A 274,726-nucleotide genomic window follows, 5' to 3' on the forward strand; every position below is an offset into this window, starting at 1 on the left:
TCTCTTACTTACCTGTTAATAATTCATGAACATTTTTATCGCTGCCGCAAATAAATTGAGCAGTGCCGGGGCGGCAATACCCATTTCGGTTTACGATCAATCGAAATTCCCAGTTCGGACATTCCGGGCTTCCTTGCTGACCAGTTCGATTCGGTTCGTCAGCATCGTCATCGTCCTCATCGCACGGTCATCAAGAGCGGACTGTCCATAAAATAAATCCTCGCATGGTGGGGGAGGTGTCTTCATCCCTGCTGCCCTACTGCCCTGCACCCCTCCATCCCTGCACCCTGCCTGGCATATGGGAACATTTTCTCCACTGGAAACTGAGGAATTCCTTGGACCGGAGCAGCCTTAATTATATGTATCGAGTAGATTTGCAATCGCAGTTGGAATTCTAAAACAATTTAAGGAAACGAGCCGGCGCCGAGGCAAATTGAGTTATTAAAATTGAAATTAAATCACTCAAGATTCTTGCAATTTTTCGTGTCAAACGGGTTCCGCTGTTCGCGTTCTAGAAGGGGTTAAGGCTGGCAAGGGGTTAAGGGGGCTGTTGGCCGGGGGAGTGGCGCCTCGTTAATTAAAATGCAATCAGCGTTACGAATACTAATGAAATAATCTGTAGCTCTGTTTGTATTTACCGGGCTGCGAACATAACTCAATTTGTCAAAAATGTATTCAGTCACCGAGGGGGAGGCTCGGGAAGTGTGAACAGTCACTGGATTCGTCACGGTTTCGGTGGGGAATAAAGCTGACTAAAGTTTAATTCTGTTTATAAAACAAGCTGCTGATTAAATCTGCCTCTTAATGAATGAAAACTTTGGGGAAATTCACAAATCAATCATGGAATATTGGAATAACTTTCATCTTCTCAGATGTTACCCCTTTTTGCTACTCTCCACTGAGAGGTTGACTGGTGCTGTCAATGCATCATTATGTGGTGGATGTAGCCTCAGGGGGAGAGGAGGAGAGAAGGCAGGATACGAATTACCTTCGCTTGTCTGCACGCAGGATTTTCCCTGAGGCGTTGCCGGGTCAAGGGTCAAGTCTGATGCCCAATGAAATGGAAATCGAATTTCAGACAGCCCAAAATCTGGCTAATCTTGAATAATAATAAAAAATCGAATCCTTTGTTGCTTTCGGCAAGAACTAAACCTTTAAGATATTTGCCTAGTCCCGAGGCAAGCTAAAGAAACTAACAGAAATTAAGAGGAATGCAAAACCCTTCAAGCTCTTTTTGGAACTCAGAATCTGTGCCCCAACAAGTTTACTTTTTCGGCTCTGCAGCACGATTTCCATATTACGCAAACAATTTGCAAGAAGTTTTCGGGGCAATAAAATTAATCTAGCATCTAAATGAGCCATCTCCACGACACGGCCGAGTGACTTCTGCCGGGACTCGGCTGACCATCCCAAGAGGGCCAGAAGCCGCAGAAAAACCGAAGCCAATGAATCTTGGAGGCGGCCTAGAGAGGGCATTCGGAGATCTGCGATTTGGCTTTTAGTTCGGGCATAAATAAGGCGGCGGCTAAGATTGCGGCGATTTAAATTAATTATTTAGCGGGCTGGAAAATTATTCCAGTGGCCTGACCGATTTATCAGCATGTTATGTATTATGTATGCTAATGCCTGGATTATTTTGGGGTCACATCGTAGCTTTTCCTTCACTCGTTCCTCTGCCTCTCCTGGGGTTACTCCTTTGCCAATGCCCTTCCCCTGGCTCTGCATGTGTCACGCATTTCGGGACTGCTGAAAGTTTGATGACACTTTATGACGTCCTTGTCCCCTTAGTGCTTTCTGCTGAGCCAGCGAGAGCTTTCTAATTGAAAGATGCAACGAGCATGTCGGGAAAGTCGTTCGCTGACTTCCATTAGCTCGAAAGTTCTTAACGACTACTTAAGCCAGCAAGAAAGTGTGTTTGGCTGATAATAGTCTTAAGCTTGGAATGTGTAATGTAGTTTCGAGATTTTATTCCCCATTTTCTCTTATTAAATATGTTTAAAATTGGTTTGGCATTTCTCTCCGGCTTCCATTAGCGGCATATGCTGCCAACTATTTATCCGCAATGCCATCGATCTATCTGCTCCCGTCCTCATATCTAATCTGCAGGACTGGAACAGCCGTTACCCGTAGCCGCCGCAGAACAAGCCGATTACATAAGCCCAAACATCAGCTCTTGAAAACAAAATACAAAAAACAAAAAACAGAGGAAAATCCGGAAGTTGGTGTGAAATATTATGCGAATCTGTTGTTGTGGGCTGCCGCCTGACAGAAGCTACCCTTCTGCCTGCCGCCCCGTGATTCGGTTTTATGTTTTACAGAAATTTTAAAATGTTTTCACGGTGGCTTCGGGCGAATGTCAATAAACAGCAACTGTCACCAATTTCCCGCTGGCAAATGGCATTTCCCCCTCTTCTCTCATGCGGGAGTGCTAAAAAAATGCTCGCGAGTGTGCGAAATTGTCGGAGATTTGTCAAATCGCGAATTGAACTTCCTTCCGCCGTTCCGCCGCTCCGCCGCTCCTAGCTCCTTATCACATCCCGTTCCTTCGGCGGCAATTTCATGGCGAATTATTGGCCAATTGCAAATCGCGAATTTTCATTTAAATAAAACGGCAATTTGTCTGCCTTCCCCCGCGGGAAATGTTAATTTGATGTCATGTGATTATTAGTATTAACAGCCCTAAGTAGATTAATTCGGCGAAGCTGATGTGCTAGTTTCAAGGTACATCCCATAAGATGTATCTCCTGTTCTATTACTTTCCACCTGAACTGCCTTCCCTCGGCCAAAATACGTGAAAAACACTCTTGTAAGTGCACTAAAAATTGTAATTATTTAGTTGTCGTCGTGGAAATTACGTGAAATGTTGTTAAAAATATTTTTACAGCCGAAGTTGGGACATAAAAAGAGTCGAGAAGCGAAATCTCTGATTTGTCTGCCCAAGAAGGCCATAAAAGCGAGAGGGACGGCGAGCTGGAGCGAGGCAGCGATAGAGTCGTAATGATTTCCCATTTGAGATAAGGTGGGGCATCAGGTACAGGTAACTCCCCATTTCCACCTTCCCCCGCAATCCGTGCTTCTGTGCGCCATTAAAACCTTAACCCAAACTGGATCTCGATCGGATCGAGACTCGAACTGCTCTCGTTTCGTTTTTAGATCTGGCCTGATTTTGTTTCGGCTTTGTTTCTCCGCAGCGGAGAATTAACAAATTTTATGGCCCATTCGATGTGACGGGCAGGCAAATGGGGTTTGGGAAAAGATCGCAGATATGGAGAGTCTGGCGGAATGTGCAAATATATGGCAATTGAGGGGGTTAATGGAGTCATCTGGCCAAGTAGCTTGTTGGGAAAACCCCTTTTACTTAGTTTTTAAAAACATCTTTTCTTTCGTTTGCATAAATTCTTGTTGTCAAGTTTAGTTTGGGGTTGTCTTCGCCTGACAGTGGCCATCTAACGCTCATCTGCATATCGGGGAATCAATTCCTGGTTGATCGTATCTCGAGGGGGCTCGCTCCCCGGGGAACTTTGAGTGCGCCGCCAATTGCAGTGCCATAACTTGCAGGCGGAGTGACTGCCTCGGCTGCTACTTCAGAAGACGTTGCCTTATGAAAAAATACGAAGTATTAAAATCATAAATCCAATTGGAAATGCGCGTCACGTGCGGGGAACGTTAGTCTCTGCCAAAGGAGCTGCCGACGCCGCTGTTCGTTGACTTCTGCTTCTCGGTCTCGGTCGCTGTCTCTGTCGCCGTCCTCGTCTCCTGCTGCATCTTGCGAACGTATCTGGTGGATATGGATATATGGTAGATACACACTACTCGCACTTGGAGTACAAGTACTTGCGCCACCTCCCTCCCGACTTGAAGTCCTCCGCCTGATTTTACTTAAAGAGATTAACTTCTAGGCTCTATGGAAATGCCCATCATAGTTCGCTTTTCCCGTGAAATATTCATGAACCCGACACGGCAGCCCGGGCCATAAAACAATAAAAGCCGAGGCAGCCAGAGGCCATAAAAATATTTAATGCAAAAGGAATTGTCAAGCAGCCCGCCAAGCTCTGGCTCAAACAAACAAATAAGTCTCCAAAGACATATGAGCGGAAAGCTGCCATAAATTCGCCGCTTCGTCCTCCTCAATTATGCAACGGAATGTTTTATGTTCTCTGGTTGTGTGCCTCCAGTTCCTGGTGGCAGGACATGCGTGGTTACTTTAGTTGATTAGTGTCGAGTGACTGATGAATAAGTAACAAACGAATTATCACTCCGAGTGAGGTGGCTTTAAGGTGCAAGTGAGGTAAGGTTTTCCCCTCAGCCGTGCCATTTGCATAAACCTTTTCCTACACCGCAGCGGCGGACTGTTTGATCCGCAGACAAATTACCGCCGCAGTACAGAGACCCACGAATGAGGGGAAATCAACCTCAATACGGAGTAAACAGCCGAATATTCAAATGAAGACCTCGGCCCGGACTCCGGCGAAGATTCGGCTACGCCGTCTACATATTAAAAAGTGGGCAACATTCGAAAATCTTTGAAAGTTCTCCAAAAGAAGTACACAAATGGAAAAGGGAAGCGCTTGCAACTGGTAGAGAAGTGGGTTGGGGGCAGAGAAGAGTTCAAAGTCAGAAGAGATATCTACTTAAATGTCTTAGCTAATACTTAAAGTTCAGAGAAGAGAGTATAGAAGGTCCATCAAAACTATGTTACGGGAGTAAACAGTGCATCCCTTTGAGGAGCCTCTGCAGACCCCTAAACTGACTATGTAAACATTGTCGACATCTTTCTCCAAAATGGCAGAAGTTGTTTGTCATTAACAGCCCCCCCAGCAGCAACTTCTACAGCGGCAGCAGCAGCAACAGCAGCAGCAGCAGCAACAGCAGCAGCAGCAGCAGCAACATGGACGCAGTAATCAGTCACATCGAGCATCGACTTTCCAAGTGAATGGGCGGGACGTGACTGAGCTGGGTATATATCCGTGGGTATATAAGTGGATGGTATATAGGGGCATACATAAATGTTGTGTACATAGTGGAGGGGGAGTGCTGCTGCCCTTTCCCTGCGAAGGCATTTGTATTCTATTTGCTTATGTAAACATGGCTCCAACTCCACTGCCCCTCTTTAACCACCCACCCCCCTTTGTTGACTAGCTGCTCCCTGTTTACTTATTTACTTTTGTCTTCTGTAGCCCCGTCTCCCTCGCTCCAACTGCTGCTCTCTCTCTCTCTGTTTGTGTGTTTGCATTTTTTTCTCGGTTTGAAATGTGACTGAAATTTTAATGCCAACATTTTTGTCTGCCCTCTCTCTCTCTCTCTAGCCCGAGTGCTGTCTCTTTCATTTGCATTCCATGTTCACTGCAAACAGGAAGGGGGCGGAGGGCGTGGCAGGGAGGGGGGGGTTAGTAGAGTCAAGGCATTTGTGGATTTATTATGCTGGTTTTATGCGTTGTCGCTTTTAATAACAAAGAAAGATGGGGATTAATAATTAATAAAAGACGAAAACTCGTAGGAGTCACCGTCAAGCGATGACTCACAATCGAAGTTATCGATGACGAACTGTGATTGATACCAACATCGATTTGAAGGGGTTACTATCGGGGTTATATACCAAAACTAAGAGTAAGCCCCCGCATTTACATTTCAATCAAGTCTTAAAAAGGCTGCATGCCTCGATTTTCCCAACTAAAGTCAAACACCCCAACAGCTTAATCATCTTACCTAGGAGTCGCCTCACAATGAAGTAGCCATTTATCCTTGATTTCCCTGAAAATGCTTGAATGGAAAACTCAACTTTGAGATATTTGCAGCAACTTTTCATCAGTTTTCCGGCTTGCATTTGCATTTCAAGTAGAGTGAGGAATGCGAAAACATTTGTAATTTGCATCCCGAGTTTGCGACTCCCTAGGAGGCGGAACTTTTTAATGAGATTTAATGGCGCCAGAGGGAAAAGCGGAAAAGCGGAAAAGTCCGGGAGCCGAGCAAAGTAAGTGAGCATTAAATCATGTTGGCCACCGCGGATAAGGAGCCTTGGAGACCTGAGACTGCGGCGGCGGTTAAGGTATCGGGTTACATGACCCGAACATAAATCTCTCCCTCAGCGATAAGCGGAAAATATTCAAAATGAATTATTAAACTGGAACAGGAAGACGGGCGTCCCCCTGCCCACTCTTCCTGCGGACTCAAGGAGATTCATCATTCCGCAATTAGACCTCTCAAGCGCCAGGCGAGTGGAGCAGCGCACATGACAGGGAAAGTTGCGGACTTTTCCGGCTCTTTTGACCGAATTTCTGTGGTCGCAAGTGTTAATAATGGCATTTGATCCGTGCTCCCTGGCCCCCCAACTTGGCTTATCCTCTGCGGTAAATGAAATTAAATTGTCCTTTTTCATTTTGATGTGTGTTCAGAGGGTGGGGAGGGGGAGTTGCGGGGGTGAGGATGAGAAGGACAATAAATTAATATTAGCGTGTGTGTTGTTGGGCCACAGAAGCAGGAGCAGGAACCACCCCCCAGAAGGAATAAACTAATAAAGCATATGGACAGGACGTCGGAAAATGTTACATGTGTGGATTGTGCAGGCTGGGAAAGGCAGAAGGAGGTCCTGGGGCAGGATGCGTGTGCGTGAAGTTCGACTGGTGTCAGTTTGCTGTCAGTGGCAAGCGGGGAGGTGGGTGGTTCTTCTGAGGCTGGGAGGACACATCAGTGTCAATCAATTTGTGCAAACAGCAATGAGCGGCGGCTGATGAGCGGAAACCTGCACCAGCGACTAATTGAGGAAGCAACAGGAGGATGACTCGGGATTGGTGTGGCAAGCAAGTGTGGCAGAGTAATGAAGTGAACTTGTATCTCTGGTGGCTAGGAATGGTAACTCAAGCCCGATATAACTTTAATTAGATTTATTTATATATTTAGTTTAATATTTTCCTGGTTTAGCCATAAATTGCCAATATTTGGCCTCAATTTGCTGACTACGGTGGGCGGTTTGGGTAATTGTGGCTATTCAAAGGACAAACACACACACACATGAGCAAGCACCCACACACATGTGAGGGGTTTATGACACACCCACACACGCGTTCAGATAATCACTGGCCCTCCCCCTCCTCCTCCTCCTCCTCCCCACTCGTATCATTTAAAAGGCTTTTGTCGAGAGACAAATTCATGCATTATTCATTGCACGGCCTCACGCATTTTTCCTCATTTTCCGTTGTTGTTTTTCCCCGAACGAAACGCCGTTCGGCAAGTGAAAATTTAATAAAGAGAAATTTCTTCCTGCTAACGAACTTCCTGTTCTTAACTGGACGCGGCAAAGGACCATTAAGGAGGGCAGCGGGAGGAAGGTAGGCTTAACTCGCCAAATTTATTTCGCTTTCTTCCATTTTTGGAAGCAATTAAGAGTGGACTTCACTAGTTCTTGATTATATATACAGTATACAGGCCAAGGTATCAGCAAGCAGAGCTATTATTACAGAGATTTGGGAAGCCATTGATCTGGACATCCCAGAGCACACCCATATGAGTCTGAATAACCATCTTCCTTACCTTTCCTGGCAAGGCTTTCCTATCTTGGCCATTTGAGATGATTCTTATTGGCATTTGGCCAGTTTGCCTGCATTCTGATGTCCTCGCTGACTTCTGGGGGCTGCTTAATGCGATTTCTATCATCGCTGACTGGGTGGAAAATGCAAGAAAGAGCCAAGCAGACCGAGGAAAAACAATTTTCGCAACAAAGCGCAGGAAAAGCCAGCCAAGTGTCGAATGATGTCGCAAATGGAAACACGTGCAGGACACACACAATTTCCACAGCTCTACCTTTGCACCCCACTCCTGCCTGCTTCTGCTTTTCCACCCCCTCTCCATTTCTTTCTACTACTCCCCGTTCAGGGTTGCATCGAGAGGCGGGAAAAGTTTGTTGGGTGCCAACATTAATTTTATGTTTGTTAATTTCTTTTATTTTCCAGCATTTTTTGTACCAATTCCCCGACAATTTCATGGACATTTGCATATTTTGTACCTTCTTCTGCGACCCTCGGAAAATTCCAAGGCGTCTTCCGCAGGCACAGAAAAAATGAGACTAACAATTGTTTGGGAAATTAAAACGGGGAAAAATTGCGTTAAATTTATTGTCTGTAAAGAGGCCGAACGGGCGGGAAATTAGTTCAACTAGGGGTTATATTAAAAAAGAAAAGGAAAACTGCTAAGGGGGGAGGGAGAGGCCTGCCAACCCTTTGAGGAAACCCGTACAGGACCCGCACATATGCTGCATTCGAACCACTTGAAACGATGTAAAAGGGGTTACGGGTTGGCTAGGCTGGAGGTAGGCAGCACTTGTGGCTGGGAAATAAATCTTCCGTTTCGATTTAAAGTGTGGCAGGGTTCCGGGCAAGATTTATGGCCCCATTGTCGATCTGTTCGATTACAAGGCCATATAATCGATTCCCCTGCCCGAGAGCCAGCCCTTCGATATCCACAGATGATGTGGCCCATAAATCCTGGCCAACGCCATCAATATTATGACTTGTCAAATTATGTTGTACTTCTGTCTCATCTTAAAGCTTTCCATTTCGCATTTCCCCTTTCCTTTCCTCTTCCGTGCCATTTTTTGGGCTTCTTTGGCTTATTTAATCTCTGGAAGAGTTCCCCGGAGGGCCGTTGCTGGTCTAGGCCGGTCGCAATGACCAATTAATGCTAATTTCAACAAGGTTCGCTCAACCCTTTTCAGTCGCGAGCCATTTAACCTTTGAGTTCTCCTCCCCCCTTCCCTAATTCCGCGTTTAATTTACCAATCTCAACGCCTTTTTATGGCGACATCTCGGGCGCCGGCAGCTGCCGCCAAGGATTTTTGCCTTCGAATTGCCTTTGCAAGACGTTGCAGGTCAGAGTAGCTGATGGGAATGGAGTTCTAGTATGGATTTTGGCCACTCCGCAGGGAGTGTGAAGCGAGGGGAAGACAACAGCTTAATCCCGATCCTTGGGGCCAAGCCACCAAGTTTATTTACCCATCAGGATGGCCATCGTCCAGCAGCCAATTGCAATTTTTGATTGATGGCAGACTGGCTGCCAGTTTGGGGGAGGGAGCTGAGCGGAACTGCCCGATTATGTAAATCCCGTTGACCTCTGGGATGGACGACGGCAAGTGTGCAGAATTGCGAAATTATGGAAAATGGGAAATGGTCCTGCGACGTCATTTGTCATCATATTTGGAAATGGCAGGGAAACTATGGGACGGGGGTTGTTCCTCGAGCAAGGGAAGCGGAATGTTAATGAAAACATGTGTCAGCAATAAAATGATAATCATGATTTACATCAGCAGCATCTTCTCAGGCTACAGGATAGAGAGGAACGTGATCAGTTCTGCGCCTTCGACTGAGAAATATTCATAATTCGCGCTTAATTTACGACCAGAATGCAGCTTCCTTTGATTGAATTAACTTTACGGCAGGATGTGGAGTAGGGGAACTTCCTAATGAAACCATAAATGAGTAGGCTTAGTGTCAAATTATAATATTGTACAGACATTCTGTGTGAGTGAGTAAGAGAGAGGTGGGTCTCCTGCTTAGTTGGAAAACACAGCTTGTCCTGATTCTGCTCAGCAAACTTTTTAACTTTCGTGAATGCAGAAGAAACTCCCTAAGAACAATCCTTTTAACACCATCGACAAATAAAGAACTGAGTACTGAGATTAAAAGCAATCCCTACATCCGCCTTAATCGAAGATCTACTTAGTGCCATTAAGCCCAGAGCCACTCCCTTCCCCTCCTCCTAATTAACCCCCAATCAGGACTCGCATCTTTGGCAACGTCTGGGCCATAAAGTCAGCTCGCGTCTGTATCAAAGTGTTTTGTTTGCACTTTTTAATTTACTGCAATTCGGATGCCGAATCAAACTCAGATAAGAAACGAATAAAACCCCGACTGCTCCCGGGATCCATGTGCTTCATTGTTCCATATGTGCGAGCTTAGCAACTGCCATAATTCAAAGGACTCTCAGGGCTCTCCTTTCCTCCCTGGCTTCCGCTTCCCGCTTTCCGCTCTCCACTTTCCTTTCCATTTCCATTTCCATTTGCGAAACGGATTTATTTTTTAAAATGCCGCAGGGATCGATTATTACCGTTCAAATTCGCATAAAACGTGCGAGTGCCGGAACGACTTTAAACCTCTCGGTTTGACAATGTTCCAGGGGATTGGCTCACGTGGGGTTGGGTGGGTGTCCTTTGGGCTGGGGATAGGCAATAATTTAAGGAATTTGAAGTCGATCCAGAGACGCGTTTAGTTCTTTGTGCGAATTCGCGATATGAATCTCAATAAAAATGCATTTAAAATGTTGACAAAGGACTTTGGCTCCCCATTCCCAGTGCCATTTCAGAGGCCCGAGTTCATTTTTGGCAATTGCCGAGAAATTGCGAGAAAGTTCCCATGCCGCACGCAATTTCCTCGTAACTTTTCCGCAGCTGAGGCCAGCCGAGGGAATGGAAATGCCTGCTCATAAATTCCTAAACGAGAGCGTTCCCTTTGCAATATGCAAACGGTTAATTTGCAAACAAATTTGGCCAAGGAATGCCATTCCAAAAGGTCACAGGGCCAAAGGGTAAGGCAGATGGGAAGTTAAGATTGGACAGGCAAGTTGACCTGCTGCTATCTCCTTGATCTAGGGGTCAGTCAATATGTTTTGCACATCCCACACTGCTATCTGATCTGACCAGCAGTAATAATAATCAAGTTGCTTTGTGTGGGATATTGTGACGTTTATGACGAGGCCAGCGCCAGGAGAAAGGAACCCTGCTGATCGGGGAGAAAGAAGGACCTGATTGCCAGCCACCGTTGAGATTTCCAGGGAAAGGTCGATAGAGCGGGAGAGAGGAGAAAATAATGTCATAAATTTCATAAACTGTCACGCACTTACTCAGTTACACCTGCCAAAAGATCTACCTGGCCAACGTCCATCCTCTGATTGGGAACTAATTATGCTGGAAAATGAGCCGGCGACTGGAGTTCCAATTAGTCACATTACCCAGCCAGGGACAAAAACAAGTTGTCGCCTTAAATGGCAGGGAAGGAGTTCCTTAACGGTTGGGCTGGGATTTCGACCAAGAAGGATGCGAGCGAAGAGTTAATTGAGAGGCAGCCAAACCAGAATGTTAAGTCAAACTTACATTTTAAGCAGATTGAGAAGGATTGAAAGAGGTGCATTGAGATGGGTTTACAAAGCTGAACAGATCTGCATTATGAAAATGCAGAAGCAACTTTATACTTCCTAGAGCAGTTTCAAGTTACTGCAAAGAACTGAAAGATGTTTGGCTTAGTCAAGCTTTCTTTTTATAACCCATCATGATGATCGACATTGAATCAGAGCCAACGCCAAACGATGCCTCACTAATTGAAGGCAATTAAAAAGGAAATCAAAATTTAAATTGCAGAACCGCCCGAAGGCAGGGAGCCGCATTATGGAGTCGGAGGAGCACGTGTCCATCCACCGCTGGCCAGATTTAGAAGTCCGCCCAGCCGTAGAAGGCGACGCCACGCTTGGAGCCATAAGTCGGCGAATATAAGGATGCCTGGGCGATCGTACGCGGAATTCGAGATCGGTTTATGGTAACGCTGGCAGACGGCGTGCAATTTCAGCCCAATTTGGTTAAATTTCATTATGGCAGTCGCTGAGTTCTGAGTCGCTCTATCTGCTCCCCCGATAGAAGATGTCTCAGTAACTTGGAGATATCCCGAGATAAGCGTTTCCTCAATGTTCCATTTCCGCTGGTCGTAAGCCTGTACCGCTGCTCTACCTGTCGAATTTCCCATGAATGAAGCCATCAAAGAAGGGGTTCTAGTACCAGGCATAATCTCCTTCGATCTCAGCACGCGCTCTGAATTCGAGAACTTTTCATTCAGTTTTTAGTCTCCGGTATAGGTACACCCACAAGCAGCAGAATCTTTCTCCTCTCTTGGCTTCTATTTCATCTAAAATTATGTTTCATTCAGGAGATGCTATCAAAGGCGATGTTTCGAAACGTGATTGAAATTTGTAACCAGCTAATAAGGCTTTGTGAATGAAACAAAAGAGAGTTACCTTCTCTTCGAATAGTTGGCCTAATGAAAGGAAGGCGTTCTGTGAATGGAGCTGAACTTCCACTCACTCCCCTCTGCCTCCAGACTCCCTTCGATTCTCATCCCCTGTCGCAGTCCTATGATTTATGGTTCCCAATAAATCGAGCTGTTTCTCTGCTGCTTCCTACATGCCAGGCTTTATTTCACGCTCTAATTTTTTGATAAAAGCTGGTAGCAGATGGAGTAGCCTGGGCCACATTAATTCCGCATAATTTTCCAATATTTCAGCAGTCGCGTCATAGAAATTGTCAGCACAATTAGCAGTCCTTCGAGGAGATGAAGAATTGCAACCTTAAGACAATTGTTTTCCGAGGAATTCCCCAAAGAACAAGCAACTTGAGGAAGTGCCACAAACTTAATTTGCGCTCATCACGGCAGGCTGGCTGGGTAAAGGGTTCCGGGTTCCGGTAGACATGTCCTGGCATATTATTAGCCGAAGACCATAACTCATGTTCTGCCCTCCAGGAGGAAGAGGTCATTTATTACTGCAGCTCCCCGTTTCGATCCACTGGCTTCCATGACGAAAGTGTCGCAATTTTGACCCCAGTGACATATGTGGAAGAGGGCGGGGCGGGGTGGGCCACATACGAGCACTTCTCGGGGATGCCGCTTGACAAATGATGCCACTTCGCCTGTGATTTATCAAAAAGTCGAAATTATAAAAATATTTTCGCTCAGCCAGCATCTAATATCTGTTCTATGCAGGATTAATGGTGGGCATTTCAAAGGGGATTTCCTCGCAGTCGGTTCGTTGCACTTGTTCGCTTCGGGGCGGGAGCTGATGGGCATGGCCGGCCAGCTGATTGCCACGGCAACGGTACCATCCATCCAGTTCGCCTTGGCCTTTGGCCGGTTTGCCTTGCCTTGGCCGCTTATCGATTTTCGCCAGACGCTGCAAACGTGACGCGAATCGCCAATTGATAAGGCAACCTGCGAAAATCCTTTTAAAGAGCACTCTCACGTCGAGATACAGCAATGATTTTGCAGCATGAAATTATATTGCCATTGAAGAGATATTATGTTCAAAAACCAAATATCAAGAGCTTCTTCGCTTCCTGCAGAGCCAAAAGTGTCAACGAAATTAGTTAATAATGATTGGCTTCGAGAGATTCCCGCCCCGCGGAGGCTGTCCTGGGGAAGCTGCTCTGCGGCCAAAGTGTGACTTCGCGGCATGTTGGGCTTAAGTGCGGACATGCCGCGAACATTTATCTTAATTGCCATTCAATCGAGGACACCAACGACAGCGCCGAATTCAATTTGCATACACGCGATGTCCGCCGAGCCCTGGCTCGCAGCTCTGTGCTCTCTGAGCTCCCTATACGGCCTCCTCCTGCGGACTCTCTGCCCCAGTTGCCGTCTCGCAATCACCGAAGCTCACTGTTTGTGCAACTAATTAACATTTTTAATGGGCAATCCTTGTAGGAAATGCCGACTCGCCTCCGAACTGGGCGAAATGAAATGGATCCGTGTTTTGACGGCAGATGGATTTGATTTACACAGCAATTAACCGGAGCAGGAGGGAGGCGGCACTCTGGACTTTAAATTGCGATGGCTGAGAAATGGGAGTGGGCCGGGCAGCTTGATGGAGATAGATGTGCGAGGTATTGGTCAGGCTAAGATCTTTCTAAGCTGCAGCTTGGATCTTAATCCTGAACTCAGATTTAAATAGTAACTGATAAAAGCCATTTCCTTAATAGTTCCATCACTGTTAGAGCTTTATCGCAGCATCTTATCCCCCTTGTCATCTTTTTAGGGCTTACATGCTCAATCCTTTTCGAGGATGCAGCGTAATCTTCTGGCACCACGCTTAAACGCCTTTCCTTTCAGTTCCGAAATGTCCTTGGATGGGGGCCATCATTAGTGATTAACCCGAAGGGCAACTCCTTTTCTGAATGTCATCGGAAATTGCTGTAGTCCCAGCTCCACCCTTTCCTCCGCTAACGCGCCTCATGATTGCCGCTGCACGCGTTCGCTAATAAACCCCGGCTCCCGGGATAATACCCAATCCGGCCTTAGCCCTAAGCAGCCCCAGCTCCCGGAGATAAGGCCCAAGATGAAGAGCCGCTGTATCAGCCATGTCATCGCTCAAATAAATGTGAAAATGCTAATTTAACCCTTTTTATTATTCATAGTCTTACACTTGGCCGCATCGGCGATGGAGATGAACTAAGGCCGGGAACAGTAGATACTCCTCCTCCTCCTCCTGAGTGATAAATTCTTTGATTTGCATGTCTGGGGAGACTCTCGCTGCTGGCCGTGGCTCCTCGGGGATCTGATTCGTCTCGAGACTGTATTAAGACATTTGTCAACTTTATGCCGAGGACACTTAGTTAAGTTATTAAAGGACATTCCCATCACTGCTCCGGGAGAAGGGGGATATTTTTTCACTCTCGTGACATGTTTCCTGGAAGGCCCCTCTCTGACTTCTCTGACACGTGTCTGGCTCTCGGCAATTTCCCTTCTCCATATAATTTGGGCCGTTTTTGGGCCGATTCAAAGCGAATCAAACGAAGGCGGCGCGTGTGGGTGTCAATCAATCGGGATCTATTGTGAATAATTTACTTATGACATTTTGTGGCATTTTCATTGAATTCGTCGGGCAGGCAGAAAGCATAAAACCAAGTCTGGCTTTGACTTATTTTCTGCGCCCAATTATGTTTGCCGTCCTCACTCTCTGCACGCGTTGGACATGCTCAAAAATCTGAAAAATTTGATTTAATTTATCGAAAGACTCTTCGGCTCGATATCCATCTGCCCCTCGCAAAGGGAGCTGCTCAGCGTGGATACTCCCGAGTCAGAAATCTCCTCCAAGGTCCAGACATCTGCGGGCGACAAAAACCCCAAAACGACTGAAATATATTTCGCTTTTTCGAGGGCTTTTTTGGCTTCTCGAGGTACAAGGAATTCCGCGCATATTTTGCAATTTGGGAGGAGAAGGCAAAAAGCGCAGGGAAGATCCTTAGCACTGAGAGAATATGAGATTTTATAGTAGCGGGAATTAGATGAGAGTCGCTAAGTCGTTCTCCCTGTGTACCTAACATTACAGACAGCAAAGTTTCCTTTGTACCTGAACTCCAGCTTCAGGACTCCTTACTCTTCCAGCGGGAGACTCATTATCTGCGATAATAACCAAAACTTAACCCTAATAAAGTACAAATGGGACCAATTTGAATTCATTTGGCGCACATGCAGAGTCCTGGCCCAAATGCAAATTACACATGGGAGTGCCAGATAAAAGCCGGGAAGCCACCCACCAGCGCCCGCCCTGTGAGTCATAAAATATGTCATATTTTAACAAAATGTTGCAGCCCAATTACAATAAAGCCATTCGGCATGCCCCCGCCTTGCCGGCGTTCTCATATGGGACAGATAACGACGGCGGCGTAATGAGTCCTCGCAACGGAGCAGAGTCCTGGCCTGGGAAGGCAAAGGCTTCCCAAACTTGGCTGCCATTATCTATTAGTCCATAAATGCAGATAGCGAAAGGTTGCCTGGCTGTTGACTGTCTGGACTGGGAAGCTCTTCTACTAATGGGTTAAGGGATTTAGGTGAGTTTAAAGGAACTACTAAGGGAACTACGCAGTCTATGACCTTGGTAGGAAGCTGAACCCACATTGTATTGACTATTATTTGTCGAATGAGCATGCATTTGAACGCTGTAAGTTCGATGTCCGGCTATGAATACGAATCGAGGCATTTAGATCCACTCCCCTAATCCCCGAAACTATGCAATTAGTTCTACCCCCCAACCCCTGCTTGGTGATAATTCCTCGGGGACTCCTCCCTCCCGGCCAAACTAGAAACAATCGCAATGCCATTCCCGGGCTAATCAGACCATTTCCATTTGGTTTTTATTGCTAATGAGAGAACACGTCATAAAGTAGCCTGTGCGGGGCTGGCTGACCAGCGCAAATCTCTCAATTAGTTTATACAAATTAGTTTACCGCCTGTCTGGGACTCGCAGTCCCTGCTCAGGGGGACTCCCCACCCCTGACTTGTATGCAAAGTGTCGGACTAATTAAATGAAATCGATAAGTAATCCAGACGAAACGGAAACAAATCAAAATGGAAACAAAAGGCAGGAAAAAAGACAGCGGGAAAACAATAAAAAAGTTCAATTACCATAAAAAAGAGATTTGTTTACGTTTTACACCTCTGCAGCGGCGGAAGATTAATGAGATTTCCCAGCTCGAGCCAATAAAAGTTTGCGCGAATTCCGAGGAGAGTTGCAGGTGTCAAAGTTTAAATGGTTCCAGGTTCGAGTTTAATTGCGGAGGAGGAAGCTGCGCCCTGCTGCCTATAATTAATATGCTAATAAAATGCCGAATGACAGTCGAACAAGGACTTTTGACAGCTTCCCCCTCGCAGCTCCTGACTGCTCCCCATAAACTTTGCGGAATGTCCTCAGACATTCCTGGCCACATATTGATGCTGGCTGTAAATCATGATTATCTTTTTATTGCTGACATTTGCGGGGTCTATTCGTATATGAACTCCACTTTCCACCCTCGACCGCTGGCCCAGTGTGGGGGGAGGGCGAGGCCTAACGAGATTTGAAACGGTTTTGGGCTTTGCTCTAATGGATGCTCTCTGACTTTCCGACTAATGTCCTTCGGTCAAAGTACAATTCACTTGGCCAAACAGTTCCCGTTGCAATGGCCCGGCTTAAGGCCAAGACCCGCCTCCGCCACCGCCACCGCCGAAGGACATTCCAATCGAATGCCATTCGATGATAAAAATCGTGCCAAGCGATAATCCACTAAAACATTTACACTTCTCGGAGGAGCTGGGAGCGATGTCCTGCCGGGCAAACTGCCAACTCTCAACGCCCGACCCGAAAGACCAAGAGAGACCGTCTCAGACCTCCAAGACGATGTCCTGCCGTTAGCCAGGCTCAAACTGCCGTTCCAGGACAATGCAACATTACAATAATGTGCACTTTTATGGACAGTTAACGGCTGCAGCTGCCATAAACGTATTATCCTCGTATAAGGAATCCCGAAAATGCCCGCAGAAGGTGTGAAAAAATGGAATTGGATGACATTCGAAGTTAAGTCGGGAGCGCGGATGGGGAAGTAAATGGCATACAGGGATCGATGGAGGAGGGATCAGTGGCCATCTGATTATCTGAATGGCAAATGAAGTTGGGCTTGTACGGGAGTTAAAGATATCCTTCTATGGAAGTTAAGATATTCTTAAAGGATGTTTCTGGACAGACAGAGGTCTTATCTTCTTCAATGGGCTTTTACTGCTTGCAAGTTGTTAGAGGAACAACCAATAACTCTTTTTCCGTACAGTTCTAACTTTTGTAATAGAAACAAATCAAGTGCTTTGGGCGAGTCCTTTTGTTCCTCTCGAACAGCTCTACAAGTTGACTTCCGCCTTCAGAACCAAAACCCATAAAAGGTAATCTCACATCTAAATGGCCCTAACTCACCGGCAGACAACAAATCTCTGGCCAGGAAGCAACAGTTAAGCCGGACCCTGGCACCAAACCATAAATAAAGGACCGCACCTCCCCGGGAAACCATCTAAATTAATTATTTATAGTCGGAGCGCAATTGGGCTGAATAATAAAGCGATTTGCAAGTCCAAAACTAAACATGATTCATGGCCAAGGAGTACAAGGAGATACAGGTTTTAAATTATGGCCACTGCAGGGTAAATGGAGCTTTAAACTTAAGCCCACAGCCCCCCCGGATCAGGAGTAAGACGCTCCACTCGGCTAGGACAACAAAGGTAATCAAATCGAAGAAAAGGGAAAGTCGCAGGAGGAGGAGGAGGAGCACATCTAAATCTAATTTTAAGAGCCAAGGCAACCGCCCCCGGCCAATTATATTAATACAGTTACTCGAATTTATGTCGCAACTCCCGAGTGCAGGCGGAAGTCCAGGACGCCGGGAAAGTGTCTCAAAATTGAATTTGCATAATTTTAAAAGCTCAACTGCGGCTTCCAAGTGGCATATTGACAGCCGGCGGGGGAGGAATGGAAATGATGTTTTTGATTTTGATTATGCAAATTTAAGTGTCGGAACAATGTTTGCCCATCGAAGCTGAAACTCAATGGGATTTCCGTTTCGCCGCCGACTGGAAAAGAGAAAGTGCGCTCTTGGTTATGTTAATTACTGAAGAACCGAATGAAAGTCCTAAGACGATTAGAAAGCACAGTACTGTCAGAAGTTAGTAGCTGCAGTAACCTCTTTTATCTTCCCTTTAAGACATTTGGCAAAGCGAAGATTTATGGGCTGCCCCTTTAAGACAGCCGAAAGGGTTCCATGAGCTGCACTCATAAATCTTTCTTAGCAGAAATCAAAATTTGTCAGATGAAAGAGTTTGCAGAAAGAGAACAAGGAGATGATATTAGTTATGATCTTCAGAAGAAGAAGTATTATTTTAAAACCTCAAGTTAACACAGGTTACGGCCAAGTTCGCACCCTCGGCTGTAACCCCTTCCTCGAGAGGCAGTTCGTTAGCAAAGCCCACAATCAGCCCACAAATTTGCTGCATTAGTGCGAAATTAAATTATTGTTTACATGCTCGTAATTATGTTTTGAGAGCAGGCAACCCGTGCACTACCCCTATGAGCCCGGAACCCCTATGGGGTGAGAGCAACCCTCGGCCATAAAAGGCAGACCCCTGCCCCTTTGACTTTGCGCCACCCTTTTTTGTTGCGGCTGAAAATTCGATTTTAAAATGCTGTAGCAGAGGGAAAAGGACAATTGGAAAACTGCTGTGGGCTTCCTGACTTTCACAGCTCGCTTAAATGAGGGGAGGACTGTTCCGGGAATCCGGGATTATCTGGCATTTGCATATGGTCGGACAGAGGTCAATTTCGAATTTAATCGTATTCAATTTCGAGTGGATTTCTTTTTAATCCCCTCAGAGTGAAGAGTCAGAGGTGAGGCCGCAAGATAAACATCTCGCAGATAACATCAGCTTTAAGCTGGACTTCGGGATGGGGTTGCAAGTGTCCTCTTTAGAGGAGGAGTATGCCGCTGGGATCGATTATTGCCATTCAAATTCGAAAAGAACGTGTCTGAGAATTCTTGCAAAAATCTGCCAATTCCCAAGCCCCTTGCCGAGGAATATCTCCAGCTGTTCCCCAGAAAGCTGGTTAATAATTTAAGGAATTCGATGAGTATTTGTATAGAAAAGGTTTTGACTTTTGGCGGATTACAGATCCCTTAAATCCCTTTACTTTAAACTACGCCTTGGGGAAGATTCTCCTATGATGTCAGCTCCATATTTTAAGCCACAGTCTGGAGACTGTTTGGCGCGTTCATTAGGAAATATTTGGCGCAATGAAAACTGCGGAGCTTTTAATGAAGTCGTTTGTATGACAGAGCATGGTTTATGATGCAACGCGCTGCCAACTACAAAGTGCTCTGAGGCTGGATATTAGAAATAGTGAAGTCTTCTCTACTCTCCAAAATGTCGCCAGTTGTCTGACCCAAAACTGAGTCTGTTTTAAATCAACTTTAAAAGAGATAGATGTAAGATTTCCAAACTCTGTTTGTGGCAACTGCCTTCGTCTGCCATCGTCATAGGGGCGTGGTCAGGGGCAGCGATTCGAAAACATCACTGCCAAAAGCAAGAAAGTGAATTTCAATCGAAACGCATTCAATTGAGCCAAATTCTGGCATCTTCCGAGGCAATTTCCCAATAGTTTATCCATCACAATCAGCAGCAGAAGGAGGAGGGAAAATGGCTTAATGGGCGGGGGAAAGCGGGTGAAATCTCTTCTGCTTGGCTGGAGGCCAAAATAAGAGGAAGCCAAAGGGGAAATAAGGAAGCTCAAGCAGGACAAACAGGAAGTTCATTAGGTTCGCTGCATTTCTCTTATTAAATCCACATTTTGACCACAGTGCGGGGTCAGGGAAATTAAAGCGGAGAAAGTAATGAAAGCCCAATGATGAATAATACATGAAGAAGTTTATCTCAACGCCTGCGATTCGCTCTCGAGGATTAAATGATTATCTCGGGCATTTAATCAACGGGACTGGACCAGCCGAGAGGAGTGGGTGAGAGGTCGTGGAACTGGTTGACATGAGCAATTACCCTTACCCTTACATCCAGTCCGGGGGATGGATTCAATCTGACTTGTTCCTTGAAAAATAATTAAACACTTGTTTTGTATTAAAAATAGAACTATGGACCACCAAAAACCAAGAACTTTATTTCTGCACCATTTTTCCTTATTCATTTCTGGCCCATGTATGAATGGACCCATTCATCAGGGCACAAATTGAGCCTGAAGCAAGGGGCAGGGACCAGGGGACTCTCCGCTGACCGTGTCCTTCCCAAAGGCATGTGTGTGTAACCGGATCCCAGTCTCCATTCCCTGGGACATTCCCCACTCTGCCCCCACATCAGCATACGTAATCCAATGAAACGAATGCTTTATTGGCTTAATGGAGCTGACGGAGATGCGGCACTGCCCTCTCCGCCTCTCTCTCTCGCTCTAGCTCTCTGGAGAGTTCGAAAGTGTATCGAAATGAAAAAGGACAATTTAATTTAATTTGACCGCAGGACACACATGAGGATACAGCCGGGTATGCAGAAGAGGTTATGCGGCATTGCGGCCATAATTCACACTTGTGACCACGGAGGGAAATCGCTGGGAGAAGGATGCGCCGCCGAATGGGAATCCTTAATTTATGGCCACTAATTGCATTGATGATAAATTTAATTTCGAATTAAGCCAAAGTTATGCGTGCGTGTGGGGGAGTGGCGTAATGAGAGGCCTTGGGTCCAGAAGGCAGGGTGGAAACCCGGAGGCCTTGTAAGCCGACAGGCAGCAGATCAAACTAGCCCTTATCCAAAGACATTTTTAAGTTGAATTTGAAGTTGACATTTGGTGTGTGTCTCAGGGAGTCCCCCTGAGATGGAAATATGCTGTTCGGCTGTCAGCAGGTTATGCGTAAGTCGAGTGCTGGGGAAACCTTTTGGCAAGGCCAATTCAGAGCGTCAAAAAGATTAACTGGGATGTCACTAGAACATGATTTCATAGAAATAATGACAGCACAGACATAATGAACGATTTAAGCGGAATTATTTAGCTTGTTTACTGCAGGATGGAATGCCTCCCTTTAGTATATGTTTTTACTTCTGTTCCAGGAAATACATTAATCATTGTTAGGCAATACATCGGACTGCCATGCTCCCATTCTTTATTGTTCGCAAAGCCAATATTATCTGACACACATGAAGGGCAAGTTTGCAGTTTGTTTTATTGGATTTGTCCAGCGATTGAGTCCTGGTAAGGGGAGGGCCCGACTACCACCTCAGAGCATTTGAAAGGAATGTCCATCAAAGAGACTTCCTGCAAGACGCATAAATTATCCTTTTCTTGACTTTTTTCTCGCTGCTCCCCCGGCCAAGGGAAGTGCGAAAATTTGTTGCCAGACAAGTGCAAAGTAATGATATGCAATCCAATTTAGAGCCGGATGCCGGGCCAGCTCGGGACACAGATCAGGAGACTGGCCAGGAACTTGCACATTCATCACTTTCCTGATGGACTTGAGTCGTCCTTCCAGGGCTACAGTGGGCGCTTGAGGACTAGGGGGAGTTGGGAGCTCAGCAAGTGTCAATTTGCAAGGCATTAGGAGAGGGGTGACCATATACGAGGGTTGCGAAAAGTTTGTTGTTTTAGAAAAACAGATACTTATAGCTTAACACTTTAAAAACAGTTACAGTGATAAAAAGTTGAAGTTAACAAAACAGAAAACACGACAAGCCACATACTCATTCAAAAGCCACAGAAAGGACTCCTTACCAGATTACAATTACATATGTGGCAGACCTCAAGAGTGCGCTAAATGTTTTCACGCCACATTTTGTGGCTCCTTATCCCAGACCAAACGGGTTAATTACAGCCCCCGAAAGCCTTTCATGTGGGTATAAAGGGCCCAGCCCTAATGGGCTTATTGCAATTTAGCCAAGAATGTGACATATTTTATGACTCGCAGGGAGCTTATCTGCAAGTCAACTTGCGCTGAGAAACGTTGGGAGAAGACTTGGAAAGCAACGTTTTGAGGCATAGAAAATTACATTTTTGTATTTTTTATAAAAATTTCTCATAAAACGGGTGGCGAATTTAAACTGAGAAGTTTTCTAATTTATGGGTTAGCGATTCCAAAATGGGTGTAAAAATCTAAAAATTAGAGCAAACTTTTTCAGTCCATAAAGTAAAATCATTAAATCGGACACCTGTGAAGCAGCTGAAAACATTCTAAAAAGAAAACCCCTTCAAAAAAAAAGAAAGAGAAAAGCAGAAAGCAGGGGTGGCATTTGCATAGAAATATCATAAAAATTTCTGGTTCGTAATTTTTCCTTTTTCTAACTTCAATTCGGGCGTGACGAATGGAACTCGGGTCGGGGGTGAACCAAAGTGGCGAAAGAGTTGGAGAGTAACAAGATTCCTGGCAACTTTCACCAAAGTTGGTAAAGAACATACTTCCTGTGCATCTTTGGTAGGTGGGCAAGATGCTAAGAGGAATTACATAATCCTTACTTGGGATTACTTAAGATGGCGGAAACGTGATAAGCATTATTTTTTAAATCTATTTGGAGGGAATACGAATTGCCCTTATTGGCTGTGTGATTTTTTCAGCGAAAACTCAGAACTGAATTTATTTCGTTAAGACTCAAACATCGTAGGTTTTGAGAAAAGCAACAAAGTGCCAATGGGGGTTATTTTCCAGCCAAAATATGAGTATTTTCCTCATTACACAGCCAAAAATTATCGTAACATGGAATGTTATTTATCGTTGGGCTTGTTTTTTAATCTATTTTCAAAATATTCAAGTGCCATTAAAATCTGAATAAAAAAAAATGTTTCAATTTTTCGAAAAAAGGATGATGGTACCCCTTACAAAAAATGCGAAATTTCAGAAAAAATAAACTTTCGAAAATCATCACCAAAATGATAGAGAAAGTTTTTTAGGTCGTTAGCTGCACAAAAATGTCTTTATTTTGGTTCTTCGACTTCTTTTGACAAAGTTATAGGCATTTCACTGAGGAAAAATATCGGGAATTTTACTCAAAAGTCATAATTTTGATTTTAAGCCCAAAATATCGATATTTTTCTCATTATAGAGCCAACAATGGTCGTAACATGGAAAGTTATATCTCGTTCAGTTCGTATTTAAATTCCCCGTCGAACAGTGTACCTCACTCAATAAGTGATTTTTTTTGAGATTTTTCGTAAATTTTTATGATGTTCAGAAAAAGCGAAAACGGTGTGTCCCAATTTGGGGCTTGAAATATTAGTATTTTCTGTATAAAATTCCCAAAAATGGTCGCAATCTCGAATGCCATACGTCGTTGAGCTTGTTTTTCAGTCTTTTTTTTAAATATTCAAGTGCCATTAAAATCTGAAGAAAAAAATATTTCTTGAATTTTTCGAAAAAAAGATGATGACAAAAAAGTGAAATTTTAGAAAAACTTTAATTTCCGAAAATCATCTTCATACCCAGATAGAAAGTTTTCTGGGGTCGTTAGCTGCAAAAAAACGGATTCCTTTTGTTTGTGGCTCCTAATTTGACAAAGTTATAGGCATAACACTGAGAAGAAATATTGCAAATTTTATTAAAATCAAAATATCAGTATTTTCGTTATTACAAAGCCAAAAACTATCGTAACATGTAATGTTAAATGTAGTTGAGTTCGTATTCAAATTCCCCGTCGAACGGTGTACCCACCTCAAAAAGTACATTTTCTGAGTTTTTTCGGAAATTTTATGATGTTTCCAAAAAGCGAAAATCGGTCTGTCCGGATTGGAGGCTTGAAATATCAGTATTTTTCTCATTACCAAGCCAAAAATGCACGGAATATGGAATGCCATACGTCGTTGAGCTTCTTTTTTAATCTATTTTCAAAATATTCAACTGTCATCCAAATCTGAAGAAAAAAATATTTTTCCAATTTTCGAAAAAAGGATGATGGTACCCCTTACAAAAAAGTGAAATTTGACCAAAAATTAAATTTCTGAAAACCATTGCCATACCCACATAGAAAGTTTGTACGGGTCGTAGGCTGCACAAAACAATCCTCCCTATAGCTGTGCGTCTTATTTTAACAGAGTTATAAGCATAATACTGGTAAAAATATCGATAATTTTACTAAAAACCATCATTTTGATGTGAAGCCAAAAATATTGGGTCGTTAGCTGCACAAAACTGTCATTCTTTTGGTTCTGTCTCTTAAGTTGACAAAGTTATAAGCATAACATTGGGGAAAAATATGGCAAATTTTACTAAAAGTCAAAATTTCGATTTTCCGTCCTAAATATCAGTATTTTCCTCATTACGAAGCCAAACACGATCGTAACATGGAATGTTATGCCTCATTAAGTTCGTAATTAAATTCCCCGTCGAACACCATTTTTGAGGTTTTTCTTAAAATTTTAAGATCCTTTCCAAAAATGCGAAAATCGGTATGTTCCGATTTGTGCCTAAAAATTGTCGAAATATTGAATGCTTTATTATTTATCGAATAAGCATAAGCAAGTCTCAAATCTAGAAGTTGGGTTGGGGCCTTCAGGAATGGCCACACAATCAAGTGGAACGTTCAATAAGATTCGGACTTAACTGGACTGGGAAATGTGGGGAAAACAGAGGGAGAGTGCTGAGTGGGGCGAAGTGTTTGTCCTGGCCTCGGGGGAAATGCGATGGTCAGCAGGCGAGGAAGGACACGGGGCAGGACTCGATTCGCGATGTCAGCGGAGAGGTCCAAGGTCCATTGAGGCGGCCGCAATGTTTACGCTGCGGTTCAGCTGGCGATGAGGGTGACGAGGGGAGGGTGTGTTGAGGAGTGGGTGGGGAGGTCGTTCAGCTGTCAGTTTTAATAGAGGCCAAACACTTTGATGGCGTTGACACGGCATGTCCTCTCCTCGGACTCGGAACTCGGAACCGGACTCATGTGTGTGGCCGCCTTGGACGAATCGAATGCCCCGGGGAGCAGTTTCTAATGAAGGACAACAAAGTGGGAGGATTTCCATCAGAAGACAGAGCCTGCTCATTTGCCCGAAATTTTGACGCTTTATGAGCGGTCCCTTTAGTGCTGAGTGTGCGCAAAAATGTAATTGAATGAACGAGAATACGTAATCGGAGGACGAGCTCTTCAGCGGGGTGTAGCAGGTCAGTTGGCCATAAAATGTTTGTCTTCCATTAGGCCAAGAAGCTCGCATGCCAGCCAGCCAGCCAGCCAGCCAGCCAAGTCACTTTGAGTCAGAGAAAACAAAATAAGACTCGTAATAACTCCCTGCCAGCCGAAATGGAGATGTCAGCTAATGTAGGCTCCCCAATAAAACCCATCGGCCAGGCATATGACAGCATTATGATGTGGTGGGGAAATCCTTTTCCCCAAATCTCAGGTATATATCTTTTCCCTCTCAGTTTTGCTTAATTCGCGTGACTCGCGTGTCTCGCTGCCTTTGTTTTTTCTACCTCTTTCGGCATTGTCTCCAGTCACGAATGCAGATTTCGAGTGGGGGCTATGGGGGTTCGATCTCAGGTTGGGAAATATTAAAGCTCATGTTACGTGGCCAGTATGTATGTCAAATATTTGTAATTTCCTTGTGGCAGGAGCCACCAGCCTCCGAGCCGAGGTCAAGTTATCTTGACAACTTATTCAAGTTTGGCGGACATGGAACTGCAGATGGATTTAGGAGGGACAGGTATTCATGACATGGCCCCTGGGCTTTCGACCTGCCTGCGGCGAAAACTTTCTGCAGCTGGAAGTTTGCGCAGCTTAGAATGGCAATTAGTAGTTAGGAAGGTTTTTGGGGGGCTTAAGTGGAAAGAGGATCCCCACCAAGAAGTCATCAGGAGGAGGGACTAAAAAGCATTAATCTTGACAAATTTTTACGAAATGTAAAAATGAGATGATAATGATAATGATAAGAATGTGGTTTAAAGGTATATAGATCGTATACTAACCCGTGATTACTTCTTTATCCTAATCCTAAACCAAATCATACGAACTAAGGGCCTTCCAGTTGGCAACCCATCATTAAGTTCTCTGCCACCTCATTAGTATGCCTGGCCAGATGTTTGGCAAATGTCCTGAAAAGTCCTGATAAATTCACTCAGTTGACATTAGGGATTCCGATTGATTTCGCACTGGGCCTGCCACTTTTGTCTCAGATGTTTGCTTTGCTGATTTACAAAACGAAGGAAAGGAAAACACGGAAAATTCGCATTCGCATTCGCATTCGGCTGTGCAAATGAAAATCCTTGTGGCGAAAATATTCAAATGTGCAATATTGACACTTGATTTGCATTTATAATGGCTACGTGATTTTCGTTTTGGTTCCGGTTGAGGATTAGATAAGTTTGCGGTTTCTTTTATTCCCGCCGAGGCTACGCTCTGGCTCTGGCTGTTCCGGATCCTTGGCCGCACTCTCGCCGTATCTCGGCAATCTCTCCTGCCCGATGTGTTAATTTCTTTACCCCAACTGGTGACCTGTTTTTCGTCCTTTCAATTCCAGCATATTGCGCATAAAAAATTGAACAACTTTGCCTCGGGTTGTTTTCACCATAAAATAATCTTTTTAAGCCGAAAACAAATTACAAATAAGAGGAACGACGACCCGGAGTGGGAGCGACGACTATAATTTGTTCCATTTTTTCTTCGGCTGCTGTTTTGCATATTTTTCCTGAGTTCTTCCCCTGTTCCCTCCGCTCGCTGTCCTCTAACAAATTATAATGTATTGGAAATTGACAGAATTATGTAATGAATAGAAAATTATGCAAATTACAGCGCAGTTACATTTAACGGCACGACCTTTTCCTCGGCCTCTCCTCCGGGTCAGGGCCCGAACAGAAATCGAATTTTATTGGCAGCCCAGAAGAAGTGAATCCTCCGGCAGGTCGAAGGTAGAGAAAGGCACTTTTAAGGGTTTATGTTTTGGAATAAAAGGAAATGTTCTTAAAGCGAATGAAGAGAAAGTCTCTCTGAGCAGGAAAGTACATTTTAAGACTTAGAAAAGCTAACTCACAGGGTGCGAGTATTTTTTAAGACATAAAGAACATAAAAATCATCACCTGACTCAGATTCCTCCTAGAATTTCCTTTCCAAATCTTTTCCCTCCAGGAGATGATGGAATGTTTAGTTCATTAAAAGTCCTTCTGGTTTATCGGCGACTGGGGAGCAATAAGGAAAAGTTTCCCGCCCAGCTTATCGCAGACATCGTTTTTCATATTCAAATATTTTTCTTTTTGCGGTAATTAATCATCCAGAAAAGCAAAAAAGCAGGGACAGATAGAAAAATGTGTCTCAAGATAATGTCAACATAAATTGTTACGGCAATTTTCCACAATTTTCCTTGCGTTATTTATGTGGTTTCTGTTGTCCGTGTTTCTTGTGTGCCTTCCTCTCTGCTCCTCAAGTTTAAAGGTCTCTTGTAATTTAAAGGTTGTGCTTCGAAATTAGCCCGATTGGGTGGAATGGGAGGGGGGTTCGGGGGGGCATTCAATTCGATGTGTTGACTTTTGCTCGTGGCCAGCGGGACAAGGGCAGAGGTTGGAGTTGAAGGCCGCATGAATGCGGCATTTAATGAGCCTGTCAGCAGGCAGCAGTCAGCGCCGCTCGCTTTACTCACTTCACCTCACTAAACTGCCGCAAGTCCTGGGGTGAAAAGGGTGGCTATGTGTATAATCCCCTCCTCCCTTCCACCCCTCGTGCTGTGGTCAGTTTAATCACAAAGTTTAATGAATAGCTTAAGGGTTGAGACGAGTGTGTCGCCCCTGCCTGCCTCCGGTCAACTTCCTACCCAGCTTATTGGCAATCTCCAATCTGCCAGGCCAACTCGAAATCCAAATCAAAAACGTTTCTAAATGAGTAGAATGTCTAAGGAAGTGTTCTAGTTCTAGTCTAGTTTATATACCTCTGCATATAATTATATATATTACGGACACCCTCTTCTGCATGTGAGAAACGCATCTCATTTCCCTCTTAAAGGACGACATTTCATCACTATTCCTTACTTGCCGCAATCTTTTCAGCCATTATCTACCTCTTATTTCTCAGCGGACTAAAAATTATGTAAATTCAATTTTCAGCTCGCTTCCGCTGTGGCACGCGAACCGAGGAGCGTGCAACGAAGTCGAGGACCCTGGCCACACCCATCTCGCCCTGCTGGTAAGTAAACATATTATTATAATTGTTGAGCCTGTTCTGGTGCTCCTGTCCTCTGGTGGTGGTGACTGGTGACTCTCCGTCCAATCTGAAAGGGAATTAACCCTCGAGGCGTAAACAAAATTATGTTTTCATTGTTCGCGCACTTGACACGCTTAAGTTTTTATCATTTGTCGCTGGTTCAGGATCGCCTTGATCGAATGCTAATGCCGAGAGGGGGTTTGCGGATGTGTTGGGAAGGGATTGGGGATAACTTATAAAGCCTTTTTGGTTTCAGTCCTAAAAGGTGTTCGTTTCGTATCAGGGAAAATATTTTAGATTAGTTAGATACCATATCCCTCAATTCAAGACAGTATATAGTTTATATATAACAATAAAAGTAATAACTATTTGATATTCGCAATAAGTCCCCGCTTACTGCTGAGATGGAACTCTACAGTGGCATAACAGAGGTTCGTGTCTGGGCTTAACAGCAGACAGGGACGGCCATACAACTGAAGTGCAACGAAAGGAATGAAGAGATAGGGTAGTTTGTGTATTAGACAGAGAACACAGCTTCTATGAAAAGAGGGGAAATGGGATTTATATACTCGACTCCATTTCGATTGGTCATATGTTTTATATAAGCGAAACTTTCTTATTGCCGCCTTGGTTTGGGTTCTACCTTGGTCTTTGGCTTTGCACATATGTAGGTGGAGTTCCCTTGTTCAGGTCAACTTCGCAGTGCGTTTCATTTGGCGCAGATCCATCAACGTCAACGGACGTCCAGCCGATGCAGGACATTTGATGAAAGGCAAACAGGATATCAAAATCAGACGAGAGTAGCAAAGCCAAGAATACCAAATTCACTTTCCAAGGATATCAGTTGAGAAGAATATTCGGTATTACCACTGAATATTAAAAGATGTTACTAAATACCAGTTTCTCAGGTTTAAGTACTGTTTCTAGCTTAGAGATGCACTAAGGTGGTCGCAATTTAGCAGAAAATGATTTAAACCCATTTTATCGAGTGTGTTTTATTGCTCTGAAGTACAAAAAGTATGAGGTGGAAGGAAATCATGATTATTTTACGGGTTAGGGCGACACTGACTGTGGTGTTGGACTCGCCGCCGTAACAGGGTTGACCTCTTCTAAGGGCGTGTCCAGTAAGGTCGAGGCCAGGCTTAAGTCACTGCGGGACAGAGGTTGAATGGAGGCCCTCAGAGCGGGTGAGACGTAGATCGGCTGGAAAATGTAAATTTGGAGCTCGTCGTTGATTCGGATGCGGGATGGCTCCATGCTTCCCTCCCTTCTCTCGATCACTAGGGGCTTCTCCTGTTGTGAAAAGCGATGCCGGTAGAAGCTGGAGGCACGTCTTTCATCCGGAATCATCGACTGCGTCCGGGACCTTGTACCCGCCATTCGCAGCTGGGATTCATCCCCCCATAAGCTCTGCGTAGGCGACATCAACAAACTTTGGTGCTTTTCGCGCACCATCTCCCGCCAGTCTAGTGCCACCTGCTTCACATAGGCGAAGTTGCTCTCGTCTGCCAAAGCCATGGCTAAGCTTTATGGGGGTCAGCAGCGTCACTATTACTTCAAATTCTCTTAGGGGTCTCCAGGTGTTCCCGCTGATGCCACTATGTGTCGCCCTTTTCCCCTTATCCTAAGAGCATTTGTGGAATCACACTCGAATTTTGAATTACTGGTCTAGATCATTTTCAGTTTATAGAGAGGAAAGGTTTATAAAGCCTACTTAACTAACAGTCTTGACAGAGGTTATATTTTCTTCCCCCTTCAATGAAATTTCAATAAGCTACATTTTTTAAAGAAGAATTAACTACAGCCAACATTAATTTAGTTTACGCGGGGATTCCATTTACTTGTGGGAACATTTGCCCCAAATTGTTGCATACTTTTGGGAATCCGTTCATACTGCGCTCGCTGTCAGAAGTTCGCTTCATACGTGTTCGTAGCGCCGACATCCTAGTGATCGGCTGAAACTTGCTAGAAACAAACAACACGCCGCTCAGAAGTATGCTACAAAAAGTAGCCCAAAATGAAAGACAACCAATTTTTGAATACTTTTTCTTTAATGTTCTTGTGTATAAATGTTTTTCTGTTTTACTGCCAAGTGAAAGTTTTGAAAACGCACAAAGTATATAAACCTTACAAGTATTTTACATTGATCATCTGCCGGGAGTGAGTAAATCATAAACTAAGTCTAGTAATTCCAAACACGAACCTAAGAGACAATTTAAAGTAGCTTTTGCTGAATTTTTCTTATTTCAAAACAAGGTTAAGGATATCCTATTAATATAATAGACATAAAACGTACGATGTGTGGTGCTGAAGAGTCCTTGTCCTCGCACTGATTGTGTTTAGTTGCGTTGCATATAAAAATATAAACTCTGTTCATCGATCTCCGCCTGGGAGCTCTTAGCTGGCTCCTCCTCTGCAGTTGGCCTTTAGCTTCTTCTTGCTTCGTTGCCTTGGATTCTTACTCTCTTTTGGACTCCCTTTCGGATCCTTTGTTATCTGCTGACATCTCCCCGTTCACAGTTCGCATTTGTAGGCACTTTAGTGTTTTTTAAACAGAAAAGCATACAAAAACGCCACTAAACTGAAAATTATCTCTGTATAAATATTTACTGGGTAGGATCTCGCTTGATCCTTCTTGCGGCAGTATTCAAGTGGCTGTTCGTCGCCTAAGTACTTCTTCAGTGTTCAATAGAACTGCAACCTAAACTCTCAGGAAACTAACCGAAATAACAAATATATCCTTACTTTTAATCGCGTTCCTTTCGCGCTCGCTACCTAAATTAGACATATAAAATGGGGCTGCCTCCGGATGTCGAACTCTCCCGGACAGCGCTCTGTTCTGCCTTATAAAACCTCGAGGGCGAGTGACGCGCGCCAAAGGCGAGCTAACGGTGCTCTGCCTGCGTGGCGGGGTTGCGGTTGCGATGGTTAACTCTAGTTACAGCTGTTAAATGCCTTAACATAACGTAACGGTAACCTACAACGATTAGCGGCCTGCTAAGTAAATCGAATTCCGTCCTCAGATCGGAGGTGGTCCGCGGATGTAGCGCAGCTGGGGCGTGAAGCTCATGGACAGGTTGTTCAGGTTGTCGCAGCAGTTCGGCTGCATCAGACAGGCGGCGCAGAAGATGGTGAACAGGGCCACCTGCATAGGCACAGCCGCCCTTGCGATGCGCCACGCCCATCCGCGCTTGGAGGCCTGGGCGGGATCCACTTCTTCGGCATCTTCCTCGGAGCTTTCCAAGTTGAAGAGCAGAGAGGGATCGTCGGAGGGGTCGTCGCCGCCATCTCCACTTGCCAGGATTTTGACCTGCTTCAGCACCATCTTCTGCTGTTCCGGGCTGAGCTGCTGCTGTTCCTCCTCCTGTTGACCTACTCCAGTGTTTTTGGCTTGACGCGCTTTGCGAGCTCCTTTGCCGCGTTTTCCGGGCACCTGGGGTTGACCGTTGCCCTTGGCAGCGTTCTTCTTTACCTGTCCATTGGCTTTGGGCTCAACCTGTTGGCCCTGATTCTGTTGGGTCTGCTGTTTCTGCTGGTGGCTGGCTGCCGTGCGAACAATCAGATCCCTGCAGGTGTTCTGCAGGTGCTTTAGCTCGGCCTCGGCACTCTCCATTCGGGCGGCAATCGAACGCATGGCTTCGCTTCCCGGTGCCAGAGCCAGTTCCAGCTGCTTGGCCAGGCGTCGAAGAACACCCAAGCGTCGCTCCCTCTCGGATAGGCCACCGTCGGAAGTGGCGCCTCCATCAGAAATGCCGGAATCGGACAGAGAACCATTCGAGGCCGTAAACTTCGCGATGTGGTAGATGTGATTGGGGTCCAGGTGCTGTTGTACGGCCAGAAGTTGCTCTTGGCTAACGTTGACCTTCTCCGACAGCAGCTTGGCCACTAGTTTGACGTTCTGGGCCAACTCTATAGGCGTGGCTTGTCCCTTATCCAGAGCTCCTTCGAGACCCTTCAGTGTGCCTCTATCCTGGCCCAAGGCCAAGTGAAATTCACTCAGGCCGGACTCCAACTGCCGCCAGGCGATCAGCGAGTTCGTGAGCATCTCCAGCTGCGTGTTGATTCTGTCGATGTAAGTTCCAGATAGAAGAAATCCAAATGCAGATGTCAGGGGTTAACTTACCTAGCATCCGCCTCATCCCAGGCGCCATACATGTCGCTTACTTCGTTCTTCAGGTGCTTGTGGAACTCCTGCTCCGAGGACATCAGGGAGTGCACGTCCCAGCCTGCCGTGGAGGTGGAGGCTTCTCCTGTGGCGAGTGCCTCCACTTGATTACCATTGCTGTCGGTGACCGTGATGGCCACTGCTCCGCTGGCCGGAAGGTCCTTCTGGTCCCCGGCGGCCTTATCCTTCTCCATGGGGTTATCCTGCGTGAGTTGTTCGGACTCCTGTTGTTGCTCCTGCTCCTCTAAGGCGCTCAGCAGTCGCCTCTCTTGCTTAGTGAGCCAGCTGTGGACGGAGGCGTTGAGGCGCAGCATGTTGGTCCTATAGCTGGCCAGTTGCGACTGCTCGAACTGCAGAGAGGATGAGGTTTAGTAAAAGGCAGAAGGTTATTGTATTCTTGCACTCACCTTAAGAGCCTCCACGGCGATTTGGATGGCCGGCTCCGTGTCGAGGAGCTCCGGGGTGGGCTTGTCTCCCAGTCGCTGCAGCGAGTGCTTGAGCACGTTCATCTCCTGCTGCAGTTTCCGGGCAGCCGAGGCATTCTCGCTCCAGCTGAGCAGGTCCTCCCAGGCGGCGAGCAGATCTGCGGGAAAAGATGACAAGCGGGAACCGTGAGGACGTGGTCGGTTAGGTGCGGCAGGACGGTGATTCGAGTTAACAGAGTTAAATGGTGCACGAGAGAAAGGCTACTTAATTGGGCGCTGGCAATCTCATTTCCATTTATAGTACACTTCCATTTCCACTTTGCTCCAGGAGCCCTTGGTAATGAATACCTTTCTCTAAACGCTGGCGAACTTCAGCGGAAAGTGAAACTCTGGGCCGGCAAAGAAAAACAAATAAAAGAAGGGAAAGAAAAGGAAAACAGCCGCAGCCCCAGCCGCTGCAGTTAAAACTTTGCAATCGCTTTGCGGTTGTGGGCGCCAGAAACAGAAAAGTTTTCTAATTGAAAATGTTTGGCTTAAACGGTTGGCGCTGCATTTCCAGAGGCCCCTTTGGCTGCCATTTCCGACTGGCATGTAGAATGTTTGTGTTGGGGTAATCACTCTGCGTCGATGTTGGGCGGACTGGAACCAGAACCAGAAGTTTGGTGTCAACCCTAGCTGAGCAAAAGAGCAAGCAAACAGTGCGTCGACCTTCTGATACCTCGTATTATACACTTTTACTGATATTTTAGGATGTCAAACTAACAAAGGAGTTGTCGGAATGATATCCTAGGCAGCGAGAGGGCTATTACACACTTACAGATCTAAAAATAAACAAAGACTCACTTCCACCGGAGTTAACTCTTACGAAACTGGACTGGAACACCTCAACAGCTGCACTTCTTTGTGATCTGCAAACCAAAATCGAAGTACTGGCGACAAGTGCGTGTGGCCCGGTTGGCTTATTAAAACGCAATGCGTAATGTGAGTTTGCACAAATTGCTTTCACCTTGGGGCTGGCCAAAAACGGTGTTTTTACCAGTTTATTTCTTTTTCAGATTTCGGCTGTGATAAGAGGCAGAGGAGGATGCAACGCACTCGCGGAGAAGGATAAGCCGAGCCCAACCGATCCGAACTTGTTGGCAGCCAAACCGAAACTGGTTGAGTGTACTTCAGTGTAGCTGCAGCGGAGCTGAAAGCTCGACTTGGATACCCTTGGACTGCACCAAGTGGGCGGACGACGGGGAGCGGCCAACCCACAAGAGCAACTCGAGCGGAACCAAAGCGATCGAGAGCGAAGCAAGCGGAGTTTTGTAAAGGGATCGAGAGGGGGTTTCATGCCAGGCCTAACAAGTTAATTAGGCAGCGAACTAAGAGTGAGCTGATACGATATCAGTAATACTAGGATAGCTTACAACAAAGGTTAGTATGTACTCCCACAATCCTTCTGCCTTCTAATGCAAATGGCTAATATTATAGGCTTTCAAGATTTAATAAACAATCTTGAAGATTTCAATCTTTGCAACTAGATCTCATTTTTCTCAGTGCACACGCACTTTGGCGGGGTCTTGGTGCTTGCGTTACCCAATCTTGTTGGAAATCAGTCGTCCGGCGGTTTAAACTCGTTGCAAGTTCGAGTTTAGAGTTGGTGCCGCTTTACGAAGATTGTTTTTGATCGGATCTGGAGTTGGAGTTGGGGGCCGGACTCCACCTGCTTTCCGGCAGATATTGAATAATCCCCGCGAGATAACTTCATGACAGAGGCAAAAAGTGCACATAAAATTGATTAGCCATTATATCTGGCTAAGTGCGAGAGATTACTGACCCGCGAGATACTTTCTCTTTGCGTTAATCAAACCGCATAAATGCTCATATTTCACGAAAGCGAATCATTATAATTAAGCTCTAAGACAAGTCTTCCCCAAATAGTTTTCATTTCAGCGAAGAAATTTTCAGCGTTTCATCACTTTGAAGCTTCTTCGCTGACATGCAAATTCGCCTGCCGCTGTTTTGTCTGTTTTTTGTATTAATTGCAGCGAATTTCGTCACGATAGCTGAAATGCAAATAGCAGACGAAAACTGCAAAACTGCAAGAGACCGCACAGGGGAGGGCGGGGTTTTTGGCCAAGGTCGTTGACGTTGGCTACAGTTGTTGGCCACAATGGGAGAATCGTATTTAACGTGGGTGCTGCTGAGAGGTGTTGCTGGGAGCGAGAGAGAACAAATCAGAGAGCAAGTGCCATAGTGCAGTCATACAAAAGTGAGAAATTCATATCTGAGCTCATTCCAAAAGCTATTAGAACGAAGATAATTAGAAGTTATATGATTGATGATCGCTTTCATGATCGGTTTTGCATTCGTTCCCTTCTAAATTGAAGACTAAACACCCAACGACAACCTCAATTTAATTAAGTTTTCCTTTCCCGACTTGCAAGGATAGGATACCCAAAGGAGTAGCGTGACAGAGGGCAATAAACAGAGCCTAGAAGGTGTGTCCTGGATTTCTTAACAGAAATAACCATAGATACTTCCATCCACCTTAAATGGAATAACGTATTCTATAGATAAAACACAAATCGAGGCAGGTGAGGTAAGCAACGAAAGCGGAGGCAACCGCCTAGTCGCCTGACCTAAGACACAACCCAAAATATTTGCCAAATTAATCTTGAATACTTATGAGCGAGCGTAGCTGTGTGGTAGCAGACAATAATTATAGACAATTAGTGAAAAATATTCATGAAGCAACGTCGGTCGCTGGATATTTTTAAACGCTTATTAACTGCTGATTAGATTGCGGCAGAGAACCAACCGAAAATTACCATAGAGATGCTAAAAATGCTGGAACTGCGAATGGATCTGGGGAGCGGTGTTTCTGCATGAATGAAGTAATAAATCTCCCCAATCAGGCAGGAAATTCACAAGCGGAAATCGACAAAGCACTGCAAATGGTATTGCAAATGCAAATGGAAGTAGCCAGTTACTGCGGTTCAGTGCCCTCCGGAGAAACGACTTGAACCACTTTGGCCAACCACAATTAGGAGCAACTTGAGCTGGTTCAATCGGTTACCTTAGATCTCGTTTCTAACTCTGATCAAGCGAAGGTCAACCACAAATGGGGCAAGAGATCCGTTTTTAATGACTCGACTTTATCGAATGACAACCGAGAACTTGAACTTGAGCAGCGCTGGCAGAAAAAACAGAAAAGTTATGATGTAATTGAGGCAACCGGTTCCGGCTTTTCCCGCTCCAAAACTAAAACAATCTTGGAAACTTCAAAGGGGAACGCCACCATAAAATGCTCGCTATAGGAGTGATCACTGTTCTGCATTTACCGTTAATTAGCGGGTCGACGAGGGGCAGCGGCGCATGAAGTGCATTGATGGTACAGTAAGCACCCTAATTAGCGAGCCAAGTGTCTGATGGCCTGGCCAATGGCCACTTGCAGCCCGATTTGGCAGCTTGAAGATCAAAGTCGGTCAATGGGTCTGGCAGAAACGAGTGGCAGAGTCCGCCAGAAGAATTCTTTATGTGAATTGCGGCAAGAATGGCGCAATAGCTAGCGGATCTGCTAGAAGATCTGGAGAAGATCATCAAGCACTCAAGTGGCGGATTTATGATGTAGAAGAGTTCCCTGCTGCTTCTTTAGATTCTTTGAGATGAGAGCTCTCATATGTGGCAACAGCTTATACTGGCCTCATTAAGAGGAGAATAAAATGCAAATAGCTTAAGCTGAATTTGGGAACTCAAAATACCTTCTATTGCAATGTTAAGATCAGACCAATTATTTGATATTATCTTTAAAAGTTCCTCTAATTGGCCTAAACATTTCTACACCTCCTAACTTAGCTACATTGTCATTCCACTCCGAACTATAGTGTCATGCTAGGGCATCTAACTAGCGTAATTATGGGTTTTCCTAGCGCTGAGCTTAAATCTCTCTTCTCTCATACCTCTAATTGCCTGCCTAGTCACCTGCCTACTTAGCCCGACTTTTCCCTCCAAACTATCTTCGCTTGTTTTCCCTTTGTGAATGAATCTGCCCTGCTGGTTTCACTCTTATCTTACTGTGCGATCTCTGCCTAGTGCCTGTGCTCCGCCTCACCTTGGCCCCTCGCACTGTTTACACCTGTTTCCCAATTATGTTTACCCCACCATCACATCATCTCAGTACACATAACGGGCTGTATCTTAGTCTGGCATAGTGTTTGCTCGGTGGCCAAGTGTTTACCTTGCTCCGATGACGAACGCGACGTGTTGGTGGAAGAAGTGGCCGAAAAGCATTTCAGTATGTCCGTCTGGACGGCCACGCTGACTTTCCCCATTGTGCCTTTGGAGCTATTCCCTGGCAACCCTCGGCGGGAAAGGCTCTCTTCAACCCCCGCGTGACCCAGATTCCCTTTGTTCGATGCGCCACTTGAAATCAATTTTCGTAATCAATTTGAGTTTTAAAGCATTTCGATTCCGTTTTCCGGAGCACACAACACAGATTATGGGAATTTCCTCCGTAATTTAAGCAATACTTCAATGAAGTTAGTTTAGGTTCGAAAACTACCGCAATTTACGCGAAACTCTTATAACGAACAGGAACTCTTATACAAGGGGTGACCCTGGTTTTCATGAATGGAACTTCTAGTGGGATTTTTCGACAGGCTTAAGTAACTTAGTTATGTTCTTATCACAGCTCTTTTTGCGGAATTATGCGAGTATCTCGTTGGATTATTTCACACATTTCGCGGAAGCACGTTAAAAATTAATTATAGTCGGGAAACAGAGAACGACCGCTTGGAACGCGCGCAGAAATTGAACTGAGAGCTGTGGAGAGACGAACCGCCACGCAGAGACAGCTGAGAGCTGAGAAAAAGGGGAGACAGTTCGAGCGGCAGAGAGCCAGAGGGCAAAAGTAACGTGCTCGCCTAGCACAGTTATTTATTTTCGAAACAGAACTTTTTTAAAAAACAGAAAATAACAAACGTACTTAATTTCCTTTTAAATATGAAGTAAAAAAATAGTGTTTTTGAAACTAAGAAGTTAACTTTAAACGTTCAAAGAGCATGATAAAATATTTTTATATTTATTATATATATTTATATTATTATATTTCTCTTTGTGTAGAAAAACATTCAGAAGCTAACACGCAAACATCCCAAAGAGAGAACTCCGAAACAGAGAACTTTTGAACTTGGTTTCGTCATACGCAATCCCTAAAAAGACCGTTTTTATTCTTATATTTGTATATCTATAAGGCGCGCTCAATAGATGCGAGAGATCAAGCGGAAACAAAGGCCAAGCCGCATTACCAAAAAAACACTCTCATAAGTCTATATTTCAAAAGGCGACGTCACTTTTTCTAACGCAACCAAAATAAATTATAAACCAGACAACGACAACAAGCGATGACGACAGCCCAAAGGCCAAAAGCTGAAGCTACAGTTTGGAGAGCACACACAAAAGCGCTACCTAGCGACTTCTACATGAACCCCTAAGTCTACAGTTTGAACAAGTAAAGCTGCAGTTTTGTAAGCACTGCGGCCAGTTCTTTGCACAAATAGACTCTGCAAGTTTTTGAACCAGCCCTCGCATATAAATTAATTTTCCACCAAGTCATCACATTTGTTTATAAATACACGTTGCGGGCGTGTGACGTCAGCGGGCGAAAATAAATTTGCTCTTGTTGGGGGTCAGAATTAAGCAGCTGGCTAAAAAGTACCTATACTTCTGCGATTTAAGCAGATTTATGTATTCGGAAAAACTTCAAAGAATTTGGAAAATTTTTAGGCAATTTAAATGTTTAGAGGCTTTCAAGTTGCAATGCTTTCAAAACTTTATCGCGGACGCAAACCATGCCATGTAAAGAAATTTTCCACTGAGGTAATAAAAATAGATATGTCGGATTATAGATACCTAGTCTTGAAGAATAATGAAAATTGCCAGTTAATAGTCCTTATGGGACTCAGATAAGGTGAAAGTTAAATATAAATTAGATATTAACCGACTGCCAAATATGGGTCAGTCGTTGATAAGGTCCTTAAAGCTAACAACTTAAAGTAGATTATTTGGGTTATCTCAAGATCTCTTCGAGAGCAACTGAGACTTGAGCACACCATTACTGCTTCGGGACGGGATCGATATTAGTGCTGGACTAAATGATCTGAGTAACTAAACTATAAGCAATCTAAACACGACAGTTATTGGATTGTTAAATTAATTTGTTAATACATTTGACAAAGACACAAGCATTAGCGGCATTACGTGGAGTTAACGAACGGATGACAAAGTGACAGAGTGACAAAATGACAGAACACCAAAATAAAAACTAAATTAGGGATAGTTCACGGGACAAACGGATACAAACGCAAGTTGAGAATTGAGAATTATAACAATTTTAGTTTTGCTTTTGGTGTGTAGATTTTATTGCCAAAAAGTAAACAAATGCGCAAGAAGAAAATGAAAAGAACAAGTAAAATAAGATTATTTGAAATAATAATAAAATAGAACAGAAGGCGATTAAGTTGCGTAAATAACTTGATAAGTAAATTCGATGCGAAATGCGTTTTGTCAAATGCAAAAACAAACTTTCTCCAATCATACATCATATGCACTATCGTAATACAGTGGTTTAAAGATCAATTTGAACAGTGATCAAAGGCATCCGTATAATACATGCTTTAAGCGCGGACTTGGGATTTTTAACTCTGTTTTTTTTTTTATAACAATCCCCGCAAGCTGCCGAACAAGCGGCCGAGGCGCCCGCCGGGCCGGTTGACCAGCTCGTAGAGCGACCTCAGCGTTCCCGCCAGGAACCGGTAGAGCGTAAAGTGCTCCAGCATGTTGCTGACGTCCAGCACAAACTCGATCACCCGTGCCAAGAAGCGCGTAATGGGTGCACACTGGCACTCGGCCACCTGCATCAGCTGCCGGGAGTCCCCGGATTCCGTGGGACTGCGGCTAGGAGGCTCAGTCTTTGGCCGCTGCCTTCGGCGCCGGCGTAAGCCGGCTGATACGGATGATGATGATGGTTTGCGTGGAGGTGGTGGAGGCTGGAACTCACCTTTTGTCTGGCCAGCGCAGTGGTTGGACAGCACGGTGCCGGGCGGACCGCGCAGCACGGCCTCCAGGCAGCGGATGTTGTCCCGGCAAGTGTTGATAATCTCGTTCTGGTTGGGGATTAGGATGTGCCTGAAGTTAGTAGGGATCTAACGAAGCAGCCGTGATCTGACTTACATAATCCTCTGGTCTGAGCAGATGGCATCTTATCTTCAGGGCTCTGGTGTCGTCCAGTCGGTCCCGACTCTGCTGCAGGAGGGATCGCATCTCCTGCTCTCCGTCCTCGGAGTCCGAGCCACTCGACGAGGAAGTGGTGGCTGCAATCAACTTGATGCACTTCTCCAGGTTGCGGGAGGAGCGTCTCCTCTCATCCGCCGTCACAGTGCGTCGCCTTCTGGTCGAAGTATCGCTCTCCGAGGTACGACGCAGCAGGGACTGAGCAGAGTGGCTCATTCCGCCGAAGTCCAGCTTCCGACCCACGGATTCTGTGCGTTGGTTAAGCTGCTGGCTGATGGACTGGCTCTTGGGCGTTGTCATTAGGGCGGTGGCAGAGGCAGACAACGAGGTCTGCGTCTGCAGTTGCTGCGGAGGCTGCTCCTTTTGGGGGCCAGCCAATGGGATTTCATCCATGTCTGGGGAGGGAAAAATTCTTGTTATATCCCAAAAGGAAAAAGGATTTTAACTCCCCACCTTGACACGACTTGCGCCGGACTTCCAAGGTCTTGCGACGGCGCTCGTACTGCAGTTCAAGGGCGCGTTGGCGGCGGGCGTGGTCCACGCTGCTGGTGATTGTCTCCTGGTTGATGTGGAGGGTCTTCAGCTCGTGCTTCTGCAGCGAGTCCATGCGCGGCGGCGAGAACGAGTCCAGATTGTTGGCTGCCGACAGAGAACTGCAGCAGTCCGACTGCGAGTCGATGAAATTGCTGCGGATGGGTTTGGTTTTGAGCGGTTATAAATAACTCTTGGCACGGCCTCAAAGGTCGCCCTCATCATTATTTTTGCCAGCACTCACCGATAGTCGTCGCCGAATTCCAAGAGACGCCGGGCCGCATCCGAGTCGAAGCCCTCGGAATAGTTCTCCGAGTTGTATTTCTCTTGGTAGTTGTCCCAGGCCGTCTCCGAGATGCTGCTGTGATGGTCCTCGGTGCTGAGTTCTATGGGGAAAAGAATCGTATTATTAAATTATAGCTAAAGAGGGATCTGGGAAGGAAGGATGACTGATAGCTAAGGAATATCTCAAGTAATGACTTGGAAGTGTGGGTGCATTGGCAATACCTTTGAGCCTGGTCTGAACCGGCTTGGGTGCTTGTGTGAGAAAACAGATAGATAGAGAATACAGTTCGAGTAGTCCTAAACCGCGGAAGTCTCCTCCCAACTCACCAGCTTGCTGCTCGTCCTCGTTCATGTAGTTGGACAGGGCAGCTAGGGCTCCCAGTCTAGTTTCACTGGCCAATAGGCCAGCCGTGGTGAAGGATCCCACTCGGAATTTGGGGAGCATCAATTGGGTCTCCCCAGCCTCGCCTTCGCCCAGTAGAGGAACTCCAGAAACGTCTCCCTTAGGACTCAAAGGGGCTGCCCCCTTTTGGATGCTAAGCAGGGCATTGGTGAACTCCTGCAGCTGCTGGGAGGACATCGACTCGCAGGACTTCATCAGCGTCTGGGTGAGATCTCCACCCAGTTCGGAACCTGAATCTGATTTCCTGCCAGCCGAAGCCGAAATGCGCTTCTTCCTGGCCTTCCTTCTTCTCAGGGATCCCTTACTGTCCGCCTTCCTGGCTGCATTGCTTCCCGTTCCCGAGGAAGAAGCAGCCCGCGGTCTTGGTCCCGGAGAAAGAGAGTCCAGGGCACTCTCACTGATAGAATGACTGGCCAGTCCTGGCGGAGAGTTCTCCACTATCCGAGACGTGGCCAACGTCAACTGGGCTGCATCTGTGGTCAACTGGGACAGACACGAGACCGACCATGGCCTCTCAGACTTGCGCCGCGTCTGTGGTCGCTTCACAATCTTCACGTTAAGGCTTTGATTGCTGCTGCCAAAGCCCAAAGGCGTGGTTGGCTGCCCAATGGGCTCTGCAGAGCCACCGATTCTCTCCGTGGAATTCCCATAGGAATTCGTGCTCGTTTGCATACAGGTGGCAATGGAATCGGTGAAGCCCTCCGAAGAGTCCGATCCCGCGCCGTTCGTTACTCCTCCTGCCACACCAGTTCCGGGGTGAGGCACTGAATCCGTTTCGGATGCCTCCCCAGATGCCTCGCAGTCATCGGGCTTGCAGCCTGGCAGGATTTCGTGGGTGCGGCTGCGGGTCAGCACTTGTGGGGTTGAGGGCTGGTGCTCCAGCCATTCCTAAGGGGAGAGATGTGGAGGTGGGTGATTAATAGGTTTATAGGATTTAGCTACATCTTTTTTACTATACATATATATAGATATATATATATATATAGTATCTTCACGAAACTCACCTCCACGCGCTGCTTGATGGGATGCGGCATGGTGACCTCGCGCTTCTTGACTGTCGACGAGATCTTAATGATGGAATGTTTCTGCTTGGTTGGCGTCTTCAGTGCGGTCTCTTGGGCGTCGCGCACCAAATGCTCGGCTTCCAGCACCAACTGCTTGATTGAATCATGCGAGACCTTGCCCTGGAGAGGAAAGAGGAAAAGCGGGGAGTGTGAGTAGCCGGCGAGGGAAATTTGTTTAGAGAGCGGAAATTAATGAGCGTGCCCAATCGGAGTTGCAAGCTTCAGGCGGTTGAATCAGTAGAGTCGTAAAGATGACTAAGTACAGTTCAGATTCAGTAAGAACTATCGTTGTTATCTTTCAAATACCAGTAGCTATATTATGCGGGTTCGAAATACGTTCCTGAGGAAACTAAACTTTCTCTAAGCTTGCAAACCAAAAACTTATCTGAGAAAACTTCAAAAATATTCAGTAAAATATTAATCACCATTCGATGAAATTGGGAAGCTTCACTGTAAGACCATCGAAATAGGAAATGCAGCGCAAGAGAGTGGAAATCTTATCAGCAAAGAGGGAAAGACTGCTTTCGGCTGTGGGAGTGTTTTCCTTATCGCTGAGAACTCATTTCCCCGCCCGCTTATCGCTATTTGTCACCCGTTCCCAGTGCACTTCAACGTCATTACTGTCGAGTGGATTTGAATGGATTGGGCTGGAGTGGAGTGCCGCGGGTGGGGGAGTGAAGTGGCGGCTTGAATTCGCCATACACTTTTGTCCTTATCTAGGTCTGTTTATATCGCTGACTTCCCCCCTCCACCCCACCTTTACTTTTTTCGCACATCCCATCAATCAAGTAAGTGGGTTGCTCACCAAGGTACTTTCTGAGAAGAAAAGCCGTTTCCTATGACAGAAGATATTATATTTAGGTGGCCTTTGCCAGTCTATTCACAATCTTTGGTTGAGTAACAGTATCTAAGTACGGGAGTTTGCCTGACAATTTACTTGATCTATCTTAGTAAACAAACCCTGTAAAGGCAGAGGTTCTGGTGATCTAATGAACTTTTTCGAAAAGGGTTGGGACTGCCTTAAACAGAAATCAACCGCCCAGCTTCGAAGACCGACTCATAATGTGACAACATCAGATTTCGGTTGCTTTAAGCTGTTTCCAGTTTACACATATGCAAACCACCGGAGCATGGCTAATTATTCCCCTGCAATTACGAAACGGTTTCTTTTATCTGAGTTTTGTCTCTTTTTACCGGGTCAATTGAACAATTTGAAGGTTTTCTTTATATGGCTTAGACAGATGTCGCGCACTGTATTGTATCTTTTGGAGCCCCCCTGCAGATGTCTTTTTATCGCAGCTCAAGTCAAAAACTCACTCTGGCCGTCAGTGGATGCTTAATCTTTGGCTTAATTTAATTAACAACTTCCTGCGGTGAGCGAGGCACGCGATTGCTGGCAGTTTGAGAACGACTGGTGCCAAAACGGAAACAATTTTCTAATGCCAAGTGAAAACGCCGTTTACGTTCGCGGCTTGTAGCTTGCCACAACTCCGACTTACAGTTACCGCTAGTTGCCCAGTGAGCGCGAAAAAGCGATTGGGCGTTTGTGATAATTAAAGCCAATTATTAATGCGAGTGCGGACGCCGGGCTGCCAATTAAGCCCAAAACTGGAAAGCCAGAGCTTCAAATACAGATACAGATGCGGATTCGGATTCGCAGTCAGACTCGGAGTCGGACTCAACTTCAACTCCTCGACGGCAGTGCCTCTTAGACTGTCGTCGCAGCTCTATCTGTTTCTGACCGTCCGAACCTATCCCGCTCTCACTCTCTGGGCCTTGACTGTTGTCGGTTTGGTTTTCTTGCTTTTATTTATATTTTTGCCCGCACGCAACATGTTTTTGGCCAAAATCTAATCGCGTTAATGTCTTTTAAGGAAAACGGGGCCAGGCAAATGCTTACAGTTTCAGAAGAACTACCTTATCGGTAATACTGATATCACACCATCACATCACGTTCTATTTAAAAGAGTTTTTCATATTTCTGCACTACTTTTGTTATTACCGACATGTTTATTAATTTAGTTGGGTGTTAAATCTCTTTTAATTTCATAGCCACTTACAGCTTTACCATCTACCAAGCGAGAGTAACAGGTATTCGATTTTTTTCACTGTATCCCGCTGATTTAATGAGTCGAACTATTATGTTTACTGTTTGTTTTATTTCTTTCCGAACGGAATGCTGCCTTTTGTATTTGTTTAATGCAAATTTCGCAACGAAATAAACACAGTTCGTTACTGCCGCTGCTCTGGGCTTTCTATTGTTGTTTTAGCAATTGTTTGTCTATTTAATTTTTAGCCATTATCTTGGCAGTCCGCTCCCCGATTTTCGTCCGCCCGTCGGCTCCAACGTTGCGAATCACACTGAGGCTAATGCTCTTCCAGTGCTTCCATCGCTCCATCGCTGCTCTGGCTCTGGCTCTGGAGTGCACTCACTCTCGCACTCTAGCTAGCTCGCTGGAATAGTGGGGATTGCTCCACGAATTAAAATAAACTGTCGAACCGAAATGCGTTTGATAATGGCCCCCGGGGAAGGGGCGGTGCGGGAGAGTCGGACAGTTTGATAAGATAATGCCCCGAAATCGATTTGAGGCAAAAATCTACGAGTGGAGCATGCATTAGCAGCCAGATAGGCAGCTCCTGCGCATGATATGTATTTTTTTTAATACTGTTTTGATTTTTCGCCTTAGTTTTATTGTTATTTGATCAATTTTGTGGGCATTTATTGTGAATAAAAATCATTTGCGCAAATCGATAAGATAACTATAATGTCAGTTCAGGGTAAGCAGATAATTCGATATAGTATATGCTTATAAATTATTGTTTTTGATTAAAGTTATTTCCCAATATATATTATCAAATTATGTGACGAATACCTGCTACACCAACTAACTAATTAGTACTTTGCCTATCTAAGCTTTTATTAAATCGTGTTATTAAATCGAATGTCTAATGGATGAGATAAATAGACTTGTCTGTTACTCTTATGACACTAATCTATTCATTGGGACTTGGCCTAATGTCACTGTTGGCTTTTCAAATTTAAACGTTGTCTCTGCCTATCAGCTTGCCACCATTTAACTTGCAATCCCAAACAAATCAGGTTGTCTAATCGATAAGATATGAATTAAAAACTGATGATTTTTAAAAGATTTATTTGTGCTTTGACCGACGTCACCGCTCCTCGTTATCTTGGGATCGGTTTCGGTTACGTCGACTTGATATATGCGTTTGGTTTTTTTGGGGCTTTGGGATCAGGTTCAGGTTCAGGTTCGAGATCGGGTTGCGAAAATGCAAAATTTGTCAAAATTAATCAAAGCTGCACAAGATTTCACTCTCAATAAATCAACGCACTGCGTGCCAGTCCGAGGGAAAGAAGGGGAAAAGGGGTAGCTGACGGCCCTCGGCTGGAAAATGGCGGTGGAAATTGCGTGCGACAACTGCGAAATGCAAATGGGACTGTGAAAATGCTCAAACATGATCATGCTGGCCACGGGAAAGTGAGAGTGCTGACTGCCAAACACGTTGGCTTTTCCGAAGCGACGTTGATAGGCGGCGACAAATGATGGGATCACTCGGCGGGAGATTTGGTCCACTCCTTGGATTTCCCACACCTCCGCACTCAGCCCAAAGCCGCAGATTGAATTACTCGCCATTACGCTCAGTAAGATGTCAGCTTCGCATGTTTTACCACCGCTTTTACACGCACAAAAAGTGACCACAAAGTCAGCCGAGAGAAATTTGAACCGACGCACGCAAACAGCTAAATCAAATCGATAGGAGGGGATCGCCGTTGGACCACCGACATCGATATACTTGTACTCATACATAGAGCTATCCAACGATCGGTGGATCAAACTCATAATCGATCATCTGCGATGGCTTCTACAGCAGTGAAAAATCAATCTAGATACAATTTAAAACTAAATAATCTAGAACAGACTGATTGATGAAAGGGGTATCCCGCGGATCTATAGATCATGGCCCTAGGAAGAGAAAGTTTTCTCACAGATAGAGATCAGGCACTTCTTTCAGTTTCTAAACTCCATTTCTTATATCCATTTGACAACCATTTTCCTAGTTTTAGTTTAAAGCTAGTTCAAGAATACAGTTATACATCTCCCCTTTGCAAAGTTGTCTCGAAAGTTTTGATTTGGTATTTCTTAGTCCGTTTGAGTCAAATAAAAGACTGCCAGCCATTAATCATGATTAGCACGGACAAACCACACTGCCGTGTTAATGTCTCAATCTCATTAGCAGGAAGTTTGACTTCCTTCTTCCCATCATATCCATACTTTATGGCTTACCTTGGCTGGGGAAGCGATGGAGGCCGACATGGTGGCGTTGCTGCTGCTGGCCTGCGACTTGGAGGACTTGGCCGATTTGGCCGGGGATCTTGGTGGCAAGTGGCTATTGGCCGCAGTTTCTGCTGGCCACACGCTGATGTTGCAGATGTCCGCTCGGCTGTAGAAACTGTTGCTCATCTGTGGGGGAAGAGAAATGCCATTTATTAATAATTTGATCAACTTCTCCTGATTATATCCTGAACTTTGTAAGCCACAATATCAGTAGGACTCATCTTTGAGCCCAAGTCTTTCGTTTGACTCCCAGAAACTGTCAAGAGGCACAAAAAACTATTATTTCAACCTGAGCTGTACGAGTCTGGGACAGACTGTCCCTTTCGATTGTTTCGTTTCATTCCGCCTCACGTCGGCCTGGGCTTCTTTTCATTTGCCTTCAATGAAGAAATAAATCACACGTTTCCCAGTTAATTTCGTACTTTCCCATTTTTGACGTGCTCCGCTCAATTTCCCGAGCGACGGCGATCGTTTTTCCTGGACCACGACATCATGCCTTGTCGGTAGTCATCGATCGAGGCCTCAGTCCGCCGTTTGGAACGGCAGGAGTCGGTGCATGATTCGCTTTCATTAACCCAACTGCTTAATCATCCGCTGAGGTTTTCCATTTATTGAAAACGCTCTGCCCGGCACCCAGTCCACCAGTCCACCAGTCCCAAATCCTAAATCCTCAGCGCCCGCTCCTGCCCCTTGCTTCTACGCCACAGACCAAGCTCTTTTATTGACACAAGTCACAGACATGGCCACTAGACTTGAGCACTTGGCACTTGACTGACTGTGGGAACTTGCCCAATAGTCGAGTGGCCGAACCGAACCAAATCGAACAGACTTTGCCACCAGACTCGATTTCTGGTGCCCCACAAATGGCGGCTTTGAAGAGTCGATCTGAATGTGAGGGTTCTCGAAGAGCTGTGCAAAATGCTGGTAAACTAGACTAGACTAAACATTAAGGAAAGTGACTTAAGTAAAATGGTTATGCAACACATGAACTAACATTTTAAACCTAGATCGATCTTATCTCAAAGTTCCGAGTTCCCCTTTTAACATTTACAAAACCAAATCCCAAATCTGACTACTCACCTGTTGAGATTTGGTGGCGTTTCCATTTGCCATATCAGCAGTTGTCTCATCGACGCCCATCTTGATCTTGGCTAGCTCCTCGGCTGCCTCCCCCTCGTTGTTGTTTTGCTGCTCATGTTGCATGCTGCTGTAGCAATTGTTGTTGCTAATGGAGTGCCTGCCATGGCTGGCATTGCCATTGCTGTGGAACTCCATCTGGGTGTGCGAGTGCGAGTGCATCTGCAGCTGAGTGACTCGCGAGGTGGCCGAGGTCTCCGTGAGCCTGCCGTTGGAGTTCGAATTTGAATTCGAGGAGGAACAGGCGCTGCTGCTGTCGTAGACGCTGCTGTGCAATGTTGCTGTTGCCGTTGCCGCTGTAATGGATGTTGCAGCAGTTGCTGTTGCCGTGATTGTTGTGGTGGTGACCAGAGCCTCCTTGTTCTCCTTATCGGAGTCGTCGCTGGGCGAGGGCTGTGCACCCGTTGCCGTGGTTGAGGAGATGGCCGTGGACTGGAGACCATCCACAATCGATGTTGTTGCTGTTGCGGCACTTGATGTTGCAGTTGCTGTTGGGGCAACTTCCAATGTTGCTGCTGTCGCCGTGTAGAGCCAACCTTCGTCGTCGTCATCCGTTGAGGCATCAGCCGATTTCAGTATCTACATTGGAGGTAAGCAGCGGCGGCAGATGGAAAGGGAAAACGCATTGAAACATTAAAATCAGTGGTAAGAAAATTCAGCAAAGGAAAAGCCAACTGGAGAAGAAACCAGCGATGAAGATGAAGTGGTAGAAAATGAAGTTTAATTAGCGTTACTTGCGCAAAATGGCAAATTGTTGTGTCGGTGCACTGGCAACTGGCAACTGCAACTGGCTGCTGCACATGAGCAACATCTATGAAGCTTTATTCAGTTGCCGACAACAACGCCTTCTCCCTGACTTTTCCAACTCCACCGACTTCTCTCCGTTGTCTTTCTGCTGGCAATTTATTTCCATTTCGAATGGTGACGACCTCAGCCGTTGTCAAATGTGGGAGGAAGACTGCAGAATTGAAGGGAAACTGCCGAAGAATTAAAGGGGTGGAGTAAAGAAGTGGTGGAGCAGTCTCAGACGGAGAAACAAACAAATTAAGTCTGAATGTTGTCTGTTTAGGAATAAAGATTCATCATCAGTAACAGGCTTTAACTTTATAAGATCGGTGTATCTGTCTTAAGAGAGGGTTATATCGAAATCTTTATAGATCTCTGATATGACTTGACTTCTTTAAGTGCAAATTCCAAATTAGTTAACTTCAGCTAGACTTCTTTCCTGTACATCACTCAAAAGAGGTTTAGGTTTTCACTTCTTTTGTGTTGAATGATTAATGACTGAGAGTTCGTGTTAGATTAGTTCATAATGAAGACTACCGAATAGAAGAACACAAAGTTAATTAGGAAATTGTTAGGCATGCCGAAAACTATGAATATTTGTTAATACACGTTAGACTACAGACATCAAGAATAGCGAACTATCGAAGCATGCTAATTAGTTGGGCAGAAGAGGGAGAGACTCCAGGAGAATAAGTGGAGACTCTCGTCCGACGATGAACGTGACCCCAACACATGGGCGAGTGGAACGAATGCCACCGATGATCTGCTGATACAGCTGACCCGTAACCGAGAGAAAAGCACACAGATATCGCAGAGATCCACCACCAGAGAACGGTACTTACGTCGCCTGCAGCTCCGACTCTTCGTCGGTGGATCAAGCACGGATCATCCTCGCTCTGGAGATCACTGCCCGCCGCATTTCCCTGCTCGTTGTCCGTGTCTAGATGCTTGAAGTAGAAGATCGCGCAGTTCTTCGACTTGCGATTGGAGCGGTTGAACTTGGAGGTGTCATTGTGGTGATGGCGCGTCTTGCGCAGTCCCAGTGGCGACTTGTTCAGCTCGTGACCCATTCCGTGGCCCAGTCCATGGCCGTGACTGGTGTTCCCATGCGAATTGGGTGTGATTACCGCCACGGCAATGTTTTTGTTATGCGCCTTGTTGGGCAGCATTTTGTTGCCGATATTGTGATGACGCTGCTGCAGCAACGAGTTGCTGCTGTTGATATTGCTATTACTGCTCTGGGGCATCTCTAAGAGATTCAGGACCCTTCGGGTGCTTCCCGCTACCACTGCGAATCCTCGCCTGCTCAGCTGCTGCACCTGCTCGAAGTCACTGCTCTCTGAGTCCGCCTCGAAATCCGTTAAGGTGGCTGCCCCACTGGGATTCGGGTGGTTGGGCTGTCTCCACGATCGCTTGCCTATGAGGAAGTCCACCACGTCGGTGCCCAGATCGGGTTCTTCGTCCTCCTCTTCTAGCTCCTCGTCGGCCTCATCGCCGGGCTGAATGTAAGGCAAGTGTTTGGAGGGTCGGAAAGTGTTAAGTGGGTGGGTGACACGAAGGGGAGTGGGTCGGGTTTTCATGGGGCTCACATTTAACACATGCTCTGCCCTTCAAGTAGTGCCAACTTGGTGTGGTTTTTCTTGGGATAGGAGTGCTTGAGAGTGGCCAAAAGTGGGATTTCGGAGGTAATTGTCATCTGCTCTGTCAAGGAATCATCTCCCCCGAATTAAAACTTAAAAAATATTTTTGAAAAGAACTTAGCTCTGCTAACGAGAACTGCAGGGTACCTTCTCGTCTTCACTGTTCTTTAGGATGCCCAAAAATAATTACAGAGCTGAGTTTCCTTCATCTCTCGTTTCAGATGATGCCCAAAAATATCAGAGGTATTTGCTAAGTATTCTGTTTTTCCTTTTACGGTCATGGGTTTGGGGTGCTGGGATAACGTTTTTTGGTAGGTCTCGGTTCAGTTTGGGTTCTTTGGTTAGCTTGAGATGGGGGTTAGGCTAGGTCAGGCTAGGAGAGTTGACAATACTGTGGAAGGCGGGGGCATGCAACTAAACTAACAACGCAACAAGACGACAAGTCAAACAGTAACTACATACGGAAAATGCAAATCATTCAGGCGACAGAGGGATCCACCATGGGATGACTTACCTTTTGAGGTGCAAGACAATCGCGTGGCTGATCCGCTGAGAGAGACTCCGCTTGGGATGGGACTGGCTGGGACTGGGACTGGGAATGGGACTCGTCCGAGCCGCAGACAATCTGAGTGGCTGCAATCTGGCAGCGCTGGAGGATGAGTTCTGCGGGGGTGGCCGACGACTTGGACTCGCTGTTCTCCAGATCCAGATCCGAGTTGACCTCGTTTATGTCGTCCTCGGTGGCTTCGCCCTCATAGCCAAATGAGTCGTCTTCGGTGTCCTCCTCTTCGTCCTCGTCGTCATCCAGACCATTCTGCAAGAAAAGATGAAAAAAAGGAAATCTTCGATTAGGCTGATTCATTAGAGGTTTCCTTTTGGCCCAATAAAGTTGTGATTGCAGCCAACATTTCGTTTTAATTGGCCAACTCGTGTGATCTTGATCTTTGCTCAGCTGCTACCTGGGAAAACTTCACAACAGGCCAGTCCAGTCGCCTTTTCGTTTGCTCTTCCTGCTTCCATCACGTAACACTCCTCTCTTCCTCTTTCATATGCTGGCTAAAATTATAATTGCTTTCAATTGTCGGCACACGAAGCGAAGCTCTCGCATCGGATCAGCGGGTGGACACGGCCAGCAGACAACGGACAGGCTGGCAAACAGACAGGCGGAGAGACAAACTGGCAAACACTTGGTCAGACAGATGTCAGATAAGCCAAGAGGCGAGAAAAGTTGGTCTATACCCTCTCTGAATGTCAAGATCTGTTCGGCGTCTTTCAGAAGTACAAATTTAACATAAAAAAATATTTAAAAAAATATTTATAGTTTTCTTTCTCGGTATAAAAACATATTTTTATATATATATTTTAACTTTTATTTGTTTAAATTTCTTAACTAATTGCTTTTTAAATAAGAGCCATCAAATCTTCGCATATTCCACGTTTTCCATCCACATTTTCCTTTTTTTTTTCATGTACACGCCCACACAAGCAAGAGGCGGTGGTAGGCAGGCGTCTGAAGAGGCCTTGATGGCATTTGAAAAGTGCTTCGCTTTTACCAGAACCGATAGAGAAAATACGAACAACCTCGAGTGACCTTGGTCCATCCGCCTGGGCTCCCTTTCCCTCTGTGCGTTACACACTCTGAATTACACACAGAAATGCTGTCTTAACACTCTATAAAACACAACTGAGAAATTCCACAATTAACCCATGAGACCTCACCCCTGACGATGGGCAATCAGCTGTGGAATGGCTTTTATGGCCATCAGATGTTTTAGCTAAGCAATTTAGTGCCTTCGCCTCTTCGGATTTGCGTAATTTCGTTGTTCGGGTAAATGTTTCTAATAAAATCCCGCGGAGGCCGCCCGAAGGTCGCGCCAAACATCCGAAGAAGCTTGTTCTCCTCCGCGGACGAGATCCAGCAGATTATGCGGCTAATTGTCCAGATGATTTATGGCCCGAAATTGCTTACACCTTTTGTACGGCGCCATTTGATTGTTTTTGTTTATGGTAAACAGAGAGGAGTACTCTATTGGGCTATTGAACAACAAAGAGGTGGAATGAATAAATGGGGCAGGCCATCCCGAGTGGTGTAAATAAACAGGGAAGTCAAAGAAGGCCAGACAACCCATCAAAAGTAGTCGAGGGTAAACAAAACAGTGCAAATCAAAGCTGCGTTGCTCTTTTGACCTATCTATATCCCAGGTATGTGATTCAGTTTTATCTACTGATGATCAAAGAAGTTGTTTTAAATTGGAGTTAATTTGTAAGTTCCCAAATTAGCCTCATCCCTATTAACGAAGAATGATCTCTGATAAGTTTTTACTCAACTCGGGTATCTGCATCTGATCTGGTTTCCGAACTTTCTCCAAATTAGCATAACACCCGCATTCTGTGATGACTTTTCCAACTCTTTTCACTTCACGCTGGCTTTTAATATATTAACCCAATCTGGCAAACCTAATCAAAATACAAATTAGGCGGAAAAACATGCTTGACAAAACGGTACATCTGAAAGGCCAAGAAAGGGCCAAGAAATCTGGCGGACTACCAGAACTTGATGTTGTTATTAGGCAAGAGTAGGGGAGGGAAGGGAACGAGATTACAGAATCTCGACGACTAAGAAGGTTTCGGCACGCCTTCCACTTGCACTGAGTTTTCTTTCCATTTAGTTGGAAATTTAAAGCCTATCTTGACGTACTTCGCCAGAACTCTTGTTTTGAAAAGGAAAACCCAAAAAAGAGAGCGACTGCCAGTCTCGCTTAGCACCTCGTTGACACCCAGATGTTCCTGCGCCCCTTAGATTCCCATCCCGATACGGATCTTAACACGCAACTTCTGGCCATGTCACAATTTTCGTTGTCACCGCAGCGATAAGCATCGAAATGTCTTAGTAAAGTGTGGGAAATTGTCCCACAATTGCCACTGTCTTTCCACCATTTCATTTTCATTTGAAATTATGAATTTCCCACACGCCAGCGATTAATTAACGCTAAACGCTGGCCTATCGTCGATATCTGGTCATCGGAGGAGGAGCGGTGGGTGCAGGTGAGCTGAGGTGCAAGTCTTCATTAGCATGTGCTGTATGACTGTTATTATCGTGCAATAAAAACGTGAGTTGCATTCGTCAGAGGCTTATACTTATTTTCTATTTATGCGCCACTTTTCTTCAGAGATTTCAAATGAAAAGGTGGAAATGGGTGAGTTTACGAGGTTGCTTCAGAGTTGATCGATGGGTTTCTGAGGAAATGGAGAATAAACGTGGATTTCAGTTTCAGAGCCATCAAGTTTATGGGAACGATTATGTGTGTAGTTTCAAGGCCTATTGAGTAATCCATCATAGATACATAAAAATTAAACAAACTACCTGGAAACATGTTAAATATTTTTCAAGATTTCACTATGCTAAATCATCGAATCTATGACTCCCCCCTCAGCTCTCTCATTTTCCGTAAATCGAGCGAAATTTCGCAACAATTACTCAATTCTCCACAAAACATTCAATGAATTTTAATCCAGCGATGACAACGGCGACAATATCGCCGGTGCAGCAGCGGCAACTTCGACTTGCAGTGGAAAAACTCTCCAATGGCGCGACAAAACTGCAGACACAAAAACACCAGCAATAACAATAACAACAGCAAACGGCAAACGGCAACGGCAACAACATCGCCGTGTTGACAACCCGCACAGACAACAACAATTGGCAAGCCAGCAACATGAGCAACATGAAAACTCCAAGTCATATGGAAAACTGGCAGCATGCACCACCCCCTCAGACAACAACAACCCACAGCAGCGACAAAATTATTACTTTCATTGTTGTTGCTGTTTCTGTTGTTGGTGTTGCTGGCGTACGGCAAACATTTCCTGGTACAGCAGCAACTTGGACGTCTACAATTTAGCTCAACTATTACAAATCGCATTAGATGCTAAATTTAGCCAGGCAGAGGCAAGAGAGCGAGCATTCAAGTCGCTGCATTGGCCGAAGCGGCAACTGCAACAGCAGCAGCGTGCAACTTCGACAAGCCGTCGGCCATAGTTTGCATATTTTCACTTTAGACCCCTGCCAATTCTCGTTCTCGGCGTCTGACCCTAATCTGCGAACAGTGCAACATGTTGCCGCAGTACTTGCAACGAAACGGCGTGGGTGTTGCCCACGCAGGGAGATGCTAATGCCCGATTCCTCTGGCCACGCAATTTTCCATAATTTGCAGTTTGCAAAAAAGTATTGGGGTTGCACATGTGGCATGAACGAAGTGCACTCTACTTTGTAGTATCGAAGGAAGGTGCTAAAACACTATACTTTATCACTAATTGATAAGTCACTTGTTTATCATGACTACTCGCTTTAGTAACTCATTTTAGTAAGATAACAACTTTAAATCGAACTTCAGCAAATCCAAAATATACTTTTATTCACGGTGTAGGAATGATTTTAAGGTGTTGCTGGCAGCTGGCAAAATGAAAATGAAATATTGACAATCAAAGTCGAGTTTGATTCGCAAAAGCCGAGACAAAGGCTGGCAAACAAAAGTCGCGCGTTGACATTTGGCAAATGTCAATTTGAGTAAGGTGCCTGCCAGCACAATAAATCGCATTTGAAGACGTCGCAGTTGCGCCACACGAGACCGCCGCAGCATCATGTTGCCGCTGTGGGGCGATGACTGCTCTTGTTTGTTTGCATCTCGCATTGGGCAACTCACTATCGATCCCCGACTTTCCCAGCGATCAACCGATCGATATGGGAATGTGGCCCGTTTAACCAACAGCTGCTGGCAATTTGCTTTTGTTGATCGCTTGTTGGTGTTATTCTGGCTTTTCTTTATGGCTTTTCCTGGCGACCATCAGTCATTGGCCCAGAAACCAATGTGTGCGATCACAGACTAAATCAGATCACAAATCCCCCATCTTATCCGTGATAATACGACACTCTCCTATCAAAACTGGCATAAAATAATGAACCACTTAAGTGGCTCCGGTCATTACGGGGGGTAATTGAAAACACGGTGAAAAAGTAGCCCCAAAGAGAGGAAACCCCAAGGAATATTAAGCCAGCAATCTGTCATTATCTAAGCCAGAAACTAGAGCAGCTAACGGTTTTTGCTTGGTATACATTATAAAACCATTTCGGAGCCACCCAATTTTTGCTTTTTGCGGTTGCACGGTTTTTTCTTCCATGTGGCCAAGTTTTTGTGTTGGCTGTTTAGTTTATATATCTACAAGAGGGGAGCCTAATTAGCCACTCTTACTAAGGAAAGTTAATATGAACTACACGTAGTTTAAGCCAAAATCCGTGGCTTTTTTCTTCCGCCAATTGTGGGTGTGCCTTCGCTTTGTTTCCCCCAATTTTACATAATTATTGTGATTTAATTTGTGCTGCTTTCCGGGACACACCAGCCGCATGCAGCATATTCAACCTGCAACAGGCAACCAGCAACCAGCAACTTACAACTTGCAACTTGCAATGTGTGTAAGCAATCCACATGCATAAATTGCAGTTCAGATTCGATTCCGACGTGACTGCCAGCCAAATGGCCAGCCACTCCCCTCCACAACCACCTCCGCCGCCGCCTCAACCACCAATTGTCAATTATTATGCGATTTGCATTCACTCATTTTAAGCCTCGTTTTGTGGTTCAACAGATTGAGAGAGTAAAAAACTAATTTGCATATTCCGTTTTTAGTTTTGTTTTTGGGTGTGGACGTGCAGACTAGTAGCAAGTTTGAGGATTGATTTATGTCGGTATTTGATTGATGTCTGCTGGTTAGCAGAGCCACTTTGTTGCTGCACTGCTGCTGATGGGGCCAATTAAATTCAAAAATATTTTGATCATTTGCCATTGATGGATGCTAATTGGTACATGGAATAGTGGCCAATTAGTGAGAGCTGATGACGGTTTCAAGGTCCCGGTCTCAAGAAGATAACTCGATTTCCGCGGCTTCTCCCACTCGGTTGTTCCCAAGATCGTTTCCCTTTCAGCCAACAGATGTTTCCCAGCCCACAGTCAACCTTCAACCCGTTGAAAGAGCAGCCAAAGGTCTCGCAGTCTCCGTCGCCTAAGCAAACAGAGTTTTCCCAAGAATAAACAACATAATCCCAAGGCGAGGGACAGCGAAAAAGAGGAGGTTCGGGCGAGATATAATAACAATAATCACAGCCATAATGGGGCATAATTCAATGCAATTCAGCTGCATTTGTTTATCGAACTTGTTGCGGCCGCCACTTGCAACATGTTGCCAGAGAGTGATGTGGGAAACAAAGCGAAGAGGTGGAACAAAGGAAACTAGTTGCAAGATGCTTTTGGGCTAACAGTAGCTGAGCTTTTTCGGTACACCTTGACAAAGTGTAGAGTTACTTTTCCAATATTCAAGATCAGAACAAATCACTTTCCCGTAACCAGTAGGGTATTCATAGTCGATCACTTTTCCTCTTTACAGTTTCCAAAGTTCAGGCACGTCGTGAATTTGATTTGGTTTATTTCCATTTGCCCTGCTCAGCTCATTTCGGTCACTTTCATTTGGTCTCGGTGCTGATTTCCGAGCTGATTTCGGACTTGGCCGCAGTTCGCCGCTGACTCCGGTGAACTCTGCAGTTGAGGGCGCATAAATTTCACTTTTACTTTTCGCAGTTTTTGATTTTACATTGCCTCAGATATAAATACTTTTCTTTATGGCAGCTACTCCACGTCTAACCCCGCTGATGAAGAAGCGGAAAGCTGCTGGCAGGCAAGCTGTGAGTTTATTACGACATTTGGTAAATGGGGCACCGCGAGAAGTGCACCGTAAACGAGATCGCATCATGGTTAGCAGCACTCACGAATAAATAGAAATAATAGCCAATAACTTTCCATGCATTTTCATAGTTGGATCCGATCAGTTTTTCTCCGAGTGCAAACACTTGTGACATTTCCGTCTGTCCATTGTTCGGCTCGCTGCTTGGCTTTCGTGGCAGCCGCCTTTCGTTTGAAGTGCAGACATGGCTTGAATGGGCCGGCTAATCTCCGCTGGCCAGCAATTGGATGCATGGCAAATGTAGAGCAACGAATTCCCCCGCAGGCAGCCCGGGCTAAATGTGGCCAGGAAAGTGTTGAAAATTGCCAAGTGGATCGGCCCACATAGAGATTGGTCATGGCCGGATCCCGGGGGGATGCAAATTATTGCATCAGCGAGTCGGTGGAAAATGAAATCGTTTCTGCACCAACGAGCAAGATCTACTGGGAGGAGGATGAAAGGGGTGGATAAAAGCCCGCTCGAGGCGCAACCAGATGAAGCGGTTCACGAAAAAAGGTTAACTGCCCCACTGCCGGGGGTCTAATCATAGGTGCGGGAAGAAAGCCCAGAAGACTATGTGTGTGTGGGTCAGAAGACGCCTCTTCCAGTGCGTGTCTCGAGTGAATTACTTACCCACCGAGACCAGGCACGAGGCCAGAGCACTTTGCGCTTCCTACTCCGCAAATTACCAGCAATTAAGAGGGGAGCATGGAAAACGCTTTCCAATTACCCGATGGAGAGGGGCAGAGAACTTTAACCAGGAAACGTTTAGAGCTCCGAGGAGGATCCATCCGTCTATCCACACCCGTTGGTAGGAAACTGGGTCAGCTTGTCTATAAGGCGAAATTGACTTTCACTGGGTCTGAGTACGAAACGGATGCCACAAGAGGAACAGAATGGATCGGGGAATGGAACTATCCGAAATGGGAGAAGAAGAAGGAAGTCCGGATCAGCCAGCTGGCTCCAAGCTATTCTTATCATTTACTTCATGGTAAGGGGAACTACCTGAATCATTCACTCACTTTCCAGTAAGCAGTCATCTTCTCAGTAAGCAGGAACCAACTATTACCACCCAGGCGAAACTCTGTGATGTTTCTCCCAAGTTCGTCTCACATTCAATCACATTGCTGCGCACTGCCGCGCTTTCCCAATACATTTTTTGTCGCATTGCCGGAATTTTCACTAAATGAATTAATTAAATCACTCGCAGCCGAGTTATACAAAAACGTAATTAGAAATTTCCACAATTGGCCATACGAGGAGATGAGCAGCGGACGGGCGTGCAGGGAAAGCGGCGCCAAGTGCATTTTCTTTCTTTCCAAGAATCCCTGGCATCTCGAATGCTTTTCCCTTGGTTGGCCGGCTGCTGGTTTTCTTTTTTAGTGCCAAGTAGATAATCCACAGTGACAAAAGTCGGAGACACGCCAAGGGCAATGCTTCGCAGAGGTTATTTTTGGATAAGCCATTATTGATTCAAGATCATGTAGAGTGGCCATAAATTAGAGTGATATATGTTGGGTGGTTTTCGGTTAAGAGAGATATACTCCTCACTCACTAAAGTTAATTACTGCTATCAGCTTAGTCGTAGTTTAGTCATTAAGTAGCTTCTTCTAACTTACCGCTGCTGAGCTGCGTTTCCTGAGCAGATTGTCCAGGCACAACTGCAGTTCGAAGGCCCTCAGATACAAAATGTGATAGCGGTCCCTTAGCCGCTCCAAGTTCCCTTCCCCCTTCTTCGACGGGTGGCTGCTAGCTGGTGGTGGGGCAGCTGCCGCGGTTCCTATGGCAGTGGTGGTGGGAGTGGTCACCGGCTCGGAGGCGAACCCACTGCTCAGGCTGCTCGACTTGGTGGCCGAGTCGCTGGTTGACTCACTGGAGCAGTTGCTGGTCAATGAGGCGGGTTGCTGACTCGACAGTTGCTGCTGCTGCTGCTGTTGCAGTTTCAATTGTTGCTGCTGCTGCTGGAGTTGCTGCTCCTTTTCGGCGCCTCGAATGCAAGAGCTCACTACTCGAGCGTGTGATACAATTTCATGGTACAACACCTGGAATCAAAAAGAGAGCGCACACAGAAAGGCAAATTAAAAAGGTGTTCGTTCGTTGGGTTCAACTTATGTGGCTAACATGACGTATACTTGATATGACCTGGCTGCTAATTGATTAGGCAAACTGGCAGGGAAAGGAAAAGGGTAGAGCTGCGACAAGAGAAAGGCTTGCCGCAAGGGATACAGTTACCGAGTGTCCCAAACCACATTAAAGTCATGAGGTACTCAAACATTTTCATGTAATAACTTGACTGCTTACTCCTCGGTCACATTGGGATAATATTACTTCAGTGTTTGGTTTCCTAATGTTAATCATTCAATCTTGTATCTCGTTAACTGATTTAACTCCAAGTTCTTCTTCCGACCCATCTCAAATTCTTGGCTAAACTAACTTTCTTTCCCGTTAAACGAAAGCCTCAGTGGCCACCCCACCCCTTGGAAAACGTTTCCCAACTGCAACGGCATTTGCCGCCCATCTGCAGCGATATGGCATCGCTCATTTGTCATTTTAACAGCTGCCGGGCCTTGGCTTTATCCCCATTCAACCCATCCGCATCTTTAGCCACCTCCAGACAAAGGTCAAGCTGGAAAAGTCCCACGCATTGCATAAGCTCTGCCATTGTTCCGTGATTAATCACACAGAAGAGCGGGAGGGAAGAAGGACTTTCCGCACAGAGCGATATTCAATTTATCAAGCATCAAGAAAATAATTACAAGACAATTGACGCCAAGGGGTCACGAGGGGGAGATGTGGGCGTGACACCCAGTGACACCCACACATGAGAGTCGAGGAAAATGCGAGGCAGCGAAACTCCCAAACGGGCTTCCACAATCTGGACATTGATCTCCATACAAACAGTTTAGCCCCGGCGACCTCTTGCATCACCAAACAAAATATGAAAAATACACAAAGGTGCGCAAGAGTTGAAATTAGAAATCGATAAAATTGGAGAAAGGGGGGAGGCTTTTAGAGACAACCTCTTCACCCCAGAGTGTACCAGCCATGGACATTTATTTATGGCCCCGGACACATCCTTACTCAACCCGAGGTCTGGAGCGACCCAAACCAAGCCAAACGGAGCCGAGTCCCAATCCCAATGCAAACATAAATTTCAGTTTTCACCTGTTTGAGATCTTCATTTTCAGTGATCTCCCTTTCAGCGCTGGCAAATTGAAATGTCAAGCAACTTGGGCCTCACTTCAAGCTAAAAAGTGGAAATTTATGAAAATTATTTGCCCGGACAGCTCGCCTCCGTCCTGCCGCTCTTGATTTACCTTGGGTTATGGCCAAATTGACACTCGCAGGCAGCTGCCAAAAAACCTTTTGGCCAAGTCACCTCTGCAGCTCCACTCTGCCATTTTCAGTTTCGGTTTGAAGAATGATCCGAGAAAGCGGCGCTGAGAGAAAGATTTATGGGGAAGCCTTGCCAAATCTTCCCTCCTCCCTTGTGAATGGGAAAAGCGGGAAAGTTTGCGGAGCTGCCTCGGATTTTTCTCCTTTTTTCGGTGGGTTACTTTTACTGCCATCAAATATTTCGAGTGCCGTAAATTTGATTATATTGCCGGAATTTCAAGACTGATTTCAAGTTGAAAGCTGTCAAAACTCAGCTTTTCTATGTGGAAACATTATCATTTCATTTTCCAAAGACAAGAGTTTTTCCAGGAGACAGTCGATCAGTCATTTTTGTCGACTTATTTCCCTTCATTGCTAGCTCTTTGACCAAGCCAAGCAATTTTCTGCATCAAATTGTTTTGCATTATGATTTTTATCATTAAAGCTAATTATGAGCCAGCAAAGACAAAAGAATTCTGCGGGGAGCAGAGACCCGACTGCTTTTCAGAGGCTTGGCCCGTTTGGTTTGGCAAATAGATAAATGAACCCAACTTAACCCAGTCGAGTCATCCACGAGGAGGGCCGCTGGCAAAGAACAAACTTTGGAAATAGATGGGCAGAAGACGCTGCATGAGTAAGACCTCAACGCAGGAGGAGTGGGAGTGGAAACAACAGACCGGAGAAGATCCGGAGAGGCAGGTGTGGGTTGTTTAGTTGCGATACTTGAGGCTCATTACCAGAATTGAAGACCAAAGACCGGAGACCGGAGATCGGAGAACCCGAGACCAACTCTGAGCTCAAACCCAACCCTAGTCAGCCAAAAGCCACAACATTGTGTGTCTTTTTTGGAGAAACGCCTTTCTCTTTGTTTTCGGTCTCGGTCTCGGCTCCACAGCCAAAGCTCCAAAACCAAAACGATCCGGGCCCAAACTAAGGTGAACCACTCCCAATCTTGGCACGACTCTAAGGTACGGGCTATGCCTTAATGCATTCGCCGCCACCCACCCACTCGAGGAGCGCTGGAAATATGAGAATTTAGAATGCAGAACTTTATGCAAAGTTCGTGACTAATCTGTGCTGCCTGAACTTGAGGAGCAGCCGTTCTTTTTGCTTTTTTATTATTATTTTCTGCGCGCCGCGCCAGACTCTCGAGAGGTCTCAAGATTATTGGCGAGCGTAGGAAATAATAAAAGAAATCAGGGAAACCAAATTGGAGTCAGTGCGAAGTTCTCTAGATTGAAATCTGATGCGAAAAAGAAGGAGAACCAGCACGGGCGACGACTGGCAGGAAAAGTGAATGTGTTTGCTTACAGCGCTGAGAAAGTATTGGAACAAAATCCTCAATTTCGGAGCGTGAGTTGGCAGAAAGAGTAGAAATGATTGAGGAGCTCGCCAAGGGTTCCCAGAAGTGAAGACGAACCTTAAGGTTTATTGATTTATCGACCTTTGCTGGTCTCTATACTTCGATACTTTTACTTTGCTCAAATATCATATCAAGTTAGCTGCTTTTCCTGACAAATTCTGGGCATTTTTCTCTACTTAGTCATAGGAATTGCAACACATTCTTAGGCACTAGAAATATTCACACCGCCTTCCAAAAGTCTGCCTACCGAATTATATCTTCAAGTTTTCCTGCCTCTATTTCCCTGTCTTCTTGGCGCTGTTTATTCATGCGAATTGTTCATCGCCCCTCGGAATCGGTCAAAATGAGTTCCTCTAACGCGTTGGCTATTTTTACCAGCCGCAACTCAATAGAAACTGTGTGCTGGGCACGGACAGGGGGCAGGGGCAGGGGCACAGGCATGTTGGGTATCTATATCTCTATATCTTGGATGTCTGCGGCCGAGGTTCGTTGACTCAGAGAGACTGCTGTTGATGTAATTCGGCGTGGCTGAGAATGACCAAGGAATTGAGCAATCGGCTTTGGCCATACAGAAACAGCAACAATGGCCCACCAGATCGTACATTCATTATCGGAAATGTCAGTGCGTGACCTCGACCGCGTTTTTAGAATTTTACAATTTTAGTTTTACTTTTTAATGGTCTCGGTCCCAGGCAACGCCTTCGGATGTTGTCTGATTCGCCAGAGGTTGCTTATGAATAGAACTTTAAATTAACAAAAGACATTAATAAATGTCTGCAATAGTGGCGATTAAAAGACTGAAAGTCGCTGGGAGAGAGAGATGGAGATGGAGATGGAGAGAGAGAAAAGTGATAAATGACAAACGGAAAGGAAAGACAAACAAGCCGACAAAGTCCGGGAAAATGAGAAGAAGATGAAGGTGCTGCGGAGATGGGTTTTCCACGTTGAAAGACGAGCCCAGCAGACCCATTAATCAGCTGACCCAGAAAACCACTCGCAGTTCTTAAGTTTTAAGAGTTAAGTCTCTGGAGGAATTGATGTCGTCGACGTGCTGTGACCAAATGCATCGGGAATCAGCTCCGACGGGGATCTCGGGAATGTGTGAAGCTAAGTCGGGAGGCGCAGTTAGAGCCCGGCCTGGCCCATTGAGTAACGCGTATCGGACAAGGAGTTTTGGTTTAGCAGGGGGTTTATAAAACTGAATCCGAGTCCGAACACCGTTGACATAATCACGTCTGAGTGTCACGTTCAACTCTTCGCCGGCGACAAAGATGATGGCCGGAATCCCGCCTCGTCTCGCTTTTGGCTTTGTTGCCATCACGTTCTTGGGTCGAAGCCGTGGGGCCGGAGAACAAGTTTGCCGCCTTGTCGTGAAAATCTCTGTGCTCATTGTGGTCTCATTAGAAACATGTTACATGGAAACTGATTATGAAATTGCTCAACCGCCTCGCCTCAGCCGGGCGACTTTAACTGTGTTTCTAATTATTTTCAATGAAATTAGGGAAAACGTTTTTCGGTTCAGAGTGGGAAAGTGTCTGAACCAAACCGTTAGTGAAACTCGTATTAGGTTGGAAGGCGGAAGACCTTTTCTAGTGATCCGTGAGACCAGATTTCAGGACCATGACTATCTGCTTTAGTGTGACTTTTGTATTCTTTTGGGTTTTCCCTACTAACAACCCAAAACCTTTGATAGTAATATCAAAAACGAATTACTCTTCAACCATCAATCACACTTTTCTAGTGGCATAAAGTTCAGTGAGCTCGTAAATCGACCGCACTAACAGACTTAACCCCAATTAATACTTTGAGCCTCCAGCTGATAATTTTGATGTCTCTCCCTTATCTTCTGACACATTCTGGTCGCACTCGATTGGCATCTCCCAGCAACTTGACCTCCGCAGCCAAGCTTATCTCTGCTGAATTAAATCAGCCCCCGTAAAACTGTCAATGATTCGAATAACCTTCAGTGGGTAGAACTGCTTTGGGACGATTAAAAATAATTCTCCCGAGTACATGAGGCAGCTTGAGCATGGAATCGAGGGGCACGACTCACCGAAAGTCGACTTGCCCCTGGGCGGTGACTCAAAAGCGAAGCCAATCCAATCGAAATCGTTCGATTAATTGCATATAATTAGAGGCTGGCTGAGAAGACACGATGGCCAGGCTAATTAGCTTTAAACTGAAACCGAAATCGAGATAAAAGACAACTGCTTAGGCCACCTGGACACTGATTCGTCATGGAATCCCATTTCGTCATGTCTGCGTCTGCAGTCGCTGGTTTTTGACCCAAGTGAACTGTCAAAAATTGTGAAAATGCGTCGTCGGTATCCATCTGCATGGAAAATGTCATTGGCAAATGCATTTCCTCTGCAGTTTTCCTCCTGTCCTGCCTCGTTTTCCATTTTCGGCCACGGCTTAGCGCTTAGGAAATCAATCATGAAATATGCTTGCCATTAACAATTGGCTTTGAAATCGAAATCGGATTTGGATTTGCGACATGTGTACATGTCGGGATCGTGGTCGGCTGGAGTGGAGTGGCTGGACGGCAAACAAATGACAATTTGTTGCTGATTTTTCCTCAATAATTCAAAATATTTGATTTACTTTCGCCTCGTGCCGCTCTTGACAAGTTTTATTGGGCTTTGTTAGTGCGGTCGAGATCCGAAATGGAGTTGGGGAAACCAATCCAGTTTGGCTTCGGCTCTCGAGAGGTTCTCCCTCGTTCACCCAGATATTCAAGAGTAAATTTGACACCGCACGAATGAAGTTTTTTGTGTGGTTTCTGATCTCCACTATCCACTATCCGATTACCAAACTTGGCCCTCTCGTTAACACTTTTCGGACTTCTCCATCTTCGTCTTCTTGAAGTGCAATTAAGATGCTGGCTGACATCGCATCGAAGCCTAAAGGTAAAAAGACATAAAAAGCAGCCGGCAGCCAGCAGACAAAACACAACAGACAAGGTCATGAATGTAGTTAAGACTTGGCTTCAGTTACTTGCGGGGGAGTGGCAGTGGGCGGAGGAAAGCTGCCGAAGGCTAGGGTCTGACCATTTGGCAAAGGTCGAAGCCAAGCTGGCCGCCTCCTTTAGGCCTCCCAAATTGAGCTGCTGACGCGTGGCGGGCTTGGCCAATGAAACGTTCATTACGCGACGACTTTCATTGGGTTTTTTCTGGGCTTTGGGCCGGCGGCAATTAAAATGAGATTATTACCAACGGGTCTGCCTGTTTCTCTTCTCTTTTCTGGTCAATATAGTACAGGGAAAATCAGTTACCGCTAAACCTCCGGCCCAAAGCCCAAAGCCAAAGCCCGAAACAAGAAACCCCAAACCCCAAACCCCAAACTAAACCCCTCCTAACGAGTTGTTAATTGTGTAATAAATAGAAAGCTGAAAGCGGCAATGGAACCTGAAACGATATGACTGAGGGATAGGAAAAGCGGCAGCTGGTAAGGTAATCAGTGTTGTAATAATTGAAATTTAATACTGGAAAATGTGTGAAAAGTGGGACTACGGCTAGCTGGTATTGTAATAAGTCAAAGCCGAAGTTTCTGTAAGGTAACTCATTAGTGTTCTGCAATATCTTCCATATCTTAAGGGTAAACTGTTATAACTATTTTTAGTAACAAACTTCATTAAGTCAGGCTGAGGCTGCTAATATATTAAGCTGCTCCTTGGCAAAAAGTTCAGCCATAAAACAAGCCCCCCTTTTGGCAAGCCATTCCAATGACATTTAGCCATATTGAGTGGCCATAAAAGACAAATCCCCATGCCCATAATTACTGGCTGCAGCTGCCACAGAAAGATCCTCCGACGGGAGATAAACCCACAGTAATAAAAACAACTGAATAATGCCAACCCGAGGGGCACAAAGGAAACAAATTAAAATCTAACAGATGAAAAATGGCAAACAAATTTTTGGTCAATTCGTTAACATTGCAAATGAGTAGTGTGGTCCGGGGGGGTTTTCCTCTTTTCTGAGGAGGGATATATCCTTAGGCCGCCACCACAACAACAGCAGCAACAACATGCGCCTTTTGAAGATCCGCAACGGCAGCAACAACATCGAAAGCCTTGCCTCACTTCACTTTCACTAGCGGTCTTGTCTTGGCCTGGCAGATGAACATGCATCCCATCGACCCGATCCGATCCCAAGTTTTCCCGCCATTACGACACCTCAATTTGCGATGGCACCCAGCTTCCCATGCCCAGAAGCCATGAAAATCTGAGCGAAAAAACCACACGGATACACCTCCTGTTGCCGTCAGCTCCGCCTTCCTTCTGCTGGGTTCCCCGATGGAAGCCCAATGGGTACCCCGACTCATTAGGCCCCAAACAAGTTCATAACTCTCGAGGTGCAGGGTCAGGCCGAGACACGGGCACAGTGCTGCCGAAAAGTAAACGAACGGCCGATGATGACGATGTAGTTTGGACATGTGAGCGGAGCCACCTGTAAGCACGATCCGAAAATTGATTTTTAAAAGCGTTGCAGAGTGGGAACTTGCCATCCTCCGCCTCTTTATCTTCTTCCCAAAGGGTGGAGACCGAAGACCGAAGTAAAAGTTCACCTCAAGCTTAACCTCCCGCCTCTGAGTTTTCCGTGGCTTCATAATCTCTTGCTTTGACGTTTTTTGGTCAGGGAAACACTTTCCTCGCGCCGATCAATCGATCGATCTTGGCTGCTTGGCTGCTTCGATTCAGATGATTATCTTTTGGGGAACGTGATACCTTCCACAGCAGCGAAATCGGTTGACCCCGGTGGCCTCGACCTAATGCTGATGTAACCTCTCTTTATGCTACTTTTTAATATTTACTCAGAACATTGTATTTAAATCCTTATCGATGCATCCCTCTACCAACTTTCTCTTCCAGAGATCAAATCTATATCCCGGCATTCGGTAATTTGTCAACATTTCTTACGGTGGTGAAAGTTGCATAGATCTTCCTTAGAGGTTTTTTAGTGCCACCGCCACCGCCACCGCCACCGCAGGCTTAAACGAACTTATTCAACTCAATTGATTTCACGCAATAAACGCCTTCGTGCCCACATATCAACACCTCCTTGGGCTCAGCCCCCTCGCCTTTCCCATCTGTTTCCCCCGTGCTCCAGTCCCAGTTCATAAAACCTCTGCTTGGCTGTGAAATAAAGCCAATATTTATAGCCAATTCGGCAATTGGCGAAAAACTTCATTAGCAATTTGCCAATTTAAATAAACGTGAAGTGAAACGAGCGACGGCGGTTGGGCGACCAACTCTTTCAAAGCTTTTGCTGGAAGTTTTCATCGGAGTTTAAAAAACACACCTCTTTTAAAGTCTCTGCGGCTGATTGAATGTCCCGATCACCTTGGCTGATGTGACCGCACTTTACCCATTTTAGTGTGGACATTCTGTCATTAGTCTGCCTTATTTTAGGACTTTTAATAGCTTCCTTACTTTACCATCTTATCTTGACCATCTTAGGTAGCTCTCTTTTTGTGCATTCAACAAATTATTGCGACCGCTCTAAAAAATAAGCTGACATCGAGATGGAAAGGGAGATAAGCTTGTTTGCCTTGACCATTAGCTGAGGAGGAAAACAAACTGCAATGGCGAGGCGCATCAGCAGCATTTGCATGATCCCTTTCATGATCGATCGGATGGCGGACGACATAGTTGCCGATAAAGAAAAACATCGTCCTAACCTCAGAACATCCCCAGATCCCGTGCTCATCTCCCCCAGCTGCGCATTCGAGAAATGCCAAGAAGCATAAACAGAGATCCGGAGAGGAGAGGCCGCCCTTCCTCTACTTTAGCCCATGGATTGCCCATCTGTCGGTCGGGCCCTCGTCTTCGTCTTCGTCTTCGTCTTCGGACTGGTGTCAGATTGTGTATCTCTGACTTTTGTTGTTGCTGTCTGTGAAAGGCAAAAAGTGCATTTCGATATTGGAAACAATTCGAACTTTGTTAATGTTGAACTTTTTCCCCCGCCGCTCTTTTTGTTTGGTTTCGGTTTTGGTTTTGGTTTTGGTCTTGGTTTGTTTTTGCTGTGGCCTCTCTTCCGGCAGTTTTACCATGTTTTTGTGGCATCGGCTTGCTCGCCGTCGCCGTGTTTCTCCTTTTTGTTGAAGGCTGTCTAAGAGATTTTGTCTCGGCGATTTGCAGTTTGATATGCCAAAAGGTTTCCCCCCACTTCCCCTCTGCTTTTCTTTCTTTTCTTCTCCATTTCCGCCAGCTCGCTAAGAGCCAGCGATTGAGTCACATCACGACTTTTGGCACCTTGCCTCGCCATTTGCATTTATTCGCACCTGGCTTGCCGCCTTTGCGGGCCTGGGAACGGGCATCTTCTCGCTGAACGCAGGTTGGCCAGCTTTGCGGCGCATAACCCTCATATTTGTACGATCCTTACGTGACAATGGGGCTCTTGGTCATTATCATAAAGCCACCACGAGGCAGAGTCAGTGGTGAAAACTAAAGAAAATGTGATTTCCCTCGGTTTCCCTGGTTTTAAGTAAGCAGCACGACAGGTGACAGGACATTCTATTACAAATGCGATCATGACGGTTTTCTCGTGGTCGGATGCTCTTGAGAAGATGTTCCCCTTTATATCACCTTAAACTCTTTCATTTCCCACCGCTTTCCCACACCTAAAGCTCAATACCAATCGATATAAAGGGGAACCCAACTGATATCTGCCACAAAGTGAATGACAACAATTAGGAAATTGCTCTGTAAAAGGAAACCGAGAAGCTGAAACAGAGAAAGCCAGCGACCGGAGGAGACACGAATGAATGTTAATTATGAAATGAAAATCTCAAAAATTTCAACAGTCCGAAATAAATCCTTAATCTCGGTCCATCATCGCCAAAAAATGGCCAATTGGCCAATGTGTGTCTGCCCGTCCGTCCAGGCCTGGCCCGGCCAGTCTGCATTTTCGTTCGGTTTCGTTTTTAAATTGCCATGAAAAATTAAAAATTGCACGCAATGCCAAAACGGTGAAAAAATAATGGCAGATATGAGTGGAGTCGGAGAAATATTGCTGATAGTTTTGGAGCTGAGAAATGGCAACTTTAATTGCGGAAACAAATCAGCGGAAAACCGATGGAAATTGCTCCTTTTCTGTAGGAAAACTTACGCAACCCTGGCAGGCGTATATGGCTATGAATGTTCGTGGTTCTTACCTGGAAAGAGAAGAGAGTGGGGGAGAAAGTGAGTTAGTGGTGGCACAAATTCGAATCAGATTTATGATAGCATTAGGAACTGAATAAGATGTAGAATAAAGTCAAGAAATATATAACTTATGACTATATAGGGGCCATACTCAGCTAATGATTTGTTTGGCTTTGCTTGGGCAGCCATTTGAGTGGGAAATCTTGTGGTGGGTGGCCCGCAAGTCCACGAATGACAGCTCTCGAGTAGAAGTTTTCCACATACAATGGGAAATCTCGAACTCAAGTGGAGAGTCCAAATATTTGGTGGGGGGACAGGGGTAGTTTGTTATGCTAATTGAAAAGCGAACGAGAAAAGCTTTTCCACTCAGCGGGGAAATTTATGTATCAAGAGAGAATGTCGGGGTGAGGATAAAAAACTTTTCACCCAATTTTCTGCCTCGTGACATTCGCGTGGGCGGCGGCGGGGGTGGACTGGGATATAGTGGGAGGGGCCCATGGAAAGAGGAGGGGAGACCCGGGGACTTGGGCACGCGACGAATTTGGTCGATTGGCCTGCGGTTTCTCGTATCACTCTGCCTCACTCACTTCCCTCTCCTGCCGCTGGCCTGATTTTCCGTGGAATGCATTTCCCAGTCGTCGATAGAAAGTTCCTACACAAAATATGACTGGCGGAGGAAATCGATAAAGACCAGAGAGTAACAAACAACCAACTTTGGCCCACATTGCCCAGACAAAATCGATAAGATAAAGAGTTTGTTTGGAGTTGAAAGCTCACTTTCATTGTTCGGTTTCAGTTTTATTAATTGGAGCCATAAATCATCATAGTTCCCGATAACGGGGTCATATATGTTGAATATGAGTATGGGAATGGGGGGTAATTAATCGGAAAATTTAGTTAAGTTTATTGAGGCCTCAATTGGGAGTACTTGGCACTAGACATGGGTTTCCCACCCTAACCCACACTATACTGTGAGTACTCTCATACGGTAACCCCCCAGTAAGCCCCACTCCACGTCACGTTTTCCGTACGTCATGTCATCCCCTTTGATGCGCTCCAATGGATTGGCAAACTCCTGAAAATATTACGAATTTATTGTTGCACCAGCAGAGCTCTGCCTCAGAGACAGAGACAGAGGAGAGTCGGACAAGTTAAGTGAGACATTCCCGCATGGCTGAGACACATGGATGGAGCGGGAAAAAGAAAAAGCACAAGTGGAAAATATGCAAATTGTTTATGTAAACAGAGGAAGCTTCAAGGCAAGGCCGTAAATAGGAAATGCCCGGAAAATGCATGGGTGGCATAGACATCGACATCGGGCATGCATGAATGGGTGGTAAAAGGTCTTTGACCCACCGACTGGAAGGGTATTTCCCCGGTGAAAACATGACCAGCACAGCAGGACTGGGCCCAAAGGATGACAAGGCTGGTCAAGGGTTAACACGGCAACTAATAACTCGAAGCTGCACAAATTGTCAGCAAATTTGAATGCCATTTCATGGCTTGTCAATCATTTTAGGAGAAATCCAGGGAAAAGGGCAGCCACAGCCGCAGCAATGGGAAATGGATTTCCTAGCAGAGTTTCCCCATTCTGTGTGAGCTTTTCCCCTTTCGGGGCACAGTCCTCGCCACCTCGGTTCAAAGGTTAACATAATATTTTTTGATTGCATTTCAATTTCTGCACATTGGCCATAAATCTTGCACAAGTGGCAAAACTTAGAGTCATAAATTATGGTAGAAGACAAACCGCAATTCCCATTCCCAAAGTCACTTCCCCGGCTCGACCAATTCCAACTGCTGCGACTCTGCTACTCTGCCGCTCTGCGGCTGTGCAACTGCAACTGCAACTGCTTTTGCTGCTTTGCAATTGCAACTTTCAATGCAAGCGTCGTGGCCGCTGCATCAAAATTCAATTTTTCGGCCACTTTAATTACGCCGATCCGTAAATAGAGTCAAAGCTTACCAAAAAGAGCTGACAGCGGATGACAACCGACCAGTCGGCCCAGTAGGTGGCTAACGACTTTTTAATTGAAATTACACGGCCAGCGATCGTTTTCCAGGAGGAATTTCGAAGCAGTATTCGCAAAGGGGTTATCAATTTAAACACCATTAAGAGGAGAGGAGTGATCATCAGGCTCTCTTCATATTGAATATTCGGATTCCCACAAAGAGTTCTTTCTCCGAAGCTTACACATGTCAGCTTTTCCAAACAAAATAGTTTACTTTATTGCCTTTTATGTGGGCAGAGCTTCTAGTGCTGCTCCACGACATGGGCTTAATTATTTTTTAAATGATTTCCCAACTTTTCGGTGTACCTACATGAGTTTTGTTTCCATTTCCACAGACGAACCCAAGGGAGTACAGACCAATCCTCAATCTATTGTTCGGGGAGTTGCAACGCCCACGCCCACGCCGAATGGGAAGTGGTTACCCGAGTTGTCGAAGGCACAAATTAATGTCTCCCTTTTCCTACGTTTGAATTGATAACAGACTTAATAAAGTTTTCAACACTCGCTGGAGATGGGTTGGAAGGGGGAAGAGGGGTAACAATCTGCCCACAGATGCGAGTACAACATGCAACGCTTGGGAACGGGATGGCCATCCTAGAGCATCCCCATCCACTCCAGCACTTCCAATCACAGCAATTCCTCTCCATGACGTTGTCATTTGGGATTGCGTGTCGGCTGGGCATTTCTCACCAGGAATCAAATTGAATCTTCGGGCTGGGTACTTGAATTGATGAGTTTGATGGGTTCATAATGTCTGTGAAAACGTTTTGGCTCTCGGAACGAGGGAAATCTTTGCCTAATCCAAGAGTCTTGTTGTCTTGCATAAGCGGCTGAGGACTCCTGAACTTTTCTCAACCTTCTTTTTCGGCAATCCTCTGCCGCAACTACAAATTATTGTTCGTTTCCATGTGCAACTCACAAATTAAAGTTGCGCCCGAACCGCACCCGTCAATCAGTTTTTATTTGCGCCTTCAACTTGAGACTTGCAACTTTTCGGGGATTGTCAGCCAGAAAGCTGATACTGCGGCTCAGATAATGATGAAGATGATGATTTTTCCCTATTTGGCGATTCAAGAGCATCGCGATTAGTCAATAAAAATACAAATACAAAGGAAGAGGAAAGGCTGCGGCAATACGGAGACAGTTTAGAGGCAGGAGAAAGTCTGAAGCTAGAACCAAGGAGTGGATCTCAGAGCTGCACTCGAAACAAGCGGATGCCGCCCACAGTGTCAGAGTGGAAGCTAAATGAGCGCCCCTCTCGAAGTGATGAGTTGCCACCCACTTGATGTAGCCAACTTTCCCCATTCCCCAAACCCACTTTCCCGCTTCTACCCGTTCGTTTTCAAATACATTTTTAATTATCCAAAACTTTGTTGGGTGTCCAACTTGATTTAAGTTTGGGCTGTTTACAAATTTACCATTTTATTAAATTAACCGGAAAGCTCTTTGAGAAAAGTGATTATGGCCAACAAAGGCAAAAAGAGTTTCAATTACCAGCCAACGAGACTGAGGAACAGGTGGTCGGTCGGGGCTCGCCTCTCCCGCTGAGCTTGCTCATTTGACAGGATAGCAATTTTCACAGCCCCTCGCCCCTTTTTTCCAGCTACGCCCACATTTACAATGGCGCGTGAAAATCTTATTGCGATTGTTGTTGAGATAATTGCCAGTGCAGCAGCTCGAATCTCATTTACTCCACCCCAACCCCACTCCGATCTGGTCACGTTCGCGGGATTCTGCCTGGGAAATCGCGAGATCGGGGAAATGACACCCATGGCGTTCCGAGCAGGAAGAGATTGCTTTCGGCGATCCTTCGCCGGGCTCCTCATTACGGAAAATTACCCCTGGCCCCAAACTCGCACCAATTCCAGTAGCTCCAGCTCCGCTGTAATTTACACTTTGCCCAGAAATTGGGCTGGAAATTGGATTCGTAATCCGTAATCATTGCAAATGGGGGTTTCCTCAGATCGTTCTTGTTAGCGGACTTCAGAATGACGGAGAAATGGGTGTACTTTACACCTTTAATCAGCGCCAAGGCCAAATGTCAGTTTTCATTGGCAGGCCCCTGCAATTTATAGGGTTTCTTATGATAGAACGCTAGTTAGTTCTTGATAGTTTCGCCTTCTTTGGGTTGCTCGTGAAGACTTTCCATCGAATTCCCTTAAAGCGTTTCTCATTTCCATGATTCTCCTTCTCTTGAGCTTTCGAGAACCTGCCATTATATTTCTCACTTCAAATTCCCTGGCAATCTTCTTTGCCTAATCTATAAGATTCACAAATTAAACTCCCACAGATCCTTCTGCTTCCTCTCCCCCACAAAACTCGTTCACTTTTAGTTTTCCCAAACACCATTTTCACACTCTGGCTAAATGAAAATGCATTTCATTTTGCATTTCCGCAAACAGTTTTCCGCACAAATACTTCAGCTAGAAATGCGTGGCAAGAGGGCGAGCCACATGCCTCAGAAACTCGCGCGTGAATTGTTCGCTTTTTCACTCGGCATGGCTGATGGATTTCCGGGCTTTTCTTCCATAGCCACCCCCTCAATTATGCAAACAATTTCCAAATAAAACGGTGAAAAATAGAGGGGAATTAAGCAGGGGAACTCATCATTTAGTTTGAGCAGTTTTCGGGCTTCCTTCAAGACATCGACTAGCCGTCTCCTCATCGCATAATTAGTCGACCTCAGAAGGCGTGGGTGAGGGTTTAATAGGAGGCTTAGGGACTGAAGGTTCCTTGGCTCGGGGCTATTTGCATACGAAAGCCCAGCCAAAATGCAAGTTGAAATTGATACGAGAATTAGCTGGCGAAAAATGGTGAAAGCCAAGCCAATAGTCAGTGTGTCTTCTTCATTGGAAGTGTGGGGGCCAAGGGGGAGGGAGGTTCAGGGAGACCTCCAAAGTGGGAGGTGTCGACAGGGGTTAACCGAATTAATTTCCCATTCAGTCGCCGCTCATGGAGATGCCCCCAAACAGATAACCAAAACTCCAGAGAAAGACTTTTGCATGACTTTTACTTGGCGCCCAACGCACGCTGACGATGATGGTACCCTTTCTTAAGGAGAGTTTTCCATATCTCTTTAAGAGATCTCAGTTATTATGAGTATATAAGATAGACTATAGTGATGGATATATATCACTTCCAACTAAGTTATAAAACTGTATTAAAGATAACACCTTATATTAGAGTATTAAAATTTCCAATTCCAAAAGTAAGCATTCCTCTGCTGTTGGGATTTCTGGTTTGAGTTGGCTCACTTTGGTGATGCGGCGGGGTTATCAAAGCCCCAACATCTCAGCGAAAAAAATGCAAAAGTAATGTTATGCCTGTGCGGGCGGAGCTAAAGGGGGACTTTCAGTCGCCCGGTGTTGACTTTTCCTTAATGGCTTCCGTTGAACTTGGGGAGGTCTCCGGCCACCGCCGTTGCTGCTCACAGCTTTTCCGATGCAGCGCAGCACAAAGGAAAAACAGCTGGGTGAAAAAGACTTTTGGCCAGCGGCGAAGGTCACGAACGTCAAGTGCGTTTTTTATGCAGGGGGAGGGGCAGCTCTGGAGGAGAAGCCTCCGGGCACGTGACTTTTTTGGTCAGGTGGGTAATTAAGCGAGAGAGCCAAACATTTGGTCAACGCCGAAGGCGACAATGAACTTTTGCCCACCGCACACAAAAAATACATTACGATTGGCGTTGCATCATCAAATGGGGAGAGGAATTTCCACATTTCCTCTGCGCTTTTCGGCTTGTTTTCCCTTGCCAAATCGTTCGTCACTCAACGTTTTTCTGGGGTGACTAACACTCCAATTTGAGAACAACAGAAACAATGGAAAAACGCGTAAAAGGAAATTGTTTTCTGCGTTTATGGATGGAAAAACTATGTTGTTATTGTCGGTGGTGCAAAGTGCAGGCAGGTGGCCAAAAGGGGGAGGGAGCCAGTCGAAAACCCAAGTGGAAACCCGCTCAGTTGGAACGAAAGCGTTTCACGAAGGCGAAACGAAGGCGGTCTGTGGCCGGGGTTCTGGCCAACTGGAAATGAGGAATGGAAATGGGAATTGTAGAAGGTTTCCAGCATGATAATGGGTGTAGCATGTGCTGGAGAATGTTTTTGGGGTGATCTAGAAAGGAGAATTGAGAGCGGAGAGCTTCTCAGATGCTTTTCTTCTTTTGTTTTGAATTTAAATGTAAATTTATTACATCTATTTAGTATCCAGTTGATACTTTCTCATCTTTCCCTAACCACTTGTTCCGCTCTGCCAGCTCTAATCGAAACATTCCTCCCCTCTAGGCAGCTCCCTATCACTTAAATTTCACCCCCGGGACCATCTGCCTGCATCCTCCCTCTGCAGCTGTTCAATCTGCCGCACATCACGCCCACTCCCCCATCAAATAGCTGTCACAATACAAATTTATTATTTAGTTACACTAACTGAGACAAATCAAGGCAGTGCATCTCGGGTTGCAGGATGGATTTCACGCTCTAGGGCGGGGATGGTAATGATAATGAGTGCCCAAAGTTGGGAACCCGCTTTTTGGGTGTCATTACGGGGCTTCGACTAGTGTGACCACTCAAAAAACACAGCAACTGACACAGAAAGTGGGTTAATTAGTATTGCCTCATGGCGCAGACTCGTACTAAGCCGAAAGCAGTACAGACCCTAATCAGATAATATCCGCGGTAGTCTAAATTAAACCAGTTTGCTCTTCAGTCCGTTCCGCTTCGGAGTTGCAACTTGCTGTGGCTTCCGGTCGCATTTTGGGTTTATTATTATTATTTCGAAGGCTTTTTATTGTTTTGAGTTGAACTTTAATTTGAATTAGTTTGAAGGGAAAATTAAGCTGCACTTAGTGCTTGGACCTTATCGTCTGCATCTGCAACCCTCGCTCTCATTTCCCTACGCCCTCGCCCGGCAAACACGCCATATTTCATGACCATAATGAAGCAGGTATCCTCCCCTCCTGGAGGAACGTGGCTTATGTGACCAACTGCAGGTGCCGCTTGTTCTGCAACGCAGAACTTGAAGTGATTGTGGTGGCTGTTGTGCTGGCTTTTGTTTATATTGCTATTTTGATAACTTTCTGCTGATAACCAAAGTGCAATCTGAGGTGATAAAAATCAATGAAGTCATTGTGGAAAGGTTTCAAGGTATCAATGTAGTATGTTAGCAGGATAAAGATAGTTTTTGGAACTAGAATGAGGAGATTCGTAGGGAATATTACTCTGTTAGTACATGAAGAGTCCTCCTCTTTCCCATTGTCAGTTCTTGACACGATCTTGACGGTGATGTTCTAGTTTAGTGTATCATTTGCAGTTCTCCCCATGAGATAATAACACATCCGCCTCATCTTGAGCCTCCTCCATATCCGCCTTCCTCTCAAAGAGCTGACAGAGCTGGCCGGGAATCATGACTGACACGAGCTACTTTAATATTTGGATGCCAGAAGGGAGACCCTTCAGGGTTCGACTGCCTCCCGACAATTAATGCCTCAAAAACTTGTCTTGCCGTGGCCAAACTGGAACAATCTCTCCCCCAGTGCCCCCTCCTCCGCTCTTCCTTTGAGGCCGGGCCGCAATTTGCAAATGAAGTAAGCTGGAAGGAAAAACACAAAGAGCGTCTCTTGCAACGGTATAATTAAGTTGGCCTCATCAGCCATTTACGGCTTTCGGTCTACAGAGGCAGAAACAAACGATCGCGTTTTGTGGCACAGACCCTCAGCTGCCTTTTGCTGTGTTTTGCAAGCGGAACTTGAAACTTTCCACCACGAGGCACAGCCCCAAAAACACAGAAAAAACGGTTCTTGGTCTTTTCGGAATTGGTTTGTTTATGGCCATAATGCGGCCATTGTTTGTCTAATTAGATTTTGAAAGCCAAGGCACGCAAATCGAGTCGCAAATACTCAGACCCAGTCCCCGTTCCAGTCTCCGTCCGAGTTACAGTTATGACAGATCGCTCTTGTGCAACCAGCTTAGTCTCTCTTTGTCGGCAAATACCCCAAGCTTACTTGTTAAGACAGAAAGATTTCCCCCGCCCATCCCCTCTCTGCAATCGCATAATGCTCGAAAATTCGGGCCTGCATCGATGGCCATTTAAAAGCCACAGCAGCGCAGCCACTCTGGAAAAACAAAATTGTTTTCATGGAATTTTTCTATTCGCGTTTCTGCGGTTTGGCCAACAAAAGGCTTGGCCAGGCCGAGACAATTAAAGCCAAGCGAAATACTTACGAGGGGCCGCTCATAAGAGATTTTCATAGGTAAATTGCTTTGGACTTTGGCTTACCTGCAACGAGAGAAAATTTTAAAGAATTTTATTAGTTGGCTTTTCTTTTCCTTTTCAGTCGCGAGGTCATAAAAATTAGTGCGCTTTTGAACTCTGCCACACATAGCAAATGGGAAGTCGTAAACTTCAAATATTTTGAGTAAGAACCAACTTGAAATGGGGTACAAGTTTTCCCCAGGCCTGCTGCCTGCTGTCTGTCGAGTTAAGTGAAGTTTTACGATGTCACTGGGGCAGTTTATGGACTCAGTTTTATATTAGTTTAATTAGAGGTTCTGTCTAGCCCAAGAAAGGTACTAATTTGAAGATGATGATCCCAAACTGAAGGGCCAAGCAACGCCCACTAATGCGGTTACCCAAAATCATGTGACTCATGATCTTAATGATCATGGAATGATCCAAAGTACCTCTTTGTGATATCTTTGCTCTGAATCTGACAGAAGAAAAGGGTATTGTGAAAGCAAAACTAATGGTAAGCCATAAAACGTGTCTAATTTGAATACAAGTTATCAATTCTTCTCTTTATGACCTCTAAGATTTATAGCCAAGGTTAAATCATGGATTGCAAATTAGCTTTGAAGACCATTTAATCCTTTCATCCCGTCATTACACAGCACATAAAGGCCAGGACGATTAGTCTTAACAACGCCGATAAAACTAAATCGATTTTATGTTAACGCCACTAATCCTAAAACTCTTCTATCGCCTAAAATCGAATGAACTTGTCTCAGCAAGGTCCCACAGAACGGCATTATAATGCTGATTTATTCGATCCAGCTGAGCCCCAGAAAGCCATTTGCTCACACTTTTCACTTTCATTTTGAGTAATTTTCCCCCTCGCTGGGGAAGGAGCAACCCAAAAACCATTTCATTTTGGCCATCAAAAGTGCCGCTGCCAGCACACACTCACACCTGCGAACAGTAGCTTTGATTGACGCTTTTATGGCAGCTCCGACTATATCTCACCCCTCTCGCCCCGACACTCCGATCGGGCCAACAATGCAGTTTTCTCCATTAAATAGTTGTAAAAGTAAATATTATCACACCGCGCTAGGAAAGTTGAAGTCTTTGTCTCGCAAAATGTTTATTAAAATTTCAATTTCGAATGAAAATTGCTGGCGATTTGAATGCACCGATACCAGTGACTGCGAGCTGCTCTATAATTTTTAACTATGTATCTGGCAGATACGAATGTATCTCCGACTGCCGACTGCCGACTGGGGCTAAAATCCACTTAGGTAACACAACATACTTCTCTCTGAATATACCATTTACACAGCAGCATTTATGAGCAATTAAAAGCCAAGTCCTGAAACCAAAAATCGCCAGCCCCTACTACTACACGAAAGGGGAAGGGGAAGCCAGCCAAGAGCCCCCAGCAGCCAACTTGTTGCCTTCTCCGTCCGCAGTTGGCATTTGATATCGATGATGTCTTTGTTTCATTTACCAACCCAGAGAAATTATGCAAAACTCAGCTCGCTGCATGGGGCCAGAGCCCAGGCTCCGAAGCCAAGCCAAAGCCTCAACCCCGAGCCCCCAGAAAAGCCAAGAGCAGCCAGTCAAGCAGATCGCAGGCTGCAGATTTTTGTGGTTTCAAAAGGCGGGTAAATATGGTATGTGGGGCTCCCAAGCGAGGGATTGCAGAAACCAAGAAAAGAAAAGAAACTTGGGACAGAAAGATATCTTCATACGTGGATCGTACATCTATATATAAGCATATGTGCTGGACAAATTCATAGTCCATGCTTCGTAGTCCACATCTGACAGCTAGCAAAGGGAAAGGGTTCTCATGTCATATAGATGGACAGCTTTATATCATGACCAGGACCTACTTTCTTCTACTCTATATGATAATTCGATAATTACAACAACCAATAATTCGATAATTTATCGATAGTTTGCTTTAATAAATCACTTTCTTAACCAAAAAGTCCACAATTTCCTTATCACATTTTAATACACTCGAAGTAGATTTCTGAAAACCGCCAACCTGAAACTACTGGGCCACTTACAGTTACGAAACGCACTGTCTATGCGGTAAAACGGTTACCTCAGCAGAGGGCCATTATCATGGGAGTAAAAGGTATCATTTGCAGCTCAGTGAAACTACAAGAAAGCCAACTCAGACGGAGACTCAGAGCCAACCTTCGAGCAACGGAAATTTATATAAAAACTTACAACCCCTGCTTTCCGGACTTGTCCGATTTGTTATCTCTCAACGACGCCACATCGGTTGACTTATGTCTTACGTACTTTTTTATTTTACCCGAAAACGAAAGTGTTTTCGATGCCAATTGGTGGCAAGTGCAACCTCGTATGCGTGATAAACCAATTACCTGCAGTCTAAGAGCACCGAAAAGTGAAATTTTTGGCATCTTTCGCTTAAAAGGCAGAAGTATGCAACATCATCATTTGGGCGATGAATTTGGGCTGATGAAAAGGGTTTTGCTTTTGATCTAGTTCGGCCAAAGTTTCTTCTTGCTTAGTCTTGCTATTAGAAAAGTTATTAGATGTGGCACACTACGGCTTCTGACTAAGCTTCTGTACGGGGTCGGAGCTTTTGGGTTCTTTAACTGATACCACTCTATTTGCAGATCTCAATCAATCAAAGCCGAATGGCGACAGCCAGACAGACAGAAAAGACCAAATAAGCACTAATTGAGTTATTAAAGCAAACAAGACAAGGCGCGGCTGATTAGATAAAATTGTAAACGATTTGTAATGCTTATTAAAGGAATAACTAATGAATCTAACAGTGGAATAATATATTAAGAAGAGTATTTCGATACACTTGTAGTTTCTGTATCCAACTTGTGGCCTGCCCAATCTTTCAATCTGCTGCTCAATCATCCATCCTCCTTCCACTCGAGGCTCACCCTTCTCCGACTACGCAATTCGCAATTAATTGAATTATATAGCATATACCATATACCATATACCACACTCAACCCAACTCAACTCGAACCAACTCCAATTCCGAGAACGGAGCGATTATTCTATAAAACGAAGGCTAAGCTCCACTCAAGTTCCTCACTTCATTTTCGGAGTGGTTCGAGCTTTGCGTGTTTTGTCAGACGCAATCTAACGGAAATGTTTGTCCATCCCCTCCTCGATTTCCTCGATTTTCCCCTCTGTCTACCCCCTGCCCCGCCGGACTTGCCGACAAATGATGTAAGCCCGACTGAAGAACGGGCTCGGCCCCAGAAGAAGGGGCTTGGCCCCGTCTCGCCTCCGTAATGGAGTGGAAGTCACTTTATTATTACAACATTTTCCATTTCGCCTCGCTAAAATAATAATTCGCGCTTCATTTTTTACAACACTCCGACGAGCGGCAGAACGAAGCGGCGACCAATGAAGGAGCCATTGACCCCGCGGTTCGGATGCCATGGAATGGGATGGCCAGGCTGAAGTCCCAGTCCCAGTCCCAGTCCCCATTCTCATTGCCAGAGCCCTCCCCAAACTCCCATTCGATACCAGTCTGAGCTGGACGACAACCAGGCGACTCACAATGCAGGCTAAAATACTGGCATTTCGTTTTGTTTTTAAAAACAAAATCTAAATAAATTTGTCTTAGCTGAGGCATAGAGTAAGCCACCTTTAACTTTAGTTTATTTAACCTTGAATTCGGAGAAACAACCAGGCGACAATAAGCTTCTTTGGGATTATCTGGAAAATCTCATGGAGGCGCCCCTATTATGCTGCCTCATGCTGTGGCAATAAATCCAGAGCACACACCGCCACAAGAAGAACTGACCGGCACTTTTGCCTTGGCCTGGACTCCATTCCATGGGCGGGGGAGGGGGTGTTGCAGTCAAGTTGCAACGGAGACGAGAGCCAAAGCAGGAGCCAGCTGCATTCAGCACGTTTCAGCTGTTTCCCTGGAAATGTCGTCGCTGCGAATACGAACGAACGCGTTTTGGATGCACAGAGAGAAATGAAGTTGTCGCAATGAGAAGGAAAGATCTAAGGTTTCTCCTTTAGGTAAAGTCACTAAAATTCTGCGATATTCCAGTGCAACCAACTGAGCATGACAACCCACGAATAACCCCTCCAGCGGGCTCCCCTCACAGCCGAAAACTTCACACTTGCAACATTGCAACATGTTGCTGCAGTGACTTACGGTTGCCGGAGTTCTCGACATATTTCGTTTGGCAATCGAAACGCGGTGTTGCAAGACCAAACTAGTTTCCCTCCTCAGAAGTTTGCTAATTAGAGCCGAGAAAAACTAGCAAGGCGAGGTGAAAATCGATTACAGATATCGAGTGGGCAAGTGCCTAAGGCAGCCTCAGGCGCACGAGTCGATTAATCGATAGCTAATGATGAAACACTGGTGTCTGGGCATAGCCCAAAGTGGATGTCAAGCGAAGATCATTAGGGATTAACCAGCGGCAGAGACCGTTTAAGGGCTAAGGTAAACAATATCAAGAATGTCCATAAGCTATTAATCACTCTTCTGAAGATTAATGGGGATTAACCCGAAGAACTTTGTAGGCAAAGCTAAGCAAACAGAATGTCGAGAAAGGTGGGCCAGAAAGTTTCTTCAAGGGATTATTAATTGTCTGTAAAGAGCCGAAGGAGCTGTCCCTGTTAGTCTAGCTTAAGGAGTCCCCTTCTCCACTAATAAATAATAACAATTAAAACCTGGATTAACCCAAATTTAAATGCCCCTTCTCATTCCAACCTAACCTCCTTGCAACCTTTCACGTCCTAGGCAATGCCAGCCACTGGAGAGGCAAAACCATCAACAAAATCCACAAAGGTTTTCCAAATATATATATAGAAAAGATCATTACCAAAATAATGAGACCATACCAAATTGCTGACCGCAAAAAACCTAGATACCAAAATGAAATTACGTGCGGCCAGCGATCGAAAAAACTGAAACGCGGGAAGTGGGAAGTGGCAGGGGGAGACCGATCTGTGGGGGCGTCAATTTGAATTGAAACCACGAGCTTGATCTGGGAGAGATTTAAGAGAGACTCACCGCCCTTCCCCGCCGAATACATTTCTTTCCAGCAGACATATGATTATTAATTTGATTTGTAGCTTTTTGTGCAATTTCCTTCACTTTCCTTCGGAACAGAAAACCGAAAATGCCCCAAAAGAGTTTTCTTTTCGGTCCATGGCAGATTTCACTTTTCTTTTGTTGTGATTTTTTGTTATTGTTTTTGTATCTTTTTCGGAGGTGGATCGGTAATTTAATCCGGAATTTGTAAGCAATTTGCCCGAATGAGTTTTCAAAAGATTTCAATGTCAAAGAGTGGGCTGGCCGAGCTCCTCCTCCTTCACATTGCAAGACAGAGGAAAAGTTTATTGGCATCATTCACACTCTTGGCTATGGCAAACATACACTCGTGCTCGTATGGAGTGAGAAAACCTTTTGTTATGTTAATGAGCTATGAACAAACATTGCTCCGGCAATGGTCAAACAGAGCCGGCTTGGGAAACCCTGCCCGGGAAAGAGTCCATAAACCAAATCTCATTAAGGCGCAACAAGGCCCGAAAGCTGTAACTTGTCAGCCTTGCACAAATTTCATAAATCTCCCGCCCGGAGAATACGAGAATCCTCTTTCTTGTGGCGACTGGTTTGCCTTGGTTTGGTCATAAAACTTGCAGATTCCTTCTGCGCCGTTCTCCTCTTTCTCCGCTCTCTTCCTTCTGCCACTGAGCCGCTTCTTTTCGAGGGAAAAAGCATTTCAGCTTCTTTTCTACGTTTCTACTTTTCTCCCTTTTGAAGAAAAACTGAAAATGTTTTTCATTTCTGCAAATGACGGAAAAGTTCTTGCAGATGGACACGTGTTGGGCACATGGTTCGAGGTTCAGAGGATGAGCATGAGGATGAGGCAAATAAAAACTGTCATTACTATTTGGGTGGCAGGGGGAATGCAATTAAGCCAACGCTGAAAAGGGGAGTGCGGGAGCGGGATAATACCTAGACGGGCACGCATGATGATAATTGAAACCGTACACCCATCAGACTTGGCTTATATTAGGGAAAACTCAAGTGAAAAGCCTGTGGTTACCGGGGGGAAATCATTAGAGTGAAGTATGACGTTGCGTAAGGAAACTCTATACACACAGTAAAGATGTGGAGTTGACTTTTTGTATTACTTAAGTTGTCTGAAGCTGCCACTGGCAAACTATTTCTTCGACATGTGTTAAGATGTGTAAACTTAAACTAAATCAAACCGAGAAGATAGCTTCCTCAACCTAGTTACATTTCATTTTAGCTTACGTTCTAAAGGAAAGTTGCAGCACCTGCCTGTGGAGTTCTTTCAACACGAGGCCACAGCGATTAAGCCCCTAGACGACACCTGCAATTTCAATCACATCCAGCAGCTGTTGATCATTACGCTCGCAAAGTGAGTCATAAAGAGCCCGAGAGACTCGGAGAAGATGCAGATACACAGAAGCCAGCATCGGAAAGTCCTTAAAACGGGTTCTTTTTCGGCCAAAAAGCTGAAACACGTTTTTGCCCAACTTAACGAAATCAATTCAGAAGACAGAGAACGGAGTACTGAAAACAGAAAACAGAAAACAGAAAACTGAAAACAGAAAAGAGACGCGAGGCACGAGTGGCCGAGGTTGTCTCTGGGTTCTGAGAAGAGGAAACCGAAAATTCAATAAGAACAGAGACCGATAAACAGCAGCTGATAAAGAGGAAAAGGTGGAGCACAAAAATTAGTAAACAGCCCAGAAAACAGAACACACATGAGTGTGTGTGTGAAGAGAGTGCGGTGTAAGGGCAACAACTTGTGGCACGATGACAAGTTCCCGAATAGAAAAATTCGGGTGGGAGATGGCAATCCCAGTGGGCGGAGGAGTAGCTAGAGAGTGGTAATATAATAATCGATGGATAGTTGGCGATAGATCCCTATAGATAGCTGCAAAACCAACCACCGAACACCTCGAGGCCATTCTCCCCCCGCCTTTTTGCAGGTTGAGGGACCATCAAATTAAATTGCTTCGGTTTGTTGTACCAACAACAACAATGGATCGAAGCCAACCCTCGGCGGAAACCAAAACACGCAATAGTCATCAGGACGGAAGAGTCCCGGACAGTCGTCATTTCGAGCAGCTGCAAAATATTCCCAACTGCAAGGGACTTTTCCTGGGGCGAAGCTCTGCTTTGGCTAGCAAAAACTGTTACGTTGCAGGGTGATTTTGGCAGGACTTTAAATGCAACAGGATACGGTGAATTTCGCCAACTCAACCTCAGCGAAAACCACAGATGTTGCACTCTCTGCCACTAGGCAAGTTGGCCCAGCTTTTGGTATCCCTTTTGGGGTTGAACTTTGCCAATCGCTGGGTGTTAAGGGTTAAGCTGGTAATTGGTTTACTTTTTTATAACATCTTTGAGGGACGGCTTAAATACCGAAGCGTTTATCGAATTACCGCGGATTCAATTGCCAGCATATGGTGTAAAAAATGTGAGGAAATCAAAGTTTTAATGAACCCATTGTGTTTTTGATCGATGGGAGCTAGTTTAAACGAGCTGTTTGATTTTTTAGGATTAAAAAGAAGGGAAGTCGCCAAATTAAGGACTTACTCCTTTATGAGTTATGCATTTTATTGTATTAACTTTATCAGTTTTACCCAATCTATGTTCCCCACCACCTTTTGGCACACATCCCACATAATGAAACACTTCCCCGAAGTTTAGCCGAGGAAAAACCAGCCATGAATACATAACAAACTATAAATTGGCCTCTTCTTCTGGTTCTTTCATTCATTTCCCCCTACTTTTCCCTGTAGTCAGCAAAAATGTCGCCTAAATTGCCGGCTAGCTCGAGAGCCGCCACATAGACTGTACACATATTCAGATATATCTCCGCGCGTTCGCTTTTTGTCACTTTTATAATTAAAATTGCTCACACATGATTTTGTATATGTGGAAGAGCAAAAACAGCGGGCAGCAGCAGAAGTAAGAAATAAAACAACTCACGACTCGGGCCAGGCGAGTCATTAGCAGCGGAGGCAAACTAACCCAGTAGAACTGAGCAGCCGAGAGCAGGCGAATATTTCTTGAAATTTATTACGCTGCTGGAAAACAGGGCTGGGGCAGTAAAAAAGCTGCTAAACGCTAGGAAACCCACAGAACAGCTCGAATGGAATACAAAACAATAAAGAGTCGAGAGAGTGAGCGATCTGGGATTTTGAGATTTCGAAGAGGAAGTATGAAGACGTACCCGAGTGTTCTTTAAATCCGAATTGAAGTTGTATCCACGAGATGCACGACGAAGATGCGGCACAGGCCGGAGATGCCGATAAAGAGGAAGTGGCTCGGAGGCCGTAAATCAGGGACCCGAACCAAGAAGGAAGATGCTTTGATTCAGTAATGTGTTGGTATAATATTATCGTCCATATGTCGGCGATTCCTCTTTGCTCCGCTCTTTTTCGGTATGTTTTTCGTACACTTTTGCGGCTGCTTGCTGCATGCGGCATGCGGCATTCGGCATTCGGCACTCAGCTCCTCAGCAGGCAAAGTAGGTAGTTTACCTTTAGGTCCGGCACAGAGTGTTTTGCGCACTCCCAGATACACAGATACTCGCACACGGATACAGATACCCGCACACAGACACTCCGGAGTCGGGGGTAGAAAACAAATACAAACACGCGAGGGAGCGGGAACGGGAACGAGAACCCTGTACAGAAATGCAGGCGGCACTTGGTTTCTGATATATATATTCATATATTCATATGTGCATCTGTGTAGGTAAGCACATAAAACAAGCTGACGACTGTTTGCTCTCACTCTTCGAGTGGAGTTTCTGGCGCAGAAAAGGTCTTTGCTGAAACGTTTAAATTATTCACAAAAATGCACTTAAATGCCGGCAGAACGGGGAACTTCTCTTCGATTATTAAGTATTTTCACTCTTCATTTGTCTCACTTTTGGCACTTTGACTGTTTAAACTTCATGTTCAGCGATCTCCGAGATGCGGCTAAAAAATTGTAGTACAAGTACGCGTTGCGCGCGTTTTTTGCTTGTTCGTGGTTTGCTTTTGCCGGAGCCGCTCCGATCCGTTCATTGTTCATTTGCGTGGACCGCTCGCGAGTGTCTGAGTCGCTCGCTCACGGCGCAGATACATTTGGCTGCCGCCAATTCGCCGCAGATACATTCGCCGCTGTCTCATGCAGGTTTGCGGCGAGCGCCTGACTTGGTCGGTCAAGAGGGAGATACATTCGGTTGACGTCAATCCAATGCAGATACATTCGCCGCCGAGTCATGCAGGTTTGCGGCCATTTCAGATTAGGAGGGCAACATGTTGCAGCAACATTTGGGATTGCAGGAGTTTTGTTTACTTACTTTGCCCCTCCTGTTCTTCTTTTTATATTTTAGCTAATGTCTATCCAGGATCGATTAAAGATACTACAAGGAATGTAATTATGAAGTTTTCCTTTTGAGTTAGCTTAATAAAACCGATACTAATGATCGGAAAGAGTGCTCTTGATGCACTATAAAACATCTTTTTTCAATGAGTTTATCACAGGTAGTCCCTCTAAGGCAGGTAACCGTAACCCAGACACTGCCTACCCATGGCCCTTCCCTTGCCACGAGAAAATCAAGGAAACTGTTTGATAATTGCCAGCCAGCAGCAACTTTGTAGCCGCGTGTGTTTTAACGTGGCTTTGTTTGTTCATATGCGGGTGCTAACTCAGTGGTTGGCACGGCAAGAATTTCGCAAATTAACAAAGACGGAAAAACACAACAGCAGGAAAATCCATAGGAAACAGAAATATCGAACGCCGCTTTCCCAGGACTGGGCCGGAGGTCTTTGACTCTGCCTTTATAGCGAGGTGTTAAAGGCAATTAGAATGATGGTAAAAATACTTTTAACATCCATATAAAAGCCCCTTGATTGGCTAACACGGCAAGGCACGAGGATATTGAAAAGGTTGCTTTATTTATTTTGCCATTTTGCGAAGAGTAAAACTTTTACAGATCTAGGCAAACATCACTTCTGGTACTAGGAGATGAGATAAGGTAGCTTTAGCCCAGATTGGCTTGACTCCTAAGAACAGATATGGGAAATATTGGATCAGCCATTCTACTCTAAACTCTATAAAAACAAACAACGGATTAGTGTCATGTCAAACAATGAAATTCCACCAAATCAGAGTCGAGGTGTGGCACCTTCAGGTCTTCCATCTTCCCTCGATCTTACTAATGATCTTCAACTATCAACTCGTCTATGATCGCAACAAATTAATCAAGCCACTTATGTAAGCCATATACACGTCTTTATATATATTTCCCCCAAACTGATTAATTTGCCTCGACTGGGCGGCAATTTTTTAAGACTCTCCGAGAAGGGCCAACGAAATTTCGGTCTAGCCGCGGGCGGTGACAGCACAAAATGCGAAAAATAAAAATACAAAATACAAAATAAAATGAGGGAAAATACACGAAAAATAAAACATAACTTGATTTGACAAATGATAGGTGCCAGCGGAGCAGCAAGAGCAGCCGCGAAGCCAAGAAGACGGCAGGGAAGAATCTACCAGGGCGAAGGCGAAGTCCGTAGCCCAAAAGCGTAATCAAATTTATGTAAATTTCATAACAAGACCAATTATTTATAATGCCCTGTAAAACATTGCACAAAAACATTTCCTGGTCGTCTTCGAAACGCCGGACCTTAAAGCACATTAATTTCCCCCGCGCCGAACTTAAAATGAAATGCGTAAAATTCGTTTCGGGCCCAGAAAGCCTAAACCAAAGGGTTTTGGCCAATCGCCGGACCGAAAGGGAAATCTCAATAAAACTTTGATGCATTTTCGGCCATTTGTCAAAGCTGTGACGGATGCGAGGCAAATTGGCTGAAGATCGGTCAATTATATGGCCCTGGACTGGATGTTAAGGCAGCCTTTGGAGGCAGAGGGGAGATTGCTCTGAGAAAACGTCGACCCCAAACCCACACAGCCTTTGGTATTGATCACTTGGCTAAAACTTATATGCCTAACGACCTCCTTTTATATCAATGACATTTCCCATTTCCGCAATTTCTTCTCTAAACTTCCCCCACTTTCGATATCACCATCGCTACCCCACACTATCGTACATGCTGTCCGGCGGAGGGCAGTAAACTTGAAGGGCTTTGCATAATAATATTGACATCATCAAAGCGGTTTATATGGACCTCTGGCCCACTGCAGCCCGAAGCTCTGTGACAGAGTCTCCAGATGGTTGCCTGATTTATGACCGTGCTACTTACGTGGCAATATAAACTATATATTTGTGGAGCTGCGCTTCGCGAGCGATCAGCTGTGGGTAAAAGTTGGCTTGGACAATTTGCTTACCTGAAACGAGAAGAGCGGAGGGAAATGTTGAGAAAGATTTGTTTAACAAAATGAAGCGCAAAATGATTGGGGAGTTGGTTGGTTGACTATGCCGGATGCTGGAGAGATATCATCATCAAGATCATGATAATCTATCTGGGTCATTTGAGCCATCTATTAAGCCGCATTTTCAGAGATTTAGAGACTTTACTCTAAGAGTAATTAATAAGCATATCCTCCATAATATTTACATATCTCACTTGATGCCCCTCTCTGGGGAGTTGATCTACTTTCCAGGCCATTTTGTCTAGCCGAAATCTCGCCTCTTTCGTGGCCTTTGGTTTTGGTGCGCACAATTTATGCATTGTTGGCCAGGCCAACAGCCACTGAGCCATGTCGACCGCAACTAAAAAGTCGGAGAGCAACACCAGTAGATGCGGCCCCAGAAACAGAAGTAGAAGCCAGAAGCTTTCACAAATCGCAAACAGACGACGACGATGAAAACAGTTAAAAAGTTGCGAGTTCATTGTTGCATGCAGCAGCGGAGCCAGTGGAGGGGCAACTGCAGTGGCGGCGGCGAATGCAACACAAGGATCAGCAGCCACCGTTTACCCACTCAGTTGCCTCAGCTGCCCCTCCCCGCGCAACCATTCTGCTCATCTGACATCGGTTGTTCTACTGAACTGCCGCGTGAACTTTGCGTTCGTTATGAGTTGGAGCGGCGGAGAAGGCGCATAGAGATGGGTGCGTGACACGATTCAGAAGTATTTAAGTCATAAAACATTCTTTATATCCTTTTAGCAAGCCTTTAAGATATATAGTCTATATACTCTTAGTCTTAACCCTAATGAAATGCGATCTCTAAGCCAATGGAGCCACCTTTTTAAAAACATAACACAGTTTCCCAGCGACGTTGGTTCTGCAGAGTTCGTCGCTCGTTGCCCGCTGCTCGTCGTTCGTCGTTCGTCTTGTCCAAGCGAAAGATACAGTTAGAATAATGGTGATTGATAAATATTGTCTATGCACGATTTTCAGCATTTAATTGAAGTTTGAAGCGCAAGGTCCCGTGCTTGAGCTTGAGGTCCCCCGAGCCACCGTTGCACCCATTTTACCCGTTGCAACTTGCAACCCCATTGAGGTGGAAGTCTAATTGATGGCAGCATTTACAGTTTTGTCCGCCTGTGTCTCCCTGCCTTGGGTCTTGTCTTCGCTCTGGCTCTGCGTTCAACCCGCAATACAGTTGCTTTCTCCACCCACACAGTTACTACCGAGAGTTATGGACTTTTAGAGAATAAAAGCCGCCTCCCACCTCCAAGAAAGCGGCAGGAAACTTCCAGCGTATGCCACCCAATTTGATGTCTAATTGTCAAGATTTTATGCTCGATTTTTATGATCCCCACGACCCACGTTTGGCTCTCGACTAGAGCAATGAAGTTTCCATTTGTGGTTTACCATCAAAGCTGCAATCTCTGTGCAAATTGCATTGTTTTCTAGCCACTTCTCCGATTCTCGGCTGGCTTTCTATTCGGAGGCTGCAGCCTCCTCGTCAGCAGACAATATAACTTAAATATCCACTCATGATAAACAGAAAAGTGAATTGCCTCGCCATGCCCACTCGCCAGTCGAAAATGAAAACATAAACGAGCCAACAAGGATATGCTAGATCTACATTAAAGGGGAGTTATTAATACTCTTCAGCTGGAAAGTACTTAAAATTGGATATAGTTAGGTCCCGAAATGACTAGATTACTGATCATCATAACTTAAAGAGTGATCCAGAATCTATATGTTCATAACTCTTATTCTCCTCAACCACATTATGCCTATAGAAAGTGTATCTTTCCTAAGATCAGACACTTATATTCACAGATTCACGGACTCACTTTCCCCCTTCACAGATGGCAGGCACCTCGCTGGAGCACTTGGCAGCTCAACTCTCTTTTCAGAGCAGCAGATCTCGGGGCAGCTGAGACTTTTCAGCTTTTCCAGTCGACAGCAACTTTCATGTTCTCGGCAGATGCGCGGCAAATGATAACACAAAATGCGTTTCCCATTTCGAGGCATAATTTCGCGGCGCGGCCGAAACCATTTTCCGCATTTTTCCTGCCAATTCTTGTTGTTGCTGTTGCCTTTGCGTGCTGTGCTGTTCACAAGTTGGCAGTGAAAGAGCGTTGGCAGAGAACTCCTGTTCAGCAGCAGGCAAACAGCAAAGAGGCGGGAAAACACAATATATATATAGTGAGGAGGGGGAAGGGTGAGAAGACCCTGGCCCCAGAAGACTGCTGGGCCAATAAAAATAATAATCGAACTGCAGCCGCATTGCGTTGGCCGCAAAGTTATTGCCCATTGGCTCTGATCGATTGGGCCGTAAAGGTGGGTGAGCAGGGGGCTTTCTGGAAGAGGGGGAAGGAGTGAGAAAAGAAATGGGAGAGGAAAGGCACTGCCGTTGGCTGGCGATGGTAATTTGATAATTGACAACGCTTTCTGCTCGAAAGTTTCATAATATCCAGAGGGATTGAGTAAGCGGAGATCCACAGGGAAACCAAAAAAGAAAGCATTACTCACAGTCTAAGTGAAGACAGAAGACAGATTAACAAATATCCAAACATCCCAATAGTAATTTATTGCCCAGCCCTGCTTAAGCCGAGATCTTCAAGGAAACTTCTTAATAAACCTCAACGATCCCTGGACCAATTCCAAAACATACCCAGCTGACCCCAATCCACATCCGCCAAATGATCATTGCGATTGCCCAACCGTCTAGCCGACTAGCATTTGCCACTTCATCGGCAGGCCAAGCCATAATCACAGTTGGCCAAATCGTTGATCCCATTTACCCTCGACCAGGGCAGAAAGCTCCTCCCCGGCCATTATTACCGAATCCTAATCATATACATACTGACGAAGCCCGAGCTGGAGCCATCAACCGCTCAGTCTAATGAACTCTTGAACCGGAATGTCTTACTAAATCCACTAGATCCACTGGGATCTCGGTGGATCTGTAAGCTGAGATCTCTGATCTGGGGATCTGGGCAATATGAAAATCTCATTCGCACGCCAAATTGATTTCAATCAGCGAACAATAAAGCAATTTCCTTAGAATTTCACACTTCAATTCACCGACTGAGTGGCTGACTGGCTGACTGGCTGACTGGCTGAATGACTGACTGACTTGACCCAGTGCTCCACAATCGGCTGGCAATCTGGCCAACAATATATAGATACTCGTGCATATACGGCTGCCAAATCTCCCGAATCAGCCGTGAAGTTTGTACAATTCTTTGGCACTTTTGCAGCTGACAATGAGTTGGGGAATAGAGGAGGGGAGCAGAGGGGATGAGCGGAAACAGCTGCGCCTGCGCACGCTTCTAATAATGGACGTTGGACGACGCCCACCGGTGGCCTGGGCGATGATTTATGAGGCGGCTCCTCCATTTGCGGCTAAAGCCTAGCCAAAGAGAAGTGAAAACTCGGCTTCAAGGGTGTGAAAAGTGGCAAATGAGTTGCTTGTTGTTTGCCAGCACAGAATCTCGGATAATGCAAAACAAAATGCCCGCAAATTGCAGCCACGACCGGATCTGGAAGATCTGGCTGGGAAGCTCCGCTCTCGTTCCCCCACAGCCCAGCAGCACTCAAGATTAATCGCCAGGCCTTTGAAGTGACGCCAAGTTTGGTGTCAAAAACTGCGGTAAACAAAAAGCAAGGCCCAGGCAAACGAGCGGTGAGTGTAAATGAAGCTTCATCGCTCGCTGAAGCAGAAAATCACTGAAGTTTCTATTAAAAATAAAGATTTTTTAACGAAATTAGTATTTTTTCAGCTTATTTGAAAGTTAAACTCTTCTGAACTTAAGAGTTCTCCATTTATTTCTAGGAACACTTCTCTCAGTGTAAAGTGAAGCTGAAGCCGCCGTCGCAGACCCAGTTGTCTTCCCATGTGGGCCCACCCACGCACCTCTCTTCAGCGGCACTTTGCATTAAGCCAAGTCGAGTGTTGAAGTCGCCTCTTATTTTATTTTATTTGCAGCTGCGGCTGAGGCTGAGGCTGTGGCCGGGATACAGCCGAATAACGGCAGATCCCCCCATTATGTTGAGCCACCCACTCGAGCCAGGTGGAGTGGAAAGGATGAAACTCGAGATCATAAAGGAACCGAGGAGCTCGCTTTGGAGAACTGGCAGCTTGAACTTGCCCCTGGCTGGGGATGGATGGATGGATGGATGGGGATTGATTACAAGCGGATCACAGCGGATCAGGATAAATGAGGTAAACATCATTAGACGGAGGTGAAAACTGGTCTCCGCTCTGCGATCTTTGTTTGCCATAATGACGAATTGTTATTCTTCGTGACGGCGGAGAAGTACGGGAAGAGAGGCTCGAAGATTAGAGTATCATTTGCATAAATCGATCAGATTGTCTCGGAGGCTCTGTGGATTTGCCTTAATGATGATAGTCATGGTTGAGGGGCGAGGTGGAGAAGGGGATTTCTTTTATTTGAGGCGAAGAAATCTCCATGACAAGTGCCTGGAAAAGCCTCTTCTCGAGTATCCTGACTTTCTCGATTATTTCTTTACTGCGGAGTTGTATAAAAGTTGTAAAATAAATTAAATTAAGTGGATACGAGTGTGCGGAAAGGCTATAAGACAAGGATGCTGATCTTCTAGCATTAAGTTTATAATGAATAATATATAATGTACTTAAGAATCGGATAATTGTCGGCAATGCTTTCCCCTATTCACTCTCTTCCTCTTGACTTTTCCCACTCCAGCCGAATCGCCCATCTCAAATATCCTTAGACCCTGGTAAGCCACTGACCCCCGCTGACGTTTAACGACTATTAACCCCCGACAACCCTTAACACTTGGCACCTCTCTCGCCCACCCAAGCCCCCACTCTTCCGCCTTTCGAGACCACCGGCTTTGATTTCCCAGAAGCCCCACAACCATCGTTTTGCACATTTTTCTACTTAGCGCAACAACTTTAAACGGCAACTTGCCAAAGTCAGGCAAAACTCAGTTTCAGCTGAGGAAAACTGGGGGAGAAAAACCGAGGCAAAGAAAGGCATTTGCCACAAATCGGATTTCCTGCATCGATTTGCGGTCTTCGCACGCGCCTCGAACTCAAAACTGATGCATAAAGTGGATCACGGAGCAATGACTGCCTTTGAGCAGATCTCAGATCTCATCTCTTCGAAACGAGAGCGACCAGAATCCCCGGCTCGGCTCGATATCAGAATCAAAGACAACGCACTGGCACTCGCACTCGAATGCCAGAGATATTTCCCAAGGAAATAGAAGAGATTCTTGCGCTGGCCCCGCTTTTCCAAGAAGCCATCCAATGCCAGAAGAAGGAAACGAGTGCGAGGCTGACAAGCTTTTCCCTTATTTGTCATATGTGGGCTCCGCGATGAGCACCAAGCAGATGGACGACATGTTTGACGGATGAGAGTGATCTCGAAGAGTGTGTGCGGAGAAAGATTGGTACAACGATCACGAGTTGCGCTGGCAGAAAGATTAGAGGAAGTCTTTTGGAATATTTAAGATTAGTATAGAGTGTTTGATGCTCCTCTAAGTACTCAACAAACGGATACCCTCTAACTGATGTAAAACCGTTCATGTCTTTGCTAGACTTTCAACATCTAACAAAGTTCGAGCCATAAAAGTCAACAGCTGTCCGTAAGTTAGTCTATTTATGAGCCCATCCTGAAGGGAGGACCCTGTCCTAATCGATGGGCACTGGGTGTGGAGAACATGTTTGCCCCAAGTCATTGGCAGATCCAAGCTGATTGTCCCCCCACAGCATTCCAGCGCCTGACAACGTGCCAAAATAGCCCTGGAGGTTTCTATCGAAGGGCCAGGCCAGGTCCAAACTAATTGCCTGGGCACGCCTTCAACTTCGTTGCCGAGTGGAGGGAGGGGCAGATGAGGCAGAGGGGATCTCATCAAGCGCCAATGCATATTCATAGTCATAACGAGGTTTGAGGTCTGCCGTGTTCACACAACCTGCCACTTCTCCTCCGCTTTAGACACTCCTCATAACTGCACAATTAGCTGGTTATTTTAATTGGCCAAAGCCAAAAAGAGAGATGGAAATAACAAAAAGTTTAGCAAGTGCAGGCAGAAATCGAGGTGACAACACATAGGAAATGTCTAAATATACAAACAAAAGCTGGACAAGGCATAACTCACCGGGCAGGGGAGCGGAGAGCTGGGAGCGGGGGAACTGTAACTCCAAACAAGTTAATGAATGTATCTGGGAAATACATCTGCATGGAGCGGCCGCGCAGCGAGAGAAAGACTCGACAAATAGAGTTGGCCGAAAAGCAAAAAGCGGCTATAAAAAGCGTTAACAAGGCAACAACAGCAATTGGCAACAATAAAATACACTTAGCAGCCGAAGAAGAAGCGGATGGCTACTAAATTGCTGTTAACAATTCTCAAAGAGCCCAGCCAGCCAGCCAGTCAGCCAGTCAGGCAGTCAGCCAGGTAAAGGCAAATAAATATTTCTGTCTTCCAAATGTGGGTCAACATGGAAGACCTCCCCCTTTTCGTTTTATAGAAGTTTTTCAATGCCAACGGCCAACATTTCACTCAGCCAACTCCGCAAACTCTTTCTCTCGCGTGCTAGGCAGATTCTAACTACCGTTTAAAAAGTATCCATTGGATATCTCAACTCAGCTCCCTCTCCGCACTCATTAATCACCTTCACTCAGTCCCAGAAGTCCATTCCAAACAGCCTGCCAAATGTGTTCCACGCAACGGCCCAATCTCTGGATACCCCTGCCTGTGCCTGGAACGAAGCCCACAGTTGGCTTTTATCACAAGATCCTTCCAAAATAAACTACACAGCCCCTAACGCAAAAAGAAAAGCTAAAGAAAACACATTTGTGTGCCAGATTCCGGAGCATTCGCGGACTGCGTGAAGAATGTGCAGTCGAACGAGACCGAAGCCGATTCTGTAGCAGCTCTTAATGGGTTTTGGGTAAACAACTTGGCGGGACATGCAAAAATATGCATCCATTATGGGGCCACCTCAATGAATTTGAGTGATTTTATGGACTCTCAAAGGGAATTTGACTTGGCCAAAGTTCACATCAAAAACATATTTTCGTTTGGGTAATAATTTATTCATGTCGAGTCGAAGTCAGTACTGATTAGCTAGCTTAACCGTGGTAGGTGTGGTGTCCGTAGGATGGCACGGCGTAGGACTTCAGCACGGGGACATGCTGGACCACTGGGACGTGCTTGACGACAGGGACATGCTGCACCACTGGGACCTGCTTCACCACCGGAACGTGCTTCACCACGGGAACCTCCTTCACCACCGAGACGTGCTTCACCACGGGAACCACATGAGCCACGGGAAGAACATGAGCAGCAGGAACCACGTGAGCAGCCGGAACCACTCCGTAAGAGGGCTCAATGTAGCCAGGAGCAGCAAAGGCGAGTGCAACCAGGGCAAGGATCACAGCGATCTGAAGAGGTATTTTAGGGTTAATTTACACCAAGGGATGTGGGATACACCCTTGTACTTACAGTGCGGAACATGTTGGTATGTTGATTTTAAGTTCTAAAGATCTTTGAGATATTTTCACTTGAGTGGTAGTCAGTGGACTGTTGATGCTGACCAACGGATCGGATACTTTATATAGCCAAAAGTCGCGACAATAATGACTCCTCAGCGGACCAATAGCCATGATTTCAGATAATTCTTTGGTTTAATTGAGAGAATGGATTTAGATTTATCAGCTGACCCAGAAGCGTCCTCATATCGGTCTTTATTTGGCTGTGGCCTTGGTTCTCGGTGGTCATCACAAACGCGTGGAGCCGATCGATATAATGACAATGATCTTGGCAAAGAGACAATAATAGGCTTAAACAATTGAATGGTTTACGAGCGGGGATTATGTCCAAAGGTGAACAATAACGACCGATAACTGGAAGTGGTTTTCCGGTGGAGATGACCCGAAATAGAATGCGCATTATCTTCGATATCTAAATTGCTTTTAATTAAACTGGTTTGTCGCGTGGCGCTCCAACAGAAGCCAAAGCGGGGGCTATTTTCGGCCGAGGTGTTAACTACTATATATAATGATGCCCCTGTTGGCCAATCATCATCAGTCTACCGACTAGCACTCAAGTGTATTAAGCTCAAAGTTGAAGTTTAAATTCCAATCTACAAATCAATATGTTCCGCATCGTAAGTAAAAGAGCAGATACTATATTCCTTGCTGGATTCTAACTGGGCAATATCTCTTCAGATCGCTGTGATCCTTGCCCTGGTTGCACTCGCCTTTGCTGCTCCTGGCTACATTGAGCCTTCTTACGGACTGGTTCCTGCTGCTCACGTGGTTCCTGCCGCTCATGTGCTTCCCGTGGCTCATGTGGTTCCGGTGGTGAAGCACGTCTCGGTGGTGAAGGAGGTTCCCGTGGTGAAGCACGTTCCGGTGGTGCAGCATGTCCCTGTCGTCAAGCACGTCCCAGTGGTCCAGCATGTCCCCGTGCTGAAGTCCTACGCCGTCCCATCCTACGGACACCACACCTACCACGGTTAAGCTAGCTAATCAGCACTGACTTCGACTCGACAGAAATAAATCACATCCAAACTTAACAAAGAATAAGTCATTTGCCTAATTAGTGGGACACTGCAGGAGTTTACGTTAACTTTAGATATGAAAAGAGAAGTAATACTGCCCGTAAAAATAGACAAACAATGGACGGAACTTCCTTCCATGGCCAGCACTTTCCATTTTCCACATTTAACACCATCTAATACTGTTTTACGGTCCACGGGCTTAAGTGGTTTCCATGTCCGCTGATCATTTTATGGGACATTTTGTTAAATTTGGTTTTCACCTCGCTCATTTCGTATTTGCGAATAGTCACACTCTGACTCGTAGTCGAGTCGTTAACAAGGTGGCAAGCTTCCAGAGAAAATTTCTTCATTAATCAGCGAAATAAAGTAACGCCTCTAGACTGCAGCTGCTGCATCTGCCATACGCCATCCGCCATCCGCCAACGTGTCCATAAAACCCAATCCCAGCTCGTCTTTAATTTGAGCCAATTAAAGTTGCGACAAAGCAAAGCCTTCGAGTCCCGCTGGAAGCCGAGAGCCGCCTTTCCCTTTTCCCCTGCGGCTACGACTGCGGCTGCGGCTGCGGTTCGATCTCGGCGTAAATGATGGACCCGAAACCGAATGGATCGTACATGAATTTTTCATTGTTTTTTATTCGGGCTTTATTCGGGTTATTAAATCGCCGGCTAGAAAAACTCTCAAGCGGATTGAAGACTGAAAACTGAAGACTGGTAAGCCGAAGAAATAAACAGAGAAAATATAAAAATAAATTGTGTTCGAAAGTCAATTTTGTGATCATGCTTTTGGGGCCTTTTTGTGGCTGCTTTTGTTTTTCCTATTGCCAAAAGATTTATTGTTCGCTTTTTCTTCTTAATTTTCCCCACATTTCATTTCGTTTTTCGGCTTACGGTTTTAGTTTCAGTTTCAGTTTTAGTTTCAGTTTTAGTTTAGTATAGCCTACCATCATTCCAGTTCAACTTCCTTACCAGCCTAATATTTCTCGCCCTGACTTTGGCAGCTTTATTTCTCAATTAGAGGGGAAAATGGCAATTTGCTGCTCGATTATGACGAAATCATTTGATCCGCCTCACATGTGACGCAGTCTCTCTCCTAGCCCTGCCTTTGTGTGGTTTGCTGCTGCTGCCTGCGGTAATGACTTCATCGTCATCCAGCTAGCCGAGATCCGCAGTTCGTTTGATAAATTATCCACCAGCTTGTAATAATATTTTGTTTGGCCCGCTCGGGGGGAGTTGCCGTCGATTCGGCGAGGCTGCTTTTGTTTTCGTTTTGTTAATTATCCGCTTTAATTGTTAATTTAAATCACGAAAGAAAGTGAAACTCAATATTGAAAACTGAAAGCCCATTTGAACTTGAGAGACCCTCGTCCATCTCTTTCCCGTGTGTTATTCTCTTATGAAATTGGGCGTGTTCCCGATCGATGGAGGAGAGAAAGGTTTTCTGATCCGATTGTTAGCGATAAGCGGAGATTGGTCTGGCTTTGGCGTTTGCTCTTGTGCTTGGCTAATGTGGAGTGGAAGACCTACTTAAGCAGCTGGTAATCGAACATTGAGGTAGCAGTTTAGTTCATCTGATTATTGGCCAAGTTTCTTTATGATCCTTCTGCAGTATATCTTTCCAATTACCATTCAGTTCGGACCAAGTTCGACTAAACGATGACAGATGAAATGGAAAGTATATTTAAAGGTCCATTTAACGGGAAAGTTGAACTATAACCGAACCAATGGGCAGTAATCGTAACTGAATTTTAAGTGCACTTGGGCTAACTACTCCCCGGCTGGGCTAATACGGTGGTAACAGTTTTATTGCCGCCCAGCGACTGCAGCTGGCCACATGGTCCGCATCCAGTCCAGACTGGAGCTAACTTATTGGGCGAAAGGTTACAGCCAGCAATTGTTATGCAAATCTGGCGGAGGGAGATTGCCGCGAACACAATGGACACCCATTCGATAGAATCGGACAAGCCAAGCGGCCAAGCGGCCAAGCGGCCAACCAAATCGAAATTTCAAATGCAAAATCCTATCGCGGTGAAACATGGAATTATGACTGCCATAAAGTGGAGCACTTCCTCGACTCCCGCACACGAAATCGAAATTGTCAATGCGATTATGGCCGCAGCTCTTAGCTAATCGCCTGGCCAGAGTCTAAATTGCACCACCTTCACTTTTCCGCCAGCTTTTCCAGGGAAGCCAGCGAAAAGCTAACTTATTTTCTCGCTTTTGTCACGCTGCTGCTGCTGCGGCTGCTGCTGCTTGTCTTGACCATTTTCGGTGGCCGCAGTTGGCCAGAAAACAAAGACATCCTGTCGTCGCAGGCGACAGGGAACATGATTGCTAACGGCTTTTCTTGGCCAGAACAGCGAGTGTTTAACCCATTGTGGCCGGCGAGGGCGTTGTTTCACTGCATATCTATAAGTAGGAAAACATTTCAAAAGGATTTATTTCTACTTTCTTCTATGTATGATTCCTACTCCAACTTTTTCCCACACAAGACAAACAAATTTTGGGTTTATGCCAAACCTACAGTTATTCTCTCTGGGCCTAACTCTGTTTTCTTCGGATTTTCAATTAAAAAGGATATTGCAGTCAGCACCTTGGGGAGCCAACTGTGATCTGAGCTCGTTACGACCATCGCCTTTGTCCGGCAGCTGACAAATTTTGGTTTTTGCTTCCCGGCGATCATCTCTCAATCTCAATCTCAATCTCAATCCCAGCTCCAAACCCAATCTCGATCCCCATCTTCCTCGGCCGCCTTTCCATTTGCTCGTTGGGTAGTAGCTATGGGGCTTGATTGCGTCGATCGACTTGTGGAATTGGAACTCCAGTTAACAGTTCGGACTTGGACACTGAATGCGTGTCTACGCCCCCGGGAACTGCAGAAGCAACCACTGCAGCCGCAGCCAATCGACAGAGACAAACGCCTAACAACTTATTGGAAATATGTTTAGCCATTTTGGGCAATTGACATTTGCTGCTGCCGTCGTCGTCTGTCGATACTGCCTGGCTCTGGCTCCATGAGGCTCTCTTTCTGCCATCGACAACGTGACAAAACAATTGTCGTAAATCAGGGGCAGCCAGCCGGAGTTTAGCGAGATAAGTTTTTTGTCTCGGCCATTTTTCGGCTAACTGCCCACAATGCAAACTCAACTTTTTCGGAGTTTTTCGCCTGGGTTGTGGGTTTTGTTTTACTTTCATTTGGCTCGTGGCTGGCTGCCTCTTTTCTTCTGTTCGGGGGGAAGGGAGGAGCAAGCTTGTGCAAGGAATTCCATTGAAAAAGCTTAAAAGGAATTTTCAATTAGGAAAAAATACGATTCCTGAATGGGTCAGGAAAATGGGTAAAGAAAGTCAGTCTTAGGAGGCGCTGGAATTGGTAGACTTTTTACATGAGTAATGAGGAAGTTTTAAGTTAAGGAAAGGAAATTAAATTTCATATCCCACCGATTCTTATGCAATATTCCTCCTCGCACCGATCAACTTCTGTCACGGTCAAAGCTCAACCGAAACCTACACAAATCAAAGCCACGGGCGGAGACCAAAGCCTCAAAGACTCTCTTCCGTCTAAGATTTTCCCAGCTCACACACAATTACATAATATGGGGAGCCCAGAGCCTTGTTTATGGACAATATTGCTCAGATAAAAATCCCCCTAAATCAGAGAAATACGAGAAGGAAAACCGAAAAGCGCAGAAAACAAATCTGTGGGCAATTCAGAGACGGAGACTTCGAATTTACTCTCCATTGAAGGTGTTACAAACGTCCGAATGCCAATTATCAAGCGGAGAGGTTCGACGAGGTTATCTCAAGCCCCGCCCCTCTCCACCCCCCCTTCCTATATTCCTCGCAGCAATTTTCACTTTCAGCTCAATAAATTTTCGTAACAAAAATAAAGAAAAAGCGAGGAAAACAAGGGAACATTGTTGTCTTGATTTTCGAGGGGAAGTCAATGGGGACTTGGGCAGGCGGCGGGGGCAATGAGAATGACTGACGGATTTCGTTTTTCTTTTCTTTTTCGAGATACAAAGCAAGTTGCACAATTTCAAGACGCACTAACGGAAGCCGCTGGAAGGGGAAAACTCCAACAAAAGGTGCATTAAAAACCAAAGTCACGAGGGGGCAGAAGCAAAAAACTATATAAAATGCGTAAAATTACATTTTTCGTTATGTTTCCCTACTCTTTTCGCTATTGGTTTTTTTTTTTTCTTTTGGTAAATGTGAATGAATATTTTTTAATTTAATTTAACTTTTTTCAGTTTTAATTTGTGAATCGTAAGGGGTATGGAAAGTTCATAGCATACATTTATGTGACAGGTATATAAATATCTTTACACTTAACGAGTTTTACGTTGCATAAAACTCGGGAAATTATTCTTCGATATACTTTGAAGCCCTGAAAGTATGCCCCAAATATTAAATACTGTCTAACTCACCGAGTGAACTGCTAGATGACGCTGCAATTCCGCGTTGCCAAACAATGTCAACTCCGTGATGGTCGGCGAGTTCTCCAATTTATTCTCCATTTCGCGCAGCCAACGCCGCAGCTCCTTGGGATCCTCACAGAGACCCTCGGGTCTTTGGGTCTCATCGAGCATCTAAGCAAAGTAATTAATTGCGAATTATAAACAATATTTAAAGAAGTTCACTCACCTTAAGGCAACATTCACTGGACTTTTCCAGCACTGTTGCTGCGCCCTCTATCTCACAACGCGCCTCTTTGCAAGTGTCCAAGAGGTTTGTGTCCATGATGTAGTTGTAGTTCGTTTGAATGGCCGCCCAGAGGTCGTCTTTGCCAGAGGAGCCTAGGCCCAAAGTGGCGCTGCTGTGGAGACTGGTTGAACTACACTGACTGTTTCCGCTTCCCCACGAATAACGGTGCATTTTGTTGCTGTGCGAATTTTTCTGAAAATTTTCAAAGAAAAACTATCTTAGTAAACAAAATTTAAGAATATATTACAAAATTACAAAGTTTCAAAATGCTAAAGGTATGTTTGGTGGCGCTTCTAGTGTTGACACTCGAAAGCACTGTAAGAAAATGTAAAAATTTTGTAGAAAATTGTAAAAAGTTTTCCAAATGCCAATTATGAGTTCTTTATAACAATGAAGATCACTTTAAATGAATTTATTACCTCGATTAAGCCATAAAAGAAAGCATTTACTATAAACGCAAAATGTTGACAAATGTTGATTGATTTAAAGCGCCTCAAAACAATGCCCCTGAAGTGGCAAAGACCAAAAAAGCGTCGAAAGACGATTGAAAAGAGGAAGGGGAAACCGCTAAAAGTTGTTAATAAATAAGCAATTTGAGGCGTGCCAAATACGGCCGAAACAATACGCTTGGCCATCTTGGGAGCTGGCGATTCAGATTCCCGGCTCTAGGCCGCTCAGAAAACTGGTTTTATTCACTTCAAATCGCAAAGCGCGCGCAATTAATTAATGCATTTTGCTCATTTGTCCAAGAAAGTGCGCGGCTCGGGCAGAAATCACGGAGGAAATTCCTTATTTACACAACCGCAACTCAGTCGTAATCCCAAAAGCAAACGAAATTGAAATGAAATTGTGTTATTGCTGTTTCTGCTGATTTGAGTAATTGATTAAATGAGTGAGCGCAGAAGTCAGGCGGAAACGCGGGGAGTTGAGGCGGGATTTATCGCGGAGTGACTCGCGGTTCGGACAAAACTCGCCTACAGTGACTCAGAAAAGTTTGCAGCCAAATAAGCTGCGAAATATGCAAGCTGTGACACCTGGAGGCCTTGAAAAATATATCTGCGGCTCGGTCTTGTAAAATTCATCAGATTTTTATCGGGGAACAGAGTAAATATAATCTCGAATTCTGTGAGAACTGGAGCAAGCCATTTGGTATGCAGATTTCGTGTTAGGCCCACGCTGATAAGATCTACCTAAACGATCTTGACACGCCCTCTTCCGTCACTGAAAATCAAACATTATGTCCACACCTCTACCGACACAAATATCTCAAAAGATATTAGATGCCTGCTACTATCTTACTAAAACATATAAATTCCTCTAAAATACGAACATTTTCCGCCTGGAAAAAGGAAGAATTGAGGCCTGTTTGGCATTCCAGTTTAGAGCATAAATTAGCAATTTGTGTCCATGGCCAGTGGCGCCAACTTAGTTGCACACTTTAAACCGTTGCAACTCGGCTTCATAAAGGCATGCTAATCGGGAAATTTATTAATAATTTATTAAAGCAATTTCCGTTGACACAGACACACTCACTAAGACCAACCATTAGGGGAACAAGAACAAGAACACGAACACGAGAGCAGAAATTCTAACGGCCGGCTGTCATTTTAGAGACCAAACTCGTTAGCGTGTCGAGCGAAGGCTAAAAGTGCAACAGGTACGCGAAGCTGAAGAAGCCAAGCTTTATATACTCTTTTGTTCATTTTCCAGCACTAGAACTTGCTGTCTTATGATCTCGATCTCTTCTCAGGACTATAATTTTTAAAAGAACCATAGTCTTATAGTTAACTGACAGAAGATTAATGTCTAGTAAGTAAGTTTATTATGTAGTCCATGAACTACTTGGAAAGGGTATCATCTGAACTCGCTAGCTTATGATCAATTGCAAATTTATGCCAGCACACGCACACATCACAGCCACAAAACCTGACGGAATTCCTCTTGAACTCCCCTTTCTCACCCCACCAAGATCCATTCCCATTTTTGGGATCACTCACCTTGAGGCTGTTGTAGGGCCGCTCCAAATGGAGCTTGGCCTGGATGACGTCACGACGCTCCTGCTGCTCTTCGTTTGGGGCCTGCAAAGACGTCATGGACTGCGACTGCTTGATTAGGTCGTTTCCAACACTGCCAGTGCCATAGTTCAGTTGAACACCGCCAGAGGCGCTCTTGGGAACTCCATTTTCCGTTCCCATTGCGTTCAAATTGGCATTTCCCTTCGATCCACGTCGCTGCTTTTTGAGGGAACTACTGCGGCTACTGCTGGCCGATTTAGTGGTTAGCCCTGCCTTACTTGGGGGCGTGGCTGGCATGGCGAATATGCCATCCGATTTAAGGGGTTTCGTTGTGTTTTCTTGATTTCGGGTGGTTGTTTCGCCGGGGGACTCCAACTCCCTGGCCGATCCTTCGTTTCCACCCTTCATCATGGCCGCTTTATCAGTCTCTTGGTTACTTGTCATCGCTGCTTCTTTCTCTGATTTCGGGACTTCCCCCTCTCCTCCCGTTCCGCTTTCCTGTTGCATTTCCATTGTTCTCCAACTCTATTTGGCTTTATTCCGCTCGTGTGCATGTGGGGGACATAGTATATTATTTAGAGAGCGAGTTATGCTAATCGGACCCCTCAAAAGTCGCCCAATATTTGCATGTCTGCCTGGCTTCCTCCCATATCCATTGTTTCCCGTTTCGTTGCCGACGTTCCGCTCCCTGGCAATGACCTTCAGGGCGTTCCTTTCGATTTCCGCTCGTTTTTATGCAAAATACTTGTTTCGTTATTTTGATAAAATGCCTGATTTGCGTATCCAAATTATTTCCACTGAAACGAAACCAGAGAGCGGGCAAATTTGCACATTAGTCGAAAGGAAATCAAACAAATTAAGGGGAAAACAGGTGGGCCGAGATGAAATGATGATTATGATTAGTGAGGGGCCGCCTCATGGGGTAGCATAATTAGCGGCATTGCAGTTATTCGTTTCTCATTTTCCTTCTACTAATGATGGGTATTATTACTAAAGCCATTAAAAGACGAAGCCGCAGTGCTCTGGGATCGTCTTTAATATGGATTCATTTCCTACAAGCTCTTCTTTTCGCCTCATCTACTGCATCTCCCATGGGCTGATGTAGCAGGTGCTTATAAAAGAGGAATTTCAATGATCACTGATCGTTTATTTACCTTTAATTGTGCTCTATTTCGTGTCTATCTTTGACTTGTTTCCCATTAAAGATCTAAAAATTAGAATGCATCTTTTAAGCATTCTCCCCAAGAATCAACTCTTTTGAATATCTCCACCTTTCTAGCTTTTGTGGCCATACTACTCGGACTATCAGATGTTGCAACACACTTCAGGTGATGAAAGAACCCTCTATCTCAATCTCTGTGACCCCTCCACTCCCCTCCCACATCAGCATAACTAGCTCAGGTAGAACCCCAGCTGAGTGCAGTGGCCACATCACGAACCCATTTCTCGTATCGCATATCACACCCACTGCAGAGCAAACAAAACGAAACTGTAAACGGCAATTAAAAGCAACTGTAAGCGGCAGACAACGAGCTACGTAACTACGTAGCACAGCGGGAGGGATGGGGGAAATTATAGTAATTACGTATGCAAAATATTACTTCATTTCGGAGCTTTGGTCAACGACTCCCGCAAAGCGGAGAAATATAAACAATGAACACGATTCTAATCGCGGGGCAATCAAAATTTCATACGAACTTAGTAGCGAAAAACAGTTGTGGGACCAAATTCGTATGCTAATTTGTTGGCCAAAAGGCGGTGGAAGTTGTCCGATTCCAAAATTGGCCTGCAAGCGTTCATTTAGCCACTTGAGCGCCAGGTCCCATAGCACCGAAAGACTCGACGAATAGTGAGGAAAAATGAATTGTAAAATTAGCAACTGAAACTGGGTGGAGGCGGCTATAATTGAGGGGGAGGTCGTTCCCCCAGTAGCAAAAATCAATGCTAAGTGCTGGAAGTTGAGTTTCCCATGTCTTTGGGCTAAAAGCCTTACAACACTAACCGCAATCAGAGCGTTATCCCATTAATGATAGGGCTGTTGATAGCCAGCGATTGCAGTGATCGACTTTCAATATTAATTCATTAACTAATAGAAAAGCACTGGGATTATAGTTGGCACAATTTCCTAAGCCAATCTTATTTGAAAACCATAAAGTTTCTTAGTTACTCTATAAACTAAACATTGACTCTTGCAAAGGCTTACCTTGATTGCTTAGTTTCTACAGTCTCGTTTAACAAAATGTATATTTAACTTTTTACTCTTCCACTTCAAAGAACCAACTTTTGGCGAAATCATTTTATGACTCTGTGCAAGAGCCTCAGACATATTAATTACATAATTAAGTAATAGCAATGAATGCGGCAAAGGCCCAGCTCTTTTATGTGCTAGCCATTAAATCCAATGTTTGCTTTTGTGGTTATGACTCATGGAACCTGAAATGGGGCCCAAGGAATTGCTGGATCCGCCGCTGTCAGACAGTCTCCCCTTTTATGCAAATTTCCACTCGGTCTGCATGCAAAATGGGGATTCGCATTCGCAGTGACTAACAACCGAAAGGCCGTCGAAAAGGCGTTGAAAAAGCTGAGAAAGATACTCGCAGTCCGTAGTCCTCCCCTTGCCGGCAAATTGGCAAATTCATTTGGGAAATTGCGAATTTCCAGTTTACGTTTCTTTGGCTTTCAGGTTTATAGGTAGGCTTGGCGTTCGACTTCCGCGTGGAAATGGGTAAGCTCGATGAGCTTTCCATGCCATTTGATAAAGATTTGGATTTATACGGCCTAAGAATTCGGGTTTACCAAAATTTATTCAACATTTTAATGCCCAATCAGTGGCTCTTTGAAGTTCAAGCCAGGCATTTGTAAGCCTCAAAGGTCCACTGATATGCAAATCAGACCCATTATGCCTCTACCAAATATTTAACACTTTCAGTTAATAACTCACTTCGCTTCCAACAGTTTTCTTTCTAGTCTTTTCCTGAATCTGACCACCTGTTGAACTCTTGCATAAGGCACCTGCAAACATTCGGTAATAGCTGAAAAGTTCCAAAGAAGACCGATCCAAAGTCAAAGTCCCGACCGACAACATGTGGAACATAAAGTTTTAGCCCAACAACAACAAAGCCCACAGACCTCGGAGACCCCACGGCAGAGGAAGATGAAGCCAAAGCAGAGGCCATTAATAAGCACAAAGAGGAGACAGTAAAGGGGCAGCCAAAGAGAGGGCTAAAAATAGACAAATATTTGCGTAGATATAAGCCAACGAAACCAAAATGAAGTCAACAAACATGTGGATTGTGGGGAGTGGTTTGGAGGAAGGGGTCTTCAAGATCGCATATTGGCTATGCCAGGCACGAAGTTTCCAAGTCGAGAAGCTCGTAAATCTGCCAGGGCTCATTGTTTGGCGTTATAAAATGCTGGGAAAGATTACAATAGAATCTATTTCGGGATTTCGGAAGACATGTTGTGGGTAAGCAAAACTTTCGATTTCCATTGGAGCATCGGTTCATAAATCTTCGATTGCGGTTGGAACTAAAAATCAAGGTCTTTCGTTTTAGGTGCTATATGGTTACTGATCACTGGCTGCGCTTCGTTCACATCCTGATTTCCCTCAAAATTCCAGTATTATGTCCATAACTCAGCCAATAATGGTCCAAATATGGAACGTAATACCTCGTTGAGCTTGAATTTTAAGCAAAATATTCAACTGGCACTCAAATCTAAAGCTAAAGAATATTTTTGAATTTCTCGACAAATTTTCTGTTGTTTCTGTTTCTTTTCGAAAAGGCGACAATCAGTCTGCCCTGATTTTCCGCCCAAAATACCAGTGTTTTCCCTATTGCAAAGCCAAAAAAGATCGTAACATGGAATGTAAAATCTCGTTGAGTTCGTATTTAAATTCCCCGTCGAACAGTGTACCCACCTCAAAAAGTAAATTTTTTGAGATTTTTCGTAAAATTTTATGATTTTCAAAAAATGCGAAAATCGGTATTTCACGATTTGTGTCTCAAAATATCAGTTTTTTCTTCACTACGAGGCCAAAAATGGTCGGAATCTGGAATGTTATATCTCGTTGAGCTTGTATTTCAATCTATTTTCCAAATATTCAAGTCCCATTCAAATCTGAAGAAAATAATATTTTTTCAATTTTTGGAAAAAATGATGATGGTACCCCTTACAAAAAATGCAAAATTTGAGAAAAAATAAACTTTCGAAAATCATCACCAAAATGATACAGAAAGATTGTTAGGGTCGTTAGCTGCACAAAACTGCCTTTCTTTTAGTTCTGCGACTTCTTTTGACAAAGTTATAAGCATAACACTGGGGAAAATGTCGCGAATTTAACCAAAAATGGTCGGAAAATGAAATGTAATATGTCGTTGAGCTTGTATTTGAATCTATTTTCAAAATATTCAAGTGGCGTTCAAATCTAAAAACAAAAATATTTTTTCAATTTTTCTTAAAAATGATGATGGTACCCCTTACAAAAAAGTGAAATTTTACAAAAAATTAAATTTGCGAAAATCATCTTCATATCCAAATGAAAAGTTTTCTGGGGTCGTTAGCTGCACAAAACAGTATTTCTTTTGGTTCTGCGACTTCTTTTGACAAAGTTATAAACATAACACTGGGGGAAAATATCGCGAATTTTTCTCAAAAGTCACAATTTTGATTATCAGCCCAAAATATCAGTATCTTCCTCATTGCGGAGCCAAAAATAGTCGTAACATGGAATGTCATACCTCGCTTAATTCGTATTTAAATTCCCCGTCGAACTGTGTACCACACTTAAAAAGTAGTTTTTTATAAATTTTTCGTAATTTTTTATGTTGTTCAAAAAATGCGAAGATCGGTTTCTCCCGAATTGTGTCTCAAAATATCAGTATTTTTCTCATTTCAAAGCCAAAAATGGTGGGAATATGGAATGCCATACGTCGTTGAGCTTCTTTTTCAATATATTTTCAAAATAATCAAGTGTCAATAAAATCTGATAAAAAAAATATTTTTTCAATTTTTGGAAAAAATGATGATGGTACCCCTTACAAAAAATGCAAATTTGACAAAAATTTAAATTTTCGAAATTCATCGCCGCAACCACATAGAATGTTTGCTTGGGTCGTTAGCTGCACAAAACAATCCTCCTTATAGCTGTGCGTCTCTTTTTGATCGAGTTATAAGCTAATACTGATAAAAAACAGCGCGAATTCCACTCAAAAGTCACAATTTGGTTTCATTGTCATTTTATTATTTCCCACAGCAACCTCAAAAATGGGCCAAATAAGGAATGCCATACCTCGTTGGGTTTGTTTTTTAATTTCTAGTCGAACTGCATTCAAATCTGCAAGAGTCATTTTTTGATCATTTTTAGCACAAATGGTTAATGTTATTTTAGTTTCGACTCGAATGCACTTAAACTTTAATCAAATTTCGATTTCCCCTTCAGAGCTCTTTGAAATCGAAAGCAAAACTTTCATTGTTCTGATTCCCAGAAAACCTTCTCCATTCCGTTTCCCTTCTCTTTGATCTTCACTCACTTCCGCTGTGCTCTCTATTTACTCGGCTTTTGGCCATCCCCAAAGAAAAGAGAACAGAACGCCCAGAAAACCGGATGTGAACTCACTTAATCGCAGTTTATTCACACGCTGGAAAACTCTGTGGCCAATTAAAGCAAATCAAGTGCCTGCAATTGAAAAACCTATTACTTTGTTTACTCAGTTTCTTCCGATGAACTTTACTCGTGCCTGAAGATTAGATAGAGTTGATAAGGCAATTTAGCGACCCTCGAGTGGCCCGAAATGTAATCAATTATATAGAATACTTCATTATCTACGCGCCCAGACGAGATAAGACTTCGAAATTCGTCGAGTTGGCCCCAATAAGTCGTGAAAATTCGCGTACTTGGCCGTAATTTAGTCATCGGCTGGCTTTGGGTGTGAAGTCATAAGTGGCGATAAAATCGTTGATAGAGGTGGTATTTTGGCCAGACTAGTAAACCCTAAAGCAGAAAACTTGAAACCGAAACTGAAACTGTATCAAAAGTAACAGAAATATTGCAAAAGCTAACTCCGATTGCAGACAGCGAGTCGACCTCAGAATCGGACAACCGGAGAGACCCAGACCGAGGAAATCGACATTCCGCAGACCAAAGCGTAATTAAAATATTGTTTATATTGCACAGCAGCAGCGCAGCAACCGGCAGTTGCAGCTATATTTTTTATGAACCAGCAGCCAACCGACTTATCTGCGAATTCTTCCAAGAATCGCGTTGGCACTGCCAACGTACGCCACCAATTTGGCCATTCAAGCCGAGTTGACCGGGCTAAGAGCCATGATTGGAGGAGACCCCAAAGGCAGACAGCATGCCATAAATTGACAATTGCCAAAGACAGTGGCTGCAGCCATAGCAACTGCAACAGCTGCTGCTGCAGCAGCAACACCTAATGAATTGTTAACTGCCCGGACAGGAGGAGCAGAGGGAAGGACTCACGAGGAGAGGTGAGACGGCGTCACTTTTGGCACACGTGAATGTTGGCCAAGTGGCCAAATCGCTGGCAATCTGGCGACCATAACAATAACCATATTGACTTGTAAACCAACATCGCGGCGAAGGTATTGGAGCAACCGCAACTGCAACCGCAACCGCAAAAACACAGAAAACAATCCCAATATGTGGTCCAGTGCAACCTAGTTTAGATTAAGGGGGCTGCCCACAGAGCCTTTTTTGCACCTTTTGTGGGCACCCAAGACAATGAATTGTTTAATTTGTTGCGGTCGTGTCTCGCTGTGACAAACTTGTATCGGCCGATACACGAGATATGGCGATGGCGAAGCAGATAACTGAGATTTAAAGGCTGTACAGCAGATAATCGCAGTCGAAGATCTATGATGGAAAGGGTTTTCATCCGTTTTTTAAACCAGGCAATCAGGCAATGTATATACCCTTTACTACTCTTCACATTCTACAACATATTTCTCTCATACAACCCTATAGTACGATAACTCCCCAACTTACCCTAACAATGCTAAGGAAACATTCCTTTGCTTTTCCCATGAACCCGCCAAAAAGTCAAAAGTCCTCCTCCATAAACAAGGAAAAATAAAAGCAAACTGCAGGTACAGTGCGGCACATGGCGACACGGAACATGGTAATGGAGTTAAGACACTGGGCAGGGGCCTCTGTCCACACACCCAGGCCAAGACAAAAGGAAATTTATTTGCGGTGCAAAAGCAATTAGAGAAGTGGTTCGCCACTGCAAGAGGACAAGAAATCGAAAGCTTTCGTATCTCGGAAAGTGGGGACAAATTTTTGGTAACATGCAAACATTGTATGGCCACCTCCCAACCACTAGGCCACCACCCAAACACCCTCTCCCTGCTGATCTGTCACCATTTCGTTACAGTCAAGCAACTTTACCGCGAACCCACTCTGGCGGCAGCAATGAAATACATTTATTTTTGGGTTATCTACAAGTCCCAATAAATTTTCATACCTTAAAAAGTCATAAACACAAATTTAGCAACCTATAAAAGTTACTTATAGGCGATGTTGTCGCCTTTTGAGTTGTCGCAAACGAAATTTGTCTACAGCCTATAAACATTTTTGGTTTCAATCTACACTCCCCCTTCCCACCCCTTCTAGACAACCCCCCTGCATGTTTACATTCCTGAGCATATGATAAATGCTTCGTGTGTTGCCTGTTTTTGCGGTTCGAACACGTTTTCCTCGTGTTCTGCGATCGTTTTTGGGGTCCCCAACATATTACACATGACACTAGAAAAGCTATCGGAGCACAGAAAAAATATGTTTAAGAAAAACTAGTCCCGAGTTGGTCACGCCCCTCCACAGGGAAGTCGTTTGTTATGACTACTGACCCACCAAATGAACGGGCGAACAGGAGGCAACTCCCCAGCCGGCTGACAGGTGCCGAAGTAGTAAATAACCCCGCAGTCACACCCCTAAGTGATCAGCAGCAAATTAGTGGGTTAAGTGGTGCAAGAAAACAGAAAACATAAATTTGATTCAGAGAAACTTAACTGAACTAGAGGGAAGCCAGCGCTAACTTAGAAGTAGCTAAACTCAGCACTGAGACCTCCTAGTTAAGCTTCCATCATCGCATTGGCCTGACCCTGGCATTGACCCACTTCTAAGTGGCCCCAGTTTAAGCTCAGGTCCAGACTCCACGCCGTAACTCTCTTAATTAACCGCTCAAAGTTTACTTATCCCGCACGACAGCCACAGATTGAGAGATACGGATGGAGACTGCTAATGAACCCATCTGTTTTTCGCCACGGCAGAGTTAATTAACCGACAATTACTCACATAATCGAGTGTGAAGAGCGCGCGAATTGTGCGAAAGTCGAAATTCAGTGAGCTGAGATGTTTGCGGCCAACACATCCATCCGAAGCATTCGAAGCCATTCAATTCAATTCACTTTCGGCTGAAACGAGATACAAGCCAGCCAATAAGAGAGATAAGTAAATGCGTGTTAAAACAAATAAGCGAAATGACGTGAAAATGTTTTGAATGGAGCGGAAACGTAAGTTGACTAATGACAACCACAGCAGCAGAAACAGCAAGCAAAATGGGAAATTGTTCAGCGATGTTTGATATTAGCACTTGGCTCAGACACAGATATACGCTCCAGCCGTTGCATAATGGAAAGCCGAACGCAGAAACTGAGGCATAAACCATCAACTTTTACCAGCCAGCATTTGCCCAGCCGCATTTTCGGTACTCTAGCAGGGGGTATCATAAACCTGATGGCCAGCTCCAAATTAGTTTTCCACTCCTCAACGTTTTTATGCTTACTTATGGAAGGAATGTCTGATTTATGGGCCAAAGGTGGCATTAATAGGTAGAATGTTTGATAGTTTACAAGTTCTTTCTTCGTATTTCAAACTCCACTCCAAAGCTTACAGATCTCTAAGCTGTATTGTTCTTTTGGGGTTTACCATCAAAACGATTTAGGGAACATAGTTTTTAGTTCTAAGTCATTCCATATACTCGATAATCTGTGTTACTGAAAGGCGCAACTAACAACCTAACAAGGGTATTCCTAGCTCTGCATTATCCTAACGTTATTTAAGGAAACCTTTCGCCAGACACCGCCGCAACCTCGGAGCTGTCTCCAGCGATAAATCAGCTGCGCCGAAAGCCGCTGAGAAAAAAGGCAAATACTTGCCAGCCAAACTCCCACAAACTTCGACCGCTGCACGACATTTTTTTGCATTGCAGTTTTGACCGAGGGCGGTCGCATAACAATTCATTATCATTAATTATATTTGCACTCAAATCGTAGAAACGGAAAGCGAGAGGGAAACCCAGCTCGGAAAACTCGAGGACCAGACGACGAGCCGAGCTGGACATGAAAAATTGAACAATGTCGATTAAATTGAAAACAATTTTAGGCCGCAAAATTTCAATATTTCCCGTCATTTGCCGTTAGGCTCAACGTCCCAAAGACAACAGCTTAAACGGCATTCCCGACCCACAAAAAATCGGATCTCGAGAGTGGAAAAGAGAGGCAAAATATGGCTCATAAAGCATCGAACATCAACGGCAGAAATCGGCAACAACAATTTATTGGTCGCATTAACCTCCACGAACTCTCTCACTTCTCTGGACCGCTCCGGGGGCGGTGGGTGTTGCGGGACGCCAGTCAATCGATGCGAGTTGTGAAAATATCATTTACAGGCAATTTGTAAAAAGCAACAACAGCGGCAGCAACAGCGGCAGCGAAATAGCTGAAAACTCAGCTAAATTTGCACGAACCAAAAAAATCAAAAACAAATGGACGTCGTTTTACTTTGCAAACAAAAAGAAAAAAGAGAGAAAAGCGGCTGGGAAAGGGGGCAGCAGGGTATCTGTGGTCAAGCTGTTAAAGTCGGAAATGGGCACAAACGGCGATCGACAACGGCAGCAGCAGCCACGGCAGAAATGACGACGACGACGACGACGACGACGACAACGTCTCCAGGCGATAATTGGATCCCTTTCCCAGTCGGTCTTGGAGTAAGGAGGTCTTAGAGGGGGCTCAAGGGGAGTACTCGCAGTAGAAATTCAATATACTTTTCCTCTTTTGTTCAGTGGGAAATTTCTTGTGGGTTTCTCAGAGATCAGAAATCTTGACGTGGACCCAACAAAAAGGTAACCAAAATATGGATTTCAAAAGGGGGCTGCCTAACTCAACCCCACAAAAATAAACATCCGTAAGTGGTAAGTTCTAGCTGAAAGTTAGATAGTTTCTGAAATTTAAAGAACCGACAAGTAAAGCTGTAACTATACTCCCCAAAACCGTTCATTCAGCTTTTTATGAATTCCTTTTGGTAACCCTAGAACCCTTTTATGCGGTGCACCCAATACCTAACACATTCTCCACTTATCCAACGCTCTCATAAGCCTTTTGTCTGCCGAGCTTTTGGCCGCCCAACTGAAATCCAAGCCAGAAGTGCAAAATGCAGATGCGGAACAATCCGAAATTCTGTCAGGTGAGACGCAGAGCAACTGCAGCTTTCGGCTGCCTTAACAAAAACAAAGGCAGGAAAATGAAAACAAAAGCCGAAATCAAGAGCTTTCGCAGAACTCTTGGCTGGGCAGAATGAGATGTGTTTTCGAGGGTTTCGTGAGAAAAAGAACGAACTTCAAAGATATTCAAGCTGAATGCCACTTGAGTTCATTAACGAAACCCAAACGAAAGCGAAAGAGGAAGAGCGGCAGGGAGAAATGCATTCGAAATGCAATAGAAAGTGAATTGCGTTGGCAAAACAAACCGTTGGCCACGGAAAATCTCCTCCAAATGAGCCGCCAGATGTCGGCGATGTGTATGTGTTATGGAGAGACCCCTCCAAGAGCCCCTCCCCACCACCAGCTCCCATGACCTTGTTCGCAAATTCTGTTGACGTACATCGAACATGGGTGCCACCATCCACATCCACCAAACGAGACACCATCCTTGGCGCTTTTCCAGCCGATTGCCATCAGAAATATTTGAGATTCACTTTCGGAGCTGCCTTTGCCAGCCTTTGCCAGCCAGCAAAAGCAGCTCAGCCAGTGCTGGCAGTAAAAACAATGCCTGGCAGTCGCGCATTGACAACTCATAGATAAAATGCTTTTCCTTAACTATGACGCGACTTCCAACTGCGACGGGCTCTTCTCAATGGCAGCCAAACAATGACAAACTCTGCCACTGCCACTGCAACTGGAAAGTGGAAGCACACAGCGAAAGCAGCCAAGCCTATACTTTCCTATACCCTTCTTAGAACATGAAATCAAACTAAAATCAAATCAAAGTGGCAAACTTTTAAGACAACGCAAAGCCTAAAGATCGCATGTAGAGAGTATTACTGAATATAAAAAATGAAGGCAACTCCTTTCACAGAACAGCTATACCCCTTTGGAGTGCATTGGAAAATTGTCGTCAACTTGTTGGGGATGTGTGGGCTGGCATTCAGCATTCAGCATACGGCATTCGGCACTCTGCTTTCAGCATGCGAGGCACCAAAGACTCGAATGAAATGCCACAGATTCGATTTTGATAAAATACCAAGCAACAAGTTGGCACCGTAAGAAAGACAGAAAGAAAAAGTGAGTTGGGGGGGGCTGCTAATGAGGAAAAGAGATGGCGCAGGCGCGAGCCGCCTGGCGATAAATCTTCCAAAGTAACTTTTGCCATTGCAACTGCAACTGCAACTGCCACTGCAATTGCAGAAAATAAACAGAGGAAACGAGAGTAAGCAGGCGAAATAATCGCAGTTAAGAGGGAAGAGTGGTGGCCAATGGGTAATATCTGCCGTGCGTAAGAGAGATATAGATATATAGATATATATTTGGTATCTGTCTGACGATAATTGGGCCAAAGCGCATGCTTCGGGCACCGGCAGGTCGGGTTGGTAATTGATATGTTTACAGCTCTATTTTATTCGCAACTCAATTAAACCAGCGTCAAGCTGTGACAAGCCATAAACCGAGGAAGACAATCCAACAATTAGAGTCTCGATTTGTTTCTACTTTGGTTTGGTTTGGCTTGGCTTGTTCGGTTCACTTTCGTTTTCCATTGCCATTGCCATTTCTATTTCCATTTCCATTTCGATTTCGATTGGAAGTGTGAAAGGTTCACAGCGGAGTGGGGATCTTCAGGTGGTCTTGTTTGATCTCTTTGTGACTGCTTTTCCTTTCGGTCAGGGTTGATGAATCCAAAGTGATCTTCAACTTACCGATACGATCAGATGGCATCATCTGTTCGGTGACTTGGCGACACGTTGAAGTGATCTTTCTTCGGCGGATAACATCAATTGGGTTAAGATGTCTGCGATAGATCACTGATCAGTGACAATTAAATGGCAGTTCTGGTTGAGTCAAAGATAATGTCAAGATCAGAGAATAAAGAGCTAACTTTGGTTCTCAGACTGAGTTTGATGACAATGCGGCTGAGCTGTGCAAAGTTCCTAAGACCTTAAGCATAAGTTCAATCCACTAACCTTTAATGCTCAGCGATCAGCGGAACGTAATCAGCCGTTAATGTATGTTTTAATTACACCTCTCTTGACAGGGCAATGAAATGGAATATAAATGCTTTTTGTTTGCTGAGCAGACTTTACTTTATAGAAGTCAATCCCAGACACTTTGGACCGCAGGCCTGCCTTTTGAACTCCATCTGATAATTTTTAGCGATCTCTTGGCCTCAATTTGCTGTTAATTGGCCAACCCATCAACCCAGATTGCTCAATATCAAGTTTTTCCTTCAATTTTAGGTCGCCTGGTTTCGATTATATAAAGTCCTCGCATATGAAAAACCAGCCGATATGAATGGCCGCTCGTTTGACAGACTAGCTGAGTGACTGCCCGAACTGAGCCAACTCATATGTACGAATGCCTCATGGGTGGGGGCACCCTAGTTATAGTGCCACAAAAAGTGGGGAAAAGCCACAAAGTAACTTTACACCGAGCAATTAAAAAGGTATCAAGGCACTGCAAGCAAAAAGTATGCACAGTGGAACGCTGAGCGACTTTGACTACGACGCTCAAATTGAAATTGGGATAGTTGTTGAAATTATTGGCGAGGATCACAGGAGTCTCTGCTGGAGCTGGAGCTGGGGCTGGAAAAGCTTTAAGCAAAGCGTGTCCCCGGCATCTGGAAAATGTTCGTTAATTGCACAAAATGCTACTTTGCCATTGTCACAGCTCGGGACTTTTACTTTGGCAAACTGAACAAACATTGGACTGACTTCCTGTGCCTCATCAAAACCGAGAGACATGCAACATGGAATCGGCTTTTGTTGTTCGTTTCGTTTCGTTTCGTTTTTCTCTAATGATTAATTGACTTTTGCACCCAAAACACGTTCGATCTTTGTTTGATCTTTGCTTCCTTTGGTGGCCACCTCGGCAACTCCTCTTTGCCTACCATTTATCCTCGTCTTTGGTCTTTGTTCAATTGGAAAATTGCTCTTTTAATTTCCACCGACATTTCTGGCGAATCGTGTTTGCTATAAATATTTATTCATTTTTCCAAATGTGCATCTGTGCGGCCGTTTATGGTGGCGGGCTGGCGGCGTGACTGCAATTGGGTTGGCAAAACATTTCGTAAATATAAAGCAAATAAACTTCTTTGGCATACCTCTCCTGATAGCTACAGTTTGGTACAACTATCTTCTACTATTGTTACCGGGCGTGTCACGGCCCCATCTCCAGACGAACTCACTTAGCTCATGGTTTATGACGCTTATCATGGAGTCCGGGATGCAAGAGCTGGAAGCCGAGAGAGTCATGTGTGTGGCTGGTTTGGTTAGCCTCGACTTCGGGCTCAGTTTGCCGCGGTTTGTTTCGGCTTGTTCGTGTGATTAATTTATTGTTCAATACAATTGCGTATGAATTATTGAGATAGCGTCAGAAAATGACATGCAACGGCCGCCGACGTCGCTGCCTCAGGTGTCTTACAAAATCTCCCCGACTTCCCGCCTCCCCTACTCCCAACTCCCCTCACAAGATCTCATTGTCTGATCTCAAGGCTGGGAAAAGCAAACGCAATTCGAGCCCCTCTTTGTGTACGTGCCGAAATATATTTTTACAAGAGGAAAATACGCCGAAAAAGTGCATTTCATAAATGCATCTAGCAGATACTAGATACTCGAACCAGCGGTTCCCATTGTGTGTGCTCGGTTCATATCGCACTGGGCACTTTCACATTGGGTGAAACCATTGGCCGAAAGTGTAACTCTCAACGGTTAATCATGGGGGTTAAGGTTACCTTTTGAGTCGCAGCCTGAACTTGAGATGGAGTTAACGTGATTAGTTCGGTGAAATCGTTTTGGGCGAACGATATTTGGGTCAGGTGGAACGCTCCTATGCTCCTAGCCACCCCCACGGAAACGTATTTCCCAGCAAACAGCTGAACAAATATTCGTATATGCCACCTCCACTCAAGGAACTAACTACTCCCCCGACACCCATGCATGTTTGTCCTTCCCGAATGTCAATGTTAGGCCCAGGCCCTACTTTTCAGAGTTTAAGTTCCGTTTGTGAACTCTCCTTTTATGGATCTCTGACATGCAAACTACACAGACTTTTCCACTATCTCAAAGAGGGTGTTCATGTTTCGAGTAAGGGTTTGAAAGGATATGTTGTGAGAACAAAGCTTCATTCTGCATTTAAAGGTATTTTCTATTCTACTTTAACTTTGATAAAAAGTTACCTAACCATATTTAGATTTCTGTTTTAACTAACTTAAAGCCTCGCTGCCTTAGTAAAGGGTGTTTGAGATTCAGTTATCCTTTTCAAACTTTTCATTCTGCAAAGATTCGCGGCCATCTCGTGTTTGGGCCAAGTTAAAAAAGCGAAAACACGAAAAAGAAGCCGGCGGCAGCGGCGTTTGTTATTGTTGCTATTTTTCTTGCCGGCTGATGTTTGTTACCCCCGAAAATTAGCCGGCCAAATGTGGTGGCAGACAGACGTTGAATTTTAATTAGCAGCACTTGTGTCTGACCCCCCGTCGAGGGCGTGGCCCCGCCCACAGATACAAACACATAACCGTAAGCGAAAATTTAACACATTTCTCGTAGACAAACAAACGGCGTCGTCGCCTTTCATAATTACGGAAAAAATTAAAGCCCCTTTATTGGTGTTTTTCCAATGGGCGAACGGTACATGCCCAAACGTTCAACGACCCTCCGCCAGATGGCGCCTCAGACCCTATTATCTGTTTTCCACCGTTCGTGCAATTTGCATTGTTTATTTGCATTTCGGAATTTGTTTCTTCTGCTGCAACGGCAATTAAACAGTCATAAATCAGACAACCGCAGCGAAATTAAACAGCAAACCGTTTGGCATGCGAGGGCGGCATTCGATCGACTCGAAACTATTCCAAATTCCATTTAATGACACTTGTGAAAAGTGAAATTAAATTGGATGAACGAGTGGAAAACGTCTGCATGTCTGCAATAGAAAATTGGCAGCCAATGCAGGTGAAAATTTGAATTTTCACAATTCAAACTTTACGTTAAATTTACACTTCACTTTGCTGGCCTTAAGTCGGGGTCAGTTTGATGTTGCTAATATAATAAAGAAAACGCATTACCAAACTAATGTAGCAACATTTCGTGCTAAGTTTTCCCTCCTCACCCATCAGCGCTGAGCAAATAACTCTGCAAATGCCTTTCCTCGAACTCGCCGCTGCAATTGGCACTGCCCAAGTCATTTGCATCTCGCCTGTGGCCCGCGGCTCGACAGTCTCCATTAAGAATGCAATTTGCAAGAGATCACCAACAACCAACAACCAACAACCAACAACTAGAAACCAAAAACCTCCAACCGCCGGGCCAACGGAAAAGTCCACTGCCAACCTGCACCACCGAAAACTGAGTGAGTAGCCGCAGGTTCCGTTCCTGCGCGGAAAGCCACTTGACAAGTTGTTTTATTAATTTGTCAAGACTTTTTGGGCTGATGGGTGAAATTTGTGGCCCCAGAAGAGGAGATGAGAAGCGGCAGCAGGTGAAAATTAGAGAATCACCAAGAAGATGAAGTGGCGAGAAAAAAGCGACAAAAATTGGTTGGAAAAGTAAGGCAAGTTGTGCGTTTGCAAAAAAGAACTTGACGTCCGAGGTTTTCTCCCGACTTTCTTCACTTTTCCATTAGCCTAAATCTGTTTCGTTATTTATTGTTTGATTAACTTTTCCCTCTTAGTAACGGATAAACTTAATAGTAAATACTGTTCAAATATTTCTCCGCACTTAGTCGCACTGTCCATAAAGACTGCGACTGCCGTGTGTGGGTGTACATTTGACTGGGAAATTACATGATATTTTGCTCGCTCCTTCCCAAAAACAAGCCAAATTTCCCATTTGTTTGGCCAAGGCGGACAGGCGGACCGCTGACTGCTGACCAGTGACAGTAGCCATCGCCAGACCGCCCACTGCATCCTTCCCCTGATGCAGTTGCAACTTTGCAACATTGCATGTTGCTTCTGTTTCAACGCCGGCGACAAGTGAATGTTGGCTCTGCTGCGAGGAGACAGACAGAGCAGACACCCGCATTGATTTTTCCTTCACCCAAACTGTTCCCTCCCCCCCGCCAACTTCTTCACCGATTCCTATTTTGATTCCGAATCCGAATCCGAATCCGACTCCCACCTGCTCCTTTCCGCCAGTCTGGCAGTTTCATTTTCATTTCCATTTCATTGGACTCTCTCCGCGGACGGGCGGCTTTAATGAGTTGATTTCTGTCTCGTTTGGAAAATTGCAGTCTCCGTCTCGGAGGCTCAAACTCAAACTGAAACTCCAAGGTGAAAAGTCCGCTGTAGTTTGAGGAGGTTAGGTTAATGTTAATGTTAATGACGCTTTTAAGCGACATGACGTGATGCTACCTGCTAGTTGCAGGCTGCCTGCCAGTTGAGATTGCCGATGTGGCAGCTGCTTCTGTAAGGCAATTTTAATTAATTTAACTGATCGATTCGATGGCAGACCCTCTGCGACGACTGACAAATAATTAACAAGGCTGTAGATAGGCAATCAATCGAACTTAACTGGATTTCAGTTGATGTTTTACTTGTAAGAAAAGCTGATTTAAGCTCATGAATAAGGAATCCTGGGAGTGAGCAAGTGGGCGGAAAGTTAAATCAATTTTGTTTGAATATGCAAACAGGATGTCCACTAAGCAGTGGTTGTAGGTTTTCCCGAATGTGGGAAAACTTTAATGGTTTCACATGGCGCATGCTCGTAAGTGTGTTCCTTCGTGGAAAATGCATTCGGGCAAAGTCAAAGTCATTGGTCCTGCCCCTTCTCCTTTTCATATCAATGTCATGAACTGACAGCTGGCAAAAGTTGTCCCCGCCTGCTGGGAAATAAACTGCATTGTCAGAGAGTGTCGACTAATTTTTATTGATTTTCGCTTTGCATGCACTTGTTTGCAGCAACTTGAATAGTAAATGGATGATTTTCCCTCTCCCCTTTCCACGAGCCTTACTCGATGGATAAACTTGGAAAATTCTCGCCATTCTGGGGGACCCGCATGAACTTCAGCCAGTCACTTCTCGTCTTCTTCTAGGGATATCTACCATTCTCAACTAATTACTGGCAGGGGCGTGTTTTTCCACTTCCTTCTACCCCGCCTTTCCCTGCACCATTAGTCAGCTGTTTTGGGCTGGTAAATGCAGTCATGGATACGATTTTCCTTTTCGGTTTTCCTCGCCGCTCTGGAGTGCTGTGCCAATGCACTTATCATCTCTGTTTTTCCTAACGGTTTCACAAATAGAGCGGCGGCAGGCTGGAAAAGTGGGAGTGGCAGAACGTAAACACCCTCTGCATTCAATTATTACTCGATTTCTGATCGATAAACGGAGTTGGAGGTGCGACCAAGGCAGAACTTTAATTACTTAATTTCGAAAATCAACTCGAGGTGTGGTTCGATTCGAAAACTTAATGACTCCATTTGGTGTCGAGGAAATGGCTTGATTTTGGCGGCATATTATTAAGCTCAATGTTGATTTTCTCAACTGTACGGATTCTACTATATCTCTTGATCATCCCATCAGTCACTCACCCAAAACACAAGCTGATAGTGCTAATGATGCAACGAACCTCTTTGAGGGGATCTCCGCGATCTGCGGCCACGATAAACTTATGAAAATTCATTTGCCTCTCGTGCTTATCTAATTAATTGTAAGCCTCGACGACTCCATTTCCTACCAGCCATTCCTGCCACTCTGGGGAAGAGATTATTTATAATGTCCGAGGGGTCCCACATTTATAAGCCCGAACCCTTTGCGTTCCATTTCGCAGCAGATTAAGTAAGCCCGAACAGTGTTAAGTGGGTCAATTGGAAAGTCGGTTTTATTATCTTTTTATTTCGTTTTCGGTTTTGCTCGGGGAAGTGCGTGCCGCGAAGTGGAGGCAAGTTTAGTGGAGTGTTTGGAAGTGTTGGACCGACTGAACTTGTGGGCAGACAGGTACAAGATAAATGCGTCACGGGGGGGAGGGGGAGACCCAGTCAGATTGATGAATGGATTTGGTTTACTTGGGAACAGGTTGCAGGTTGCGCGTTGCCATCGGCTGAGGAGGCAGAAGGAAAGCTGACTTCGTTCTGGGTGTGCACAGAGTGCCATAAAATTGAATTATACCCCAGTACTTGAAACGCGAAAGTTCTCTGGAAACTCAACGAGACTTGCCAGCAATTTCAAAAATAAGAATTCAAGTTTCACCGAGCTCAGAAATGTGACTTTCACAGGTCTTTTGAGGGGTTTACCATATATGATTTTAATATGTTTCCCTAAGTTATATTCACATCTTAACTTGCCTAATCAGATTTTCATTATCGACTTCGGCTTAAAGCCAAGCCCAGCCTAGTACATCGCTACGATGCAGCTTGACTTTGGTAATGAAATATTCAAATGACAACCAACCAAGTTGGGCAAGGCCCCGCAGCATAGGGAAATATTTGAGTTTTGAATGCTAATTGCGTGCCAAGAGCATTGGACAGCCAAAGCGGAACGACCCTGAGAGGGGCCCATGGAATTCATATTGGATATCGAATATTGATCGAGTTGGGGGGGAGTCTTGAGAGCAGCTCCTCCTCCGCCTGATATAAGTGAGATTATAAAAAGATACTTTTAGAAATACAGATACAGCCACTCAGAACGCCACTCAACGCTTCGCTGACAGTCAGCCAAGGGGCAGTATTGGAGTGCAACATTAAATTGCGTGAGACATGGGGCGGAAAAGCGGGGGCGTGCGTGCCGGTGCTCAATGAGAAGAGACAGAAAAGCAGACAGGCCCCTCATGGAGCGCCCGAACATAAATAAAATTAAACAGAGTTGTGACAGCCAACAAACGGAAAGTGCAGTGGCCATTGACAAAGGGGCACCGAAAACTCAATGAGTGGAGGGGCGCCACAAGTGACCATTAAAAGCAATTGAGGCGCCACAGCAAAAAATTGATATAGAGAAATCCAGGGAGAGAGAGAGAGAGAGGGGGGGGGGAAGCCACCGCTTGATGTCTCCATTAAAGTAGCAAACGCTGCGTGGGTTTTGCCCCATCAACGATTTTCCAGCAACAACAACAACAAAAAAAGGACAGTGCAGCTTCGGGTTAAAGGCTCACTCAATTTGCCCACCTTCGCCCCTGTGATTTGCATCCTTGGATTTTTCCCATAGCCTCCCCGTTAACTGAAAATTAATTTATATGAAAAACCATTTTCCACGCTGACCAACTTTTTGTTTTTGGGGCCATGGGAAGCAGGAAAAGCAGCATTGCGTGGAGGTTTTTCTACTCGCTATTTTCCTCCTTTTTTTTCCAATTTTTCCCAATGCACATTGTTTGCGAAAAATTGTTTTTTCCGTCCGCTCGTGCTTTGTTTTTATAATGAATTTGTTTGGCTGCTTCTTAAAGTTTAAGCTGAGCTTTCTTCGGCTGCTGATACTGTTTTCGCTGCTAGCTGCTTTTCCTATTTTCATTGCTAGCTGGTCTGCGCCTAATTGAGACATAACTGTTGTTTTTGATGCATTTAACATTTTCCTTGGGAATTATGTCAGTTGGCTAAGCAGCGGAGAGGCGGCACATCAGAGGGAGTGGCCTGAATTGGTTTGCCGTTTCTTCCTTATGCTGCTTGGAAGTTGCCAACAGCACGCATTATACTGACTGAAAGGGGGAGGTCGATGAGGGTGTGGCTGTTGCTTATGGGAACCAGGGAACATTGCACAAAATGCATTAATTTTTATCCGTATTGTTTGTTAATATGAGAAACCGTTTGCCTCACTATAAATAAGGTCGGGAAACTGCCCCCCCGAATAGCGCCATCTGTGGTTACTCTCTGTCCCTACTAGTAGACTTTCTACACCAAAGTAAAAATATTAGTTCTTATCAAAGTTGGAACTTGAAGTTAAATAACTCACTTCGTTTCGTCACTTTCATAGAGATTCATTAGGGTATACAATATCAGAACCCACTTTGTCATCATCCTTTGGAACCGCTCGAAACCAGTTTCCTCGAACTTCTTCGATAAATTCCCCATTAATCTTGTGAGCAATTCCTATAAATAGACGCACCCGTTTCTTATCCAGCAACTTGCAGCAACATTATGGTTTCATTTCAGAACTGTACTCGGCATATATGCGGGTCTTTATAATCTTGTTCGTTGCCCCTTGCCCCTTCACTCGCTTTAATTACTCAGAACTCTGAGCTGTCAGCATACCACATGTGTTTCCTTTTATTTGTCAAATTTTCAATTTGCTTGCATTTTTTGTATTTATTTATTTATTTATTTATTTATTCTTTCGGATTGGACACGACACACTCAAAGTTCTGACATCATGCGCGGCTCGCAAATAGGTTCCCAGGGTCCCAATTAAGTTCAGGGAGTGCCCTCGCTCCAGCTTCCCAATCCGAACCACAAAACACAAACACAAACTCCGCTCGAAATCATATTAAATTGTATTAGCAAATTTATTGCATTTAACCCAGAGACATGACAGCGTGGTTCGGGGAAGAGGGGGACGCAAACCACGCACAGGAAAACAAGCCAGCTAACACACCTACAAAGGGGGTTTTGGGGGCTCTTTGGGGGCCTGGAAAAGCGCAGGAGAGTTGGCAGAAATGTCAAATTGGCAGACAAAACAGTTACAAAATTTGAATGGCGGGGAGGCAGGCGGTGGCGGTGGTGGGCAATGATTGAATGAGCAACTGACTAAATGAATGCATGATTGAGTGAGTGTCTGTCTATCCTCCTCTCGTTCAATAAACCCCGCCCCGCCCCCACCCGCTCCATCCTGGACCCATGCAAATGCTTTCAAGTCGTTTGCCAATGCAATTGGCAAACAAGGAAGCGAAACGAGCTGCTGTCAATTCAAAATGATCCGCACAGACAGCTAAAATAAAAAATTAGACAGGGTGTGCGAGGAGCGGGGGACTGAACGGCGGCAAGAAGCAGAATCCTCAGCCGCCAAGGCGACGCCACAAAAAAAGTTACACCCTGGGAAGAAGTAGCTATAACACCGAAGATCTGAATATCCTCATAAATTGGAATATCTAGGGATATAGCCACATTATTTCTATCCTAAGAACAGTATCTACTCTCCTCCTAACTGGCATAATGACGTATTACAGCCAACAACTCATCGAAAGGGTATCTGAGTGTAAACAAGCTGGGGAAGAAAAATTAGTGAAAATGCAAATGAGAAGCGACAGGCGAGGAAAAGCTGGGAAACTGTTCGATTCGCAAATAACGTTGAATTTGTTCAGGTGGCCCACCTCAGTCTGTGTGATCAGGGGTCTGGCCTAGCGGTGTGGCCCACTCCAACTCCCAGCTCAGTGGGTCAACGAACTATCCACGGACCACACCTCATCCAAGCCCAGCCGGAATGACCCACCGACTTTGATAAACGATTCGAGGCGATTTCATAACTGACCCTGACACGCCCCGTGTAAGAGAGCGAAGCAGTCTAATGATCGGTAATTAATTTCATTTGGGGATTACGTTTAGGAGGGATTTACTGAGTGATAAATTATCGAGATCAGTTTGTCTAAATGGGGATCAGTTAAGGAATTCATGGAGTATGTGGCAGCAATCACAGCGAGCATGAACAGCAGTAGAGGCCCGTAGTTAAAGATCTCGGAAGATTGCCTCAATCGGTCATGCTAGGCCTTTGAAACTACTTCAAATCTGATTACAGAAAGCAATACTATTCTAACCTAAGTGGTGGCTGATTTTCTTGTCACTTTTAAACTGCGAAAAGAATCCTCTGATTTTCCTGTCACTTCAAAGACTACATCTTCCTAGGTGGGTATTGCCTTGGCCTCAGTCACAACCCAACAAGCGAACGGAAAAGTCAAATTTTTTAATTTCCCTACTTTTGACAAAGACGGTACAAAAATTAGTTAAGAAACTTTTTGAAAAAATAATCGTCAAACATGTCGGATGTGGACGACACGGAGTTTGACACCGCGGACTCGGGCGCCTCGAAGACCTTTCCCATGCAGTGCTCGGCCTTGCGGAAGAATGGCTTCGTCATGCTGAAGGGCCGCCCGTGCAAGATTGTGGACATGTCCACTTCGAAGACGGGAAAGCACGGACACGCCAAGGTCCACTTGGTGGGCGTGGACATTTTCACCCAGAAGAAGTACGAGGACATCTGCCCCTCGACCCACAACATGGATGTGCCGCACGTGAAGCGCGAGGACTACCAGCTGAGCGACATCAGTGATGATGGCTTTGTCACCCTGATGTCGGACAACGGGGAGATTCGCGAGGATCTCAAGGTTCCGGACGGGGAACTGGGTGGAGCTATTCGCTCCGATTTCGAGGATGGCAAGGATCTCCTCTGCACTGTGCTGGCGGCCTGTGGGGAGGAGTGCGTCATCGCGGTGAAGAACAACTCTGGATGAGGCGAGGGAGGGAGTCAATCAGACTAAGGCGGAGGAACACTGATTACATATATTAAAAATAAAACTCTGAAGGGAAAATATTGACTTTCTTTGGGGTTTAAAAATGGGTTTTAATAATTTAAAAAAAATTGCCTTTAAATTGAAAGATGAGAGTGGCAGTTGCTCTCGGCCCACAGATTGCCCACAGTTTTTCTTAATATAAATCGTTGATTTTATTGATTTTCGGTTTTTGGTAAAACACATAGTCCAGGGAAAACAAGTACTACCCCCAAAAGGCAGTTCTCGTGGAAGTTCCTTATAGTATGAGAATGAGAACAGTAGGCCATGATGGTCAACTCATCCTGCAACCCAGTCTAAAATGCCGCACTTCTGGAGAAATCTTTGGCGAGTTTTGGGCTCCCTAACAGATCCACCTAAGAGATCCGAGAACAACACCACCCTGGTCATTCACAAAAGTCGCCTCAGCCTGCTAACCCACCGAAGTCTGCGCAGCGAAAGGACTTCACGACGACGATTCCGCTTTGCGCATCCGTCTGTAAGCCGTCATGTGGTCTTTTCGCCCAGCACCTTGGATCATCAGAAAAATAGAAATGTGGTAATGAAAGCGGAAACATCGGCCTTCCAGAACTTCGTGCGGGAGGTGTACGAGGGATATTACGACCTTTTGCTCTACGAGGAGAGAATGAGGCTCGGCTTGCAGCCAGAAGAGCAGCTAACCAACCGAAGGCTGGGATTCCAGGATCTCGTGCGCCTCCAGAAAGTGGCCAGCGATATGTGGAGGAAAATGAGCAGGGACCGAAAGCAGCACTACAAGGATCTGGCCCGAATGGCACTGCATCGAAGAAGTTTACGGCTGCCTCCCGATCCTTATCGATTACCCCCACATGTTATGAGGTCATCGAAGAAGCTGAAGATTACCAGATCCATTTTTGTTCGAGGAATAGCCGAACGAACATGTTAATCCCCCTGACACCAAAAGTTCTTGTCTAACGTAATCTAAATTATTTGTCTAGTCCATCCTATTTCCGATTAGCAAAGAAATAGTTAAAGTGCAACAAAGTAACCTTCAGTAGTATTCAATATGCATCCTCATCTCCCAAAGCAATGCAGTTAAGTAATGCTTCCTACACTCCGTAGATGGATCAAGACTGACCGCATCTGCATGTGATTAGCATACGGATTACTTTGTCCATATCCGGCCTACGTGCGCATAATTAGCCGCTCTTTAATCCGCCTGCGCTTCCATCTCTAACGGTTGGGAAAGTCAGCGGGTGGGGAAATCGACGGGGGTCGTTAGGGAAATGGTTAACGAGGAAGTTCAAATTGATTTTTCTTACGTCATATCATTCCACCAACCATGAGTGATCTTCAACTTACCTGTAAGAGAGAGAAATATAAATTTATTAGTAAAATTGTCAAGAGGTGGTAACTACTAAGGAATATTATTAAAGCAGCCAGAAAATCCCACACATTTCCACTTAAGCTTTTCCAAGCATTTCCCAAATCGACTAATTAACAACTCAATCGCCCCCACAAGACCTATAAATAAACCTGAATTCGCCACCCAACTCCCTTCCCAGAATCCCCACCCAAAGTATCCACATCAGAAACGAGGTCAAAAGCGAATACCGAACCGAAACCACTGCAACGCGAGCGAACTTCCAGCTCTTGGGGAATTTAATTGCCTTTTCTGGGCGAGATCAAGGGGCGGGTTGATATATTAGTGGTCCACGGGGCGTGGAGCTAAACACATTTGCTCACACTTCGCGGCGGTGTTAGGGCGCCAGGGGAAGTCGCCGATTCGTGTGACATTTTTGTGACATTTTAAATGGAGAATTTGTTATTTCCACCAAAAACACACTCACTAAATGGGTCAGCTTGTGTTACCAAAAAGCTAACCAGAAGTTCTCAACGTAATTTACTTCCTTTGCAAGCATTCCTTCTCCGTTTTCTCCTCTATTTCGGTAACCCAAAATCCCCAATCGAGGACCCCGCCCTGGTGTCCTACTTATGCAATCGGTGCTTTCCCAAACGAAACGAAAGAGCTGAAAACAAGTGCTGGGCCCCAGGCTAAGGGCCTGACCGATGATTTCGATGAACGACCGACCGACCGATCGATCGGTGGATCGATTGGCTTTCCCCTCTTTTCGGATACCTATATATTTGCATTCGCCCGGAGACAAAAAACGAACACTTGCTTTTAACGATGATTCCGATCTCGCCCCTGCGCTCTTGCAACATTTCCACGTTTTATGAGCGGGCGAGGCAATTAGTGCTTGCCATTTACGGCTAACAAACTGCGAGGAGGAAAGCTGGGAAGCCTCAAAGACAACCGTTACGCAATCTGCGAGATAAAACTTAGAATTTATGCCTGCCTGCCTGCTAATCATCGGTTGCAGCGCGATGACTGCGGACTTTTCAGTCGCTAACCATGGAATGGATCATGTGCTAAGTGATCGTCATTATCCCGGCTGAACCATCTGGGCTCTGTGACAAGTGCAGGTAATTGAGTATCGCCTCCAGGGAGGAACGGAGCAGTCTGATGGCTGATGGCTTTGGGAAAGAGGAAAAGTCCACGAACGAGTTAAAGATGAGGCGATAACTTGAGGCAGGTTAATGTTCTTGCGCGTCGTGAAACTGCGCTGAGGACCGGCTGCGAATGTGAAAGTAAACTTGGGTTGGTTCTTTGATGGGCTTCTCGGATGGCTTAGAATCCGAAATTCGAAATTCGAAAGGAATTTTAATAGGGAAGAAAATGGTGCAGTAAAATATTTACAAGTTTTTCGTTAATAGCCAAAATCGAATTTACTTCGAACAAATCTGCGCCATAAAAATTGGGTAGTTTAATGAATTTTTAACACAGTTTTTACCATAAACAACGTCTTTTAAAAGCATTTTCAAAGCCATTAATTAAAGTTAATCGCCTGTTAATTCGATCATAAAATTTATTAAATATATATCATAAAAACGGAGTGTGGCCTCTTTGCCACCTAGATTTTCAGCGTTCTCTACCATCACCATCTACCCACCGAATGGGGCAAACCAAAGCGACACGTTTAAGTGAAAAAGTCGGCTGATGGATTGATGTGGCTTCAGCACCACCGAAACCACAAGATACGAAACGAAAGAGCGACACACACTCGGCCACAGATACAGATACGAGTGCAAAGAGAACTGCAAGCTGGTGGCAAATGTTCTGTGGGTGAGTCACCACCCAGTTCCAAACTAGTCATACTCTGGATTGCTCCTGCCCCTCACTCACTGCCTCATCCCCCGACACAGCTACCCTATCTGAATGGGCACGAAATTGTTAAAACCACATTGTGAAAAAACAAGAAATACACTGGGAAACAAGCATAAGAATAAGGAAAATGTTAAACTAATAATATTATATAAAACTAAAGTTAAAGTTAACTTCAATGCAAAAAAATATTTCTTATTTGTAAGCATCATTAGAAAGAATCTTTTCTAAGCGAAAATGGAATCAAACTCAAGATATTTTCAAGTGCATATGGAAAAGAAGAAAACGAAGGAAAGAGCATAAAAATGCAAGGAAATGGAGGAGGAGTGTGGCAAGGGGCCTTTCAGCAACGAAGAGGAGGGGGCGTCCCTGAAAAATATCGATTTCGCTTGGCTTATGGACTTTGGGCTGTCGCTTCCTCTCCTCAGTCTCTCAGTTACTCGGTTTTTGTTTTGCTTGTCGCCTGCTAAGAAGGCATTCACCTCATTTCCTCCAGTGGTCAGAAAAATGCAGAAGCAGCGAGGCAGGGAAATGCAGAGTGGCCAGAGGATCATTGCATAATACTCGCTTTTGGACGGGTGTGCGTGCGAAGAAAGCTTATCTGCTCTTCCCTTTCGTAAAGCAGGAAGAGCTGAATGGGGGAAGAATTGAAGATTCTTCAGATACCTTTTCTCTTCAAGATATTATTAGTTAAAATTATAATATGTTTGATCTTATAATATTAGGAAGTTTCAGGAAAACTGAAACACAAAACTCAAGATACATCTTTAAGAGTAACTAAACATCGGTTTGGACTCATACGCCTTGCTGGTAAACTTTCTTTTCTTGCATGGACCACTAAAATATTATTTCCCTGCTAATTTATGATCGCATCTGAGTGTTCCAATTGATCTCTGGGCTGAGGTCTGCAGATAGCATTACATGCGAGTTTAGTTTCCCATTTATTTTTGTTTACCTCGCAATTCAGAAGCAATTTGCGAGCAAACAAAAACTGCCAAAAATTGGTAATAAATTAGTGCCTCCCTGCTTCGTAGGTTCTTGTAAAGTTCCCCCTGCTTATCTCCAGAGTGTTTCTTAATGAGTTTTGCCGTTGTTCTCCATTTTTTATCGCAATTGGCAAACTGTAAATTAATGTTACCGAAAAGGCAGCCAGCGAGCCAATTTGGGCGAGGGGAGTGAGGGAAAACCGCATAAAGAGAGAAACATGCGACAAGACCGGGCCAAAACCGCTTGTTGAACCACTGACAGATTTCCCTACCTGCCGATCGCCCCGCGCGTCAGTTCGTCAATTGTCAACATTTGTCAGTCTTAATAAGTTTTGCAAATGTTTAGCAAAATCTCAATTTATGCTCATGTTTCTGTGGGGTCTGGGGTCTGGGTCTGGGAATGGGAATGGGAAATGGAGGTTAAGTGGAGGTTTACTGCTTCGGTTTCGGTTTGGGTTGGGCTCTTGGACCCATGGGGAGATTTATGTTCGCCTTGGGTAACTTGGAAAAGTTATGGAACCCGACCTGGAGTCGGGAAAACATTTTGATGAAGGTAAAAGGTTGAACCAATTGCAGTGAATTACTTAACATTTCAAAAATATTTTTAGTGGTCAGTTCAACTGCCAGCAGATTTGCCATTTAACATTGCAAGAATACAGTTCCCGGGGAAATTAAGAGATTTCCGATCGATAGCAAGTCGATGAACCACACTATTCTACCATCCGTAATGAGTTTAAAGACCCTTCAGCCCGCCCACTCAACCAATCTTCTAGTTTCCCCCATCGCAGTCCCAGAGCAATTTTCAATTTACTTTTCAACTAAATCGAACCAGACAGGCACTGAAAGCCGGCCATTATCTCGGCTTAGCACTATCCAAACGAAAAGCACGGCTCTTGACCAAACCACATCCCCGAAACAAGATGGACTGCCTCATTTGGTGGATTTATGGACTGCGAATGGACCAAAGACTCATTGTCCTGCCTTGGGGGCTCCTCGAGCGCCATGAAATATGAATGTGGAACCGAGGGACAGGTGACCAGCCAACCAGCCAAGGCAACCTGGTCTGTTCGCGGGATGGATCCCCACACCCCCTGCCTAGACCAACATTCGCACGTCTGTGCAATTTGCGGCATGCAGCAAACTTTCACATGGCGAGCCAGTCAAATTAACAGGCCCCAAAATAAAAGTATAAATAAATCCACTGCAAAATGTGCCCCACTAAAAACACCCACCTACTGCGGAGCTCCAAGGAAAATCAAGTCTCCTGCGAAAATTCAAATGAAAGTGAAGTGAAGAATTGATGGACACCGTGTTACCTTTCCCAGCGTCGCGACTGCATGTGTGTGGGTGTGTGGGCGGGGCCATTCCAATCCCCACACACACATGACAAATGCCTTGGAAGGCTTCAAGAGCTCAAGTCCCCGAAAGAGCTCGCCAATTTAATTTATGAACCTAGCGATCTCCATGCGATGACTATCTGTTGCCTGATGAAGCGTAACGCTCTCCGAAGTGGCTAACGGCAAACAGGGCCCGACTAATGCGATAAGTTAAAGACGGGAGTGCACTTGATTTTCTATATTAAAAGGATAGGCGGTGTGAAGGTTCAGATAAATGATTTTATTCTGATTCTTGGATATTCGAATATAATTATAATACCTTTTCGTGTCACGCTCCCATCTCTAAGTCCCAAACTATAGCACATTTATCGAATGCTCAACAAGCGCAATTTTCGATTAGCACACACTCCACCCATGAAAGGGAGCAAAACAAAGCCAGGTGGGAGGAAATGGTAGTGTGGGAAGGGGGTAGACAATCAGAGGAGGCGGTTGGCACCCGTTTGGGGAGCAGGCTAAAGGATCGCTGGTTCATTTCGTTATCCGCCATCCGATTTGCTTAATTGCATAAATTTTTATTTGCCATGGCCGATCAGGCATTGCGATATGCAAATCGGGATCTCCACTGGTCCAAAGGAAAATCAAGGAGAGGAAAGAGAAGGAGATGGAAAAGCCGCGCATTAAATCACAAAAACTGAAAATGGTAGCAAGGAAAACCGCCGACTAGCGCGACTTTCGCTTGAGCCAAAATCAAGCCGAAAAATAAACGAAAATTCTTCAGTTGACAGCCAGCAAAAATAAAAAATGCAAAATCAAGGAGATCTTCGGGTGTGCTCGTCGAGAGCCAGAGCTTGTGTGTGGGAATTTCGGAAATTTTCCGACCAAATTTTCTTCCCCTTGCAAAGGTCAGTGTGGGACTTTTACTTTTCTCATTTGGCGGCGGCCTTTCTGGGGTTTTCTCTGTTTCATTTCATTTCTTGCCAATGGCGTTGGCTTTGGTTCGCATGTTTTCTGTTATTAATTGTTCGCTGGGTAATTAAGAGTGCGGGCAGAAAGTGCATTTGGATGTAAACAGTCGGTGTTGATCACTTAAAAAGCTTTTTTATTGATACCCATATATTTGAAGGCGTTTACTCGCTATAAACTCTAAGAAGCTGTGGTCTGCTGCTTAAGTTGCAGCTTGAAGATGGGAATAGTGCAGCTCAGCTTTTAATACTGATTATTTGAAAGATTTCATCCAGCATTATCATTATCATTTGAGATTAACCATAAATCACTCTCTATCATGGAACTCTGCCCTTTGAACCTCGATTAACGACACCCCCCGAGGCGGGTAATTCCATTGTATCCACACACAATTTGGTTTAATTTCAGGCCCATCAGATGCATTCTCGATCTTCTCGACCCTCCCGCTCTTTTCCTTGATCACTCTGCACCGCCATAGGGGAAATTCCGAGCTGTCAGAAAGGGAAATTGCAGTAAATCAAATCCTTGACTTTGGGAATGGCAAAGGCGAAGGACGATCGACCCTCCACATTTCGCTTTTAGTTTCCATGGCATGTCGCACATGCTGGAGCACTATTTATAACACCGAATCCCCTTCTCGGGAGAATCGAGAACTCCCCTCCATCGACTCTTCGCTTATCGCTCTGTGGTTCATTAATATCCAAGAATCCGAGAATCCGAGAGGCAGAGCAAAGAGAAGAAGACACAAGACTGCACAATTAAATCTGGTAGAGAAGATGTATCTACAAGTTACTCTGCCACTTCCATTCCGGAGTTGATAATAAAAATTCCTCTCGCTCCTCATCTTTTCGAGGCGCTTCGTGCTCGTCTATTCATAGAGTTGTTTTCTAGTCATGATGGAATGGCTTCGGTTCGTATTTTTAGATGCGCACAGCAGTTGCATTGCGCCTTTGAAATGTATCTGGCGGATGCATCCTAGTGTCTTAACATCTTAGCGACCATGCCTAATTCAAGAATCACCAAGATTCTACATCTCCGCCAAATGCAAAGAAAATACCGAAAATAGCTCGAGTCCAAATTGTCACTCTGGACTTGGCACCAATTCAGAGTGCAATTTCCCGTATCCCACAGATACTTTCGCGGCTATGGCATTCCACGCGAGTTAATCACCTCAATTAAAAGGTGGCCAAGAGTTTGGCCAATAAACTTTTAAGCACGCCAGAGTCTTGCATCCATTTCTGTTTAAACTATCAACTATCACCGTCTTGATCTTGATTCTTCGACTAATATTAGCTAGATCTTTTTCTATATTTAGACACCATTTAGTTTTTAGCCCATTGATGATAATACCAAGTTTTCTGTTTTAAGTTCCACTTTATAATCGCTTTATAGCCTAATAGCTTGAAAACTGAGATGAGGCGGTGGCCGAGAGAATCCTAAACCGCTTAGTGAGTAAGCCAAACAAGCTCCGTGGACACCTCCCTGGGACACACCCCTTCTCTATCGAGAAACTCTAAAAAATGCGAAACTATTTGAGCAACATGCGAACCGGTTCTCAACCAACTCGCTGTATAAATTTTGTGTTTTGTCTAGCGAATTCAAGGTTAATTTTAAATGCGAAATAAATAACGCTCAGACTTACAAATAATTTCCGTTTAGGACAAAGACTTTAATTTAGTGCTGGAAAAGATGGAAATTAATTAGCGGCCGGCTAATGATCGACTTCGGCAGCTGACACAGTGGCCAAATGAGATTTTCGTTTACAGATAGTTTGACATAATTTGTAGGCGTGTTTTCCTAACTCCGCCCCCAACGACTTGGGGCGACTTGGCCAGAAAAACATGCAACAAACAGTTGCATGTTCGTGTGCGTCACAAGAAGCTGAGGGGAGAAACACAAACTTGATGCGGAAATGCAGATAAAAAATCAAAAGACGGAGAAAATTGAGAGAAAAACCTTTGGAAAATTAATGAGCTGCAAACAATGCGGACATCGTTAGGGGAAAGATTTTTTCGGAAAAACTCAAAAAGGAGAAGGGAGAAGGCAACAGGCAGAAGACGAGGGAGCGAGGTCAATATTTGGACACCGAAAATACAGAAAAAAGTAAAAGTTAGCCACTGGTAAAAAGGGAAAGGGGAATCTTCATCTCAAACTGATAAACAAATTGAAAAGCCTTTATTGATTCAGACACACGTCTGTCAATGAGATCCAATTTCATTTATCAAACCCAATCAAAACAAAACCAGCGAGTGGAAAACGTGAAGGAAAATTAAAGATTATACAGTACAGTCTTAAATATATGATATTAAATCAAGTAACAATAACAACAAGTATTAAAAACTATTTAAAACTAGTTCATCGAAGGGAAATCTAAGCCAAGGCAACACAGCTATTACAAAAATGATGGCTGCAACCGTAAACACCAGGTAAACGTTTCGCTTTTCATTTTACACCTTCCACCAAAACACAGCCATCAATTGCCTCTCCCCTGCACCCTTCCCCATTGACCCTTCATTTTCCGCTGCTTGTAAACAAATCAAAAAGAGGCCAATCCATATTGGCAGAATGAAGTGGAACAACCAACAAGAACAACAATAACAACCATTGTTTAGAGATGAAATGTTTACGGAACTTCGACAGGCGATTGCAAAATCTCAAACGAAAATGGAGATCACTTAGGGAAAATCACAAGAAGAGACTTCCAATGCTTGTGCTGAAAAAGAGTACTTAGTGCGGGAAATGTTGCGAGATGAGTTCGACCGTGTATATAAAACTGCTAATTGTAAACTTTGCAAGGCGCTGGAGGAGGGGAATACCAAATGAGATCATGCCGCGGAGCTTGCTCAGCGAAGCCAGTGAATCAATGATCAGGAATGCTGTAATTAAACTGAGGAGGAACATGACGGGTGGAAAATAACAGTCGGAGATTGGAGGAGAGTGTGGCAGAGATATAACACCACTGGAAATGAGGGGGATGAATGTGATGAGGGGTGTGCATTAATGCAATAAAGGGTGGGTCAGGGTGAGCTTCAGAAATGAGAGTGAACAAAGCAGAGAGAGCTCTTTTTTCTCAACAATGTTCGTTACAAAATGCTGATTTTGTCCTAAGAATACCATTTTCTAGAAACCTTATTCAATGCTGTACTCAATCAGTTAATTGAATATAATTTGAAAATATGTTACTTTAACAAAGGAAATTCAACTTAATAGTTGAAAATCGGATAAAAACAGAAAACATTATCATCAAAGAAAAGAAAATAAACTTTTAATGAACATAATCATGGAGTAACCAGAGTTTTGAAGTTTCATTCCCAAATTAGTTCCGAAATGAGGAAACAATGGTCAACAACTCGAAAGATGATCCGGCAAAACTTCTAGGGCCATGTTCTATTTATCGAATAGAACTACAAAACTTCAAGATGTTTTTCTGACCTTAATTTGGCTTAGAAAAAATTACAGGAAAACAGTTGGTGGAAAGTAGGAATGCACTCAATTATGTTCATCGAAATCGAATATTGGGAGATTAGATATTGACAATCATTCTCTGGCTCTATTTTCTTTTGTATTTCCTTAAGATTTCTATAATTTTGAACTTCCTTCTAGATGATGGGCACTTCTTTGTCTTCTTTTTCCACATTTATGAGCCGCTAAAAGTGTGGGAGAGAGATTGGGACCTGAAAACTCATCATGTCTTCGGCGCTGAGTCTTCGGCTAAGCAATTTGGCTCTATACTGACCTAAACCATCCCACTACTAATGAGCCATTAACACGCTTATCTCGCAGGAGGAAGAAACATGGCTAAGAGTTTGACGAGACCTGGCCAAAATTGGCCACGCACATGAGATGGGATTTTGATATTTTGGCCCAGAGAGACTCGGCACGTGAGCGTTAAATGCCAAAGCACTTTGGGGTTAAGCTGGGGAAAATGAAAATGAAAGAGCCGAGCGGCGGCGCGAGTGGAAAATAATATGAATTTCCTCAATTAGATTTCTCAGCCGCTGACCCCAAACGAGGCACGATATACTGGAAAACCGAAGGAAAACCGGGGGAGAAGACGAATGCAAATCGCATTAAGACGCGCATTTAATCTGCTTCGAGGCATCGCCTTAACCCCGCCCCAAGGAAAACGGAGAAAAACTAGTGGGAGGAGGGGGTGGTAAATCTAGGAAGAGGGCACTAAAATGTTGCCTTAAACGATTTTCCATTTTCCGCTGGGTCAGCGGGTCATCGAGTGGGCGAGCGGGAAATCGGAAAACCGGGAAAGCGCGCGAGATGAATGCAATATGGAAATCAATAAATAAAAACTACTTTTTTTCATTTTTCATTCAAGTGCTCAACGAGAAAATGGTTGTGGGAAAACCCGAAGGAAACCTTGTTTAAGTGTCGCCTCTGAAATGGAAAATCTTTTCTCTCTTCATGTAAATAACAAGTCTCTTTGAGAATTTGTTTGTTTACAAGAATTGAAGTGCGAACATAGGAAGCACTTCAAAGGGAGAGATCCTTAAAATAACTATTTTAAATGGAAAGCAACATCTGGACTTCTTATTGAGTTTAAACAAAGAAAATCCTTTCTCCGGTTATGTCACTTGCGCTCGTTCTCTTTTTATCGCTTATTTCGCAGCTGTCTGCACTTTGCCGATATAAAAGAAAACCGATTGACAGATAAATAAAAATGAGCCCACGCACAACAATAAAAACAACACGAAAATTCAAATGCACAGTTACAAACACAGGCAAGGTAAAGTGAAGAGAGTGAGAAGGCGAGAGAAGAGGAGCGGGAGAGAGCAAATATTATCGCAGTTATTACGAAATCGCAATCGAAACATAACGGTAGATAGCACCAATACAATAAAGAAAATTGAATTAGACAGAGGGGAAAGAGGTGGTAAGGTGGTAAGATGGTGGGTGGTAAAAGAAGAAAAAACGATCGCTCTCTTTTTCTCTCTATCTGTTTCTCCCTCTTTCACTAGCTGACTGCACAAATTGCAGTTAAACGAAAGAAGCTGAGAGGCAAGAAGACAAAGAATAAGAATAACTGGCTAAGAAGAGAACAAGAACTCAAGAACAAAATAGAAGAAAACACACACATGTGTATAGAGAACGCAAGGAGAGAGCAAATTAGAGAGAAAACGAAAGGTTCTCATTTTTGCACACATTTAACACTTTTATATTTAAATTTCAAATCATTTTCAATCGGGAGGAACAAACTCACTTGTTTTTTTTTCAGCCACGCATGCGCCGAACGAGATTTTATGCCCTACAGATTCCAATTGGAATTTGTACCCCGGCTGCAAAAGTTTTTTTCTTTTGCGTTGCTTCCACACTCACACACATATGCAGCGGCAAATACAAGTGCACGCACTGCAATCGGACAGCGTTTTTTTAACAAAACTTTATTTTATTTTAACCACTTATGTTTCTTGTTTTTCCAGCTATTTTCTCTCTTTTCCTGCTTTTATACACTTTTCGGCCTTCTTTTTCGTCGACTAGCTTTATATTTTTCACATGCACTTTTTAGCGACGCCAACACACACATGCACATACACACATGGCGAGGATGAGGAGAGAGAAAGAGAACAAACACCGATTGCCGTGGCTTCCTTTTTTCGCTTATTCCTCTTTAGCCGCTTATTTCCGATTCTGGCTCATTTTTGGCACATTTTTAGCGGCTGAATTGTTGGCAATACACTTTGCGTACGAACATAAACAATTAAAACGATTTAAGACGCGGCGAGTACGTTAAAAAGCCGAACAATTAAACACAAATCCAAGTTGTCTAGGATTTTTTTTGGTGAAGTCTGGTGCTTCTACCAGTTCCGTTAATCACTGAATTTAGTTAGCCGTTGCACATTTATTTGTTTATCGCGTCGCAAATTTTGTTCAATTTGCTCTGCACGCGCGCCGCAACGAACCTCCCGCAACAACAACAAAAATTAGAGTGACCGGACTGCGATCAAGGTGAAAACGATGAAGAAAAAATAAAAAGTTATCTACGAATTAATCGTGGTATATTTTTTATGTATTTTTTATTTAACGCTTCTATTTTAATTCATATCATTAATATAAAATGTATTCATTCATAAAGGCCGATTGCTGGCAGTGTATGTTTCTTATTTGAATCTACACATCACATACTATCGAAACTACGAACCCGCAAATCGATGTCGATTCTATCGATAGCTCGTGTTTTGGTATATACCAATATTGGCTAAAATTGGTTTGTTTTTGTTTTGCCAAACGTTGGCTGAAGAAAATCTTTTGTTTCATTGGATTTCAGATATAGATGTCGAACCGCCACCAGGACATCCCGATCCGCCCACGCTATGGCTACGTAAACGAGGAGAGTGGCCAGGGGGAGGGAGCACCAGCGAGATCCGGAGCCACTCCCGCATCTTCGTATACGGAGATACCCTTCTTGGCTCAATATCCGGGGGCAGTACCCGAACATGTTCTTCAGGATCTCACGCCAACGGCAGCCGGACACCCCGCAATTTCTGACAATGCTGGAAAGGTGCCAAACGGCGAGAGCTATGTAAATCTTGACTCCGGCGAGGACGACGATCCTGCGGAGGAGGACGATCCCGAGGAGGAGGACAACAGCAACTCAAACAGTAACTCGAAAGATAGTTCCGGCGACATTCAGAGGCACAGACTGAAGGCGGAGAGCAGTAGGACACCTTAGACAACCATTCATTCTTGGGAAGATTACATATTTTCCATTTCTTTGCAGATCTGCCCTATGAGCTGGAGGGCGCCAGTGACTCTGATGGAATGCGTCACTTTGTGGCCCATGATTTGGAGGCCAAGTTGCGCGAAGGAGGGGCTGCAGCTAGCGGTCACACGGACTATTCCTCTGAGCACACAACCCCCTCTACTTCCATGGGTCCCATGGGCGCCCCAACAGGCAACGGCCTTCTTACCCGAAGGTTCCTACAGTCTCGCAACATACCCGAGGTTGACGGCAGTGTCCTGAGCGACATTGAGCTGGAAGCCCAGTACTTGGCCACGTCGGTGGACAACCTGCTGGAGAATCTGGGCAACCTTCTGCACTCTATCTCCTCTATAACCGCCGACAATGTAGAAGTTCATCGGAACGCTGTCAACAAGCTAACGGACACTTTGGACGCAAACATCAAGTGCCAATACCAACTGCTGGCCAAGGCCGAGGAAATCACCAAGTCCATGAAACCCACGGAGCAGCTGGGTCAGCGCATGTAAGTGGGATAGTCCACTCCACACTCTCAAATCTAATGTGTATTCCTATCTCTGCAGCAGGGAGATCAAGCGGCTAGTCGACATGCTGGACAGCACCATGTAAAAGATCTGCGATTCTGTGACCTGGGCAATCGAATAGATTTCTTGTGTTTCTAGTCATTCCATAAATACATCTCAAAAAACCGAATTTGACTCACTACTAAAGGAATTACATATGCTACAGTTCTTTTAACAAGTTCAATCAGGCAGCTTCCTATTAGTTAAGATAGCTTTAATCTCACAGCTTCTCCACCTTGGCCTTAATTATTCTGAGAGGATCCACAGGACGATCGTTTTTGTCGGTTTCCACAAGCCCTATTCGCTTGACCACCTCCATGCCGGTGTAGACCCTTCCGAAGATCGTGTGCTTGTTATCCAACCACTGTGTGGGTGCAAGAGTGATGAAAAACTGTGATCCGTTGGTGTCTGGTCCAGAATTGGCCATCGACAGGATTCCCGCGCCCGTGTGCCTCAGATCGCCGTGCAGTTCGTCGCCGAACTCCGCACCGTAGATTGAGGCACCTCCACGACCAGTTCCAGTGGGATCTCCGCCCTGGATCATGAAGTCCCTGATGATCCGGTGGAACACCACGTTGTTATAGTAGCCCCTCCTCGAGAGCTCGGCGAAGTTTCTGCACGTGTTGGGGGCATGTTTCCAGTACAGTTCCACGGTGATTTCACCCATGCTGCGGGTTACAAATATTTCATTTTATCAAATAACCGAATATGATGTATTGGGTGCGCACTGTACGTAAAATATTTACACTCACCTGGTCTCCAAAGTCACAAAATGCGGCTGCCAAGCCTTGTCGGGAATGCCCGAGGAATTGCCGGTATCGGTTAGCGACAGCATATCTATTGTTTCTTTAATTTACTATTTTCCCGGTAAATTTAAGAAGTTGTTTGTTTACAAGTTGTTTATCACCGAGTTAACCCTCCTTCTAGTCACCTCCCAACACTGTTTTACTAAATGTTAAAATACAACAGATGTGTTATGTTGAATTATCCTAACATTTCTGTTAGAAATATTATGCTTTCTCTATCGGCCGTTAGGGGCGCGTTAGTCGCGATGGAAATGTTCGGAATCCGAACTTCGGATAGAATGTTGTACAATTTTGGCCGCCTTGGCGCTTGTTATTGTACAACGTATCTTTAAAAGAGCAGAGCAACTAAAGCGCCAATGCGGCATAAAAGAAAGAATACATTTTTTGTACAGAATGCGGCCACTTTAATTTCTCGATATTCGATTACAAATATAAAGCAGCTCTGCACCCAGTGGTATTTTTAGCGAGCTCCGCTACGGTCACTCCAGTTTCAAAATTCGACGGAAAAAATCGTGGAAAAATTTGCGGACGGAAATTTCGTCGGCTTGCGAGAAAAAAAACACAAAACAAAGGTGTTGCGTTGCGTGTGTGCGGGAGTGAGCGAACGCGAAAAAAAGAGAGAGGAACGGAATCATGGCGAGTGTTTTTTTATAATCTAATTTCCACAACACTCTCCACATAATCGTAAATGAAGCTAAAATGTAAGCGGAAATATGAAAAGCAATTCCCCAGTGTGTGAGTGTGTTGGTGTGTGTGCCAGAGCGTGTTTTTTGTTTGCTGTGTTGTGTTTGCTGAACGAGAAGAAGCAGAGCGATAGAGAGAAGAGAAACTCGAATGAATTGAAAACGATGAACTCAAAGTAGCGCACTAGTGTAGTGTGTGTGTGACAGAGAGAGTGAGAGAGGGCCATTGTGCACGTGTATTGGTGAGAAAAACAAAGAGCGAAACAATTTTCAATTGCATTTTTAACTTGTTTTCGCCATGGAATTGTTGCTCTACTTGTGTTTTTCATTTGCTTTTGTTAGCAACAATTTATTTACAGGGTGTTTTGTGCCAGCGTCTGTCGTTGTTTTTTGTTTAAGTTCTCCGCTGGGGGCGGTTTCCATATGGGAATGCTAGATTTTTCCACTGCTTTCCTTTAATGCGGGTAGATCTTTCCCTCTCTTTCGCTTGCTTAATTAAAGATTTTGTTTTCAAATTGTCTATCTGGGGAGTCGGTGAAAATTTAAAACATACTTCTATGTATATTTCATTTTTCTATAAATGTAAAGCACCAAAAATAAAAAAAAAAAACTAGCTATTGTTGTGGCCTTTTGCCTATTGGATTATTTCTTAAAATTTAAACTGGCCTATTTGATTTGTATTGTTATTACTAATATGTATGATAATAGGTATACGACTTCTAAAATTGGCATTTTAAATGTATGTTCTGAAAACAATGAAAAATGTTGTAAACAACGATAAGTGAGTCCATAAAGTTCAGCATCGAAATGAGTCTATGTACAACACGAATTTCTTCCACTTTCGGGACTTTCATTCCCTGGGGTAATTTTTATTGTTTGGGATTTATTGCCAACTCTTTTAGCATTTATCAAAACAAAAGCAGAACAACAACAGGCAAGCGGAAATCACTTCCTTTTGCCCTCCCCTTTTCGGCTCTCTCTCTCTTTCACTTATCCCTCTTGCTTATCCTCCTGTGACGCTGCGTCATCATAATCACCAACTCAACCGTTTGTCGATTCATCAAAGAAACCGCCGCCGGCTGGTCTCTTCTCTCTCGCAGCGTACGCGCTCTCGCCTGCTCATTCAAGGATACCGAAAGAGAGAGTCGGAGAGTGGGTCCGCTCTCTTTCTCCATTTCCCTCTGGGTTTTTTGTATGTAAATCATTTAAAGGGAAATTGTTGCACAACTTTAACGAGGAAAGGGGCGGGGTAGGTGGAAATCGTGTTGCGTGGGCGACTGCTTGTGGGTTTTCCCGGCTTAGCCTCTTCCGCACTCCCCTTTTGTCCACTTTGGCAGCTGTCAATTAAAGCTTACAGGAAAAAAGAAAACTCGAAGCTTCCATATGTTAGGTTCCCTCCCACGATTCTCCACCTCCAACAGCTGTTGGAAAGTTTTCCAAATGAGATTAAGTGTGGGGGGAGTGGAGAACTGGGGGTTCATAGCTAGCTTTATTGGCCTGTAATTGATGCCCAGGCTGCCAACCATATTGCTGATTGAATTGTGGCGTTCTCGCTGCGGGGAATACAAAAACGGGTGTGGACAACCTAGAAGACTGCTGACGTTGCCACCAAAACCCGTTTAAGCTGCAACTAATCGAGTCTTCTGTGGGTAAAACCCCGGGGACACAGACTCGTAAAACTGCTATCCTGCTGGGCCTGAATAAGGCCCGAAAATCCATTTCAGATTTAGGGCTCAAGGCAACATTCCGCTACATAATATCTTAATTACCTAAAGGACATCAAAACGATACATATGTTAACGAAGGGTACTAACTAGTGAGTTACTTGTTAGGTCTTCTTCATGCATATAACAACCCACGTTTGATCAAATTATTCAGTTTTGCAATTTGGAAACCATATGTTTTCTTTTGATCCTTTGCCGGGGAAACAAAGTTTTCCACAGCCACCTCCTAACCCTTTCTCCCAAGTGAACCCAACGGTTCCTTGGATAAGCTAAAAATATGTTTCACCCACACAACCATTTCCATCTCGTTCTATGTGTGTAATTAAGTCTGCCCACAACGCAAGTTCTACCTCTGCGCCTATTTTCACCCGGCGGCTGTTCAACGAAACCACTTTGTCCCATTCGCACATCACAACCCTCTCTCGGCCCACCGCAAAAAAAAAACTATTTCGCAAGGTGCCCCTTTGCCGGTTCTTGGCCTCCCTTTTGCGCTTTCTCCTTCCCTTTCGCCTTGTTTCTGCTGCTGACGAAAATCCTTACGTGTCAAATGGAGCCCCTCGCACTGTTAGTTGCCGCCCGGGAGGGGCATCCACGTAAGCAATCAAGCCGTGCATGAGCCTTCCGACGGGGAAATACCCCTTACTGTGATTCCTGGTTGTTGTAGATGAAGAAAGTCGTTTACATATCATTAATTTTCCACGTAGTTATTGCTTAATCAGTTCCAAGAACTGTGCTTAACATTAGTGGACATTCTTTTCTTTGTTTTCTGAGAAAATGTAGACAGCGGTGTCATAAATTGAGTCTTTATCTATCCTAAGAAGATTGACAAAGGGCGTGATAAATACTGTACTTTATCCAAATGGGTATTACCAATATAATAAGGTTAAGAAATAATCATAAGATATGACAGTGAGATGCATGCAACCGCAGGATGTTATACGGTAGCAAATGAAGGGAAAACCAAAACAACAACCACAGCGAAAGAAAGCAAAAATAATTTCGCGATTCGTCCCCCGGGCAGAGCTTTAAAAAAGTTGCAGATTGAGCGAGGGGCAACGGGGAGTGTGGTGAGAAAGGGGCGGCAGGACGTGCCAAAGAGCGAAGACGGGGCCTGCGCAGGCGCCCGGAAGAATCCAGAGAAAGAGCCAGAGCCGCGCTCTCTTTTTTCGGCTCTGTGGCAACAAAGTTTCGGTGCCTCCAGTTCCAAAGTGCCTCAATTCTTCGATTCAGAGTCTCCACAAACGGCTTCGCGAGCGGACGTTGCAGCCATAGAAAGTACACATAGCTGTTGAGGAAGTACCAGCTACAGAAAGCCAAGATATATATGTATATATATATATATATGTGTGTTGAAGCTGCTGCGAAAAAAGGTGCAAAACAAATTAAAATGCATAAATAAACACCAGACTAGCTGGCAGGTGTTTAGCGGTGTACATGTGTGTGTGTGTGTGTGCTTGTGCGGTGAAATATTACGAAAGAAAACCTTTTATGTTTTGCAATTTTCCTGCAAACAAATCAACGAACATAAATATTAATTTTGGTTACACCCAAAATGAGATGATGGACAATAACAGCAACAAGAAGAAGCACGGCAAACTTGTTTTATGCCCGGTTTCGGATTTCGACCTCTTCTTTTCCTTCTTCAACTTCTGCCGACGTCGGCGTCGTTAACTAAACGCCGTCGTATTAGTCGTCAGTTAGTGAGTGCGTGTAAATTGCCTGCTGCTGTACTTTGAGAGGGTATTGAATATCCAAAAGTCCCATTCTATGATTTCTAATATTTTCACAAGTCAAAAGAATGTATCAAGTACTGGGATGCTTCGATACATAACTTAGATATAACACTCTAATATCTTGCCCTTCAATCTACTAGTTATAGTACATGTTGCTTGTGTTGCTTAGCAATGTTTATGAGGTAAACTTATCTATGTTCTAACTAACATTCTGGTTAGCGGCAACACTCTAAGCGATATCATATCAAATTCAGATATAAAAAACCCGCCATAGAGATATTTTAGTAAATGTTTACTGGATATCTTTAGGATTCTAGATACTCGGCAGCTGGGAACCAAGAATCCATTCAATAACACAGCCTGTCCCTCTTCCACTGCCTGGGCAACCCATTAATATCTTCGGAACCGGCTTTTTGTTTGCTTTAATTTGTTGTTCCTTCTGGCAGATGGTGATTTTGTTGTTGTTGTTCTTTTGGTGTTTTTGGTTTGGTAACGAAAGTTGCCAATTAGGTTTAATTTTGGGGCCTCGTAGATTGCTTTGCAAAGTGCGTAGAAAAGGGTTTGCTGGTGTGTATCTGTGAGGGCGAGCAGTGCGCGAGTGTGAGTGTTGTTTGTGTGCTGGCCCAAGTGCGTAATCTCCAAAATGTTTTTATTGTTGTTTGTTGTTGCTTTTTCGTTCTTTTGCGGTTCTCGCTTTCGGCACCCAAAATTTGTTTGCCTTTTTTTATAGTTTTCTCTCTTTCACATCGCTTTCTGCGTAGTTTAAGTGCTGAACCGAGTGAAAAACATAATAAACTACAGTGGACTCTGGAATAAGCAGATCTGTACTTTGAGAATAAACAACTATTTGCGTAAGAAGATATACACCGAACTTGGGGTTTGATAAACCAAACTATTTAATAAACATATTTATGAATTCCATCACTTTGGGCAAGTTCTCTTGACGAGTGTTCTCTGTTCGTGTGATTATTGTGTGTGTGTGTGTGTTTGAACAACATACTTGAGTGGAAATTTTTAAAAACTAATTAAACTAAACTTGTATACTCCGTAGGCAGGTGTGTGCGTATGCGAGTGTTTTTGTGTTATTTCTGGAACGTGATTTATGGCGAATTTCAGTTGCAATTATTTCCATACTAATCGCTACTCCGTACTCTCTCTACTTGCAGATTCTCTTTTAATTTGGCATAAATTGTATTTGTCTTGAAAAAAAAGTATATTATTGTAAATATATTCTCTTCGTATAAAATTTTACTTAGAAAAAGTCCAAAAGTTGAAATTAAATTGAAATTTCAAGGGAGTCACTCGAAATTAGCCAGTGATCCAACACGTTTTGTGCATAGTTTGTAAGGAGTCGGAAAAGGCGAACGGAAAACCCAGAAAACCAAATGCAAGCCAACTGAGTGCGAGGGAGAGAGCCGACCACGCCAGAGCGGGATAGCATGCGCCAATGAAAACGTCGCACCATTCAAAAGCGTCCGATTTCGTTGACTACGCCGTTGCCGGGGGCGGGGGATCCGGATTCTGTCCGGGATTAGGAGCGGGATTATCAGCCAGGGCGGCGTCCTTCTACGGCGATCTAACGGTAACGGCAACTGCGGACGGGGCGCGTCATCAGCAGCAGCAGCAACAGCAGCAACAACAACACCAGCAACACTCGCTGCGTCAACCTGCAACATCGACATCATTATCATCATCTGCGGCAGCAACCAGCAAGCGAAAACGTCAGACAGGTGAGTGTTGCAAGCATAGTGTAGATATATATCTGTATAAATAGTAAGGCAAAGGGATGAATCACGGGTTATTTGTTTGCAATTTCAATTTCCTTCGTTTGATTGCACCTTTGCACAGTGATAACTCATCGATAGCTGACAATCGCTTGATTTGCTTTAGTTATCGTTATCACACACGCGCTGTGGCAAATACTCCGATGCTACTAACACTAGGCGCAGTATTTATTATTATTGGTTGCCGTGCCATATTTCTTGTAGGAACTCTTATCGCCTGATTTCCCTCACCTTCTCCCTTTTCCATTGTTGATTATCACAATAGACGCCATGGCAACTTTTTGGGCGAGAGCGAGGAGGCGATAATTCACATGGTTTGTCGCCGTTTCTCTTTCGGTTGTTTTGTATTTTTGGGTTTGTGGACATTCCCAGACTTTGTTCTGTATTGTTTTTTTTTTTTTTTCATACATTGTCGTTCACACTCTTTCACGCTATCCGCGATTACGTTTGCATGCTCGAACATGTCTGTCTTGGCGCTTGAAGAAATTTCCCTCCTATAATCCCTGTGAAATTTGTAGATGTGTTGACGTTTCCCTTGCTGCCTTACTTTAGGCGCATTTTCGCCGGGCTTTATGACTACTGTGAGGTATTGTTTGATATCTCACAAGGTCCCTCGTACTTCCCCAGCTCATTGAAAATTCCATCGGACGCAATTACCACCCCAATTGTCTCCCAATCTAGGTTTTCGCGTTTGAGCTTCTCCGCCACCTTGCCTCGCCGCATTTTCTGTATTTTCTGTGTTTCTTTCGGTTTATTTATTTTTCGCTTATTGCGACTTATAAAAATATTTCAGTTGTTTGCGCTTCCATCGCCGCCGCCTGTTGTCGTCATCGCAGAGTGGCTGGAATGTTTTTCATTTCATTTCGGTACCTTTTTCCCCTTATTTCTGCTCTTCCCTTCTGCGAATTGTTAATCTGGTTTTGTTTGGCTTGCCACTAATCGAGATAATGCTTACATACTATACGTATTTTTCACATTTTCGGGGGTTTTTGATAAGGGAACGCGATTAATATACTTCTGGTTTGTTGTTGGTCAGAGTTTTAGCTCGAAGATAGCTTGGATACAGAGCACAGATACACTATTCGAATCGCTCTTGATTTTCCGGCTGTCATTGAGTAGATATTTACTCGTACATCCACAATCTTATCGCCAGGAAAAGTTTGTAATTAATTTCAGGCAGAAGTACGGGAGATCATTGCCATAGGATTAATCTAGTTTTATAGGCCACAGGGATTATTGTTTTATTCAATAAGACGGTTTCATATTTGAGTTCTCTTTTTTGCGATAACAATAGTGAAAATCATCGTGATATCGAGCTTAGTTTTCTTCTCGTAGCCTGCACTTCTCACCTCACGTCTTCTCATTCTGCCCTAATTAACTTCTCCTTCAGCATTCTCGACTTCCTCCCGCAGACTATCTGTATCTTTTTGCCTGTCTGTCGATCAGCGGCATCTAAAAGTTTCCGCTTAGTTTGTTGCCTTTTCATTACTGCTCCGTACAGCAGCACTTTCGCCCATAAATCTCCGCCGGCTGCTAATAATTTGAGCTCACTGTGAGCCCTAACCCCGCAGAATTTCCGCGTCGCCTTTTCTCCCGGGGATCATGTTGAGTTTGAGTGGGTGAAAGGAGCTTAGGCAGCTGTGCAGGCAACCCAGTCTTCGGGTCCAGGTCTGCTATTTCCCCAATTTCCACAAGTCTCTTGCCGGCTCTATCCCCTGTTCTTCCCCTTGCTCCGTCTGCCTGTGTGGGCGTTCTTCTTTTCGCAATTTCACCCGGCACACACACAGATACACACTAACACAAAGCCATAACCGGTGCGCCTTGCCTACACTGGAGCCTGTGAGTTTTTGGGGTATCTCTGTTTTCTCCTTAAGGATGTTAATAATAATATTAATATTTCTATCGGAGTTTAGGGTAATAAGGTAATAATTGGAAATATCTTCCATTCACTTCTATAATAAATATGAACTTACTACCTTTTTGAGTATCAAGAGAGATGTTTCGTACGTTCTGAGGGGAAATTTCATAAAAACACCCAAAAGGGTATTCACAGCAATGGCCTTTCATTCGCCGTCTTGCTACTGTTCTCGTTTGCCTCTTCTTTAGGGTACCTCTAATAACGAGAATCTTTCACTTTGTCCCCTTTTCTGAGCAGCCTGATGCCGTTATTCTATGCTCTAGAGATGCCTCCGTGAGCGTGATAAGTAAATATGGGGTAATCACAATAGAGCAGTATGCATATATGGAGAATCAGAAGCACCCGTTCATGAAGCTACCCGAATTGGGCTGAGAACAGGTTCCACCGTCTGGGTTCCCGAAAACAAACAGGTTCCACATGTCGAACGTGTCCAAACTGAATCCCCAAAGGGAAATTGGTACACGCGTGCATCTCTCATTAAAACTCCGATGGCTCCCCGTTCTCCGGCTCCCTGTTTCCCTCCCCCTTGCCCCTCTAGCTCCTCTCTCTCTCTGTTCTCTAGCTACTTGGTTATGTGATACGTTAATGGCGTCTGCGTGTGCGTGTCTTTCGGTGTTCCCTTTTGCGACACGAAAAAAAAATCAGAAAATAAAGCCAAAAGCAGCGAAGGTTTCTTCAAAGACATTCTACCAAGCCCACGCACCAGCAGAAGACGCGGGGAGAGAACGAGATGGGGTTAGAAGGGAACGAGAGGGCAAGGCTCACATGTCAATCAGTCCCTTTCTGGCACGTTGCCTTTGCCGTCAAGAGACGTCCAATTTGGCTGGAAATGAATTTTTCACATTTCTGTTGGGTCTAAAAAATAAACATAGAAATCTGTCACTAGAATATCATCCTGAAAAGTATAAAGTATATTTGTATATCTAATTTGTTTGCCACAAAAAGTGAGTTTCTTCAGTCTTACCCCGGCAGTGAATAAAATTAGTTTAATAAACAACTTGTAAGCTTAAATAATGTTGAATCGTGTGATTTAGCTTGTTGAATTTGTTTTTATTTTTGGCCCAACCCGAAATATAATATTTGGCCACTCGGTGACATGTGAAGAAAAGACGAGAAGCGGGCAGAAAGAGACGAGCGAGAAATGTAAATGAAATTTCCATGCAAGACATCACGTAGGCTCAAAGTGCAGAGGCAGCGAAAAGTTGAAAACACGAAAATAGGTAAACAAAATTCAGGTTCCGAAATTCGGAATGGTTAAGTAAGCTGAAGACTCCGACCCGTTGCAAATTCATGAGGGAATGTTCTCTAGCGTGAATATCTTTTTGGCTCAAACTAAGGATCTGGCCAGGGGAAAATCAATATCAGATAGGAAATAGTTTCGTTATAACTCAAAAGTCAAAATTCGAGAAGGTCAAACGGGGCTTGGGCGGGCACTTAAAGGGTCCGCCACTCAGGAAAACTCGTGAAAATGACAGCTGTCCGTGATGACTGTATATATCTGCCAGCTACACAGATACTCGGACACTCAGATACTCAGATACACAGCTACACAGCTACACGGACACTCAGCTCAAGTCGGCTATGGCGAAAGCAAACATTTCAATTAACCAAACGCAAGGCAGCCGTAAAAAAGAGAGGCTAGATAAGTAGATAGACAGAGTGGATAAAGGGGGGGGGATGGGCGGAATTATCTTTATGCTGTGTATTTATTTTGCTTAGCTTTTCCCTCAATTATTTCTGACATGCCACCGATTTGACTTCTGGTGTTGTCATACGTGGGCCATATATTTTCTGATATTTGATGGATCGGATGGGTCGGTTAGAGTCGAGGCCAGGCAGCAAATTATATGAAGAATTTCTGAAATCAATTTTGCAATTTTCCTACAACACCGCACACGATCCCATCATTAGTAACTCAGTTAATTGATGAATCTAAATTCAACTTTGCCATTCTAATTTGCCATATTTTAATTTGATTTTCATTCCCTTTCATTACAGGTAAGCAAAAAGCTATTAGACGATCCCCATGAGGTGCTTGCCTAAGTGAGTTTCAATTTGATTAATTCGAATATGATAATCCCCGGGAAGATCTGAACTTTCTGTATGTAACCGAAGCCGATTTCGTTCACGGTTAGATGGCTTTCGGCCGCCTCTTTACGTCTTTCTCCTCCTGGATGTACTCGTACATACCCGTACATTGATTTCGACTTTGTCGGTTTTTTTGTTGATTTTTGAGCTCGAGTCTCGTTTCTCTGAAAGATCTTCGCTGGGCGGCAGCAGCACCAGCAGCTTTGAGAAATCGGACCAGTTTCAGAACTTGTTTCGCGTGTCTGTGGACGCTCATTGCGCATACAGTTGCCAGTTTTAATTGAGTTTGCAGTCCCCGAAAATGAAGAAAGAATGCCGGGGATGCAATAGTCGACTGACAGATACCTTCTACCTAAGGGAAAAGGGTTGACAAGGAGGAGTTCAGCCTATAAGCTTATAGAATATCTTCCTCATTTAATCTGAACAAAAGCAGTCGATTCATAATTACCCTTGAGACCCACAATTCAAGGGTACAATAACCAGCAACTTCAATTGGCCATTAAACGCCGCCTCCATTGCCTCTCTGCTGCTGCTTTGGAGTCTCCACTCTTTGGTTGGCAGCTTGAGGAACGGCACAAATGGAGGTCAACTTAAAAATTTATTAAATACTTAAAAGAAACACAAAATAAAGAAGAAGTAAGAAGCAGCCAGAAGAAAATTCGCCAACACGAGTTGGTTTAAAAGCTTAACTTCTGCAGCTCCCCCTACTTTGTACAGCTGCGGGCAATAAAATGTTGCAGGAAAAATGATCAAAAGAGGTATCTCACAATCTCACAGCTGGAGAATGCGTGGCAACTCCCGAGTCTGAGAAGAACCTATCTGAAAGTAGAAATCTATATTTGTGTTTGGCTGGCTTAACCCATTTAAATACAAATGCTGTTAATGCTACCACGTTGACCTCAGGTGTGTATCCCCTTTAGACTGTAGAGCGGTAAACCTTGAGGTTGCTGCTATTGTAGAGCGGCAGAGCGGGCTGTCAATGTCTGCGTCACTTGTTTTATTGCCCGTCTGTTTTGTAGTGCGGCTGTGTGCGTGCGTATCTGTGCGTGTGACAATGCAGGGCCTTTTACTCGAATTGTATTCCACAACGTTCCAGCAGATACTGAGAGACAGAAATACAGATTCAGATACAGATACAGATACTTTGACAGTTGCAGATACAGATACGTGCGATGTCGTCTATGGAAATTGAGACTAAATTGGGTTAACAAGTGTTAATGGACAGAGATCTGGCACCTCCCCCCGCCCTTCCACCGCACTCCCATTTAAACGAAAAACTGCATCGACACTGAAAAGGGAACCAGAAATCAACAGAGAACGGAAAAGATACTTTGGAGATTCTGTGGGAATGTGCCACTAAATCTTTTCCTCTGCCCGAAGTACAGTAAGCTGCCCCAGAGAAAGCCGTTCTTTCAAGGCAAGCCAAGAAGTTATGGAGAGAAATTTAAGAACTTGACGAGAGACGAGTTCGAGCGGCATTCAGGTATTAAATTAAATTTGAAATTGACATTCTCTCGTTATCCCTTCGCCGTATCAAAATGCCTCTCGCATTTCGCTTTCAATTTCTATTTCGATCAATCAATTTTAATGAAATTTCCCAGAACTTTTTGGCGGCAGGCTGCTGTGGCATGCCTCCCACCTTAGCACCCACCTCATAGACACCTTTAGAAAACAACAACCCACCCACACACGAATTTACATAGCCACGGATTACGCAAAGCGGAGGGCTGGTAAAAAGATTAGAGGGAAACTTAAGTAGAAGAAAGAATGAATGAAAGTAGAATTACAATTAGGTACAGTGGAGACTCGCTATCAGTGGCAGAGTTTGTCGTACATACTGATATTTTCATAAACTTAGATTATGATTGAAGAAGAAACTGGTCGTGTAATTTGGTCAGCTTTTAAGACTATTTGTATATCTAAGAATAAAAAACTTAGCAGCCACTGCATCTGCAAGTTAAGTAGTATCAAAGCTGCTTAAGCCAAGGAGAGGCGGAGAGGGAGGTGTGAGGAGGTGCAACAAAGTGTGGTAGGTGCGAAGAAAGGCAGAGGTGTGTGTAGAAAGCGGCGAGGCACACAGAAATAGAATTCTCGGACTTACACAACAAGTTCAGCGGAGGGTGGAATACACACTCATGAGATACAAAGATAGATACAAGTATAGATCGGGCGGCGGCAGTAATTGGTGGGTGGACCTAGGGGCCTTGCCTCCGTCACAACACATTAAACGCAATTATAGAAAGTCAATTGGGAAGCAACAGCAATAGCAACGGCAACAGCGACAAAAGCAGGAACAACGAATTTGTGCGAAGGCGTTGAAAGGCTGCAGAAAAAAAGCGACGTCAACGTGAAAAGCGGCTTGGGTTGGGTTACACACAAAACGAAAAGCTCGAATACATTTTCCTCCTGCGTTGACAGGAGAGAGGAAAAACCACCTCAACACGTGCCTCTATTTGCCCGTTTTGTCCAGATTGGGTCTTTTTCCCAATTACACTGCAAGCTTCTCTTCTTAGTTCTAGTCGAGATATATATAGTGAGTAACTTATAAGATCAAGATAAATCTATTACTTTCAAGTACTTTTGCTTTCTCTGTAAAGGCAGAAGATACTTTCATTACTTTAGAAAACCTTGTAACAGGAAACCTTTTCTTTGAGTGTATTTATTCTACAGACCCCGCAATTTCCCTGAGTTTCTCATCGCTTTTTGCTAATTCCATTTTGCATGCTGGGACGCCCTGCAGAGAAGTTTCTATTAAAATCCTTTCCTCGCTGTGGGAATAGATAAACAAAATGGGTGGCACAGGGCGGTGGGGCGGTGGAAAAGAGGGACTGGAAATGTGAGAAATGTATGAAAATTCAATAGTGCCTACTGGAATACTTGGGGGAAAACTGTAGTAGGGAAATACGATATTTACCAAGGATTTAACCTACAGCATATGCTATAGATACCTTTTTTGGGAAGGGAGTCCCCACTCCTCTTGGAGTTTTCATTTTTTCATAGCTTAATTTGCAAATTCCCTTTAGATTAGCGGCTGAAGTCCAAAAGTGGCTACACCCACCTCCTATGTTTGTAGTTTTTATTCAGCTTATCGAACTATCTGGCTGTGGTTTACCTGTTTACCTGTTATTATTGTCATTTTCGCTTTCTACAGGTGTGTAGTTGGTTGGCGGCTGTTGTTGCTGCTTTGCGGCTAAATTGGATGACTAATGGGAGATTTCGCTGTAGCTGTCGCTGTTTTGCTGTTTTTCTGTTTTGCTGTTCGCTATTTTTATGCCTTTTTGCCTCTGCTACGTTTTAAGGCCAAAACAAGTTTTCAACTGTTTTTGTTTTCATTCGCTTGGGCAGGGGCGTTCCACAAAATACACAACAAAAGCTGAAGTTTTAGAGTTAATGTTTGGGTTTCTAGGTATTTATCTTCTTTTTTTGGATACAACAAACGAAACTCAGTTCTCCGCTGATATGCGGATATGAGCAGATATTAGAATACATTTAGATTAGACAAATTTGCTTAGCCTTCAAGGCTGCGTCTGCTGAGAAACCTTCTGCGATATCGCCTTTAATTTATCGATTTAGTTAACTTGTAATCGGATGTGCTTCATAGACTCGATTGATGGGCCTTGTCAGGGCTTCAGGAAGTTTCGATTGGGCGTAATTTGTTATTCCCTTCTTGGTAATTGGAAATCCAATTGAAGTAATTCCTTCAAATTTAATTAGGAACAAAATAAGGAAAATTGCGTAAACACATTTCCCTCTTTCTTGGCAACTCACCATCTTCGTTTTGTGTAGCTTTTGTTTTGACTTACCACGCCCAATTCCTTCAATCTTAAATTGTGCATTTCAAGCGTTTCGACTGAAAAGTCGGAGGAAAAGCCAGCAAAATGAAAATATTGAATATGCCAAAAGACGTTTTCGACGCTGTTGATGTTGGCATGCACGAATGCGAGAGGAAAAACATCAGAAATACACGGCAAAGTTATGCGACAGCAATGTGGCCCCCTCCACTTACCCTTCACCCACTGGCAAGTTGAGGCCAAGCGGGGAAAGCAGGGGGAAAAGGCCGACATTCCCTTGTAAAACTCGTCCATAAAATGCAGATAAGAAAGGCAAAAAAGGCACAGCCAAAGTGCAGTTAGGCAACATTGTGGTCTGCCTCCTTGTGCTTTACTTTTTATTGCCGCACGTTGCGCCTTTAAGGCGGCTCGCACATATTTATTCTTGTCTTATTACACAAATTTAAATATTTTAAATGAAATTCGCGGCGTGCTCGTTTCTCTTGTTCTTCCTGCCTTCGGTTGGGCAATTAAGTTGAAAATATTCTTTCTGCCTTCATTCTCTGTTCTTTGCGATTATTTTTCGGACTTGCCACGCATTTCACTTGCCTCATTCTCCTTCTCACTGCCTCTGCTGGTGACCGCTGAGTGGGCCAATTGCTTTAATTTTACCCTTGCTAAAGGTATCGTATAATCAGTAAACATTATCATCTGCTTTTGGGCCAAAACTAAGATGGCCAAACTGAATATTATCAAAAGAACTAAAATTTCGAAAGGGTATGCTAGGCTTCTTCAACTTATTTGCCTAATTAATGGACATTTCATCACAGACTTTTCTATCTCTGCTTTTCTTCAATGCTTCCTTTTATCTTACTTTAATGACTCGACTTTGTGGCGCCTATAGGCAATTTTCCCAGCAGTTCGGTGATTTCACTCTTTCTAGTTCTTCCATTAGTAGGTATCTATTAAGGAACTCTTTTGATTACTATTCCTATCTATAAGGGCTGTTGATAATTGATATTAAAAGTGTAAAGTAACAACTGATAAGTGTAAACAAGCAGTGGTATGCCTGTAACTTTGAAGTAAAAGGAATACTTCTCTGAGGTTTTCCCACCACTTAAAGTTTTTCCAGCCCTTTCGCAGCCACTCAACTGACAAATTCCTGAGTTCGTCTCATTTAACTAGCCTGAAAATATTCCACAAATCTAAGCAGCAATTCAGGGCTTACCCTCTGGGTGGCTGGCTTTGATTAATAAGTGCGAGAAGCGGGATTAACGACAATAACAACCGCTCGGACATTAATTATGCATTTTTGTATAATTTATGAATTTAATGTTTTACATTTTTGTATAATTAATTAAACGAATGCTTACTTGTGTGATGAATTATGTTAATAGCCTTCGTCTGTCTTTCTCTGGGTTTCTCTCTCGATTCTCTGTGCAATTGGTGAGGGGGTGGTCATGGGTGGCGAAGAGGTTGCCAAGGGGATTGGGGGGACTAACTACTGCCAACTGTCAGCCCACATTCACATTCAGCGGACGACGACGGCGCCAAACTTTTCCACCAGCCCACTCGAGCCAAGTGAAACTTGTCGTTCGTCCTCGGCCCCTCTTCTCAGTCTGTGGCTGCTGCTATTTATCCCCCTTCCCACCCTGGTGATGCCCCCGTTTAGTCCACTGTACTTGACTGCGTCTCTGAGTCATAGTTTCCCATGAGTTTGCTTGCTAGCTGCCTCCATTTGCTGCGAAACAGTTTGCATACCCTCTCCCAAAAAGGGTTGCCTCCGGCTGGCTTGACAAGTGACTCATCTGCAGGGAACTGTCCCCTTAATAGGTTTAAAAATAGATCTGTATTAGCATGCCTGATGGCGGGCTGATTCGGATGTGATTCAAAATGATTTATGAAGGCGAATCAAACTGAAAACTACAATAATGCTATTACGAATGCTATGTGTCAGTAACAGTGTTTTTGTACTCTATTCTAAACCAATTTCAAAATAATTTCCTCTTGATAATTTGGCTGCTTCGTAATCCCATAAGCGTGTTCCATCTTCGACTAAGAACTTCCCCCAGCTGATGGCCCTCTGTTCTTGCTAGTCAGTTGCTGTAGCTCTGCGGCTGCCCCTTCCTCTTCCATTAGTCATTGGCCATTCGCTTGGCGAAATGTTTGCAACATAAACCCACTCCCCAGCTGTGGATATTGGCGTTGCTTCAGCCACCCCGAAAATGGATTATAGACCAGTGATGTCAGCGGGGTCTGCTGTTTTCGTAGCAACAACCCACTGCCAACCACCCCCTGGGCCAAACCCTTAACCTAGCCCAATGTCACTGCTAGTTTTCGCCCTAAACGAAAACAAGAAGTTTGTGTTTTGCTCAATTTGTTGTTTGGGTTGCTGTCTGCGCTCCTCTCTCTTGCCATTTTCCGTTACTGGCTATCCGAGTTCTGTTTTGTCTGGGTTTTTCCCAGAATTTTCTGTTACGAGAAGAAGTGCTCTTCCTCTTGTCATTTTGCCATTTTCGCCATCTTCCTATGAAATTTCATAAAGTTTAGCTTGCGTTTTTTGTTTTGTGTATATTCTTATGTTAATTTATGAACAATTTTCCCTTTTATCGCCGGCCACTCAATTTCCCATCCCTCCGGATTTCCCAAGGTTTCTTCCTTCTGAACTATTTCGTCTTCCTGACATGCCATATGCTTATAATTCCATTTGGATTCCCAGCTCTCGACTTGAAGTTTTCATTTCCGTTGGACTATTTTCGGGGGTAAACTTTCACGCCCACTTTTATGGGCATGTCCGTAGTGGTGGAGGCGGTGGCGGAGGCGGAGGCGGAGGGATCTTCGGTATTGGCTTCCTTACGGGTCTTTGAACTTGTTTTCTTTGCGTTTTTGCTGCTCATAACATTAAATGTGGCCTTTGTTGTTCTTAGCCGGTTCGAGTTCTTCGGCTGGTTCGACTTTATGGCTGTTGCCTGAAATGAAACACATTTCGTGCGTTTTATACGTTCGCCATGGCGTATGAGTAATATTTTGTGTTTTTATTGCGTATACGTCGTGTGGTCGGTCGTCCGTTCGTTTTTGTTAATGAAATGTGTTTCTACACCTCCTCAATATATTCAAAATTATTCAATACAAGACGTAATTAGAGGCAATTAAAGGGGGAATATTGGAATGGTAAAATGGATAAATAAAAGTGAGGCATAGCTTGGTTTTCTTTCTGCCGATCTGTTTAGGAATTTACACGACTATATTGACATTCCTCGTACTCGTTTTCAAGCTGAAAAAACTCCTGAAAAATCGTTTTGAAATATTCAAATGCCCATGCAAAAGAGGCGTGTCAATTACATTAACTAGAACATGCCATAGCCGACCAGCAACCAGCGACCAACAACCGGCAACCAACAACCAATCAAGCGGCAATGGCAAATTCCTCCTTCGCCCCTGTTATGGCCATAATTCATATTGCATCGATTGATCCATATTTTATAATAGCCGAACACAAACAGCGAGCAGACCAACCCAATCGGAATTGGCTTATTTTCATTCCGTTCCATGGGGTTGGCTGGGTGGGTGGCTAGAAACGAGGCTACTCCAAAGCCGAAAACGGGGGCGGGGTGAATAATTCATCACTCAAGTGTCGCACTCACGACCCATAACTCACGTCCACTTCAAGCCGATTACAAAGGGAATTTTCTAAATTTTCCTACGTACGAGCCACTGCACTGAAACAACAATTCTGCCGACTTAGCTGATAGCATGCCTTGGTGCATGGAGGCTCGCGACTTTCCTTATCATCGTCCACAGCTGCTAAAAGCAAGTGCGAACTATCCTTATCACTAAGTGGTTCTAAAATAAAATGGAATACTATATACGCCTTATCACCACTGGCTTTTCCTCTGCTCTTCACATTTTCCTTCCTCATTTACTATATACAAAGAGCGAGCTCTCTAATATTAATTGTTATTTTTGCTAGTGTAATTAACGCATAGAAAGAGGGTTGGTATAACAGTGTCATTGCACTCTTGAACTCGTCTTTTCATCATCGTAATTATGCCCAAAAACAACAATGACAAGTCCAGCAGAACAACAAACACGACTGTGGATGCGATGATAATGATGCTTATGATGAGACTCAAACGAGAAATAAATTAAATTTAGATACACTCGTTTGGGGCATTCACAGTGCAGGTGGACAGCATTAGGTTCTATTTTTGGGTAAGCAAAAAGAAAACATTCAAATCGAAAAATCAAAATGTTTCGCCAAATTAGACAGAAGGAACAGAAATATTTGAATTATTTCATTTACAAGAATGAAAACGATTACTAAACAGTCTGTTTGTGATTTCGAATTCGTGGAACTGAATTAGTTTGGGCCCTAACGACAAGAGGCAAATCAAATTGCAGACTCGATTAATTGAAGGAAATTCTTGAAACTGACAAATGTGTTTATTAGGTGTCTCTCGTTTTGGTTGCCACATCTGACCGAGATTTTTCAGCTTATGCTGGGGGCAAAGTCGAATGTCTGTGCGATATTCGTTGAGAGAGAGAGAGAGACAGACAAATCAATGGAATGCGAATCAATACTTTGGGAATTGCGTTTTCATCTGTGCACGCTGCATTTTCCGTCTGCCTTTGGCTTTGCTTTTATTTGTTTTTCTTTTGGTTTTTACTTTGCAACTATGAGTGCAATGGATTTTGAATTCGATTTCTAATTTGCAGCGCTACTTTTATTATTTTTTCTTGACTGCGCTGGCTTTTCCTTGCGTCCGTTCGTCCGTCTGTCCACAACCCCTTTGACTCGTTTTGCTTATTTTGTGTTTTCAATAAAACTGACACGCTTTCCCTTTTCGCTTCATTTCCTTTGCCGTCTGCGCTCTGCCTCTCCCTGCCTCCCTGTCAGGCTGCTTGCATTTGCATTTAAATTACATTGGAAACCGAAATTTGAAAACGATTCGCTGGGTTTTTCTGTTTTCTGGCTCTGCTGGGAACTCGGACTGTGGGATTGGCTTGAACTTTGCTCAGACCCGATGCAAAAAGTTGATACTTTTCGATAATTAAACTTGTAAACGCTGAAAATCGAGAGGGGATTATGGAATTTGGGTAAAACTTGTTAGTTTTTCCAATCTAATAATGCCAAAGGAATAGATGAGACTCCTCTATGAGAAGATTATAATCAGCTGCAATTTATGTTGTTTTTCCTCTTTTTCTTCGTTTCATTTGCGCTGCTTTCATGCGTCAAAATATTTTCCAGTTCTATTTGCTGTTATTGTTTTCCGACTGTAGACTGCAGAGTCGTTGTTCCAGTTCTCTCGACGCTGATGATGATCATTATGATGAAGACTCGTTAGACTTGACGCACAGCCGAAAGAGAGGGAAAACGACGGGCGAGAAAGAGAGAAGGAGGAGGGAGGCCAGGTCTCTGGTTAGCTGATGCTATTTATATTTGATTGCTGTTGTTTTTGCAGTTCTTGTCGCGTCTCGAGGCGACTCCCCTAGCCCCTATCACTCTGCATGGACTTTCCCGCCCTCTCCGCCATATCGCCATATCACTTCACCTTCCACTGCACCCCCTGGTTTGACCTCAATTGCAGTTAACTCCGCTTGGCTGAACGCTACTCAAGTTCCAAGTTATAAAAATACCCTGGAATATGGAGTGGCGCGTTGCTATCATGTATGGCTTATGGAAAAATAAAAAGAATTTTCATTTTGCAAAATGGTAACGAATTTCCTCTGTCATGCTGGCTTTTTCTTGGTTCTTTTTGTTTCAAAGTTGATTTGCAACCCAAAAAGCAAGCCAAACGCCACCCACCGCCCGCCCACTTGCTCAAACACACCTGAACAGTTATGCGGCCACGCCCACCTTAAGCCCACTTCAGTCGGCTTTCGCTGTCACGCCCCTCAGCCCCTTGTCACCGCATTGTGCAACACTCTGTCGTCTCTCGCTGCGATTCTCAGGCGGGTTACTTTAGGTCATTGCAGCTGGTGTTACGCTTCTAATGTTCGCTTGAAGGACGTCGACGCTGACGTTGGCGTTGACGTTGTCGTAGCCGTCGACTGCTACTGCTACTGCGACTGCGAGAGTTATGTATGCGGCCGATGTTTATGCTTTTGTTGTAGTTGTCATTCTATGGCCAGACTAAAAAAACCGAGCGACCTCTAAGCGGTCGTCAACATTTTGTTTACTTCAACACAAAGTCGTTTCGCTAGTCTAGCCACATGGAAAAATGCAAACAAAATAAAAAAGAATCTGAATTCCTAATTACAATGGGTTCTATTAGATAAACAGCTGCGCGAGAAGTGAAGGCTTGGGGGAAAAGCTTCCAGGGGTTAGATGAAAGAGCTCGATAAGGGATTGCATACAGCTAGCATCGTTTTTTCTATGAAGCTTTTTGAAAACTACTTAAGATTCCAGAAAACAACACAATCCCATAGACAGCTACACCCTAAGGAACTGTAGAAATAGGGGAACCTCTCGTTAAAGTAAGTTTTAAGCATTAGAAACAACATCATCATTAGGAAGTTCAAAAAGAAACTATTAATAAGGTGTCTCTTGTAATGTTTCTAACCTGCTATCTGGAATACATCCCATCTTTCTCGAATGTATTTCAAACCCCAACAGAAGAAGATTCTCTAAGCGACCACAATTCTTCTCAAAACCATTCAAATTCGGCGTTTCTTTCATTGCGTTTCTTCGCAGCCACTCATTCATCGTCCAATTTCAGGTTTCTGAGCAATTGCCAATTTGCCAATTTGCCAGTTTCAATTCGTTTCATTTCGAATGGTTGATCTTAATCTGCGAAGAGCAAAACTTTCACCCAATGAAAAAATTTCCCTTTAATTTTTATTATTTGTTGGTTTGTTTCGCTTTTCTGCTGAGTATTTTCGGTTTCTTTTGCCATGAATTACGTTTAATTTGAAATGATTTTGTTGCCGTTGCTGTTGCCGTTGCCGCTGTCGACTTGTCAACTGCATGCAACATTTAACCGAAAAGCAACCGAAAAAGAGATCAAAAAGTGGATCGTTAGAGGGTGGGTGGGAAGCAGGGGGAGGGGGGCAGTGGGTGGAGGTAAACGCCACCCACCAGCGTATCTGTTGTTCAGTCAGCATCCAAAAGCTTTCACAGTAAAATAGATCCACTTGCGTTCCACAAGCGTCGTGGGTGAATGCTTTACAATAACGGGCAAGGAGATAGTTACGCAGTTACCTATGGAAGTGACATTAAATAGAAAATATATATCATAAACCTAGTTAGCTATGAATGATCATTAGCAATTTGCAACATAATGGGCAAAAATTCATTACAGAATTATGATAGAGTCATAGATTGTTGGCCACCACTGTACATGTCTATCGCGTTGTGGGTGCCTGCTTTTAGCTCATTTTTTTTTTTTGCCGCTCTAGCTGCGCCCGATTTTGCTTGGAAAACTCTCAAAAACCATGCTGCCGTAGATCCGCGCAATTTAAATTTAAATTGCAATGGAAATTTCTCTGATACTGCTGTTGCTTTTGCTGTTGCTGTTGCTGTTGCTGTCTGTTTGCCAGATCCGCGAGCAGCAGCCATAAAGCAACAAAAACAAAAAGCAAAACAAAAGCAAACAAAACAGCTCTTTAAAGGCCGTTTTCTGTGTTTGCTGTTATTGTATTTTCTGTAATTGAATCTTGTTGGCTGGCCTGGCTGCATTGTTGTGGCTCAGCGGCACTGCTGGCGATATCCGAAAGAAACTCGATTCGAGCATTAACCAACAGCAATATCAGTTCATGCCTGCACAGTGAGTAATATCGGTTGGTTCTTCTGGGAAACAGACATTTGTGTCTAATCAAGACGGTTCTCCTTATAAGAATCTATACTATAACAGCATTTATCATCAGACTTGTTTAATTTGTTATAGAAGTTTAAGATGATCCTAATTTCTTTCAGTGCGCAGTGAGAAATATCGCTTTGTAGTATGGAAAAAAGAGGCAACGATCGTTAGGGGCGTTGTTGTTGCTGGGCGCTGGCTTTATTGGCGTCACTGCAGCCGACTGCACTGCCTCAGTCGACGTCGTGAATGCAATCAAGTGTGCAATGCAATTACACAAATGAAAGCAACAACAACAGTGGGCCAGAACAACAACGAAGTCAGCAGGGAAAAAACATAATTAAAGTGCAAGCAAGTGCAGTAACTCTGGCTGCATTATCAGGCAGTTTTAATAACTTAAAGCCAAGATTGCTTCTGTGATTTCCACGAGAGTATAAACTTAATAAACTTATTAGTGATTAGTTGTCAAATCTAAATAGCTAACGAAATGGTAATTGTTGACTTTTAAAGGTTATAATCTCTTTCAAAGACTTCTTGGAAGGGTACTTAAAGCCTCGTTATCCGCAAAATAGAAAACTTTTTGTCGGCTTTGTTGCCGCTGCTCTCTGCCATATTGTTGCCGAGCTGCCGAGGCACACAAATCAAAATGAGGTGAGGGGCTTATAAAGGTGGCAACTTTTATTTTGCACTGCAACTCTAAGCAAGAAATGCACTCAACCGTTGTTGTTGCTGCTGCTGCCGCTGCTGGTGGTGGATTTGATTTATAGCATTTTCCATTTGGCTAAGCGTGGAAAATGTGAAAATTCGAACTTCCGATTGCCATTTGGAAATATGTAAATGGCATTTCTTGGCAACATGTTGCATGCAACGCCAGTTGTTGCCCGGTCATCGTCTTAATCATCATTAAACATCGATGCTATGTCGAGCTGGAATTAACGATTCATTTCGGATGGATTTCAGATCGAGAACCTGTCTAGCTCGGTGGCCACTCACGCTGAGATAACACATCGATTAAGTGGGAGAACCTGAAAACATTGCGCTGATTAAAAGTGCAGAGAAGCTCAGCAAACTAGTTAGAAGTTGATTAAGAAGCGTTTTGGCTTTGAGATGTATTTACAGGACTATGAGGATCGTAAACTATCTATCGATGTCTTGGGGTACATACACTGGTGGTACCCTACAGAAGGTGGTCATCTTTTCCCATTTTCTATTCTATTAATCAACATCATTAGGAATAGTAACTCCATCTGAGAGCTAACTCTTCGCTTTACCATTTTCTATTTATACATTTTGGTGGATCTTCTATTCCTCGTTATTGTGAAAGTACCCAGGTTATCGTGAGATTTTTCTGCCTCGTTTTTTAGAAAGGCGACAGTTTATTTTCATGCCCCGCTTCTTTGCGCAGCAGCCACATGTCGCTGCAATTTGTTGCACGATGCCATTTCTGGCATTATCTCAGTTTTTAAAGATCGCTGCCTCTTTCTCCTGCCCCGCTTCGTCTCTTTGCCTTTGATAACTTGTCTTCTGATTATGGCTGGGACTGTCACAGTGGCTGAGTGGTTAGGGGGGAGGGGCGAGAGGTGAGTGGTGGGTTGAGTATGCAAATGCAAGCATGCTTGGCATCGGGTGTTAAATATGCAACACAGGCCATGAAATATGCAACGCCAGCAGCAAAAGCAAAGTCAAAGATAAAAGCAGAAAAAGCACTAAAAAGAAGAAGCAAGACAGCAGCGACAGTGGAAAGAGCAGAGAGTAGGGAAAACTCATCAGCTTCGTAAGCTATGGAAACACGGCAATAGAATTGTCACACAGTGGCAACATTAGCGATTGGCAGCAACAGAGAGGCAATAAACTGCTGCCACATCGTTGCAAGGCTCAGCAGCAACGTAAGCCCAATAATCAGCGACCATAGAGGCAACATGAGACATTGGTGGCAAGAACAGCATCAGCAATATATGGCGAACCCCGCAGCAACATCCAAAGTAATGACAGCCAGAAGAAGCGGCAGCAGAAGAATCTGGTAATTGCTCTGCCTTCCACGTCTCTTTCTTCTTGGGTTTCATGGCAGACTTTCTCCGTTGTTCTTGCACGTTCTGCCTGCTCCCATTTCATACTGATTGCGGCTGGAGAAAGGGGCAAAAGGGGGCGGAGGGGGCAAACAAAGGGGGTGGAGAGGTCGCCGGCAACATTGTTGGCAGAGCAATTGTAGCTGCTGCCGTTGCTGTTGCTGTTGCTTTTGGAACTTGTTTTTGTTTTTTGTTCGTGTCTCTCTGTAGGTTCATGTTTTGTAGGTGCCACCTTTGTTGTTGGTGTTGTTGTTTTCGTTGTTGCTGTTGTTGGCTTCGTCAGGTGCGTTGACAAGTGGAAATGCTTGCCCGTGCATTGCTCTCATTGCAGCGACAAATATTTATACTGCCTTACCTCTTCCCTCTTCCCTCTGCCCCCCCGTTCGTCACCCAGCCCATCCACCCCGAGTCCCCACCCCATTTCCAGCCCCTCGCAATGTTTTCTCTACACCGAAATCGAAATTACAGCAAGTCAGCAATGTGATTTAATTGCAGCTAACTTAATTCATGTTATTTTAATAGAATCTGATGATTATAGGTATGAACTATAAGGCAATTATAAGGGGAAGCCATAAGTTTTGATTGTTTGTAAGTTATAGATGGCGGAACAGATAGGTTTTTGTTTTTGAAATATTCCTTTCTTTATAAGTTTCATGCATTTTCTTTAAGTGTAAGCTCTTCCCGGGTTTTGTCCTCGTTTTTCTTACCCGCCTCTCGGCCTTCTCCCCGCCCCTGGTTTATTGTTTGCGTCGATTAATCAGCGCATTTAATATGCGGCAAACGCACTGCAGCAACAGCAGTATCAACAACAACAACAACAACAACCAACAACAACAAACAAAAACAACTCCACAGAAGGAGAGCTATCGACCTCGGACACGAAGCTTCGGCTGAAGCCAAAGCCGGAGTTCAGACAGGTTGGGTCCAAGCCAACTAACCTGTTGCTCGCTCGCCCCTCGCACCTGCCTGCGGTTGCATTGTTTTTTTTTTGTTTTGCCCGTTTGCCTTCTCCCTCCTTCTTCTCTCCACCTCTCTCTCTCTTCATTTAGCGCCTTTCCGCTTCCGTTTTGTAAATAATTTATTTTGAGTTTCTCGCCGGTACGTAATTATGCTCGTTTTTCGATTTGTTTCACTTCCGCTGCTAGGTTTTTGGCTGCATTTTAACAAAAGCCCAGAAACTAAAGTGGTGAATTTGCATTTTCTTTTTGATAACAAAAAAGGGTTCAGGCCCAGAGCTGCATATAAATAAAGTTATGGAAATTCCCGCTGTGGTGGGACGAAGTTCTCAAAACTTTCTCTAAAGTTAAGCTGGAAAATGGAAGATGGTTAATTGTTTATTTAACAGTCGAACAGCCAACTAAACCCACACAATCTCCCACAATGTTGTAATCGAAAATTTAGCAATTACACCACGTGGGCTCTGCGGATTAGCTTATAATTGTAGACTGGCCTGTTGTAGTTGCGCAATGTGATTACTGCAATTACCGCAAAAATCCATGAAAACAAACCCTTTGTTGTCAATTCGAGCACCCCGAAGCAGCCCCGTTTTCCCATATTCCCTCACCCAGTCACACAGTTCCAGGGCATTTATCAGTTTTCTGGTTAAAAACAGCAATGAACTTGTTGTGCGATCAGCCTTTAACCGATAACGCACAACCTCAGCCATGGCGGTATCTGGGGAACCATTCGGGTTTTCCAAAGAAGTGCCCCTTGGGCATTCAGCTTTGGGGAATTTCGGTTGGAAATCCATAAACAACTTTTGGTTTAATCAGGAAAGAAATCTCGGGAATTCTACAACAGTAACTATTAGGTTTATGCAAAGCTTATGTAAGAGAGTTCTTAAGTAACTTCGTTCCAAGTTTAGCACAGGCTATCAAAATATCCAAATGAATCAGCTAACTCAAAGCCCAAGTTTTTTGTTTGAGGAAAGCCTGCAAAGCGAAGCTGATCGGTTGCATCGGGCAAACGCCCCCGCAAATCATTCGATACGACGCCCCCTTTTAGGTTCAAGCACCCCTCTTCCGGCACCCACATTTACAGTTGGCTGAATCTTTTATGCAACAGACACAGAAATTGCAAAAACGCTGCAAAGCGAAGGGGCGGGGAGGAGGGGGGCTAAAACACAAATACGAATAGAAACCGCAGGCAGTCAGATTCGTTTTGTTTGCTAAAACTGCGTCACGTTGCAACTTTGACGGTGCCGCTGCTGCAGCTCCTCCGCATCTCGGATTTTCAGTTACTGCTGCTGAGATTTGCGTAAACAAAATCTGTTTTTTTTCTGCCGCTGCATGGTTGTATAACCCGAGGGACAAATGATGTCAAAGCTATGGCAAAGTTTTCAGCTGGATGTGCACTCGCAAAGGAAACTGATGAAAATCTAAATCAATTAGGAATGCCATACCGTATTAGGAATGGTATAAATTGGTATATGTGGCAGATAGTTATGTTATCTAAATCGCTACAATCTATAAACTTTACTTTTAGAATGACCATAATCTTGTTAGCTCATTTCTTCTGCTTACAAACAGTCAAACTTTTCTTCGAGTGTTTTCACATAACTTGTTGCTGGTGGCAGGATGATGCGGCCAGTGCTGGTGCCACGTGAGCGTTGTGCAAGAAGTCCTTGCCAGGAGCAGAACTTTTCCGAAGGAGGGAGCAATCGAATTTGTGGGGACGGGCCAAGATGGCTTGGAAACTGGGCAACCTTCGATTCGACCTTCGCTGCCTCCGCCGCCGACTTTTGCCTTCGCGGTGACCTCCGCTGGCTGCTTGCCTTTCCATTTCAATTTCGTTTTTCAACTCGCAGCTCAACTTTTTTCGTTTGGCTCCATTTTGCATAATTTATTGCATTTAGTTCTCATTTCATTTACTGCTGCTGCCACCGTCGCCGCCTCAAGTTTGTGCCATAAATTTCCCACCGCACGTCTCCGTTTCCATCGCGTGTGTCCTTAATTTAAGCTTTGATTGCCTTTCACTCCTCGCCGATGTCCAGTTGGCTTCTTCCAGGCTGACCACGCCCACGTGACCCTTCTGGTAGCCCCAGGAAACGGCCCCTTCCCTGGTATACATACGTATAATTGGCCCAGAGTGCGTGGGTTCACCTCCTCCCTCTGCCTTTCGCTATTTTTATGCCCTTTGCCCCCATTCATATGAAATGTCCTCTGACGTAAATTAATTAAGTTATGTGGATACGTGAAAAACTAGCAACCGAGGTTGCTGCGAGCCAGTTAGCTAGCGGGTTGGCTACTTAACTGCTTCTATTTTTAGTTGCCTAACTACGGGGAAGTCAGCCGGAGAGGATGGAATGGGTCGCCAGATGGTTGCCAGGCAGCTCTCCATAAATATTCAACAGCATCTATCGTTTAATGGGATTCAAATATGAAAGGAATCTCCTGCGACATCCTGGATGCGTCTCTGTCAGCCTCGAGATACATTTTAGCGCAACACCTTCCTCATGGTGTAGACAACGTCTCCACATCTCCGTCGTCTTTATCGCCACGACCAACCCATGTTCACTTAGTCATCTTCATTATTGTTGGCCAATTCCCATAATGATTTCCTTTTTTTGGGCTCTTTCTGCGCCGCTTTGTTGGGGGCGTTGACAAGTCGCAAATGCTGCTGAGTGAGTGCACAGATACAGATTCTATATGCTGTATGCTATAGCCATATATGAGTGAGTCTCGGGCGGCGTGAAAAGGTGGAACTGCGTTCAGTTGCATTTCATCGACAAGATTGCGCGGTACCCAAATTGCCTGAAACCGAAAAAGGTGGCAACAGGAAATTTTCCCCGACAAAGAAGCGGAAGAAAAGCGAGTACAGAGAACAATGATCTCCTTAGTTATTAAAAGATTACTTAGAAGAGGTAGTAGATAGGCTTAAACGGAAGAACAAGTCTGGAAACTAAACTCTTCCACTCTTTCTCCACTCTTCCAGATTGTGATTGCGGCTGTGTGGACTCATACAATTCCAACCACGGCCCGCCAGTGCAGCAGGACTCGTCAGCAGCAGCGGGAGCAGGAGCCGGATCAAGATCAGACGGAACAGGGCCCATCAGCAGCCTCAAGACGGCGCACACAAAGGTCGCCACCTCGGGGGGTCATGCCAACACGCAGCCCCCCAGCAAAAGGTCGAGCAGTGGAGCGGATGGCGACTACCAGCTGGTGCAGCACGAGGTGCTCTATTCCCTATCAGCGGAGTATGAGGTGGGTTCGGCTTTCTCTAAGTCCTTATATCGATTTTAAAACCCTTTTTTACGTCCTTAGGTCCTGGAGTTCTTGGGACGCGGCACCTTTGGCCAGGTGGTCAAGTGCTGGAAGCGGGGCACTTCCGAGATCGTGGCCATCAAGATCCTGAAGAACCATCCATCGTACGCGCGACAGGGCCAGATAGAGGTCTCGATCCTTTCGCGTCTGAGCCAGGAGAATGCCGACGAGTTCAACTTTGTGCGGGCCTTTGAGTGCTTCCAGCACAAGAACCACACCTGCCTAGTCTTCGAGATGCTGGAGCAGAACCTGTATGATTTCCTCAAGCAGAACAAGTTCTCGCCGCTGCCCCTCAAGTACATAAGGCCCATTCTGGAGCAGGTGAGTCTTGCAGCTTTTATAGCCCCTTGGAACTTCTGAGTAAGCTAATCCTTTGTTCCCTCTGAACCTCAGGTATTGACAGCCCTGTTGAAGCTGAAACAACTGGGTCTGATCCATGCCGACCTGAAGCCCGAGAACATCATGCTGGTGGACCCAGTGCGTCAGCCCTACCGCGTCAAGGTGATCGACTTCGGTAGCGCCTCTCACGTGAGCAAAACTGTGTGCAACACGTACCTGCAGTCGCGGTACTATCGTGCCCCCGAGATCATCCTGGGCCTTCCTTTCTGCGAGGCGATCGACATGTGGTCACTGGGCTGTGTGGTGGCGGAGCTCTTCCTGGGCTGGCCGCTGTACCCGGGTAGCTCGGAGTTCGACCAGATCCGCTACATCTCGCAAACGCAGGGACTGCCTACGGAGCACATGCTGAACAGCGCCTCGAAGACCTCGAAGTTCTTCTACCGCGACGTGGACTCCACGTATCCCTTCTGGCGCCTAAAGACCACCGAGGAGCACGAGGCAGAGACCAATACCAAGAGCAAGGAGGCGCGCAAGTACATCTTTAACTGTCTAGATGACATTGGACAGGTGAATGTGCCCACTGATCTGGAGGGAGGCCAGTTGCTGGCTGAGAAGACGGACAGGCGGGAGTTTATCGATCTGCTGAAGCGCATGCTAACCATCGATCAGGAGCGGCGTCTCACGCCTGCGGAGGCCTTGAGCCATTCGTTCACGCGGTTGACCCATCTGGTTGACTATGTCTACTGCAACAATGTCAAGGCATCCGTGCAGATGATGGAGGTGTGTCGCCGCGGCGATTTCCACACGTAAGTAGAGGCTACACTCGAGAGTTCCTGACATAAGACTATATATAACTTCGATTCCCTTACAGAGTGCAACCTGCGTCGACGCTGGTGACCAACTTCGTGCCCTCGAGCACGGAGAACATGACGTTTACGATCAACAACCAGTTAACCAGCCAGGTGCAGCGCCTCGTTCGCGATGGCCGCCCTCTGGCGTACGAGGGACTTTACCAGATCTACAACGGACGTAGTGTGGCCCGGCAGTATCCGCAGGCACGGACGGACAGCTTCCAGCACCAGTTGGTCTCGAACATCCTGTGCCCGCCCTCTTACCAGACGATGCCCAGTCCGACGAAGCATGTGGTGGTGGGCAGTGCCACCATGCAGCCACCGTTGCAGGTGCCGCCGCAGCAGTACGTCAATGTGCCCGTACCGGTTTCCATGGTGGAGCCAACCTCTGGCCAGAGAATGCTGCTGACGAATCGGGTGCAGGCCAGCGGAGTTGCCTGGCCTCAGACCGGAAGGCAGATGGCTTTGGTCCCGTCGTGGCCCCAGCAGGCGCCCGCCCACTCGCTCATCGTCGACTCGACGCCTCTTTTTAATGTGGAGGAGATCTACCCCAAGCACCATCTCAACTTGCCACGCAACGATCTCAAGAAGGAGTCGCCGGCTCATCACATAGCGTGAGTATCTGCTGCATAGCCTTTGGAAAAACGAATCCTTATGTCTTGGTTCGCTTTCAGCAAGGGCAACTCTTATCGCGTGCCGCGCCACGAGAAGAAGGAGCACCAGCAGCTGTCGCCGGTGAAGAAGCGGGTGAAGGAGAGCTCGCCGCCCCACCAGCAGCGGTACCAGCGGACCGCCCACGTTTCGCCGCAGTACCACACGCACCACAACTGCAATTACGGAAACGGCGGTGGCTACAGCACCAGCGCAGGATCGGTGGTGGCCTCGTCGGCTGCCTCCGCTAGCAGTGAGTGCAGATGGAATATCAAATTATTGCCATTCTTTATTAGCCTTGGAACTGTTTTCCACTTAATATTTTCACTAATTTACTCTCTTTCCTCTTCCCAGACATTGTGAACGGAAGCTCGTCCAGCTCGCACCACCACCACGTACCCGTCGCTCATGCCCAGCCCTACAGCACCTCCTCGGGCCACCACATCGTAAGCAACTGCAACGCCAACGGAGGAGCAGGAGGAGCAGTGGTTTACCAACAGCCACCGGCCCATGCCCACCAGCAGCACCCGCATGGCCAGCAGCCGCATCCTCAGAATCCACAGCATTTGCAGCATGTAAAGCAGCCAACCATCACCATCCATGACACGCCCTCGCCCACGGCTGTCATTACAATCTCCGACAGCGAGGACGAGGGCGGCGAGGGTGGAGGAGCCCAGGTGCCGGTGCTTAAGCAGCGGGCGCATGCCCAGTCGCAGACGAGCAGCAGTCTGCTGCAGAATGCGCCCAGCTCCTCTTGCAGTAGGAGCAGTGCCCACCATCAACCGCTTCCACATCCCCAGCAGCAGCAACAGCAACAGCAGCAGCAGCAGCAGATCACTTATGGTAATGCCCAGACTCAGAATTCGAACCAAAACCAACTGGGAAGCAACAGCGGCAAGGGTAGCCAGCATAGCAGTAGCCATAGCAGTAACAGTAGCCACAGTAGCAGTAGTCACCACCACCACCACCACCCTCATCATCTGAATCCGTCTCATCATCTGAATCCGCCTCATCAGCCAGCAAGTGGAAGTGGAATAGGAACGGGAACGGGATCGGCAGCGGGATCGGGATCGCAGCTTCAGCATCAGCTTCAATCACAGCCTCCGACTCATTCACAGCCGGCGACGCATCCTCATTACCAAGCCACGCCCACGTCCTCCTCCACGTCTGCTTCCACTTCCAGTCACCATCAGCATCACCCCCATCATCCCGCCCCCGCCTCTTCCTCCTCTGCCATGTCCTCCTCATCCGTTCAGTTTGGTGCCCCTGTCCTCTGCCCCAGCTCCTCCCAATCTCAATCTCAGTCGCATCTCAGTCGCCATAAGTCATCGCACGTCCAGCTAGTAATTCCATGCGTAACCGTAGGTGACCACGATCCAGAGGATGCCCGTCGACGTCATCATGCCGCCGCCGCAGCAGCCGTGGGAAGTCCCAAGCATCACCATCAGCATCAGCAGCAGCCTGCTCCTCCCCCACAGCAGCAGCAGCAGCAGCAGCAGTACCAGCCGCAGCCACCACCGCAGCAGGTGCTGCCCCAGCCGCAGCCGAGCATCAAGTACGAGCCTGGCCAGTCGCAGAAGAAACGCATCTTGGCCATGGCCCAGAGCGAGTGTGGCTACCAGCCGCAGGTCCCCAGCCAGCCGTCATCCTCTGCTAGCTTGCCGCACATTCCTACGAAACAGGAGCCGGCTGAGTTCTATCCAGAGTATGCAGCTGCACCGCCACAGCAATTGGACACGAAGCGCTCCTCCTGGGCACCCACATCTTCGGGAGCGGGAATATCCGCTCTGCCGCTGGCCCATCCAAAGCGAGAGGCTCCTTCGGTGGCTCCAATCAGCTATGTGGCGCCGTCGGTGGCTCCACCGCTTGCTCACTCCAAGAGCAGCTCCACATCATCATCCTCGTCGATCAGTGCAGCCGCTGCAGCGGCGGCTGCTGCAGCTGCTGCGGCGGCAGCCAGTGTGGGCCCTCCATCGTGGGGTCCTCCACAGGTCTATCGCCAGCCATCGCAGCCACCTCCAGGCAGCGTGGGACTGCCAGGAGCCACGCAGCCGCCGACGTCGGCTGTGGCCCCGCATCCCCACCATCACAGTCATGCCCATCATCATCACCAGACTGGAACACCGCTGGGCGGATCGCCATCCTCGACGGCGGCGGCCGCTTTGTTGCAGCCGGATATTTATGCGCAGGGCGACATCTACCGCCGTCCCACGGTGTTCGTGTCGCAGGCGGCGCCCAGTTATGCCTACGCCAACCGGGCAGTGGTTGCCCCACCTCCGGCCCACAACAGCTCCAGTCGTCAGGTGGGTTTGGATTTATATTACTATGGTTTATTCTAGTTCACTGACTTAATATATTGTTTTTTCAGGTGATTCCATCACACCCGCTGCCGGCGCACATCCAGATTCCCACCCAGTACAGCCAGTTTGGACCGCTCAGTCCTGCCCAGGTAGCCGCCAGCAAACACGCGGCGCACTTTGCGCCCACCAACATATGGTATGGGGCTGAGTAGGCCGACGAAGGGAGTTGACGGGGAGAGGGGCGATGAGGAAAGACGCGGGACGAGGATGAGCATCCACCCAGAACCAAGAACCAAGAACCAAGAACCACCAAACCACACACCGCACACCACCACCACTGTTGTTATGATCTTGAGCTAGAGCCAGATCGAATGATTCAACGCTCGAGTGAGTCGAAAATGCCGGGATGCCGAGCCGAAATCAGACTTCTCTGTCAAGCCAAAACTTAAAGCTAATGATAGAATATATTTTATTCCATTCCCAGATCGTTTGTGGCCTCGGGCGAGGCAGGTGAGAATCCGGAGCAGAGCCAAGAGTTGCAGCAACAGCAGCAGCAGCTGCAGCTGACTCAATGCTGGTGGTTCATGCTGCTCATGCAGCAGACCATCATCCACAACAACTCCATGCTGCAGGCTGGCAGCGAGGAGACCGCAGCAGCAGCAGCAGCAGCAGCAGCAGCGACAGCGGCAGCAACAGAAACAGACACATCCTCAGACACGGCATCCACAACACGTAAATCACGCCGCCATCATTATTAAGCCAGTCCCAGTCCACGTCCCCAACCTCGTCGCCAGTTCTCAGTTAGTTTTTTCGAGATCCCGAAGGATCTCATTCACTGATTACCATTTCTCCTACTATTAATTTTTATTATTTTTTTAAATAATTAATTAATTAAAAATAAATGTACAGCACTCCTACACGCAGCTGGGTGTACAGTGCTCAGGCTAACTTTAGCAAGTTGTGGTATTAAGCACAGCGCCACTCCCACACCCACACCCACACACACACTGCAGCTACAGCTACAGCTACAGCTTCTTTGTCCTCGAAGTATGCAAATTGGAGGCATATCGAGTTATATTCTTTTTTTTTTTTTTTTCGAAACAAGCGTTTTATTAATGTGTGTTGTGTGTTTTATTGATAATTCCTCATAATATTCTCTATAATCCACTTATATATTATATACATGCATATGTAACACTATTATTATGAATACTATATATCAACCAGAGAGCGAGGAAACTAGAGTTTACGGCACGCCGACAGCTGCAACTTAGGCCAGCGGCCAGTAAGAGAAAGCTTCGAAATTCCCTAGCAAGTACCTCAGAAATTGAAAACTTAGCAGCAGCAGCAAAAGCAACTTCAAACAGATAAATAAACACATTGTTATGCAATTTGCCTTTTACACAAACAAGCAACAAAAAAACAAATTGAAAAGATAATGATGATGATAATGGAGATGAATATGAAGATGATGTAACGATGAACATTGTAAAGCAGGAGTAGAGTTAGAGGAGGTTAATAGAGAACCACAACAAATTGAATACCGCAAAAACCTTACTAGCAAACAAAAAAGCAAATAATGAACTACCCTAGGAGATATCAACAAAGAAAGCCTAACAATTACATAGCTCATAGACATAGACATAGAGGATAGAACAAAGAACGTTTTTTACACACTCGTAACTCACTCATAGGAATAGCCGCGAAAGAATTACAAATACGATTAACGATTACCAATTAACGATTAACGATTAACGATTAACAGATAACAATTCTAAATTATGTTTAACGAGCAACAACAAATAATTATAGGAACAAAAAGTGTACATAATACGCATACATATATCGATACTAAAACTAGAGCCCGACTAAGACCCGATTTTATCAGCGCAAGTTATTGAAATCAGGACAGCGAAGCCAGTTAGTACGTTTATCGTTTATCTTTTAGACTTCACCCTTCCCTGTTTTAGCCCCGTGTATCTGGGTCCCAGAACAAGATCTGCATCTTAGTTATACTTTCGCCGAGGGGAGCGCAGGAGAAAGTTTACTGAAGTACAAAACCAAACAGAAATAAGAAGCAATCTAGCAGTTTAGGCTTTTACAGTTTGCCCCCAGTACAACCCCTCGTTTTAGGCTTCCCCCCAGAGAAGAATCTGTAATATAGAATGCAATTTTGATATGTACAAACCTGGCTTACTTTAACACGCCCACTAAATCCTATATATAAAGTATAAACTAAATCTTGTTAAATAGGTTTCCTAAAGTATTTCGTAGTTAGACTTAAACTCTTAACTTGTCGCATATTAACTAACCAAGCAGCAGCAACTAATTTTACATCCCCTCAAGGTCGACTTATCAGAGATCTTGACCTCTTGACTTCTTGATAAATCGGCCTTCAGAGGCTGTCACTTCCTACATATATAAAGAATGCATTCTGATACTGATACAGAGCAGAAGTGAATCTAACCATCCTCCGCCCCCTCCTAGTTCAGCTGTGTACAGTTAGCGATTTCGGGATCGGGATCGGAATCGGAATAGGGATGAATTAACTCCGACAAAAGGATATAGCATATAATTATTGTGATGTAGTTTTTAACAAGCGCGAACGTTTTTGTCAGTGTCGTCGTCGTCGTTGGCGAGTAGAAATTACCTAAAATTATGAATAACCAATTGCGATACGGATACGGAATATGCATCTATATGTTAACTAATTAATGTGCAGGATTCAATAGCATTAGCACGACAACAAATCGTTTTTTTAACCAAGTAATTAACTTTTTAACAACCGAGAAATAACAGTTTTTGTAGTAGGAACAAGGAAAACCAACCGTAGCATGCATAGGCGTAATTAAGAAACGTTAGTGTTGTGAATATATACGAGTAAAAACAAAAACAAAAACAACCAACAAATATAGACAACTAGACATATAGACGTGGTTCGAGTACATTTATATTATGGATATATATATATATATTTTGTGTATAAACAATAAGGGCAACCAGCAGCTAACAATTGTAAATGTAATTGTGAGAAACGAAGAAGCACAGCTCGACGGATTTAAGATCGAAGATTGAAGATTGAAGATTCTTGTTTGAAGTCGAGGGAGAGCGAGAGGGAACCTTATCTAGATGATAGACACTAGACATAGATGTATTCAAGAAGTTCTTTTTTTATAGAAATTTTATGGACCATTCAACTAAAGTATATAGTCAAATAAGCATGGATATTGAATAACAACAGCTGTGTGTTTCCGATTTGTGTTTCTTGTCCTGCACCCGCTCAGTGTGCAACTTACATTATATATATATATTATATATTATATATGCTAGAAATCTGCGAGGGCAGATAACTTTTCTTCACTTTCTACTCAATGTTTAGGAGCATCAAAAAGAAAGCAAACCGAAAAGCAAAAACAAGAAAACAAATCAAGAACGCTTTAAATGTAACAAAAACGAAACGTTAATAGACTTATGAAAACAACATACAAATTAAATTTATATTAAACGACAAATTCAATTTATATATTACAAACGACAAATTACATTTCTATTTAAAAACAAAAACAAAAACAAGCAAATTAAACTTATATTAAACACACTCACACACACAGGTGGGCCGAGTCGGTAGCTGACTTTTGCGGCCCACTGTCGGAGGATTTGTATTTAAGAGGGGTGGGGAGATCCACACACACACACACACTATACATACGTATATAGTATATATATTTAAATGAGAAATGTTTTAACTGTGTAGCCTTAATATTTGTACTCGTCGTCCTCTCGATTTCCGACAGAATATGAAGATATACGATATACTATAGAGCGATAAAGCTGATCGGTGTTTACTAAATATTTAATATGTACTTGTTTAATCATACTGAGGATGAGTTGCCTTTACCTTACTATTTACTATTTACTATTTTAACCATTTAAATGTACTTTAATTTACTTTGTTTCTTCGCTTAACTTGTTTAAAAACGGAACATAGCCACACATATACCGTATATATTGCTTACTATTACCAGATTTACATATGCTTATATTTACTTATGTCCTACAGAATACAGAAATCATAAATATATATAAACATATATCTTAATTTTCGTTTTCTTCAGTTTTTTTGTATTACTTTATTTCCCTTTTTCTTAGAGCTTTTCAGAACAAATTAATCAAAAACAAAAACAAAAACCAAAAAAGAGATGATGATGAATAACAACAAAAACAACAACAACAACAACAACAAATACAACATATATCCCACCAAATTACAAAGGAGTAAATAACTTTTAAGTTTAAATCTAATAGTAATCGTAGTTACTGTGCAATGATATCGATAACGATTACCAAGTCAAAGCTATTGTGCAAATAATTTAAATTTAACTTTAGTGTTAGGGGAGCCTAGTAGTAGAAGGTCCCCGCAAGAGGCTAGCTTCAGCTGATTTAGATTTAGTTAAAGACCAACCAGGTTTCTGCAGATTATTGATTAATTTCGCACGCCCCGCCAGAGCCCTCGAAGATTAAACCCCTAAACCGCCCCACGAAGTTGTTTGATTGACCAACAATTGATGAGCTTTTACCGGAAAGTAGAGATATTTTGTTTTGCATTTACCAAGGCAGAGCAAGCGAAGCCGAATCGGAACCGCAAATTTCAAACCAATCTGAATTGGGCAGATTGACAGAGAGAAGAGGAGTTGACAAACAAGATTGATAAGAACCCGTCCATAATTAGATTTCTTTCGATAGAGCTGGACCTGAACAACAGCCGGAACACACACTTCGGACAGCTGGACAGCGAGATCCAAGCAGTTAGCCGGGGCCCTATCCGAATTAGCATAATGACACGGATACGGATCTGTATAGTACCGCCTTAGTAGGCTACCAGTAACTTAATTACGATATTGATATTGATATACTCTTCGTGTTTCCTTCACTTGAAGAACTTTCTAAATCTCTCTTAACAAATTGTGGTTCGGATCGACATTAGATGTTTTTAATACACACAGATTAAAATAGATTAATCTATGAATATATATATATATATATTCGCGGATATATTTTACTAACTAAGAATTATTTCCTAGGCAACGGGAGAGATATTAATGATAACCGAAATGTTGATGTGTGAAATTTATAAGACTAGCATATTTCCTACCTAACGAAAACCAAAAACCAAAAACCAAAAACAAAGATCAGACAACAATATACGTTATATATACACAAGAAATATGATAAATAGCAGCTAGAGCTGAGATCATACTCATAGACATATATGTACACGCTAGGACATACATACGAGTACGGCTAACGGCAAAGATATTGAATTTAAAATGATCGTACCTTTTTGCTGATTTCAAGACGAGCGGGAGATTGAAACGCCAGAGCGAATCGGAGTGATTGGGTGATGAAAACGTAATCGAAACAATATATGTTTTAATAGATCAGAGGAGCACTTTTATGGGATTTGCTTTTTATATACGACATATACGGAAACATAGATGTACTTGCAGCGGAGGCAGCCCGTGCTTTGGGCGATTACGCGTTTCAGATTAAAGAATTTAAATATTTTTATATACTCGAGCAGAGACTACGGATATCCATATACAGATATACAGATACGTGTATATTTAGCGAAAATAGCGAGTAGAGGCCAGGCTTTGCATTCGATTACAAAGTGAAGAAGGAAGGGAAGAGAAGTAAACCAAAGACGGATAATCAAACACTCACAGACACATACACTCACTCACCCATTCACACCACTAGGATATAGGGTTTGTTTTGCGTGGGCACCAAGTCATATTCATATGTACGACCTTGACCCCTTGTGTACCTACTAGCATCACGATTACGAATCCCCGACCTCAAATTTGATCAAGGGATCCCTGGGTTAGACAACAACGAATTGCTGGGCAAAGTGCAACCAGAAGCTCCTGTCCCAAGTTAATGTTTTCGATCGCCAACGAAGAGGTTTGACCTTGATGTTCTTCTAAATGTCTAAGTCAATCCACAATCAACTACACTAGAACACAGAGGCTCATCAATACTGCATCTCCACACGGACTCACCAACGCTTTATGAAGAACTACTCATTAAACTCACCACAAACTCAATTTAAATTCACCAACTTCTCAAACACACCTCACTAACACCAACTACTCAAAGTATTCACCAACACTCGACACCACACCCAACTCTAATCGTACTTTATCGACTTTTTTGTACTCTACTAGTATCTCTATGAATGTGTACTGAATGTTTTTACTTGGTGTCCTCTCTTACGTAGTCTTAAGGAAATCGAAACGGAAATCGAAGGAAACGAAAATGAAAATGAAATGAAATTCAAACTTATATCAAAAACCAAGCACACCGATACATTTAGCATTGTACTTGATAAGCTATCGATACTAGCGTTAGATGCGAATCAAAATATATATATAATATGTAAACGCGAAGTAATAAGTATATCTCTCTCTGTCTTAATCGGATATGCGTACCTTTTTGAGGGCCCCTCAGAGATAGGAGGCCGGCCGGCTAATTTATCAAATACACTTAATCGTAGCCATAGTGAGTAAGTTGAATTGAAAGTCTCGAGACCAAGCCGAAGCAAACTCAAATCCAAATCGAAATCCAATCAAACTAAAAAAGTGAAACAATGAGCCGCAACGTTTGTATTTATGTATAGAGTTCCCTCCCTAACCAACAGTTAAACCTATAACAATCGAGTTCCGATTTCACGAGATTTAAGCAGCAGTTATGCAGAAATACAAATAAATATAAATATAAATATGAAGATAAAGATAAAGATAAAGATAAACTCAAGTTACGTCAACTTAGTGGCAGTGTAAACGCGTCTAGATAATTGATAGATATGATTAAGAACTTTTGACTTTTATGGCTGTTTAGAGATTTTATAATACGTCTATATCGATATAGAAACTATATATATATATACATACATGAGATAAATAAGCCCCAACATTTTCGTAACTTATTTACATACTCTGACACTATACACTACACACTACCCACTACACCCTCCACACACACACTCTATATACGACTAACTAACCTTAGTCTACCAATGATTTTCGGCTAGTTCTGGCTTGCAAGACCCCTCCCAAACCCATTTGGGTATGGGGGATTGCCTGTAGTCTGTAGCCCCGTAGAGGGAGAGAAATCGAACATTGTGAAATTTAGTGTCTTTACACTTTAAAGAGAATATATACAAAGCGGATTAAAGATTAATTAAGAATTGTGAAACTCGAAACCTAACACGAACGCAGATACAGATACAGATACAGATACAGATACACCACTCACAGATGCAGATGCATATAAATTATGATAATTACATACTCTCGTACATATGCCTAAAAGGATAAACGTGTAGTAACCTACAGCCACAACAACAACAATTACAAATAAATGTCTATATATGAAACGAACAAGATTTAGTATGCGCGATATGCGTATATCATTATATACTTAATGTATTTGTGTATATAAAACAACGCTATCAAAGTAACAAAATTACAAAAACATACAAATGAAAAGAACAAAAGGAAAGAAACAAAAACGTCAAGTAACAAATACAAAACACAAAATTATCAAAAAAGATTTAATCAGCCTTTTAATATATATTATAGAAAGGGGATTTATTTTGAAACATTCCTGGCAAATCCTCAAGTACAACTCCTCTACTGATCCACTCAGAGCTCGATCCAGAGATCCAGCAAATCGTGTCTGGAAGCTAAGTAGGCAGTGGCCCCAAGTCAGTTGTCTAAACTCCTAACACCCTTTGAGCGTTTCCAGACTGGCTAGACTGTTTGGCTCCCATAACTGAAGGTATTACCTAAGAGCTCTCTCCATCAACCGAGGAATACCAGAGACCAGAGTGAGTATCTCGTGAAATCGCATTGCCAATGGCTTACTCGCTTTTCAAGTTCGTTATGGGCCAGACGCTGTCGGAACCGGTGGTCACCAAGGATACAGCCCGCAATGAGAATGCCAGCTATGTCGTGGGCTCCAGTGCCATGCAGGGCTGGCGCGTGGAAATGGAGGATGCCCATACTCACATTCTATCATTGCCGGAGGATCCGCAGGCGGCTTTCTTCGGGGTGTACGACGGGCATGGAGGTGCACAGGTGGCCAAGTGCGCGGCCAAGCATCTCCACAAGTTCGTGACGGAGAGGCCGGAGTACCATACCAACAACGTGGCGGTGGCCTTGAAAAGGGGCTTCCTGGACTTCGATCGCGAGATGCTGCACAATGGATCCTTTGGAGAGCAGTCCGCAGGATCTACGGCAGTTGTGGTGCTCATTCGGGAGCGGCGCCTGTACTGCGCCAATGCGGGCGATTCGCGGGCCATAGCCTGTGTTGCGGGAGTGGTTGTGCCCTTATCCTCGGACCACAAGCCTAATAACGCGGGCGAGACCAGTCGGATTTTGGCCGGCGGCGGATGGGTGGAGTTCAACCGGGTCAACGGCAATCTGGCCCTTTCTCGCGCCCTCGGCGACTTCATTTATAAGAAGAACACGCACAAGAGTCCCGAGGATCAGATCGTGACTGCCTGCCCGGATGTGGAGATCCGAGACATCAACGAGGACTGGGAGTTTGTCCTTCTCGCCTGCGATGGCATATGGGATGTGATGACCAGCGCGACAGCCTGCCAGTTTGTGCGTTTGCGCATTTCCCAGGGTGTTCAACCCGAGACCATTTGCGAGGATCTCATGAACCACTGCCTGGCCACGGACGGTCAAAATTGTGGTCTGGGCGGCGACAACATGACCGTGATCCTGGTGTGTCTCCTTCACAACAAGAGCTACGAGGATCTGGTGCTGCGTTGTGGGGGATCGCACATGGCCCCCTTGGAATCTGTGGGCGACATCAAAGATCAGCCGGCCTTGAAAGTGGTGACTCCCTTTACCCAGGGAGGAGGATCGGACACTACGGCCTCGCGACTGGGATTCGGCTTGGGTCTAGCCGAATCCGAACCCCCAAGGGAAAACTAAAACTTCGTTTTCTCTTCGTTTTATGTTTATCGTTTAAAGTTTTTTCGATTTCCCATTTTACTCACATTCAGGGCATCAGAATAGTGATCCTCCCGTCGATGGTAGCCCAAAATTCGCAGTCGTCGTATATGATACTGTTGGAAAATGTTTTTCACCCATTTGGCAGATAAAATTTAATAAATGAACCAAAAAAGCGGGCAAAGTTAGGCAGTAAAGGGAGGTTCCTTAGTTCCAAAGAGGATCCATAGGATCCTCCCCAGAGAAAAACAGTTTCGTATTTGATTTCACGGCGATCAGGCGATCTCGTTTAATTCCTTTAGTGTGCAAATCTATAATACAGTTTAGAGCTACGTATACGTGTATATATATATATATATATATATCTTTTGGTGTATATGGTAAGTAAGAGTATATAAAGGTAGTATGCGTCTGCATCTAAGTCGAAGTATCTTTGGTGCGATTAGCTGTAGGTTGATTCGGAGTTAATCGAGTGAGTAAACGAAATGCAGTGGGTGCCTGTCTCTCGATAACTAGGTGTTAGATGCTAAGATATAATGAGTGATCACCCATCAACTTAAAATGAAAATATACAGGGTACTAAATGATATGTGGTAGGCGCTAATTAGAGTTAGAGATATGTCAATTATTGCACCACATGCGGCCGTAAAGTGCTTAAAGTAACGCCAGGCACAGAAGTGAGGGGATCGAGGATCAGGGATCGGGATCCCTTCTTCCTTCCGCCAAATGTGCGCTGAATTTAAAGATAAAGACTAGAAATTCTCTCGTGTTGGACCGACTCTCAGCCCAGAGGCAGAAAGCCGGTGCCGATGCCTTAATGCGAAGTGATTAATGGGGTTAGTAGGGGGCGTGTACAGATATATCTTTTAGTTCTTTATAAAATCATAACTCTATATGACTATGTGTAAGTTTGTAGCTTTGCTGCGGTGTTCGATCGGGGTTGTGTGCGCTATATCTCTCGCTCTTTGACCGATATCGTATGTGCTATAAAAAAATACTGGTTACATTGGTTTTTGTCGCTGTTCGTCTTGGCAAGTCTCTAAGAAGTCTCTTGTTACATCTAAGAATCTAAGTGAAGATCAAACGATCAATCGGGGTCGATCCAACCTTGTCTCTCTCTATATCTACTGTGTATAACCTCCTCTTCCTTGGAGTTTCTTCAGAAGAGAGAACTCTCCTTCTCGATAAGCTTTGCGTGCTTTCGTCGCTCTGGAATCATCTACTCTCTAATGGTATTTTAGCTCTTTTGCATTTTTATCACATATTCGTTGACTACAGTAAGAAAATGTCCTGGTTCAGGGTGGGCTTTGGTTGGATTTGGCTTTGGATTAAACTCTGGATTAGTGGTCTAGGTCTAGAAAAGGTCTCCTCGAATCGCTTGGGTAGTGCTCTTGCTCTCTTCGGTGTCTTTTGCTTGGTGTCCTGGCTAGGCTTTGACTGTGTCTATGCCACCATGGCGTAGTTCCTAGTCAGCTCGAAGGGACTCGTCTTGGCCGAGTGTGTAAAGTTGTTCTTGGGCGAGAAGTCAACAGGCTGTTCCTGCGTGGTGGCGCTGCTGACTCCTACTCCTTGTGCAGGCGTGGTCTGGGCCTGATAGTGATAGGGCAATGCCAACGGCAAGGCCAGTGGAGAATGCAGCTCCTGATACAGGCTGGGCATCCTGTGGGGCAGCACCGTCGGCTGGATCACGTTGATCCGCTTGAACTTCTCGTACTCCTCCAGGGCGGAAGCGGAGTGATTGTAAGGAGTGACTTCCGGCCCAGCTGGATATCCCTGAAAGGCCAGGGCCGCCTGCCTGCGCTCCTTTTCCTTCTGCAGCAGTTTGTTGGCCAGCGTGGACTTGGCAGAGTCTGGAGGAATACCCTGGAAAAAACCAGATGAAGAAGATAATAAATATATTTTCTACATCCAAGATCGATTTAGTAAACTCACCACTGTGGCAGGTGATCCAGGAGTCAATGCCGAGCTGGAGCCGCCTCCCACCTCGGTGTGCTGCATCTTGGGTGATGTGGGAGGTCGGTTACTGGATGTGGAACTAACCGATCCCGAGACCCCACCGCGGTTTTTCATGCAGGAGGACTCTTCGTGCTTGTACAGGTATGACTTAAGGGCAAAGGCCTTGCCACAACGGGCACAGGTGTGTGGCTTGGTGTTCGAGTGGGTCTGGATGTGGGCACGCAGGTTGCTCTTGTCGGCGAAGGCCTTCTCGCAGACGCCGCACTTGAAGGGCTTTTCTCCGGTATGGGTCCGGATGTGGCCCTGGAGGAGCCACGGTCTCGAGAAGCACTTTCCACAGAACTTGCACTTGCAGCCCTGGTTGTGGGTGCGCACATGCATCGAGTACGCGGGCATCGAAACGTACACCTTCTCGCAATAAGGACAGTGGCGCGCCTTCTTGTCCATGATTGACCTGAAAATATGACAGTTTGAGTTACTTTTGATCCAACTTTTGGCCAACTAACTTCCAACTTTACCTGTGTGTTTGTCTATGACGGGCTAGATTGGAGGATGTGGAATACTTCTTGCCGCACTCGGGGCAGATGTGCTCGTCCTCCAGCAGCAAGCTGGTGTGGAGGAAATCTCCCTGCTCCGCATGCTGCTGCTCTGATGAATGCTCCTTGTGTCCCAGGTGGTCCTCCGCGGATTGCAGGCTGGATGTGGAGCTGGAACTGCTGCTGGTGCAGGAGTTCGAGTCGGAGATGGTACAGCGGCGAAGTTTCCTGCGATCGAACACCTTGTGGCTGTAGTAGTTGGAGTCGTCGTCCGAGGAGGCATACAGACTAGCACCACCGATCGGCGGTGGCTTTGCCTCGGCTGTGATTATGGGACCCGCCGCCAGAGTGACCTCTGCCAGCTGGGTAAGATTGTACAGCTCCTCGGGAATCGGCGTGGCCTGCTGGTCCTTCGTCATGGTTATGGGGAGGTGGTGAAATGCCTGCAAGACATGGGGAAATTCCACGATTAATACAGCACGACTACCCCCGAAATATTATTTTAGAATGCGCACTTGGTGCGTCACTACATGGCTAAAATAGACGACATCATCGTCTAAAGCTAAAAATACGTGTAAACGGGAAATTCAAAACATTCACTAACATTCTTTGTCTGCCTCGTTGTTGATAATAATTATGTATTTCACACCCAAACTAGTCAATCTTATGTTTAGTTTTCCAATAGAGTTCATCACACTTTCCTAGTGAGAAATAACCAAATCAAATAGTTTGCTCATTAATTAGAATCATTTTAGCTGAAATTAGTGGTTTATCACGTCTTTGAAGATGCACAAAAATACACCAATAATCGAATTATTCGGCATGAGAAAGCCCCGCGGGAACGCACATCCACAGTGCGATCGTCGCCATCTATCATCCCACCTATCACAGATCTTGCCTTCCCTCCTTGTGCTTACGCCATAATTCTTGTTTGTTTATTTGAAAATGCATCAATTTATAATTAAGGACAGAGCAGAGAGGCCACGCTCGGAGTCTCAGATGTGAGCCAAAGTCGTCTGCATCATCATCATCATTGCCGAATAGGAATTATCGCACATGGTTGAGGGTGAGCAGAGCCCACGGGGCGTATGATTAACGTCACTGCATACTGCACGTTGCATATTGCATTCTGATTCTGATTCTGATTCTGGCACTTGTTGGCTGCTCTGTGGCTCGGTGGTGCTAGCCATCATCTTCGCCTTTTGCGTGGTCAAATAAATTGATGTCGAAATGAGTCCGCTTAATTTGTGCATGTTGTCGTGGCATTGATTAATCTCGCACGTAATTGGCGCATCGGAGAGTCAGGTGGGTCGTTGAAGTGAATGTGGTGTGTAAGGTATTCTATGGTCTTGCTTTTCAGACAAACATTAAAGGAAGATTAAACATCGTTTAACAATTTCTCCCTCTGCAGCGCCATCAAATTTTATATATCCCTCATCGCGCTCGCCGCTTTGTTTAGTTTTCTTCTTTGTTTCGCTGCCCCCCAAAAATTGTATAAATAATCGAACTCATTGAAGAATCTGGGAGGGGAAAACCCCTAACAGGGGGATTAAGATCGGCAACTCAGTGCGGTGTTTCCACTCTTGAGGAGGTCATGTGCAATACAGAACTGTTTTGGTTTTGCTCTTTTGCTCTTCATATATATTTTCTGTTTTGGGGAAGATGTGGGTGAGAATTCCCCCCGCAATACGCTCGCTAAACATCTGGCATCCGCCCCCGCCGACGAAATCTGCAACCTGTTGCGCCTTCTTAGCTGCCAATTTTCGGCTTCTCCTCGGGGAGCAGTACATCAAAATGTTTTTGCGGCAATTAAGCGGAATTCGTGCTGCCAAGGTGGCCGAAGGTGTTCGAAAGTGGTTTTCCATGAAGAAATTATCAGAACGCCCCTGCCCCCTTTGAGTGGGTGTGAGCGAAAGCCGCCAGACATCCATAACTTGTGTCTTGGCAATTTGCGGCCCATTTATTTATATGCCCCACCACCTGAGGCCCTGTTCCCAGGTGGTTGCCGAATACATTTTAAAATAGCACTCGAATGTATGCCATTTTCCACCTAATCACGTCATTTCGATACGAGTACCGCTGATTTCCATCGAACACGAAATACTTGAAGCCTCCGAAGAACAATATGCGTCTGAGAATTCGCCGGGAAAACAGCTGACAAATGATCGGTGGTCCTCCTCCATTCTGCCTCCCCTATTACCCTCGATCTCCCCCTCTACACCTACCTCCCCCAGAAGACACGGCTGTGCCATATTTCCGATGTCAGAATCACTTGGGACATACGAAATGTCGCATGTTTCTCTGACAGGCCGTTAATTAATTATTCCGCGGCCCCGTGCGATTGCAGATCGGTAATCGCAGATGACAGGAAGAAGGTGGCTAGGGATCGTCGATATACTCGTATGCCTTGAAGTCTAATGAAAAACATTGGGAGTCTCTCTTTGGTTTTAATAGGAAGAATATGGAAATTCGTGTTGAACATGATTCTTAAGTAAGTGACTCATTTCTGATCTTTTCCAAACATAGCTTCTACCAGTTAATTGGGGCAACTAAATATTCATATCACTTCTTTTTCCCGCAGTGTATTTAAGCTGCTTAGACTCCCCCCAAACGGATGATTCACTTCTGTGCCCCCAGCCCAATCTTGGGCATTCCATATGCCGAACAATGGGCCGCGGACCGGGTGAAATATTTAACTTTTCGCTTGCCATTTTCATTTTCGTGCCGCCGCAGATCTGCGCGAACTGCGTGGTTTCCATTCTCCGGTCTCCGGTCTACGGCAGTATAGACCGTATAGTCCGGGTCCGTATTTCTGGACTGGGGGAGAGTTCAAAGCCCTGTTAATGTACACAGAAGCCAAGAGAAATGCTGAAATGCTGATGGCCAACGGAGGTGCCTTCGGTGGCTTCGTTGGCCTTAACATGCGTCTTTCTTTCGCTTTCGCTCTCGGGCATCGGGCATCTATAAATACCTGATCCCAAGGGGCAGGAGGAGGCAGTGATCCCTTGCATAGTTTACATTTTAGTTCAAACTTGAAAACGCGAAGGCACAATAAACAAAAAACGGAGCGCCAGCCTCAACCTCTGGCTGTTTCCCGGAGTCCAGAGTCAATGCCATTCACCATATAGAACCCAAACCACCCCCACTGCGCTTCGAGTGAATTGTTTGGATTCGGGAATCATTTCTGTTTACCCCAGAACGCAGGCCCTCATCAATCGTTGCCTCAACTGCAGTTCCCGTTCACGTCGTTGGTTTGTTTACAGATCGGGGGGCATAAACATTTGGACGGGAAAGGACACAAAGGAGCAGAATTTACCTGTAAATCACGGCAGGTAATTGGGCCCGAACCGCGCGATTGATCAGATATATCTGTTGTTTTATGCGCCTAAATTGGGGTGATCTTCCGGGGGGGATCTACGCAGTTTTGCCAAGCACACACAACGCATTTACCACGGCTAGACAATGGCCAAACCTATATGCAGTCATACGGGAAGATACTATGCACTCCCGACCACTATTTCCCGTTTTCAGAAGCTCATTGCCAATGCAAACATTGCTCACGTAAATGTCAAAATATCAAAAGAAATAATAATATTAATTTAACAAGTGCGGTCCGCCTCGGTCCGGTTGGGGGTGCTCTACAAGGGGGGTCCGAAATGGGGATCGGAAAACGCCGCTCATTTGCGGTCACGCGAATCTTTTGGCCCAATTTGCCGAGCAGATTTTCGATCTTGTTTCGGTTCCTGGGCAAATAGTTATGCACGAGCGAGGTGTGTGGTTTATTGTGTAACCGAAAAGGTATCAAAGGTGGGCACGGGAATACGGAAAATGGAAAACTGAAGCATCAAAATCAGCACGGGGAAAGCTCTGGCCTTTTCCTTTCACTTTCCCTCGCCGTTCGTTCACTTTTTTGCCAACTCACCCCACGCAGTTCGAATAGTTTCGGGCAAGCGATCCACCCTCGTCGGTGTATCTCGTATATAGACGGATGATTCAGTTGCCGATGAGGAATCGATATTGAATATAACACACACAGAGAACAAGTTCCACGAATTCTATCACCCGCCAAGAGTTCGTTCAGTGCGGCGGCAATGGGTGTACTGTTGGTTTTCGGGGACCAGTAGTGATCCTCGGTAAGTGTCGAACCGATTAATTAGTCCCACGGACGGATTCCGCATCCGTATAGGCGAGCGCACGCAGCGAGATCCCAGGAAGAACTGAGCGCTTTCGCCTGACCACTTACAGTTTTTACATCTTGCGGCCGCCGCTGTCGGTTCTTCTGCCTCCGGCGGCGTCCACCTCAGCGTCTCCCATCCTCTCCTACGATGCTGCTGCCGTGAATCACACTGAAAGAAATTTGAGTAAATATAAACTGAAGCTATTTTTGTTATCGGTGTCAAATGCAAAAATGTTTATAATTGTTTTCGTTTGATGGTGAAATTCGGCTTAAGTATTCTTGACTTCTCCACTCCGAATTTCTCTCCGTGTACATCCGCATCCACTTCGAGGAGGTGACGAAGCTGACGCAGAACAGCAGACACAGAACGAACCGAACCGCCGGAGGGGTTAGATCAGGCGAGGGAGGTGGAGGAGGTCGACGTGGACGACAGCCAGCAGCTGTTGGCTGCTCTTCCCGAGGATCGTACGGAACGGATCGGAATCGGATCGAACATAACTCCGATACCGAACCACGACGCAACAGCACGGAACAAGTGTGTGCGGTTTAAAAATAAACGGAAAATAATGTTTTCATTATGCTGCCGCTCTCTGCGCTCACCCCTCTCTTTTCTTCTTTTGCCCCTCTCCATTTTCCGAAAGGGAAAACTGTTCTTGCGGTGGCCGTGCTCCTGCTGCAGGACCACTGCGCAGAATTCTAACGATCCGCAGTCAGTGTCAAAAACCTCACACACTTGGTGCGAAACAGGAGAGGTCAACAAAATAGGATTTTTCTCTAATGTATAGTTAGAGTCAAGAGAGACAGGGGCATTTTGATAATTTTCTTTAAATGGACAAAGCCTAAAATACCTTAAAATAAATGTATTTCGAAAAGAGTTTTGAGGATTAAACGACTTGGAAGATTTTCAGACAAGATGTCGTTGACATCATTTCTTCAGAGTTTTGGCTGCATTGTTATACTACTTTTGTGACCTCGACTGTTCGAATTTGCCCCATGTGTCAGTGTGTTTTTGCCTGCCCCCATGCTGATTTGCCTAGAAAGAGAGATGGAGAGAGTGGGGCTTCTCTGGCTCCCCCGTAATCATCTTCTTCTTGCTCAGATTCTTCTCCTGCCGAATCTTGCTCTTGTTGAAGAGTGACGCAGTCGTATGCAATTTGGCATTTTCCGTGCTTGCGTGCTTGTGGCGGGCATCCAAAATAGACTTGCTCACCTGTACCACCCCATCCTCCCGAGAATGCTCCACTCTCTGCGAACTCTCCACCTCCTATGGCCTTTGAAAGCCCCAAAACGGATTTCTCACAGGTGTTGTCGTCGCTTCTCCCGTTTTCTCTCGCTTCATCCACTTTTCATTTTCGACTTTTCAGGCGTAATGAACTTAATGTCGCCTCTTTCGGGTGGCTTTGGTTGGGGGACTTTAGATGTATTGGGTGCTAACGTATTTTCTATATATTCGATATGATTTATGCCCAGTGGCGTTCTGTCGGTTCTGGTTCGAATTGGTTTTCGGTGTTTCACAAATGGATCTTTATAGTTGGGCGGGGATTGAACTGGGTGTATCTTTTTAAGGCCACCCCTTCTCCAGCTAATCGGTTTAGTGCGTCCCTGTCCCTGTCCCTGTCTTCATGCCTCGCTTTTTCGCACTTCTTGTGGCATTTTCACACTCTACAACTGCAGCCCACGCACCGAAGACAAAGGAAATGTGTGGAAAAACGGAAAAGTAGAGAGGAAGGGGTGGGCTTTGTCTGACGCCAACATGGAAATGCAATTTGAGTGGTAAGGTCAGGATGGGCCATAGCCATGCATCACGATCACGGCGGAGCTTTGGACCCGGGAAAGGCCTTGCCAAGTGTGACATGTGCTAAAGACATCTTGCGTCGACTTTAATCACGGCAATTAATAAGAGAAGAAAGGAGCAGAAGAGCAAAAGAGTGTGGCTGGCACAAAGGAAGTCTCCCCCAAGTTATAGTCCACCAAATCGCGGTGGATCAGCCTGGTTTATTGGGTGTAGTAGTATAGTAGTGTACCCCATGGCCTCATCCGGAGCGAGCGATTCTGGAAAGCCGCCGAAGTCGTCGCGACTGGCGGCCATAAATCTATTTTGGTCCTGGTTCCAGCGTTAGTCCCCCACCCTCTGGAACTCCTCTAGACCTCAGACCCTTGCTGATCGGTCCGCTTTTCTCACTTGCTGCGCAATTGCATGGTCCAATCTCCCAAGCGGCGGCTCCTTCCCCTCGACACTGAAAGAATAAATCATAAGATGATCCTTTTGTTTTGATGATCATGTGGGCTTATAGTATTGTTCAAATTAATTATTCTTGCGAATTTTTCTAGTAGTAGTATGTAGTAATTAATCTGCTGATTGCATACCCCATTGCTTAGGTCACATATTTTGCTCAGTGCATGCCAGTTTGTTAAGTGCCCCTGGATCTTTATTTTTAACTACTCCCGTCAACGTCGGGTGGTTCGTTTCTTATTCTCTGCGTAGGTAAAATGCAAGGGGGTATGCTGCACTTGTGTTCTGCAGTGTGTGGCCACCACCTCGTCTGAATTAAAGATGCGAGTAAATCGAATTCACATCCGCAAATTCCTGACGGCGGAGGGTGTCCAATTATTTACTCAGACAGGCGAAATCCGCCTTAATGCCCAATTCAACAAAATATAAAGAAAGTGGAAAAAGAATACACAATTTTCTCCTCCTTTGTTTGGTAAATAATTCTCCAATGATGCGTTTTAGTAAATTATCCCCCCAAATCATTGTGATGGATCGAAATCAGATCCATGGATTTCATCCGAACTCGAGTGGCCGTAATTTATGTGGAGCAGAGCAACTTCGGCACCCAATTTCAGCCCGGTCGCATCCTGTTTACAGGAATTACATTCCTTGGGAAACTCAAGGGTTTTGTCGAATGGATGTGGGGATCGATAGAGGGGCACCTGACTCCGGGAAAGGGGAGAGCCAAGAGGCCGGATATGTGAGTAATTCCTGGGCATGGAATCAGAGCTGCCGCCAAAGTTTTGGATCGTGCCGTTCCGTGGCGAGATCATAAAGTTCTATTTTTACGAATAAGGGGAGAGCTATAGCTGTAGCTACGGGAAGTTCAAACTCCGAGTCCCGATCCCCGATCTGCGATCTCCGAGAACTTTCCAAGTGCAAGTGGAGCGATTCCGTAGGTGGCTGCCACTTTGCAAGACGCATAGGAAAATTTGGGGGTGTGGAGATGGAGGGTTGAGGAGGCAGGAGAGGTTGGCATGTGCCGCCACTTGAATCAGTGGCTGTTTATTGAGGATTGGGAAGATTGGAGGGATGGCTACGAGTGCCATGTGCAATGGCAGCCAAACATCAACCGTGTCAAAATTCAAAGAAACAAAAGCGGAAATGTTTTTGTTTTCCTTATTTTTAACAGCCGCCACATGAGGAAAACTAAAACACGCCCGTGGTAATGGTAATGGAAAGCTGATTTGGTCAATGAACTTTCTCAGTCTATAATTGGCCTAGCTAGGGGAATTTCATGAATTTAATTATTAATAAATTGAATTTTATTTATATATTTAAAAGGTCACACTCTGGAGATTAATTATTAACAGTTTACCTGAACATTTGTGACTTAATAGGTCATTAACAAAGTATTTAATGTAAGAACAATAAAGAAATATATTAAATATTCCACTTATCCACTTTTAATTATACACTTTACATTTAAATATTCCTTACTTTAAATTCTACATAAAATAATTTTTAATATTATTTTAACGGCTTTGAATGTCAATAACTACCGATCACAAAACACCATTGTTATCGATAACAACAAATACTGAAAACGCAATGGTGAGGAAAACGCCAGTATAATGGTTTAGTATATTATAGGTTACCATGCGTTGGTCACACTGGTGCCAGACAAGCTGAAAATTGTTGCTGGATATTTGCAAAAAACACCGGAAAAAGTAGGCAAACGAGAAAAAAAGTGCGGAAAAATATGTGCCAAGAGAAAGAGCACAAGTAAATAGCAAAACAGTAACGCAACGCAGAAGGCGCGGACCGAACGAGGACTACCACCAAACATGGCGCCCACCCCCTTGCCCCTCGAACAAATGCCCGGTGTTGGCGGTGGTGGAGGAGGCTATTTGCCCGCTGGACAGGTGAGTCCCATTTGTGTGCGCATCTTATGGATATAGTAAACCGATTCTATGCTCAATTACAGGAGGGCGGACCGCGTATCAACACGATGTCCATGTCGGTGTTGATCGACTTCATCATCCAGCGCACTTATCATGAGCTCACTGTACTGGCTGAACTGTAAGTAACAGACATAGTGAAAGCGCAGTCAATTTCAGAATGTGTAGAACCTTAATCTTGATTGAATCCTTGAAAGTCATAATTCGCTAATGTCCTCTTTGAACATTTTAAATTGCCTAATTTACGTTCCAGGTTGCCTCGCAAAACGGATATGGAGCGGAAGGTTGAGATCTATGACTATGCTGCACGCACGCGCCATTTGTTTACCCGCCTGAATGCGCTGGTCAAATGGGGCAACTCGGTTTCGAAGGTGGACAAATCATCGCAGATAATGAGCTTCCTGGATAAGCAAAACATGCTCTTCGTGGAGACCGCAGACATGTTGGCGCGAATGTCACGCGAAACTTTGGTTCGGGCCAGATTGCCCAACTTTCACATACCCGCCGCAGTTGAAGTTTTGACGACGGGTACTTATAATCGACTGCCTACCTGTATTCGCGAGCGGATCGTTCCCGCTGATGCTATAACGCCGGCTGAGAAAAGGCAGACACTGCTTCGATTGAACCAGGTCATTCAGCACCGCCTGGTCACAGGCAAACTGCTTCCTCAGATGCGAGAATTCCGCATTCGCAACGGACGCGTTACGTTTGAGGTGAAGCATGAGTTCAGCGTGGCCTTGACCGTAATGGGAGATAATCCCACTGTTCCGTGGAGACTGCTCGATATCGATGTGCTCGTAGAGGACAAGGAGACAGGAGGTAAGCTGTAGATACAGTAAAAGAAAAGAGGAACCCTCTTGTAATCAAATTCCCTTTTTCAGATGGCAAATCTCTTGTGCATCCGCTCCAGGTTAACTACATCCATCAGCTTATCCAAGCCCGTCTGGTGGAGAATCCCAATGCCCTTAGCGAGGTCTACAACTGCCTTCATTACTTCTGTCAATCCCTGCAGCTGGAGGTTCTGTATACACAGACACTGCGGTTGAACTACGAGAGACTTGACGACAACAACATTACGGTGGAGGAGTATGTGCCGGGAGTAAAATTGACGGTCTCATACTGGCGTGATCTAAAGTCGGAGCTGGGTTATCGACTTACCGTCCAGTCGGATCCCAGCGAAATTGGGCGTCCGCTGGCAGTGGTCCACGTGCCTTCACTAGGCGCCAAGGAGTCCGCTGAGGTAGCGGATCGGGCAGTGCGCTCCGAGCATCTTTCAATGGAGCGCCTTATCGTGCACACTGTCTATATTCGGTCGGTATCCAGGCTGAGCGACCTTAAGCTGGAATTTCAGGCTTTCCTCAAAGATGTTGACTGTGAGTGTAAAGTTTAAATATTCTTATTATGCAGAAGTGACAACTAAAAACCCAATATCCGTTCAATACAGTCAATCTCCAAGGAACTCCTGCTATTTTAACTGTGCCTGTACTTTCCCCCTGTCTAAGGGCTGAGCAGATTCACATCACGATCGACACCCACACGGGTATGTTCCGGTGCCATGTGCCCAAACATCTGGATTGTCCGATCACGGATGAGATGCAAGACTGCCTTAATGGGGACCGTGGTAGGCTACCCGCTCTGCTCTCAGAGCTGCGCTTCTGGATCACCCATCGCAGGTGCGATAAAACACTACAACATCTTCCGGCTACGGCCACCGAGACACTTCCCTTTCTACAGCAACCCGAACAAGAGCTTTTGCAGCAGGGCAGGCACAAGATTTATGTAAAGCTGCACAGGCATCCCAATATTGTGCTGGTGATTATAAAATTAGATGTTGATATTATAACACGATTACAGTACCGTTCCTTGTAGGTCGTTCAACTTAAAGAAAAAACTACCATGCCCAATGAAATGGAGTACACCTTTCACTTGGGTTTTGTAGCCTTCCAAAAAGACGAGCTAGACGTGATAGACAACACCGCCAAACAGCTGGTATCAGTGGTAGCCCAATCGCATTCGGACATTCCAAAGTGTTACACCAAACTGATGCGTCTCATCGAGTTTGACACATTTGTGGCCACTCATGGACCCGGTACAGAAGTAGATGGTAAGCTCAAGTGAACTTTTTATTGACTTAACCCATGTTTAACCACTATCATTTAGCTGAGGTTTCCCCGCACAAACGCAAGTCGAATGGGGATTTGCTGGCGCCCCCTGCGAAACAACAGAAGACCATCTTCCCTGCCTATTTCATTCCCGAGTTGGCGCATGTGGTGGCCATGTGTGACGAGAAGATACCATTCATGAACCTGGCGCAAACGTTGTCCAAGCACAATATCCCCCACAGCGGACTGCAAGTGGAAGCAAATGCTACATCGCTTGTGCTTAAAATTCTGGCATTACCACAGCCCGGAAAGACAACCTTTGCCAGCAACCAACCACAGCAACAGGGAGCAGCTGCTGGAACTGCAGAAAACAAGCCGAGTAGCACTTCTGGGCTTCCAAAAATCGAGCCCCATGTTTGGGACGACCTGATGCGCCGCGTTCTATCCATTTCGATACGCTCCCAGACCAACAAGAACAGCCAGGTGCGCATCTGGGTGGTGGAGTTCGTTTTCTACAGCACTCCGCTTCAGAGCAGCCACCAGAAGGAGCAGGGTAGTCGGCGGACTGTTTATCTCACCTACGAACAGGCCAACCACGACTTCTCCAAGACGGTCGAGGACTTGCTTAACGACTGGTCAAAAATCGTGTATCTGTACACACTTGTCTACGACTTTGCTGAGCAGCTACGAAACAGTGAGTTGATATTGGTATAGTGGCATACATTAAATGACTTTTCTTTTCGATTCAGAGCGCCTCTCCTTGTGCGACATGCTGGTAGTTAAGTCGTACAGCTATATGAACCTTCTACTTGGTTACGGACCCAAAAAGGAAGTAAGCTGCAATATCTACTGGTCGGTGCAGTCCCACGGTTTCCGACTAACCTTCGTGGGCGGAATGTCGGCTGTAAACGCACACTCAATGATGCGTGATCAACTGGCGCAACACTTGAACCAGCAGCATAGTCTGACCCAGATCGCCCAGATACTGCACGAGACCTACAACCCACTGAGCTCCATTGCCAAACTGCCAGTGCTTCCCTTCTTGGGCATCCCGGTAAGTGTTGCCAACATAAAATGATGAACATAAAATCATGTTAGTTTATATTTTAGCGCCCCCAGGTGCCAGTACTATCCTTTTGCGTGCTGGCCCAATCGCCTTGCCTCATACGGCTGACCTATCAAGCGGTCTACTGTCTCGAATTGCGCTTCCGAGCCAACAGGCTTGTCTCTATAAGAGATGGAGCGAGCAGTCGCTTTGAGCGAAACGTGGTGGAGGAATTCACGCCCATCCAGGGTCTCAAGGCTTTCCTCTCCAAGTACGTTGATGAGTCGGCTGCCTACAGAGGACGTGCTCCCCACGAGGACGACAATCCTCTGTCACCCATGGGAATGGAGGACAACTTTGGTGGACCGAGCAGTGTGGCTGGAGTAAGTGCTGGCGGATCTTCTCCATTCCTCGGCACTGGTATGCGAGGCCCCCAGTCACCGAGGGACAGTGGCTTACGCTTTCCTGCACCTCACACGCCGCCTTCCAGCTCGAATCCGCACACGCCAGCCAGCCCGCATCCAAGTGCGGGAGCAGGTGGTGGTAGTGGTGCCCAGGGACATGGAAACTTTAACCTGACATCCCCGCCAGCGCCGCATATGCCACATCCGTCTCCGAGCGGCTTAATGCCTTCGTCCCCACTGAATCCTCAACCCAGTCCTCATATGGTTCACAGCCCAGGACCCAACACACAAATGTATATGCAGAGCCACCAGGACTCTCCCTTTACGGCCATGTCGCCGGCGAATAATAATTGGCCCGGATCCCCCAGCATGCCGCGCCCATCTCCACGACCCGGGCAGAGCCCGGAGCATAAGAGCACAGGCGGTGGAGCGGGAGGTGGCGTTGGAGCGGATAGGGGTGTCTCTCGAGGCACTCTCAATCGCCCCTGGGCTGGAGCAGTGCCCACCCTCCTCACCCACGAGGCTCTAGAGACTTTGTGTAGGCCTAGTCCCCATCCCAACAAGGATATCAATGTGTCTGACATGAGTCCTTTGGAGCGTTTCCTGGGCTGTGTTTACATGAGGAGACAATTGCACAGAAACATCCAGAGCGAAGAGTCACTGACAGCCCTTAACAGCACGGAACCTGGAGTAGTGCTCTTCAAGGTTGATGGACTGCAATGCCAGGTGGTACTAAATCAGATGCATATGCAGACGCTGCACCTGAAGATCTCCCAGCTGCCCCCTATGCCCGACAAGCTGCCGCCACCATTTCAACTCAGCCAGGACGATCTAATGGTCATAGAGCAGTACTTCGACACCAGAGTGGCAGCTCCACCGTACAGACCCAATTCCTTGTACAGCGTTTGCCGCCTGTTAAACTTGCCCGCCCAGGTACTCAAAGATTTCGTTCAGATCATGCGATTGGAGCTGAAACCGGAGTTGGGTGGAGACCAGCTAAAGTGGACGGTGCAAATGTGCATGCGCATGCCGCCCTCGGCAGTGCCCATTGTGCCCAGTGGCAATGCCTGCGTGGTTCTGGGTCGCATGAAGATCCTGTTCTTCCTGCACATCACGAGAATTCCCTACGGTGCTAGCATGGGCGTTGGCAAGGATTGGAAGGACAGCCCCTCTCTGGTACTGCCCATTGTGTACGACATACAGACGAATGTTACCCAGCTGGCGGAGAGAACTGGGCAAGTGACCTCGCCCACCATGACGGCTGCAAGCACACTTCTCCGTCGATTTGCCGAGTTCAATGCTCAGCAGAATCAGTGCACGCTCTTCCCAGCTATCACGGATCTGCTCACGAACCTCCAGCTAGCCACCGAGATGCCCCAGCCACCGCCCAACCAGTCCATCGGACCGCCAGTGGGCGTCGGCGTAGGTGTCGGTGTTGGATCCAGCCCGAATCCGATGATGCCTATGCAGCAACTGCAGCCCCAGCAGGTGGGACCTCAGGGTCCGGTGGGTCCCGGTGGTTACCCGCAGATGGGCCCCAATCCCGGTGGTCCGCAGTGATGAAGGCGCAAGCGCCGCGCCTCCTCGCAGCAGCCGTGAGCTGAGAGCCTGTGAGCTGGCAACCCGGAACGGCGAATGATTATTTGTTGTGGAGTATATTGGACACAAGACCACAAAAGTCGATTTGGAAATCGCAGAAATCGTAGTAAAGTAATCCGCGGTCGGTTTAGGTAACTTTCTACGCCTACAATTAATAGATTTTTCAAAATCAAAAATCGATCCACTCTAGCATACTCCATTATGATGAAGTTAGTATTTAAAAATATTAATTACTATTAATAAGCTTCCTTGGCACCATGGAAAGAGCTTGGTAGTCAGCTAGCTCCTATTAAAGAGCAGTACAAGTGCAGCTCCCCTGATCTTTAAGTAGAGACGCAAGGGATTTCATATAAAGATCAGGTGCTATATACATTTATTGTGCTGTACTCCCTGAAAACGGGTATGAAAACACGATTACACATCCAATATTGTTAACTAAACAGAGCGGTTAGGTATGTAATAAAAATTAACTTTAAATGTAGATGTGAGTCATACTTTTGAGTTCCTTTGCTAATTTGTTTCTATCACATAGTTAGATTGCACATTTGCCAGAGGCGTTGCCATGAGGACTGCTGGAGAGCAGACGGCAGCGGAGATCTGGTCAAGATGCTTTTTGACTATTGCACCGAGGTTAGTTCGTGTTGTCAATTCCTAATAATCTATCTACCCCCATTTGTTTTTGGCTTGGTTGCTCGTCGCGCGGGAACTGTGTCCTGTATACTACTGACTCGCAATCTGAGTGTTGTCCATTTGGCTGGTCAGCTCGGAGATGCCCTCCTCCTCCTCGGAAATCAGGTCCACCCAGTAGCGGAGCTTTTTGCTGCGCAGGTAGCTGGCGGAGTTGTCGAACACCACCGTGTCTAGAGAGAATTAGGGTTTGAGGTTAGTGAAGGATGTAAAACGGAAGCTTTTTACACTTACAAGTGGTGTGGGGACGGGTGGAGATATAACCGACCTCGTCCATCTCGTTAGAGTACACTGTTCCAAGCGGCACTTCGCTGCGCTTCTCGCCAGTCTTATCGTCCACGCTGTAAATGCCGAACTTGATGTCGTAGTCGAAGGTGCGGAACTCCCAGGAAAGGATCTTCTGCTCCTCCCCGTTGATCTTGAAGTGCAGCTTTAGTTTGTCGCCTTTCGGGACCTGGGCCTCTACAAAGTCCCTGTCGCTCTGCTGGCTGTTCTGATCGATATACAGCTCCTCCGGCAGCTTGCCGCCCCAGATCATCAGGGCCTTGCACTGGGGATCACCGTTTCTGTCCACCATGTCACCGCCCCAGGCCTTTGGAAATGCCTTGCGGTTGACATGGGAGAAGAGTTGCTGCTGCCATCGATCCACTCCGGACTTGTAGATCACGATCTTGCTGGTGGTGTTCTCGTCGAGGAACTTCTTTACAATATTGAACGCCACTGAGAAGAGCTTCGGGGCGTTGATAATGTAGCACATTTTGAGCAGCTCTGGGAAGTTGGCCTCGTATTGCTTCACCATGGAGATCACGCATTCCGCCGCCGGTCGCCAGGCGTACTGCTTCAGGTTCACATCCTGCATATCAAAAAATACAACCAGCTGACGCGACCGCCATCCGTGCTTCTGACTCTGGTCGTAGGCGATCTTCATAAAGCGCTCCAGCAGCAGGACCAAGTACTTTTGAAACTCAAATCGCGTGACGCAGTGCAGCATGCCCCATATGTCGAAGTTGGCGAATGGACAAACTAGGACTAAGGAGGATATAAAATTGGTAACTTTTTGTTTAGTTACAGAAGCCAATATGCTACCCACCCGGTGATCCTTCGTTGTCGTAACCCATGAGGCCGTAGGGCAGGTATTCCTGTAGCGCCTTAGGGGGATCCCATTTCTCGATGTTGTCTACATTCCACATGGCTCGGGTTTTCAAGCTCTAAGAAGTACATATTTATTGGAAGTAACCATTTATTTTAATACTTTCAAAACTTACAGCTCTCAGCATTTTCTCGGCTGCATCAATGTCCCATTTCCTAGCTGTTTTAAAACAGAGAAAAATATAGTAATTTGAAATATAGTTTAGTATCTCTAATAACTTACCTCTTAGCCAGCGCAGTAAAAAGTAGTCGTCGTGTGTTTCTACCAGAGCATCGTCCATTTGTTTGCGAAACTTAAAGTACATAAAAGATAATGTTATCAAAAAGTTTATCAATGAAGAAAAATTGCCAGCATATAATAAAACTTTAAATATGAATCATGGCAAAACGATAAAAATGAATCATAATGAGGGATTTGTTCGTAGAGTTTAAAATATATCTTTAATAAACTTTCACTTTATGCAAAACGCAGATCAAGTTTAAAAATCGCGAATCTGCCTAATACATTTACGATAAGTTTAAATAAATGGAGAGGGGATAATAAAGCTCTGACTTAATTAGTTAAGTCAAACAAACTTTTGACTGATTTCCCTTTTTTGAATGAATTCACAAACATTAGATAAAACATGATGAACTATCTGGGATGAAATTAAATCCGTTCACCCGATAAATGTTATTGCATTGAATTTGCCCTCTGACTTGTAGAGATTTACCAATCCAGTTTCACCTCATCCAGCTTAAAAAACAGTTTTTAATCAGATTTATAATCCAATTTGCCTCGTTGATTTATTTACTGAAGGCCGAACAGGGCAACAGGGGGCTAGTGGCAGCATATTTGAGGAGTTTGCAAGTAATTTTCCTATCTCCAAACGATAACGTATATTGGGCTTGGTAGACTACATATTGGCCTTTGTTGTCTTAATTGCTGTTAATTTGTGTTGGCCTTGTCTGCCGACTGCCAAATTCGGATGTTGTTAACGAAAGCTGATCGAGCAGCTGAATTGATAGCAAAGTTTCCTTTCTTCGGTTGCATTTCTTTTATCTGTCATGAACAGCCTTTGTTTCAGTCGTATTATTAACTTGTTTGTTGGGTAAACATCACGTACTTCAATTTGCATTCGATCAAGTGCATATTTAGCACCATTTTAATCATTTAATTGACTCGCGCTTAGGTTGTTTGCCAACTGCTGAGTCATGCGGCACTGGCCAAAACCACTTGGAATTCAATAACGAGGCCGACTCACTAACCGCTTCTTTTATTTAGTTTTCAGTTTTCGCTTAATGCCGCTCGGCTGCTCGACTGCTAACTTGGCCCAGAGACCAAGCTTTACTATTGGCCCCCAGGCTGTGGCTAATACCCAACTTTGGGTGTCATTAGCGCCGCGTTCTGTTGGCTTTGGCTGTGTACTTCCTCATTTCATCGGCGTATAACTGGGTTTTTGGTTTGGGCTTGCCTATCGGCCCCTCCGCTTTGTTCTTTCCTTTCTTGGTCTGACTTTGACTGCGACTCCGAGGTAGAAAAAAAAAGGTAAATACACATTGAACGATTCAAAATTGAGTCTAAATTTGGCCTAGTCACTCGATATTTTAGGCTGCAGCTCGAATAGTGTTTACGTTAGCATTTACGCCGGCGAAGTTGCATTCATTTTGCATTTCGCATGAAATTCAGCAAACTTCGGAATTTCTCTTCGCTTATTTGGGTTTTTGGCACTTCAAAGACACCTGGCTAAAACCTGTTGCTCTGGTGATTTATGCAAATACTGCAAGATTTCTACATCGGACTTCCACAGGTCTAAGGTCTGATCTTTGAGTGCTTTAGTTCTGGATCAATGCTCTCTAGTTAACGACTCATCCCCATTTACCATTAGCCCTGTTCTCGCAATTTATACTGCTAATCGCAGTCATTGTGCCATGAAATGGCTGTCGCCCCTAACTCCCCCCAGGCAATTAAAACGGGCAAAGGTCCGGCTATAATCCGCCCATTATAAGCAGTAACTTATAATGCATTCTCCTCATTTGCTACTTTATTTATATTTTATTCATATGCATACTAGCATTGAACTGTTCGGTTTCTGTGTCGCCAGTCGACTTCATCAGAGTTTTCGATTTCGCAATCGGTTTTTAGTATGCCAGCCAAGAACTTATAAGAGCCAACAATGCGCAACTGCAGATACAGGCATCAGTGGGGGAGTTAGGAGGGGTTTCTTGAAGATGGTCTTATGATTATAGATTCTTAAACCATTTACTGCCTTTCTGCATATACTTCAATTTGTAAAAAATTTATCTATTACGTTGTAATAGTCTCGTACTAAAAATGATTATGATTACCTTTTTATTGACTACAAATAAGCACAACAATATCTTAGTTTGAGTAAATGGAAATAGGATATGTTTTACATTAACCCCCTTTGATTGTTTCTGAGCACAGCTCTGACAGCTGAATATACTGAATGTGTTGCAGCTGATTCTACTTAGCAGCTGCTCTTGCCGCATATAAAAACCGTGGTTTAACGTCTAGTGAAATTTGGTAATACTCGAAGGGGAAGTCAAGCGAGCAACTGCTCATTTCCATACCATCAATGGTTCGCTGATTCTGTTTTAGTTCGTTAGAATACTCCATAGATCTAGATTGCTCAATCATTGGGAAATTATCGATTTCGCTATAACGAGTTTAAACAATTTTAAAGCTTAGGAAGTGGTACCTTATACGTTTATATATAAGATAATCAAAACATTTTTAAAAACTTAGTTTACTTTTGTAAAATTTAAGATAATGCTTAAGGGATTACATTTTAGAAAGCAATTAATGAAGTCTCCTTGAACAAAGCCTGTATGGAGATGCGATTCTAAGTGGAAAACTATTAGGTCACTATGGCGCTTTATCTGCATCACATATCTGGCCAAATCCAAAAGTAAATAACTATCTTGTTTGCCCTCAAGAGTACTTAAGAGAAATTCCTGGGGGATGACTCTCTGTTCTCACCTGCTCCAATGTGGCACGTTGCTCCTCGCTGATTTCGGGCAGTGGGCCGGACATTTTGCCGCTTTTTTTGTTGGTGTTTGTGTTTTTGGATATTATTGGGTTTGTTGACTGAGCGTCTAACGACGTCTAAACGCTACCAATTTTGTAAGCTGAGCACACACAGTCACAAAAATTTGGAGATATGGGGCCAAAATCGGATTTCTTTTCTGTTCACACGCAAAATTTCGACGGTTTTGCTGGTTTTGCTATGGTTATTCGGCTTTTGGCAGCTGCGGCTCAGAAGAAGAGATAACAATAAAAACTTTCTACTATTATTTAGCCGTTACGTTAGCGCTTTTAGCCGCGCACATTATTTCCAGCGCAATTATTCTGCGTTTTATTTTTTATACGTTTCGTTTCGTAGTCGCCGGACAGGCTAATTACAATAATGCAAACTTGGAAACTAACTCAAACTTGGCCCAAGGCGATTGTCGCACGCAAATGGGCAAATGAAATAAACTGAAAATCCACAGCCCCGTTCGCGTTAAGAATGTTTTGTTTTTATTTTGCCAGTGATAAAGTGCCGAAGTGTACTATATCTTTTCGCTATTTCGCGACGTTCCGTTCCGTTCCATGGGTGGTGAGCAACTGACGCCAATCCCATGCCGCTGCGCCACTTAAAAGTGGATGAACGACGGTCGTAAGAGAGTAACCGAGTTAAGAGAACCTGCTCTTTAATGCCAGAGAAGCATTCAACATAATGTCTCGACTTCGAAATACCCGCTACATACCGGTGCTTAGTTGCTGGAGGATATCTAATTTGGCTAGGAGATACCTGCTATCTATGGGAATTTAATATATGTTAGCTTTTCGGATAGAACTAATACTAATACTACTAACTATATCAGTACTAATGGATCTTCTATATATAAAATCAATTGGAAGGTACTCAGATCTTTGTTTTCCGTAACTCTTTAGTACTACTACCTTAAGTTCTACTTTAATCTGCCCGATTAGCAGCAATTGATATTTATGACAGGCTAGGACTCGCCTGATCCCATTGTGGCAGTTTCCAATCAGCTGAAGTGCCTTTTAACTGATAACGATATATAACGGATTTTTGCGAGCCAAATATAAACATATGTTTGTTTGATAGGATAAGATAAGAGGCTAGTACACTGGCCCCCCATTATAGGTAGTTAGTTATTTGTTTACGACTTTGTTTATCACTTTATATGAATTTTTTTTAATACCCATATTAGGAAGAAAAAGAAATTTTAGATGAGTTTGACCATTCATACAAAACAGTCTTTTTAAGGTTAAAATCAATTTGTATAGTTTTTTTTCCTAAAATTAAAGAATTTATTTGTATTCTTAAATCATCGTGATTTATATAATATAGGATATTTTGTAAACAAGACATTTCAAGTTTTATTTTTCTAAAGTTGTGGGGTTGGTTTCTTGGCTAATTTGGGGAGTGGTGAGTTTCTATAGTTTAGCGCCATTGAGGTGAATAAAACTAAATTGAATCAGCAAACGACACTATTATAATTACGACAATGGTATTACTGTGTATCTTTTTAATTTTTAAACAGAAACTGGAAAAACTAAAACCTCTAGAGATGTAAAACACACAAAAATGTATTCAACGCCTTTAATAGGGTCACATTACGCCTTAGCAATCGATTGGATTGAAATCTTGGCCTCTTAAATCGATTGTATTAAGCACATATGATCAATCAGCTGTGTGGGTGCAGGTTTTTATTTGATCGCCCCATCATTAGTACAACTAGAAGCTTTGAGTAAGATACATATGTACATAGTTATGCGTTATTAATGGCTAATACACAACTAGTTAAGGATTCATTGCCTTGCAGTTACCTTCACCGAGGGCACGAAATGCACATATCCTCAAGGTATCTAAATATATGCATGACAATATCCAAGAAGGAGGCATGGAACTATTTGGCTTTCTACTTTAAAATGTTTACAATCGATCACCAAACCACCGCGTCGTCCGAGATCTTCTTGTGGAAATCATAAAGACTGGGAAAGACATGATCCCTGTCGATGTCCTCGCCGTATTTCTTAACCAGATACGCATAGCTCTTCTGATGCACCAGCGCCGAATGCCAGCCCAGTTCTTTGGCGGCCAGATAGTCAGTGGTGGGTCCATCGCCAATGTGCAGACACTCCTCTGGTTTGAGGTCCTTCAAGCCCGCCTTCTCCATTGCTTTGTGAAAGATCAGCGCGTTGGGCTTCTCGGCCTTCACCTCGTATGAGTTCACTGCGAAGTCTAGGTACTGGTCCAGCTTGGTGTTTTGCAAGAGAACCGGGAGGCGGGGGTCGAAGTTGGCTATCACCCCCACTTTGCACTTATCCGGCTTCAAGTCCTTTCGGATATGCTGGAGGAGCTCTACGCTGCCGTTGCATGGCTGCCAGCAAATGGAGGTCTTGTAGAGCTCTATCAGATGGCTGGTGAAGTTGTGCAGCTTCTCGTCGGGAATTGCTGACCCGCTCTCCGAAAAAGTTCCTGTGGATCGAGTTTGTTAGTTAATATGTGTATACAAACATGAATGAATAGTTTATGGCAGCTCTAATGATCAACAAATTAGCAGATACAAAGTTTACGCTTGTGTGATCTTTTGCTTTAATCTCTAATCTATGTTGTAAGAGGAAATTTTGACATTGCCAGCATTGCCACTGACACATCATTAGGAGAGATTATTAATATTTAATTTAGTTTTGCTTGAATTTAATCTAATTAGGAGTTGCGGATACTAATACCTTTCAACAGCGATTGTGTCAAATGCACTTTGGAACATGCCGGATTGTTTATCACCGAGCAGACAAACACTCGGCGAGCACTCAACTCACCTGCTATCAGCTTACGCCACCACTGCTGCCACTCCATCTGGGGGTTCGTGTCGCGTCCAAAGTTGGGATAATCACGGTTCATCTTGTACCTGGAAAGATGCCTCAGTTCAGATGGGCTTCTTACAGCGCTCTCCCACCTACCAGTTAGCCTTGAAGTTCTTGGCCAGCTCATTGTTGTCGCATCTGGCCCCGAAGAGGGCTCCAATCTCGCCATATTGCTTCCCGGGAGTGGATCGAAACTGGAGCAGAGTGTTGGTCACATCGAAGGTGATGAGACGAAAGCGGTTGAGGCTGCGCATCTCCGGGATAGTTGTGTATCTCTATATAATCTCTCAAATTCCGCTCGAGAACTCTTGACTTTCGACTCTCGTCGAACGTTAGCGACTGAAATCTGCCGGCGTGCTACGTGCTGACGGCAATTCTGTTATTGTTTTGTATGAAAGCCGATCCGCCGCGTTATCACCAGCTGCTGCTGCCCCCCAGATTCCGATTCCGAGGGCTTCTGTGTGCTCGGATCGGATGGAATCGAATCGAATCGGACCTCTGAGCATCGGAACTTATATTCATGTTCACATGTGTGTGTGTTTGTGACGGCCGTACCGGATTAAAATTTTTCTGTGTATATATCGTCGGGCCAGCGAGTGATGCGGTTATCTCGGGTTTCATGTTGTCAAATTAGTATCGATTTGCAATCTGCACTGATTAACCGCATATGCAAACACTATTGTTGAAGATAAGAATGGTTTTTCCTTATCAGTTTCTTTGGCAGTTCATTTATTTCCTTTTAAAACTACGCGCCCATTATCCAGTGTTGAAAAATACCAAAATTTTATCTTGATTAATATATTTTCGGGATTCTAAGTAACAGCTATGTCTGTTTTATATATATATATATATTTATATGTATAATATTTATAAATTGCCAGCTAGCTAGTTCTTAAAACATAATTATGAACATACGCCACTTGGCAGATTGGGGAACCTGTTTATGTGGTGTAAGTCTCCGCTAAAAGAACAGAGCTCTGTTATTATCTGTGGTCTTCAACGAAATCTAACAGATGGCGCCACGGCTCAAACTTAGTTCAGAAACTCTGTCTCCCGATTTTCCCCCCAAAATATCAGTATTTTCCTTATTGCAAAGCCAAAAATGATCGTAACGTGGAATGTTATACCTCGTTGAGTTCGTATTTAAATTCCCCGTCGAACTGTGTACCACACTCAAAAAGTACATTTTTTAAGATTTTTCATAAATTTTTATGATGTAAAGAAATGCGAAAACCGATTTGAGGCTCGAAATATCAGTATTTTCTTCATTACAAAGCCAATAATGGTCGGAAAATAGAATGCTATACCTCGTTAGGCTTGAATTTCAACCTATTTTCAAAATATTAAAGTCTCATTTAAATCTGAAGAAAAAAATATTTTTTCAATTTTTCGAAAAAAAGATGATGGTACCCTTTATAGAAAAGTGAAATTTGACAAAAAAATTAATTTCCGAAAATCATCTTCATACCCAAATGAAAAGTTTTCTGGGGTCGTTAGCTGCACAAAACAGTATTTCTTTTGGTTCTGCGACTTCTTTTGACAAAGTTATAAGCATAACACTGGGGGAAAATATCGCGAATTTTTCTCGAAAGTCACAATTTTGATTATCAGCCCAAAATATCAGTATCTTCCTCATTGCGGAACCAAAAATAGTCGTAACATGGAATGTCCTACCTCGCTGAATTCGTATTTAAATTCCCCGTCGAACTGCGTACCACACTCAAAAAGTGATTTTTTTTAAGAATTTTCGTAAATTTTTATGATGTTCAAGAAATGCGAAATCCGGTCTGTCCCGATTTGAGGCTCGAAATGTAGTATTTTCTTCATTACAAAGCCAAAAATGGTTGGAAAATGGAATGTTATATCTCGTTGAACTTGTTTTTCAATCTATTTTCAAGTTTATGGAGTCCCATTCAAATCTGAGGCAAAAACTATTTTTTCAATTTTTGGAAAAAATGATGATTACAAAAAAGTGAAATTTGAGAAAAAATTTAATTTCCGAAATTCATTGCCACAACCACATAAAAAGTTTGCTAGGGTCGTTAGTTGCACAAAACAATCCTCCTTTTGGCTGTGCGTCTTATTTTGATAGAGTTATAAGCATAATACTGGTAAAAATATCGCAAATTTTACTAAAAAGTCACAATTTTGATGTTCCCCCAAAATATCAGTATTTTCCTCATTACAGAGCCAAAAAGTATCGTAACATGGAAAGTTATACCTCGTTGAGTTCGTATTTAAGTTCCCCGTCGAACTGTGTGCCACACTCAAAAAGTGATTTCTTTGAGATTTTTCGTAAATTTTTATGATTGTTTCCAAAAATGCGAAAATCAGTCTGTCTCGATTTTCCGCCCAAAAAATCAGTATTTTCTTCATTACGTTGAGCTTGTATTTCAATCCATATTCAACTGGCATTCAAATCTAAAAATATTTTCTTCTTTCAAAAATTGAGTCTTTTAAGTCAGGCATCGAGGCATTAAAAAGTAGACTGCTAATTATATTGCAACACGTAATAACCAAAAATATAGGTAGACCTGCATTTTGGAATTTCCCGAGCCCCTTGTAGACCTTTTCAGAGGTGCAACTCCATTGATTACCACCTAAAACACAAAGCTTGTTTGCTCTGCTCTATGCCACCTTATCGCGGCAACCCAACTTGGCTCTCCGGCGGTTGCAGAAAACCGAACTAAAAAATAACAAAAACGGCAAAATTCAGTTACTGTCCAACTTTCAACAAAAACTTTCCCAAGAAAAGTAACCAAGCGAAGGCGAGTCAACGACTCCCCTGGAATTTCGTGTTGGCCCTTTTCGAAATGTGTCTGGCTTGGAAGTCGGGGCCAAAGCTCCTCCTCCTCCTCCTCCATCTCCTCCGCCCCCCAGATCCCCCAATACCCCAATCCCCCGTCCGCTCGATCCTCGTGCAACTCCGGCTGGCTGCCTGACTGCCTTTTAATATTATCTGCACTTTGGGTCTTTGGCTGCCGCCGCTTTTGTTGTTGCTGCTGTAGTTGTTCTTGCCGCTTTGATTGGTCGTTTTAACCTGTTTGCGAATTTCTACCATGTTAATAAATAATTTTTAGAGGACTTTTTAGAAGCAGCAGCAGCAAAAGTACCGCACCACCAGCGCCAGCGCCATTACACTGAGGAGAAAACTTATAGTTTGGTTTTGTGAATGCATTTTATACTTTCTTCCTTTCCTTTTAAAGGATTGATTACTATTATTATTATTATTATTAATATTCTGGTATAAAACTTTAAGTTTCTGAAAATTTAGAAATTTTTTCAAAGGGAAAAATTGTATTTCTACAAAAAGCTGTAAATATTTATTTCTGTTAAGAATAGCAGAAGAATGAGACACGATTTTTAGCAGTGCTTTGGGGCTAAATCTTGTGCTGGTCGCAGCTTCTCCTGTTTCTCCTGGCACGACCACTCCTCATCTCATCGGAGTTGGGTCGTCGTCGTCATCGGATTAGGTTTGGCTGCTTCCACTGCTGCCACTTCTTTCTGCTTTTCTGCTCTTCGGGTCCGACTCTGTTTGGTTCTGTGTGACTTGGAATGCAGCCAAACAGCCATGGGATCCGCAATCCTGCGTCTGCTCGCCCACTAGAATGGCAAGAACCGCCCCCCGACTCCTGCTCCCGTCTGATTTTCGGCACTGCACCACAAACTGACACCAGGGCTCTAGGAAGATTCACGATCTACGAAAGTTGGTTGGCTGGAACTCAAGGAAAAAGTATTTCCGAATCGGAAAGAAAGTTACTGGATGTTACTTGATTAACAAGAGATTATTCCTCGCTTCAAATAATATAAAATAAAGGGTATTACTTGGTCTGATATCCCACTCCATGCACTCCATGTGCTCTATGATCGGCTCACATTCACAGATCCAAGTTCGTGGAGTGCGACAACACCATGGTGTTCTTGCTTGGAATTGCCTGCTTTTTGGTTTATTTTGTGTTTTGCTCAGCGCTTCGCATCGTCGTCGGCGACGTCGTCGTCCCCCGATCGCCATCCAGAATTCCCCCGGTCAGGGCCCCCATCCTCGTCTTCCGTCTTGGTCAGCATCTTCGCCGTCGTCTGGCCGGGATGTGCATGTGGCTGGGCTCGTTTGTTAAATGTTTGGGTTTTGTTTGAGTTTATTGAGTGAATTCCTGGAAAAACGCAGGAATTTGTCTTTGGTCTTTCAGTTCTCTTCTCTTCTCATCCCTACTCTTCGTTCTTTTCTTTTCTTTTCGTCTCTGCTTGGCTGTGTTTTTCTGGGCTCCCAAGTCCGAATGCACTTGGTGCATAAAAATCGCTTACGGAGTTTTAAACTTTTGGGCTTGGGAGTCGGTTTCCCAAAGATGTCTGTACGGGTTTGCCGTGATAAAGGATGGACAGGTGATTATGACTTTTTTAGCGGGACACCCAATTACGTGCGATCGGCAGGAAATCGGTGAAGATCAACGGGCCTAGCCCCTGTGCCCTCTCCGCCAAAAAGCCTTCGACTCTGATTCTGATGGGAACCGAAGTCGGGAGTGAAATATAATACCCTGGGGTGGTGCTATACGGAATTCGGGATTATAATCAGACCCATAGAAATCATCGATTGTTGCTACAGGGATTTGTGACAAAGGAGCTTCTGTTTTTCATATACATAAAGTTTCTTAGAAATCGATGTTTAAAATGTTTATTTATGTTCTCTGTAAAGAATAATAATTTAATATTCCTATCTAAACTTTTCTTAGTAAAGTCTTTGAAACTTAAGAATATATTTAGCTGGATTTCATGCCAAAGTTTTCACAGAAGAATTCCTATAGAGGCTAAAGAAGGCGGAAGAACACGCGAAGACCCATTGGAATCCTCCCCCTGCGAGTAAAGATAGAAAGACTTTCAGTTCCGGTAGCCCGAAATAGAACATTCCTGCTGGATTTTCACCTTTGTGCGTATTTTCTCTCCCCCATGTCGGTTCAGATTTAGTGTTCCTAAATCACCGAGAGATCTCGCCAGAGAATGGCGCGGTGGGGAGAGTGAATCCGTGTGACTGGGGTGCTCTTCCGGCAGTTGGATCCCCCTATGGCTTCAAAAAATACGGGAAATGGATGGAATCTCGGGAGAAATTTGCTATTTTCGACCGATGATTGAGCTGTAATGATTGGGCCAAAGTTAAAGTTCTTCCTCGCCAGCAGCACGTCCCCCAGCACGGATGAATGGAATGCATATGTGGCACAGCAGCATTTTTGCCTGTCAGTCAGCCGCCAAGAACTAGGAAAAGCGGTTTGGAACGCCATCTATATATCAAGAATTTGTCCTAATTTTGAATAAAACCTTTAGACTTACTAACTTTGTTAATAATGTAAGTTAACTTAAGGAATGTTACTAGGATGAGATGGTATTAGCCATTACTAACTTGATAACATTATTGTTGCTTTGCATTTGGCTTGAGTTTTCCAATCTCTGTCTGCAGAAACATCAAACCATAGTCCAAAAATGGGGGACGCCTACGTCGCATTCCGCCGCCGAGTGAGGGGCAGTGCGATGGGGCAATGCGATGGGGATGGGCATTCCCAGACAATGCTCCCTGAAAGCCGAAAGAAAACTAAAAAGGCATTTGGAGTAATGGCCAAGCGCCCCCTGAAGAACTTTAAATAAAAACTGCGGGGGAGGAAGCGAGAGGTGGGCAGTGGGAAGTGGGAGAAGTGTCCGAATAAATGTGTTTGCCTTGTAGGATTCTTCAGGCAATCTTACCACAGATGGGGTTTTCTTGCTTAAACTTATATCCTAATCTTAAAAACAGATAAAGTATTGATAAAATAGTTTTAATTTTAACTCCAATATCCATTTCATTTACTTCGAATCTATAAGGGTTTAGTTTTTAGCAACCAAAAATGCTGCTGTTTCGTATTGATGCTGCGCCTTCGCTCAGCTGCTCGCTTTAAATTTCTAATTTTGTGGGCAAGTGAATCTGAATTTGAATTAGGAATGATCTGGTATGTATATAGCCGTGTCCGTGTCCCATCTCCCGTCGCAGTGCGGTAAGGTACGAGGTATTAGCATTGGGGTACAGTCAAGTTCATCTCAAAAGGGCTTTTCTCTTAGGAAACGTCTTTTAAATATATTTAAGGATACTGAGGAAATCTAATTTGTAATGTTATCTTAGATATTATTTCTAATTTTATTTTATTTTATGTAATTCTCAGTACTTTCACCCTATTTTCTTGACCTCCACTGTCCGCGTGCGTAAGCGTATTCTTCGCTCCGTTCGCTGCTCAAAGAAAGCGTCGCGAAGAAGTGCCAGCGAGACGTTGATGTCGATGTCGGTCAGAGACGGCCAGACAATGTTTAATTTGTGTGCGAATTTCTGCATGCCAGGGCTGCACACACTCCCAAAGGCCCCCAAGTTTGTCTCATTATGGAAGCAGTTCCTCAACCACTTTCACTTCCGGTGGTGCCTGTAGTGGGGCAGAGATGAATCGCCGGAAGTGATGCAGCCCTGGCCGAATGGGAAATGGGAGCCCTGGCTGGCGTAGCGCCACCATTATCATTGCGACATTATCCGCGCTGCGTTGTCGTCTGGCCAGTCTGCGAGCTATTTTCGAATGTGTTTTCGTCTGCAGGACGCCCAGTACACTGTAAGAAACTAAAGCCATTAAAGACCTTTCCACATTCCAAGTTAAGCATTCTTTATTAAACTAATTTAGAGATTTTACAAGGTTAAACTTTCTTCTGAGAGAGAGAAAGAGAAACCCTAATAGGTGGCCATACCAATCTTCTCTCAGTGTAGGCATGGCGGATTCGTGGGTCAGTTCAACGGGCGGAGGAGACAGAGACAGGCGCTGAGAAGTTTCGATTTTTATTTTTGTCTAAAACATCTTTATGTGCTTTTAAATATGCTGCGAAGTGACATTAGATTTTTCCGCGGCCAAGAGGGTTGGGCCGAGGGGCGGGGGGCGCACAGACAGATCCGCTACAGAAATAAAATTTGTCACAGACGGTTAGATCAGCGGCAGCACAGATGTGTGTGCGTCGCCCGTCTATTACTATGGATACATCAACATCTGAGCATCTGAACATCGCCAAAAGGCGGTCTAAACTTAGACCATCCCCCTCGTGGCCCCCTCTGAATTTTCCCCAGCCTCTGGTTAGCTGCTGCTTCTGCTTCTGCTGCTGCTGCTTCTGCTGTTGATGTTTTGATTGATAGTCGTCCAAGCCCATTCCATCCAAGGTGTCTCCGATCCGCTCCTGGCAACAGTGGCAACCAGCAGATAGCAGACAGCAGACGGCAGACAACCTTCCAGTCCGACAGTGGTTGAACAGGTCTGAGCCAACGGCAGCAGCAGCAACAGCAGCAAAAACGACTGCAGGGGGATATAGCCACATCCGTCTAAGTTGGCATTGCATGTGCCGAGATGCAAACGCTAAGCGCTCTTCATGCCCTTTCCCCAAGCGGGCCCACTGCATTTTCCCACAAGCCATATGCAAAATACAATAATTAATAATTGCTACAAGTTTTGGGATAAGTTTGGGTATCATTAACATATTAGGTCAGTGCATTGTTCATTTTCCTACATCACAAATTATGGGAAATCTTACTTTTATGATCTTCTTTTGGTGAAATGATGGAAAATATTACTATCAATATCTGTAGAGTATATCCATTTTCGACTTAAGACTTCTTTCTAAGGCCATCTTCTTTCTGCTTTCCTCTGCATTTATTTTCGAATTATTGTGCACAGTTCTTGAGTCATTCTTCCGCGTTCTTGCATGAAAATGGCCGATGGACTAGGTCTGCGATTTCCAGGGGCCAGGCGGGGCAGATGCCGTTGCAGTTGCAGCTGATGATGATGGCTGGTTGCATTGGCCACCGTATTGGGCAGGAATTAGCCATGCCTTTGTATTGCACGGGAGTATGCAGATGCAGCAGATTACCCACTCGGATTCATTCTCTCAAATAACCTAAGGAAAATCGGACCCACAAGGGTTTTCTATTGCCAAATATTAATCATGGAAAGTTAGAACTCTTTTGTGGCGGTGCACCTTGGGACAAACTGCATCTGGCATTAGCGGCAGATGAGGGCACTGCAGCTGATAACAAAGAGAAAGAAGGAGGGGTGGAGTTCAGCGGGGAAAACTGCATTCCTCACATTCCAACGATGAGCGACGACGACGTTTTTCATATTCAAATGCAGCCAGACCCAGACTCAAACTCAAACTTAGACTTAAACTCAGACTCGGACTCAGACGGGGACTCAAACAGAAAGCCCAAAGATGTCACACAGAGAGAAATAGTTAGTTAATATGATGGAAAGTACTTTAAATTTCTTTCCAAGATCAGATATATTCTCTACCCATACTCTTGGAAGGGTACTCATGAGATATTTCCTTTGATATTATAGTTATAGTCCCCATTCTCCCTGTGCATCCATCCGAAGGAACGTCGATCTGTGGCCGAGCCGCACTTAACATAACAACAATGCACAATGCTGCGGCGATGGCGATGGCGATGGCGGTGGTGATGATGTTGTCGCTGCAACTTCAAAAGCTGAGCAAACACGGGGGAGAGAGTCGATTTGAACCTGGCCGAGAATGTGAGAAAGAGTTGGCCAACAAAGTTGGCTGGCGACTGGCGCTGTCGGTGGGTGCGAAACCAATTCACAGCGCCCCACGTGTGGCAGGGGGTAAGGGGGGACCAAGCGAGGTGTGGCAGGTCCCTCGATTGGGAATTATTGAAAATTAAACTCTTGACACCTCGGCGACTTCGTGGGGCATCAAGAATGCAGTCCATCTTGACTATTCATAGGCAAACTGCGGCTAAGGTTTCACTTTGTTGGGAAGAATGACTCTCTGATGGAATTTTTATTGATTAGGAAAATCTTAGTTTCCCGAAACGATATGATTAGGGTTTCATGCTGAACTAAATATTCGATAAAAAGCCCTTACGCAAGCGTTTAAGTGATATCTAGCTATGAGTCATGTATTTTTGGATATTTCCAAAATTTCCCATCGAACTGATTAGAAGTTCTGTGTGACTTTTGAAATCCGAATCGATGTTTCGCAGAGTGGGAACTCCCCGCAATCGCTTTCCCACAAAGATAAAGACAGACATTGGCCAGACATTGGCCACAGAAAGCAGATCGAGGCACTCAAGTGCTCGGAGGATCTGGGATTAATGCGAGTGCATTGTAGGCGGCGATTTTAAAAAGTGAATCGACAACAAACAAATTGGGCATATAATGTCGTCCGATCTGGACCCTAGGCGGCGGAGTCTGGCCAACCCGCTGGGCAGAGACTGCGTGCGACATCGACATCCCGTTGGTGTTGCAAGTGGTGCCAGCGGTGCGGCTGCCTTGCGAAATTCGTAGAAGTCATTGAGTTGAGCCATTTGAAATAGGATCGGATTGGACTGGACGTTCCTCAGAACGCCCATGGGCACCTCTCTCTATATACAGTTTGGTGACCAGCATTCAGGGTTTTCCTCTGCGCTTGAAATCGATTTTCCAAGAACGGAGGAGGGTCAGCGGGGCAGACCACCATGGACTCTTGTGATTTAGTCGGCGTGTAATCATTTTCGCTGACAATGACTTCCTGTGCCACAGATTACAGAATGAATACAAATGTGAAGTGATTAGGACGAGTTATGAGTGCACTGGAAAAAAAGTCAGGATGTCATTGATATCTAAGTTAGTCGTATGCTTTACAGTGGCTAAAATAGTTCATGACGAAATGTTAGAGGATATCTAACCTGACATTTGAAAGAATATCAATCAAATTAAGCAAATGATGCACCTGAGACTCTAAAGTATCCATAACTATAAAGCTAACTAAAGGTTATTTAAAAAGAAAGGAAATCTTAAAACAAATCCTTTCCCTTCCACAAACTTTAGTAAATGCTAGGCACATTGATCTTCCTTTGACACTCTTAACAAATAAGAGGAGGTTTCTCTCAGTGGATGAATGGGACATTCTGGCATGTGTGTGGTGTGTGGGTGTGCCAGTGCCAATATCAAAGGATCGACTGCCGCGTCGTCAAGTGTGGGAAGTGATGTGTTGATTACAAACAAGTACGGATAACCCCGACGACACATATCAGCCCCGAACAAAGCCAGAACCCAGACCCAGACCCAGACCCGAGCGATCTTCTGGGTTTTTCTTGGCTGCGGCAACATCTCAAAGATGCTTCCTGGAATTGCCCGGAGACCTTTTCGGGATTACTGTAAATATGCAATCAATTTTTATCGATACTGTTTTCTTTTCGTTGCTGCTTGTTTGGGCTAGGGAGAAGCAGCGTGAGATATTTTCCTGTTTCTCACAAGAGGCTGGGAATTCGGGTCAGGTCCGGTGTCGATGGCTGTAAATGCCATTCATGATCGCTGTAATATTTTCTTATCCTTTGGAACTAATTTGTTGGCTGGCCCTGGGCTGGAGATCCTGGAAAATGCGGACTGCGTTGTGGGAAAAGTATTGGGAAAAGCGAGCGAGGGAAAGTGGTTTTCCATCAGCGTTTACTGAGCCCTGATAAACATTGTGTTCTTACATTCCGTTGACTTTTTTCATGGTTTCTGGGAATTGGTTTCTGATTGATTTGAGGGTGGGTGGCGAGAGATTTCCCTGAGTTTTTCTTTAAGTGAATTAAAGTATGTATTAATAATAATGTCTTTAGCTCAGCTTATATAGTCATTAGACTAGTTAATCCCAATGGCGCCTCTTAATATCCTTGTTTGTTTCCGCTCCGTTTTGCTACTTAATCTGATGAAACAACTTTTAATTGGGTCTCTGGCAATCTGAAGTGTGAGGGCTCCACTCCGGGGCTCCACTCCACTCCACTCCACTCCGCTGGCCTTATCCGCATAATGGTTTTTGGTCCATTGATAGATCTCTAATCTGATCTGCTTAGTGAGTGCCGTTCGATTGGAAGATATCCCCCATTTCCCCTACTTCCATTTCCATTTCCATTTGTATTCGTTTATAATTCGCTCGATGTGTGGCACGGTATTCGATTCGTATTCGTATCTCTCGGCCACGAATAGTGCCAAGCTTATTTGTCTATCTATTGGATTGTTTGTCTGTCTGCCTGCTTGTCTATTTGACTAGCAGTCCGTCGGACTTCGTGTCCGGCGGCTGTCCCTGCCCCTGTCCCTATCCCCCCTTTGGAGCCCTTTCGGTTTTTGGGTTGTTTTGTTATGGTTGGCCCATTACTGCATTCCACATGCACAGTGTTTGCCTTGATGTTTTTAGGGTGTTTCTCTTGTTATTGTTGCTGCCACTGCTGCTGGTGCTGTTGCTGCTGCCTCAGATGTTACAAAATCATTCATCGCACACACATATTGAAATTGTAAAGACCAACAGCCATCAACGTAGATAGAAGCATATGAAAATTCTTTGCATTCCAATGAATCATGCTGCTGATGTTGCCGCCTCGTAACCGGCGACAGAAAGCTGCATGTAAACTTTAATTAGGTAACATTGAAGTATGTGTAGGTATTCACACTCCGACTCTCGAGTCCGCTCCGTGGACAAGTTGTGGCTGCTATTATTATTAATGTACGCTATGTGCCACAGGCGGCACGGCGACAAGCGAAACTATCTTAGAGATACCCATGCATATCTCTGTGCTCAGCACTTGGAGAAATCTTGAGTGATCGCAGCGGTAATAAGATGGATTTAAAGTAAGCTATAAGTTGGGAAAGTTTTGAAGAAGATTAGTTAATAAAAATACCCATTAAGATCCAAGATCATCTTCCTGTATTAGATTGGTAAGTTTCCCCTTTCGATCTCCCGAATTTTCTCTTGGTGCATTCAGTCCAAAGTCTTCTACTGCCTCCCACTCCTCTTCCATTTCCCGGCCATGTAGGTGTGCATGTGTGTGTGCTGCTGTTATAATTGTAAATAATGATGATAACGCGATTACATGCCTGGTTAAGGAATTTATTTTAATTCGCTGGCCATTTGAGTAAGAAATTAAGGCAAACAGGTTATAAATTGTTGGCATTTGAAATGCCGCTCGCCGTCAAGGATGGTCCCCGTCCCGTTCTCGGCCCCTCCTCCTTCTCCTTCTCCTTCTCCTTATCACCTTCTGCTCTTCTTCTCTGGCTTTATCACAGTTTTCTTATCTGCTCGGCAACATGGAAATGGAATAAATTGAAAGGCGCTGACGAAAGACAAACACCACAAGGCACGACGATATCGATAGCGATTGATCGGCTTTAAGCTGCTGCTGCTGCTGCCGCTGCTGCTTCTTCTTCCCCTTTCAGCGCCAGTTAATGAGGTCTATGAAGAAGGGAGTTATCTTTTGAATAGTTATCGAAGGACATAAGCTCTGATATAATCTACTATAACAGAAAGTAATGTATTTAATCACTTAATAATCATTTAATAACTTAGATCTTTATGTCCAAAGATGTTTAACAATCTCAAAGGGTATTTTAAGGTTTCTTCCCCTTAACGACTTCTCCCTTTTCGGGTGTCGCATGCCAAGCGCCAAGCATCCCATGGAAAAAATTCAAAGGCACAGTGGAGCTCCAAAATGCGGCCCCCACACATGCGGTCGCTGCCTCTGCCGCAGTCTACGTCGCCGTCGCTGCAACGCCAACTACAGCAACAAGAGCAACAACAACAACGTTTCGAACGTTAAAAATTGTGAATGAAATGAGAGGTCTAACCTCTTTCGCCTGGAATGTGGTCGACGTGCCACGGCAACTGGTTTCCCGCTCTCTCTCTCTCTCTCTCTCTCGCTCTCGCTCTTTGTAGCTTTGCTTGTTCATTATCGCTTTGCTGGAAGGGTGGCGTTAGTTGCCCCCACCGCACCACCTCCCCCCTCGCACTCTTCACCCACCCCCACTCCTCCCCTTTCGCTCTACAAACTCGAATCTCACGTTCACGTATCTGCGCAATACGTGATCGACTCTCTTGTTGCTTTTGTTGTTGTTGTTATTGTTGTTGTTGTTGTTGCTAGCTCCACGGCGATTAGTATTTGCGCTGGTATTGGTGTGTGCCCGAAAGAGAGCACCTACACATGCGCGTTGGGGTGTGTGGGGGCAGAGTGTGTGTGAGTGAGTAGGTGATAAATTGGCGCCCGTGTATGTGTGAGAGAGTAAGCGATCAATTGGCATTATTTGCCAGTATGTTATGTCTCTGAGTGTGTGCGTGTGTGTGTGTGTGTGTGTTAGTGCGAGAGACGTCGTTAAGGTTTTTGTTAGTTTTTGACATTCTTGCTGTTGTTGTTTTTGTTGCGCGAGGGGGGAAGTGGGAGGGTTTCGTATATTTTTTTGCGCTCTTTTAGTATTTTTTGGGAGAGAGCGGGAGCAAAATAGCAAAGCGGTGGGGTGGGGTGCTGGGCGAGGTAGAACGGGCGGGGGGAGAGAGGGGGCGGCAAAAACATAATGGCGGCGATTTTATTATAAACTTTTAAAAACTGCGTTGTAACAAATTGTTTAAATTTTATTGCTTTCGCCTTGCATTTGTTTTTCAATTTTCAATTTTGTGTGTCAATTAAGCCATTAAAAGGTAAGTATCGATTGACAAATTCGATTTCCATTTAATTTTGGTTGATTAATCCGTTTACTATACTAATTATATAATGAGGTTAAAAGTATTTCAATTTAAATAAATTTCATTTTTAATAATTACTTCTTAATTACTGCTTTTCTTGACATATTTAATGCGCATTAAACGGTTAATTAGTCTCTGTTATTAAAAAATTACTTTTGAGTCTTTGAAAGTAAACTTAAAACTATCATTAAACTTACATTCTTCTGCATAACTTCATAGAAGATTTAAATTGTAGCTTAAATATTTAATCTTCTGATTTTGTATTGCACATTCAATCGCCTTTTCAAGTCTTTGATAAGGTTAAACCAGATTGAATACTTTCAGTTACCTTCCCGTAGTGCATCTAACCCTTGTACTCATACCTAATGCTTACCAGATAGTTGGCTTAAGAATAAACGTGGTATCTACATCTCTGATATATTAACAATCGATCCATCATCTAGTCTAGCAAAGAATAAGCTTCCTGTGACCAAGAAAGATATTCTTGAGATGCCACTCCGATTCCATTGTACCGCTGAAGTAGGAACCCTATTTACGAGCATAATTCACACGCAGCGAACCCTTTTCATTGACCAAATCCCAGCCCAGAAGTGCAAAAAATATCAAAAATAAATAAACAAGTATCATTAATGAGCGGAATGAACGAAAAATGTGCATGGCATGCAAATTTATTTGGCGCATTAATAAACGCAGTGCGGGAAACGAGAATGGACGGAGACGGAGGGACCCAGAGAGGGGCCCAGAGAGGGAGAGGGAGAACCAGAGGCCAGAGCCGCATAAACAGGATATGGGAGATATGGGAACTACGGGCATCGAAATGCGAGTAATTATGTATGTTTGTGAGTATTATAATTAACATTTCTGGGAAAACTCGAATGCGTTGAGCAGGACAAAAGGCGAAATCCCAAAAAGATAAAAAGCCAGACGGGCAGACGGACTCATGGAAATGGAAGGACGGACATGGTGAACCTCATGGACCTCATGGACCCTACGGACCGCACCGAACTGAGAGGTATGTAAGTGAGGATAGGGATTTTGCGCCTCGGCTCACACACACATAATAAATGAGCCGAGCTGTCCGCATCCTTTGGTGTTGTTGTTCTACTGGTTTTGCCAGATTATGTGCGGATTTTTGCACAGTCCAAAGGCAGCCAAACAAAATAATCATAATAAACTCCCTGCGTGCACTGCGGGAAAAGGGGGTATTAAGTATGATGTCAAACTTCTCTTTTATGCCATAAAATTGGAAGGGAGAGTGCAACTTTTAAAATATTGAGATTAAAAACTCTCAGATCTTAAAACTTAAATCATAACTAACAAATCGAACTAAAAAGCTTAGATATATCGGACTTTATCATAATGAAATTAAGTTAGGATCTATGAAACATCACCCAAACTAAGATCTAGTGATCAGATTTCAAAATAAGTTTCCTTATTGCAACCTTCTTTTATTTTATCCACAGAGTCTCGTCTAGGAGCCTCTTTTTTCGCTCAGTGCATGCCATGTCATGGGGATGTACTCACATATACATGTGAGAACTCCGAGTAGTTGGCCACAGACACCGCCGAAATAAAAAACAACAACAACAACAACGAAATCAGCACACAAAGCTGAAATTCAAAAGAAAAACAAGAACGAACCGCATCTCGATCCTTGGCTTGCAGCGTCTTCCGCCACTCCCCCGGCGGAGGCCCCTCTCACCCCATCGCCTTTCTCAGGTGAGAAGATTTTCTCTCTTTCTACCCGTGAGGCAGCATTCCTGCCGGCTCAGGCCAAAAACTCGAGGGGACAGGACAATCAACTCGCAAACAACTCGCTGGGGCAGCAGCAACAACAACAACAACAACAGCCACGAAGACAATAAAATCAGCAACAACAACAACAACAACATAACAACATACCAAGAACACTTAAGCAACAACACCAACAACATGCCAATAACAAACAGAACAACAACAACAGCAACCAAAAGTTGAAAATCCCATTCTGGATTCTGGGCAACTCGTGGCTAACTCAAAGCGCTTGCGCCTATTTAATTTGGCTGCCGCCAACATTTTCGAAGCTCCCACAGATTCCAGGCTCCTCTGCCAACTCCAATCTGCCCCCAACCCCCTTGGCCGTCCCCTCTCGTTGTCTTGGCATCTTGTTAACGATCATGGCAACAGGGTTCTGCTATTTTGTCGCTGCTGCCCTGCGCCACACAGTAAAATGTGAAAAGGAAAGAAAAAGGCCAAGAAAAGCAAGCCAAAACGGCAAGAATGCTGATGGGCGCAGGTCTGTGAGGGATGGAATAAGGGATACCCTGTAAAGGCAAATTGATTTTAGTTCAAGAAAGAGAGTTCACTCTTTGAGAGATATCCTTGTTAAAAGAGTTAATAGCAACTAAGTTAAGTAGATTACCATTTAGTAGATGGAAACCTTTTCCATTCTGAGTTCCTAGGGTATAGTTCCTAGATATAACTTTAAGCTGACTTTCAGCTGAGGTTATCCTTACGGCTGGCCAACAAATGGGTATGGAGGAAGGAAAAAAATTATGCACATTCCGGAGGCAGCCACACATCCACAGCCACAACCATGCCACAAGCACAACCTCATCCTCAGCCTCATCCACAGCCACAGCCACATCCATGTTCCGATCAGCGGCATCCCAAAAAGAAATGTGCCCAGCACACGCACCAGCAAACACACGCATACACTCGGCGAAAAGTGCAGCGAATGCAAAAAGGAAACGATTGGCGAGCAAACAGAATAACTAAATAAAGACCGAGACGGAGATGGAGATGGAGTTGGAGTTGGCAATGGAGATGGAGATGGAGATCCCTGCCCGGGGGATACCCCTTCCTGGTGCCCAGGAACTGTTGTTTACCTCGGCACCACCCAAGTGCTACAATGTTGTGCTCTTGGAATTTGGCTTTCTCCTGTCGCCGGCTTTATTAGCCAAGTCTGCACTCGCACAGAGACACGCCAACACATACTACCACGCGCCTGGCCCACTCACCGCTTACCGCTTACTGCTTACTGCTCACTGCTGGCCACCCACCGCCCCCACCCCTCATGCAACTCCTGCACCGAAATTCCACAAAGAATCTTAAGTGTATACAATATGAATGTCTGGGTCTCTGGCTGGGGTCTGGGGTCTGGGGTCTGGGGCATTCTGCAAACTGCAACGCCAACGAAGGCAGCGACGTCCACCGAAGACCAAAACGATGTCGAAGACGCCTCGGTGACTTATGGATACGAGAGCCTGGGCCTCCAGAGGTGCCCACTTGGGGCCACTGGAAAAAGCTAGATTGAAAGTAAGAACTCTTCCTTAATAGTGGGATGTGGTATGGCCAATAAAACTAGCTAAAAGTTTGGTAACCCTTAAATGAACTAAGAAGGTTTGCAATTTGTAAACGAGAAACCTTCTTAATATATAGATTTGGTCTTTGAGTCTTTCAGTCTTTCTGTACATCAAAAGTAATTTAAATCAGGATGAAGTTGCCAAAATTAAAGAGTGAATTTTCGCAAAACATTCAGTAATCCCGCAAAGTTTGAAAAGAATATTTAAACACCTTTGTTTGGTCTATATCGGGAAGAACGCCGTCAAGATCATCTCCATTTATAGCAGTTGAAAATCGGATTTTATTGGTAAACATTTGTTTGGCGGTATATAAGTCCGTTTGTGTATTTGAGTTTGCAATGTGTGAGAAATGCATTTCGGGTTACGTGAATCTATTTTTGATATAATTTATGGATCGACTGAAAGGTGTAATGGGGATGGGATATGCCTCTCTATATAGAACGGGGGGTTATCTGCAACTGAAATGAGTAAAACTCCGAAGGATATGGGGCCAATTCCAATCCCGAAACCCATCCAGATTTGATAGCCAGGCCAGCAGCACCGCTGCAGAGCCATGAAACCTGGACGCTCGAGACGTAAACACCGCCAGTGGGCGAGGGCGCAGGGGAATGGGTACGAGAGTGAGGGCGGGGGCGGGGCAGGGGAAGGGGAAGGGGCAGGGAGTCAGAGATCGGCATCGTATCTTGAAATGAAATGCAAAGAAAAGAAAATAACAAAAACAAAGTTTCTCACGTTCCTCTTCCTAAATTCTTGGAATTGCAATACATTAAAAAGAGGTCTTGGCTTCGTCTGCATACACATGCACTTCTGGGTGCGTGTGCTGAGTGTGTGGAGGTGTGTCCGTGTCCATGACCGTGCTAGTGTACGTTTGTGTGAGCGAGTGGACGGCGGACAAACGGGCAGTCGGACAACGGACAGCAGTTTTGAGCCGTGCTACAAGCGAACGCCGCCACCGCCACCACCCGTTCAACATATTCCTTTTTCTCATCGATTTTGAGACCTATAAGTGAATGTGTCGATTGAGTGCACTGAGAGAAATCGGAGGGTTTGAGGTAGTCTAAACAATATAAAACAAGAAGATCTTACAGCTTAAGGAAGGTAATCCCCTTCGAATACCATTCCATTCCTAGGACTGTAAAGGTGAACCTCTTTTAGTCCTTCCTTCAGCTTACTCCTCTCTTACCCTATTTCTCGCAGTGTAATGATGCATAATGCTGCTGTTGAGATTCCTCGTGTTGCTGTTGTTGGCCGATGATGTTGCCGTAGTTGCTTTTGCTGTTGCTGCTACTTTGGCAATATGTTTTTGTACTTCCCCTGCCGTTCTGGGCTTTGGGTTTCGACTCCGTTTGGGCGGCCTCCCAGTAGACGGAGGAGGAGGAGGAGCAAGATGATGGGGCTGAGGGGACTGCAGCGACTACAGGGAACCCAAGCCCATAATGAAAGTCGTCTGCATCTCCGTCCGTCGACATCGTCGGCGGTTTGATCAAATGAATGAATATTATCATCGATGCCTCTTGAATGTTGAACGAGCTGACTTGATGACCGTGCACCGGAGCGAGGCTCGTAAAGAATTCTTTTTTGTTGTTCTCCCAGTCTTCTCCCCAGTTGTTGTATTCTTGCACCCCGTAAAGGTGTGTGTCCGTGTGTGTGTGTGTGTGTGGTGTAAGTTGTTTGATCTAATTGGTTCATCGAACCAAGGCTCCCAGAGCCTCAATCTCGTCTGCCAGCCTCGGATCCTGGATTATGATGTTGCAGCCAACCCTTTCGTCTTGCCAATTTCGTGGGCAATCCTAGGCCAGGCCATAAAAGCGCAGAGTAACCACTTGAGCTGAGCGGGCTAACACTGCAACCAAATGGGTAAGTGGTGTCCTTATGATTGGGATCTATGATATGGAAGGGAATTTTCATAAATTGCACTTCTTTTTCCCTTAATTAGGTAACTAAGGAGTACACTAGTGTTGATGTAATACCATTTTAACCTCTCTGAAATCCTTATTAAGCAAAGTTCTTGCTTTCAGTATCACCATTTCAGAGCCCCTCTCAATGACAACCTTCCAGAAATACACTCGGAATGCACTTCCCGAAACGTATGCCCTATTTTCTCCGAGTGAAGGGCCGGCGACATGGACAAATACAGCAGTTGGTTATTTAACAAGAGTCAAAGTCGAAATTCCAGGAATTTAGGATTGGGCTCTGCTCGAAGAGTATGAAGAGGGCACGCGGGGGGGTCATAATTAAGTGGCCCTAAATGCCGCTAAAGGAATTTCTCGCAGGCGACATTATTATCAGTGCTTCGGTACCCTCCTTCACGGAGCCAACTGATAGGCCAGAATTTATATTCTTTTTACTCTCCGCGACCGATCGGCATCGTTTCATTATTGACTTGGCATTGATCGCTTTCCAAAGAATGGAATGTGCATGCTGGACAAGCCAGGGACAATGGCTCGTTATGGTGTTCTGTGTGTGTGTGATGCCGACTCTATTCCATTCCATTCGATTCGATTCGATGCGAGGCAAGTGCATCTGCATCTGCATCTCCATCTGCATCTGCATCTCGGCAAACACTCGATGCTACAAAGTGGCAAACAGGTTGGGGCACAATTGCACAATCTTCTAGAGCTTCTGTACGACTGGTGGTTCGTCATCGGCAACAGCAAGAACAACAGCAACACCAACACCAACAACAACAGCAACAACAACAGCAACGGCACACAAATTCCAATCACATGAGTTCATATTGGAGTACTGAGTACTGAGTACCGAGTACCCAGTACTGAGTACTTGTTCTCGGCATGTTCACTGTTCAGCTTTTTAGGTTCTCAGGCCGCCAGTCAAGTCAAACCAGTTGCCCCATGACTCAGAAACGGCTCGGTGGAGGGGCGGAGGGGGAGTTGCCACTAATTGCATATGCATTTTGCATAATTACAATAGTTCGATCTCGCCTTTGCCATTCACAAGCCGCCTCTACCCGTCTCTTTCCGTTGCAGTTGCACTCGTTCATTCATAAAACTTGCCGCAGTTGCAGTCGCTGTCGCTGTTGCTGTTGCTGTTGCTGTCGCTGCCTCCGCCACTGGCACTGCCTCTACCTCTGTCGACGCCGACGGAGACGCAGACGCCGGCTGATCGGATCTGAACTGGCTTATATAGTATAGTACTCATATTATATGCAGCCGACCGCGTTGGCTCTGCACGTTGCACGCTGCCCGTTGCCCGCTGCCCGCTGCACCGCCGGCACTGCAACTCCGCCGTGCATTTCATCACTCCGCTCTGCGTTTTTATTTGGAATACTCTACCTAAGGGGGCATAAGTCCTAAGGTGATCTGTTTGTAGATCGAAGGTGGAAAACTGAGGAAAGTGTAAGTCTTAAATCAGAACTATGTCTTGGTAAAGGGATAGTCTAAGGGATCCATTTGGGGTTGGGATTGGTGGGGAAAGCGTGAGTCTTAAATCTTTCAACATACTGTAAGTCCTTTAACATCCTTTTCGCTTGAGATATGCAAACTACTTCCCAATGTGTAGTCCTGATGCGGCTATTAATCAGAGCTATGCCACACATGTTAACTACTGTTATGACATTTCTTATGATAATTTCTGAACTCATGAAAGGTGACTACGAGTTAGAAGTCCTCATAAGGATAGGTTTTTTGTGCATGAAAGTGCATTCTTAAACCAGCCTTTCCTCTCCTAGCACATCACTTGCTCCCCATTAATCCTTCAGCACCTGCAACGTGGATCACCCAGGGTATCAGCGAGTGCGGTGCAACAACATTCCCAAAGGCCTAACCATTCCATTCTTGTTTTTTGACACCAATGCACTCCGCTCTTATCGCTCATAATTCATATCTGGTTTCTCGCACTGTAGCCGTGCGTGTGTTAATCTCCCCTGTTGTTTTTCGGTTTCAGTTTCGGTTTTTCAGTTTTTCGGCTTTTCGGGCCGTGGCCCACTGATAAACTCCGCCCGGAGATGGGCGCTGGGCGCTGGGCGATGGGTGGGCATGAAATTAAATGCCCGATGCAGCTCATTGTTGGCGCCTAATACTTATTGTACATATATTTCAATTTATTAATTTCGTATGCATAAATCTTGCGCTTTATTTATTCAATTTGAGTCTTTGTTGTCTGCTGATCGCTGGCGGTGGCCCTGGACCCACAGTCTCTGCCTGCGTCTCGGTCTCCGCTCGAGAAACACAATGCATCTGGCTATTGATGATCAGCATGGCCACCAGGGGGTGATGGGGAGTGTGGGGTCTGCCAAGGGGACAAAGGGGGCTAAGGGGCTAGGGGGGGTGGCGGGGCACTATCGTTAGAGCGGCGCACATTCGATCTTTGACTTGTAAATTCTTGGAATGCAGTTAGTGGGGCATTTTAATGGAGGCTGTCGCCGGTCGAATCTCTTGGATTCGGATGCAAACGAGGTGTACGAGCGGCCAAAGATGCAGAATACCAATAATTGGGGTCACCTTTGATTAAAAGTCTAATCGGTGTAACTAACTTGGGGCGCATGCAACTCAGCTGGCCACTTAATAAGCCACTTGGCATCCATTTTGGTGGCACTTCTAATGTTCTTCGATCGCCTAAAAACTGGAATTATTCTATAACAACAATAATGCAGTCTTTGGATAAATCAATTAACTATCAATTACTTTGATAGCCGCTGAAAGTCTTAATTGAGAGTGGAGAGCAATTCAGTTTCATGGTGGTTTAACCCTCAATTGAACTTCTTTATGAATCATGGAATTATGAAGTATTTGACTTTTGCGATTTACATTTTTATTTATTAACTTCAATTTTGTTTGGTTCTGAGAGGAAATTAAGAGCCTTTCTACCTACTAACTTCCTAATAGGTTTATGACTTTGTTTGCTTTAGAACAAAGAAGTACGAAACTCAAATAATGCTACTCGTAATGGAGTCAAGCAAGGTTGAGGGAGTAGAATGTAGTTAGGAAATTGAATAAACTGTCTTAATTCTTCATTATGTCGGTAATTACTCTGCAGAAAGCCATGAAATGGAAGCTGATATATGTAAGAAAAACTAGACCAGGAAGCCAAGAAATAAAGTTCAGACTAACTCTGCAGAGTCTCCCTGAAATGGAATGTCCTCGAATGATAACTTGAAGTGGGTTTAGCTTGCTTAAGGGACATCAAATCTAACAGAAAAATTGATATGATTAAATGACATCAGCAGCAATACCAATCCTAATACCCTTCGTTTAATATTGTTATTACTGTTCTACTGTCTTCCCTAACTGTTTATCAAGAAGTGCTGTAACTGAGATCTGTGTTGATAATATCGATCAGAGAGTTTCCAATTCAAGTTCAGATCCGATCGAGTGTCGAATAATATTATTACGAGTCTCGATTTCGAATAGAAGCGGCGCCATTCCGGACAGGCGCCATTTTGTGGCCGTCTGTCAGTTAGGAAAATATACAATAATGCCTATAGGCATATATATTCCTATTCACACTTCCGATCTGTGGGTAATTCGAGCAGTTTGTTATGCAAATGCAGTAGGGACAAAATGGCCGAGGCTTTCGGCTTTTGGCTTTTGGCTTTGGGAATTGGAACTGAACACGTCCAAAGAAATTTCCACACCTTACGGCCATTTTGTTTTCCGGCCTCTTCATTGTTGTACTTTTGTTGTTGTTGTTGTTAATTTATATATATATATATACAGATATATATATATATATACTTATAGCTTCTGCTCTCGGCGAGATTATTGCTAATTTCGGGTGTCTCTCTTCTGCGATTGCGGCTATTTGGATGTGTTGGTGTGAGAGGATTGCTGTTTCTTGGTGGTTGGTGGGGGGATGTGTGGGGTGCTTGGGGGTGGGCGACCACGTGATGTGCTCTTGAAGAAGAAGAATTTTGGGTGGGGGAACCAGGAAGGCCCTAGGAGGCACCCCTTAGCCCCTTAACTGCTCCCAGATTACCGGTGAAGATCGATCTTAGGGGCTTAGGAGCCGAAGTTCCGTTATAAAATCTATAAAAATGCGTAGAAATTCGCGAATAAAATGCCTTCCCCGCGAGAGTCTTGGCTTCTGGCTGCGTGTGTGTGTGCGTGAGAAATGCTCCGAAAAAATAAGTGAAATACCAAATGCCAAATACCAAGGCACAACAAAGTATCGGTGTGTGCGGCGCTTTTTACTTTCCGTTCGGACTGGTATTGGATGTTGTTGGTTGTGCACGCCCCTATGAGTGTCGCACTGCCGCCGACGACCCTTACGTCAGCAGTAGCACGTGGACTATTATTAAGGCGTTTAATTAACTCGCCGCATTTAGGATCAAATCCATAATTGGGCCAGCAGTCGAGTGGCCTGCCCTAACGGCCTCCTAAGACCCGTTTTAGTGGGGAAATTAAAGGGTTTTCTTTCGTAATTATTCCTATTGAACAACCCTGAGGGGTGGGTGCCATATGATTTGATCTGAAATTCATTTTCTAGAAGAAAATATTCCCCCTCAGCACACACTCACACACTGGGCCAGTCGAGGCCCTCTCACACACCCACAAGCACAAGCTGTAGTATCCGTATCCGTATCTGTATCTGTATCTGTATCTGTATCTCTGTGTCGGTGAGCTGCCAACGTCGCTGTCGCTCGCTTGTGATATGAGCTTGATGTTACATATTTCATATGGCACACTGACTGGCTCTGCATCTGTGTCTTCACTGTGTGCGTAGCCAGCTCTTTAAGGCCCCCAAGCCCCAAGCCCCAACCCAAACCCAATCCCAATCCCAGGCCCAGTTCCAATTCCAAGCCCAATCCCTTGTGCCCCCAAATTCTGCCACAGGAATTTGTTCTTCTTCTTTTTCGTCGGATTTCTTTTGGGCCTTTTTGTTGCTGCCTTTTGATCGTGTGCGTATGTGTGTGAATCTTTACACTGAGCGCAAAGTACCGGAGGTTTGATAGGAATGAAGAAAGGCTTAAGTCCAGATTGGGATTACTGGAAAAAGCACATCACTAAACCATATTGGATGAGAATGGAACATATTTTGGTTACACTTATTTTTAGCACATCTTAAGCTGCTTTAGTCTTAAGATAGTAGAACTGCAGTTTCATCCCATTCGAAAGTATACAATCTTAAGATATGCCTGAGACTCAAGTTAGCCTTAGTTACAATTTACAATTCCATTGCCAATAAAAATAAACCCGTTCTAGGCTTATTAATAGTGGCATTTAATATTAATTGCTGCTTGCTCTGAGTCCAAATGCTTAATACATGAGCATACAGTCTGGTCCGCTAAACGCTGGAATTAATAAATGTCAATCCAAGATAGTTTACACATGTTTAGTGCTTGATGGCAATGAGTAAAGTTTTGATAGAGTTTGAATAAAGCCATAGAAGTGTTCGTTATTGGTTGAGAAAGTGGTTTAACACTAATTAAAAGTAGTAACTTGTAGAAATAGAAACCGAATAAAGGTACTGAACGTGTTTTGATATGCTTTAGATGAAAACCCTCTAATCAGTTTCTTGAAAATGTTAACAAGAACATACGGGCTATGTCAAGAAAGGGTGGTGTATTAACAAGCTAACTCAAAACCTAAAAAATTCCAAATTGAGCTTTGAGATTTTCTTGGTTTTTTTGAATTTTCTAAAAATACAAGAAATAAAATCAAAACAAAAATCTATTTAATCACCGATAAACTAATTAAATATTTTATAAAGGTACTGTGTTTTATTTCCATAAATAAAATACCCATAAAAATTACCTCAAAAAATATAAAATCTTAGAAATTTCAAATCATGCGAATAACCGTTATGATTGCCCTTGCAAAATCCGCCATTTTGCCTTCGATCGTTTCGTTAATGAAAATTTCTCGCTGTGCTTAGACGCCGCTCACACACACCAAGGCACGCGAGCAGTTAGGCTTTAGCCAGGGGCCAGAGAGGGACAGAGCGAGTATCTGGGGCGGGTGTGTGTGTGCGAGGTTTGTTTGCTATGTTTTCAGAACACTGAGGAGCAACAACAAAGCAGACAGAGCGGAATCCCCCGATTGTGTGGCGTTAACCATTACATCCAAACTCACACTTACAGGCGACGCCGGCAGAGGCGGCGGCAGCCGCTCATTCATTCATACTTGTTGCTGTGCCCCAGCAGCTGTGTGCGTGCCTGTATCCGTGTCCGTGTCTGTGAGAGCTCGGCGAACGGGTGTTGGTGTGTCGTTGATTCCGCCGCAAACTAAAGTTTCGTGGGGCATTTGTTTCAGTACGTCACCGACAGCGCCAACGAAAAGAAGGAGGAGGCGGTGGAGCCGGACTCAGACTCAGCACTTGGGAATCGGAGTGCAGAGTGTGCAGAGTGTGGTTGTGGAGTGGCGTAGGACTGTCGCTGGCATCTGGTCACACTGTTAAAGGGTTTCTGTTTTTAGAGTAACGCGCCGGGATTCCTTTGAATTCAAAGTTGTTAAATTGCAAAGCTTAAAAAGTGATTTCTAACCGAGCAGTGTGGTGGTGTTCCTAGTAGTTGTTAATTACCTTGAAGCAAGACTCGAATCAAGAAACAATACAAATGTTTGCAACTTTTTGCGACGCAGTTGCAAAGAAAATAAAGCAAGCCAGCCAAGAGCAACTTAAACGACGTATTTAACAAACCGAAAAAGAAAAACGTGAAGCGAGAGAAACAAAACTGGGGGAACAACAACAACTACAACAACAACAACAGCAGCAACAGCAACAGTAAACGCGACAACAACAAGAATCAAAAACAAACTCGCGACTTTTGAGCTTCGCAACTGAATAATTAAAATTAGAAGCGGAAAAGTAAATACAAAAAAATAACACTAAATAAATTTCAAATAAAGAACCTGAAACGCTTCTACGTCCGTATGTCCGTATGTATGTGTATATGTACGTACATATATGTATGTATTTGGAAAGAACAAAAAATGGCGCACAAAGAAACTGTGAACTTATACAATCAAAATTTTTTATTTGATTGCATGTCCATATACATATACATATGTCTGTATGTATGTACATATGTACATATGTGAACTTTGTACCAGTGACAACGAGACTGCGAGCGCCGATGATGATTAAGGCGATGATGATGAATGAAATTGTGCCCCAGGCTGATGTACCTACGATGTACGATCAATGAAAGAGCCCTGGGACTCCAAGATATTAGAGAAATCAAAACAAACACCCCATAAAAGAAGGTGTGGGCATCGCAGTCCGCCGAGAGGTGATAGCCCTATATACACACACTCTTCTGGCGGCGTGCATTGAACTAATTTGTCGCTGTTGCTGTTGTTGTCTTGGCTGTTGCTGTTGCTGTTTTTTGTACGCGACTAGTTTTCCTCGTTTCTTTTGCCTTTTTATAATACCCTCTGTGTATTTATTTAAAGCGCAAATGTTTTAGATACGACATATAGCCACAGGGAGGGGGTGCTGGGGGCCACGAAGGGGCGGGGACCAGACCAGAGCTAGCCAGTCAGACCGCTGTCGACAAATAAAACAACAAAGTAAGCTACAGAAACAACTAAAGGCAAACTTGCCTATCTGCCTAGCCATATTGTTGTTGTCGCTGTTGTTGTTGTTGTTGTTGTTGTAGCTGTTTGCTGTTGCTGTTGTTGCTGTTGCTGTATTTCGGTGCGTGTGCTCAGCATTTAACTAAACTGGCACACACGCACATCAACACCAACGAATGGAAAACGAAAAAGTTTAAAAAACACCAACAGCTACACCAACACTCAACAACACACAAGCACACACACAAACACACACATGCTCGCACATCAGCACCATCGCCAACAGGCACACCGACACACCGACAGACCGACCAACACCATCGCACCGAGTTGTCAGGGCTGGCAGCCTAGTGCTTATATAATCACCGTCTAATGGCCTTTGTTTGTAAGTATTGAATGCAATTTGTTTAAAAATTTGTTGTTTCGTTATTACGTGTGGGAAAATGTGCAGCGCGCACGTGTTTGTGTGAGTGCAGCCGAACAGCTGTTTGCCATAACACAAAACAGCTGTTCCACTGCAAGTCCTCAGAAAAAGAAAAAAAAAATGTAAAATAAAATGAAAAGAAAATCAAGAAGAGCGACTGCGACGCCGGCTGCGCAGCCATCTGTCCTTAGAGCATTCATTCCGTGAGACTTTTTGCGCACCAAAAAATATCAAGTATACGCAACCGACACCGCCATTGGGAGAGCGAGAGAGCAAGTGGCCCTTGTTCTCTCTTCGGCCAAGCGTTGCCAGACTGGCATTTACTGTTATTTGAGTGAATTTACAGGTCAACTTCGCAAAGGGAAACTTTTAAAGACTTTTTGAAAGAAGTAAAAATTGTTAAATTTTTGAAATAATTCTGGGAATCGAATTAAGTAGAAAGATTATGATTGAAATATAATACAATGTAATTATCAAGGACATTTTAATCAACTTTAAGTTGCTTTCAACTCGATTGCAATCCAGTTAGCCTATGTCGAGGGCATTTGCATGAACTCACTTAATTCGATAATTGATCAATATTATTAATATTTTTTGTGGGCCTGGGGTAATTCGAAACCCATTAGGGTTGCCAAGGCAGCGGGGTAATTTGGAGAGCTGGAAAAGTAGTGCGCAAAATGAGTTTGCAGCCCCTTTGCGTACTGCCCATACTATATAGTACTCGTACACAATAAATAACTAAGGCGCAATATGCGCAGCTTCAATACAGAGCCGACAGATACAGATACAGATGGGCACACACCAAATAGTTTTTCGGAAGGGGTTTTTCGGGCCATTCGGGGCAGGGGTACCCAGTTCTGAATGGATGTTAGTGCTCTTGTTGTTGTTGTTGTTGTTGTTGTTGTACTTGGAGGCGCCTTTTTCGAGCCTCAAGTTCGCATCGACGGACTGAACTAGCAAACGGGTCGCCGCCATGTGTATCAGTGTTTATAGTTATTGTTGTGTGGTAGTTTTTCTCTTTTTTGTAGTTTCTGTCTTTCTATTATATTTAAATGCGCAATTAAGATTGGCACAGCCCGTGGCAGGGCAACAACAACAACAACTATAACAGAAATAAAAACAACAACAACAACAACAACAGCAGCAGAGGCAGAAAGAGCGGTAACAAGATCAAAGTATTCACGAAAATTGAACCAGTTTGAGTGTTACGCATTTATCATTCCTCGTCCGATCCGAATCTGATCAAAATCGCATAACCCAAATCCGCGGACAAGCGATCTCCGGCTGCAGATTAGAAAACACGAGCCAAGAATTAAAGTAATTTAGTTTTCTGGTGGCAGCTTTGGTTTAAACAGCTAACCACATGCTCCATATTCCAAACTCGTGATTGATCGATTCGATTTGACATGAATATTTCGTTTAATTTGTGGGAACCAGAAGCTTAATGGCAGAGAAATTAAGAGTTTAACTTCGAATTGGTTGGGCAGGAATGGTTGGCCAAGCCTCCAATTAGCACGTTACTTTCTCTTCAAAGGTAATCTGCGAATGTTGATGTCACATTCTGTAAAGAAAACTAACTGAAGAAGAGGTTGATGTGGTACTAAAAGAGGATCATGTGACAGTTTCTTAATATCTTTGCAAATATTAAGTATACGTAACAAATTACTACCAACTTACCTAAGTTAGAAGTCCTACAAACACTCCCTCCCCACTTTGATCCCACAAACAGTAGGTAGCTTTGCAAGACACACTATATCTCAGATGCTTTATGACATTTTATGGCCTTTAATTGACCAGACGCTGTCGCACATGTCCGAAGATAATGATCCGTTTAGTTATTTTCGTATAGACAACAATTTATTTATAAATGTCGCGACGGATCTTTCCTTTTTGCCAGGTTGCCAGTTTGCCAGCTATATTCTGAGTTCTGGTATAGCCGTGGGGCTCTGCCACAGTGTCTGCCATAATTAGGCGCACAGTTGGCGCAATTAAGGCGCTGGCCAAAGTCTTTTACAATCGAACGTCATCGAGCAGCATAAATAATCGCAATCTAAATACGCGGCCAAACAAATATTAACAAGATCTGAGAGGAAATCGCGGCTGTGGCTGGAGATCGTTTAGTTTTCTTCGCTTTTCTTTTCCTTTTTCTTTTTTGTTTGGCTCTGACGTAAAATGGCCCGCGCCAATTTCGATTTCATTCAGCTCTTGATGACGTACACATTGGCCTCCTACCACCCACCGCCCACCGAATGCCGCCTGCCGCCCCTTTACATTGCCGCGGCAGACAGCCTTGTAAAGTTTTTGTGCGTCATTTGGCCGTTCGTATTTGCTGTTTGCCTTCTGCCGTTGATTTTCCCCACCAGCAATTTCCCTTCTGGGCAGTAGTTGTTTTGCAATTTTTATCGCCACCGCATCTCCAATAACAATAATAATATCAACTCGTAAAGTCCAGGCCCTCCACAAGTTACACACTCGCATTCCGGGTCCGTGCGTCACGGCTCTGTGTAAGTTCCGAGGGCTTTGGTTGTTGCCCTCCGGGCACTTCCATATTCATTCACCGACTATTTGTAATTTGCTCCTAATCTGTCGATAGTAGTCCTTCAGATGCACTCATCTAGTATTCCCTGAAGCTGACTAAGTCGCTGGCTCTATTTGCATATGGATATGGGCTGGTCATCGACTGGTTCATAGGTCGCCTCTGACTCAGTCTTAGAATGTGCAAATCCATTTTCTATTCCGGGAACTACCGAAACGCCGCTGATTAGGAAATCTGTATAAATAGTCGCCAGAGTTCCAGAGAATTCTGCTGAATAAGTGGAGACTTGCGCTGACTTTTGAAATTCTTTTCAAGTCAAGTTGTTGTGAAAGTATCTTTGAGGCCTTAAGATCTGTGAATATCTTTAGGAAAGATTAGCTTTACTCTGAAGGCTCTTTTTAAAGCTGAACTGTAAGATCCTAACCCCTTCACTAGCCAGGACAATTGAGGTAAATTAGAGCGGTTTAAGGAGTGCAGATCCATCCGACTAGATCCACTGTATATACAGCTATATAAAGCCGACGCCGACCATATCAAATGGCATATAATCCGGGCAAGTAGCTCGGAATCAGGCGGCCATTCAGCGACTTATTTAGACACTCGCATTTAGTCTTGAATGAGTTAGTTGTTGTTCGGTTTACTTCCGTTACTACTATAATGGGCGTACGCGAGTGTGTGTGTGTGGGTGTTCCTCGCGGCGGGTGTGTGGGTGCATGTGTGTATTATGTTTTTGTCGCTGCCTGCGATTTTCATTCATTAAATGCGACCGCAGCACTCACACACACACGCACACTCGTGCACATGCGGCGATTGCGACGGCACTCACACACAAATACGAATCATTCATAAATTCATGCAGCAGCAGCAGCAGCAACAACCACCGCCCCCTTACCCACGCCCCCTCCTCACCCACGCCGACGTTTTGGCCTCTGCCACTCTGCCTCTGCCTGCGTCGCCGTCGGCGGCGGCGTAGACGTCTCGTGTCATCACTCCAACAACAACAACAGCAGCAACCTCAAATGCGTTCATGCTGCTGCCGAAGCTGCACTGAAAGAAGTGCACCTAAGCTATGAAATGTCAAAGAAACTGAATGGGGTTAGACTAGGAATGTGGGGTACCTTGTAGTCTCTCTAAAGGTTTTGAATTTTCATGTTTTTTTTAAGTTTTTAATACTTGTGACGAAATTAATTAAGTAATTATGGTCCCGAGATATGTTTCCTAATCTCGTTTCTTGCCGTGTACTTGGTTTATCTCCGGCAAACATCGCACCGTGGTTCCCGTTTCCAGTCTCCATTTCCACAATTTCCCCATGGCACCCTTCCCCGCTGACGGCTTGCTTGGCTGCATTTTATAGATTCGTTCTAAATTTCAATGAAATTTCATTGAGCACGCATAGCAGAGCAACAACAACAACAACAACAACAACAACACCATCAACAATAACTGATAAGTTAGGAACGGATCCGTATCTCTATCGTTTGTCGTTGTTTGTTATGGGGTCAGCCATTCAATACGATCGCCGATCTGGAGGGGATGGAGCTTAGGGAATGGGTAGTGGGGGAAACTGTCGCAATCGCCAGAACATAACAGGGAGTCGTCCCCCTCCAAATCCCGTTTATGTGCCCATTTCGATCACTTACAATATGCGATTGACCCCAAAATGATGGTAATAAAGTAATGAAAACTCTTTTACACCAACTTCCGGTGGGCGATATTGCTTAATGAAGCTGTTTCAAGGGAACACGGCTTTGCTGCGCCTAATATGGTTAGTTAATTAAATATTCGTGAAATCAATTTACCATTTAAGATCTCTTTTTGAGCCTTAATATCAATCCAAACTAATTTCTTCGCATCGACTACTATTGCCTTGCCCACGACTGTGCCTCGCACAGTTATGAATGAATGAAGTTCACACACACGCACACTGGCTCACCCACATACAAGCACGAATACAAGCTCACATGCAACCACCCACACACACACACGGACAACCTCGTGTTTGGTTTTGGTCACATTATTTCCGGCCTGGCGGATTTGGCTGGGTTTTTATTTATAGCTGGGGCGTTCGGAACTTCTTCTTCTTCATCAGCAGCCGAGTCTTCTTCTTCTGCCTACTTACGGCTCTTCGCTGCCTCGGCTGCTTCCTCTGCTCTCCCTTCTGCACTGAAAGAAAATGCAATTCGATATGTTTTACCATCTTGATGTTAGAGAAATGTCATGGGAGAGGGAGAATTCTTAAGTTTCACTTTGATAGTGATACCAAGAAGATATTTTCATATCAAAACCATATAATGTAGCCTTGGTTTTCTTTCTGTGTATCTGAATGTTGGCCACTCCAAAAATGCAGTTGGCAGCACTTCCTCATTTGGACGCACCGGAAGTGAGCGGAAATGCTCGCACACTCGCATTAGTCACTTTTGTTTTCACTTCTTCGGGCCCCCCATGCGTACATCTGTATGGTATATCCCCTATACAGATACATATATATCCCCACTATAGCTTCCGTTGATAAAAGCCAGTCCTCCTGTCCCGCTTCCACTTGCGGCTATTTATGGCGAAAGTGTTTGGCGGAGTTTGTTTTTGTTGGGCCCCCGAGTTCAATAGTGCTTTGAACTTTAGCTGCCTTTCGGCGTCTCTCTTGCACTCGCACTCGCATTCGCACTCCCCGCCGCCGTCTCCCCCCGCTCTCCCGTCTCTTTCGTTTCGTGTGTGTCTGACTTTTTCTGGCTGGGAATGCATCGAAAATAGAGCGGCAAATTGTCTGGCTGCTTCGGCTTTGGCTCTGCCTCTGTCTCTGGCGAAAAAGGGCGAATGAATGGGTCTCAGAAAGTGGCGATTGTGGGAGGGGCACTACTTCCGCTGCGCCGCGAGGCTTACGCAAAAAGACGTTAAATTTATGAATATGAATGAGCCCCCCTCCTCCGCACGCAGTTCCCCTTCGGAACACCCCAACACCCGATCTCCCAGTCCTCGATCCCCCACGCCGCCGTTCACACTGCGGAGGCAACGAAACTGGGCCAAATGTCATTAATACATCAGATCCGGACATGCAAGCGGGAAGCAAATCATGCGTTGACAGCGGGGGCCACTCGATTGGGGGCAGGAGAGGGTACCTTCTTGTTAGTGCTGTTGCCCGGGGCGACGCCCACATTTGGAGCAGATTCCAAACTCCTACTTGGCCACATCCACATCCACATCCACATCCGATTGCAGCCAGCTTGCCTGCTTGTTCGCCGAGGAATGTGATATTATTATGCCGAGCCAGCGGAGAGAGCTCTTGGCCGCTCCACGTTTTCTGCATCCGCCTTATGTGGAATGTGCCATGGACAGGGTCCCTGCTTAAGAGAAGGAGGCTGTGATCGGTTCTAGAAAGTTTCTGGGTTGATCTCTGATTCTACTGCCTGACGAAATCTTTTCTTTTCCTTATAGTGAAGTTGAAAAAAGGATTTTGGATTATAATTTCTAAGAACTTTTCAAGTCCCAAGTAGAGGCGAGGTGTGACCTCCACTTCCTCACCCTGCAAGACCGGATTCCGGTGAAGATGTCGGCGGTCGGTCATAGACACAGGCACAGACATAGACATAGACATAGATACAGATACAGATACATATACAGATTCAGATAGAACTGAAAGTATGGCCACAAAGGCAGGCGGTGGCCAGTGCATCCAACTGGAATTTGGGTCGGGGTGGCGTGGCAAGATGCAAGCGGCAAGCGGCAAGACGCTCCACTGCGCTTTCTTCCACTTCCACTGCCATTTCCATATCCACTCCTGGTCCGTGCTCTGTGCTCCGGTTCCTGCCCCCACTTCTGCCCCTGCTCATCATTATCAGCGGGTTCATTCAGGAGGGAAATGGGGACTGGTGGGTGGGTCGGCGTCCGTCGGGCGGTTCGTTAGCGAGCCAATTGTTGTCACTACTACCGCTGTTTTCCCTCTCCTCTTTTCGCCTTTCAATTGTGCGACTTTGTGGCGCTGCCCAACACTTGTATGCTAATGCAACATGCCGACAGCCTTCGTTTTCCCAGGCACAGTGGGGCAAGCCTTTGGGATTATTTCACTTTTAGTTATGGAGAAATTAAGAGTATTACGATAGTGATTTATTAAGTTAACTTCGAAAGAATGAAAGAAACACCTTTAGAAACCCTCATGGGACTGAACAGATCTTAGACCACTGTGCCTCCTCTTTGCCATTGCAATTGCTGTTGCAGTTGCAGTTGATGGCTCTCGAGTGTGCGTGTGCCCATTTGCAGCGGCGTCAGCGTCAGCGGCTTATCTCCAACCTGGCGGCCACTGCACCACCAACGGCACCACCGACTGCGCCACCAAGTGCAACTGCAACTGCAACTGACGAGCCACTGTTAATTTTGCCAAGTTTTTTCGCTGCCCAGTTTTTGCTGCTGTGCAAGTCTCTCATGCATAAAATTGTACACGACATAATTTTTCATGAAATGGCTGGGATCCTCCCGGTGCGGCGTCGTCGTCGACCGTCGTCTAACCAACCCGAGTGGTACTATATAGATATAGCCCCCGGCTATATGTCTCCCCCTTCCCATACCCAACTATAGCTAAAGCCACATCCACATCCACATCCATCCCGTTGCCGTTGTTTTGGGCAGGTTCGGTGCACTTTTTGCCGGCTGACCGCGCTCACTCGAGTAGAAATTATGTGCAATTTGTCTAGCCAGGGGTCTGGTCTCTAGTCTCTAGTCTCTAGTCTCTGGTCTATGGTTGGTTCCGACTCTGCCTCCCACTGGTGCACCTCTAGAAAAAGGGGTATCGAATGGGGAAAGGTTTCAAGATTATACCCAACATTATTGGCAGCCAAAGAATATAGAAATATTCTATAGGAAACTAAATTCCAAGAAAACCCATAAGCCTACTTATAACCCATCGAAAGTTACTCATTCCGAGTCGGGGATTTTTCGCAGTGCAGCGCTGGTTCTTAATGATCGGTGGGCTGCATGCGCATCACGTGCTCCCCATTAGATCGCGGGTATTATCATTAGGTTCGGTTCGGGCCGACTTTCGACAAGCCAAAGCCAAAAGTAATTACTCCCGAAAGGGGGAATTCTTTGCCATCGAATCGGATCGGATCTACCGTACGATCGTTGACCATGCAACGCACACCGCTCTCTGGGCAGGAATGAAAACAGTAATGCCTCCACGTCATAGGTGGCTTCAAGTGGTATGTCCCCCACTCCCCACTCCCCACTACCCACTACCTCTCCCCCTACTGCTGCTGCTCAGGGCCCTGCCGATAAGGTGTATTAATTATTTTTATGGTCTTGACGTTGCTCTGTTGATGTTGTAAATAGTACAAACAGTCGAAAGTCCAAAAAGCTTTTGATTGGGAAATCTCCGTTGGCCGTCCGTTGGTTTTCTTTTTGTTTTTACTACACATTTTCCTTTCAGCAGAGAGAAACAGAAATTACAATTTCCGCCTTCGGACTGTCTCTCTCTGGCCCGGTAAGTGCCAGGCATGTGACTCAAACTTAAACATTTTACGTACCCTTGGAATGTTTGTGGCCATTGCTATGGCTGTAGCTGTGGCCCATACCCATGGCTATGGCTATGGCTATGGCTATGGCATCACATGTCATTTGTAGTTTGGCCTTTAAATGGGCCTATCGTGGGCCTTTGATAAGCCGTAGATCGACCGCGTGCTTTGTGTCTGGCCTGGTCTTTTCCGAGAGGTTGCCCGACTACGCGACTACGCGACTCCACGACTCTACAGGTGTGTATACACTTTCGAAATTCCAGAAATTCTTGCGTCAAGTAGCCGCCCCGAAAACCTTATCACTCAGACGATCGTCCGGCAACTGAGCTGGCCCATTGGAGTGGGCCCAACGCCACCGTCAATGGACGGCATTGATATGGGACAGTTGGGCGGACTGATAGGGCTGATTAGGGGGTGAAGGTGCCAAAGGCTTAGGCCCGAGGAGTCTGAGTCACTTGCCGACCCTCATTGCTGGCAATTAAGCGGCCAGCAACTACGTCAATTAGCAGGAGGCCTCAGGTGGTCGTTGTTAGTAATTCAGATACTGAAAATATGTAATCGGAACTATATATTAATCAGAACTGAATCAGAACTTTGAGCTGACCTGATTCACTGAGTCCGAGGAACACTTTCCAGATCCAGAAATAGGCTCTTGGAAACCCCGAGTGGGTAAATCAGTTGGGTTCCCGAGATATTTCCCCGGCGGTCGGGGATTGCCCCATTTGGCATTTGATATGCATGTCAGCCGCCCGCTACGACACTCCACCGCCCCCGCCCCCGCCCCTGTCCCTGGCCCTAACACATCCCCCCAGCGATCTGCAGCCATAAATAACGAGTAAGCCTATGGAATTTCCTATAAATAAGTTCATGACGAATATAACAAAAATTTCCTGAACAACCTTAGCCCCGCGCCCTTCTCGGCATGCGTGTGAGTGTGTGTATGTGTGTGTGTGTGTTGTAAATGACCTCGTTCACATAGAGTTCAGAAATTCCATTTACAAACTTGTAATTGAAAAAATCCACACACTCACACACACACACACGCACACACATGAGCGAGATTGCTAGAGACAAAGTCAAACAAACACGTTGAAATTTTTGTTTTTTACCGTTCAATGACGAATTTTCCAGAGTGTGTGTGTGTGTATGTTGTTTACGAAAAACAAAAAAAAACACAGAACGCCACCAGCTACAAACACACGAAAAAATTCCAAAAAAGACACTTACGAAAGCCACACGAATTTTTTATTGTTCCGTAGATTACAACATATAGGAAGAAGGCAGGGAGAGGAGGCTGAAGAATTTCGGGGGCGAGAAAGAGAGAGGCGATGTTGTGACAAAATGCAAAAGTAGCACAGATACAGATACAGATACAGATACAGATACAGATACTTTTCTCGCCGGCTTGGAAGGCGACCGTCTGCAAGGGGATGGGGAAGACTGGAAGGGGCAGCGTCAGTTTGTTTGTGGAATGCCGTTTTGTAAGTTTCTTATGCATGCGACTTCAAACATAGTTCGGTATCGAAACTTTCTAGCACACCGACACACAGATACAGCGCAGATCCATCAGATACACACACGCACACACACACATACGAACACGACTTTCGAAAGGTACAACTTTTTTCGAAGTCGCTGCCGCTGCCTCTGCCGCAGTCGCTGCCTCTGCTTCTGACTCCGCCACTGCCACTGCCGCTGCCGCTGCTGCTGCCGCTGCCTTTGCCAACGTCGAATTCCAACGCCAAGACGAAAGATCGGCGCAAAAGAAAAGAAAATATTCATTCATTTCTGTAGCTGCAGCCGCTCTGCCGACGCCCGACGCAGCGACGAGAGCGGTAGCGGGAGAGCCGAGAGAGAGGAGAGAACAAACGTATCTGTATCTGTAAATTTCTTGTTCGTCGGTTTCAAAAAATACCTTCAGTCGGGTTTCCAACTCAGCCGGAAAAAGTCTTGCAAATTTGAAAAAGCGGCTCTAGCCATCTAAATTGTTAAAGTAATAATCGTCAACGCTGAATCTCAAATCTGAAGCATCATGTTTTGAGAAACCGAATGAACGGACGAATCGAAGTCGAACTAACTGTTAAGTCGCGCCAAGTGCCGAGTTTCTAAAGAGGAATAAATACCAATTAACAACTATCATTTACCAATTGCAAGTTTGAAAATCAGAAGCACAGGAAGACAGAGCCGCATGGTCGTGCTGCCCTCGCCTGCTCTTCCTTTTCGCGCGATGAAAACCGAACGAGAAAATAAATGCCAAAGTGTGAACAGTCAATATTTAACTGGCATATTAAAAACATAAACCCTTAACTTGAGCAACAAACAAAAAAAAACTATGGGAAAGCGGTTCCAACGAAGAAGAGGTTCCAAGGAGAGCAGACACAACCGCATTCCAGAAAGTTCAAATAGCGCTGGAAGGAGGGGGAAAGTGGAAAACTAAACTCGAACTCGGTGTGCCAGTGTATGTGTGTGGAATGCAGAAGAAGAAGAAGCAGAAGCAGCAGTACCGAATAGAAAAATATGTCTTCAAACTGGTTTTTGGTTTTTAGACTGTTTGACGTCGGCCGATCGCGGGGTTCCATTGACATCCCAAAAACCTAACCTTCGATGGGAACACTCGTAAGTCGGATTTCACACACAAACGCACACACACAACCTCGTTTATTGGCTGAAATTGGATGCTGGGTGTGTGTGTGTGTGTTATTTAGAAATTCAAATTGAAATTTTTCAAGCGTGAGTCATGCGATTGAGCGTGGGTTTTCGAGACCAGTTTTTTTTCCTTGACTTGACGATCCTAACCTTCGCTGGGAGCAGCAAGCAGCAAGAACGGGAATGCGGGAATGGGAACAGCAACAAAAAACAGAAACAGAAACGGGAACAGTCATAAAAGTTGCATCACTCAGCACAAAAAGAAGGCGAAGAGACGAGGAGACGGAGACACAAACAACAAGTCAACCACCAGCATAGAATGCGGCTGCCAGACAGGCGAGACGGCAATAGTGGAGGAAAGAGAAGAAGAAGGAGCAACGAGCAGAAGAACCGTTTCACAAAGAGAAAGAGGGACAGCCGTGAGCGGGATGGCATACACAAGCCAAGGGAAAAGGGAGCAGCAAACACTTGGAGAAAAAAAGTTTGCAAAAACATTAAAATATGTTCTTATGGAGGATGTCCTTTACAAATGTGGTGATCGTAAGAAAGTGGTCAATCAAACTGGCAAAAATATTTAAAAGACGTAAAAGGTTTTGAAAAAATATCCTTACTAAAAGGAATATTTTTTATTTAAATGCACTTAAAATGTAGTTAATTAAAAATCTTATCAATTTCGAAGCCTTAGTTTAATTCAAGTTAGAAAAAGTGATCACCCATATAAGAATATGTTTTACATGTATTACAAAACTAATATTTTTTCCTGTGTTATTACTCGTTCTCCTTGCTATCGTTTATCCCGTTTGTTTTGCAGTTAATCGGGAGCTACCTCCCCTTCGTGCAACGACAGTCAGCTGTAAAAAGAGCCCTTAGCTGGTATATCGATAAGCTATCGATGGGACTTCCAAGTTTTACATGCCCATCAATTTACATTCGAAAAACGGAGGGAAGAAGTTACAGGGCAGCAGCACACTGAGCGTTTTTATACCACATCATAAATGTCAATTAAAAATGATATTTGTATTGTCAAGTTCCGCCCGTCGGATTGCCATAAAATGTGCTATAAAAAAGCTAACGGTTAATGCTACGGTCTGCTGAAGTTCGTGTGTGGCTGCAAAGAGTGGAAAAAAGGAAAAAGAGGGAAAAAACAAAAACTATTCCCCGCTCAATAGAAAGTTTGTGTTAATAAAAAAAATACCTAAAAACTTAAACACACAAAATATGTATGTCGAAATATGGCAACAGAAAAAAAAAGAGTGAATGAAAAAATGTTGACCTAATTTTCGGGACCCCCAGTTGTTGTTGTTTTTGGTCTTGTTTATTTCAGCGACGTCGGCGGCGGCAGAGGCACAGGCGGCAGTGACGGCGGCGCATACTTTCCCACACAGCTTCCATGCCCATACCCATTGCCCATTCCAGATTCCAGGCCATTCCCAGCAGCGTGTGATCATCGCGGGAGCAGCGCCACCGTTCCCTTCGCACGCTTCCATCTCTTTCCCGCTGGAGCGAACGACGTCTAAATTAATGATTGTTAAATGGAGATTGTGTATTTGTTGTTAGGCATTCCACACACCAATACCAATACGAAGAACGCTCTCTCGTGAAATACGGGCGCGCCTGCGCAGAAACTATTTATAAAGGTTGTAATCCCCAATTTGATAACTCAGAGGCATTATGCTTCTTCTCCCTCCACTAACCGCCCCCCGCCCAATGGAACAAACTCAGCGCCACTAATTGTGTGCTATTTTCGTGTTAAACAAAAAAGAAAGACTAAAACCTTAAGATCATTTTTTCTCTCGCGTCGCGTGTGAAAATATTTAGGCTAGCCAAGGTATTTCTATTCTCGCTCGTTGTTTTTTTTTTCTTTTTTTCTTTTTGCTTTTTGGCTCTTTCCCGTCCCCCGTTTAAAGTGTTAACTGGCAGCGTATAATTTCGGTCGACTTGACATACATTTTAATTATAGTTATTAAATGTGAGCCAGGCACGTGCGTGGAAAACGCACAGATTTCGGTGGTGATGGCGATGTTTCTGTTGATGTCCATGGAAACCATGATCGAGAGACGAAAAACGGAAAAGCAGAAAGCGAATGAAAAACGCTTGTAACTTCAATGATTTGACTACGAAACCGGTTTTCGATTTGGTTTGACTGTTTTTCATACAAGTGAGATCATTTTGAAAGCTGATTTTGTCAATGAATGCCACATTCCACATTCCAATGCTCGATTTTTGTTGTTTGGTGTTTGGTGTGCCTACACACCGATATGCCGATATCGTGTAACAAAGCTTTGAACTAATGCCGCCGGATCTCGGTTCGCTCGAGATGGAGATGGAGATGGAGATGGTGCTGGTGCTGGGAAGTCGAAGGTGAGTCGACGACGCCTGGAGATGGGAGACTTCACTGGAAAAAACAAGGAAATCTACTGCATTTTTGTAATATTATATATTGTCATGATTAATCTTAATACATATGTAACTTAATCCGTAGATATCTTAAAATTAATAATCTTAAAAACTAAAAAACAAAGAATTTCACACTGCTCAAAATGACTTAACTTTATCTCTTTGACTCATAAAATATGGCCACAAAGTCAGCTAGTTAAGTTGAAAGTGATCATAAACACGAGCATTGATCTCTAATTTTAAGTCGGAACTTAGTAATAGTTAAATCTTTAAAATCTTAAAAGCCTGTTGTAATAATAAAAGTCTGCACTAGCGGAGAAAGATTATGTAGAAGAAACTACGCTTATTTATTTATGGGTATACCTGAAATCTTGCCAAAAACTAGCTAACTTAATTTTGCTGAGTGTAAGAGCTGCGCCTGCGCCGCTGCTATTGCTGTTTATGTGGCTGTATTGGTCTCTGTTTTTCTTTTTCGACTGTCATCCCAAGGTGAGTTGGAAGTTGGACGGGGAGTCGGAGTCGGAGCCAGTCGAGGGCGAGGGCGAGGAGGTGGGAGGCCCGCTTGGGTAAACAGCATTCCAAACATGCCAGCGGCGGCCGAATCTAAACAACTTGATGTTGGCATTTTATGCTTTGTTTGCGCATTACAAAAGCCCTTTTCCAGTCGTAAACTCGGCGCTGATAACGCTGCGGAGGCGATAAGCGGAGGTGGTGTACGTACTCGTGGTAGTAGGGAGCCCAGTCGGGGAGCGATCTACCTGGGCAATGAACTCCTGTTGAAAGCCCGAGCCCCGAAAACCTCAACACTCGGCCGGCGATGATTTTTTCATTCATGAAACGATCGCCAAAGTGGAGCAGCGCAGAGTGGACGGAGGTGGAAAGCTATGCGGCCGAAAAAGTCGTGATAAACATATTTACCAATTGATTATTTTCCAGCACAAACACGCGTTGGCTTACATAAGTAACAACATGCATATGGGCTTGTACATAGCCGCTGGCATATAGCACATGCCAAGGTGCTAATCAGCATACAGACATAAATACATTTCCACATAGGTGCACGTATGCGATGGATTTGGAATCGGAATAGGAATAGGAATAGGTATAGGAATAGGAATCGAAGTGGCATGGGCACTCGGATTTGGGGTGACTTTCTAAATGCCCCGTGGCAGCTGCAGCTGTTTCTTCCCCACTTCTCAGTTCCCACTTCCCAGTTCTCAGTTCCGATTTCCGAGAACTCTGGCAAACTGGAGCGACGACACCCAGCATGGAGAGCGTACGAGCGTATTTGTAATCCGCCCTGGAATGCATTGTGTAACTAAATTTAAACGTTTTATTAGCCCAAGATGTGCCACTTTGCATGGTAATTTAGTGGGCAGTTATTTAGTTATACCTCATTAAGATGGAACATCAAAGCCCCAAATTATACGAACTGTTTGTCGGCTTGTTTATGTCATGTCCACTCGGATATCGGAATCTATTTACAAGTCTATTATTAAGCCAAAGAGTTTCTATGTTTCTGTCTTTGAATTTGCTTTAGCTTATTGGGGTTTGAATGAGTTAACAGCATCCCAGTTTCCAGAAAGATCTTATTTTTTCATATCTATGAAGAAAATAAGTTTATATGGGCTACGTTCTAGGGATATATCACATGACTCTAATGGAAATTTTTATCTACGATCTTACTCTGCCTGTAATAAATCCAGCAGAGTTCAGCTCAGCTCGATGGAATGTTGATTCTTGGCCATAAAATGCTTATAAATAGAACCAATCCGAGTATTGTAATTGGCAGTGATATAAAAATAGTTGGCCAGGAGAAACTTCTGCCGGGCTGGCTGGCTTAGCTCATCGCATTCCGATTCCTTGGCTTGAACTTTGCTGATATTGTTTAAAATGCGGCACGTATCCGAAGGAGAGTGGCCAAGAGAAACAGAAACAGAGGAAAGCACACTCGCAGATACACTTTAAAAAAAGCCATTCCATCTTGACATTCTCACCTATAATCTTGTTAAGAAACAGAAAACTAATCTGTAGAGGATCTGAAGATTTGAGTTATCTATAAAACTCTTGCCATCTCGAACTACCAACTTAACTTTTCCTTCAGAAGACACATTTTTGTGAGTGCACTGAAACAGATACAGATACAGTGCATGCTCAGATACAGATACAGATACAGATACAGATACCGATACCGATACAGATACAGACAGCTTGCAGACGCTAGACGACGGTAAATGTGTCTCCGTTTCTTGAAATGAAAACATTTCACAATACGCATCGGAATGTGGCCGGTGGCACAAACCGGGAAAGTTGCCGGGCGAGGGGGCTGGCGTTTTGGCCATAAAGCTTCGCTCTGCACTCCACACAGATACAGATACAGATACATATACAGATACAAGTGCAAGCACAGATACAGATACATCTGGAGCTGGAGCCAGGAGAAAAGAGCCGCAATTGCCGCAATAGAGAAACACACAAAAAATCACCGGAGGCTCTGCTAATGCACTTTCCATTGTACTCTCGGCCAGGTGATGTGGGTTGGGCTTGGATCTGGGTTCGGTTTTGGGTTGGCCTTCACTTGGCCACGTTTTCGTGTGATTCGTTTTCCTCCACGAATTTCCCACGGAGATTATATCACCAGCATGCGAAGGAAACGCGCTCAGAGAGATCCTGATTTCGATTGTTCCGGAAGCTTGCCGGAAATTGCCTTGAGATAGTTTTCTTTTTCGAAATTGTTGTTTTGGAAAGTGAAGGTCTCTAACTCTGCTGTAGTTATGATGGAGGTAAACTTATTTCACAGTTAGTTGCCAACAGTAGGGAGTAGGGAGAATGACCCCGTATCAAAATCAGAGCAGCGAAACATCCTAAGTACTGTAAATAAACGCAACTGAATAGAGCAATTAAAAAGGGTGTAAAGGGAAAACAAGAACCCTAGGAAGCCTTGTTAATGATCGAGCTGAGTCCAAACAGAGACACAAAGGAACCCCTGTGAAAATCCGGAAAGTTACAAGGAGCACAAAGGCGCCAGGGCATAAATTTTCGCATCATGTTCAATCGCGTTTGCCCGTCAGGCGGTATGCAGATGTATCTTTCGGATGTTAATCCTGGCTCCTGGAGCAACCACCGTTCATATTTTTCTCATTTTCGCAACAATAAACATGCCCCTAGGGCAGGCAGCCAACAGACGCAGACAACTAATTAAATTTTCTATGGTATGAATGCGCTTTTGTCGCCCTAACCCCGTTCCAGAAACCAAACCAAACCGAACCCGAACGGATCGGGTCCTCGGCGAAAAGAAGTCTTATTAAGTTGCCATTACCTTCGAGGCCCGCTCAGGTAGGAAGTAGGACGGCCGGGCCTGGCCTATTCATATTCATAAGCCCATTGCCACCGCCATCAATAGCTCGTAAAAACGTAAAAACGTAAAAAGTGTGTGAAACCGGAGGGGTGCCCGAAGATCCCCGATTCCGTTCAGGGTGGTTGCCCCCTATATCTCGTACTATATCTTCTTCCTCGCAATAGGCACTAGGCAGCAGGCAGAAGGCAGCACACGTGTTCATCGTGGTTGCCTGTTGCTAGGCCAAGATACCCTAAATACCCACCCCACATCCCTCCTCCCCCTAAGGCCCCTCTAAGCCTTTGTGGTAGTTTAGCCAAAAAAGCAACGAAATGAGATCACTGACAACTGGAAAGTCGAGAACTTGCGTAAAACTTGGCCAGTCGTAGTGGTTGTTGTGGGCATTGTTGCTCCGCGGATCGCTGTGCTCGTAGCTGTAGTTGTACTTGTAGTTGTAGTTGTAGTTGTAGTTATCGTTGTCGTTGTAGTTGTGTCTCCAGTGTCTCCTGTTGGTGAGAAACTTTTGCCGAGCCGCCGCACATGCGCGTGTACTCCACTTACTCAAACTGCCGAGAATCGTACTCAAAATCAAGCCAAGACAGATTCTAAGGGAAAACGCTGGCAACTTAACATGATTTTAAATTTGATAAGTGATTTATATACACTATTTAATTATATAGTTAAGAGTGACGATTGTCCTCTCATTCTTTACCTTTAAGTTTATAAGTCTTACGTTTCAGTGCCTTGCCAACGAGTCAAAGACCGCCAGAAGTCCACCAGCATTCGAGTGCGATGAATTTCTGTACACATGGAGCCTCGTCTTCGGATCGTGCGTAGAGAAGTCTTAGATAATTGGCTAATTATACGGACATATGCGTTATGAATTTCGTTTTCCATATTTTCAATTCGGAATTGAAAAACTTTCGGGCGGGCCATGCGGGTTCTGCCAGGCTAAAAACGGCTCGAAATATAAATTGCTTAATTCGTGATAAACATTTATGGTGGCCCAGGCGAGTCCAAGTCCAACTCGGTCTCTCCCTCGGATCAGGGCCATGTGAAAAGTGCAGCACTTTCACTATTTCCCCATTTTCCCCCGACTCCAAATCAAATTGAAGTGCCAGAGCCCGGGTTTCTGTCGGCTGGCCTCGTCTCACAGAACACAGAGCCCAGAACTCAGAACTCGAAACTCCGAGAACAGATGATTATCGGACCTAAATTGGTTTTATTAAGATGGATAACCGAAATTTACATTTGATCTAACGAAGTAATTCTATTCGTTCCATATGCGTGTACTTCTTAGCATGGGAGAGTAGGAGAAAGACTTGCCATGACTACTTACAAGAGCTTAGTCAGGGATTAAACTCAAAGATAGAATCAGGAAGTCATAAGCTAGTTTTCTTACAAATTCACTTAAAAAATAGATTCCAAAGTGGTTTCATAGCTGAAATCTAAGAATGCTATGATTCATTTATCTCCGCCAAGGCTAGAGCTAGAGCTGGAGATCCCGAGGAAGTGTTTTGCAGATCTACTAAACCCACATCCTCCCCTATTCGCCTCACTCAAAGTCCGCAATCTTGGGGTCGCTTGCCCGAAAATATGAATATAGCTTAGCTACAGCCAGACCCCCCGAAAACCTTAACCCCACCAGCACCACGATTCCCGCACCGAACTGATAGTGCCGACCGATGCCATAACCATAGCCATAGCCATAGCGTTCGCCCCATAATGTCATATGTACGCTGAGCAGATCGGAGCTCGAGTGTGTGCCAGTGCGATCCTATATAGACCAGACCGCACTATATTATATACATAACTGTAGGAACGGCCACTTCCACTTCGAGACTTCTCTGATCCGTCTTTCTCTTTCTGCCTCCGTTTCTGCCTCCGTCTCTGTCTCCGTTTCTGTTTCTGTGACTGTGACTGTGCAAATTATTGTCGCTCACATAAAAAATATTGCAGGCCAGCGCCATCCAGAGGCGAGCGATGACGGAAGTTCAACTAACTCATTTCCGGTTATGTGCTGGATCGGCCGGATCCTCAATTGTCAGTATGTGTGTGCCCGAGAATCTGGAAACATACGTACAGTGTGCGGTAAACATGGCCTTATGTTGTATATAGTGCGTATACGGCGTCTGCTCGACCGAGTGGCCTTTTCTACATTTATGATTACCAGATTATTGATCATAAAGAGCATCATATTTAAATAAAGTCTAATGAGATTCCGATTTCGGTATATGTAAGTATTCTACACATATTGTGACTTAGCTGTAAATTAGTAAAATTACAGCAACGTTTATCAATGAATAACTGTAGTTGCCCAATATATGTAAGGTGGAACGTTACAAATACCTCTATCTATAATCAAAAACATAAGATAAAGGCAATCAAAGTGCTAGTAAAATCCAATCTGGGTTAAAGCTCCGGAGCTTTCCATCCATTCATGCATTCCATTCATTCAGAACCAAAAGCAGGCGCATTTCATTGAGGGACTCGTTACTGCGCAAATACATTCTAAATTAAGTTGTAAATGAAACGTTTTGAGGTCTTTTTTATCTTAACACTTACGATTGGAATTTGGGTCACCAACATACATATGACTGTCCTGCTTTATGCTACCTTTTAGAGTGGAGAATTTGGAGATTTGGTAAATCGGTCTGTTTTTGATCAAAACAGAAGTAGAATTATTAAAAAGATAAATATAATAAAATTATTAAAAACTTATCCGTTGGGAAGGCGAAGTAAAGATATAAAATTATCTACGTGTAAATGTAGACAAGTAGCTGACAGCGTTGCCGGATCGTGGGAAAATTTATGTTTGTCGATCCTCAACCATATAATTTAGCTACGTTACCATTACTTATTCAATTAAATGAGAATAAGAAGAGTATCTAAACAGTTTTCCGAATAGTTGTGTAAGGAAATATTCTTCAAAGTTTGGGAATTTATTAATATGTTGCCCAATATCTACCTCTCTAGATCCATTGCTGGACTCGGCGAATGCAATTCGAAACCACTTTTTATTTGAACTTTAAATATCGATTGTCAGTTTTCCAGTAGTTATCGATATAAAGCTTAGCGGAGATTTTTTGTCTGATATGGCAGCGCTGTATAAGCCACGCCAAGTGGCAACGTCGAGACTTTGTTTACTTATTGATAATACACTTTTCAGAGAGCAGAGAAGAGCACTTTTGGATTGCATAAATGGGAATGGCATCGGGAAACAAAGGTCAGCGGTGATAAGGATGCACATCGAGGGTCACCCCAGCAATCCGCTTGCGAAGTCAGCCTGCAGCTAGCCCTCGGTACAGAGTGACATTGGAGCAGTCCAAACACCGTCAATACTGATAAGAAGTACGAATTCGGAGAACGGAGAACAAGTTAAATAGGCGCCGTGGAGAGACGCACGCTCAGTTGGCAAGCGACCGCGGATCAAAACAGACGTACGAATAAACAGATGAATGAGGAAGAGTGCAAGAAACGGGTTAGGAAACGTTAACACTCAACGGTCAGCGATCTTTGGCATCATCATCATCTGCAATCTCATCGGAGATCGGAGGCGTCTTTAGGCATCGGAATCCAAATCTGAGCAGTTTCAAGGGCACGTCGGTTGCGTCTAGCCAATCTGAATCACTAATCGGGGCATCTCTACGATAATCACCTGTAAAACAGGTGAGTTGGGCGTTTTTTGCCAAGCGGACAGGTATTTCGCACGCCTGTAGAACGTTTTTTGGTGACGTCAATGAGAACTCCGCGCTCGTGTGGCCTACTTTCATATAATATTGCCCTTTCGCCACTTTAGGATGGCCCCACCCACAGTTTTGGTCACCGGAGGAGCCGGCTACATTGGTTCCCACACGGTTCTGGAGATGCTCAATGCGGGCTACAACGTCATCTGCGTGGATAACCTTTGCAACGCCTACAGCAGCGGAGCCAAACTACCCGAGGCCTTGAGCCGGGTACAGGAAATCACCGGAAAGAAGGTCCACTTCTACAGAGTGGACATCACGGACAGGGAGCAAGTGCGCTCAGTTTTCCAGGAGGTGAGACCAAAATGGGCACGTCAGCAGTTAGGAACTTCATATATGCGTGCCAACTGGATACCATTCAATCAGCCTTATCTGACATGCGCGCTATCAGCTTTTTCTCGTTTGCGCTTGTTTTGTTTGCTCAAGTGGTTGGGCACTTCCGACGAACCGCGTTGATCGACCCTGAATGAAATACCCACTTGGCGAGGTCGGCACCGAAATGGTGCGCTGGCATCCACATCCACATTTGCTCCCGGGCACGTACGCTGCACTGTAGAAGATTAGGAGGCCATAGAACCCGGGCTGAGCGTAGACTGCAATGAAAACATCTTCTGATTACCATGAGAATTCGCTAGCTTAGGCAGGTATTCACGTACTTAATACCCAAGACAAACGCTAGAAGGGGGTTTTTCTTTAGTCACTAGTTTATTTGTTTAAAAGAAGTATTTTTAAATTAGTTGAAGCCCGGAAAGAAACATGTTATTGCTCAAACAGCTATGCAATATCGGTGAGCGCTGAAAACCCAAAGCTTATGCTGGTTTTTCATATTTCGCAACAAAAAGTTTAAGTGTCACGACAGAGTTTTATATTCGTGTATTTAACTATGAGCTTACGCGTACTGATTACTTTTTAGGTTTTTCAATATTTGCCATAATGGAAATTTTCCTAATCAGCCGTAACATTGCTATTTATAAATCTGTTTTGTTGTTTGATAACCTTGGATGGTTCCTAGAAAACTAATTTTGCCATAAAACCAAGAGATAAACAACTTGCAAAAAGAACTTAATTAAACAAAATTACTAAGAAATATCTTTATACTAATCAACATTTTTATTTTGCAGCATAAAATCGACATGGTGGCCCACTTCGCCGCGCTGAAGGCCGTTGGTGAGTCCTGCCGCATTCCTCTGCAGTACTACCACAACAACATGACCGGCACCAACGTCCTGCTTGAGGCGATGGCCGACAACAATGTGTTTAAGTTCGTGTACAGCTCCAGCGCCACTGTCTACGGAGAACCCAAGTTCTTGCCCGTGACTGAGGAGCATCCCACTGGCAACTGCACATCGCCTTACGGCAAGACCAAGTACTTCACCGAGGAAATTCTCAAGGATCTGTGCAAGTCAGATAAGGTGAGTTGTAGTTAGGGCAACCCAAAGATTAGTCAAAACTAATAATACCTTTACAGCGTTGGGCCGTGGTTTCCCTGCGCTACTTCAACCCGGTGGGAGCTCATATCAGCGGACGGATTGGCGAGGATCCTAATGGCGAGCCCAACAACCTGATGCCCTATATCGCCCAGGTGGCCGTGGGCCGACGTCCCAGTCTAAGTGTGTACGGCAGCGACTTTCCCACGCACGATGGCACTGGAGTGCGTGACTATATCCATATCGTCGACCTGGCCGAGGGACATGTGAAGGCACTTGACAAGCTGCGCAACATTGCGGAGACGGGCTTCTTTGCCTATAACTTGGGCACTGGCGTAGGATACTCTGTGCTGGATATGGTGAAAGCCTTTGAGAAGGCATCTGGCAAGAAAGTTAACTACACGCTGGTGGATCGGCGCTCTGGAGATGTGGCCACTTGCTATGCGGACGCCACGTTAGCGGATAAAAAACTGGGCTGGAAGGCCGTGCGAGGTATCGATAAGATGTGCGAGGACACGTGGCGCTGGCAGAGCCAAAACCCCAATGGATATGCCAACAAGTAGTTTTGCCTCGTTTCTGCCTATCCGAAAGTTCCTGAGTTACTACACCTGAAGGCTCAGGGAGCAATTTTAATTTGCCTGTAGTTGTGTATATTTCTTTCAAAAATCTGTGTAGTACCCCCTCTTTTCGATGTGTGCAAGTGTGTGAATGTAAATCCAAAGTACTTTGTAATTAAAAAGGCTTTTAGCTGTTGTCATGTAATTTTCTGGTCATTTACTTTGTTTGGTGACCGCTGGCATAGTTAGTTGGTGAGTTACTCGACGCGCGCCAATTGACGCAATCGCGTAATTAAGGTCGTAACTAAGGTGGCGCACTATCACTGAGTAATAGGCCATACTTTACCCTGGAATATCATCAATTATAGCATTATTCAGAAGCTAAAGTGGAATATGTTTGTGAGTATCCATTTAAACTAGTATATCGACACCTTTTCTAATAAGACACATAATTAGAAAATTTATTTATTTAGCAAACATTTATTTAAATGCAATTTAACATTAAAAACTCAATTTTAAAACTTAAGTGATGCGCTTTCTTCGCACATATCTGCACAGTTAAAGTCATTTATCACAAGTATTTACTATGAATGTATGTTTGTTTCTACAACTTTGCGTTCTTTGCTTCGGTTTGCTTTTTGGAATGGTCTGCACATATAAAAGTACAAAATTGTTTATATTCGAGTCTGACGTTTCTGGGATTGTTTGTTTATATCGGTATTTGGCAATCTGTGAAATGCTCTGGAGCTTGGCGATTTGTTCAACGAGTGATGGAGGGATAAATAAATCGAATCGAAATCGAATTCAACAAGAAGCATTACTAAGTGCTACATTTACGGCTGGCTATATGAGTGCGCGATATGCATAAAACATGAATATATATATGTATAATACGGTATATCTAGGTATTCGGATAGATTGCAAGGGCAAGAGATCCTTAGCCGGGAGAGGCGGTGAAGGGGATAGTTTAAATGCCGCTTAAATACTGGAATCAGTGGAGATAGTACTCCCATGTTCACTTATGTGGAGGTCACGCCCTTGCGGGCAACCAGCATATTTAGTATGGGGTTTTTCCGGATATAGCTGACGGCCTTTTTGTGGGTGACCATGGTGAAGTCGTAGCCATTGCACTGGAGGATCTTGTCGTGGATCCGCAGACCGGCTCGAGCAGCAGGACTGCCCTCGTGCACTTCGGTCACATAAATGCCCTGTTGTAGAAATAATAATAATAATTAAATGAATGTTACATTATTAAGAAAAACGCAGAGCCAAATCCTTGTCAAACAAAATACTTTAAATGACATTTTCTCGAATATTTAAACTTTAAATATGTTATATCTGCACTTTTATAAGTCAAGAATTTGGTTCTAGAATATTTTTTTGCATTGCAGTTTCCCTAGCATTTTCTCACATAATCCGTATATCCTTGGGGACTCTTCTTATAGTCCTGATCGATTCCCCCGCCGATCTTGAAGCCGCACTTCAGAATCTCCCGTCCTTCCTGGTCGTAATCTTTCTCCTTGTGCAGAGTGATGGGAATCTGGGAATGGTAAAGTCGAGTAAATCTCTATTGCTCAAATATGAAAGTCTGTTCTTGTGCTCCAGCGACCCAATTTCACCAATACACACACCGGCCGTCGTGTGTGTGTGAGCCAGGTTCACATCATTTACGACTTACGCTCAAACATTCCATCGCCGTGCCGGCCTGGTGCTGAAATGCCATTTTCGCCATGTCTGCAGATTTTTTGATATACTTTGGTTTGCTAAATTAGTTGTTTTTCCTCTGATAAAATCGTTGCCAAAATCTTGCTGTCGCCCACAACAAACTCTGCTTCTTCTCCGTATTCACTTATCGACAGCTAATAATCGATAGTTCTCAGCACTGTTGCGATTATAATCTTACTGCTTACCGCACTTTTCAAATATCAAATTATATATCAGCCGAAACTAAAGCATTTCCTCTGAGTTTAAAAGCCTTAGTTTAAGAGATATCAATAGATATATATTAGAAAACAAAAAAATTACAGTTTGCTTGTTGGCAATGTTTTGAAGTTTTATTAAAATGTTAATCATGTCTACAATATATAAACCTACGACCGCCGCATGGCCAGCATGGTGTTGATCTCCCAGATGATGATGCGTGTCCTATCTATGATCTCGCGGAGCTGCCTGTTCTTAAGCTTGACAGTCTCTATAAGCTCATGATTCTCCTGCAAGACTTTTCTGTATTCATCGCACTGGGAGGTCTCGATCCTCGGCTCCGGCTCATCGCGGTAGGGAATCAGACTCTCTGCGCTCATGTAATCCATCCCTGCGTCGTTACACTTCTCATATATGATTCGGACCCTTTTGAAGAGCAGTCTAATGGTGCGGAAGTACTCCTGCACCTTTTTCTCGGTGTTGTTGTCCCGATGCGAGGTAGGCTGGATATTTTTGAGCGAGGCGAAGACTTCCTGGAATCGCGAGGCGATGTCCTGCACTGTTTCCTGGCCCAGACGTGAAAGCTGGACAATGTTGATCTCTTTGTGGGGATTTTGCTGTGAGATGGCGAGCATATTGTTGTTGCCACCGGCGCCGCCGGTTGGAATTCCTCCACCAGGATTTAGTTGCTGTTGCTGTTGTGGAATGTTTTGCTGCTGGGGCATGTTTTGTTGGGGTTGCTGCTGCTGGAGAACCACGCCCCCTCCTCCCATTCCCACGCCTCCGCCCATACCGACGCCAACTCCCACTCCAACGCCTACTCCCTGCTGGGGCACCATCATTTGTTGTTGCATCATCTGCTGCTGTTGCATGTGGTGTTGAGGCGACATACCGGGCATTAGACCACCAGGACCTCCTGGACCTTGGGGATTCATTTGCATGGGGCCCGGTCCGCCCATCATTCCCATTTGTTGCTGTTGCTGTTGATGCTGCGGCGACATGTGCATCTGCTGCATATTTCCGTGCTGCATGCCAAATCCTCCCATCGGCATCATGTTGGGACCACCGCCTCCTCCGCCGGCACCCGCAGGTCCTTGGTTTCCTTGATTTTGTCCGTACTTCCACATTTTGCACAAATATTATAAAATAAACAAAATGTATCGCTGAACGATAGTCACATACAAAAATCGCTTCGATATCACAAAATCGATATCACAAAAAGTGTTTGAAAGCGGATAAAGGTAAATTGGCAAACAGCTGTGGCGGTAAGCAAGGGTGTCGAAGGGGGTTCTTCTTGATATTTTAATTACGTTTCACGAAATTAGAAAAGCATCTTTATTCTATCTTACAAATTAATTGATGAGTTAGACACATTATTCTAACTTTAGGTATCGCCTAGTTCTTAAATAAACCCTTTTTTAAATTAAAAGCCCAGCCATGAAAAAGGAGAGTTGCCAGATAGGCGCCAAAACATAAAGTGACAGTCGAGCGGCAATAGTGAAATTGAATTCCGTCTTCTATGATTTCAATCATTCAATAAATATGGCACGCGACGAGGACAATGGTTTTAGTGAATGGGTAAGGATGTAGCTAAAGTATATTACACCTACGACCTACAAAAATCCTCCTTTGCAGGGTGGCTATTTCGAGGCAAAGAAATCCAAATTGGAGGAGCAATTCGCTGCAGCCAGCGATCCATTTCGTAAGTCCGACTTGTTTCAAGGGATTTCGATCTTTGTAAATGGCCGCACCGACCCATCGGCAGATGAACTGAAGCGTATTATGATGGTTCACGGAGGAACATTCCATCACTATGAAAGGAGCCATACAACATTTGTTATCGCTTCTGTTCTGCCGGATGTCAAGGTCAGGAATATGAATCTAAGCAAGTTTATCAGCTCCAAATGGGTGGTGGATTGTTTGGGGAACAATAAGATCGTGGACTACAAGCCATATTTGCTATATACCAACCAAAAGACATCGCAGCCCAAGATCAACTTTGCTAAAGCCAAAGACAGCAGTGTTAATGAGACCAAAGCAGAGGCAGAATCTCCCAAAAGTGATATGCAAAAGGAGCTAGTCGGGATTCTAAAGGAGCTGCAGCAGGCGGTGTCAACTTCCCCGGAAAAGCAGGCCAACTTATCCGATACCAAGGTCACCAACTTATCAACCATATCAAACACATCGGGCAGCGCTCGTACCGCTGCAGATCCAAATTTCTTAAGTGAGTTCTACAAAAACTCTCGCCTGCACCACATCGCCACTCTGGGAGCTGGATTTAAGCAGTACGTCTGCCAGTTACGTCTGGACCATGGTTCAAAGGATTTTCCTAAGAGGGAGGTGCTGAAGTCCCTAAAGAAATCTCACCGAATGTGCATGGACCGCTATGTAATGCATATCGACATGGACTGCTTCTTCGTGTCCGTAGGCTTGAGATCACGTCCTGAGCTCCGTGGCCTGCCAATTGCGGTCACCCATTCGAAAGGAGGCAGTGCAGCCACCGATGTTCCAGTGCATCCGCAGGCAGACAGAAAGGTTGAGCAGGAGCTCTTCGCCCAGCGCTTTGAGCACTATTTTCACGATGGAGACAAGGTGGAAAAAGTGCGCTCGGGGTTCGACAAGAAAATGTCGCTTTCGGAGATCGCCTCCTGCAGCTACGAGGCTCGGGCCAAAGGAATCCGCAATGGCATGTTTGTGGGCCAGGCTATGAAGCTCTGTCCGGAGCTTAAAACAATCTCTTATGACTTTGAAGGCTACAAGGAGGTGGCCTATACCCTGTACGATACGGTGGCACAGTACACCTTGAACATAGAGGCTGTAAGTTGCGATGAGATGTTCGTGGAGCTAACGGACTTGGTGACCGAACTAAAAGTCGATGTGGAGTCTTTTGTTGGGTTTCTTAGGGAGGAAGTGCATACCAAGACTGGATGTCCGTGTTCAGCAGGAGTGGGCAGCAATAAGTATGTAGCAAATATGTTTTTAAACATTACACTATCAATACATCGTTTAAGGTTACTGGCCCGCATGGCCACCAAAAAGGCCAAGCCAAACGGTCAGTTCTTGTTGGACTCGAATTACGACATTCTGTCCTATATGGCGCCTATCGCCTTGGAATCACTGCCGGGAGTTGGCAGCAGCTTAAACCACAAGCTTAGGCAAGCTGGGCTGGTAAACTGTGGAGATGCTCAGAACGCATCGCTGGAGAAGCTGGAAGCTGTGCTGGGCAAAAAACTCGGGCAAAATTTATTTCAGAACTGCAGGGGAATTGATGACCGTCCTTTGGCCTTTGAACAGGTTGGTTGTCCAACTTCTTAGAATTAATATTTTTTTGTTAACAATCTACTTCCGAATTAGGCTCGCAAAACTGTTTCCGCCGAGATGAATTTTGGAATCCGTTTTACCAATTCGACAGAGTGTGAACAATTTTTGCGGCAACTCAGCGACGAGGTTACTAAGCGCCTGATTGAGATCAGACGTAAGACGAAATCCGTCAACCTGAAGATCATGGTGCGCGCCGCCGAAGCACCAGTCGAAACCTCGAAGTACATGGGACATGGAGTGTGTGATATCATTAACAAGTCCTCGTTGATCAAACGAGCAACAGATGATGTGAATGTAATCACCTCACAGGTCCTCAACCTCATGAAAGAAGCCGATGTGCCGCCCCACGAGCTGCGGGGGCTTGGTATACACCTTACGAAACTGGAGGATGCAGTAGAAGTTCGGAAGGAAAACATTCTTAAGCAGATGTTCGTCAAGATGTCGGAAAACAAAAAAGGTAATATAAACAGATCGTATTCCGTACTTTCATATGTCCATATTACCTGTAGATAAACCTGTGGATGACCAACCATCGGTTGAACTTAAACCAATACCCAAGGAACAACCAAATGTGATGACCATGTTGACAGAAGCATCGGTTGGAAGAAAGTCCTTAAATGATGGTAAAGGTATTTAGCCCGAAAAAGATGGTTTTTTCTAATCATATTTGGCGTCTCGTAGATCAACCTGCAGTTAAAAAACCACCAGAGGAGGAAATTAAAAGCAAGATCAGGGAGCCCGTGAATGTAATGAACATGCTTACGGCAGCAGCGAAGAGCAGAAAACCGGTAATCGAGGATAAAGATCAAGCTAAAGCTGTAAAACCGAGTAGTATATTATCCCGAGCACCTGAGCTTGATCAGGACGTCCTGGCCCAGCTGCCGGAGGATATACGCCGCGAGATCCTCTCCAATAAGGATGAATATCTGCGCATAGCCGATATCGATGAAAAAGCTAAGCAAACAGGGCCTCCTTTCCCGACGCTTCAATCACCGCCATTACAGAAACGCTCTCACTCACCCAATCTGAGTCCTTTAAACGCCAGCGATCTGCAACCATCTACTTCCCGGGCTGCTAGGGCTCGTATGCACAAGCGTCGCAAGACACAAGAACAGTGCGTCCGACCTGATCAGATTGTGGCGGACTACATCGGGGAACTGCCAAAGCACATGCATCCTGGCATTTTGCAGTTCATCTCCCGCCCAGAAAAAGAAGAGCCCAGCCTGCTAATGGAGAGCAACTATAAGGGATTGCTGAACGAATGGGTCAGCCGCGAGGACATTCCGAAGCCAACAGACGTAGATATTATTCATCAGCAGATCTCAAATATGATCAAGATCGACAAAATGAACCATATGTATGACGTGATGAAGTATCTGTGCCGGTAGGAACTACATATATCTGCAGATTAAGTTTTAAATTCTCTGATCGAAAATCTTTCTATCTAGCATTATCAATACGAAACGCAGTAGTTCCTGTTGCTGGCACCTGGCCTATAAACACATCGAGGAGGGTATTCAGAACGAAATGCTGGAGCTCGAGGGCTACAATCTTTGCTTCACCGAGAACATTCGCTGCTACAAGTGTGCCTAAGTTCCTGGAAGAACTTGGAACAGATTTTAAGCCATTAAGTGTTCCTTATTATCCTATGGAGAGTACAAATAGTTGTAGTAAAACGGAATAGTTTGAGCCAAGTTATTTCCGTTTTCCATTCATTCTGGTCATTATTCATAATAAACGTTATCAGATTAGTAATTCTTATTGTTGTTGATTAGGGTTAAACCAAGTACATCGCTGTCAAGCTATGCTGAGGAGAAATGCCACCGAGTCATTTACAACTGCAGGTAGCAATTAATGTTGCAAGGCGGTAAATAATGTGGAGCTGCTGAGACGGTGGCGTTGATAACTTCATACATAAAGGGCAGAGCCCCATCTTAGCGACGGTGGCTTAAACCAAACGCCCCAGCTCTTTCCCAACAAAGCCGGCCACTCAAGACAAATAGGCCAGGCGGGCACAACACCTGGCGGAACTGGCAAGTCATAATTTGCACTTTAATGAAAGCGGCATCGACGCGGCTCGAACAGGTTAGTGTTGAACAGTTCTCCAAAGTCACTGCAGTTAATCGCTGCGACGGCTGTAATATGTAATTGATTCGCCTGCAGCTACACTTGACAAAAATGGAGTATACAACTTAGAATCTTAATATTATTTCAGAATTGGACAGCAAAAACTACCTATAATGATAAAGAATTAAGATAACTGAAGATAATTAATTATTTTTATACAAATACATATAATATCAGATTCATAATCTACGTTAAGCTTTCAGTGTATCCAGCTTCCCAGCCCCAATCTGAACCCATCCCATCCGCAGCCCCATGACAAGCCATAACAATTACAGTGCCAATGCCAGGAGGCCAGATGTGGGAAATGCCTGGTAGTATTCCCACTTACCTATCTTCCAAGTATCATTTCTTAAGGTATTTTCGAAATTTCTGTAAAATATTCAAATGCATTTGGATTGCTTATGAAAAAACACAATGAGCAAACCAATCAAAATAGGCCTCTAAAATAGAGTCTAACAAAATCTCGAATTAGTTGCTAGAACTTGGACACCTCCTGGGTAAAAAATTCGCACTCTTCGCATCACTGAAGGCCACCCCACTTTGGCTGGCAGCTGGAGCTGAAGATGGAGCAGATGTTGCCCGGTAATTAAAAATAGTCAAGCTGCATTTCTGGCTTAGCATCCGGTGGCGATGTGGCTGGTGTCTCTGTGGGATAGGATGGGATAGGTTGGGTCGGGAAGAAATGGGCTGGACCCGGGTCTCGGGATTTACATGAGCTACGCTTTGTCTGATTTAATTACGTGCGCAAAAGGCGTCGTTGTTTCATAAATTTTATGCATCCTGTCGTCGCGGAACTCGGTAGCAGCAACATGTGGCTCCAACCTGCCCCATGATGTAGTCGAGTTATCTGGCTCAGACCAGATGCAAATGTTGTCAGGCTTTGATAGACTTGTTGGCTGCCGACGCGATTTGTCAACGACTCCAAGGCGGCTGGTTTGGCGTGGTGCCTAGATTCTTGGTTGCTGATTTGTCTAGGATGGGCCTTACTTACACGTTAAGTTAGATATTTTAATAAAAAATATATACGATGGGTCTGGTTTTCTAGGCCGCAGGTTAATACTAAAAGAACAAAAGGTATAGGGAGATATCCAACTATGTAATACCCATGACAGCTAGCTTCTATGATGGGCAAATGTGGGCAGCCTTTGGCAACATGAGACCCAAGTCAAAATCCCAGCGCCTTACCTGGTTTATTCCCACGCTAGTGAAGCCATACAAACAACAGTAGCTGCCGGAGCAGCTGGAAACTGTCAACATTATCGGACGTGACTCTGCGACAAGATCATGGCCAGAGCTTTACTATATGTTCAGCTGGTTTGAGCCCTATGCCAAAGCCATTGCCTACATATAAGTATGTGCGGAGTATCGAGGATTTGAGGCCCAGATGCTGATAATGCCTGAGGCTGCGGTGTTGCGGTTTTGGATCCTACCAAATAAGTCGATGCAGACGAATCGGATTTAGCCGCCAAAGTTGCAGCTGAGGCTGAGGTTGAGTCTATGCAAAACTTCTAGCCAATTAACTTGGCCCGCGGCAGAGGAGAGACCAGAGAGCCCAAGTCCGTTCCTGTTGCTGTGCCTTATGATTAGAATCGTCGACAGCAGGCCGCCAAACAGGCACGGCGGCAACAGCAACAGCAACAGCAGCATCAGCGACAGCAACTGCAACAGCAGCAAGCAACCAAAGCTAATGAACCATGTTGCCGCTGATGAACCCAAACTGATTAATGATGCCTGCCTGGGATGGAATGGGGCAGCAGTTGCCACTGCAACTGCTGAATCCGATGGGGTTACACTCCCGAATCCCGATTCCCCGCCAAGTCCCTGAGGCCCAGCTAACAACTTAACTAGTTCAGTGGTGGGCTTAGGGTTACCAATGAATGCAGTGAGTAAAATTTGGTTCAAGCTATCAAATGCATTAAGTTTTCCCAGTAGTAGTTCACTTGTTTCTTAATAATTTTAACTGTTTTAACATAACAATAAATAATAACTATATGTCATTTCCTTAGACGATCCAACAACTAGAGCATCTTTATTTTTTAGCGTGCAGCTGTAGATGTCCAGTCAATTTTTGGCCAGCTGAGTAAGGAGCTGACAAAACCTGGCAGTGGCAGAAGCAAAGGCGATGGCGATGCCGATGCCCAATGGCCATGGCCGAAACAAAGGCCGCGCAGGCGCACCTGAGAATGTTGATAGCCCCCATGGATCCAATCCGACGGAGTGGGAGTGGAGGTGAGATGGTCAGAAAGAAGAAAAAGAAGGAGGAGAACCCGCTCCAAGTCCGAGTCCAAGTGCAAGTCGTTTTTTATGCCACTCAAGCGGCGACAACAGGGATTGCAACAAGGGTCTTGAAGATCCGAGACCGAGGTGGAGTGGCGAGAGGTGGAGCGGAGTAAACCTGGCCCAAAGCTCGTTTGTGGCCTGGTCGGGCCCTTTATCACATGCGCACATCATTTACTTGAAAAGGAGACAGGGACGTAGCGCACTTCAGCAATTGCCTTTAAAGTGTTTGCGTCGTGACAAAATCAATGTTGGCCGTCTGTTGCTGCTGTTGCTGTTGCTGTTGCTGTAGCGACGTTGCTGTTTGTGCTGGGATGTTGCTGCTACGACGACGCAGCTGAAGCTCTGACAGCCTCCGCGCGGACAGTGATTCATGGTTTATTAAGCGCATTATGCCGCAGGACACTTTGAAGTTTCCAAGGAGCTGCACGTGTTTCGAGGCCCTTAAAAATGCGGCAATTGTTACCTGGCCTTTGGCCATGGCTTTAGCTTTGGCCATGAACACTTGGCTGGATTCTATGTTGCTGCCGTTTCGCAGGGCCAGCAATTGATTACTTAGCGTGTTTTATGCGTACGGCAAGTTATGTGCCGACTGCCGCGTTAATTTGCCTCCTCGGTCTCGGTCTCGGCATCGGCATCGGCATCGGCATCGGCCTTGGTCTAAACTAAACGTCCAAACAAATTGTTGCTCGGCAGGCGCTGGCCGTAAATCAGCGCAGCAGTCAAAACACATCAGCAGCATAGTTGGCCAATGGTCTACTGGCTATGAATTCCGATATTGAGCTCTTTAGCTTCCCTGGGAAAAGCCATAGAAAAGCAAACCCTCCAGCTGCAGACACCCACATGAGGCCAGACCAATTTCAGACGGGGCGGTTGGAAAATCACACCAAACGATAAGCCAGTCAACGGAGAACACAGAGGTGCTGGCGTGAGGACTTTATGTAAACTATTAAAAATCTAATAATTTTGCCTTTATGGTTTGTTTTGGGAAACTGTTGCAGACATTTTTGTAGGATAAAACATTTTGTACTCACTTTTGCAAGACAATAGCTCCATTCCAGTTTATTAGCTAATAGCTTAATTTGGCTCGTGTCACGCGACCTGAGCATAGGTGTGAGCGTACACGGCGTATGCGCAACGCTCGCATGTGCAAATGGAATTAATTATGCGCCGCGTAAACAAATACAAAACGAATGGAAATTGAGTGTGAGATGAATTGCCAGGCGGAGATGTTGGCGGGCGATAAGGAATATAAAGGCGGCTCTGATTTATGCCCGTGTTGCTGCTGCAGCCAAGTGTTGCTGTTGTTGCCGCATTACGTATGCCAAAAATATGCAAATTGGCAATTGGAAGTGTGAACACAGCCAGTGGCAACATCAGCAGCACTAGCAGCAGCAGCACCAGCAGCAGCAAGAGCAGAGACACCACCAACTTCCCCCTTGCAAGATGCAGTACTTATATGTATGTGCACTTGCCATTAGAATGCCGACGCCGCCAATCGAAGCGTCAGAAATAAATTACAAAATCGTGTAAAGTGCAATCTGGACTCGGACATGGATGGTGGTTTCTTATTTTTCCCTCCATTTTTTGCGCCGCATTTTGTCTTTTGACGTTTTGCCTGGTTCTCTAATCGCCTTTATGGCCACATAAATCTTGGCTAAAAATTGCCGTTGCCCGCCAATGGATTTCCTTTATTTATTTATGTTTTTCTGCTGATTTTTCGCCTTTTCAATTGAGCTGCAAACTGGTCCACGGTTTGATTTATTTCAGTTCCTCAGCGGCGGCAAAGATAAAGTTCTGCCCGCTTTCACGCATTTTTAATTACTCCCCCCTCCCGCATATATACGGCATTCATACCTATATCGCATATATATCCGATCTGCGGCGAGCGATAATGCCATGTCGTGTGCAGCCGGCTGAATGTAATTGAATCGCTCTGCCTGGGAAATATGCTAAGCCTGACCCCGCCCCTTCTTTCAGGGGGTGGGGGGTCGATCGCCCAGCTGTTGATGGCAGCTGACAGGTGCAATAGCTCTCTGCAAATCGTCGCCATTCCAAGAGTTCAGGCAAAGTCACAGCGCTCCCTACATGGCTCTATGCCAGGCGCATGACTTTAATCGCGGCATTACATCAGCTCCGATATATCGCATTTTCCCGCTTCTGTGGGCCATGCTAATGACTACACGAACCGTTTAGAGATCATTGAATTCTTCAGGAACTTCTGGTTACACGGCTAAGACCTTAGTAAGCGTTCGGTTCAATTATCTGATTGCTTTCATAATCGTTAATCTTACTTAACTTCCTGTGGGATGCATTGGATGGCCCATCTATCACCGCTAACACTCCCGCTAACGTTGCAATTACGATTATCCTCAATCCTCAATCCACCCACAGTGGCCAAAAGCGCAGAGCGTTGGGCATAATCACAGCGGCATTTAGTCATACCAAACGCTACATAAACTGACAGTCTATTTGTTTTATGTCAGCCAGCAACCGTTGCCGTTTGCCGGTCGAGATTGCAGCGGCAGCGGCAGCCGCAGCGGCAACTGCAACTGTTGCCGCTGACACGCCTGCAATTGCGGCGATATGAATCACACGTTGCGACGGAGAGTCGGCATTATCTAGATAAATAATTATTCAACTTAAATCGAAATCGTAATGAATTTTTCGCAGTTCTCCTCCGGTTTTTTGCAGGAGTGTCAAAGTGACGGCGGTTGCATTGTCAGTGGTTCGTTAGCAATATCGCACAGCGGCAACATGTTGCCGCCGCATGTTGCGCGGCTTAATTGGACAGCGATACAAATCGGACTTGGACTACGAGGGTTCCATACCCATACCCATACCCAATTCCAATCCGAATCCAAATCGGAGCTGCCACGCCCACCCGAAACACCTGCAACCGTTTACACGACAGCAACAACCCAGCAGCAACAGCAACTGCAACAGCAGCAGCAGCAGCAGCATGAGCATGGGCAATCGCCAAGATGGCAATTTGTCAAATTTCCGCATCGAAATTGGAGCTGAGGCTAAAACCCAAGTTAAAACTAAGGCTAAGGCCCCGAAGCCAAGTGGAAACTGCCCGTCTGGACTCACTTAACGCCCAGTCGGCGTTGCAATTATCCTTATTAGTTGTGGCATTAAACATCGGTCCGGACGCTAAAGGGCATACAGTGGACACTCGATAAGATAATCATAAACCAGCTGTCGCCAAAACAAAGTAAAAAGAGAACAAAAACGAGTTAGAGAAAGATATTTCTTATAGATTGTTCCTGTTTATTAACCACGTTTGTTAGTTATAGTTTATGCTTTTAAAAATCACAAGTTTTATTTCAGCTTTTATGATTTGTTTTAGTTTTGCAAAGTCCTTACAGTGAGGACCACCTGTCACCCTTTTGATATCGAATTCTGGCCTCGCTTTTAGCGGCTTTCGATTTTGGGCTAAGCGATCCCTTAGCGCTTGTTTGCACTGATAAATGCGAGCAGGAAGAGCTCTAAGGCTTAAGGCTTAAGGAGCCTCGACAGCAGCGAGATCGGGCGGGAATAAGCCTAATTACATGGCTCGAGTGTTGCGGCTTCCTGGAAGACAGCCACTTGGCCAATTTCACACCAATTCCCGAAGTCACGGCGATCGGTTGGTTGCCTGTGGTTGCGCTTCAAGTTTATGTTCTTTTCACTTTTATGGGATGGCGGGGGCCATCATTAGCCGCAGACTTGGGCAAAGACATGGTCCTGGATCGCTCATCCGATGCCATCAATTGGTCCACTGCAATTACGGCTCGCAGCCTTTGTTTCCTCCGATATCCATTTCCATGCGGCATTTATGGCGCCGCATACGCGGGCAATTAAACAATCGGCAACAACAATGTCTCCGAGTTGGCCAAATTAAGCGCGCTGACCATAGTTGGTCAACGAAATCGAAACAAGTTGTAAGCGATAAGAACCTGGCCATTGTTGTTGCCTTGGCTGCTGTCGCCGTACAAGCTGCCGCCGTACATGTTGCTGCCGTGCTGTTGGCATTGTTGTCGCCGCTTGTTCATTGACTTTGCTGCGCTCCGTATGTAATTATGGACATTATTATTATTGCTCTCGGCTTACAACGAAATCTACATGCGGCTGCGGCGCCAGCAATTCAGCTGTAGGTCGATTAACAATCGGGAAGGCGGTTCCACAAACGGCTACCGAATATATCCAATTACACCTCGGCAAGGAGATCAAGTGCGCCTTTATGATCGACACCTGTCCGGGGATAATGCCCGATTCACTGCCACTTAAACTTGATTACTGGCCGCCGTTTGCTAGGTCCCTCCAATCAAGTTCCTCCTGGAAATGACTCTTAAACTTAATTAACAACTCGGGAGATTCCTTCTTGGGTTGTCTAGTGATTTGTGCTCTGCAGGAAACTCTTTTTGTAATGAAATTAATTGTCCTGCTTAATAATATATGTAAGGAATACCCATTTAGTTACATCAAACATAATGTATTTTCCCTCGCCACTGTCAGAATTATTTACACTTGGCCTGTGGCTAATTAATTTGCCATTGGTGTCCCATTAGCGTAATTGTATGTCTCCCCTTTGACATTGTTGCCCATGGGCCATGGCATACCATTCCAATCCATTCCATTCCACTCGGATCGACGACAGTTGGACAACCAGTTAGTGGCGAGTGGCCAACCTTTAACTGAGTTTCATGTGTCACCAAGTGTCGCCCCTCCCCGCCGATGGAAATTTGCATAAGCGCTGAGAGGCGACGCCCCGATGGAATTCGCATCAAAGATTGCCGCCTCGCTTTTCCTGGCGCCTTCTCATTGAAATGGGCGTTCCGGAGCGCCCACATCGCGTCTGCTAATGGCGCCCATCAGTCTGTGGGAACACCTGCAGTTGGCCCACGCAGACTCACCTCCGGTCCACCGCCCCCTCAGCCACGCCCACTCCTCACAGCACCATTGCACACCCATCTTGCAACTATGACTAGCTAGGAAAACATGCAACAATCGCCCAGACACCGCAGCCATAGGTGAACCGAACCAGAACATTTTCCGCTGCCAGTGATAGAGATGGTTGAAGGTGACTCAGGCTGTGACTAAAACTGTGACTACGACCATGCATGGGGAGCCTCTGAGTCCTGCAGTTATTATTTAAATTCGTGTGAATAATCTATAAGATTTCTGATTTTAAGCCTCCAAGTCTGATATGTGTACCAGTTCTAAGATATCTTGAATCGCAGTGAACGAGGAGCTGCTAGCACCACTGGAAGTTGAGGAGTTGAGCTGCAGCTGCATCATAACATGGATTCATGGACTCGGAGTCCTCGAGGACAAGGGGAAATGTCTGGGGACTGGCGGCTCGCTTGGCTTAAAAAGGCAAGTCTGCTGAGGATCGCAGATGTCGCCAGTGGAATCGGAAACTGGGATGGGGACTACGACTGGCGTCCCTTTTGGAGGCAGCTGCGGTTGAAGTTGAAGTTGAAGCTGGAGCTTTACCATGGCCCACGCACTTGCCTAGTAGGCTGGCAGACAAAGGCTCCCAGTGCAAACTCAATTTGCCGAGAGGAGTGGAAAAGTTGGCGGGACGTGGGCGGCGGCCGAGTCACGACATGGTCAATCATGGGCTGCAGTCCGGGAACCCGATCCCAAGCACATACTTCCAAGAGCTGGTCTTTTAAGGAGTTGCTCTCATAATTCCAAAGGCACTTCAGCGATAAGGCCGGGCAGAAAGTAGTTTGGGTACAGGAAGAAATGTTGGAAATATTAAAAATTATTAAGTTATATAATTTCACGGTTTAAAAGTTGTATGCTAGTAATACTTCTTGGGATTTTTATAGATGCTTATTCCAAATATGTACTTTAGGATCAACAACATCAAATTCCATCATAATATTGATTGATTTTTTACCGTGTGGATCGTTAGGGATCCATCATGCTGGGCACCCAAGAGCCCGCTGGCTCATTAAAACTTCTCCTGGATTTCGGGACGGATCGCCTCGGGCGCTATCTTATCATAAAAAACGCAGTTGCTTCAACACCTGCGAGCCGCATCAAACACGCATTAGCACTCCGATGGAATTTTCGGGCTTCTTCGGCGATGCCGCATAAATTTCAATCAGCCTTCGTAAACTGTAAATATTCTTCCCCTTTTCGGGGTGCATACAGAAATCGCAATATGAAATTAAAATGAGGAGGGCGAAGGGCAGAAATTGAGATGCAATCGATTTTAGCAGGAGATGGAAAGCAGAATTTTAAATATTTTTTAATCGCAGACTGGGCAGAGTGTTCCAGGGATTTTCCATTTACTTTTATATGCTCTTATACTGCTCCCTGGACCACATAAAATTCACTTTAAGTGACCATAAAAATCATCCAATAATTTTGTTCGAATTTCGCTCTGCAATGAAATTTATGTGCCTGCCATTCGGACTTCAGAAGTCCTCAAGTCATTGTGATTTCAATTTGAGACCCCGGGGCCTCTCTGGCCAAGAAGAAGGACCGTCTGAGTGCGTTTGCGTGTTCCTCATCATTTGTTTGCAATGAAAATAACACCAGCATAAACAATCAGTCCCAGACGGCCCGATCCAATCCCGATGCCTGGCTCTTTTCCGATATTGCCACCGTCGGAGGCATTAAAATGCACAAGGCCCGCTGTGCTTGCCTCCTCCACCCGATGTCCATGTCCGATTCGAAGTCCAAGTCCATGCCCATGTCCTTTACAGGCGCCACACCCTGCTGGGTCCCAGACCGGGCCCAATCCCGAATTTCGAGTGGGAGCCAACCGCATCTAAGTTATGTCAAAGTCCCCAGAACGACAGTTCCTTAATTGAATTTCTTTCCCTGTCGAAGGCTTGCGTGCCCGCTTTAATTTCTGAATTTCTGAATTTCTGAATTCTGAGGCCACAAGAACTCTCGTCATTTGTTTGACTGGCTTGGCCTCATGAAGATGTAACTCTGGGCCAGAAATTGATGGGCCAAATTTGGGGAAATAAATAATGTTATTGTGGGCTGGCCAGACGATGATATATTCTTCAGAATATTAGTGAGTCATTATTTATGCTTTTGGGCAAAACAGAACCAAAACTCGGGCTCAAAAGATAATATTTTGAAAACTTATCAGACTGAAATTTCAAATATAAATCTTGCTTAAGCAAAAACACGAAACAAAAGCTCTTGAAACCCATTCTAGAGCGTGCCACTTGTAATTTGAGAGGCCTCGATTTTTGGCTACTGTTCCAGCTGCAGCTTCTGTTCCTTTGGTTTTTTTTGGCCACCGATTGAGACATTAAAGCTGCAGCTGACACGAATTGGCAGAGTGTCCTGGTTGCCAAGTGCGAGTCGTAGCTTAGATGGACGCGTCTCGGATTACAAGCTGATGGGTCAATCTCGGCTCGAATTATCAGTTATCCCGCTGACTATTTGGGGATGGACATTTGGCTGAGCAGCCGATCGGCTGGCCAATTAAAAAGTCATTAGGCAGGAGGCCCAAGACTCCACCTCCCCTGCCGGAGAGAAGGGAAAGGAGCCATAATTGCCGGTTCGCCATGACCAAAATGTCCGGCGGGCAATCGAAAGAAATCACTTTCAGCACGTGGAGCGGCCCAAAATGATGGGCACTTGCATTAAACGAAATCGTTTAGCCGCGGCTCAAGGGGCCAACAGCTCCAGAGCTGCAGAGCGGTTCGATGGCAATTAAAGCACCCATCGGCCGACGGACCATCCCAATCCCAATCCCAGTCGCAGTCCCAGTCCCAGTCCGAGCTCCGAGTCCATGTCCTAAATGTGTTCAATTTAAATTAACGATCGCAAACGGAGAGTTGCAGCCCAGTTGCAGGCACATGCGATGCAATTAAGCAAAAGTTTTATTTAAATTGCTGGCGCTGTCGGGTCGAAATTTTGGCGTGTTTATGGCCTGTAACTTCTGGCCAAGAAGTACCATTTGGTGGCTCTCCATCAGCGCGGAGCCATTTCCACTCGCACATGTGTTTGCTAATTTCTGCGTGCAGCCCAAACATTAATTAAATCGAACATTTTCGCTATAAATTGTTTGCTTAATTGCCATTTAGGGGGACACTGGACACTGGATGCTGTATGCTGTATGCTGGATCCCAGATCCAAGATCGCGGATCCTCAGTTACATCCCATCCAGATTGGCCAGTTGCCATTGGCAGTTGAATGCGGCAGAAGCCGAACCATAAATAAATTAAAAGTCCCAACGAAATGACAGCAACAAGATCAGGCAACATCAGAACAAGAGCACCAGAATCTGCTATTGGATGCATCAGCATATCGCCATATGGCCAATGCATTGGCATTATTAATGATGGCGGAAGCCGATGCGGCCTCTTTTGATATTCTGTGTCCCTGTTGCTGCTGCTGTCCAAAACGGCTGACAAGCCATGTTGCAAGTTGCAAGTTACTGTTGTCGCTGCGATGACAAACGCAGCAACATCTGCCCATCAGCAGCATGAAGAACAGGAACACGGATTTTGCAGCCGAAATTATAATTAATCGAATCGAGCTGCTGACTGCTGATCCGAGCCAAAAGTTCAAGAGACGGAAACTCGAGCCTCGAATGCATCTGGGCGCCTTCTATTTTTACCATTTTACAACATTTTGTTGCAGCCATGGGCGACGCATAACTTTGCACCAAGCTGGCAAATCGTTTTCACTACCAAATAAAGCATTCAATGCCCCCGTTCGAGGCTCGATGTTGGCAAACAAAACCCCACAAATGTCTGGGCTGAATCTCGAATGGGGTCCGAATCTGAATCTGAGTCGGAGTCGGAGTCTGAGGTTGAGGTGCGTGGTCTGGTCCGCAGCTCCAGCTCGAATTCTCCTTATCCAGTGGGGTTTCCTTTGTTTCTTAGCCTTGCTTTGCATGTTGTTCAATTTCAATGGCGCCAAATCTTGGCCGTGGGTTGCAGACGCCAAGAAAGTTGCAGACGCAAAAACCTTCGTTTTGCTTGTCGAGTTCAATGTTGCTGGCCATTTAGGCCGCGGGCAGGCAGCCAAATGGCAAGATAGTGGCCGATATGTAGATATAGCCAAGCAGATAAGCAGGAATAGTTTATCGAAGGAGTCTAATTCAGAGCCATGGTCAAGGGAAAAGGGGAAACAATGTTGTGGAGTTTCTTTTCAGATAGTCGAACCCGTACATTGATATGAATTCGCTTAAGTTATTTGCCTTACATTTAAAAAATAACTAAATTTTTGGCAAATTCGACTGACTTCCAAACTATAAATTATGATGTTACCGCTTAAACAAATTCGGGAATCTGTCAGACCTGGGAGAATCAGTATTCAGTATTATTCTCATTACCAAGCCAAAAATAATCGTAACATGGGAAGTTATACCTCATTGAGTTCGTATTTAAATTCCCCGTCGAACTGTGTACCACACTCAAAAAGTGAATTTTTAAAGATTTTTCATAAGTTTTTATGATGTTTAAAAAACGAGAAAGTGGTTTACCCCGATTTGAGGCTTAAAATATCAGTATTTTGTCTATAAGAAAGCCAAAAATGGTCGGAATATGGAATGCCATATGTCGTTAGGCTTGTTTTTCAATATATTTTCAAAATATTCAAGTGCCATTCAAATCTGAGGAAGAAAATATTTTTTCAATTTTTCGAAAAAATGATGATGGTACCCCTTACAGAAAAGTGAAATTTGACAAAAAAAATTATTTCCGAAAATCATCTTCATACCCAGATGAAAAGTTTTCTGAGGTCGTTAGCTGCAAAAAAACGGCTTCCTTTTGTTTGTGGCTCTTAATTTGACAAAGTTATAAGCATAATGCTGGGGAAAAGTATTGAAAATTTCACTAAAAAGTCACCATTTTGATTATCAGCCCAAAATATCAGTATCTTCCTCATTGCGGAACCAAAAATAGTCGTAACATGGAATGTCATACCTCGCTAAATTCGTATTTAAATTCGCCGTCGAACTGTGTACCACACTCAAAAAGTGATTTTTTTTAAGAATTTTCGTAAATTTTTATGATGTTCAGGAAATGCGAAATCCGGTCTGTCCCGATTTGAGGCTCGAAATGTCAGTATTTTGATCATTACAAAGCCAAAAATCATCATATCATGGAATGTTATATCTCGTTGAGTTTGTTTTTCAATCTATTTTCAAAATATTGAAGTCCCATTCAAATCTGAGGAAAAAAATATTTTTTCAATTTTTG

The 274,726-nt window shown here is 44.7% G+C and overlaps 19 protein-coding genes across 29 annotated transcripts; 9 read left to right on the forward strand and 10 right to left on the reverse strand.

Annotated features, from left to right (window-relative positions):
- Positions 1-29,226: 29,226 nt before the first annotated feature.
- Positions 29,227-29,938, reverse strand: LOC108104667. The gene has a single exon (XM_017210856.2). It carries the CDS (start codon positions 29,763-29,765, stop codon positions 29,301-29,303), a length of 465 nt encoding a protein of 154 aa, XP_017066345.1. The 5' UTR covers positions 29,766-29,938; the 3' UTR covers positions 29,227-29,300.
- A 341-nt stretch (positions 29,939-30,279) lies between these two features.
- LOC108104664 lies at positions 30,280-139,130 on the reverse strand. Of its 6 annotated transcripts, XM_041817994.1 has the most exons (19): positions 138,426-139,130; positions 112,143-112,261; positions 103,808-104,622; positions 101,751-102,002; positions 101,534-101,695; positions 58,707-59,129; positions 50,831-51,130; positions 49,519-50,175; positions 47,834-48,469; positions 46,703-46,879; positions 42,339-42,518; positions 41,259-42,222; positions 40,891-41,032; positions 40,569-40,801; positions 40,056-40,510; positions 39,883-39,988; positions 32,820-32,995; positions 32,371-32,762; positions 30,280-32,311 (listed from the first exon to the last, which is right to left on the reverse strand). In XM_041817994.1, the coding sequence occupies exons 3-19, from the start codon at positions 104,336-104,338 to the stop codon at positions 31,267-31,269; spliced, it is 6,831 nt and encodes a 2,276-aa protein (XP_041673928.1). In that variant the 5' UTR covers positions 104,339-104,622; positions 112,143-112,261; positions 138,426-139,130; the 3' UTR covers positions 30,280-31,266. The 6 variants fall into 6 exon arrangements, with proteins under 6 accessions (XP_041673928.1, XP_017066343.2, XP_041673929.1 ...); XM_017210854.2 differs by lacking the exon at positions 112,143-112,261; XM_041817995.1 differs by lacking the exons at positions 49,519-50,175; positions 112,143-112,261.
- On the reverse strand, positions 95,620-96,124 carry LOC108104668 (A-kinase anchor protein 14). Its single transcript, XM_017210857.1, has 2 exons — positions 96,051-96,124; positions 95,620-95,989 (listed from the first exon to the last, which is right to left on the reverse strand). Exons 1-2 carry the CDS (start codon positions 96,060-96,062, stop codon positions 95,678-95,680), a joined length of 324 nt encoding a protein of 107 aa, XP_017066346.1. The 5' UTR covers positions 96,063-96,124; the 3' UTR covers positions 95,620-95,677.
- On the forward strand, positions 96,612-97,125 carry LOC108104669 (A-kinase anchor protein 14). Its single transcript, XM_017210858.2, has 2 exons — positions 96,612-96,714; positions 96,776-97,125. The coding sequence occupies exons 1-2, from the start codon at positions 96,703-96,705 to the stop codon at positions 97,067-97,069; spliced, it is 306 nt and encodes a 101-aa protein (XP_017066347.1). The 5' UTR covers positions 96,612-96,702; the 3' UTR covers positions 97,070-97,125.
- On the forward strand, positions 126,075-126,764 carry LOC108104665 (eukaryotic translation initiation factor 5A-like). The gene has a single exon (XM_017210855.1). It carries the CDS (start codon positions 126,213-126,215, stop codon positions 126,684-126,686), a length of 474 nt encoding a protein of 157 aa, XP_017066344.1. The 5' UTR covers positions 126,075-126,212; the 3' UTR covers positions 126,687-126,764.
- LOC108104670 lies at positions 127,009-127,749 on the forward strand. The gene has a single exon (XM_017210860.1). It carries the CDS (start codon positions 127,045-127,047, stop codon positions 127,645-127,647), a length of 603 nt encoding a protein of 200 aa, XP_017066349.1. The 5' UTR covers positions 127,009-127,044; the 3' UTR covers positions 127,648-127,749.
- A 297-nt stretch (positions 139,131-139,427) lies between the features above and the next one.
- Positions 139,428-140,615, forward strand: LOC108104737 (BLOC-1-related complex subunit 6). The gene is made up of 3 exons (XM_017210973.1): positions 139,428-139,881; positions 139,944-140,427; positions 140,486-140,615. Exons 1-3 carry the CDS (start codon positions 139,497-139,499, stop codon positions 140,529-140,531), a joined length of 915 nt encoding a protein of 304 aa, XP_017066462.1. The 5' UTR covers positions 139,428-139,496; the 3' UTR covers positions 140,532-140,615.
- Positions 140,543-141,443, reverse strand: LOC108104738 (peptidyl-prolyl cis-trans isomerase-like 1). Its single transcript, XM_017210975.1, has 2 exons — positions 141,238-141,443; positions 140,543-141,153 (listed from the first exon to the last, which is right to left on the reverse strand). Exons 1-2 carry the CDS (start codon positions 141,318-141,320, stop codon positions 140,706-140,708), a joined length of 531 nt encoding a protein of 176 aa, XP_017066464.1. The 5' UTR covers positions 141,321-141,443; the 3' UTR covers positions 140,543-140,705.
- Positions 141,444-141,760: 317 nt separating this feature from the next.
- LOC108104663 (homeodomain-interacting protein kinase 2) lies at positions 141,761-177,355 on the forward strand. 5 transcript variants are annotated; one of them, XM_017210852.2, is made up of 11 exons: positions 141,761-141,992; positions 146,598-147,161; positions 168,787-169,055; positions 169,116-169,436; positions 169,509-170,260; positions 170,326-170,919; positions 170,980-171,209; positions 171,311-171,799; positions 172,322-173,259; positions 173,325-173,643; positions 173,741-177,355. In XM_017210852.2, exons 2-10 carry the CDS (start codon positions 146,879-146,881, stop codon positions 173,466-173,468), a joined length of 4,020 nt encoding a protein of 1,339 aa, XP_017066341.1. In that variant the 5' UTR covers positions 141,761-141,992; positions 146,598-146,878; the 3' UTR covers positions 173,469-173,643; positions 173,741-177,355. The 5 variants fall into 5 exon arrangements, with proteins under 5 accessions (XP_017066341.1, XP_017066339.1, XP_017066338.1 ...); XM_017210850.2 differs by having other exon boundaries at positions 171,311-173,259; positions 173,718-177,355; XM_017210849.2 differs by having other exon boundaries at positions 171,311-173,259.
- A 3,633-nt stretch (positions 177,356-180,988) lies between these two features.
- LOC108104636 (probable protein phosphatase 2C T23F11.1) lies at positions 180,989-182,462 on the forward strand. 2 transcript variants are annotated; one of them, XM_017210811.2, is made up of 3 exons: positions 180,989-181,007; positions 181,066-181,147; positions 181,197-182,462. In XM_017210811.2, exon 3 carries the CDS (start codon positions 181,203-181,205, stop codon positions 182,262-182,264), a length of 1,062 nt encoding a protein of 353 aa, XP_017066300.1. In that variant the 5' UTR covers positions 180,989-181,007; positions 181,066-181,147; positions 181,197-181,202; the 3' UTR covers positions 182,265-182,462. The 2 variants fall into 2 exon arrangements, with proteins under 2 accessions (XP_017066300.1, XP_017066299.1); XM_017210810.2 differs by lacking the exon at positions 180,989-181,007 and having other exon boundaries at positions 181,025-181,147.
- Positions 182,463-182,541: 79 nt separating this feature from the next.
- On the reverse strand, positions 182,542-189,039 carry LOC108104730 (zinc finger protein 628). The gene is made up of 4 exons (XM_017210967.1): positions 188,697-189,039; positions 184,757-185,217; positions 184,215-184,692; positions 182,542-184,145 (listed from the first exon to the last, which is right to left on the reverse strand). Exons 2-4 carry the CDS (start codon positions 185,191-185,193, stop codon positions 183,726-183,728), a joined length of 1,335 nt encoding a protein of 444 aa, XP_017066456.1. The 5' UTR covers positions 185,194-185,217; positions 188,697-189,039; the 3' UTR covers positions 182,542-183,725.
- A 3,796-nt stretch (positions 189,040-192,835) lies between these two features.
- Positions 192,836-198,755, forward strand: LOC108104696 (mediator of RNA polymerase II transcription subunit 14). Its single transcript, XM_017210907.1, has 9 exons — positions 192,836-193,088; positions 193,151-193,245; positions 193,378-193,943; positions 194,006-194,497; positions 194,569-194,936; positions 194,994-195,228; positions 195,285-195,920; positions 195,976-196,280; positions 196,337-198,755. The coding sequence occupies exons 1-9, from the start codon at positions 193,011-193,013 to the stop codon at positions 198,233-198,235; spliced, it is 4,674 nt and encodes a 1,557-aa protein (XP_017066396.1). The 5' UTR covers positions 192,836-193,010; the 3' UTR covers positions 198,236-198,755.
- On the reverse strand, positions 198,631-203,706 carry LOC108104697 (SEC14-like protein 2). The gene is made up of 6 exons (XM_017210908.2): positions 203,094-203,706; positions 200,334-200,403; positions 200,227-200,270; positions 200,052-200,169; positions 199,196-199,990; positions 198,631-199,134 (listed from the first exon to the last, which is right to left on the reverse strand). The coding sequence occupies exons 1-6, from the start codon at positions 203,145-203,147 to the stop codon at positions 198,995-198,997; spliced, it is 1,221 nt and encodes a 406-aa protein (XP_017066397.1). The 5' UTR covers positions 203,148-203,706; the 3' UTR covers positions 198,631-198,994.
- Positions 203,707-204,712: 1,006 nt separating this feature from the next.
- LOC108104621 (rhythmically expressed gene 2 protein) lies at positions 204,713-206,460 on the reverse strand. Its single transcript, XM_017210794.2, has 3 exons — positions 206,091-206,460; positions 205,950-206,038; positions 204,713-205,605 (listed from the first exon to the last, which is right to left on the reverse strand). The coding sequence occupies exons 1-3, from the start codon at positions 206,246-206,248 to the stop codon at positions 205,070-205,072; spliced, it is 783 nt and encodes a 260-aa protein (XP_017066283.1). The 5' UTR covers positions 206,249-206,460; the 3' UTR covers positions 204,713-205,069.
- Positions 206,461-224,049: 17,589 nt separating this feature from the next.
- LOC108104617 lies at positions 224,050-224,554 on the reverse strand. The gene is given in 4 exon segments (XM_017210790.1): positions 224,050-224,193; positions 224,196-224,241; positions 224,243-224,326; positions 224,328-224,554. Coding segments are annotated over 4 exon segments (501 nt in total).
- Positions 224,555-252,345: 27,791 nt separating this feature from the next.
- Positions 252,346-255,111, forward strand: LOC108104709 (UDP-glucose 4-epimerase). The gene is made up of 4 exons (XM_017210928.1): positions 252,346-252,845; positions 252,976-253,216; positions 254,044-254,334; positions 254,391-255,111. The coding sequence occupies exons 2-4, from the start codon at positions 252,977-252,979 to the stop codon at positions 254,910-254,912; spliced, it is 1,053 nt and encodes a 350-aa protein (XP_017066417.1). The 5' UTR covers positions 252,346-252,845; position 252,976; the 3' UTR covers positions 254,913-255,111.
- Positions 255,112-255,366: 255 nt separating this feature from the next.
- Positions 255,367-256,765, reverse strand: LOC108104710 (tax1-binding protein 3 homolog). Its single transcript, XM_017210929.1, has 3 exons — positions 256,585-256,765; positions 256,318-256,446; positions 255,367-256,114 (listed from the first exon to the last, which is right to left on the reverse strand). Exons 1-3 carry the CDS (start codon positions 256,636-256,638, stop codon positions 255,926-255,928), a joined length of 372 nt encoding a protein of 123 aa, XP_017066418.1. The 5' UTR covers positions 256,639-256,765; the 3' UTR covers positions 255,367-255,925.
- Positions 256,766-256,927: 162 nt separating this feature from the next.
- LOC108104711 (mediator of RNA polymerase II transcription subunit 30) lies at positions 256,928-258,005 on the reverse strand. Its single transcript, XM_017210930.1, has one exon. The coding sequence runs from the start codon at positions 257,951-257,953 to the stop codon at positions 256,997-256,999; it is 957 nt and encodes a 318-aa protein (XP_017066419.1). The 5' UTR covers positions 257,954-258,005; the 3' UTR covers positions 256,928-256,996.
- A 196-nt stretch (positions 258,006-258,201) lies between these two features.
- LOC108104622 (DNA repair protein Rev1) lies at positions 258,202-261,902 on the forward strand. Its single transcript, XM_017210795.1, has 7 exons — positions 258,202-258,404; positions 258,462-259,786; positions 259,838-260,120; positions 260,181-260,604; positions 260,657-260,770; positions 260,829-261,531; positions 261,596-261,902. The coding sequence occupies exons 1-7, from the start codon at positions 258,369-258,371 to the stop codon at positions 261,738-261,740; spliced, it is 3,030 nt and encodes a 1,009-aa protein (XP_017066284.1). The 5' UTR covers positions 258,202-258,368; the 3' UTR covers positions 261,741-261,902.
- Positions 261,903-274,726: the final 12,824 nt, after the last annotated feature.

This window comes from Drosophila eugracilis, unplaced genomic scaffold, assembly GCF_018153835.1.
Source record: "Drosophila eugracilis isolate 14026-0451.02 unplaced genomic scaffold, ASM1815383v1 contig_2088, whole genome shotgun sequence".
NCBI lineage: Eukaryota > Metazoa > Arthropoda > Insecta > Diptera > Drosophilidae > Drosophila > Drosophila eugracilis.

What these genes read in the sequence shown, in the direction of transcription:
- LOC108104622 (XM_017210795.1), top strand. Translation starts at nt 258,369, where the DNA reads ATGGCACGCGACGAGGACAATGGTTTTAGTGAATGG. An exon ending in ACAATGGTTTTAGTGAATGG is followed by an intron (nt 258,405 to 258,461) that starts GTAAGGATGTAG and finishes CCTCCTTTGCAG; the next exon opens with GGTGGCTATTTCGAGGCAAA. An exon ending in GTCCTTTGGCCTTTGAACAG is followed by an intron (nt 260,121 to 260,180) that starts GTTGGTTGTCCA and finishes CTTCCGAATTAG; the next exon opens with GCTCGCAAAACTGTTTCCGC.
- LOC108104696 (XM_017210907.1), top strand. Translation starts at nt 193,011, where the DNA reads ATGGCGCCCACCCCCTTGCCCCTCGAACAAATGCCCGGTGTTGGCGGT. An exon ending in GCTATTTGCCCGCTGGACAG is followed by an intron (nt 193,089 to 193,150) that starts GTGAGTCCCATT and finishes GCTCAATTACAG; the next exon opens with GAGGGCGGACCGCGTATCAA. An exon ending in CTCACTGTACTGGCTGAACT is followed by an intron (nt 193,246 to 193,377) that starts GTAAGTAACAGA and finishes TTTACGTTCCAG; the next exon opens with GTTGCCTCGCAAAACGGATA.
- LOC108104730 (XM_017210967.1), bottom strand. Translation starts at nt 185,193, where the DNA reads ATGACGAAGGACCAGCAGGCCACGCCGATTCCCGAGGAGCTGTACAAT. An exon ending in CGTCATAGACAAACACACAG is followed by an intron (nt 184,693 to 184,756) that starts GTAAAGTTGGAA and finishes TCATATTTTCAG; the next exon opens with GTCAATCATGGACAAGAAGG. An exon ending in CTGGATCACCTGCCACAGTG is followed by an intron (nt 184,146 to 184,214) that starts GTGAGTTTACTA and finishes GGTTTTTTCCAG; the next exon opens with GGTATTCCTCCAGACTCTGC.
- LOC108104636 (XM_017210811.2), top strand. Translation starts at nt 181,203, where the DNA reads ATGGGCCAGACGCTGTCGGAACCGGTGGTCACCAAGGATACAGCCCGC.
- LOC108104709 (XM_017210928.1), top strand. Translation starts at nt 252,977, where the DNA reads ATGGCCCCACCCACAGTTTTGGTCACCGGAGGAGCCGGCTACATTGGT. An exon ending in TGCGCTCAGTTTTCCAGGAG is followed by an intron (nt 253,217 to 254,043) that starts GTGAGACCAAAA and finishes TTTATTTTGCAG; the next exon opens with CATAAAATCGACATGGTGGC. An exon ending in ATCTGTGCAAGTCAGATAAG is followed by an intron (nt 254,335 to 254,390) that starts GTGAGTTGTAGT and finishes ATACCTTTACAG; the next exon opens with CGTTGGGCCGTGGTTTCCCT.
- LOC108104667 (XM_017210856.2), bottom strand. Translation starts at nt 29,765, where the DNA reads ATGGCTTTGGCAGACGAGAGCAACTTCGCCTATGTGAAGCAGGTGGCA.
- LOC108104697 (XM_017210908.2), bottom strand. Translation starts at nt 203,147, where the DNA reads ATGTCCGGCCCACTGCCCGAAATCAGCGAGGAGCAACGTGCCACATTG. An exon ending in AACGTGCCACATTGGAGCAG is followed by an intron (nt 200,404 to 203,093) that starts GTGAGAACAGAG and finishes ATGTACTTTAAG; the next exon opens with TTTCGCAAACAAATGGACGA. An exon ending in CCGAGAAAATGCTGAGAGCT is followed by an intron (nt 200,170 to 200,226) that starts GTAAGTTTTGAA and finishes TGTACTTCTTAG; the next exon opens with AGCTTGAAAACCCGAGCCAT.
- LOC108104710 (XM_017210929.1), bottom strand. Translation starts at nt 256,638, where the DNA reads ATGGCGAAAATGGCATTTCAGCACCAGGCCGGCACGGCGATGGAATGT. An exon ending in CGGCGATGGAATGTTTGAGC is followed by an intron (nt 256,447 to 256,584) that starts GTAAGTCGTAAA and finishes TACCATTCCCAG; the next exon opens with ATTCCCATCACTCTGCACAA. An exon ending in CCCAAGGATATACGGATTAT is followed by an intron (nt 256,115 to 256,317) that starts GTGAGAAAATGC and finishes TTTCTACAACAG; the next exon opens with GGCATTTATGTGACCGAAGT.
- LOC108104737 (XM_017210973.1), top strand. Translation starts at nt 139,497, where the DNA reads ATGTCGAACCGCCACCAGGACATCCCGATCCGCCCACGCTATGGCTAC. An exon ending in CAGACTGAAGGCGGAGAGCA is followed by an intron (nt 139,882 to 139,943) that starts GTAGGACACCTT and finishes ATTTCTTTGCAG; the next exon opens with ATCTGCCCTATGAGCTGGAG. An exon ending in GAGCAGCTGGGTCAGCGCAT is followed by an intron (nt 140,428 to 140,485) that starts GTAAGTGGGATA and finishes CTATCTCTGCAG; the next exon opens with CAGGGAGATCAAGCGGCTAG.
- LOC108104663 (XM_017210850.2), top strand. Translation starts at nt 146,879, where the DNA reads ATGAAAACGTCGCACCATTCAAAAGCGTCCGATTTCGTTGACTACGCC. An exon ending in CCCTATCAGCGGAGTATGAG is followed by an intron (nt 169,056 to 169,115) that starts GTGGGTTCGGCT and finishes TTACGTCCTTAG; the next exon opens with GTCCTGGAGTTCTTGGGACG. An exon ending in GTCGGCTGCCTCCGCTAGCA is followed by an intron (nt 171,210 to 171,310) that starts GTGAGTGCAGAT and finishes TCCTCTTCCCAG; the next exon opens with ACATTGTGAACGGAAGCTCG.
- LOC108104711 (XM_017210930.1), bottom strand. Translation starts at nt 257,953, where the DNA reads ATGTGGAAGTACGGACAAAATCAAGGAAACCAAGGACCTGCGGGTGCC.
- LOC108104738 (XM_017210975.1), bottom strand. Translation starts at nt 141,320, where the DNA reads ATGCTGTCGCTAACCGATACCGGCAATTCCTCGGGCATTCCCGACAAG. An exon ending in TTTGTGACTTTGGAGACCAG is followed by an intron (nt 141,154 to 141,237) that starts GTGAGTGTAAAT and finishes TGTAACCCGCAG; the next exon opens with CATGGGTGAAATCACCGTGG.
- LOC108104670 (XM_017210860.1), top strand. Translation starts at nt 127,045, where the DNA reads ATGCCGCACTTCTGGAGAAATCTTTGGCGAGTTTTGGGCTCCCTAACA.
- LOC108104664 (XM_017210854.2), bottom strand. Translation starts at nt 104,338, where the DNA reads ATGGAAATGCAACAGGAAAGCGGAACGGGAGGAGAGGGGGAAGTCCCG. An exon ending in CGAGGACGAGCAGCAAGCTG is followed by an intron (nt 41,033 to 41,258) that starts GTGAGTTGGGAG and finishes TTTTCCCCATAG; the next exon opens with AACTCAGCACCGAGGACCAT. An exon ending in TGGGATGAGGCGGATGCTAG is followed by an intron (nt 32,312 to 32,370) that starts GTAAGTTAACCC and finishes TTACATCGACAG; the next exon opens with AATCAACACGCAGCTGGAGA.
- LOC108104665 (XM_017210855.1), top strand. Translation starts at nt 126,213, where the DNA reads ATGTCGGATGTGGACGACACGGAGTTTGACACCGCGGACTCGGGCGCC.
- LOC108104621 (XM_017210794.2), bottom strand. Translation starts at nt 206,248, where the DNA reads ATGCGCAGCCTCAACCGCTTTCGTCTCATCACCTTCGATGTGACCAAC. An exon ending in AAGAACTTCAAGGCTAACTG is followed by an intron (nt 206,039 to 206,090) that starts GTAGGTGGGAGA and finishes GCATCTTTCCAG; the next exon opens with GTACAAGATGAACCGTGATT. An exon ending in GTGGCGTAAGCTGATAGCAG is followed by an intron (nt 205,606 to 205,949) that starts GTGAGTTGAGTG and finishes CTCGATCCACAG; the next exon opens with GAACTTTTTCGGAGAGCGGG.